Here is a 267,608-nt window from a genome sequence, read left to right as displayed (position 1 = left end):
CTAAGCCCATGCTGCATGCCTTTCTCTTCTGTTGGTTGATTGTCTAAGTACACATTTGTGGGAGGCAGTACTTCTGTGGAAGCAGCCACGGTGGGGTTTTTATCTCATGAATTTTGCAAATGCTGGCCCAGTTCCCATGTTTGCATACTTCCCTCTGTCTCTGCTAAAGTGCATATAAACCGAACATATGGAGACTAATTAAACATGGACTGCTGGCTTTTTCTTTTTCACATGGCAAAGATGTTTTTTTGAAGGAAATGTCATATGCTCATTTAAAAAGAAAAAGATGTTAGACTTCAGCTAGCTTTGTACTAGTCTACTTAATGTCTTTGGGGGCAGAATAATTAAAAAGCATTCGTCTCCTTTGGCAGACACTGGCTCAGAAAGCAACATGTTTGAATGAGAGAGTAATTCTGCAGGCATTTTTGCCTCTTCTGAGGTCACTGACTTTCTGCACTCCAATTTTAGTCTTTCAGTACACACAACTCATGACAAAACTGTTTTGGATAGCAACTGTTCCTATGGTTTTCACTAGGAGAAGCTGAACTCAAAAACATCCTATTTTTAAATAGGATTTAGAAATGTGGGGGCAAGGGGGCAGGCAGTGACACAAGGTTTGATTCCCTATATGGAAGATGGTGAAGTTCTGGCTCCAGCGCAGGTCTATCAGATGACTGATGGCAAGGTTTTCATATGTAGAATTCTCCCTGACAGGGTTTAAAGTCTGGTAGTCATCACCAAAATGTCCACCGTGGTCTTTCTCTCTTGTGAATGCCTGTGCTTTACAGCATTCCTCTGTGGTCGTGCTCATGTCCATTGGTGTGGACTGAGAGCCTGTCACACAACTCTTGATGCAAGAGCAAACCCAGCGAAGCAAAGCAGGGCCTCAGAGCTTTGCAGGACTGCTCTTTCCTGGTTACACTGCTCCTCAGTAGGCAGATATCCAGGCTTCCTCTTCTCTGTCTCCTGTTTGACCTTCATTCTGTCTGCCCTCAGCTATTTATGCAAAAAATTGCCCAGAGCTGCAGTGGTGCTTTCTGCCTGACCCCTTGATCTGCCTAGTACCTCTTTCATCCTGAAATACTTTGAGATTCTCCAGGCTGACTCAAAGGGCAGCTGGTTGGACACCACTTTTCATGGGGTTTTTGCCATCTGTAGGAGCACTGGCCCCTCTACACAAGGTCCAGTGCTGCATATCTTTTCACATCTTCACAGGCTTTTGTCTCAGCCTCACAAACTCATAGAAGAGATAGGCTGTTTCTTTCTCACCTCTTGGGAAATCCCTTCTCCCCTGCCTTCCAGGCTTCTCCCCTCTCCAGGTTTCAGCATTGATCAATGTCTGACTTGTTTTGGTCAGTCCTCTCTCTAGAGTGTCTGTGAATTGCTGTGGGCTACTTCCATGCACAATAGTGGTTTTGGTGCTTTAACAGCATTGCTGATCTGACATTGCTGGAGGCAGGAAAAAGGTGGGATGGTTGCTGCATGCATCCCATGTCTGCAATGGACTCTGTTTGTGTTGTCTCAGAGGAAGGAATAGCTGGCAGGTGTTCTTGTGAGCCTGTGACATGGAGGCAGTAAGGAGGACTGTCTTCACTCCATTTACTTCTGGGAAAAAAAGCCAAAGAAATCTGGGATTTACACCAAGGGGGAAGACAGGTATTCTGTGAGTTCATAGCTGTCTCTGGTCAGAGGATTAACAGCAGAGGAACAGAAAATTGCAGCAGCTGGAGAAGACGCCACTGCCATACCAGAAGAAAGGGCTGGAGACAACAAGCAGCAATGACCTTGCCCTGGGTGAGGAGGAGCAGACTCAGAGCCCAGCAGAGAGCCTTCCAGACAGCAAGGCCTGAGTTCCACTGGGTTTTTAAGGTCTGCAAGGCCTGGGTCCAGCTTTGAAGTTCAGCTTGGGATACCCACACTATGAGTCAAAGACCCAGACTCCAAAACAATACCCAGAGTCACTTTTTCCATGCTAATCTTTCTTTTGGGTTAAAAGCCTCCCTGAAGAGCAAATGTGAGGCTTAAGCTGAGTGCTTGGGTTTTAGTGGGGAGAAGACCATAGCTGTGCCATATGCAAGCCCTCAGGCCACTCTCACAGCAAATTTCAACACCTCGGTAGGGGGGGATTTGCCTGTACCAGGAGAACGACAGAGTTTTCACTCTTTCCTCACTCTAAACCACCATGGAGGGTCAAAGTGAACGTGAGTCAAGGCTCAGAGGATATTTCATTTCATGTTTCTCCAAATGTTTCCTCATACAGTTCTAAAGGAGGCCTTCTTAACCCTACCCTACGAGCAGCTTTGAGGAAACTTTGTGTCCCTTTTAGAGCGTTTCCCATGGGCCCTCTGACTGGATATTGCATATGTTTTACTAGATTAATTTCAGAGCAATGGGGTTTGGCTTGGCTAAGCCATACGATTATTTTGCAGTTTTATGACAGTTGATGTGACTGTGAGCTGCTGGCTGGCTTCTGGTCAGGGTGTGACACATTTTTCTTCTCTTTTCCTCAGGGGAATCTGTTAGGCAGAGCTGATTGCTGGGTGGATGAGAAATTTGCATCTTACCTCACCTTGAGGCACCCTCATCTGTGGTTGTTGCTGTGTCTCAGGCAGAGGAGTGACCTTTCATTAGTTTCTCACTCTTCCCTACTGTGCAGTGCTGTGGTGGAGTAGGACGGTCATGGTCAGTCTGCTGTCCTTCCTCAGACCTGTGAGGGCACAAAATGCAAATTTAAAGGCCTCCCACTGTAATTTCCTTCAATCTTAGTCTCCAATCCTTCCCATTCAATGGTGCAAGAACATCTCCACCTTCCTTTCTGGCCTTGAACTCCTTCTCCAGTCCCTTTCCTTCTTCTCCAGCCAAATGGCACACCCTCTCACCGACCAAGAGCTGCTTTCCCGGTGGCTCTGTATTGGATGTGGCAGGAGGGGAGAACAAAGCCCCTGAGTAGGAACATAGTGGGGTTTCTCCATCAGATTTCTCTGTCTTCCCCCAGGCTGTCTTTCCTCTCTCTTTGCACAGCTTGCACAGCTGTCAGTGCCTCCCAGAACATTTGCCTCTTTTCACCTCCTCTCCTTAAAGGGAAGGTATTTGGCTGTGCCCTGAGGCATGTGCCTTGTGCAGAGCACCTCATCTCAGTGGGGTGGACAAGGATGGAGTCACTCCTAAGGCTGTCCCTACTCTTGCTCCAACACCAGGGCTTGGTTCACATGTGGCTGGGGTGCTTACTGGCCTCTGCCTCTTTGCAGGAAGCAAGTAGTTCTGGAAGATGGTTCCCAGGTTGGCAGTGGGCTTTCCCTGGGGGCTGCCCTATGAAAAGTAAAAGACTAGCCTCAAGAACCATTTGCTGGGACAGAAGTCTCCAGGAGGCCCTGCAGGCTCTCTGGGCAGATGTCTTTTTTCTTGAAGGCAGTCTGGCCACTGGCAGATATGGCTCATTCTTGTTTAACTGTACCATGCTCTACTCGTTAGCTTCATGCTAAAAACTTCTTCAAGCAGATGAAACTGGAGCAGCATCTTCCTCCTGTTCCTGATCATACTGAAACCATGGAGGAAGGATATTTTGGCAAATACTGTGAAATAACTTCGCTTCTTGGTAACAGAGTGAAAGAGATCTGCTTTCAGTGCTGTAAAACAGGAGCCAGCTGAGGTCTGCAGAAGAGAAAATACTTCTGGGAAGCAGCGGGCCATTGTCTCTGCATGGTGCTGGCAGGAAAGGGAGACACTTGGGCTTCACAGAGGAGTGGTTTGTGCTGGATATGTTTCCAGAGGTCCACAAGGTGTTGGACAGCAGACTGGAGCCCACAGAAGGAGGTCTGTGGTCTGTGCAAAAGTGAGGGTTGGGTTAAGGGGACTGTGGGACTGCGCATCCAAATAGCAAGTGAGAGCAAAGTGCTTGCAAGAACTTCCCAGGATTTTGAGCATGACTTGAAATAGCCACTCAAGTTGCCCTGAAACAAGGTAAGGAACATTCTTGAGGTGCTACAAATAAATGCAATAAAGTCTGGAGAAAAAGCATCTGGATCTGCAGTCCTGAGGATAAAGGTCTTCCATGACAGTGAGAAGCTATCTACAGGGGACAGGCAGGCAGGTTGTGAGCCTAAGGCGTTGTGTCCTTCAGGGCCAAGACCCACATGTAGCAGAGGGAAACCCAACTTGCTCTCTGGTGGATTTGCTGCCCACTTTGACTGGCCGTGCAGCTTCCTGCAGCACCTAGACAAAGTCAAAGGCTCTTTTAGTCTTGTATCTAGGTATGGCAGCTGAGCAAAGTAAGGATGATGTCTCTCTGTTTTGGTGTCCTTTGCAGTGGTAAGCAATGGGCACAGGACTGAGCAAAGGTCATTCACAGAAGGGAGAAACACTCCCAGAGGTCCTGAGGTGTTTCCCAAGAACATTACAAAGCATCATGATATTCGGTGTAAAGGCTGAATAGCGGCAGCTCCACAGGAGTGAGGGTTACATTTGCCTCCCCATGAAGGTACAGTAAGCTGCACATACCACGTGATGGCCTCACTGTAAGGCCTCATGACATGTGGCTTGCAAGTTATGTCTCACCTGCTATTAATAGCTCTGTCTTGATGTCTTTCCATGATACTCTTGCAAAGAATTTTTTTTCCTCCTCCTTCTTCAAGCCAATTATCAGGTGAGAAGCCAGGCCCTTGAGCAGCATGGCTGTCACGTTTCTCACGTTACAGCAGGGCTTGCTGCTCAGCCTGCACGGGCAACAGGAGCATCCAGGTGCTTGGGTACCACTTAGCTGTGAACATCTCAGGAGAAACCTGGGGCATGGCTTGACCCCCTGATAGAAGTGAGGATGATATGACAGTCTCCTCTATCAGTGGTGGGTTTACAGAGGGAAATTGAGGTGGGGAGAGGAGACCAGAGGGGAAATGGGAGTTTCTGTAAGGAGAATGCAGGGCAAGGGGAAGATAGAAGCCTGGGAGAAGAAGTGATGACCTGAGTTTCTGTCTGGCCAGGACAGGATTTGTCATTGTTGCTGTCATTGTGTTCTTTAAACACTCAATTTCTTTTTAGGCATGTGTGCTTTCAGTGCCAAACTACATCAGAAGAGAACAGAACCACCCTCTCTCTCTCTCTTTGCCTCCCCTTCAGCTTGTTCCCCTTCCAATAGACAGGTAGTAGTGACCTTCACCTCCTTGTTGTTTTTTTTTTTTCATGGAAGGGGCAGTAAGCCACCCATCATGCAAGTCACTTTAAAACTGTAAATAAGGCCAAGATGTAGGAGAATGGTATAGTCTAGCCTAGATGAAGGAAATTGAACCTGCCCTTGAAAGTAGGTGATTTTTTTCCCAGCCTTACAGTGATAAGCTGTTGGGTGGAACTCGGTTAATAATTCACACTGCAGACATTACATAGTGGTATCAGGTTACACTAGAAAATCAGCTGCTGTTGGCTTTTTGTTGCTAAACTAATGGACTTTGGCTCCAGTGCAAACTCTGCATTGCCTTGTCAAAAGCCTTGGGACAGAAATGGTTGTGGCTGTCTTTTCTTCCTGCCAGACCAATTTGCTGAAAACTTGTGGTCACCCTGGGAGAGAAAGCCTCTGTCCTTAGCTCCTGCTGGTTCGTAAATGTTCTTGTTCTACAGCTTGGGCACTTCTGTGCTAGAAATTATTTGACAGTGTTGCTGGGCATAAAATAAAGTCAAGAAGGAGACTCAATTCATGCTACTTGGTTTAGAGAACTTCTTCCTGCCCCACCTGCAGATGGAGACCTTGATCTCAAATATTTGGCTTGTAATCAGCACAACCTGGGTAAGAACCTGTGCTGGACTCTGAAAGTCAAGCCTGCAGGGGTTTTTTTTTTCTCCCCTTGCTTATAATCAAGTTTCTCAGCTCCAGCCAGGCCATGTTCCAACAATGATGACCTTTTGGCTAGACACTGTGGTTTGCACGTGCAGAGCTGAGACAGGTAATTAGAAAAACACCCAGAATAAAACACCTGCTCCCTTTGCTGGACTGGTTCTTCCTGGGTTCAGAGGAGTTACAAGCAATAAACCCATATGAAAGCCACTAACCTCAGCATATCTGGCTTAGATCTCACACAGGGAACAAATGTAATACATAAGCAAATACAGTTTCACTATGTAATTTCTCAGGGCAGAGCTTCAAGTTTAAACTGCTTTAACTCTAAACCAGCAGAAAAACAATTTAGGATTAGGGAAGGGGAGGCTGTGGAATAAAAAGAAAATTGCTTCCAACAATTCACATAGCTTTGAAGTAAATTCATGCTGATACTGCAGAAAATAGCTCATTTAACTTGCATCAGGTGGGTCAGGGTTTGTATTGCTGCCTGAAGGTATAGAGGTGGGTGCTGAGACTGTTTTCCAGTACTCCAGAGAGGAGTGATAATTTCCATGCAGGCCATTGTGCTGGGAGTGCTTGTTTAGCCCTGGCTTACTGCATCCATCTCTTCTGGGACTGGTCTAGGCTGGCTGTGCAGAACATGCTAAAGAAAGTGATTCCAGGAAAGTCAGAGTCATCATTAAGGGAAGATGCCCAAAAGACTACACCTTGGCAAGCTAACTGAAGCAGGAAGGGCAGCTTGGCAGGTTCAGCATGCAGTGCTAAGAAGAGAGTCAGCCTGGCCAACTCTACAGCCCAAGGGACCAGAAGCAGTCAAACAATGGAGCTTTTGCTAACTCTGTGGTGTGGGCCATGTGGCACCAAGTTAGGAACTGCTCTGTGAGCCACAATGGAGAAAACAGAAACCATCCAAAATTGCTGAATAGCGAAATGCCATCCTGACCATTAAGAAAAGAAATTGGAAGTGCTTTTCAAAGTAGCACAATGCCAGAGAAAGCCAGTCCAGAAAGGTCTCAGAGGTCTAATTATAGTCTGCAATCAATGTTGCTCTTATCCATGCTGCTAATGAATATACACAGGGCAAGCAAGCAGTTTTGCTGCTCCAGGGCTTCTTGCAATAGAAATGGCAGCTTGGTAATAACTAGCTGCCTTGCTTGATTAGGCCTCACTTTGCCTTCTCTCAGTTTCCCAGCCTTTGGTGCATGCCCTCCAGAGATGTGGGAGCTGCAGCCAAGGCTGTTCAGGATGGGGTAACCAGGCCAAAGCATCGGGGAGGCTCCAACACATGTACTTGTGGTTCCATTACTGGCACACAGAGAGCTGGATGATGAGGGACTGGCTTCCCAGGAGGTGAAAAATGCCTTCTTTCAGGATGGGAAAGAATCCCAAAATCTCAGAAACTAATTGCACAGTGGAAGAACTCTTTTAGGTGCCAAGTTATGTTTGACAGCTTCCTTATGGAAAACAAGAGCAATGATTGCTCTGCTTCTTCAGGGAATGAAGCACAGAGAATAGGAGCCAGCACCTCTGTGTTAGAAAATCATCTGTTAAAATGATAGCACTGTGCTGTTAAAAGTGTTTCCTGGCATGGGCTATGCTTTTCCTTTGCATCCTCAATATAAAATAGGACTTGCATCTATGGCTCCAGTCCAGACAACACCTGCCAAGTGGGAGGAGAGGCTGCTGACGCCGTGGAGGAGTCACCTTCCTGCACAGACGGGGAAGGCCAGAGGCAGCTCTCTGGCATTTAAATTTTATTTTCTAGATTAATTTTTTTCCAAACAAACAAGTTCTCTGTTGGCCTTGAAAGAATCACAGCCTTTCAGAAGAGTAGGCACTGGCTGCTGTGTATAAATAACAACCAGACCTGGGAGAGACCCTGGGACCAGGAGGGATTGCTGTGCCAAAGTCTGACCTGGGAACCAGCCTTGAGCTCACTCCAGCCTTGTCAAGAACTCTCCTCTCAGAAAGCATCTTAGAAGCATATCACAGACTCACAGAATACATCTGGTTCGAAGAGACTTCAAAGATCATCCAGTCCAACCCTCAATCCAGCACTAAAGGGTCAACACTAAAACATATCCCTAAGCACCAGGTCCACAAAGTGTTTGAACACCTCCAGGGACAGTGACTCCACCACTGCCCTGAGCAGCCCATTCCAATGTTTGATAACCCTTTCTGTGAAGCCTGAACCTCCCCTGGCACAGCTTGTAACCATTTCCTCTAGTCCTGTCACTTGCCACTAAGAAGAGGATGTCACCCTCCTCACTCATCTTAATTTTCACATGATTTGTGACATTTCTTCACTGCATCACCTGAAGGAAGCTATTTGAATGATTATTTATCTCCACATTTCAGTAACTGCACCATTTTGGAGTGGTCTAATTGCCTGGGGCCATGTTTACTGGGCCATGGAGATGTTCTGTACCAAGCTGTCAGTCCTCTGAGAATAGAATCACTCTCTCTGATCAGTTGGAAAGTTTGAGCTCTGGAGATCTTCCCAGGATTCAGATTTGCCAGTCTTTTCTTAGGGTCTATACTGCAGCTGGGAACTCCCTTGTTCACTCACCCCTTCCTCTTGCTGGGTAATCTGCACCTTCAAAAAAACCTACTGATTCATGTTTATATGGGTTTGAGGCTTCTGGTTGTTCTCAGTGCCTCCTTGGTGCAAGGTGCTGTAAACTGCATCCTGCAACTCTTTTCCTGCAAGACCATATCTAAACTTCTTCCTTCTTCACACCATTAAGGAAACTAATGCAATCCATCACTGGAACTTGGAAAGGGAGATGTAGCCAAGCACAAACACAAGCAGCTGAGCTGAAAATACAGCTCCAAGCTAGCCTATGACCTCCTGGTGTGTGTCAGAACAAAAGAGCCTTTGCTTCTGTTTGGCTGCAGCTAGAGCTGGGTGGAGCCTTATTTAGAGCAAGTAGCACAGAACGGGCTCACAAGGTTCTCTGCTCATAGCTGATGCTGAAAATGTATTCTCTGCAGTAGGCAGACTGAGTGTCAGAAATGCAAATTCCCTGAAGGTGGAGCTGCAGGGTTCTCCCAGGTGGGTGCTTTTTCCAGACTCTGGCAGATCTCTCATTTCATTAATTAAAGAGCTGAGCTGAGGGCTTCTTTCTCCCTTGCTCTTCCTACCTGTGATGGGGAAGATGCTTGTCATCACTGTGGGGCTTTGCTATAAGGGGCTGGCTGATGGCAGGAAAAGATGAATAACTGCATGTGGTGTGCTAGAATGGTGACCAGTCTTCACGCAGCAAAGGGACCACTGAAACTGAGAGGCCCAAGAAGATTAGTCAGGATTAACTTGATGCCCATGCCCAGCACCATGAAAAGCATGGTTCAAGCTGACAGGTAGCTTAGGGGCGTTCAGAGCAGGCACTCCTCTGCAGTGTGGCTGTGCACCTGCAGTGTCGGGATCTTAGCAGTGCTTTAATGCTGAGCATGAGCTTAGCTGTATTAAGACAGAGGGAACCTGAGAGCCTGTGCTGACTCAGCTTGGCATCGTCATTGATATGAATTTCTGTGCCTTCCCTGAGTGAATTATGCATGCATAAGCATGGGCTCTGGTATCCTCAGCAAGGGAGCTGAGGGCAAGTGGTGAGGAACTGGGTATGGGCTGCTGCCTTAAAGGCCACTTCTATGCCCCATGGCCATATGGGCCAACAGGTGCCAAAATAACCAGGATCCTGTCCCCCATCCTGAGAAATCACTTCAGGAAGAGGAGAGGCAAGGGGCAGAGATGGCTGGAGCGGCCAGTGTCCTGCTTCTCCATTTAGTCACCTTAGGGCCAGAGGTGGACTTTACTCAGCACAGCTGAGTTGCTCCATGTTGCCAGTGTGCCAGAGAAAGGTGGTCAATGTAAGCTTCTGGTCCCCTCATTCAGGGAACAAGTGCATCCTACAGGCACTACTGTGGCCAAAACAAGGCCTTCAGAGACCTGCTTTCCTTGTTAGCATGCATTGCTCTGATTTTAGAGGGAGATTACTGTTTTCCTTCCCAGCTTCTCCAAAGTGATCCTACATTGCCAGCTGCAGCCCTCTCACGTGGTGCTCAGCCCCAAAGACAGCCTTGGCTTTTGAGGGTCCTAAGCAGCCTGAGACTTCCACGGGTTTCGCAGGTCTCAGAATGGGCCACGAAGTCATGTGGGCAGCACCTGTATTTGTTGAGATAAGTGGTTAAACACTAAATCCAGTTTGATGCAGATAAGTAATAAGATCTTTCTGTACTGAGCTGTTAACAGATACTCAGGTTTAGACTAAAACACCTATTAGCAGAAGTAACACTCACAAGACAGCTTGCCTGAACAAAAGCCATGTTTTCTTGCAGTAACACCAAGACTAAAAAAGGAAAAATTACTAAAGTAGTCACCCTGCTATTAACCCCCAGTGAATGCATCCCTGCTGGCTTTACGGCTCAGTGTTTACCAGCACTGGGCTGTTATTGCAGGGCATTTAGAAACATAGAGAGATTTATGTGTGGATTCATTCGTTGTCTAAGAAATCTTGTTGACTACCAACTTAAAAGTTAGTGTGTGTCTGCTATAATTGTTTGCATGGCTATAAAGCACTCAAGTGATAATTGTTCTGGTCTCTGAGGTGAAGTTCTTCTACAGAAGCTACTTCAGAGTTGTGGAGGGTTCAACGGATATATTTATTTTCCATTTGCCTCTTATTGCGAGCCAACCTGCTTGCAGACAGCTTCTTGAAGAAAGTAAAGCTGGCTGTGGCAGTCCTCGGCCCCAAAGGAAGACCTGTTCCAGTATCTCCTACTCCAGTGACCAAGTGTACTGTTGAGTGAGGAGTGGCTGGTACCAATCATGGTCTTTGTCATCACGTCACCTGAACTCCAGCTTGCAACACCATGAAGGACACAATCAGCTGAGCTCACAGATAAAGCAATACTCTGCATTTCTGATGGCCACCGAGATGCCAATAAATCACAGCAAGTAGGGAAATACAGGAGACACACCTGCCAGGTGTCCAGAGGAACACTGAATGGTTGTAAAACCCTGAGTGGGGCTGGAGGGGGCTATTATATTTCTTTGTATAAAAGTGCCTGTCTCCATAGTGCTACAGTGTCACCACACAAACACTGAGGAATTACAGTCCTGCTGAAAATGCTCCAGTTTCGTTCTGGCAGGGACCATAAAGATGCAGAGCAGGCACAGGAAAACATGAGTTCGCTATTGCTGAATATTGTGTGCTGGGAAGGGGTCTGGTTTGCTTAGACTGACCTTGAGGAGTATTGTTGGAAGATGCATTGTAGGTCAGTTCAGCTCTTGGAAGCAGGGTTTTCCAGAAATTGTATTGGGAATATGGCTCTACCCTTCACTGCAGGATGCATTGGTGATGGCAGGTACCTTGCTGTATACAAACAGCAGCTGCTCTCTTTCCCCAAACTACATATGGATTAGGACTTGCCAGTCTTGTGAAATATTTCTGGTTTGTGGCCACTTACCTTGTTCCCTCACCTCCATATGTCCTGAATCTGGTCAAGAGGTAAAGCAAACAGAGTGTTTTGGCAAGACTACAACATTGGCCAGAGCTACTTTGATTTCTGAGAACTGTGCCACTTCCCCAAGAGAGCAGTGTAACTCTGGGACAGGGTGTAGAGATGTGGTGGCATCTCCATCATCATGGTCATGAGCATCCACATAACAGAGGCCTCAAATAATGTCAGCTAGCTGTGAGAGTGGTCCTGCTTGGAACAGACATCTAGAGATCCCTAGAGATCTCTTTCCACTTGAACTCAGTCAGGAATCATTACATATAAAGATGTCACCATGGTCTCAAGAAGACTTCCACACTAGAAACAGCTGGAAGCTATAAAAGCATTTATGGAGCTCTCCTGAACATTTCACACTCTTCTTATGCTCTTTTGAGCATACACCTCTCAGTTTATGAAGTTTAAGCATTCCCTACCCCAAGACTAGCAGTACCAGAGCAGAGAGGAGATCTGTGACTAATGTACTGTCTGGAACGGCTTGCCTGTATCCGTGTTCCAAGAGCCAAAGTACTTCATTTGGTGACTGCTCTGACTTATCTGTACCAAAGAAACATGCCAGCTGCAATTATTTTTTCAGCAAAGACACCCTTTTTTAAGCCTTGTGTAAATAATAACAAGTTGTTAAAGACAGCTAACTGCCTGGCACAGTACCCCTCCAAGGGGGAGGGTGAAAGACAGGCTGGGCAGCTTCTCTGGCTACAGCACAGCATAATCTTGCTGTTTTGAATCTTAACTCCACCAGAACGACACAGGGATTATAAATATGTTTTATTGCAACAGTTTAGAGCCAGCTGAACTGCCCAGCAGGAGCAAGCCTGTGGAAATATTGGGGGCGTTTGGGAACATTGTAACCCAGCCCCATGCTGCTGGCTTTATGGCAAAGCTCTGTGCTATCCCGGGAGTGCAGGGTGCTCTTGGTGCTGCCGAGAGCTGTGTCCTTAGCACAGCCTCCTCCCGCAGCACACAAGTGCCCTTCCTGACCCCAGACCACACACAAACTTGCAGAAGACATTGTGAAACCAAGCTGACCCTTGAGTTTGGTGATGATTACACTGGCAGTGGTGGAAATAGCATCATGGTGCATAAGAGAGAAGAGAATAGGGCAATGCCCTACTGCAGAGCACAAAGGAGACACTACAGAGCAACAGGAAGCCCCATGGCATGTGTCAAAAAGGAAGCACCATTTATACCTCACCTTGTGGACAAGAGATATCCCCAAACATCCAGTCTCTTAGTGAAACTCATTTGCTGATGGTTTGTGGAAGGGAAATCAAAGAAGAAATGCTGGCTGCTTGGGGAAATTATACACTCTGTTTTAGGCCTCCCTTACGCCCCTGCTCCAGCATGCTCTAGAGGGAGTTGCTACACTGACAGTGGCCCAGTAGAGCTGCTAACCTGTAGGACAGCATCCATGGACCAGCAGGAGATTGCACTTGGCAAAGGAAATTAGACACAGATGAGGGGAACGCCTGCTCCCCTCCCCTATGGAGAACTGTCCAAGAGCACAGACTTAGGAAATGGGAACCTCCAAATCCCTCATCTGAGATCAACATGACCTCCCAGCTTAATTATCTCTGCCAACATATGGCACCAGAAGTCATCAGGATACAGAGGTTTGGGAACATCAGAGCAAAGCCTGGGAGACGGGAAGGGAATGATGCACTCAGTGAAATCTGTGTTTATTAAACAGGAACTACATAATCACACCTGCTACTGAGGGTTTTATAGATAAAGTATCCTTTAGCAAGTAACACCTAGGCATTAGGAGAGAGACCCAAGAGCTCTCTTGGTCCTTCTAATTCTTACACATTTCCTGGGCTGCCCCAGATGTCACCATTCCTAGCTTGAACTTCCTTATCTCTTACACAGAAACCATCATCATACAGGGTTTCTGGCCACAAAACTGTAACAGGAAACTGCTGATTGCAGTTCTCTTGCTCATGAGCTTAGGTCAGTGTTCAGATGTAAAGGCAGCCCTGGCCAGGCCTCCTAAGTTACCTGAGGATGTGCTGGAACAGCAAACTGGCACAAATAGCTTCTAAGCTTTCTTTTTTTTCCTCGGTTCATTCCCCCTTGCAACCAGAAAAACAATCAGGTGGCTTTTTAAAAAGATCTGTTGTGTGTCTGATTAAAATAACAGTAGTAATATATAAAGCATTTTTAATAGTTCTTAGCAGCCATTGGTTAGATGTGGGGGTGACAAAGAATTTGGGGAGAAAAGGCAGTGGCAAGTAGTTGACAAGAAAGTGAAGCCCTTTGCCTTATGTGACTTCTCATGGCATAACTGCTGTCACCCAGGGCATTACACAGGATTTATTTTTTACCCACCTGCATGTGAAAAATGACATATTTCTCCTTTCCTCAACACACCTCTCAGCCTGTTCCCAGAGTCCTGCTGCAGAGCAGCTCTCAGCTGCCTTTAGGCACATATGCCACTCCCTGGAAGAAACCCGCCATAAAGACAATTCCAGAAGAGCCTCTGGTGACAGCCAGCACAGGCTTCCCTGAGCCACAGGGGAAGCAAACATCATAAACCAGCAAAAGACACCATATGATACCCTTTTCCTAGGTGCATGCAGATCCCAGATTACTGTCAGGGGCAGCTTCATGACTTGGAAGAGCTTGCAACCCACTGTTTCAGTATGCTTGGTTTTGTGATGCAAAGACTGTACAAAGAAACCTGAGAAACCACTTTACCTAGCTGCTGCTGAAGGAAGCAAATCTGCAAAAACAATTCATCTTATGAAAGACTCAGAAATAATCAAGTCAGAAGGTGCTCGATTCTAGTTCTGTACAGAACAAAAAACTCACTCTGCAAGACTCTGTAGTGAAGTGGGAAGTACTGCTTGCATAGCCTCTCCAGCCAGCCCATACCATGACTTTCTGCTTTTTTTCTCCCACCTTCCCACAGCTTTCCTTCTTAACTTCTAAGCAGCAAAAGCCACTCAACTCAGTAGCTGGTTGCTTGAAGTACAACACCAAGAGCCCATCTCTGTGGTCAAAGCCATGTCAAACCCCAAAACTAGCCCTGGCTTTTTCAGAGCTGTTATCTTTCTGCAAAGGGAAACCTTCCCTGCCAGTGCTTTGTATGAGTGACAGCAGGAACTAGTTTGAGGTGAGGAGTCCTTGTCTTGACCTTGGTATTAGAAGAGTGCCTGACCCTCCTACTGTAACACCTGTCCCAATACCCGCCACATCCCAGTACCCACACAGAATGCACTGATCCCAGATCAAGCCATATCTGGAGAAGGACTGAGACTCATCTGGAATAAATGCAGAAAAAAGAGGCTATTCCTGACACTGCAAGCAGGGAAAGAGTGAAGAGTAGCTCAGGAACACAGTGGTTAGCAGTGAAACAGCATGGAGACAAGGGTCTGGCTCCTCTTCTCCTTCCAGTGGATGTAGAGGCTCTGTAAGCACTTGTATTGGCAGGAAGGCAGCAGGAGTAGGCAACTCCTTCCTGCTTCAAGCAGGAGTTCATTGTGGACATGCTCCTCCCTGCTAATGGCTTCTTGCAGGAAACTAGGACCATGTCCAAAATGCTTCTCCAGCCCTATGGGTGTTTAAATAAGAAGCAGGCAAGATACACAGCCAACATTGTTCCACCTTTATTTTCACAATCAGATAAAAACAGAACCATAAAAGAGTCATTACATGGCAATTATAAAGTGCATTTTCCACTTCAATGTTGTGTACAAAAATATCTTTTAAAAACAAACATGCAAAACAACTCACAAGGCACTTCCAGGCACAGAGCGAGGAGAGCAACCCCTCGCTACTATGTTCACATTGGCAATGGAAAAGAAAGGGGGAAGGGGAAAGGCCACAAGTATTTTTAAATCACTATTGGTCAGTCAGTTCCCAGCCTAGCTTTTACTTACGGCATTGCTCTTCTTGCTCATCTTCTGTATTCCTACCTAAGCATACCCAATCCACAGCCTGAAAACAAACAGGTCCATAAGGAGATACCACAATCCACAGCACCTCAGACATACATGCCTTGTTTCAGCCCACAAACAGTTCTCCATGGGCATCACAGCATGTCAGGAGAACATGACTTTTATACAGTCAGTGTCTTCACATCATTAACACCATACACTTAAAAGAGTGTAACTCAGACTTGCTTTAAGTTTAAAACCCAGTTCAAGCCACACTAGGCAACAGTCCCGTCAAAAGAGACCAGATACAGACTTAAAGGGCTGACTTGAGAAGCTACTTCAACAGAGAAACCAAGCCAAATGAGCTCTGGACTAGCAAGCAGCTTTACCACCTGGTCTAAGTGATCAAACAGTGATGACAAACATTGGTGTTGGGTTTTGAAAAAGCAACAGTTGAAGGCTCTCTTTTCTTTCTGCAAGCTCCTCTTGTCCCTTTTTGCATCCAACAGTGATCATAATATCCCTTCTATGTTAGGGTTAAATAGCTTGTAAGTACTTTATACAGTAGCCTCCAGAATTAAAAGCTAGATTTAAAAAGTTTAGTCTAGCTCATTGCTTCTCTCCAGCCAAACCTCAGGCTATTATAGGCACCCAAAAATGATATAAAGCTTATGCACTAGAAAAAATAAAGCTTCCCATGACCTCTATTTCTACAAACTATTCAGTACTCTTTAAGATGAAGGATTAAGTTATTCTGCTCAACCAGCATGCAAGAAGCTTTGTGAGGCTGTTGGGCACTGCACAAGCTGGCCATCTCAACGCACACTTAAAAGACAAGCCATCACTGAAGACAGGGATGGCTCACATCAGTAATTGGTCCCACATTCAGGGGTGATGTTAGGAAAATCCCACACCTTACACTCCTCACAGCTAGTTCTTTGCACAGGTGGGACAAGCCACCTTTCATGAACACAGATGTGAAGTTCAGGCGTTTACAAACTGAAATGGCAGCTACTACTACAACAGCAAGAGAAGCTCAGTGTGTTGATGTTCATCCAACATAACTACAGCATTCTCACATGTAATCAATGACATGCCATTAGCTGCCAAGCAGTCCATGGCACAGAGTAACAAACCATTAGATCTTTCTAAAAGAAACACCATTTCCAAAGTCTGCTTATCCCAAAGCATTGCTGGGATTGCACATACTACCCCTTCAAGGCACTTCTACCACAGCAGATACAGAACAGTCACCTTCTTATAACGTGACACAACATAAAGGAGCCATGTGGCACATTTGCATTTAGCTCCTGTAACACTTAAGCACAACCCCCTAAGACAGGACTTGGGGCCTCAGCTGGACAAAAACTTGTGTTACAGTCCACAAGAGGAAGAGTTGCATTTTCAGGGCCCAGCATGGCCAACACTAGATTTCAAATATTCATCATCAATCATTGGTAGTTAAAGAAAGGTTTTGAAGGCAGCAGTGAAAGCTGTTGACCCACAGCTGTTACAAGCACCTCACAGCTACATCTATCTCTATTTTTGGTAACACCAAGGGTATAGTGAGTTTTTCAAGATCAGCTGATAAAACAACTGGTGACTAAGCGTATCAGATCCTCTCCTACAGACACATACGTCTCCTAATATGGAAGGCTGTAGGGCCACATCTCCTGCCATCACAGTTGCATTTTCATTTACAAAACACTCTTTCAGCTTCCAGTAGGAAGGACCTCACACTACAAGGACACATGCTAGCAGAAGACTCCATTCCCCACAAGCCACCCACTCTATTTTGCAACAAGGCATGGGCCAGCTTTGCAAGGAGAATCCTGCAGCTGAAGTATAGCCCAGTAAAAACCTAATGATAGAACATATTTTGAAAAAACTCTAGGCAAACAATACAAAGCAGTCACCACTGCGTAGTTTGGACAGACTATATAAACACTGCAGTGTTTGCCTGGAGACTAGCAGCTATATAGAACAGGAAGGAGTAGCAGCACTGAGACATGAGCTCCCGGTCCTTTCAGCATGTAGAAAGCCAGTTATCTGAATTGGGCTAGACCCTTTATGCCAGAGATGCTTCTCTCACTATAAACCCACTGCCAGCAGATGGCTGCACATCTGGTTTTGTTGGGAGGCTTATGCAGAGCTACACAGAGCCATACTTCTTCCACCATTCTGTACATCTCACATTCAGACCCGCTCCCAGGCCTGTAGACACGCCAACAACAGTTTGTCAGTCAGGACTGTGTCCTTGGGTCAGTAGTAAGGCCCTAGCTTCTCATAGCCTGAATAGCTGGGCCACTCAGGAAAGAGGCCATAGGAGCACCGAGGACTCCCAAACTGGTCAAAGGCACTGCCAAAGTCAGGGCCCTGAAGTGGACGGAGAGCTTCCTGGGCAGACTTCAGTTCTGATCGTATGATCCTGTAATTTGTGCCCCTGTTGCTGTCCCAGTACACCTTCCCACTGCACTCAAATGAGATGGCAAACTCAACTTTTTCATGGGATTGAATCCCCTCAGGCAAGCTGATGTCAAAGGAAAACGTGTCCCGATCTGACCCCCCATACGTATCCTTGACATACTGGCACGGGTAGTCTATAAAGCTTTTCCAGGTGTCAAATGTCATCCTGATCTTCACTGTCTTTTCAAAAGCAAGGTTCTTCACCTTCACTGTTCCCACAATGGATCGATCTTTTAGCATGCAGTTTTCAAGACAGACACAGTCTGCCTGGAGACGGTTTCTGAAGTCCAGATAGTCCGCAGAGGGCTGAGCAAAATCCAGGACAAAGCTGTCCTTGTCCACTGTTGTCAGGCCCACGATGTTGTCTATCAGCTCAGTAATGTTGAATGGAATATCTAGCGGATCGTCAAACTCTGAGAACACCTTCACCATCGTCAGAGCAAAGCCTCTGCTGTCTGCAAACGACACTCTCTTCTTCACTTTGCTGTGTGTGAAGGAGTTTGCTGCCTCTTCTGGTCCGCTCACCGCAGCCTTGCTACTTAGCTGGATGCAGGGTCGCAATGGCTTGCTTGGCTTTGGAGCAATTTTGCAGGCACACTTCTCTCTCCGCAAGGGTGAGGAGCATAGGTACAGCTGCATCGCCACATCCACAGCCATTGCTTGTTTGTGAGGAAAGTAGTCTAATACTCTGGAAGATAAGAAGGATCAGTTGACGTTAGAAAAGCATTTTAATGACTTTCTCAGACAATTGCCATCCCAAAGAAACCTGCTCTACCACTTACTCCCAACTATCCCAAAGAAACCCGCTTCCATCAACCCCACAAGTCCTGCAGCCTTAAAGGCAGGTACATGCATCGTGTGATCTACAGACACAGTAAGAAACATGCTACAGCAGAAGTGGCAGGACCAAAGCCCCTTGTGCCCTTCAAAACCTCTTCCAATTGCTACAGGGACCATTTGAAGACATATGCAGGCACTGGCCTAATAGGCTAGCAATCACAGGATCCAGAGTGTTCTTGACCCAAAACAAAGCCCATGGCTCAGTCCTTTTAATGTCCACAAAACCAAGATTATCAGATTCCAGTGCTGCATAAAGGCATATTCTTGCTGTGCTCTCCTCTTTCCAGGAGATACTCTAAGGCATCAGTTGTTTTTCTAGGAACAGATAGGACAAGTTTTTCAAAAGCTCCTGTATAAAACTGACCTCACCTTTCAAACCCCCAAATGTCTGGTATTTTCAGAGGCTAAAAAAGCACTCATTTGCATACACACTTTCCTCATCACTGCCTCTAAGAACTGCTCCATCTAAAATGGTTGTAAGACATATTGTAAAGATGGCAACAGCCTGAGAGAGCAGCAGGGTAGAGACTTCACTGACATTACTCCACACCTACAGAGAAGCCTCCTTCTTCCCTTTAGTGCACTTTAAAACAGATACCAGCCCAGATGACCCAGCAGGCTTTCTCTCTTTGAGTTTGCACCTCATGTATTCACAGGCCTTGTGCTCCTGCACCACAGCCTCTCCTCCTCCACTACCCAGTCCATTCTTCCAAGGATGCAGCAATGTCCTGCTCTGTGCACCTAAAATGTGGGAGCTCCTACTTTGGCACCTTCCCAGATGCAGCCCTGGAGTTGCCTCAAAAGCCAGAGACCTCCCAGAACATTGTACCACTCCTGATGTTAAACTGAGGTTAGGCTTAGGTGCTTTTGGCAAAATCCCTCTGGCCTGGCTTTGGATAAACTGCTGGACAGATTTATTGCACACATCCCCCTTAAGTCAACTATCTTGCAGCTGACCTTAAACACAGGTTAACAAAAATCCCCTGTCTGGCTGCAGTCTAGGCTCCAAAGCCGCTCCCACCATGCAGAGCAGGGTAAGACAGTAGTGGTAGAAGGGCAGCTAGCCATGTGACATGGCAGAGCTCCAGCTGACAGAGCCACACACAGCCAGGTCCAGTACTTGGTTCTGCCCCTGTGCCAAGGAAAAGTGAGAGCTACGCTCTCCAATTCAGTGCTTTAACTCCCCACCCTGAAACACCAACAGAACAGCTCTGAGCAGCATCCATTCAGCAAAAGCATCTGTTTACACACATGTGCCCAGGCTGGCTTCCCAACACACCCACCAGATAACTCCTGCGCTGCTGCCTTCAACCTTCCAGCTCAAGGGCAGCAGTACAAGACAGACAGCAGATCCACCTGTCTGCTAACGCTGTTCTGCTTTTCTATACCTGGTTTTGCCAAGTATTCACACACTTCATATAGGTCATTTCCTTCTCTAAATTAATGCAGCATCCACTGCTTCTCTTACTTGGGCCACTTTCATCTGCATTGCATCTTTTCCCAAGGAAATTTATTCAGCTGAATTCCCATAACTGCTGAGAACTCAGGTTTCATAGTAAGCCTTGATTATTCATCTTTTTTTTAGATTAAAGCAATGTGAAATACCCAGCCTGATCTGCATTACTTGGAGATTTTCTCTAAGTTAAGAGCTACAGTAAGAGCTTTTCATACCTTTTATTAGGCTGAACTATGTCCTTTTACAAATTTCTTCAGCTCATCTGATACCTCCAACATCTCTTCACTCAAGAGCCTGCTACTAGCCACAGAGGAAGGGCTTCTGGGTTTGTGCTGGCTGTTTTGAACTTCAGATGCTTTGAGGGTGGGAGCAGGGAAATAGTTTTGAAAGCTCAGAATACAAAGGGAGCTGCAGGAAGCAAGTGGTGCAAGGCTGGCAGCCCCACGAAGGTACAGGGGCATTTTCCCACAGCTTTACCCTCTCCAGTCACTGCTCACTCTTCCCTCCTTCACTTCTAGGAAGGAGAAGCAGGTCAGAGGAAAAGAGTTTATTCACACCTATATTCATAAAACCCCTTAAACTGCATTCCATTCTGCTTCCAGCCCTGCTTTTAAACAGGTAACCTTCTTGCAGAGGGCTCCATGCGCACTAGCAGAGAAGCCAGCGGTTTTCAGACATGACACGTTGCTGGGTGAAGCAGCGCTCGGCCTTTCTGCCCTCTCCTCGTGTCCGGTTCGGGACAGCCGGGACGTTCCGCGGGCACAGCTCAGCCCGCACAGGTATCTCCCCGAGCTTTGGGTCACGCATTAACCCCGCGGCAGCCCGGCCCTTCTGCAAGTGAAAGCAGCGCTGCAAACCTAGCCCTACCGGGGCTCCAGAGCACCCTCGGCGAGCCCGGCAGCGGGATGTCCCGCCGCTCCGGGGCTACGGCTCCCGGATGACCCGAAGGAGCCCAGCATAGCGGGTTCCGCCTCCCAACTCACTAGCAGAACCGCAGCGAGAAGCGCACCCGAGGGGGACTGCGGGCCCACGCCGAAGGGCACGGTGGGCACTCGGAAAGACAAAAGGCAGCACAAGCAGCGGAGAGGGGGACGCGAGCGCCACAGGGCCATACCTGCTGCAGTGCATGAGGCCGGTCCCAGCACCACCAGCACTCCGCAGCCACCGGCGCAGTGTTGGACCCGACGCCTTAAGGCCGCCCGCCCGCACCGCCCGGCCCACGCTGCAGCCAATGAGCGCGCTCCCGGCGCGGCGGGAGACCAATAGGCAACCGGGCGGCCGGCACGCGACGGGTAGGGGGCTGTGGCGGGAGGAGTCGCGGGCCGGGGTGGATGGCCCGTGGGCTCCCGAGGGGCCGGCGCCTCGGGTCAGCGCGGTAGCGCTAGCCGGCGTCCGAGGAATTCTGCTAAAGCAGCCCCCACTGCCTTTCCCCGAGCAGCGCTAGCTTGTTTTGGTTCCGTGTCAGGCCTGGGATGCTCTCAGTCCCTCTCTGTCCTGCTGACAGCACCGTGCCGGCCCTGCCTGTCTATAGAAGGGCAGAGTGGGGCTTTGTGAACTTCGCAGTGCCGGGTTAACAGTTGGACTCGATGATCTTAATTTTTACGATCCATTCTGTGAATCGGTGAACATCCACAAAGCAGCAGATAAGGGCTAAAAGTACAGGAGTCACAAACCCCTTTCTGGGGCACTGGTTTCTTGGCTGAAATGGCCCAGGGTGTTTGGGTGCCCAGGGGCAGGTCGGGAGCAGGGTTACTCACACATCCACGTCTTTTGAGCACAGCTCCAGGCTGTGGGTCTGTGCTGGCACTGGGTAGAAATCTCCAGAGGATATTCCAGCGTCCTCTTTCCACACAATATTTATGGTGTGAAGTGGAAAAAAAGCCAACTTTCTCGTGGAGGTGACTCACGAGAGGAAAAAACACCTGTGGGGTCCAGCTGGCACACAGACCCACCCCACAGGAACCCCTGACTGGGCATATGTGCAAAACTGCAAGGGTGTTTCTGGAACTCTGGAAACATCTGCCAGGTGAGCTGATGCTCTGGCACAGACCCCTACTGCTTTGTGAGGCCACCTGAGCCAAGGGGTCTTCTCAGCTGCCCTACTGCCACCAATTCCTGTCTCTGCTCCCCAGGGCTGCTCCCAAGTCTGCTCCAGTGCAATGCCCGGTTTCCTCAATACTGTGAAAAGTGTTCAGGGGGCTGGCTGCACTGGCAGGGAAGCAGCTTTGGAGACAAATGCAACCTCTGTGGGCAAGCAGTGGAGGCTGTAAAGCCTACTGCAAGGTGGGAATGTTGCATCTACCTTCTCCCTTTGCTAACAGTGGGGTTAATGGCATTTGCCTTTTTGTGCCACATCTGGCCTCTAACTGCTGCGAGTATTGCTGCTTTCTCATCTTTTCCTTTACAGAGCATAAAAGCAGGATTGAAGTGACAACATTTGTTTTCAATTACTTTGTGGAAACACACACAGCTATTGTTAAAGCCAGAGACTTCCTGCTGGAAGTTGCCATTTCATAAACTTGCTACTCTGCAAGCCAAAATGGTTTTGTTGAGGGGAAAAAAAAATCACTTTTTTTTTTGTTTGTTTGTTTGATAAACCTTTTTTAGATAAAGGTAATGACAGGATTTGAGGTTAGGAAGGGAGAACTGAAAGATGTACCTGCTGCAGGAGTCTTGCAGACTTACAGCAGTATTTCATGTGCTGAGGGTATGGTGGGATTTCAGCATATGCTACTTGGTGACAGGGTTTGCAGAGAGAATGAGGGGAGCCATTGCCACAGAGCAATAGACAGAGACCTGATGAGGTGGTCATGGCTCACTGGCTTTCTCCACTGCTGCCTCCTCCATGCAGTGCCACTGCAGCAGTCTGGATCGACATCACTGAGCTTGGAACACCAGACTGGAAGTGGTGAATTTAATGGGATGAGTGTAAAACCCAAGAAGCCCCAGTATGACTTATGCTTGTCTGTTCACTCTGGTGCAGGTTTCTCCTGCACATTGCTGGCTGTTCAACATCACAGTGGTGCCAAGATGTTGGTTAGCCTCCGAGCTGTGTGGGTTTTGGCCAGCCATCCTCCAGTGCCAGGGAGGAAATGCATGTGAGGTGGCTTAGGGTGCATTTCTGCCCTGCAACCCAAGTCCTGTTTGCCATGAGTGGGGCAGGGTGTTTCACAACTGCTGCCTGGTGTTTGCTTGCAAAGCAAAGGCAGGTAGGAATTGGAGCAGGGCATTGTGGCAGGCTGTGGACATAAGCTGTTATCTACGAGGACCTAAGATAGTGGCTATATTTAGTTATGTGCTAGGCCCTTGCACAGTGGTCTTTGTGATTTCCTCACAGCTTTCCACCCCTCCTACCTTGCTGAGCAACGAGGAAGAGCTTGCTCCCTGGCAAAGCAAAGAAGATCTGAGAGTGTTTGTTCCTGGGATAATAATGCAGAACCAGTCCCATCTATGACAGATGGCTCTGGAAGGAGAGTCCCACTTTCCCATCAGGACTCACCTGGGGTTCTTTCTTGCTCTGGATAGGGGTTTTACTCTAGGACTTCTGGGGTGCAGCCCCACTGGCTTGATGAGGGAGAGGAGTCAGAGCTTTTCTGTCCCTCCTGTGTGACATCTCTTCTTCCCCTGCTGCAGTCCTTCAAGTGTCACCTCTACCACCAGACTTGAGTAGGTCTTTGGGGAACCTTCCTTGTCTTACCATCTTCTCTGGTGCCTTGTTAGAGGCAAGGATGGATGGAACATCTTCTCCTCCCTGTTGGGGAACCAGCAGGATACTGCGACATCTTGGGCTCCCAGCAGCCAGCTGCTGGGCAGCCCCAGCTGGGCCAGAGGTGTTGTGCAACATGTCCACACTGCAGCAGGCTGTGTGGCCAAGGCTCAAGGGTGAGTGTTGTAAACCAGTGAAGGAGCTGATCTAACAGCCCTGCTCAGGGAGCCATGCTAAGGCTGCTGCTATGGAGTAGCCCATCCCACACCTTATGACCCACCCCAAATCAGCAGCCCCCTCCTGCTACATTCTTCTTCCTACCACTCCAGCTGCCATCCCCCATCACTGCCAATGTGCATGTGAACTCCAGTCTCCTATACCTCCACACCTGACTGCAGCCCCAGCCAGTCCAGGTACTCCCAAAACCATGGTTGTGGGGAGGTCTCCACCTCTGGCTTCTGAAAGTCCTCATGGTAGCAGGGAAGGTGCCACATGCCCTTGGCTTGTTGCAGCAGCCCACAGAGGCAGATGGTACCTGCCATGGTGATGCACCTGATGCTGTTGCAAAATTGGTGTTTTCCAGCAGTTTTGAAATTGTCAGTACTGAGAAAACGCTGATGACTTTATTCCAGGCCACAATGTTTGCACCAAGCAGAGGGTTTTTTTTAAGCCTGCCTGCCTGCAACAAGGCTGTGAGGGTAACTGTGATGTAATTTTAATCAGATGTTGCTTCATATCAAAATGCAAAGGGAGAAACTAATTTTGGAGTCGTATTTGTCATAGAGGGCATGTGGTTAAGGAGGAAAGCCTGACTGAAACAGAAGATGCTATTTTGGCAGCACTGAGGCATGATGGGAGAGGCAGCCAGGCCAGTGTAGTACCCCAAAAGTGGTGGCAGTTGGCAGCACGAGATGCCATCCTCCAGAAAGGAGGCTGAGCTGGGTTTCTGTCTAGCTGTCAGTCCTCCTTTATCCCTTCTAGACATACTGGTGGTTTCAGTCACACTTGACAAGGGGGTGGGAAGCTCATAGACCTCATTTTAAGTTTTGTGAGAATGACCAGGTCATGGGGAGAGACCCGGTGAGCATCCTCACGCAGCAAAAGCAGAGTGGGGCTTGGCTGGGGTGCTCTTCTGGCCAGTGCAGTGTCTGCTCCAGCTGTCCAGCCAGCACTGACAACCCCTTGGCCAGCTATATAGCACATGTCATGGGGCTGTTCTTGGAGTGGTGGAAAAAGCAGTGATCATTAAAGCGAGAAGGATAACATGACAGAAATCTATATGAAATATGGCTTCTCTCTAGTTCGCTATGAACTTGGTCTTAGATGTAGCTGAGCTCTGATGTGTGTTGCTTGGGACTTTCTCCTGGTCACAGGCCTCTTCAGCTCCTGTAGGGTCACAGCAAACACAGCTCCATCAAAGGAAAGACTTGAGTAGTCCTGTTGGACTTGGTTTTTTTTCCATAGGTCTCAAACTCCTGTGGCCATCTTAGGAAATTAAGCAAAGAGCATTCAATGTGCCCCAGTACCAAAGGAAATCCTGCTTTCAGTTAAGGCTCTTGTGCTTTGGGGAGCTGGGATCCAAGGCAGGGGCCACATTGCTTCTCTTGGCTCTCTTCATAAATGAGGAGTAACTTCAACACGCTGGCTGCAGGCCTGAGGCGGGATATTTACCTTGGCGTGGCTCCCTTTGGATCTCATATGCACTCATGGTCAAGCACCCCGAGAAATGTGTACTCTGCCCTGCCGAAGACCAGGGCAGCTTCCCTTCCAGCCCAACATGCACAGAGAAGGGAGTGTGGGGCCAGGCGCAAAGCCTGTCGTGGTGCTGAGTGTTGTGGAAAAAGACCAGGTCATATAAAACTTTTGGTTCTTAATAACAAAAATGCCCAGCAAGACAGACCATGAAAATCCTTGCCAAAAAATGGAGGTTATAGGGGAGAGAATGGATGCAAATAAACTACTACAAAAGCCTTAAGGAAAGCTCCTACCCACAGCTTCTAGTGAAGGAAGAACCTAAAGGGCAGTTCAGGGAGACGAAACAACAGCAGAGCAACCAAATTTCAGGCAGAAACAACAAAGAGGTAAGTCTTGGGCCGGGCATACAACATCCTTCTCAAAAATGTTATAGCAGTGCTAGAGTTGAGACACTATATGCAATGTACTAAGTTAAGGCAACCTCTTCCCCAGAGACTGAGACCCAGCAGTGGACAAGCCCCTCCAAGAAGAGAAGGGTTCCCCCTCCTTTCTCAACATCTATGATCTCTTCAGAGAACTACTCTAAGACTTTGCTTCATGCAAGATTTCATTCCCATCAATGAAGTCTTGGAAAAATTATAGCAAAAGAAGGAGGTTGATTGTCTGCCCCAAGACCAAACATTGTGTTTTCTGAAGCTGGTTGCTGTAACCCTATCATCTAAGACTCAAAGAGTGCTTTGGATGACATCAGCAGCATGGCTCACAGACAGGAACATGCTATCACGTTTCAGAGGATGGCTGTCGCTCTAGGCTGGCTGCCCCACAGAGGGTTGACCCACCTCAAATGTTGCCAATTGTCTCAGCTGTCTTTGATTGCATGATGTGGAAATGACTTTGAGTTTAGTCTTTCAAATTCCCTTTCTTCAAGGTCATTGCTGATTAAATCCTCCCTGGGTATCCTTACAAGGCCTAATGCTGGTCTGGTCATTGCTGCTGTGAGCTGGGTTTGAGCTGTTTGACAGCTTTGGGACAACCTTTGTAGCCCTCAGTCCCACAGTCACTAGAGTTGTGTTTGTGATGGCATTTGCTCAGGTAAGAGATTTGCAAAAGGTAGGTAGAGTTAGCTCAATCAAATCAACTAAACAGGTACTATGTGATTAATAGATTAACCCAAACTGTTTGTGGCCTCCCTGACAGCCAGGGCTGGATCCAGTCTATGCAGTGGCACACCTGAGACTTTCCACCATTCTTGTACAAGGAGCCATGTGCCGCACGTGCAGGACAGAGCTACCCTGGCACACAAACTGCCTCTGAGCTTTTTTAAGCCTCCACTTAAATGTGAGCTAAGGCAGCTATAAACAGCAATCAGTGGCCCCTGGTTAACCCAGAGGCTTTGATCATGGAGCTGGCTCCCTCTGTCAGTGCTTGACTGCTCTTGGCCTCAGCTCTCTGTCAGCTGGAGGCCAAGTTCGTTAGTGCTCCTGGCTCATTGCTGCCCTGTATTCTGGGTAATGGGAGCAGGGCATATGTTTCATTAGACACCTGTAAATATGAAAATACATATTTATCTATTATATGGCAATAAATATGCTTGCACATAACTACAGTGTACCATTTGTAATAGAAAATATAAAGCATAAATTGAAAATTGTGACTTACGTGCAGACTAGACTGTAGAGATTTCTAAAGTTAAATAATATGTTTGAAATAAATCTCTAAATAAAGGACTGGAGGCAGCTGCTCGAGGAAGGGAAGATGCTTGACACCAACACTGCAAAGCAGGCAATGACCCCATCTGGTATGGATGCTGGCGGTGGACAGTCTGTCACAGCTGTGACCACTGCCTATCATAGCGCTGCTGGCCCCAGCATTTCTTATCTGTGCAAGAAGGCATCCTGTGCACTGAGTGGACTTCCTCTATTTTGCAGTCCACTCATTGGTGTGCTATCACCTCGTGATTGGATGGTGTGGTTGTGATATGTCAAAGGAATTTTGCTGCACTCCAACTCTGACTGCCCTTTCTGTGTCATTCTGAAGTCTGAGGCTGTTAAATCTTCATCAAGGCTGTGTTCCTCACCACCAGGCACTGTTAAGGCTGTACTCAGAACACTGTCAATAGTCTGGTCTCTGGTGTGAGAAAAATGGTGACAGGCCATAGCCCAGTGGCAGCCACAGAGCTAGTGAGCTGTCCAGCTCTTCTCTTCCTCAGGCATCTGTCATAGCTCCCTACTAGACAGGGTAAGGGGGGGATGGACCACACTGGACTTTAAGGAATCAGAAAAACACTTGCTCAGTGTCATAGATACATTGGAATTTCTCCCTATAAATCTTCACAGAAGGCAAAATCCTATGGGCAGAGGGGCAGTTGCAAAGCAAAGAGCAAGGCTGCCAACTCCTCTTCCCTACCCAAGGGATCCCATGTAGAAATGCTTCTAGGATTTGCAAATATCTTGAAATCACCTGTGGGGACAGGTAGTGGTGGGCTATCCTGAGCTGACACTTCCTTAGCCATATGCTTCAGCTAGAGAACCCAGGCAGCATTGGCTGTACAGGGAGAGTTGGGACCTGCAGCAAGGACACTGGTGAGCATCACTGGTATAAAACTCAAAATTCCCTGCCCTGTGGCAAGTGAAATGAATCTCTGCTTGACAATAATCAGGGCGATGAGAAGTAGCAACCTGAGAGTGTGTGATTTCTGTGATCCTCTGAGCCAAATACCAGTTTATCATTGATGTGTCTTCCACATCAAAGCTGGCACCCCAGTGTCTGTGCATCTGGCTCAGCCCATGGGCCGGGAAGGGCCCAGATGTGGCCTAGTGGCATTTGAGCTCAAGGGCTCACAAGACTAGAAAAAGCCTGACAAGAGTTAGGAATTCAAGTGGTCCTGAAATAGTGATAAGGGCAGCTGGGGAATGCCTCATATGGACACATGGGCTGGGGCAGTGGGGCTTGGTATGCAAGGAGGTGACACCTGCCCCACACACTCAGTGTCACATTTCACTCATTAGGAGACTCGCATGGGGTGAGTGACACCAAAGGCACTGTGGAAACCATGCTTTGCCTGCCCTACATAGAGCTGCAAGAGGAGAGGAGTTATTCTCCTGGGTAGTCACCAGAGCTTGAGCTGGCCTTCATGGAACCCCTAGGTGATAAGGAATGGCCCTGCCTGCCAAGCCACACATGCTTTGCTCAGTCCAGCTGCTTGCCAGCTGTGTCTGTTATTGCTTCCTTGAGTGACAGTCAGCCCTTTGAATTGTGCAGCATATGCTCTGTGCTACAAATGAAAAAGCATAGCTGTCAGAATGTCATCCAAGAGGTCATCAAACTTGGCTACCAGGGCAGGACCCAAGGAACTGCACAGCTTTGTGTGGCCTCCCTCCAGGATGTCCCAGACCCTGTAGTGGGGCACAGCTCTCCCTCCTATGCTTTCAAGTTCCCCAGGCTCAGCCTTTTCTTCCGTGGTTGAGGTTTTGGAGTCATAACTAGCCATAGCATTCTCATCATGGTTTACTACTGTGCTGGCCTGGTTTAGGGAACATCCATAGGAGAGATGCTCAAGCCTCTCCTTGTGGATCATCCTCATGGCCAGACTGATATGCTGGAAAGCAGCTCAGCAGAGGATCACCTGGGAGTGCTGGTGAAGAGCAAGCTCACCATGAGGCAGGCATGTGCCTGCCTAGCCAAGAAGGTCAGTGGTATTCTGGTGTGTATTAAGAAGAGTGTGTCCAGCAGGCTGAGGGAGGTTCTCCTGCCCCTCTGCTCTTCCTTGTTGAGGACACACCTGGAGTGTTGTGCCCAGTTCTGGGCTCCCCAGCTCAAGAGGGACAGGGGACTACTGGAGAAAGTCCAACAGAGGGACATGAAGATGACTAGGGGAGAGACGCATCTCTCTTCTGAGGAGAAGCTGAGAGATCTAGGGCTTTTTTGCCTGGAAAGGAGAAGACTGAGAAAGGATCTTATAAATACACAGAAGTATATAAAGCGTAGATATCATGAGGATGGGTCTGGGCTCTTCTCAGTGGCAGCCAATGACAGGACAAGGGGCAATGGGTACAAACTAGAACACAGGAGGTTCCACTTAAACTTAAGGACAAACTTCTTTATTTTGAGGGTGACAGAGCACTGGACCAGGCTGCCCAGAGAGGCTGGAGTTACCCTCTCTGGAGACTTTCAAAACCCGCTTAGATATGTTCCTGTGCAAGCTGATCTAGGTGAACCTGTGTTAGCAAGGGGGTTGAACTAGATAATCTCCAGACGTCCTTTCCAACCCCTACCATTCTGTGATTCTGTGATCTGAGCCAAAGCCAGTGTAGATGCTAAGTCAGGTTTCAGCTCCAAAAACTGGAGCAGTGACTGGAAGGCTGCTTCATGGTTTGCCTTTCCTATAACAGATGAGTTTTGCTCTTACTGGATTGTGACCCAGTTTCTGTTTCAGCGACCAGGTCCAGCAATCCAAAGGTCACCCAAAAGAAGCCCCTAAGCTTTCCTGAGCTCTTTTACTGCATTATCTGAGATATCTTGATCTATGGGACCCAGCATGAGGTAAAGCATACTCCTTTCTGGCTTAAGCTAGACACTGCAAGAGACATGCCTGTCTGGATGCGGGCTGGCATCCAGGAAGCGCATGCTAGATAAGCCCAGTGCCAAAGTGGTAGCCAGATACTGTGTGACTATTGGAGAGTGGATTACATGTGGACTACATGTGGAGTACATGTGACTATTGGAGACTATTTTTTAACCTGTAAGTAAACTGTGTCCTGACCTTGCTCTCCATTTCATCTTGTGAAAAAGGATATTCAAACCCTCTCCATAGTTTTTAACTGTTTAATGCCTTTCAGTATCAGTCTGAACTCAGTTCAGAGGAAAAAAAATGAGCCTGTGTTCACACAAAGATGTGTTCTCCATGGATACTGTTATAAACTCCCCTATGTGAATGTCAGCTGCTCTTTGGGATGCACAGAGTTAATGTCTGATTAGTTCAATTTTAACTCCAGGCTTTAAACAAACACGGAGAGCAAATGCCTTCTGGAAGATGCCTGCAGTAAGCAGCACTGTGGGCTCCCTGTCATCCCTCTGGGGACTTCGAGGTTTCCCTTTCCCCAGCTGTCTGGGCTCCCTGGGAGGTCGTTGCTGCTCTGCCTCAGGTGCAGTAGCTGCATCTTAAGCAAGTGTCTCTGTGCAGCCTTTTCTTCAGGGTCTCTGCCAGCACAGAGTTTAGTCTAACCCAGACTTCTCCTCTGGGCAGGCCTGCAGGATGGCAGCTGAAACCCTATTTCCCTTCTTGCAAATTCAAGAGGAACATGGGAATCCAAGCTCTGCAGAGGTGGTTGAAAGGCTGGCAAAGAGTCCATTGTTTCATATTCAGTGGAGATGCAATATAAACATGCCAAAAATCCTCTGGCAGTCATCCTCTCTCCAAAGTAAGGCAGAGTTATTGGGAAACCAGCTGCAGACAATTGCCCGGCCTCCTCCTTTCTGCTCCTGGCCTGATGTGTTTCTAGTTTATCTTACCCTGTCCTGTAAAGGAGGTCAAATGCAAAGTGAAATAGGGACTGCATGAAGCACTAGAAAGCTTTGCTATCTCCACAGAAGTGCAGGAGACTGCGTGTGGCCAGGGAGTAGGTGCCAAAAGCCAGAAATGGAGCATCAAGGAATTTCAGACTCAGCACCTTAACTCTGCCCAGTGCTGAGCTGATGGGAATAGTCCCTCTTCTTCACCTGATGGCAGGACTGTGCTGGTGAAAGAGGGGTTCTGAGGAAAGGTCTTGAAACTCCCTTGTGGTGGAACCACATATTACAGGACCCAGTAGGGCCATTCTCTGCCTGGCTTGGAGCATCCCCTGCCCTCATTATACATATAGGGAGCAGGAGGGCAGCTGTGGGGTCTACACTGGCTGCCAGTCATGTGGAGGTGTTTTGATGTGACTGCTGCCATCTTCAAGGCTGAAGACCTGGATTTATTCTGAGAAGAGCTGCTGCTCAGGGTGGTGAGCTGTGTTCATGTGCTCATGCCAGAGAACAAAGTCAACACAGCCCACTGCCAGGCCTTGAGCTACAGAGGGTCAGAGGAGCCACTAGGCTCCTGTGCCCTCTCAGGTGGCTAGGGGGAGTCAGACTGCTCTCTGTGCAAAAGTCTTCCCTCAGCATCCTGCTGGGATGCAGCCAAGCCTTTGCAGGTGCTCAAACACCTCTTAGGTAGCTTTGTGACAAATTGCTTGTTCCCTGACAGGCTGGCATGGCTCAGCAGTGGCTTTAGAACACCAGCCACCCCCAGAGGGGCTAAACCCAGTTGCATTGCAACTGAACATCTTACTTTGCCCCTTCCTCTGGGGGTAGGCAAAGCACTTGAGGAAACATCTGGTGGCTAATTTCATTGGTAGCTCCACAAGGCTGAAAGCTGCCAAAGTCTCACTCCTGCTTTTTTACCTTTCACTGCCAGGCTGGGGTTGTTTAAATAAACCACAGTTAGCTACCATGCCCACATAATGTGCTGTGCTCTGCCCTGGAGGCTGCCTGGGCTTGGGTCTCACTAAGGCTGAGAGGCACTGGCAGGCTCAGACAGACTGTGCTCCTGAGCATGTAACCCCAGGGTTATCTCTGTGAAAAACAAACAGCCTGGCTGGTTATATGCATGTGTAGCTAATGGGGGAGGAAGTTTCACAGCCCTTCAGCTTGTCCCAGTTGCATTTTATCTCCTGTAGTCTTTATCATCTCCCCAAAGGTCGTGGGACAGCCTTAATTGGACATGGGGGCTGTGATGGTGGATGGTAGGTTAAATATGTGTGTCATCTTCATAGATACAGCAATCTGCATCCTGGCATACATCAGATGTGTGGATGGCTCACACATGGTGAAGATTTTGGGCTGCTCTGTGCTTATGCTCTACATCACACAGGCTGCTCAGGACAGCGTCTCCTGGCAACAATCTGTGATTCAATGCAAGTCACACTCAGCATCTCCTGCATGACAGTATCCCATGCACTCTCTTCATCTCCTTCTCAGCCAGGTTAGGCAATGCTATGTGTTCATGTCAGTTTCATCTGCCCCTTGATACTTCCCAAAAAGCCACAAGGCCATGATGAACAAGTTTGGATGCATCAATGCAGCTCCACTCCTAGGAAGCCAGAGCCAAATAGTCATGGTCCAAAGGCTCATCCCAAGGCTCACACACCAGAAAAAACGTAGCTGAGTCATGCATTTGGGCTAGTGGCTGCCCAGAGCTCTAGTTTGCAGTAGGCATGATGCTACAGCCAGCCCCAGAGTTTTTCAAAGGGATTTTCAGCATCCACTCACTGCAGAAAAGAGGTGCACTGAAGGTCACAAGCCTACTGGGCTCTGTGAAGCCTTTCCTTCATGGTGGCAAGAGCATATCCTGAGGATATATCTGCTCAAGGCAGAAGAAAAGCAAGTGGTCTCATGGAGAGTAGAACCAGCAGTCCACTTTGCCTTGTAGTTTCTTTGTGTCTTTGGCTAATGGCTCAGCAGGGATGAAGGAAGATCCTGCCAGGAGGCCTCTCCCCTCTACTGGGCTTGATTTTCCTGGAAATCAGGATGTATTTCAGACTTTTATGCTTTGGTCAAATGTTGACTTGTGGCTTGCTGTAGACCTGTGGATTTAAAAGATTTTCAGAACAGGACCCATATACTGACTGGCCAGTATCAAACAACTCCTGCTTGTAGCAAATAATGTTAAACCAGAGCGAGCTGGGAGGAATGAAAAAGGGTGCCAGCCTAAAAGAAGAAAACCAGTACAGAAACCACCTGCTTCCCAAGAGGTGGCTGTGCTCCACAGGGTGGAAGTCAGCACTTCCCTGTGCATTTGGGCATCCTGGGAGACTGCCAGTCTTTGAGAAAGACCCTGCATATCTTAAAAACCAGGACCGTGGTAGCTTCTGGGCATCCCATTTGAACAGACAGGCCAAATTAGAGACTTAAAAATCTTCCCTTGGGTTTTCCAGGGAGAGCTGGTGGGGTGTCTCACCAAAAGCCGCCTGAGACAAGTGAAATTATAGTGAGCAGTAGTGAGCCTGTAGGCAAATCTTTTCCATTTATTCATTTAAGTTGATTAAAATTCTGGCAGTAAAATGAAAGAAAGACTACATCTTGGAAATGAAAACCCTTCCCTGAGATGGGAGACTAGCCTCCAAAGCAATCTTGGCAATCCCATTTGAATACTTCTTATATGAAAATTGGGACAGTGTCAGAGCCATGGCTACAGGACTCTCTTCTCTGCTTCTTTCCCAGTGAGTTTTCCACAGCAGCACAGTCCCAGATGCTGAATTCTGGAGATGATGTGCTAACTGCAGGGCCTGCTGGAGGTTTAGGATTGTTTTAAATAATGCAGGCTACTTGGTTAGCTGAACCAACCTCTCTCTGCTAACACACTTGCTACATACAGCAAACGTGCTCCATTTTTGGCTTCAAGCACATTTTCCATGTCATCAATACAAAAAACCAAAGTGGGCACGATATGTCATAAAGGCAAGAACACACTCCAAACCCCTCTACCTCCACAAGACACAGAAAAGGATCCCTCGTTTATGTCACATTACAGGAAATAAACCACTTAATCTACCAGCAACAAAGACAATACTACCTTAACATGGTTGCTGGGAGCACTAGAAACTTGATACAGCAAGCTCTGCTGTGTGAAGGCGATTGTTTCTATTTTAGTGGGGACTGGTATTCCTGGGATTAAGCAAGATGCTCTAGACACAGCCACAGCTCCTTGGGTGTCTGCTTTTGGGCAGGATGGCAACAGCACTGTTTTGCATGGGGCTAAAAGCCCAGCCAGTGTAAAGCAGTGTGTGGTGTAGTTTGATCTGGTAGAGAGCTAAGCTGCCATGAGTCATGAAATAAAGCCAAAATGCTCATCCTGCATAAGACTTTTGCAGTTGATAGGATTTAAACAGTGTTGCTCCAGGGAGGGACACCAAACATGCCTATGTCTCTTGCTCTCGTTGAATCTTCCCAGAGTGCTCCTTCCCTTTGGTTGAGCACTGGGATTTCTCTGCTTGTTCCAGATTCCAGGCAAGCAGATACTCCACAGGAAAGACTAAATACAGCACATACCAACACCCATTACAAAGGCCCATACCAAAGCACATCCAGCAGACAGCCATAGTTGCCTGGGCTGATGCCCATCTTGCTCTAGCTGCCCACCTCCCTGGTATCTGGTAGGTAAGAGAAACAGGTGCTGGTGATAGACTTTGGCAGCAGAGGCTGCAGGGTGATGCACAGCTGCGAGAGTCTGACCCCATCCTACTACTTCTCATCTCTTATTCTTATGGTCCAGAGACCTAGCAGGAGAGGGGAAGGTGACAAAAGTCCCCAAGCAAACCTTGTGCTGGGGAAGTGACCAGACTTGCACTGAGTCCAGTCAGCATGATCACAACTGTTGAATCTCCTTGGCTAATATCCCTAAGGTTATCTCCAGACAGCCTGATGTTAGAGCATGCCACTCCTGGAACCCCAAACCAAAAGGCGTCATCTGTACTCTTGCAGTAAGAGCAGATAGTAAGGCACATTTCCCATGCAGCTAATATTGTTTCCAGCACTGCCATTCAAGAAGACATGGATGGGCTCCATGTATGAATGTATTCTAAAGCAGTCTGGGTCTCCAGTGCTTGTCATCCTCTCCCCTGGAGTGCACTGTGCCATCTGCTCCAGTCGCTGAACAGCAACATCCCACAAGGCAACAGGTCATGGGCTAACCTGATCTTGTAATCTCTCTGTCTGCTGTGTATACCCCAAACAAGACTGAGGTAACTTCATTGTTCAGCACAATGTACTCTTGGCTACCAATGAAGAACTTTTGGAGGAGCAGAATTAGCCTGGGAACATGTGGCAACTTGCTGCATAGTAGAGGCAGAGATGCAGTCAATACTCTTGTACATGAAATCCTACATCTGAGGTCTGCACTACGTTTGTGCTCAAACCCAAGACAACGGTGCCAGGAGAGACGCCACTCTTCTGGACGAAGAATGAGGACTGACCACATGGCATCCCAGCAGAGTTCATCATCAGTAGGAAGCTGTGCATGTAGGTCCCAAGACTGGGGATGCCCTGTTTCACAGGCACCTGGTGGCTTACTGCAGCTCTCAGTATACCAAGGAATGGAGGATCACCCCCCTAGCATGTCTGAGACAGACCTTAGGAATGGCTGGGAATGGCTAAGAAAGGGACAAAATGGACATGCCGATTGTAGCAGCATATCTGCACCCAGGGTGTGCTCATGTCTCAGATGCTCTGTACAACTATGGTCTCACAAGTGACTCAGGAGAACACCGAAGATTTTTAAAGGTCTGGGATAGTTTCTACATCAGGAGCAGGGCAGGGTTATTCAGCCTCGAGACGACAGAGGAGATACAGCTGTGAGTGGGCAAGGAGGAACTGTCTTTCACCAGGTGAAGCTCTCAGATGTCCTGTTACAAGAAAGGTTTCTTCCCACAGTGTGGAGTTGAGAGAAGGAAGTTCCCTCCTGTGGGATAGTGAGGTTTGCAAGAGTTCAAAAAGGGATACCTTGAAATAAAAACCATCAAGGGCTATTAGATGGAGACACCTTGTCTGGCTCAAGAAATGCTGATCACTGGAACCTGGGTGAGCATTTCTTTTTCTTTGTGGCTTTTTCCCCCCTTAATTTTGTTGAAAGCTGTTTGGAGAACAAGAAAGGGAAGTGATTTGTGGAGCACAGGCTGTACCAGGGTTATAATGCTTTATTGCTTACTGGCAGTAAGATCTCCTATGATAGCCTTAGAGGAGGGCAGATTGGCTTGTTTTATACCCTCCTTTGTATCCCTGCACCTCTGAGTTCTGCCTGGAATCGTTAAAGAAGTGACCCTAGAAGTGCTGGCAGAGGATGAGGTTTGCTGTTATTTCCTGAATGAGTGCTTTCACTGTATGCTTCATGTTGCAGTGGGCTACACTGTCACGCCAGGTCTGGAGCAATCAGAGTAGGTGAGGTTTATTAAAACTGCATTGTGGGACACAGAGGAAATGGTGAAAAGTCAGAACCTGCCCATGAAAGGCTTACAAGAAATCCATAATGACAAATTTAATCTGCAGTCATTATAAGCACCAATGAGTGCTCCTCCTTATCTACCCACAGCATTGCTTAATCTTTGCAGGAATCTCACCTACCCATTCAAGGCACACTCAATTGTGCATGGGTGGGTTGCCCATGTTTCCACACTCTTGGTTATAACCTGCAGCAAGGTGGGGACAGCAGCACTTCATATTGCTTTAAACATTGTGTCCTGGATAAAATGACCTCATGGACCTGCCTGGCAGGAGATACCTCAGTGAAGCATGATATCAAAGGACTGGAAATAATTATTTGACATCCATATTGGTGTGTGTGTGAATCTGTATATATGTCAGTCTCTATATGTGTATGTGTGACTGCAGCTGCTGTGAAGAGTGTGTGTCAACAAGCAGGAGGCATTTAATGTCCTGCTAGTACAGCTATCCCCCAGAGAAATCTGAATGCCTGCAACCTTGAGGAAATGTTTCTGCCCTGTTAGTCTGGGCTGATGGTGCTTTTCCTTCCTGCACCGAAGGTGGAAAGATCGGAGCCCCAGGGCCAAGTCAGAGATACCAGGGCTAAGAGACTTCCCTGCCATCATCCTGTCCTAGGCTGAATCTGGGCTTAGCCTCCTAGCAGAGTCTGTATCACCTTGTCCCACCTCCTCAGCAACGGTGCAGGGAAGCTTTAAGCAGGGTTTGGGGGCAGCCTATGAGGCTGGATGGCTGGGCGTGACTTCTGGCATCTGCAAATGAAGGTCCCCATTTCTTTCTCACTTCTCTCCAGTTCTCAGATAATTTGCAAGGCCTTCCTGCAGCCTTCTGCTGCTCCCCAGTGGCAGCGTGCAGAGGCATCACAGGCAGACCCTGACGGATGAAACCCTGGCGTGAGAAGCTGCGGGGGCTGTGGCATCTGTAAATGGAAGTCCTGATTTCCTTCTCCGTCTTTCCCAGGCCTCGCAGATAACTCTTATCGGGCTGAGAAAGAGCAGGATGACAAGGATGTGGGGGAGAAGCCTAGAGTTTTTTTTTCAGAAGAAGTGAACTTTTTCAGACACTTTTGGGCACTCTGGTTTTATTTTCCAGAATCAGTGAAAGAGGTCTAAACAGTCTCAGGTTTTGTAACATGGCTATTTGCTCGCTTCTTAAAAAGATTGTCCTCTCCTGTGCTGAAACAAACAGTATGAGGTTTCCAACCACTTCTGAAAAACTAGTCCTCCTGATGGCTGTAATGGCATTCCTTTTAAAATTAACACTTTTAATTCATAGGAAAAACAAACAAACAAACAAACCCCCAAACCTGTGGTAGAGGATGCTGTTACTTTCCGTTTCTTGACAGGCCGCATCACAGCAGGTACTAATACTTCCTAGTTCTCCCCTGCAATGCCTTAGGTTTGTAAACATTTTTTTTCCAAGGCTATTTGGAACATGGGAAGATTTGCCTACAGTATGGGAGGTTGGAGGTACCACTTGTAAGATCACTTCGTTGGTGATTAAAATAGCCCCCAAGGCAGGTACTGCTGCTGCTGCTGTCACAGCTCATTCTGAGGCTGGTGCTGGGTGTGTGTGCTGGCCACAAGGATATAGATTGGAGGGACATGTAAGCAAAAGAAAGGCAATGCCACTAAGACACCAAGGCAGAAAAAAGGACTGATGAAGGACAGTGTCTTCAGTCATTTCTTATCCCTTTGGCAGAGCATCTGCCACCCATTTTGCAAGAATGGATTGCATGGTATGCCAGGGAATCTTCCAGCACTGGAACGCCACTCTGCAATTCTCAGAGGAGCATTGCAGTCATTGTGGCTGAAGCTTTGGGTTGCTATGGGCCAGACCCTGAAGTTTTAATTCTTGGGCACAAAGTATTCAGACTGTTTGTTCAGGATTGAAAATCGGATTTTTGTTATCTGGAAAAAGCTTCAGGTTTTGAAACAAATAAAAATACCTTTATTAAAATAGTATGCAGTGCTCTAAAATTTTATTTTTAGTAACTTAAGCATTGAATAAGATGTTCTCCTTGGAAGAAATTGTTGTTTCATGAAATCCAGTGTTTCTGGTGGAATAAATTGTAGACAACAGATTGCAGGCAGTTTAATTTTGAGCACAGACAGAGAGCCAAGTAGAACTGTACTTTGTTTTTGGGAACAAGGTTTCAGTAGCTTAACTGATGTGACACAGGGTGTCCCACTGAATTGTGATTTGTTTTTTGTGTGGTTTGGGGTTTGGTTGTTGGTTTTGGGGGTTTTGGTGTGTTTGTTGTTGTTGGGTTGTTTGGGGTTTTTTTTTTGATGTTTTTGTTGTCTGGTTGGGGGGTTTTGGTTTGGGTTTTTTTGTGTTGCCTTTTTCATAAGCATGGCACCCCTCAACATCTCAACTTTAGGAAAAGAGTGCTTAAAAGTTACTGAAAAGGAATAGGAACAGTTTAAAACTTTTTACACTAATAATGAGAAGTTCTGACCAATCACATAGCAGAAAGGATACATGTAATTCTATGTGAACAATGCAAAATTGACTAACGTGCAACTGAATATTTGGGGGAAAATATTATTTGCTGTACTAGGAATAGTTAAGTGCAAAGTAATATTGTCACCTTTATTGGGACATGGTGTTGGACTGTTTTCAAAGCCTCTTAGCTTTTGGAGGCAGAGGAGGGAGAATCTAAATGTCAGTGAGAAAAAGAGACTTCCTGACTGATGGAATTATAGAGAAAAACCTGAAAATATTTAACAAATCTCTCCATAAGTTGGGCAAAACACCCCAGTACCTTGTGGAGCTAAAGCCATTGTGTACGTGTGTATGAATACAATTGGGCACAGTGGGCCACTGTGTATACATACACCTGTATGTTCTTATGTATATACACATATATTTAAAATACTTTGACTTCAGAGGACACAGTCTCAAGCTGCGCCAGGGCAAGTTTAGGCTCGAGGTGAGGAGAAAGTTCTTCACAGAAAGAGTAATTGGCCAGTGGAATGGGCTTCCCAGGGAGGTGGTGGAGTCACTGTCCCTGGATGTGTCTAAAAAAAAAAAAAAAAAAAAAAAGATTGGATGTGGCACTTGAAGCCATGGTTTTGTTGTCATGAGATATTAGGTAATAGGTTGGACTTGATCTCTGAGGTCTTTCCCAACCTGGTTGATTCTGTGACTTAAAATTATTAAAAAAAACCCAAACAAACAAACAAAAAAAAATCCCTGCATTTTAAGAGACTGGTAACATCAGGTGTCCTCTCCATCACTGTTGCCCCAGTTCCCCAAGCTAATGCTTTAAGGCCCTGGAGACTTCTGCACCCACTGACTTCTGGACCCTTTTCCGCAGTCTCTCTGCTGCCACCCTCCCTTCCCGGCCAGCTGCTGCAAGGAGTTACTGTTTTGGTCGTGTGTTTACAACCTGGGGGGAGCCTGGTATCAGAAGATCGGCAAAGGTTATGCTGGAATTAAATTGAACACAAGGAGAACCCACTAGTCACCCAGAAACGATGCACACAATCCCCAGCCCAGAGAATATTTAGGGGCTTGTACATCCATCTGGCAAGTTTGCTGTGTGGTCCCTTTCCAGCCTGAGGAAAGGAAATAGAAAGCAGGAAAAAAGACCATACGTGCTGGGCACCCTGGGAAGGCAGGAGGTCCCCGCTGGGTCCTGCCGAAGTGCTGTCTTCCTTCCCAACACAGAGGTACTGGTCTTGGCAGAAGTTTCTGTCCACTCACAGTGGTAGAGGACCTGCATGGTGATGACAGGAGGACTTTCTGCATGGCTTGGGGGTGCCTGGGTACTGCTCCATTGTGTCTGTACTTTCCAGTCCCCTGACCACCAGGATTCCTTTGCTTGGTCTCCCTGTCGCAGGGATTATCCTTGGGACCTGCACACTCCTGTTCCTGGGAGAGTGGCCTGGGAAACAAATTGTCCAGAGCCTTTGTAACGCTACCCCAGAGAGAGAGGACAGCTGGATGAATCTGTCCCTACAGCACTGCTAGGGGTGTGTATTAGGTGTGCTGTAATGCTGTTGGCCCAGGGGGGTACCTAGCACTCTTGGGGCAACACATCCTGAGGCAAATGGTCTTTCTGGCCATGTCATGGGACTAGGGCATCTCCCTTGTGCCAGTGTTCTGGCCACCTGACATCTCATGGAAAGCCGGTGGTGTCAGTGAGTATTTACCCACAGCAGTAACTGCTCAGATTCAGCATGGTTGGTGTGGGGAGTTTTCATGGGGAGGTTAGAGGGGATGAATGCATAGCATCCAGAGGCAAGGAACACACTTGAAGCACAGACTGGTTTTGGGGATGGACAAGACACCCATGCCCACATGCAGCTGCGCAGCATGCCAGAAGCTGTGGAGGTGTAGAGCGCCAGCAGCTTCCCCAGGTGTGCAGTGAAGGGACCTAGCAGCCTCGCGGGGCCATGTCCTTGGCTTGACTCCGCTTTGCCTGAGGCAGGGAGCGCCGTTCGCAGGCGGCGGCAGGTGCCTTATCTTCTTGCTGGGCTGTTTCCCTCCCCCAGCAGCCGCTTTTGCGCTCCTTGCCGTGCTCCAGCGGCTTCTTCACAACCCTCAAGGTCGCGGACCGCCGGCGCCGGGCCCCGGGCTCGTGTTTTCGGAGGGTGGCCTCTAGTTCAAGGCTGCCGCCGTCTTCCCATGCCCAGCGCAGGTGCTGCGGCCCCGGTTCACACGGCCAGCTCTCACAACAACTCTCGGCCGATAAGGGCAGCCCGGCACGCGGCAGCCAACGGGCGTGGGGTTCCTTCCGCGCCCCCCGGATCTTGCGGAGGCAGCGGGTCCGAGTGCGCCCAACCAGGGACCGCAGCCACCCGCCCGAGGCCGGCTTCCCCAGGGGCCCTGGCCGGAGGCTGCCCGGCGCAGCCCACGAGTGGGGTGGGGGGGCCGGGGTCTCCAGTGGCTGCGGGCGGTGCTCACGGTGCCCAATAGCTGCCCGAGCCCGGACATAAAGGCGGTGGCGGCGGTGTCGCGCTCCCCTCCGCCGGCCGGGCCCCCCGGAGCCGCCGCCATGGGCCGCCCCTCCCCGCCGCCGCTCCGCCTGCTCCTTGTCCTCCTCAGCATCCTCTCGCCGCTACTGCTATCGCTGTCGCTGCTGGCCGGGATCGCCGCCGTCGCCGGGACCCGCCGCGCCCGTGAGCTGGGGCCGAGGGGAGGGAGGTGCCTGCCCCATCTCGAGGGGCTGCGGTGGGCGCCCGCACTCAGGGCAACGTGCTACCTCCCGCGATGAACTGGGGTGGGATCGCTGCACCTAAGATGTCCTTGTTCTTCCCACCCCCGGTGTTGTGGAGGTCCCTGCTTCCTGTGGCATGCTTCCCATCTTGACAGCATGGGTGTTCTCTGAGCCCTGAAGAGCTGCCTAAGCGGCTTGGAGGGCCCTGCCCTTCCCTTGTTGGAGGGTGGGCAATGAGAGGCTGGAGTTCTCCCTCCAGCCCCGCAGAAGGTCCTGGGGTGCACCTGGCTGGGGTCGGTCTGTCCTGCTAGGGGCTGTGCTGAGGCCCCCAGGCAGGGAGCTCTGTGGAGGTGTGCGGTGAGTACTTGGCACCCCGTCTGACCGGGCTCGGGTCATTCTCTCCTGCAGCACTTACCGGCTACACCTGCGCAGCCTCCCGCCAGGCCACCTGTGGTACCGGATGCATCCCCGTTCCCTGGCTCTGCGATGGCGAGCAGCAATGTCCTGATGGGAGTGATGAGCAGTGTGGTAAGCAAGGGGAAGCTGGCACCCATCCTCTGTCATAAGGTGGGGTTACCCTGCATGGGCTTCAGGGTATCCTGGTGCCCTGGAAGGGGGTGAAGCAGAACAGACCAAAGGCACCTCACTCCTTGCTGGCTCTGCCAGTGTCTTTTGTGTGGCACCCTGCAGGGACTTGTGCCCCAGAGCTCCTGGGGGATGTCTGTGGCATGGGCACACATCATGGATCCCATGCTGAATGAGGCAGGCCCCCACCTGTCAGAGAGGTCTGTTGGAGGCTGCTGTAGTCCAGCCCCTTGGCAAAGCCCTTTGGACATTGCCAGCACCTGCCCCGTGCCAGACCAGAAGTGACCTTTGTGGTTGTGCTGTAGTGGTAGGTCACAGTGACTATATGCTGTCCCTGCAGATGTTGCCTGTGGCGGGGACCCCCATGTTTGGCAGTGTGACGATGGTCAGTGTATTTCTAGCAGCTGGCGTTGCGACGGTGCCTCTGACTGCCTGGATGGCTCTGATGAGCAGGACTGTGGTATGTAGTCTCTGCCAGGGGGGACCGCTTGGGGGGAGCTGGGAGCACAGAGTAGAATGCCAGTGCTGCTCTGTTCCCTCAGTGTGTGGGGCAAAGAAGGTGCAGTGTCCCGGCACCCACCACTGCATCCCGCACTGGGAGCTCTGTGATCGGCACCAGGACTGTGAAGATGGCTGGGACGAGGAGGGGTGTCCACAGCAGCCCTGTCTGCCTGGGCAGTGGCAGTGCAGGAACAGGGTGTGCATCATGGCCGAGTGGAAGTGCAACGGGATTGATGACTGTGGTGATTCCTCAGATGAAGATGTCTGTGGTAAGTGAGCACGCTGGATACTCCTCAGTCCAGGCCGTGTGTGAAGTAGCAAGTATTTTCCCTTCCAGGGCCCCAGAGCCCCTTGGGATGGTGTCCAAAATCCCAGGAACCTGCTGATATTTTGTGGGGCTATTCCATGAGTCTAGGACCTATGACTTACCCTGTGCCCACCTGGCATTGTCCTGCCCTTCTGATATGAGCTCTGTGTGTCATAGCCCCCTGCCCACCTGGCATGGTGCGGTGTGATGAGGGAAAGTGTATCCTGGAATCCCTGATGTGCAATGATGAGGATGACTGCCTGGACGGCACTGATGAGCCCAGCACATGTGGTGAGTTGTATGTGGCTGCTGGCCACTGCCTGTGTGCTGGAGCTGGGAGGAGCTGCAGAGTTGTCCTACATCATGTCATCCCTCTGCTGTGTCACCACAGGTCGGAGCTGCTTTGTTCGCAATGGGGGCTGTGCAGAGAGGTGCACTGACACACACTGGGGAGTGCAGTGCTCTTGCGAGGCTGGCTGGGTGCTGCAGGCAGATGGGCAGAGCTGTGCTGGTAAGGAGAGGTCAGGATGTGTGCATTCTGGGCACTTGTGGCCTCAGCTGTTGAGAGCCAAGTCTCCTTGGAGGCAGCACTTGTGCAGAAATGCCTGTCTCAGCCCAAATCCTGCCTGCCTATGCTATGCCTGGCCCTGCAAAGGCTGTGTCCGTGTCATGTTCCAGCAGCGGCTGGTGCATTGTGGGCTGGGGACCTGTCCAGATACCAGGTCCCCAGTATCTAAGGAGCTGTCAGTGAGGAGCTGTGGTCAGTGAGGAGCTGTGGCAGTGCTGTCTGGAGGAAGCTAGCCGGTCATGCAATGGGCTCCCGAGTGCTTCTGTCCCCACAGATGTGGACGAATGCTCCCTGGAGTATAGCCCCTGCAGCCAGCTGTGCAGCAACACCCCGGGTGCTTTTAGCTGCTCCTGCCTTCAGGGTTACACTCTGTGGCATGGCACCACCTGTGAAGTGGCAGGTAGGCTGAGCTGAGGAGCCTGGGCCAGCTGAGGGGCTGAGCAGTGCTTCCATCCCCACTGACCTGGTGGCATCCCCCTCATCCTGGCAGACAACGCAACACAGATCCTGGTGGCCGTGGGGCAGGATCTGGCCCTTCTGGATGTACGGACTCAAGCCTACCGGCCGCTGCTCTCCACCAAGACTGAACTCCGTGCCTTGGTGTATGACCTGCTCCGAGAAACTTACTATTGGCTGACAGAGGACGGCGAGCTCCGCACTCACCTCCCAGGAAAGGGCACGCAGCCCCTCTATGCAGGTGGGGAGGAGTGAGAGTGCAGAATGCTGTAGTGGGGCTAAGATGGGTACTGACAGTTGGTCTGCCACCACAGCCTGCCCTTTTCTGTAGAGGAATGGGCAGCCTGGGTGTTGCCTTCTGGCCGGGAACAGGGGTGGTGTGCCTTAAATTGCTGTGTTTCTGCAGATGCTGGGGAGGTGAACAGCATCTCCATGGACTGGTTCACAGGACAGCTGTACTGGGCCAGCAGCCATCCTGCAGCCATCTGCACAGGGCTGGGCGATGGCCGGGGCTACGTGACAGTGCTGGGGAAGGACATAGCACCAGAGCAGCTGGCAGTACATCCATCTGCAAGGTGAGGAGCAAGTGAACCAGGGTTGGCACTGAGCTCCTGGGTGAGTGATGCTGGTGCTGACTGTGTCATGCCTGCTGTGGTGCTGTGTCACCACTGGTGTTATGCCATGAAGTGAGTGCTTAGTGCCTGCCCCCAGGTCCCTGTACTGGGTCAATCGTGGGCAGAGGGGCAGAACAGTCATTGCTGCAGCTGGCATGGATGGCTCAAACCGGCGGGAGCTCACAGTGGTGTCCATGGAAGAGCCTGTGGGGCTGACCCTGGACCATGTGGCTGGCAGGCTGTACTGGATTAGCGAGTACAAGGAGGTAGGGATGTGGAGCAGCAGGGCTCTGCCCCCACCAGGTGCTGGGAGGCAATGAGGTGGGAGTGGGGAGGGTGGCCCTGGTTCTTCTGTGGCTATGACATGGAAGGTAGCAGGGAGTGGTGCCCAGGTTTGGCACATATCCCTGGGCTGGGAGGGGTGAAGGGGCCACTATGAGTCCCATGGTGGTAGGACAGTGCTAGGGTGTGGGGATGCCACATATTCACTGTGCCTTGCCTTGTCCCTAGTCCATTGAGACACTGCGGGTGGATGGCAGTGGACGCCACTCCTTTCCTTCTGTCCTGGGGAGCAACACGGAGCCACTGGGCCTGGCTGTGTTTGAGAGCCGATTCTTCTGGACTGATGGCACAGAGCTGGTGTCAGCCACCCATGCCTCTCCTCAGGAGCACGCAATTTTGCTCCATGCTCCTGTCTCGGCTTTCACTGTCCTGCATGCGCTGCGACAACCTCCCCGTGAGTACCCTGCCAGTTACCCCCACTGGTGTGGGGCTGGCAGCACCCTCACCACTTCCCTGGGTGCTAAGGGAGGATGTGGTGGTTCCTGAAGCTCACTGGGTCCTGCCCAATGGCTCTTATGGTCCTGTGGCAAGAGTTTGTGGCATTGTGACAGAGGGGATGTATGAACCTGTAGGAAAGCTGCCGAGCCCTATGGGTTTGAGTGAAGATGAGCCCTCCTACCTTATGTGACACTGCTACTCTGCCTGGGATAGCCAACCCACACCTAGCCCCAGGACAGCTGGTGGTTTGGGGAGATTGGGAGATGCGTGGGGGTCATGGCTGCCTGTGCTCTTAATATCCGCTTGCTCCCAGGGGACACTGCTGCGTGTGCTCCAGGCTTGTGCAGTCACCTTTGCCTCCTGTCCCCTGTACACCCTCGGGGATACAAGTGTGCGTGTCCAGAGGGCCTCTTTCTCCTGCCCTCGGGGAAGTGCTCAGGTGAGCAGGGTTTGCAAGGTGGGCTTGGCTGCCTGAGGTGGGATGCGTCTCTGTGGGAGCTGGAGGCGGGCTGTAGGGGGCTGTGGCTTTGGTGGGATAAGGTTCCCAGCACACATGAGTGATGTTCTATTTCTAGCTTGGACCCTGTCCAGTGCCCCTGGGGCCATGCTCATGCACTGCCCTTGTACCCCGCAGAGCTGTCCATCATGTATGCATCGGGGAAGGCCATCTCCCTGGTGCAGGTAGGTCCTGGAGCACGCAGCAAACAGGTGCAGGAATGGCAGGAGTCCCTCCACCTGCAAGATGTAGATTGGCAGAGGTCGGTGCTATATGGGACGGATGATCGTGGGACACTGCTGCGTGTTATGGGACACCCTGGCAGGAGAGAGGCCATTGTGACTGTGCTACCAGGTGAGAGTCTATGGGGTGATGGAGGGTGTGCTCCATGAGTCCTGAGGATCTCCTGGGTGAAGAACACAATAGTATCGTGTTGCCCACACTGGGGCTGTGCCAAGGCACTGGGCAGCTGTGCCCTGGGTTTAGGGGCAGAGGGGACCCAGGTGGAGGAGCAGGGTCATGGAACAGCCCTGTAACTGCTTGCCTGCTTACCCTTGCCAAGTCTGCTCTGCCCGTGTGGACATCCAGTCGGGGAACCTGTACTGGCTCGCATGTAACCGGAGGGACATCGGGGTGATACAGGCATCTGACCTGTCCTCACGCATCCTGCACCATGCTCACAGCAGCATCCAGCACCTCTTCTTGGACTGGCAGCGGGGTTCTCTCTACTGGTTAGCCCGCGGGCAGCCCCTGCAGCAGCTAAGCCTGGCTGGGGGTGCTCCGTGGGATGCCTGGAATGAAACGTGGCCTGGAGACCTCCCTGCAGCCATGGATAGCAGAGCCTTCAGCCTGCTCTGGAGCTCGGCCCTGGGTGAGCCTTGGTGATCTCTGGAGCAGTGAACAGGTTGCTATAGGCAGAAGTGACTAGCCATGCCCTGCATGCAGTAGGTCCCTGCCTGGGCAGTGGGATGTTCATGGGGCAGACTCTGTCCCATGACTGAGGTCCCTGCCGTAGCTGTGGGTTGTGGGGCACAGGATGGGCCATGAGGGGTGCCTGTGGGCCTCAGGGATCTACCACTCCACTGTCTTGCAGGCCTGCGGGCACTGAGTCTGACCAAGCGGCAAGCAGTCACCCTGACACCTAGCTGGTCCCATGGGCTTGTAGCTGCCTTCGAGCCATATGTGGTGTCAGCAAATGGGACAGCTCTGCTGCTGTGGGACCGAAGAACACTGACCCTTGTGCTGTCTGTGTCAGCAGCAGATGTGCAGGGAGTGGTGGCCTTTGTGGGCTCAGAGCTACAGGCTGGTAAGAGTGGCCATGGTTCCATGCCTGGTACTGGTACCTGATGGGGCTGGGTGGTGGCCTGTGCTGCTCTGATCTGGGGCAGGATGCCTAGCTGCTGTTGTCCATATGGGGTGCTCTTAGAGGTACCCAGATTGTGGGGAGGGCACTGTCCCAAATCAAGGTTTATGTTCCTATGCCTATTCCTCTGCCAGTCTCACCAAGCAAGGGGTCTGCCTGGCCACTCTCTCCACCTGTGGCTACCACTATGAGAACAACCACAAGCACCACTGCCATTGGGCCCACCACGTCTCTCACCTCCACTACAAGACCTAAGCCAAGCAAGACCACCACTGCGCTCACCACTACTGCACCAACCAGCAAGGCTACCACACCAACCACCAGCCAGTCCACATCAACCAAAACCACCACTATGCCAACCACTGCACAGACCACACCAACCAAAACAACCACTGTGTGGCCAGCTACTACCAGCACCATCAGCACTACCACTCAGTCCTTGTCTAAGACCACTGCCCCACAGCCAGCTACTACCACCCAGCACCTAACCAGCCCTGCATGGGTAGTGCCACCTACTCCACCCCTCTCATCCAGTCCTGCACACCATTTGACCCCAATCCCCAGCCTGTCGTGCCCTCGAACGCATGTGCCCTGCCATGATGGTACTGAGTGTGTGGCCCAGGAATACATATGTGATGGGGAGAAGGACTGTGCAGATGGCTCTGATGAGGATGGGTGTGCCCAGCTCTGCAGCATCCAAGGTAGGAGCTGTTCTTTCATCTCCTGTGCAGCTGGGTCACCTTGTGCCAGGGTTGATGGCTGATTCCTGGTGGGGTTGGTGGGATGAGGCCCTGGGAAGGTCTGATCTGATCTGGGCTTTCATGCTTGTGATGTGGCATACTGGTTTCTTGGCACTGGGTTGGAGGTGCTGTCAGAAAGGGACAGGGCTGGCCTCATGGTGACCTAGATGTGGCTGAGCTGAAATTGCCTCATTTGCCTTGCTTGGGACCTGGGCTGCTGGAGATGCACTGAGTAGAAGGGACCAAGACCTGTCACTGTAGTGTGGTGCCATTCTAGGTCACTGTGGAGCTAGCAGAAGGTCTGGTCACCCTAGCTGCCTACTGCAGGCTTAGCAAAGCCCCTTGTCTCCCCAGGGGCCTTCCGCTGTGCAAGTGGGGCCATGTGTGTCAGGGCTGAGGAGCACTGTGATGGGGTGCCACAGTGCCCCGATGCCTCGGATGAGAAAGGATGCTGGAACCCCACGCAGGAGTGTGCCCTGCGCTGTGATGCTGCCACCCACTGCATCCCTGAAAGCTGGCTCTGTGATGGCCATGCCGACTGCCTGGACCAAGCTGATGAGCAGGACTGTGGTAAGACCCTTGGGCTTGGTGGGACAGGGGCTTCTAGGGGTTGCCTGCCCCACAAGTTTCCTGTGTGTCCTGGAGGAGGCCATTGCGCAGGGCAACTTGCTGAGCCGCTGGAGGGGCTGGACCCTGCTCAGTGCCATGATTGTGCTGGTGGGATGGGTAGTGAGGGTAGTGCCCCTGCTCAGCCCTGGCCCTGCCTGCAGCACCAAGGGAGTGCAGCCCAGCCGAGTTCTCCTGCCAGAGCGGGCAGTGCGTGGCCCTAGCCCTGCGCTGTGACGGTGACCGTGACTGCCGGGACGGCTCAGATGAGGAGGGCTGTGCGGTGCCCCGGCCGCTGCTCTGTCGCGCGGGGGAGGTGGCCTGTGCTCACAGCGGGCAGTGTGTGCCGGAAGCCTGGCGCTGCGATGGGGCCACTGACTGCATGGACGGCACAGACGAGCAGGTGGGTAGGGTGGTGGGGACGCAGCCTTGTCCCTGCTTGCTCTTGAGAGGGCTGGTGCCCCTATTCACCCTCTGCTCTTGCAGGGCTGTCCCCAGGAGAAAGATCTTTGTGGGGACCAGCAGTGGAGCTGCTCCCGTGTCCACGAATGCATCCCTGATGTCTGGCGCTGTGATGGAGAGAGTGACTGCAAGGATGGCAGCGACGAGGCTGGCTGTGAGCAACACCTGCTTTTATGCCCTCTCTGTCTTGCCCAGGCATGATTGGTGGGTGGCCGCCACAGTGAGAGGTGGGGATGTGTCTGTGCCATGGGGAATGGCCCTTTGTGCAACACGTTTGCCTATTCCCAGCATCTGTAGTGGCTAAAGGCCCCAGATCACTGTTGCCCCTGTAGGGGTGGTGGCCTTAGGATTAGGGTGGCCTGAAGCCAGGCTACAGGCACAGCCCTGGATGTGGCTGCAGCGAGCCCTGGGCACCCTGTGGGAGCACTAAATCTGCCACAGCTGAGCAATAGGAAGTGGCAGACGAGGCTGAGGGCAGCCTTTCCTATATTCCTGTAGGCCAGCCTGCTCCCTGCCAGAGTCACGAGTACCCGTGCGAGCTGGGGGCCTGTCTGAATGTATCCCTGGTGTGTGATGGCCAGCGGAACTGCGTAAATGGCTCGGATGAGGGGGGCAACTGCTCTGTGCCCTGCCAGCGGTCCTGCGCTCATCTCTGCTACCCTTCACCTCAAGGCCCTGTGAGTGCTAGCAGCCCTGGTCCAGGGGTTTACCCTGCCTTGCTGCCCTCATCCAGCTGCAGGAGAGAAGATCCTGTGTCCCCAGAGGGGAAGCCTGATGGCCCCTTTCCCCATAGCGGTGCTGGTGTAACCGAGGCTATCAGCTGGCCGAGGACGGTCTGTCCTGCATAGACATAGATGAGTGCATAGAATGGGGTGAGGGACCCTGCAGCCAGACATGCTTCAACGCCCCAGGGTCCTACAGCTGTGGCTGCCTTCCTGGCTACCTGCTGGAGCCTGACAACCAAGTCTGCAAACTCACTGGTAAGCCCTTGGGATGCTCAAGCAGCACTGAGGTCCCTGGCACTCTAGGGTACACCAGGAGCCAGTGGGTACCTATCCCTCTGTGCCTGCTCCCCGTGGGAAACCTTGTAGTCCTGTGAATTATCTGTCCCCACTGCCTCATAGCCTCCCAGACCCTGCTCAGCTACAAGGTGCTGCTTGTCAGTCTGTTGCCAGTCAGAAAATCCATCTGCACTAGCTGGGGAATGTGCTGTGTGGTAGGGCTGAGTCTGAGCAAGCTCCAGTGTCTCTGAGTGCTGGGGTCATGGGGCCACCAGTGCTGAGCAAGGTCTGAGTGGTTCTGTGTTGCTCCAGGACCAGAGCCCATGTTGCTGGTGGCTGTGCAGTCAGAGGTGCTGTCCTATGGCTTGCGGAGTGGGCGAGAGGAGGTGCTGCTGGCCACTGACAAGGATCGCGTTGTCTTCTCACTTGACTATGACCTGGTGGAGAGGAAGGTATTGTGGATGGACCTAGCCACAGAGAGCATCCGCTGGCAGGACCTTGACTCGGGCAAGAAAGGCACACTGGTAAAAGGTAGGCAGTGACACTGTGGGTTTAGCAGAGGTGGCCTCTCCGTGGCTGTGCAGTCTCCAGATTGCAGCGGGGTGCCGCCCTGTGTCCCTTTGTGTGGAAAGGCACTGGCAAGAGTAGGGTTGGGAGGAGCTGGAGCTCCTGGAATGGAGGTGACCTGAGCTGAGAGCACTGTGCCAGAGGACAATGCAACTGTCGCCCCACGGGTGCTGACTCGGGTATGTTGCAGGTGTGAGATCAGACTGTATAGCAGTGGACTGGCTTGGGAGGAACCTGTACTGGACAGACGGGGCAGCAGGGCAGGTGTTGGCCACTCACCTTGGGGCTGCCTGGCGAGGGATACCAGAGTACACTGTGGTGATGGATGGAAACCTGGACCAGCCCCACTCCCTGGTGCTCCAGCCTCTGGCAGGGTAAGACTAGGATGGGGAGAACATGGGGATCTCTTTTTTTCCATCCCTGCCCTCTCCTGCCCTATTTTCCTACATGGAAGCAAGTAACAGAGTGGGAAGAGTTGGAATGGTCTCATCCAGGTGCTGTTAGGGCTGTGTGACTGGAGAAGAAGGAGCCCAGGCACTTGCCTCTGCCTTGAGTGGATCTCTTATTATGGGATGGGAAGCTGTGCTCCTTTTGTCTGCCCTGGAATGGGGATAATGCTGTAGCAGGTCTGTGGGTCAGCACCTTTCTTCTCACCAGGCTGCTCTACTGGTCGGAGGTAGGGAGCCACCCACGGCTGATGCAGGCCACCATGGATGGAAGTCGACAGCATGTGCTACTGGCACAGGGTCTGGGCTGGCCCACAGCGCTGGCCCTTGACCTCACCACCTCAAGGATCTTCTGGCTGGATGAGAAGCTGGGCAGCATTGGTTCTGCACGTCTGGATGGCACCAGTGTGAAGGTATGTTGTGGGACTCGGGTAATGGGGCCCTGATGAGGGCCAGGGTGGGTGCTCACAGCCTCTCTGCCAGGTTCTGCAACTGGGCTGGGTCCAGAGCCCCTTCGCGGCAGCTGTATGTGAGGGGCATCTCTACTGGTCGGACAGGAAGACATGGTCTGTGCAGCAAGTGGACAAGGCCAGTGGCAAAAACAGGACCGTGCTGCTTAAGCGACATGGGCAGCCCCATGGTCTCCAGGTATGTGTCTGGGGGAGCCCTGAACCCTCCTGTTCCAGCTCTGCTGGGGTTCCCGCCCTGCATGGCCCTGCTGGCTTCTGAGTGCAGAGACACTGGGAGCTACCTCACCATCCTGCCCCCAGCTGGGCCATACTCAGGCCTCAGGAGCATGGCAGGGTGTCAGCTGCGCTCAGCTGGGTGCTGGGGAGGTGTGTGGGGTGGGGGTGAGGCTAAGCCTGACCTTCCCACAGGTGATGCACCCAGCCCTGCGCCCTGTAGTTCCTAACCCTTGTGCTGCACGTGGCTGCTCCCACCTGTGTCTGCTGAGTGCCAGACACTCTGGGCAGTGCCGGTGTCCTGCCGGACTAACGCTGGCCGACGATGAGACCACCTGCCTGCCCCTCCGCGATTCAGCCTTTGCCCTTCTGGTGTCCCCAGCAGCTGTGGCGCAGGTACTGTCCTCCACAGCTGGCCCTGGGTTCTGCTGTCCTCACTGCTGTCAGGGGAGCGGGTTTCCCATCCTGCTGCTGCCTTCTTCCTTCAGGTCTACCTGAAGGACTTGCCCACAACATCTGTATCTCAAGGCCTTCCTCCACACCGAGCCTTGCCCTTGGCCAAGGTGGGCCACTTGACAGCCATTGACTATGCAGTGAAAGACAAGAGCCTGTACTTTGCAGAGCTGGGGAATGACTCCATCAGGCTGCTGCGCCTGAAGGACTGGGGCCGGCTGTCCTGGAAAAAGCTGGTGGCTGTGGAGGGTGCGGTGACGTCCCTGGCCCTGGACTGGCTGAGTGGGAACCTGTACTGGATTGGGGGGCAGCCACCAAGCATCCATGTGGCAGCTCCTGGGGGGCGGTGGACCCTGGAGCTGCTCAACAAGGGGCTGAAGGGTGCTGCCTGGCTGGCACTGTGCCCTCGTGCCTCCACTATGTGCTTTGTCACAGCGTCCAGCAGCCATGGGCCTGGTACCACAGTGGAGTGCGCAGCCATGGATGGCACTGGCCGCAGAGCAGTCTGGAAGAGAGCCCGGGCTCCTGTTGGCCTTGCCTTCGGGTCTGCTGGCACCCGGCTCTACTGGGCAGACCGGGGTGAGTGTGAGATGAGGCACTGTTGGGGAGCAGCAGTGGTGCAGGCACTTGGTCCACAGCCTGGCATGGTCTCGAGGGATAGTGCAGAGCCCTCTGTGCCCCTACATCTGAAGTCCCTGCATCTGTGCCCTGCAGGGAAAGGCACCATCAGCAGCATTGAACTGGATGGATCCCACTTCAGGGTGGTGCGGGAAGGGCTGCATGGACTCTTGCTCTTTGCCATTGGTGAAGGCTTTCTGCTCTGGAGTACAGCCTCAACCAACGGTGAGCCTGTTTGTAGCCTGTTTGTGGTGCTCTGTCCAGCATCTCCTACTGTACTAGGCCACTGGGGTCTCTTCTAGTCCCTATGGGGTATGAGCTCCCCTTTCCCGGGCTGAAGCACCCGCTGGGGGAGTCCACCTCCTGTCCCAGGCACCCTTGCAGAAGGAGGTGGAGCAATGCTGACCCCATGTGCTTCCAGGCTCCAGCAAGGTCTGGTACAGCCGGCTGGAGCGAGGTGAGAGCTGGTGGTTCCCTGTGGAGGAGGACTTAGTAGCCATGAGAATTTACAGCCAGTTCTCACAGGAAGGTGGGTCTGAGGCTGTCCCAGCCCAGGGCATCTAGAGGGTGCAGCTGTGCCCTGGGGTGGCCATACTAACCTGTGTTCTTTTGGCAGGCACCAACAGCTGTGCAAAGAGCAATGGGGGCTGTGCTCAACTCTGTCTGCCCAACCCTGCAGGGCGACTGTGCCGCTGCTCCCCTGGCTACCACCTCGTGCGTGGGGTGGCATGTACACTGGCAGTGCCCTGCCCAGCCCCCCTGCAAGCCTGTCCTGACCTCCAGAGCTGCATTTCTGGAGAGCAGGTCTGCGATGGGCACCCTGACTGCACTGATGGCTCTGATGAGTCTGAGTGTGAGTGCTTGTGCACAGCTGGGTGTGCAGAGGCCCTGGCTGGGCACTGGGGCAGGGAGGAGACTGGGGGCTCTGGCCCAGTCTCCTCCAGTTTGGGATGGGGGATTTCACTTGAGTCTCTACTTACCTACACCCATCTCTCCAGGCTCCTCTGTGGAGGTGGGAACACAGCTCCCCACGGTGGCACCATCAGGAATGTCTCATGTGGAGGAACAGAAACCAGGCTCACCCACAGCTGCATCCAAGCCTTGGCAGCCCATCCCCAGCCTATCTGCAGCCCCTGGCTCCCAGGAGCACCGAGAGCCCTTCCTGGTAACTCCCAGCACCGAGGAGGTGCTGGGAGCCGTGCCGTGCAGCAGTGAGACGTGTAACCTGCGTGGGGACTGCGCCATCGAGGCTGGGCGAGTGACATGCCACTGCGCCCTGGGCTATCGTGGTGACTACTGCGAGGAGGCAGAGGTGCAGCCGGTTGCAGGACCGATCGCCCTGGGGGCGGTTGTGCTCCTGCTGCTCGCTGCTGCTGCTGTGGGGGCCCTGGCCTACATGCGGAAGCGAGACAAGCGAAAAAGGTGACTTACGGGGCTGGGCCACATACAGCTGGAGAGGGAGAGGGTCTCCTGAGCTGTGTGCAAACTCTGATCACCCTCACAGGCTGTTGACCAGGGGTTGTCGCAGGACCTTAGGATCTGCCCCATCTCTAGGAGATGGCCATGTCATCCCTGGTGTACCTTTTTTCTTCCCAGGACTTCAAGCACTGCTTCCACCCGGGTGCTGACGTTGTACCACCGTGAAAGTGACCCCGAAGAAGAAGATGAAGATGATGAAGAGCTTCCCCCCAAGAGTGATACGTTTGTGAATGAAGCTTACGATGGGAAAGAGGTGAGCAGCATTTGGAGTGGGCCCTGGAATGGGACCCCTCTGCCATCCTGGGGTGCCTTAAGGCCCTTCCCATATGCAAATTCCTCCCCAGGCTCAGTACTGGTATGGTGTCCACTCCTGGGCAAGCTTTGCCCTCCTCTTGGGGGAAAGGGGCAAGACCTGGGGATGGCTGGAGTCTGGCTAGCACAGGGTCTGTCCTGCTCAACCTGTGGCTGAAACCCCTGTGCCAAGGTGTGGGATTGACCCATGGAGGCTGGCTCAGACTCATCCCTGATGCAGCTGTTTGTGATCTCTGCAGGAGCTGCCAGCCCCACTGAGGAAAGGACCATCTCACCCCAACACTGTAGTTTCATAAAAGAATGTTGTGCGGCATCCTTGGTACTGTTGTGGTCTGTGTGTGAGCCGGGAGTGGAGGCTCTTCCTAGATCTTGAAGCTCTAGGGAACTTGGAGTCCAGAGCAAAATGCTTTGGAAGATGTTTCAGGAAGTCTCTAGCTCCAACACTATTGGAGTCTCTGCAATAGCTGCAGAGTGCATCCTGTACCACCCCTTAACCACATTTAGGGCATCTCCATCCACTGTTCCTCTACAGCGAGGTGTAGCTTGCTGACCAGGGTGCTTTGGACTCACCTGCAGTAGGAGTCTGGCTCAACAGCTCTACAAGGAAGCTGCCTCAGCTCTTGCCCTGTTATGCAAGGTGCTGAGCAGGGTTTTATAGTGCAGTTTTGACCTCCTGTGTGTCCCTTACAAACCAGCAAGACCAGTTTTACTGCCTCGCACCAATTTAATGAGGAAAAGGCAAATGTATGCTATTTTTCCTTCAATGATCTCTGTTTTGTTTTTTAATCCCCTGAAATTGCTGTGCTCAAGGAAGGAGAAACCTCTTTCAGAGCTGATTTTGACCACAGGGGGAAAGTCCATGAGGAAGGTGCTACAAAAGCTACCTCTCCGCTTTCACAGACCTTTCCTGTCTGCTTCAGGCAAAGTACAGGAGAGCTGGCCACTGGCTCTCAGCCCAGCCTGCCTGGCCTGAAGCCCATAACCGTTCCACAGCATAGACCTGTTCCTCTTCTTTTGCTATTTGTATAGCCCTGAGTGGAGCAGAGGTGTGGAAGGTGTACCCCTCCCCTATTCTGAGTCCTGAAGGCTACATGGGACTGACCTGTACTTTCCTCATGCGGGACCATTGGAGCTGCTGTTGCCCAAAGCTGATGCTTGGTGCAGGAGGATAAGCTAAAGCTGCATTGGAGAGACCGGTGCTAGGGCTGGTCCCCAACCCAGCAGCTTTGGCACAGTTTTGGAACCTGGAGTGCGTCAGGCTTTTGAGGAGGTTGCAGGGATTCAAGCCAGATCCTCAATCTTGTTTACAATCTGCTTTGAGGTACCCCAAGCATGGGCAGGAGCCAGTGCTGCTCTTACCGCCAGGCTGGCAGGCTCACCAGTGCCCACTGCAGTCTCTGTGCTGGGGCTACAAGTCAGAGTCACAAGGTAGGGTGCTCTTCCAGTGCCGTTCGTATCGCTCATCCTCCAGCACATCCCAGGGATTGTGGTAAGCCCCAATGGTGGAGGATGGCCCAGCCTCTGGCACAGGCGTGGGGGGCAGTTTAGGGGTCCTGTGCTCCTTGCAGCAGTGATGGAAGCTGAAGGCGAGTGCCAGCCCCCCTAGGATCTCCAGGCAGCTTCCCAAGTAGCTCAGCACCACGCTGTAGCCTACAACCAGCGTGCTATCCGCTGGTGCAGGCAGTGCCCACAGCTCATGGGTGTACCAGGAGGGAGGTATGAGGCTCAGCAGCCCTGAGAGGAGCAGCACAAGACCTGCCACACCAGCCAGTACATGCCGTGGCTCCTTTTGCCAGCATCGAACCCCCAGGGCAGCCACCACCAAGCCTAAGAGAGTGAGCACCAGCGAGGTGGGCATCAGCCCTTGGGCTGCCCGCACGGGCACCTTTTCAAAGTAGCCCAGCTCATCAGCCTGCCCGCAGAGGCGGTCATGGCTGCTCTGCCGCTCACTGCACATGTCCCAGATGCCCTGTTCCCAGACGAGGTCAATAGGCTGGTTAGGTATGAGGCTCACCTGCCTCCAGTTGGGTGCCAGTGTGCCTGTGAGTGTCAGCAGGAGCCCGCAGGGGCAGAGCACCAGCCCCACGATCATCGCTGTTGGCGTCCGCATGCCAAGGACGTGAGTGAAGCAGCCTTCCGTGTGCTCCTGGTCGCCAGAGGCAGAGGTCCGGGGGAAATCTGGGAGACCTGGGGCTCACTGTTGCTGCCCGTCACCCGGGCAGAAGAGGTGGCACCAGTGCGCCAGGGCTGCTCGGTGCCGGCAGGGGTATCCCCTGGTAGGGCAGCAGTCCCGGAGCCTCTCGCACGATGGGCAGCCCACGGAGCTATGTCCAGCACTGCGGGGAGGTGCCAGAGGCAGGAGGAAGTGCAGGCAGGGAGGAGCTCGGCGCAGGCTGGAGCCCGGCACCCTGGTAGAGCAGGCAGCGGGCTGGGTGCTGAGACAGGCAGCCCTTCCCTGGGCTTGGTGCGGGGGAGGCAGGAAGCCCTCCCCAGCCTGCTGGCTGGGTGCCGGGGCAGGCAGCCCTCCCCGGGCTGCAAACGGTGCTGGGATGTGGCAGCGTCACCCTGGGCCTTGGCAGCGCCCAGTCCCGACTACTCTCTGCTGAAGAAGCACAGGACCCTGCTGCGGCTCGCTTAATTAGACCGACTGCTAGCTTAATTTACTACGAAAAGAATTAATTTATGAAAATCATTAACTAAGATGAAATGGTAGCAGGTGGTACGGACCCTGTGGTCCTCTCCAGGCACAAGAGACTTTCCCAGACCCTAGACTTCAACTTCTGGCACTTGATCCCAGCAAGCATCTCCGTGTCCTTCAGGGAACACTCCTGAGCTTGGCCCTGCTCTTTCCTTCCCAGGTTGTGCTCAGAGGCCACCTCCAGGCGCAGCAGCCTGGCTCTCAACGCAAAAAGTTTCTGGAATGTCCGATGAGACAGGTATGGGAAGTCACCACATCTAAGAACCCCTATGGGGGGTTTCGAGCCCCCGAAAGTGCTGGTTTGGGTCCTCTGCAAATTTCCCTGAATCTCTGCCAGTCACGCTGAGCCCAAAAGAGGGCAGCACCCTCTGGCTTAATTTTTGGACGAACAACCCCAGCTGACTCAGAGGGCTGGCTGCAAGTGTGCCCCGCAGCATCTCTGCATTGCTGGTTTCGTGGCCACCTGGAGGCCTGGCTGGGTCTGCGCTGGCCCAGCTGCTCCCCGGCTCCCTTCCCCACTTCTCCATCCTTACAGCCATTCCGCGAGTGCCCCAAAGCTCTTCTCTGGGGATACGGGATCGTTTCAGGGATAGATTGCAGAGCTGTTGCTCACTGAATCTCAGCCTAGCTGGAAAGGCAGGGGTGGGTTGTACTCGGGCAGGAGCTCATGTGCCCAGCTGCATCTGCAGGGCAGCAATGCTGACAACCAGCAGTGGGTAGCTCCAGACCAGGACACTTAGCTTTGTCCTATGCAGCAATTAGTTTGCACTCCTCATCCAAGAAACTAAGCTCAGGATTGATGGTTCTTTTTCTGTCTCTTTAACTTTTTAAACCTTTACCCTGCTCCAGGCATTGACTCCATGCCGAGCCACCCACTACTGCCCTACTACCCACTACTGCACTACTGTGCATCCAACTGACACACCAAAAGATGTGTTGCCCAAGGCTGCCTTCTGCCGTGGTGCCTCCTCCACTGATGGGAGCAGGTGCTTAAGGAACCTGAAGTCCTGGCTTTTGCAGGAGGCTGTGTTTTCTTTTCCGTTTGGATGCAAGGTGGAGGTTGGCTGTGAAAAGGCATAGTCAAAGAAGGGAGGCAGAGGGACAGGACAAGCTGGGTGGCATGGTGAGCCTGGGTGCCATGGGTGAGAGCCTGTCAGTGCCATTTGGCTCCTTCTGAGCTCAAGAGGCTTTCATTAAGGTGACAAAACACAGCTCGATAGTAATGCTGGCAGGTAAAGCAGCGATTGCCTGCAGACAAGCTCTGCATGGCTGCCAAGGGCTTTGCTCCCCATCCCAGATGTGTGGATAAGGTCTGTGCCAGCCCTGCTGGAAAAGGAAAAATTCTGCTTGTTGTCAGATTTGCCTATGTTTTTCTTAGGCTAAGAAACCTAGAGGCCTTCTGCTCACAATGCAAAAGGTGCTATGGCTATTTCTCCCTGGGCTTTGTAGTGTCTGCTCTAGGGTACCTCTCCTTGAAGCACATTCCTTCTCCTCTCATCTACACCCTCAGTGATGCTCTCTGTCCCTCTTGGCCTCAGTCCCCACAGACTTGGGTTTGGGAGATGTCTATTGCTTGAATCTGTAGAACCAAGTAGAAGTTGGGTGCTGGAAGCATCACAGTTAAGGTCAGGTTTAACAACCTGGGGCTTTGCAGTTCATTAATAATGCCCAGGAGGATGCATCTTCCCTTTGGGCTGGTGCCCAGGCTCCTGATTGTGGGACAACAATAAGCAAATTAGGCGATGTGGCACTGATGCTGGCTGACCTGCCCTGAGTAAGCTGGGGGAGGAAACAGGATTAACCAAACTGTTAGAAATTGTTCATTCCTTCCTTTTTGCTTTCTAATGAGGAGATATGAAAAGCCATTCAAAGCACAGCCTGGCCCTTTCCAAGCTCTAGGGAAGCATTTAAAGCCATATGGTCCAAGAGATAAAATAGTCTGGCTGAAACTGCCTTCCTTCCCATATTTCCCTAGCTGCTGGGTGGGGAGAGCCATCTTACTTGGTGTTTCCTACTTCTCTGAGGTTGTGACTTAGTTTTTCCTACCTTGGCAAAGTGATCTGTATAAGAACATGATGAAAACTTTATCCAAGCCTGGTTCAGTTGGCTTGCACTTTTTTTTTTTTTTAAACAACCCCTTTCCCACTTTGTGATTTGGAGGAGCAGCAGAGGGCCTTGAGCTAATTGGAACTGGAAGAGATCCAGGGCAGGATGGTCAGAGCTTGAGATGGATTCCTAGGAAAAAAAAAAAAACAAAACAATAAATCCATGATGGACTATTGAATTGGGTTGCTGCTTCCAGCCTCAGGTACCCTGCATTACTAAAGACTAGGTATGCATTCAGGGCGTTCAGCCTGTTCTGTGGCTCCTTAGGTGCCTGCTTCCAGCCAGTGGTGCTGACAGGACCCCAGACTGAACAAGTACTAGTGTCTCTTAGATGACAATGGCTCAAAGTATCGTCAGTGTGGATAGGACTAGTGACATTTGGGTTACACCGTTATCACACCAACAGAGCACAGAGAGCTAAGCCTTGTTTGATGCCAGAAAACACATATACACCCCAGTCTCCAAAGCTTCTCCTGTAATCCCTAGTCTGATTCAGATTCCCAAGCCCAGATGAGCCTCTGAAGGGGAGATGAGCTTCCCTGTAAGAAGGCAGCTCTGTCCCTACTCTGTCTGCTGAGATCATGACACAGACCAGAGGAGGGGGCACATATTTGCAAGAAGTTTACTCTGACCCTGTTCCCTTCACCACTGTGTGTCCACTGCAGCAGCAGCATCTCTAGCATCCTGTTTGCCATGCAAGGGAGAAGCCAGGGCCAGGGCTGTTTAGCAGGACCCTGCAGCTGGTAATTCCTGTTTACATCCCGCTGACTCTGAGGCTTTGCCGGTGTCACACACAGCAAGATCCCACCCATACCACCCCAGTGGCCACATGTCACGTAAGTTATACTGTACCTGACCACTTCTTGGGTTCAAAATGGCCTCAGCCCATGCTGGACACCATGTGGCAGTCCAGTCTGTGGACATGGCAAATGGCAGCAGGTGTGCTGTGCCTCTCTGGGCTGCCCTATGTCTGGCAGGTGCCCAGCAGACATGATGCTTGACCCTGGCTCTGTATCCTTTGCCTTCTCTCTCACTTCAGAAGAATTGAGAAGCCTGGCAGACCCCTGAGTCCTGCCTGTTGTAGGAGATGTAGACTAGCTGGGAATGGCACCTGGAGACACTTGGGGGTTGCAGTTTCCTCTTGTCTAACTGCTTGGACAGATCCACTAGCCACACGTAGTTGTTTCCCAGTTGAAACACTGAATCCCTGCAGACTGGGAGCAAAGCAAGATGGCTCAGACAGCCTATGCTGATTTTTTTTTTTTTAGTATTAGACCTCATTGTCGAAGCCTCTTCTTGGTCTCCATCCACAGGGAAGCCTCATTTGGCAGGTGTCCAGGTTAAAGGACTTGGTTCTGACCATTCCATTTTGCTACTTTCTCTTCTAGACATTGTAGTGGGGGAGCTTCAAAGAGTGTTAAATGAGGGTTCCCCATCGGCAACTCCTCTCTTAAAAGCCACGGTCTAGGCAATGTGAGTACAACCAGGACATGCTCTGCATTGTTCAAACAGCTGCGGCTGCAATGGACATCTCTCACACCAGTTCCCAGCTTCCTCCCTGGACACACACACTGCTGTCTTTGTGACTGACAGGATGCCATGGACAAGCCTCCAGGCAATACAGGGTCTGTGGTCCTCCTTGCTAGATGAATGTGGCACAGACAATTGTATCCTACTCAGAGCATAGGCAGTGGTGGTTGACACCTAGCACGCAGCTCCATGCCCCAGCTCAACAGCATTCAGGACATGACTTCTGCAAGCAGATTTATTAACCTTTGACTTGGCACTTTCCAAACTGGTCATGGTGGTGAAAGCAACCCTGAGGATACCCTTCAGAGGGTTACTGGAAAGCAGGGAATGTGTTAGGTGTGTTAAGACTTCTAAGACCCATGCTGATGGGCCCCACTCAGAGGCTGGTACCCAACAGTGGCTTGTCATACACCAGCCTGTAGTCCATAGGAGTCTTGGCTGTTTCCCCTGCTTAAAACTCGGTGCAAGGGAGCTGCACAGACCTGTGCAATTTGGGGACAGCATCCTGGAATGCCTGTAGGGAGCAGTAAACCCATCAGTGAGTGCTGAGGTTGTTCCCACTGTTTCTGCAGCCCAGCTGTGACTCTGAACACTATTCAGACTAGATCCTGGGAATGAATTGCTGAAAGCCTTATCTGATGTCCGCAAGGTATTCACTCACCCATTAAACTTCCTCATTTCCAAACTGCTGCACTTGGACTTGCCATATTGCCCAATGCAGCTTTTGAGTCTTTGCTTTCAGTTCAGAGAATTATTTACAAAGCATTTTTTCGCAACTATAGCTATTTTTGTCTGACTCTGTCCTGAAATGGTTGAGAGTGGTTTGGAGGTTTTGGAGGTGCAGACAGGCAGAAGAGAGCAGTTAAAGCTGTGTCTGGCTACAGAAACTGCACGGTTGTCCAGTTCCTGGGCCACAAAGCTTGGGGATCTAAAGGGCAATGCGAATGCCTGTGGGTGCAGAGCATGTTGCAACTGGCAAGGCAAAGCAGTGCTTCATGATGGGGTTCATCTGGTAACTGTAAACGTGACTCATCTGCTTGTACTTTGATCTCTAGTTGGGCTGAGAGGCCTGAAACCAAAGCACAGATGGTTTATAACAGCCTTTGTGTATTTTCTAGCAGTCCTATCAACTCTGTGGGTGAAACCACTAGATGTATGGCCAAGACCATAGGAGAACAGACCTGCTTAAATCTTTCCTCTTGAGAAAGCCCTAGGCAGGAGACAGCTGTGTCCTATGCCTGATCTGGGGACTGAGAAACAGTAGGGCTGCTAGTCTATGGGTATTTTATTCTGATAGTGGACAGGTTGAGATGAGACCTTTGTCTTGGTGAGAGGAAATTCCTCTCCACTGTATTTGTGAACTACATGGACATTTTGGATGGAAGAATAGTCATGTCTTGCTTCCATGTTACTTGCTGATGAACACTGCCCAGTTTTGCTCTACAGGAAAATTATGCTCTTTTGGAGGAAAGCACAGGATCCTTCCAGGTTAGTCAGAGAAATCTTGCAAATTAAAGGAAAATATTTTTCTTCTCGGCAAGGCATCAGATCCATGCAGTACACTCTGCCTTCAATGTGCCTGATACCATCAACACATAGTGTTGAGTCAGTTAGTACATCAGCAGAGACAAAACTAATTGATTTTGGCATGGAAAGGCCAGTGGAATCACCAGCCACAGGGAATGAAGGATTTGTCTTGGGTACCTTGTGCCTTCCCTTTTACTCCAAGGTAAAAACCTCACCTCTCTAGACCTGTGCCCTGTAATTCTACCACCATCTGCTTTTTTTCTAGCCTTGTGTCCCCTTGGGGAGGACAACAGGCAACCCCTGCAATTCCAAAGTGGTGTGTGCTGCCTGGACCTGTAATTTGTTCAAGCACACATGGTTGGCCAAAAAGACACCAACCTATGGGCTAGGGCAGGGGCAGAGTGTGTGAGATCACAGTTCCTCCTGTCCTTTCGTAATAAAAAGTCACTGGATAAGCAGCATCACTGGTAGCTGTATTTGGAGGACTTTTTGCTGCTGAATTTCAAAGGCTGATACTAAATCATTAGTGTGAGAAAGTTCTTTCTGAAATGTTACAGAAGTCCTCTCTTTTCCTAAAATGCCAGACTGCTTCAAAGCTCTGAGGGACTGTTGGACTCCCAGTGTGTGTCCTGTGTGAAGTGCTTGGCAGGGTTTGCTACTCACGTGAGGTACAGGACTGCTGATTGGCCTTGCAATGTACTGGTTAACCTCACTCAGAGACTGGAGGGCTTAATACTGGTGACAGTGAGAAGCTGTCATATAGGTGGATGGGATTTTAGGCACCAGAAAAGTATGGAGGGCTGTAAGGTGGTGGTCTTGCCTGAGAGATAGGGTGGGCTGATCATTCTTGCTCTGAGAGATTGGAAAGGTTTCTGCTGGTGATATTTACCTGTGCCCCATTCAGGTAGGACTTTCTCACAGATTTGGCTGTGGTGGATTGGAGTTTGTGGCTGGCTGCAGGACTACTCTTCTCAGAGGCTGCCCAAGGCAGGCTGTCACTCACTGGCCACAGCATCCTTCAGGAATCATCATCCTCTCAAAGGAAGCCTAAGCTACAGGCCATATGGAAACTTGGTACCCAACACTATTCCCAGCCTGGTAGAGTTTTGTTAAGGCTAAGGTGTAATGAGAGCAGCAGGGGCATGGCTAGCTTCCTGTCTCCATTACCCTTGCCTCTGCCAGTCACTTGGGCAGGAAGGAGAGGGCAGGTAGACAGCAGTTGTGGGCACAGTAAAACTAGGGTGAACTGTCTCCATCCCTCTGTAGCACTGATTTGGTCCTTGGCACTTATTCAGTGCTAGGAATACAGTTGCAGACATCCTTAAAGTGTGTGATGTGTCCTCCTCTCCACCACTGGAGGAGGAAGGCTTGCTTTCAGCATGCTCCTGGTTTGTAGCCTGTGCCATCATTCCTTCCTTGAGTTGGATTGACCTGATTTCAAAGCATTTCACACCTGGCTTGATTGAATTTCATCTGAGTGATGTCAAATCCTGCTTTCACCAGCTCTTTAAGGTCCTCTAATGAATCTACTTTCTGGCATCCTCTTGTCTAATTTTCTTTAGCATTATCCACAATACTTCTACGACAGTGTAGTGAGGCTTCTAGCCCACAGTTTGGAAGAAATGAATAATACCAAGGACAGGACGATTTTCAAGTTGTCCCTTTTAGTCTGATTGTAAGCTTTGGATAGCTTTGGTCACTACATCAAGGTGCTATTTTTGTACCAATTTGACATCCATTTTTGTCCAGATGGTATTTCTCTTTCTGAAAAGAAAGAGAATGAGATAGCACAAAGGCTTCTGTGGAGGTCAAAATTATCACATCTGCTGCTTTCCCTTGATCTGCTGGATCTCTGAGAGAGGAAATTTAAATGGTTTGGTATAAAACAGTTCTTAAGAAATCAGAGTTATCCACTTCTCAGCCCTTGTATTAGCTCCTTGGTACCTCTGAAGTAATCCTTTGTGCAGGTCAATTTTCCAAGCACTGAATTATGGATCTATAACTTGGCTTTAAGCCTTTTAAACAGGTTGCTATGCTCATTCTGTGCCATTTCCTTGGTACTGCTCCAGCCCTCCAGCACTTCTTGGAGACCATGGCTTGGGAACTGGATATGGCTCCTTCTCTGATAGTGAGTGTTGATGTAGCTGATGTACATTTCACCTAGGTGAAAGTTCATGAACCCCTTCTTTCACAATTCTGGCCCACTTCCTCACCCCTTTTCTGTTCATCATCATGGCTAAATGCCAGGGCAAGAGTTTGGCTGTAGGTGCCTAAAAGAGAGACTGCAAAGTCTCAGCTAGTTATCTTTTTATCTTGGTGGTGTATGGAGTTATTCACCTCTTGATTCAACTTTTATGTGAAAGCAAAATGGAAGAAAGGCAGTAAAGTCATGAGTTTCTTCCATTTAAACTCAAATGAAAAATAGTGAAGGTCTCACCTGACTCTTAGTTCTTCTTCTTCACCCTCCTACAGATGCTCCATCATCAGCTTTTCAGCACATAAGTTATATTCTACTGGTAAGAAATTGTTGGAAGGCAAATACCTGGCACAAAGCTAGCCAAACCAGTCTAAGGCCACTTGCAAACATTTGAGCTTTGCTAATTCTCAGATCTTTCCTCTGCTCTTTGCTTTTCCTCTCTCCTCCATTTTATAAAAAATGCTTACAAGCAATTTCTCCTGCATCACTGGGATTTCAGTTTGGACATCAGGAAAAACATCTTCTTGAAGAGGAGAGCTAGCCCCAGGGCAGGTCATCAGAATGGTGGTGGCTTGCCACCCGTGGGAGTTTCTGAGTGTTGGTTGGACAGGCTTGTTTGGCCTGCATCAGTGTTGGCAATAGTCTTGCTCCAAGGAGGAGGCTGAACCAGAGAATGTGGAGGGTTTTTCCAGACAATGCTGCCATGGGTCTGCAAAAGAAAATATTCAATACATACTAAAGCTGGGTTATTCTCCTGCATCAGGGGAACATCTCCATTGCACTTGGACACAGCAGTCCTTTGTTTTTCTTTGGCTAAGCGTTAGTGCCCTGTGAAGTGGACCCATGCTACTCACACGTACAATGGTAACACAGCACATGCTGAAGAGCTGACCTTACATTCCTCCCTCAGGCCTGCCACTGCATTTGAAATGCCCTTACTGAAATGTCTGAACTTGCAGGTTTGCTGCTGAGCTTCCTGAGCATCAGACTTTGAGATTTAACAGCTAGGGTTGGGAATGCTTTCATCCTTTACCATGCCCAGGACTGCTCTGGGTGCCCTGGGTGCTGGTGCCTGTTTTGTTGTCTTTGCTGCTACAATAGTAATTAGGATAAGGTATAATTAAAAAGTTTGCCCTGGGACATATATAAGGCCATTGAGCTGCACTGAATTGCTTTTTCTGCGTTTTCTGCTCCTTTTTGTTCTCTGACAAATGACCTCTCTTTTTAAAGTGAAAAGTTAGAGGTGATGTGGCTATGAGCTGGCACTGAGTTTTTTGTTCCTTTTTTCATCTTCAAGACCTTGCCATTCATCTGGCCTCTCCAAAGCAACCTTTGGGTACTCAAGATGTCAAATACTCTTGGCAAAGAATTTTGTTGTAGCTTAGGTGACTGACAGAGAATCTGAGGCCAAATAATCTTGATATGTGTCCTGGAGGCCAGCAGGAGATGGAAGAAAATCTTTTGGAGACACTCAGGATCATCCAAGCAGCAACAGTGAGAACTTATATCTTGATGGCTGACACAGAGGACTTAGTGGACATCTTTTTTGGAGAGTGGGCAGATGGCTTGGTCTGACTCTTCCAGCCTTTCACACCAGCACCTGCCTTTGGAGGGTGGAACAAGGGGCTTGCTCCCAAGGCACTCCCCAAATCTGGCAACAAAGGAGACCCAGTGTTTTCAGGAAGTCCAATGCAGACCTTGGAAAAGAGTGTCAGTTTACAGCTTGGTCTCTCAATAAACTTGTGCATGTCTTTGCTAACTGCCCTCAGTCCTCTGATTCGCCCAGACCTACCTTGGTTTTGCATACCAGAAATGCCTCAGGACCTGGGCAGTTATCAGAAGGCAATGAATCACCTAAACCAGCTGCTAGCTCGTACTCACAGCACAAATTCCAGTTCTCAGCTGCTCTGAAAATTTTCTACCCACAATATATGCAGCCACACCCAGTCTCATTTCGGCCCAATGAGGGACTCAGATCCACCTGGCTAGAAGACAAGGTCAGCAGCTGTCAACTTCACACAGGGACCCAGGTTTTCTCTTCTATTCAGGAACTGACCAGTACCCATCCCTGATGCTTGTTTTAAGGGAAGGTGGAGTTTTTGTGGCAGAGATTGCCTTTCAGTTCTGAGTTTGTCTACAAACTCCAGACAGAGAATTTCGGTTGTTGACTGGTGCCTCTAGCCCAACAATGTGCCAGCAGGCTTGTCTTTGCAGGGCTGACCTGTCAGGAGGATGTTCAACCAGATGTCAGCTACAGCCAAGCAGGATCCAGTTCTGATCTTGCTCTTTTTTTTTTTTTTTCCCCTACTTTGGCTGGAGTTGCTCCTAGATTGCTCCATAAATCATTGTCCAGTGAAAAAATACCAAGGGGGCCTGGGTTTGTCTGATGTTGCTCTTGAAAGGTAAAAACAATGCCTGGGAAGTATGGTAGCACAGAAACATAGTATGTATCTTCCCATCCCTCCGTGGGTTTTTTCTGCAGTGCTCCAAGAGACAGTTCCTACCAACACCAAGGCACTGTGCCTGTTGCACATCACAGCCTGACACAGCACCATGTCAGGCATTTCAGCATTCCTGACAGTTCAGACTGGTGTCTCCTGTACCTGCCCTGTTTTGGTGATGGTGGGACTCTCACCACACTCTGCATGAGCCTTTCCCATAGATGATAACCACCTTGGGATGAAAGGTATTGCACTCTGCTGGTAAACAAGTCTTCTCATCAGCTTTACTCTGACATGCAGCGCCTTGTCTCATTCCTCCACACTGTTTGTCTTCAGCTGCTACTTTGTTTGTGTTGAGAATATGCGGTGCCTAGGAGTAAGAATGAGGAGATGACTGAGGGATGGTACAAGAAACCCATGTATGCTGAAGAGGGCATGACTAAGCCCTCCCTTTCCAACACAAGAACCAGGATCTGGAAAGTGTGACCTAAAGTGATCTACAGCTAGCAAGTGTTGGGAGACAATTCTTACTACCTGCCCTCTTCACCCATTTCCTTCCAGGGTCTTATTCCATTGGACTCTTGCAGGCAGATCTTGGAAGCACCAAAGTCTGCTGTCCTGAAGACCAGAGTTCTCAGCTTGCTTCTCACCTTGGGATCCTGAACACCACTATATCTTGGTCACTAAAGAAAGGATGCTTTTGATCTTCACATTGATCTTCAATGAACCCCTCCTTATGCAAATATGAGGTCCAGCAGAGTACTTCTTGTTGGCTCCTGTCATTTGGAAGAGGAATTTATGATCAATGCACTCCAGGAACCTCCTGGATTGCTTATGTCCTGCTTTCTTGTCCCTCCAGCATAAATCAAGGTGATTGAAGACCCAGTGAAGACATGAGGGCCTGTGAACTTGAGCCTGCTGTTCTGCAGAAGTCAGCATGCACTTGTTCTTTCTGGACAGATGGCATATAATGGACACCCATTATAATAACACCACCTTTACCTGTTCTCCATTTAGTCCTAGTCCATAAGATATCCACTAGTTCCTTATCTGGATCCTTATCCATCCCCAGGAAGAGCCCCACATGCTCCAGTTGCTCACTCACATGAAGGGCAATTCCCACTCCTCACCTTTCCATCTTGTCCTTCCTAAAGAACCTGTATCCCTCCACTGCAACACTCCAGTCATGTCAGCCTTTCCACCATGAGATCACAGCCCTGCAACTGCACACAGATCTCTAGTTCCTTGTGTTTATTCCATGCACTGCCTGCATTAGCGTATGGATGTATCAGAGAGACTCCCTGACATCTTAAGTTCCACAAGATAATTTGGGAGATTTCTCCACAACGATGTCTTGTAGGAAGTTCCTTCCTTACTTACAGATGTAAGTGGTGGTGGTGTCCCTGATTAAGCCCCGTTTTGTTGATTTTGTGCTTCCTTCCTGTCACATCACCTGTCTGTCACTCCCTCAGAGGACTGTTGGCTACTTTCTCGCCTGTCACTCCTTTCAGCAGGTGGATTCAAAATACAAGGGCTGTGGGCACACAGAAACTCTGGCATTTCCTCGCAGTCATGCCTGTGTTCATGGGTGTGTCAGACAACAATAAGTGTCCCATTGGCTAACTGAGTTTTGCCGTTTGTTTTTTTTTTTAATTGCATAGACATAACTTGCATTCAGTTGTCTCCATTCTCCTGTGAAGTGCTGCTGGCTGCGATCTTTTGGGAGCAACAGACCTCCATCAAGCAGATAGGACACTGTCTTGCATCTTCCTGCAATGGAGAAAATAAACTGGGCCTAAGAAGCTTCATTCTCAGCCTGTGCACCTTGCTGATATGTTTCTAGGGGTGGCATGGTCCTGCTGGAGGCTGAGTGGCTGATGAGTGCATTTAAGCAGCCCTGCTGCAGGTGAGGTGGTACTTCTGCTTGCTCTTGAGGCTAACTCTAGTAAAAGGTTAACACATGTGCCTCTTTCACTTCCCAGCTGATTTAAAAAATGTCCTGAGAGGCATGTCTACTGAATCTCTTGCAAATACAGCTCAGCTCTGAAATCCATCAATTTTACTCACACTGGGATTTCCTGTCTGTGCTGTTTCCTCCTGTTCACTCATCTCCTAGCCCCACTTTCTGGGGCAATGGTTTTGTTTCCATTTTTTTTTTGCCTGGCTGTAGAGGAGTCCTTGGCTGCTATCAGTGTGTTTTTCTTTTTGGGCTAACCCAAGTGGTTTTGCCTTATTTTCATACTTTTCCTATCAACGTGTGTACCCTGGGGCTTGGAGAGCTCTCACCTGCTTTAAACAACACCTTGGGGCAGATCATTAGTCCCAAGGCTATTAGCATGCAGTGCAACCAATGGTCAGGGAAATCTCTTCCCACAGTAGTTTGTGAAGATGGGCACCAGGTCACAGCACTCAGTAGGTAACCTATAGGTTACCTATTCACAGCTCTGATCCTCCCAGGCTCTCGCAGCTGGACCAGCCCCCAGCAGGGAGTCACGGCAAGAGCCGGCAGGTTCCTCTGCTGGCACTCATGCTTTGAGGGAATTGTATTATGTGGCTTCCTGCCTTCTCTGAGTCACGTCAAAATCAGTCCCAAATATTCTCTTTGAAGCTCTTCAAACAGCATTGAACCGCTCTTGCCTTCAAAGCAGTTGCTGGAGACAGGCAGGCTGTTTAAAAGGCACTTGAATGCTCTCACATCATGTTCAGGCTGTATTAAAATTTTACCGTGCTGTTTTGCACCTCAGATGAATCACAGCAGCTCTTGAAAAGCATCGGGGTCGGGGGGGAAGGGAGGAGGCGGTGCAAGGAAGGGGCTTTTGAAAGGGATTATTAATGCATAGAGATGTTTTGGTGTCTGAGGGAGCCCTGAATGGCAGCTCTGTGCTTTTTTCCTCCGCGCTCATTAAAAGTGAACTGTGTAGCTGCTGAAGAGCTGATCAGAGTGAGGGGAGGACGGTGATTGCTGCTCAGGCAGGAATGAGGTAGGGAGGGGCCCTGGGAAGAGAGGGAGGTGGATACTGGCTGTCTCCCTGGGGAGAAGACATGGGAGCAGAGGGAGGTGGGTGCTGGCTGTCTCCCTGAGAGGCAGTTTCAGGTTACTAGTTCAATGCCCGACTCCCTTTGGGAGGCTGCAATACAGCAAGTCGTTTCTTGATGTGCAAACAATTAAAAAAAGGGTGTGGAGCAGGGGGGGGAAGGTGGAGAAAGCAAACACCTCCTCTGGGATCTGGCTGCCTCTGCAGCTGCTCACCTAAGGCACCTCTTGTGGAGGGAGTTTCACACAGGAAAAATTGTACTAGGGGCGTCAGGTTACTTGCAGGATGGGGTTTGGAAGCATGAGATCTGCCTTTGGCTTCTGTGGATAAAGGGTATTCCCCTCTCTTTTTTCTGGGTATAGAGTGAGTTTCTTGGGTCACATCAAGGGTTACAGCTGTCATTTTGCTGGTCCCCAGGGTTGCCCTGTAATACTGGAGAGATAGCTATGGAAAGCAGCAAGGGGACAGGATTGCCTTTTTTTGCCTCCTAGCAGCATCCTTGGACATGGGGAGCATCTTTCTAGTGGTGTACACCTGCTCTGGAGAAGAGGGCAGTTTCCTGAGGTCTCCATTTTCTCCAGGTTTGTCATTGTCCTGTGAATTTTGAAGACTCCTTTCGGATCTCTCAGCTTTGTTTTCTGTAGAAGGAGTGATTTCTGGTCCACCAGGCAAGGAAGTGCATGACTTTGCCTCTTTCTTTTGCTTGAAAGTTCCCTGCCTTCTGCATCACCCTAGTCTTGTTGCAGATAGGCCACCAAAAGCTATTGACTCTCCTTGCAGGCTTGCCTAGTGAGGCCTGCTGGATCAGGTGGAGAGGCCAGCAGAAGAGGCAGACATTGGCTGGTGAGGTGGGAAGCCTCCTTCTGCCAGATCTCTTGAGGCTGGGGTACAAGTAAGGACTGAGCAGCTGGGCTGGTGCATGATCTTGTTTCAGCCCCAGGAACTTTGGGCACATAGGGTTGACAGCTCTGAATGCCTGTGTGTGCCAGGTGCCAGTGCAGAGGCTGCCTTCACCAGACAGGTTCAGCACATAGCAGCCAAATGAGAGATGAGAGAAACCCTGGTGCTGCTCCTGACAGGGGAGGCTGCTTTTGTATTTCTGCTTGCTGCCTATTTGCTCCAGAGCCAGTTAGCAAGAGGGTAACCTTCATACTTTTTTTTTTTCATGCTAATTTTCCTTTCTTTGCCTGCCCCAGTGAGCCAGGTACCAAGCCAAGGGTTCTATATATCCTCTGGGAGTAAAATGCCCTTCAAACATTTATTTCTTTCTACTGAAGCTGAAATGTGTCACTTCCCTTATCTGAAAGGGGTGGAAGGTGCACACAGGCACCATCTGCCCTGCTACCACTCCCTCTTCTGTCCTGGTTGATTTGCAACTGCCATCGCCCTCAGCTTGTATTGATGCCTGTCATTCTGCTGAGAGACAAACACCAGTTTTCCTTGGCCAGAAAACTTGCCTTGCAAAGAAAAAAAAAAAAAAAAGACAGCTCAGGGCTTTTCACTTGGAGAGAAAGAGAGTGAGAAGAATAGACTTGAAAGCAAATTCCCGTGTTTTTTTGCTTCGGGTGAGAGCTTTTCCCACGCTCCATTGGAAGGAGTGCAAGGAGCAAATGTTTCCCAGCGCCCGTAAACACCAAACACCAGTGAGGAACAAGGAAAGAAGCCAGGCTTATTGCAGAGAGGCAGAAGTCATCAACATGTTCTCCCATGGTGCCTCGTGTCCATGTCTGCTCCTTCAGTGGCAATGGCTTTTCTAGACCTCGCTGTCTTCTGGGTGCAGCAACAATGTCAGACCTTGGGGTACTCTGCCATGAGGCCAGGTGGTGTTTGCTGCCTCCTGTAAAGTTGCTTCACAGTGCTGGAGGCTACTGGTTCTTCTGTAAGACTCACAGTAACTGGACTGGGAAGAAGCTTGGGGCTTTATTTCCCAAGCCAGCACCTTGGAAGGTGCTTGGCATTTACTTCCATTACCCGCCCCTGGTCAAGGACCATTAGCTTGCTCTGCAAGACTTTTCATTCCCCATCCAAGGAAGGCTGGGAAGGCAAGTCTGGTTCACTGCATCTCCCATGTCAGTCACTTTAACTGGCCCAAGCCCCTCCCCCCATTATCCTTCCCTGGTCTGATTCCTGATTTCTGTCTTCAAAGAACTAAAAAATGAATGAACATCTTGCCTTTTGCCAGTCCTCAGCCCTGGCTTCAGGACCAACCTTTTCCAAAACACTGAGTGCCTTGGGCTCCCCCCAACTTTTCCATATCCACCTGTTTTCCACAAAGAGCTGGCATTTAGCAGCCAGGCTCCAAGAGGGCTATGCGAAACCCATTGGAGCATGGGAGAGCTTGCCCATGCAACTCACACCCTGGGAACCGGTTCACCAGCTCTGCAAGTGGAGGCCTGTCTCTGGCAACGGAGCCTCTGTGTCTCAGCATGAGGGGCTATGTGTCTTTTAAAAATGCCTTGAAAAGGCAGAGGGAAGATTTGAGGGCATGTTTTGGAAATAAGGAACCAACTGTGCCTGAGGATGCTCATCAGGCATCCATGTGGGTTGGGTTCAGCTTTTCAAGCAGACTGATGTATGAGAAATTTTAGAAGCTGCTACCTACTGAGCTGTTCAGAGAGATGGGCTCTGCTCCTTTCCAAGGTGGCTAGGAGTGCTTGGAAATCTGCCCTGAAGGATGGAACAACAGTCCAGTGAGCCTGATGTCAAGCAAAGAGTATTATGACAACAAAAACCCTGCCCAGGGGTCCTAATTTTAACAAAGCACTGGTGTTCCATTGCTGATGCATCATAGCATCTTCTCATCAGTGAGAAACCATCTCCTTCATCCCTCCTTCCCTTGCCTTTGGTCTAGCTTATAAAAAGCCATGCTGACAAGCACTGTAGCCTGCCTGCGCCCCTATCTGCTCCTGCGATCTGCCTTTGTTTGGCTGCCAGCTTTCTGCACCTGCGTGCATGCCTGCTCTCCCTGCCTACCGCGGTTAGTCCTTCCCTCTCCCTGCCCATGGGCAGGAAAGTGGGTTTCAGCCAGAGCCAGGGGGTAAGGCAGCGTTTGGCAATGGCCACCTCTCCCACTCTGATGGCAGGCGTGGCTGGGAGGGGGGACACAGGCAGCTGGGTTATTTGTGAATGAAGCACAAGTTGCCTTGGATTAATGCTACAGAGGGGTCCTGTCCACATCTGCCCCGATGTGAGCAGGAATATCCATGCCTCCTGGACTGTATTAGCTAATCCCATCTCCAAACCCCTCAGCTGTTCCAAGTTTAATTAGAGCAAGCACACATACTGGCTGGGAGGTTGTGATCATGCCCTGTTGGGACAGGGATTACAGAAACAAAATGTATGTGGATTTGGGGTGGGGGTTTGCCGTGTGGGGTTTTTGGGGGGGGAGGTGGTGGTACGTTTCTTTTGGCAATCTGTAGCCAGCTGCTATCATCACTATCTCCCTATCCACAGAGAATAAGTGTCATAAGAGAAAAACACTGTCATCATATGATGACAGGTGAAATAAAGCCAGAGATGGATGGAGTTAGTATCAGTCAGATACTGTGTGCTACAATGCTCCTCCTTCCGCCACAGTGCCCACTCCTGGGCTTGTTCTTTTTCTTGTACTGATCACTGGGACAGGCTGGTTCTGAGCTGATGGCCTGCCCTGCCCTCTCCCAGGGAGATGCTCCAGGTTACCACCAGGCTTCACATCAGCACCACTAAGGCTATTGGGACGATGGCAAGAAGCAGGTGAGGGCTTTGGCCAGCACGGGCTGCAAATATTTACCAGCTACATGGGAAAAGGAAACAAACAGGATGGACACACTTGAGGGCATTCCCAGCCAAAGCAGCAGCCCAGAGCAGCCTCTTGTCTCCAGAGCCCCTGCCTGAACGGTAGAAGGAGGTGCTCTGCTGCAGCTTTGCTTTTAAAGAGAGGCACAGACTGGATTGTTAAAATCTTATCTGTCATGTTCGTTTGCCTGAGCGTTTGTACTCTCTTCTCCCACCCAAACTACCTCAAGCAGGAGAGGGGGCTGGAGCAGCTGTGGGAGCCCCTGGGTCGCTGTGTACAAAGCCCTCTTGTTATCAGCACCGTCATATGCCTCCCTGCCCCCTCCCCCTTCCAGCCCCACCACAACCACTACATCCCAAAAGCACAAGCTGAGCATCCATCAAAAGGGCTATTATCCCACATTTTCTTAACGGCCACTGTTGCTCTTGGGTACAGAGGGCTGAGCTCCCCCTTTGACACATTCCCTCGAGCAAAAGAACAGCGCTGCCTGTCACTGGATGGCATACTGATTTGCAGCACATTGCGGTGGCCAGGATAGGATGGGAGACTACTGCCTGCACATGCGGTTGTGCTAGTGATTTAGGACTTCATTCCAGTCCTAGAAGGTAGGTGGGTCCTACAGAGATCATGCTTTGGGTTTCCAGATGTTAGCAGTGGGGGTAATTCCCATGGAAAATGGTTAAGAGACCAGTTTAGGGTTTCATTCTTTATGGCTGATGGATTTAGTCTTTAATTGGCTCTTCCCAGGAAAGAGGGGTTGGGTTTTGAGGGGGGTTTTGGAGTTAGTTTTCATGGTGTTGTTTCGAACAAAGGGGGCACCTGTGGCCCCAGGTATGTTCTCTTCCTGCAGCAAGATGGGGTGTCAAGATGATGGAAGTCTCACGAAGAGCAAGGAGAAGTCCCAGGAGTGGGAGGCAAAGGGTGTGCTGTGGGGGCAGCCAGCACAGCTGCTCTGTTAGGAAAGGAGGACTGGAGGAGAAAAGGGGCATGGCAAATAAAGCTACAAACCTCTGGAGTGGGAAAGGGGTCTGCAGTGCATGGAGAGGCAGTTTTCAGGGATGTGCACATTGACCAATGCAGCAAGCTGAGTGGCAGCAGGTATTAACATCCTGAGAGCCTGCTGGAGGATGGCCTGCTGCTCTTCTGCCTGGCTGGTGGCAGGTGCTGGCACTGGCTGTCCCTGGCTCCATCACAGGCAAAACGGTCGTAGCACAGATGATGCCACCCTACTTACATCCAAAAGATCTACTAGTTGTGGTGCCATGGGTGAAGCTGGAGTCCTGGCTGCTCTGGTCTCTGGTAGCTTTGCTGTTCATGAATGATGCTGAACCCATCTCCAGAGAGCGTTCCTTTTTTTCTTTTTTTTTCTTTTTTCTCTTTTTTTTCTTTTTTCTTTTCTTTTCTTTTTTTCTTTCCCAAAGTTCCAGTCAACCTGAAGTTTCCCTTCGTGCTATCAGGGTTATTCTGAGCCATGTGCCTTGTTCCCGAGTCAGCATTCTGGAAAACAATACATTGGAAGATATAATGGCTGGCTGGCACATGTGGTCGCGTCTTAGAGGGCTTTGTGCACTGCTCTCCGCTTGAGAGGACTCCTTTAGTGCATATTTTTGTGGACATGGGAAAATACCTAAAATGAATAAAGATGAATACTGTACAGGAGGAACCATGGGGGGGTTACGGCCACACAAAAAGCCATCATTCTTGGTGTTAGACTTTACAGAACAATTGGTTTACAAAAAATCTGAGGTTGTTCAATTTTCCACTGAAATCTTTGGACATAAAGAAGATGACTTTACAAGAAAAAATAAATTTTCATTGTCCCATACCCCCAAGTGCTCTGGTATGGGAAAGGTCTTTCTACCTGCGGTGAACATCTCAGGACAGTTTGCTCAGTATGGCCTACTGTTCCAGTGTGAATCTGGGACAAATTTTAAATCTGTTTTTCCTTCCCTAAGGTCTTCCCAGTGAAGGTCCTTCCCTTTCCAGTGAAGGTCCCTGACTCTTCATTAAGAAGTCATGCTGAGAAAAATCATAGCACTTCAGCAATTAGAAAATTACAGTGCTCTTAGTGAAAATGGCAGGGCTTCTTTCTACACTTCCAGGTATGAAATTTGGATCCTTGCATTTGGGGAAGTACCCCATCCTCCAAAATTAGCCAGCCATACACACCCCAGCTACAGACACTGCTGGTCTGGTGTGAGCTGGGTTCTTTCATCCAAACCTTTTAAAATAGGCAAATTGTTGGAAATTTGGGCCATTCGTTTTCCCAGTTCATTTTTTCCCCTCTCACAGATGAGCTTTGGCTCTGTGCTACAAGAGTTTTCTGTCATGATTTTGGCATTTCTGAGAGCTAATTGACTCATTCATCGGGGCATGTGGGCACTGGGATGCTGCATGCAAAAAGGGGCAGCACATTGATTGTGAGTGGTTTGCTTGAAAGAAGAAGCTGGAGGTGTGTTCAGCAGATGTCTTCATGGCAATATGGCAAATTAAGTGGAGGAGTTCCTATATTTTCCTGTGTTTATGCTTAGTGTGGGGTCTCTGGACTGTTTTAATAACTGATTGAAAAGGAAGAGCACGCGTAGACAGCAAGCAGAAAGGTTTGCAAACTGTGGCACTGCCAAAATTCCCTAAAGGAGAAAATTTTACTGGGATGATTTGTTCCCAAGAGGGACATTTTTTTCTGTAACTGCTGTTCATATCTTCAGCTTCTGTTTCCCTGTTTGAGGCTTGGATTCCCTGTTAGGCAAATCTATCTGCCTTTTTAATCCACTATTTTGTCCTGAAACAGATGAGACTAGGAATGCTTTGTTCCACTAAAGGATAGGTGGCTCAAGGGAGCTGAGCTAAGGCCCTGACCAGGGCAGGGGGAGAACTGGAGTCTTTTATCCTAATTTTGGAGAATTTAGATGCTTAAGATTAGACACCACAGAGCAAACGCTGGGGTGAGAAAACATCAGTCCTTTCCCAGTCTGCCCAAAAGCGCAGCTCAGACACTACAGGGAGCCACCCAGGCCAGCACAAGTTTTCTACATTTTTTTGCACAGTGGGGTCAAGCCCGGCTTTCAGTCGCTGCGAACTTTTCTCCTGCCACAGCATTCCCTCGGGCTGCACTTCACCATGTCCTTGTCTGGCAGTCTCGGTGAGGATGAGCGAACTCTCTGTCTCACAGTGTCTTCCAGTTGAGTCCTCAAGCCTGCCTTCGGGGTGTGTCCCTGCAAGGCGTGCGTGTAGGACCCCACGGGGTCCGTGAGGGGCTGCCGGGGTGTGTGGGTGCCTGCGGTCGCTACCACGGGGAAGGTGTCCCTGAGACGCTGCCTGCCAGCGTGAGCGCTGCAGGTGTCGCTGCGGGGTGTCGCCGCGGGGAGCTATGCACTGGCAGCGGGGGACTGTGCTTTGTGCGAGGCAGAGGCGACTGGGGGAAGGAGGTGCGGCCCTGGCTGCTGCCCACGCCGTGCCCGAGGGGGCGGGCCGGGGGGCGGGCCGGGGCGGAGCGGCCGCTGCCCCCAGCCCACGCGGGGCCCCGTTTGCCACTCGCCCGGTGGCGGCGGCGGCCGTGGCCGGGCGGAGAGGAGCTCTGCTGTCGAGGGAGGCTGGTGAGTGGGGGAGAGTGGCCGGCAGCGGGCACCGGGCCGCCGTCTCCCGGGAAAAGGGCGGGCTAGGAGGCACTCCGCCGCCGCTCGGGGCCGGGGCGGGGCCGCTGGATGTCCCAGGGTGGTGGGGCCGTGTCGGTGCCCGCCGAGCATGCGGGCGGAGGGCGAGTGAGAACGGTCCGGGGCGCGCACTGGTCTCGACCGGCACTGCCGCCTGCCCCGGTAACCCCGGCGGGCCCTGGCCGGTAAACTTTTATGAGTCCCCGTGGACGCCGGGCTCTCCGGAGGGTCCGTCCGGCAGAGCTGCTTTGGGTTGAGGCTTTGGGGTTTTTTGCGTCGAAGCATCCTTGTGTTGCATCCTCGCATCTCTATCATAGATAGCAGGTAGCCTTTATAGCAAGTCCTTGCCGGTGCCCCGGAAGGCGCGGGGGCTCTGGGGCTGCCTCTCAAGCAGCTCCTGGCTTTCGGCTTGCTCGGAGGGCCGAGCCCGGCCGGTTTCCCGGGCGGCGCAGGACTGGGTGCCGGCTGCCCGCTGGCGTGCGGACGCGGGGCCGCCTGCCCCGTGGTCTGGGCAGCGAGAAACAAGGGCTGCGTTCGTGGCAGGCAGGGAAATCTCGAACTTTAAAAGGCCGTTGGCAGCGTCGGTTATGAAATCAGAACTGCAGAATTTTTTTCTGCCTCTGGTCCCCACTTTCATCCCTTCGTCTTTTTTTTTTTTTTTCTGGCTCTCATCAGGACACTTGTTCAATTTTGGGTGATGTCGGGCACGGCTTGCTAGGTCTGAAAGCAAACAAAGAATAGAATATTTTAAAAGGATGCTGTCCCTGAAAATAATATTAATCCCTTTGAAGGTGTTCAGGTATTTCAAAGAGTGATTTGCTTTCCTTTGGTTAAGCTGGTCTCTCTGAGGTCCATGGAAAAACCTAAAACAGCCTCTAGCCTAAAAAGATAGAGACATGGATCAGTCTGATTTGTTAATCCCATTGATATTCCTTTTTCCCTGCTCTTTCATGAAACATCCTAATTTATCAGCCTGCTAGACAGAAGGAGTCTGCAGATCTTTAGCCAGTCAAAGTCTCCCTTTCTAAAGGTGTCATCTGAATTCAGATGACACTTGTGGGTCACTGGCTCTCCCTTTCCTTCACTTTGTCCCACCCAGGGTCTTATTAGTAATTTTTCTTTTTGCCATGCAATAGGGTGACTGTGGGTGAGGTTGGCCAGGGTATTTCTGAGCCCAGAAGCAAGAAGTTTTACTGAAGTGCACGCTGGTTTAGAGCCATGTCCCTAGCCATGGTGACGTTGCAATATGCCTGTGTGGAGGCAGTGCTGAAAGCATCAGGCTGGTAAATTTCGCTCTTGTGCCATCGAGGTGTAAAGGTGCCTGTTCTCTCAGAGACCCTCAGGGAAGGAGCCTCAGTTTGCAGTATAGTCAGCTGGGTGGGAGATGATGACCTAAACTTGTTTAGGTGGGAAAGGACTCTGTGGAGCCATGGGGAGGAATTGTGTGCTCTGACACCCATAGCAGCTAGCTGCAGTTTTCCTCATCTAGTTGCGTTTTCTGATCTCCTCTTCCTCAATCCATTGAGCTTTGTGGGAGTCCTTGTCTGAAGTGTTTCCAAAGTTGTTAGCTGCAGGTAGCTACTGGCAAAGTGCAGTCAGACCTGGCTGTGCATGGAGGAGGGCACAGGAATGCAGGAATGTCTTGTTCCTGGGGCATTTCCTCTTGGGGAAGGAAGATGGGAAAGGATCCTTGTCTGTAAGCAATCCAAGAGCAAAATGTTTCTCCCCTTGCAGACAATGAATCATTTCAGCGAGCTGACACTGTTATTTGTGGCTCCTGGCAAACCAGATAAGAGCTTTCTGCCAGGCACTTGCTCAAATCAGTGCCAGCCCCAGCCTTGCTGATTGCCTTTCTCCATTGCACTGGGTGGGAGAGAAGCCTTTGTGTACCGTGGCAGGAATCACAGTGGTGCCTCTGGGTGAAGGAAGGTTGTTGCTGGTCCCCTTGGTTACACAGTTGCTGATTCTGGTCCTTATATCTCCAGGCGTTTTTATTTTCCAGAGAGAGGATGCCACTTTGGAGAAAGAATTTTTCCTGTCTGGCTCTGCATGTGGGGCTGTGAATAGCTATTTCCAAGACCTCTCTCCTTTACTATTGATCTAAACCTCACACGAGGCTGGTTATACATCCTTATTAAACAGGGAATTAAATCACGTAGGAATGCTGTTTGCTTGATGTCTTGTGTGTTACAGAGCTCTGCTTAGAAGTTGAGGTGTTTAAAGTGATTGTGTGCGCTTTAGCAGAGCTGTGGGAAAAAAAAGAAGCCTTATAAACAAAAAGCCTTTGTGATGGAGGCAGAGTAAGGGTAATTATCACCTGTCTTATTAAAAATCTTCCTGTTTGGGGGTAAAACCAACTAATCAGACAGTGTTGTGCTTTTCCAGATAACTAGATGATTGATCTTTAAGAGTGGCTCTGGAGATCAAATGCAAAATGAGCAGCAGAAGACAGTGCAGAAGACACAGAGGGCTCTTGGCCTGAGCCACGAGGATTTGAAGATGTCTGCGTGCAGTGACTTTGTGGAACACGTTTGGAAGCCTGGCTCCTGCAAAAACTGCTTCAACTCAAAGAGTTCCCATCGACTGCAAATAGCCCTAGACGTGGGAGCTTGCGGTGTGCTCCCGAATGGAGTTAGGACTAAGGCTGAGAACCCTTCACTGGAAGACGAAGGTGTAAATACTTCCCCTTTCTCAAAGCCAACAATCGCTGTGAAGCCAACTATGATAAATTCAGATGTTTCTGACACGTGGGCGGATGTGAATATGAATGCAGATCTGTCACAGGTAATGATTAATCCAGTCAAAGCATGACTTCCTGTTACTTACCTGAGTGATAGGAATATCTGTTAAAATGGTTTCCTTCCCTTTGTTTTTTCTTCTGGTCTTGACTCAGGTTTTTAAGCCATTTATTGTCTTCTCAAAGTATCCCTGTCTGAAGCTGTGAGCTGTTGCTCACAAGGCATGTGTGCAAAGTTGCTTAAAAATACACTGTTCAGGAATTTCTGGATTTTCAATGAGGATCATAGTATCACAGTATATCAGAGTTTGGAAGGGACCTCAATAGATCATCAAGTCCAACCCCCCCTGCTAGAGCAGCATCACTTAGGGTAGTCTGCACAGGAACGCATCCAGATGGGTTTTGAAAGCCTCCAGAGAAGGAGACTCCACAACCCCCCTGGGGAGCCTGTTCCAGTGCTCCATCACCCTCACTGTAAAGAAGTTTCTCCTCATGTTGAGGTGGAATCTTCTATGTTCTAGTTTGAACCCGTTGTTCCTTGTCTTATCACTGTGAACCACCAAAAAGAGCCTGGCCCCCTCCACTTGACACCCACCCCTCATATATTTATACATATTTATGAGGTCCCCTCTCAGTCTTCTCTTCTCCAGACTAAAGAACCCCAGGGATCTCAGTCTCTCTTCATAGGGGAGATGCTCAAGTCCCCTAATCATCCTTGTGTCTCTCTGTTGGATTCTCTCCAGGATGTGGGATAAAGCTATTTTTTGGGAGGATATACTGAAGAGAAGGTCTGTCTGGTTGTAGTCAGTGCTAACTGATCCATGCTCTTCATTGGTGAGGAAAAAAGTGTCCTGCCTTCCTAGCTCAGCTCCTTGAGCTTCCAGCCTTTGCCAGAGCAGTAATGCCCTCTGGGTCTAACACTGCTGCCTGCCTGCAAGCTGGCAAGGCCCACTGGTTTGCATTGAGATGGATGATTCACTTCTTTCTCTGACCAGTTGATACCAGGACTGCCCCAGCCATTCAGAGTGAATCATGAGCTGCTGTCACTTTGCAGGTGGCACAGGTGTGCTCCTATCTCCCTCCTTGCCCCAGTGGAGAGTCAGGGCTTGCCAGCTCTCTTTTAGCTTCCTGTTGTTCTTCCTTGTTTGTCTTCTAGGGGTAAAGGGCACGTGAGTGCAGCCTGCCGTTGTTGGTGGGGTTTGATCTGTACAAGCAGGTTTGGCCCCAGGCTGAGTTTTGCACTATGGGAGTGGATTCTGCCACTCTGGGATGGCAGGAGGTGCTTTGCATACACGTGTTACCCTCTGCCTCTCTTGCAAGCTGGATAGATATCCCTCAGATGAAGAGATTTCAGACACGTTTCTCTGCCTGCTCCCCATGCTGAGCATGGCCAAGCTGCTGTCCCAGGATAACCTGTAACATCCTGTGTCTATGTGAAATGAAACAAAAATAAGCAGAGAGAGGTGCAATATTCTTTACCTCTCTGAAACTTTAATTGTACAGTGATTTGCATACAGGATGACAGGTTGGACGTGTTTCTGGCAGCAAACCCATAGAAAGAGAAAGGAGAATGAATTACTTTGCATTGCCATTGTTGGTAATGCAAGGAGTGCAAATAGTCCAGGCAATAGGACAAGTGTAGTTTAAGTGAGGTGAGGTGAGCACAGAGCAAAACAGACGGTGAATGCCAGAGGACTGTTCTGCAGGTCTGAGCTTTTTCCCTGTTCCTTTTAAAATTTAATTTTGTGTATGCACATCCTGACAGTGTACTTGTCTCTTTGGCCCGTGCAGGTCAGCTGGGGCATGGTTTCTGGCAAGCAGCGCCTTCTGAAATCGGGGGATGCGCAGCGGATCTGCCTTGACAATTTTGGCAATGGTGGTGTGAGAAAGCCCTTCCTTCACAACCCATCCAGTGACTGCTTGGCTTGCTGCCCTCCTAGCTACTCCATGGTGGGTCTGCGTAGCCTAGAGAGTCGAGTGGAGAGAAATGTCTCCATCCACAGCCTTGTGCTTGTGGGTGAGGTGGGCAAGCAGGAGGACAGAGCCAAAGACAAGTTTGCCCTGCCGCATTGGGCTCCCTCCCCTAATCCATCTTCCTTGGGGGACAGAAACACTGTGAACTCCAGCAGAAACCCTTCTTCCCAAGCCAGAGAAGGAGTAGTGCTCCCCTTGGAGGGTGACTGCAATCGCCTCTGCTCTGATTTTGAAAGTGAAGGGGGTGAGTACTGTTCAATCACGGACTGCCACAGCCAGTGCCCTGTCTCATGGGAGCCGCACCACGCGGAGGGGAAGCGTGCCTGGTGCGAGAAGGAGAGCTCGGCTCCCTGTGGACAGAGGCAGCAAGATGCTCCTGAGATTGCCAGGCCAAGTGGCAGGGCAGTCAAGTTTGGTGAAGAGGAAGGTAGAACTGTGAATGTGGCCTTCTGCATCACAAAAGACCAGGGTGATCCTCTCTCCTATGCTTTGTGTTCAGAGAGGAAAAAGCTGGCTCTCCCCAGTAAGACTCCTGCCCTTCTTGAAAGCATGGGGAGCAGCAAGGTCTCTGCCTTTGCTTCATCCTGGCATGATGAGGACTTGCCTCTCTCTGGAGAGCCCTCTGTCACCAGAGACTCCCAGCCTGAGGCTTTGAGCACCAGTCAGCAGGCTCTAGGGGAGCCGCAGCATCCTCACCTTGCTGATCCAGCCTATGGTGATCCCATCTATGCCGAGAGCACCAAGAGGAAGAAGGTGCAGCTGAAGGCTGTCAGTGGACAGGCAAAAGTGGAGAAACTGGCCCGTGGCACTGGCAAGGAGCAAGCTGATGGGATAAGGACAGATGGCAGCTGGGCTTTGGGAGAGAAGGAATACCAGGACTCCACTGGCCAGGTGGCGGCAAAGATCACTGTAATGACAGCACACACCGAGGATGATCACAAGACGATATTCCTCAGCAGCCCTGACTCAGCTGTAGGAGTTCAGTGGCCATGTATCAGCCCTACTTCCCACCCCGATTTTGGGACTTCAGCACCTAGCATTGAGCCTGGAGAGATTTTTCAAGCACCTGGAAGTGAAAGCAGCCCAAGATTTCCTCTGGCAGCTCCCACTAAGACCTCAGTTACTGAGAGTCCTGCCATTCCTCCAAAGATGTCAAAAAACAGCCAACCAGGCAGTGAGGGGAACCATGTCCCCTCAGTAAGCTCCCAGGCAAGGTTTGGTGATGACAACAGCCATGACAGAGCTGGCATTCAGCTGCCAAGGAGCTATACTGATACAGGAACCTTTGGGGCGTCTCCTTCTCCATGCACTCATATCAATGGGGTCTCTGTGGATGAGATCAACAGGGGCCTGGCAAGTACATCCTATGACAGAAGGCAGAAATACTACACCCCAACATGGACTAAGCAGTGCCGGATAGAGGAGGAGGAGGAGGAACAGGAGGAAGAGCAGGAGCTCTTAACCCACACATGGGCAATGGGAGCTGAGAATGGAAGAGCTAGTGTTGACCTTGTGGATGGTGGCCCGACGGTGGAGAGCCAAACTGGGATCAGCAAATCATCATCTTTCTCCTTTGATTACCCTAAAGATAAGAGTAATGGTGTGGAGTTTGCACCACCACCACCACCACCAAAGAAGCAGTCCAGGTACAGCTTTGTGAGTCTGTGTGTGGTCATCTATTAATGGCCCTATTAACCATTTGCAATTGGGACATTTGCTGATGGGATTTATTGACTAGAAGGTGCTTCCCATTCTTTTTTTCTTTCTTTTCTGTTCCAAGGTGGGGTTTCAGGGAGGTGACTGCACAGCTGAAAAACTACTAACCTTTTCACTCTGAAAAGCTGTCGCTTCTTTGCAAGTGCTGGTTCAAATGCCATGGATACTTGCAAAAGCCCTTCAATATGGCCTTGGGTCCCAATATTAAGTGAGAGCAAGGTCCATGCCCAGCATGGCTGGTGTTTCCCAGGCCAGCTTCATTCAGTCTTGGCACAGTTTTTTGCTGCTGAATAGGATAGAAAAAAATGAGTTTGCAAGCTCCTCTTGTAGGTGGAACTGGGCAACTTCTCTTGGTGCTAATAGCAAGGGCCTCTGAAATCCTCATTTTCAGTTTGGCACTAGTGTCTTTTTGCTGACAAGACACTCTTGAAGGTGTGATTTCCCAGGGAGGACTTCTTGCCTGCAAGCAGGTAATTGAAATTTGCCTAACATGCACTCATGATATGTGGGAACAGCCTGACTTCAGGCAGCCTTCCCCTCGCCTGTCTTCTGGAAGTCAGGTTTGCAGTAAGGGCAACATAAGGCCTTAGAAGACAAATGTGAATGAGGGAGAGCTGTCCATCTGGGAAGGAAGTAGCTCTACTAAGCAACTAAAAAAGCAGGCTTCCAATAATTTGTGTCCATTCAGTATCTGCAGCTGTGTGTATTGCAAAAAAAAAAAAAAAAAAAGGAGAGAAAATGGAGGAAGAAAAATTTATTTCCTTTCCTTGCAACTAATAGATTAGGTTGTCTAAGTGTACTGGGGAGGGAGACTTTTGCATTCTGTGAGTGTCCAGCATTTGCTTTATTGTTTGTCAGTTTTGTTTCCTAGAACTGTGCATTGCACAACAGATTTTACTCCAAATCCTTGATTTAAAAGTTGAGAGAAGAAGGGATGGATATTCAGAGAATATTTTGCCCTTGGGGTCCATGGTGAAGCTTAGTGACCTCCAGGTTGAGACCATGGTTGAGTTGGCCCATCCTCTGTTTTGTTCTTACATTGAACTTTCAATGGTTTTAGGGTTGGCCAGCCCAGAGAACAAGTACTTTAAATTGACCAAGTTGTGAACAAATTAGGTTTCTCAAGGAAAGGGAGAAGATGAACAAAAGGCTTTAGTTCTCCTTGGTAGTGGGCTTCCTGCTGTGATGCTGCATGTCTGGTGGAATCATAGGAAGGTAAAGGATGAGCTTTATTGCCTTAAAAATAAAATACACTGCAATGTGCTTTAGCTATGACTCTGAACTTTCATGGCTGTTGTCATCTGGTTTCTCCTATCAGCCCCTGGCTTGGGGTTGTATTTGCCACAAGAGATGCTGTCTAGGCTCAGAAGAGGTGGTATGATTCTGTGATAATGTAGGAAATACCAAATTGCCTGTTCAACTTCTAGAACCTAGTTCCTTCTTCCGTGGACCAGAGTTTACAGGGCAGGCCAAGAATGGTGGAGGCACTCAAACTCAGTAATATATATCCCAGCAGCACCTTCCACTTTCAAGTGCTAGGACCTCCTTCCTCTCATGGAGGAGCAGCTGTGCAGAGCCCTCTGTCTGTACTGGAGGTAAGGATGCTTTCCTGGCAGTGCTTTGGACTCTCCTTGCTGCTTTCATGAGAGATGGGAGTGGAACAGGAGACTTCTTGATGTGTCAAGTTGTCTCCTTGGCTGGGTAACTTGGACCAGCTGTGCTCCAAGCAGGAAGCATGCCCTGCTGTTGCCCTCCACATGGAGTTATGACAACCTCACCTTAGAGGTGTGGAAAATTTTCTGCTCCTTGGAGGGGCTGTTTCATTCTCCTGGTGCGATTGGCTATGCCAACTATAACAGTTACTTCTGAGTCATCCTGAAAGTATCTGTAGTAGAAAGTCTGTGCAAAAGAGATCAGGGAAACAGAGGTCAGAGAACACGTGGCATCGGTGACCAGGATCTCTGGCAGAGCCATAAATCCTGCCAGGTGGTTGAGATAGATCTTGTCATTGCTTTTACCTCCTATAGCTGTAGGCCATGTGTTGCATTACATGTATTTGTCTCCTAAATGCCTTGATGCCTGCAGCTGAGCCCTGGGGGCCTTACTGAAAGAGCATAGCCCTCCCTCCAGCTACCAAACTTCTGCACAGCTGGCCTGAAGAGGGGTTTGATCAGATGGCGGATTTCTCAAGCCATGCAAACCCAGCTGGTTGCTTTGTTTCTTTGCACTTGTTTTCATCTCAAGTGTGGCTTCTCTGAGTGTGTCAGTGCAGGAAGCAGGGTGTTGTTGCCTGTGCCCAGTGGTGGGAGGAATGGCTACATGCACAACTGTTTAACATCACCATGGCAAGACTCTGTTACCCTGGGCACTCATTGCTTGCAGATTCAGGCCATACCATGACTGACCATGCTAAAGCAACATATCCTCTGGTCCTCCTGGGCTGCAGCCAAATGCCTGAAGCAGGGAGGAGGTCTTGCACACAAAAGTGACTCTGAGACACATACACACTCTCCTAGGCTTGGGCAGTGTGTGGGCAAGTGCTTACCTGTAATGGAAGAACCACCAATACTTCTGTTATGTTTCTGTAGTCCCTTGCAGAGACAGAGCACCTCAGCCCAAGACACTCTCTGGTGGCACAGCTGCAAAGGCTCCTTTGATCAGTGGACAGAGATGAAAACAGTGTAGATGTGGCTATGGCACTTAACAAAGCAGGGTTCGTTTCAGCTACAAAAAAGGCACGTAACCACCTTTTTCCCTTCTGGATCCTAGGCTGCAGCTAGGTATTTGATTTTATGCTGGAAAATGAAGCCTGGCTGTTTGACTTCCCTCACTAAACTGAACTGCTTATGTTAAAGAAAACTTGTTTGAAAGATTATAGATATTTAAGGTTTTATTGGTCTGAAATGGAATGGAAAATTACTTTTTAATTACAAGAGGAAATATATTGGAAAGGGAAGATGGTGGCTGGTCTTATTCCAAAGGCTGGGAAGGCAGTTGGCTAAGGAAGGACTCACCAGAGGATCTAGGATCCCCAGTACTTGGTATGCGCAATGACGATTTAGAGAGTTTTTGGTATGAAATGCTCTAGCATGGCCTTCAGTTTCTTGGCACAAGGAATGAATCTTTGTTGAAATTTATGTCTCTGATGCAGAAAGTCGGGCTGAATGATCCTCATGGTTCCTTCTAGCCTGCAAAACCTTGCCAGTGAATTTGTTTCACGTGCCTCTTAAAGACAGGAAACAGTGATGCTGTTTTGCATCTTGAGCTGTTGGCTCTTGAGCTGTTTTCATCATAATTAATGCTGCCTTCCAAAGGTAGTGCTGTAGATAGCTTTTGAAATGAGCTGAAGAGGCTTGCTTCGGGTAACAAAGGTGTGTGGCATGGCACACCTTGCATCCTGCCACTGCTGAAAACAGCCAGGACAAATGAAACAAGGTTACCAGGATTGCACGCTACTGCACTGCTGCCACCGCTTGTTGCTAAAGGGAACACAAAACAAGAGCATTACAAAGTAAGACAATGTTGGGCACTGGATCTGCAGGAAAAGAGACAGGTTTGCTCCAGACTGGGGAGGTGATGCTTGCTAGTGGGACTGTGCTGTGTGTTTCTTGCCAGGATTCAGCCTGTGACAGAGGAGTGTTGCACCTGAGGCAGAACATTCCGTGTTTCTTACCATTCCCAAGACACCTGGTTCCCTTTACAGCTGAGTGTCAGGGTGTACCGTGGTGACAAAAGCAGCCTGACTGCATGGAGCTGCTCTGGCTATGACAAATGCAATCGGAAATCACAAGGGTCACACATTTTGACCCTCTTCTCTGTGACTACGGATAACAGAAGGGACTTGATGCTTGGTCTAGGACAAACCAGGCTATTATTATTAAAATAATATTAATTAATTAATAAGAATCCCTGGAATGGAGTCTATTTAAATATGAAATGAATGATTACATGAATAAGTAAAGCAAGGAAGGAAAGATATGGTTCAAGCAGGAGAGAGAATCATGCCCCAGGACAGGGAGGGAATACACCTTTTGGATTTCCCCTGCGTTCTTTTGTCTGAATCTAATCAGGAAGTTCTCATGCTGCTTCTGCCAGTGAATAATTTTTAAAAGATTGTGATTTATCAGCCAATCTTTTTAGAGAGCTTGTTTCTCTTAAAATGAGAGTAATTTGCTTTTCTGTGTTACGTGTTGGGTTGTTTTTTTTTTTTTCGGTTCTCCTTACCATATTGGAGCATACACGAATTTCTTTTTTAACCCATTTACCACCTTACTTCTGTATCCCATCCAAATTTCCACTTGCATCCCTAGAATCCAAACCTTTGTTTCAACTTAACTTGCACTGTACCAAAAAGCCTTTTGGTACAGGGAAGAGCAGTGTAGACCTCTGGACAAAGCTAGGACTGTTTCAAAATCCTCTCTTTCCTTCACCTTGATTTTGATATCTTCACTATTGCCAGCTGGTAGCAGAAGTACAAATCCAAGCCTCAAATGTTGTAAGCTCCTGTAAACTGATTTTTAACTGCCCTGTGCATCCAGGGAAAGATGATGGAAGAAACAGTAGTGGAGAAAGGAGGAAGATACAATTATTCACGTTTCATGATGGACAAGCATATGGTACAACAGTACTTCCTCTTGTGTAACAATTATACCTAGCCATGTGTTGTGTTTGATACCACAATGCAACCTGGCTTCTGTGCATTAGTTCCAGTATTTTATTTTGGGAGAGGGTTGACAATATCACCAGACTTCTGCTGAAGTGCAGTGTGGTTTGTGTGTATTTTCTGCTCTCCTCTGCTTCATTCCCCTCTTGCATGATTTGTAAAGCTCAGCATCTGTGTTATCTGTTCAAGTCCTGTCATCTGTGCTGAGAAGTGGCAACCCCTTCTGCTGGCACAGCAAGGCTAGGAAACCCCCATGCCAGGCCTGCAGAGTGGGTGTTCCTTGCGATCAGGTCTCTGCACAGGGCAGAGATGTCTTCCAGCATCTTCCGCTGCTGCCATCAGGCTGTGTGTGTGATTACTGCTGGAAAGGAGCAAGCAGGAGGCTTGCAGCTCTTGTGTCTGAGTGGCCTTTTACCCCCTCTCAAAACTTCCCTGCCCCTTGCACTTTTGAAAGGTAACCAGATCTGCATGTCAAATCTCAGTCGGGAAAGCCAAGCCAAAGGCATGCCTGGAACTGGAGGGATCCCTGAGGTGATGTCCCAAGGCGCACGTGTCTGCTGTGGTGCAGTGTTACGCTTTGCTGCCTGCTTCCATTCTTTGAGAAGTACAAAGCACACAGTCAGTGATGCTGGGGTCCTGCAGCAGCACCAGCTGGGACCCCAATCTGTTAAGAAATGGGAAATTAAACGCGTGGCTACTGCTCAAATAGGAAACACGGGGAAGATGAAACATGCCCTGGCTGGAGATGCAACATAGGGCATGGGAAATGATCCATGTCTCTTTGCAGTGTTCTAGAACTCCAGACTGTTGTTTCTGGTTTTTTTTTTTTGTTTGTTTGTTTGTTTTTGTTTGTTTGTTTGCTTGCTTTTTTAACACCACCACTGTTATCAACCTAGACTTGTTTTAGGCAGGACTGTGGGAATCATGTGGAAAGCCAGATGGATAAAATTGTTTAGGATGGGAAAACTGGGACACAGGGAACAGGAAGGGTTGCTTGAGTATACCAGCATGTTGCAAGGAGGATGTTGAGTAATTGGAGTGTATTTAGAGCTACCAGAAAAATTTAGAGACCTGGAAATCCTGTCTTTTTAGGTTATTAGATTGAGAGAGCTGAATCTTGCGACCTGTTCTTTAGGCACAGGCACATGAAGGAGGGTCTCGTACTTCTCTTGCAGTTGTCAGTTACATTTAAGGTGCAAAGCACTGATTTTTGAAATGGTGGTAAATTAACCACTACTACATCTCCTTGAAGGGGAGTGGAGCTCACAGATGTTAGCAAGCTGGTGGGGGTGTGGAAGAGCAATCCCAGTGATATCTTCAGGTTTAAGATGGGTTGATGCTTTTTGTTTCTAATGTCCTTTGGTGAAAAGGGCAAGACAGAGAAGAGCCACCTGTGCCCCTGCAGTCACACGTGGTGGAAGGAACCCTAGCAAAGCAGGGGAAGCTCAGGTTAGCTATAAATCAGGATCACAGCCTGTCGCAGCCACAAGCTGTTCAGCTCTTGGGGTGGAATTTTACTGAAATGGGAGAGTTTGACCCTAGCAAGTGTTTTCAGTATTTCTTTGGTAGAGTGGGTGGTATTTTAATCTGTACAGGTTGCAGCCAGAGCTTCAATCAGTTCATAGGAAGAGAGGGCAATGTAAAGCAGAGATCTTTCCAGGCAATATTAGCTGGCCCGATTGTAGCATCTGAAACAAGGGCAGGATGTCGCTTAAGCAGCAAACAATTCCTATTTCAGTGTGCCTGTTCAGGAACTGCATTTTACATAAGTCACAGTGGTGCAGAGAGGAAACGGGGCTCTCTCTGCATCTGACTTCACCGCCACGCTCAGCTCGGCAAAGGCAGCAGCCAGCGCTGTTGCTTGGAGGAATAGGTGTGGCTGTGTGTGGTGGACCTTGGACCTCACCGAGCAAAGTCCCATCTCTCTCTGAGTGCGGGAATGGTAAGGCAGCTCTGCAGATTTGTGTTTAAGTGATGGGAAGCAGACAGAAATGCAGCAGCATTTCTTGGGGGGGTTGGGAGGTGGAATGTATTAGGGAACCTCTCGGCCTTGCGGATCGAGACTGGCTCTCTTGCAAAATCTTCTTCTTTTCTTATGGATTCAAATGCTTCCTTGATTCTCGACAGGTTAGGTCACCACATCGGTGTGCACCATGTGGATTTCCCCCCCCCCCCGCCAAGCTGCTAAAATTTTAATGTCTGAGAAAGTTATAGGATGAAGATATATCTTTATAATAATTTTTAAAGGATTTAAGTCCAGTTGGTTGCTTTCAACAGCATTAATTGTAACAGAGCTAAAAACCTCTACGTGTCTCTCACTCTTTATTTCTTAACTGTGACCTGTGTGGTGTATTGTGAAGTTTTTTAAATCGTCTCCAAGAGGCTTGCTGTGGTAAATTCATCACTGGTACAAGACCAATGATTCTAATGAGTTATATGTGAGGTGGTTTTTAGAGCCTTATTTTCAACTGCCCCTGAGTATTTTTAGACCGAGGCTGCTCAGGCAAATGAGGAAGTCTGGCAGAAGTTTCTTCCGGGCTTCTCATACACTCTGATCTCCATGTGGTGGTGTGGACATGAGAGTAAGTGCTTTGTCAGGATGGGGAACAAAACATTTCTTAATCTTCCAAAAAAAATTGCTCATAGCATCTGCTGTGCTTTGGAGTTTTGGAAGAGAAGGGATCCTCTGTGTGTGACCAGGGTGCCACAAGAAAACGGTTGTGCATGTCTTTTGTTTGTCTTTCTCAGCAGCCATTCAGCCGTCTGATTAGGAAATGATGAATACCTTCCAGCAAGATAGCTGGTGGAAGTCCTTTTTTCTTTTTTTTACAAGTTTGCAACTAGTCTTTTTACATTCTTAATCAACATGTTGAATTTTATCAGCAGATTGGCAGTTTGACTTAAAAAATGTAGACCGATAACCTACATTTGATGGCTGATAGTGAGTCTGAACTGTAGCAAAGCTAGCAGTGTTTGTGCCCTGGTGTGCTGCCTGATTTCAACAGTTTCTCTTGTTTTCAGGGGAGGGAAAAATGAAGAAAATGCAGGGGAAATTCTTTGTCTTAGCAAAAAGTCCTGCTTGCCTAAAACTGATCACTTAAACTGTGATTTGGCAGGTTTTAAGCCTGGTTTATGGTATATTTATTTATATTTTTAGATGGAAGCTGTAAGGAAAATTGTAAGATTACATTAGAAGCTGCAGGGTTAGGTCCTGAGTTTGGCAGATGCTTCTTTTCTGCAGAAGTGCTGCTTCTTTTGGAAAGCATCAATGGTTACTGTGATGCCCTGGGGAGACAACAGCGACTATGGATTGACTGTTCTTTTGCCTCTTCTGTGACGGAATTGGGTTCTGACACCCAGCCTCACCCTGTCTTTCTGTAAAATGGGAAGGGTGATGCCACTCCCTTCCCTTGAGAAAATTACTGAAGGCAAACACTGATGGGTCCCCATTTCCCAGTGATGATGGCCAAGATGGGATGTGTTCCAGGACCCAACATGTGCTAAGCAAAGGAGGCATATGCTGCTGGCTCAGTGGTTCTCTCTGCACAAGCTCAGTTAGTTTGTCATGAGGGGATGGCATGGGGGCTGCAGGCCTATAACCTTCTCAGTGTCAGTGAGACACAATCCCCATGTGCCACATAAAGAAGAAAAGTGCACGGGAATGAGGTGCTATGGTGTGGTAGAAGGGTGCGCAGTGTCTCTGTGGATGGGCAGGGATCAAGCTAAGGCTGCTCTTGGCTTGAGTTCCCATGGACAAGTGCATGCAACGTATCCTTTGCTATCTGTGTCCTGACTCTTCTTTTTCATTCTCTTTAGGGGCGCTCTGAAAATGAACCCAAATAACACTGAGTTGGAGAGGGTCAGCAACAGCTCTGCTGAGAGCCTCAGCCCACCTTTCAGGAGCGTCCATGTCAGCTTCATAGCTGGCTCCAGTGACAGCCTTGACTCAGACACACAGACCGGCAGTGATGGCAGTAAGTGACCACTGGATGTGGGAGAGGTAGTGCTGCCCTTTCTGCTGGGGCAGCATTTTCAGAGCAGGGATCATGAGGGCCCAATCACCTAGCTCCCCCAGCAACCCTTCATCTTTATTCTGCCTCTTGATGCACGCAAGATGAGCGTGGCAGAGTCAAGCCAACATTATGGGCTTTTTTCTATTCCATTTGGCAAGTGCCAAAATCATTCATCCTTCTTTCTTTCTCATTGTGTTCCCAGTTAATTCTTGAAGGGGGAAAAAAAAAATCTGCCTGCACTCGTTTAACTGAGATTAAAAAATACTTACTATGAAGTCACTACTTTTCACCAGTGCGTAACTTAGACATGCACTAACATGTTCAGCAGCTCAGAAAGTGTTTCTTTTGCAAAAGCAACTTTTGTGTAGTGGAAGTTCTGTCTTTCCAAGAGCAATGTGCAGCAATAAAATTAAGAGCCAGAGCTCTGGAAACTCCTTTTTCCATGTCTACCTTGCAGTCTGAGAGTGACACTATGCCAGGAAATTGTAGAGAGGGAAGAAAAACTTGCATAAGTTGGATCTTTACGTGCTGGGCACAGGAGCAATTTGCTGTCAAAAATCATATGGGACAAGAGGATTTCTCTGCCTCCACTAACAGAAGCAATTGTTTCAACTCATCTAAGGAATGATGAGTTTTTAAATGAATAACATGAATGTATTTCTTCTTGCTGATGCAAGCAAGAAGCTATGCAGTCAAGTCACTGAGTGAGGTGAGCTCAATTAGTTGGCTATGCTGTCAGATGTTAAAATATGAAGTGAGGGGAAGCTTTTAATTCCCTGACATCCAGAAGGACTCTGAGCTGAAGGTGCAGGGCACTGTTAGGAAAGTTGTAAAGGGTTTAATTCATTACCTTGTGCTTGGGGCAGAACTCAGGAGCACATTTAAAAATGCTAAGAGCAGTTTGGCATTAGTGGAATAGGTGTGTGGACTGGTTGCCAAAACTTCCAGCGCTGATGTTTGTTCTGCCAAGTAAATCTTGTCTAAGAACAGGGGTTCAGCTGCATGTTCTGGCAGAGATGACTCTGCTGCATTGCTTTTGGGCTGCATGATGAGGAATTTCTCTTGGCTGTGTCCTCTGTTAAAGCACCTTGGACTGGAAGTGGCAGGCAATGCCATGCTGAATGATCCCTGCCTGTTGATTTTGACAGGGTTTTAACAGAAGGAATCTTTCCTGTGGACCTGGCAGGGTGTGTCACAGATGTCTGGGTTTTAATTAAACCTTTGGGGCATGCATCTCTGTTGAGCCATTGGCTCCAGAGCTAACTGCACAGATGCAGAACAGCTGAAACCAGAGAGCAGCCAATCACTCAGTGACTGGGTATACAATGCAGGGAGACACCTGGGGCAAGGACCCAATAGGAGGGTATGGGGCACAAGAACTGGGGCAAAAAAGGTGCATGCTGCTTCACAACATTTCCTACAGAGCAGATTCTGAGCATGTGGTCAGCAGTAGGGTGCTGAAACCATCTTGCATGGGAGGTTCAGCTTCTACAGAAGCTGAAGTTGGTGCTGCTCATTCCTGGGGTGTCTCTCAATGCTGTGGTTTGGGATGGGGTATATTGCAGTAGGGGCATACAGGCAGCCTTGGCACTGAAGGGGAGGACAAATGAAAACTGATGTCATGGTACCAAATTCTGGTAGGGAGGGACAGGGACAGATCATATCAGCATCCACTGTGGTAGCTGACAACTAGGGGACCTGCCTTCACCTTGTTCAGTCTCAGGTGGTGAGCAGCTAACAGTTATGCTGTTCTAGCCCAACTGGTATGTCTTTGAGGCTGCAGGTGACATGCCACAACAGGCTGGGAGCTCAAGCCCCTGCCCTTGGAAGTTTTGCGTCAGAGCAGGTGAGTCACTAGGGCTAGGGCTGTGACAGAGACAAGTGCCTGCTGCAGGCTGACATGAAACTGCCCCAGGGTGTTCCTGTGGAACAAGCAGAAAGTCATTGTGAGGAAGTGCCTGCTGGCCACTGAACCCTCACCAGCAGCCTTGCAAGAAGGATGGATGGCAGCTTTGGAAGCTGGGTTCAAAGAAAGAAGTAGATCCCAGTACCTGTTGAGCTTGCTTCGAGTAAAACCCCACCATGCACCTTTCAAGGTTTACACTTGTATGCAAGGTGTTAGCAAAGGTCAAGTTTATCAAGGGTCCTGCCTGTCATTCAAGTGGTGTGGAAAATTCTTTGAAATATTTGTTGCTGCTTTTACTTTTCCCTGCAGACCCCTTCACTCCTCATTCATTATGTCTCCATGACCTGAAATTACTGCTCTTTATTTCGATCTCAACTTATCTTTTTTTTTTGTTTTTTTTTTTCCCTTCCCCCTCCTCCATGGCATGCACCTGTGTTACCTGTCTCCAGTCTGGCTAGAGTAGGAGAACAGCTGCTACAGCTGCCTGAAATGAGCCAGCCATTCCAACCCAATCTATGTGTTGCTTTCATGTGGAGCTGCTTGAGGTTTAGGGTTTGTAGTGGGGACAGGCAGTGGTGGGGAGGCCAGATTTTTTCAGAAGGATGGAAATTGCCAAAATTTGAGGCCTGGCCCAGTAATCCTTACCCAGAGTGAGACAAAGCAAGAGGTTCAATACACTTCTTGGGCTGCTCTGGTAGTCGGAGGGCTGGAGCTCTGTAGTGTGAGTCACTCCTTATCACGCTGTGCTGCTGAAGCACTGGATGGCAGCTCCCAGGTGAAACAGGCTGTGTTTGAGTTGTCCTGTCCCTAGTGCTTCATTCTCACCTCCCCATGGATGACATCACCATTTAAATATTTACCCTCTACTAGCCTTTTACTCTGTGTATGTAGTTCATAGGTTTTGGGGGGTGGGAGGCATTTCTCTAGAAGGCTGGTTGCAGCCTGCTTTGCAGGCCTGCTGTATTAGATGGTATGAAATCCCTAACCCCTTCAGTTATGAATAGATGTGTACCATGCGGAGGGTTCTGATGTAGCTGTACGCCTGAGGGGGTGGCAGGGACATGGAGAGGGACCTGCGCTCGCAGCCTGCCAGGGCCACTCATGGCATCTTCTTGTGTGTCGTTGTCTCCTAGGGCATTCATCTGAGCTGAACCACTCATCCCCTCCAGCTGAGAGCCAAGTGTTTCCCTCTGTCCCTTTCCTTCCCGACTCTGGTGATGACAATCCCTCCTCTGCTCCCAGCTGCCCTCCCCCTCTGCCCCAGAAGAAGACAGTGAGCAGAACTGTGTCCTCCCCAGATGGCTTTTTTGGGGGACAGGTGTCTTCAGGTAGAGCAGCCGATGCTGCCAGCCCCAGGCTGAATGTCAGCCACTCTGAGAGCAATGTCTGCTTCCGAGAGGAGCCTCCCTTCATCCACCCAACCAGCCTGGGGGGACGCCCCAGCGCCTTTTCTTCTTCTGAGTCCCTGGAGAAAGGCTCCAAAGGAAATGGCTACTGGGGTTCAGCCACTGGTAAGAGCACAGGGGCTTGCACCCCCAGCAGAAACCTCCAGAACCTTTCCTCCTCACAGCTCAGTGTGTCCAGCCAGGTGTCATCAGGCTCTAGCCTCCAACTCCACAACCTCCTGAGCAACATGGACAGCAAGGAGGGGGTGTATGCCAAGCTGGGGGCCCTCTACGCCGAGTCCCTGCGCCGCCTGGTTGCCAAATGTGAGGACTGCTTCATGAGGGAGCAGAAGAACGAGCTGCGCTTCAGTGAGAACAACTGGTCACTGTTCAAGCTGGCATGTAACAAACCCTGCTGTGATTCAGGAGATGCAATATATTACTGTGCCACCTGCTCCAAGGACCCTTCTACCACCTATGCTGTAAAGGTAAGCCCAGTATCCAGGCTTATCTTCAAGTCGGGAGGATGAGGCAGAGTTGCAGGGTCCAAGGCTGCATGGGGGTCTGTGGTTGAGCTGGGACTGAAAGTACACCATTTCTGGTGTACAGATTTGAATGAAAGTGTGGAAAGCAGACTTAGTGGTATACCTCTGAAAAGCACTGTCAGCACAGGCTGTTTTCTCAGCTTGTCTTTCTCACAGGTGAAGTTTGGCCAGATTTGCCACTTTTCCTCTACCACTTGAAAAGGTTAATTTAAAGAAGCAGTTTTTGTTGTAACAAATGTCAGTCAGATGCTTATTGCTACAGACTAGTAGGGTTTGAAACTCAACGAGTTTCTCTCTAAAAAGTCTTTGTGCAAATACTGTGTTGTAAACTCAAAGGCATTTGCCCCTGGTGGCACAAGCTGATAAAAGTCTGTTCAAAAGACAGCATTTTTGCTTCTGCCTGCCTTTTAAATGGAAGGCCTGACCCAGAAACTATGTGAATGCTTATATGATCTTGAAGCTACAGGCATTAAGATATTGCAGATCTCAGTTAAACAATGTGAGGCTGACCCAGACATGCTGTGTAAGGTCAGGTCTGACATGTTTTCTGATAACTCTATGGAATCCATGTTTGAAATGGAAACTTGGGGAGCAATAGTTCAGCTCTTTGAAACCTGGATAAGTGAGCTTATCCAACCTGTTTTGTGGACATCCCATGGATTTTGTGTTGAATAGAGAGCCTTTCTATTCTGACTTAACCCTAGGGGCATCTCATTGCTGCTTACTTTTCAGGTTGTTTTCAAAACCTAAAGTGATTCCCAAAAAAGCACTGTCAGAGAGGCATTAAGCAAGAAAAAAAACAACCCCCAAAAAACCTCTGCTGAATCGTTTCCACATTATGAACTCCGAGGGGATATTTTAGTGAAGTGATAGCTTTAAAGCCAGCTCATATTCTAAAGGAGGTACAGTCTACTCAACAGGGGGGCTGTAAATAACCAGAATGGAGCTGGATGACATCTTGTACCAATACCCCTAGTCACTCAGAGCTGCAGCTTTGTGTGTTATATCCAAATCCACTGCAACTTTACTCCTGAAATCTGAGAGCTGCATGGTGAACTGGTATGCTCATGTTCAATCTGCAGTTCCCTGTGGCATGCACACATCTTTGCTCTTGCCTGCCATGTTAGGTGGGGTTCAGAGGCTTAGTTCTATGGCTGTAGTGCATGATTTCTTGCCAAGGCAGAAACAGGATGTTTCAAACTCTTAACGGGACTGCACTTGTGTCCATGTGTGTGATGTGGGCTTACTCTGTGCCCTTGGTATGCTGCAGAGTGCCTTAACAAAGCCAAACCCACTCCACTAGGGCTGTGCTCTGTGCCAGTGTGAAGTGAAGTTGTGTATCTGTTTACACACGTGCATGCTCACACCTCCTGCAGCATTCCTGTGTGCCACCTTCCTTTTGGCAGCTGCTGTGGAGAATCATTGTGAAACTTCACAACTGGCTGATTCCTAGCTGCCACCTCTGGTACAGATTTTCTGACATGAAAGAGATCGCAGAGCTGTAGTTAAAATTAGACTTGAAGAGCTCAAAATGGGCAGAGGATCTGACTTGAGTCAAGGAGCCTGCTAACGAGTAGGAGCCAGAGTTTGGGCTGTGGACAGGCAGACTTCCCTGAAACAGTTAGAAGGAGCCAGGGTTACATGAAATGGCTTTAGAGGAATTCAGCCAAGATATGGTCCATGCCTTGGCTTCTTTCTTCACTTAAAGATGCATAATTAAGCCACGCCCAGGCTCTTACTTGGAGCTTGCTGTGTGGAGGATATCTCTGGTGCAGCCAAAGTCACTAAGGCCAGGAAAGTTGCAGTTATTCTTGCTGTGACTTCTCTCTCACAGGAGTTCCTCAACTTTTCCTAAGTGTTGCACATCTTCTCTATGGTGCTTGTTCAGCACAAGGCTGGAAGGCCTCCTCTGCCTTTGGGGACTTTCTGTGTCTTTCTGCAACCCGCTGTGTTAATCTGCAGTCTGCCTAGCCCTCCGAAGCTTGCCTTCCCACAAAATAAGCATGCAGCCACAGCAGGGTATTTTTGTTTAGAAAAGAAAGGACAATAGGGATTTGAAATGCCCCATCTCCACAGTATGGTCTCATCTGAGTGGATTACCTGCAAATGCCTAGATTCAGACCTTTGCTAGAGGAATACAAAAGCAGCCCACTTCTCCAGTTCCTCTCTATTCTTGCATTTATTTTGACTCGGAGGCAAAATTGATTTCTTGTCCGATTTTGCACGCATGCTGTGGCTGGCAGTGGCATGCTCCAGGGTTTGAAACCTTTTATGCTGAGTTTCAGCCTGTTGCTGATTCCTGTGGGTGAGATCTAAATACATTGCTAGATAAAAGGAAAAAAAAAAAAAAAAAAGGAAAAAAAAGTGTATAATAGGAATGCCAGAAGGCCCTATAGCTAATGGATACTCCTATAATAAACCTGGGTTTGAGTTTATTTAGTCTTTAATGCAGTCATAAAGCTAAAATCCAGAACAAAATGAAGATGAAAGTCATGTGGGTTTAAGAGAATCCAGATCATAAAATGCTTTTGTCCCTTGAGTTTGCTGCACTCTCATTTATTTCTAAGCCTGTTGTTAGCTTCTGCTTTGTCCTTGATGTTTATTCCCTATGCTGATGTGTACAGCTTATTGCTGGTTTCCTACTTCTTCTAATCTTGTTGGTTAGCCATTGATTAGGGGGTTAAGAGTAGCTGCTGACACTAGGAAGTGGGTGGTTGAGGAGGATATGAAAGTGACTCCAGGACTTAGGACCAGGAAAGGATTGGGTGGGAAGGAAGTGCTGGAGGTCCACTCCTCACTCCAAACATGGCTATGTTTGCAACCATGTCATGTCACGTGAAGCTTCATCTAGGTAAGGGTAAACCATCTTCAGTGATGGAGGCAGCATGTCTTTCTGCCACAGGCTTTGTTTTTCCCTCTGCAGAATGTCTCCTGGGTTACAAGGGAGTCATCAATTACATCTGTAATCTAAAAACTAGGCCCTTCTTGTAGGAATGAAATACAATCTGCAGAAGTTACTAGTGGGAGGACTACCCTCCTCCTTTTCTGTAAACGCTGGGCATTGCCTGGCACAGGATGTGTGCCCAGAAATGTGACCTAGATATATGGCTGATCAGGATGAGGTGCTGATGAGGATCAGATCCTCAGGCCAGGAAACAGAGTACTAAAGGGACCAATGCGCACTCTGCTTCTACTGATTTCTTCCTTAGCATCTGCAAATCTCAACTTAGGAACTTGCTTCTGAAATTCTGGCCTCTGCCCTGTCTCTGCCACTAACTGATGAGACTTTTCCTTTGGTCTCTCCTCACAGATTTGTAAAACCCAAGAGTCCAAGGTGGCTGCTTCGTATAGCAGCCCTGCAGTGCCAGTCCACTTCAACATCCAGCAAGACTGTGGCCATTTTGTGGCCTCTGTCCCCTCCAGCATGCTGCTGGCCTCAAATGTGGGGAAAAGCATGCCTGGGGATGGCCTTCATCCCACCCGCACTGCCAGTGAGCATGACTGTGTGGTGGTCATTACCCGGGAGGTGCCGAGCCAGACCACTGCTGATTTTGTGAGGGACTCGGTGACGCTGCACCAAGCCAAGCCCGAGCTGTATGAACGTCGTGTTTGCTTCTTGCTCCTGCAACTCTGCAATGGCCTGGAGCATCTCAAAGAGCATGGCATTATCCATCGTGACCTGTGCCTGGAGAACCTCCTGCTTGTTCCTTGCAAGCCCCCCATGATCTGTGTGAAAGCCAAAGATGACAAACACTTACCCCGCCTCATCATCAGCAATTTTTTGAAAGCCAAACAGAAGCCAGGAACTGGAGACTCCAAACTGAAGAAGAGTCAGGCCCGGCTGGCTCCAGAGATTGTATCGGCTTCTCAGTACAAGAAGTTTGATGAGTTTCAGACTGGTATTCTCATCTATGAGCTGCTGCACCAGCCCAACCCATTTGAGGAGAAGGTTCACCTCAAGGAGCAGGAGTACAGCCCTGAGGATCTCCCTGCTCTGCCCAGCCTGTCCATCTACTCCCGGGGGCTCCAGCAGCTGGCCCACCTGCTACTAGAAGCAGATCCCATCAAACGTGTGCGGATCACTGAGGCCAAGCGGATGCTGCAGTGTCTCCTTTGGGGCCCCCGGAAAGACCTCACTGAGCAGCCCTTCAGCCATGAGGAAGCCCTCTGCCGGGTGCTTCAGAACTGGGTGGACATGAAGCGTGCCCTCCTCATGATGAAGTTTGCAGAGAGGGCTGTGGACACAGAGCGGAGCATTGAACTGGAGGACTGGCTGTGCTGCCAGTACCTAGCGTCTGCTGAGCCAGCCTCCCTCTCGCACACACTAAAACTGCTGCAGCTGCTCTGATCTTGGCTGTGTCTTGGAGGCAGCTGAGGGCTCCCGGTTCCTGCAGCAAAAGGTGCACAGCCCCTTTATACACAAGAGGCTTGAACCTCAGCTGCAAAGGCATATTCAGCTCCTGCTCCACACTACCATTCAAGGGCATCACATGTTTAATACCCTCAGCACTGCTGATTTGTGAGCAGGCAAAACTGGGAACCTCCTCCTTGTTTGGGGGATTTTTTTTTTTTTTTTGGTATGGTAAGTCAGTGGACTAATAAACTGTGTGTGTGCATGTTTCTAATGAACTCAGTGTACTTCAGTTGATTCCTGCTCCTGTGGGACTATCCTCTGATCCCCACTCACTTCAAGCATCAGAGTTTTTGTGCCTGGGAGCACCACTGCTCTCCAGAGTGGGCAGCAGGGATGAACAATTGGTTGCATCTCCTGGGGAGCAATTCATGCAATGCTCCTTTGCAAAGAAGAAGCAGGAGAAGCTTTCAAATTCACGTATTTTGTGACTTTTTTTTTTTTGGCATCCATTTTGCTTTTCACTTTACAAACAAAAATTACTGCCTGTTTCTGTGTTTCAGCTGTATTTTCCACTGTGGGCAATTCAGTATTAGCTGCCTCTTACCTTCGTTAGATGCTAATACAGCATGGCTTTCCTGTCCAGTGGTACAGCCCCACGGGCTGTTGATTGTGAAAGGGAAAGGGCGAGAGAGCCCAGGATTGGTCTGTTCATGAGGATGATGCTGCATGCTGGGAATTACCCCTTGTAAAGTTAATGAAATGGAAAATCCCCAATTCACATCCAAGGCCTTGGGGGAGGTGAGGGCTAGGTCTGGGAGGGTCTTGTTGCCGATGGTGCTTGAATTAGAAACACATAGGGCTGGGTGCGGTGTGAACATGCTCCTCTAATGGATGTGATGCAGAGGAAGAAGCTGGCCTGACTCCCTCCAGCCACTTTCCCTCCATCCAGACATATAGCAGCCACTCAGCTTGGCAGAGAGGCCATGCTGCTACTCAGAAAAACTTGATTTTCCATAAGGTTGTGTGCTGCTTTTACATTTCCACCCCAGTGTGAAGCAGAGATGAACATCCTTGTTCCTGGCACCAGTTCTGCCATCCTTGGAGAAGGGGTAAATCTGGGACATATGGAGAGAGCCCAGTGTCAGCTGAGCCGAGACATGATGTCATTAGCTGAGCTACCCCTCTCCACGTTCAAAATGGGGAGAAATTAATGAGTGCTTTCCTTCAGCCTTGATTCACCTCCAGATCCAACCTGCTCTCTCAGTATTTTAATTCCCCAGGTTTTTTTGACACTTCATACACTTTCTGTGAATCTTTTCCAGGCTTCTCACCTGGATTTTTTTTTTTTTTTTAATCTGGCCATGCTTACTGCTGATGGGAGAGGATAGTTCCTTGGCTGGGCACCCATTTGCAATGGCAAATTTCCCCTGATCCCCTCAGGGAGGAGTCCATGCACGTCTCTGCCTGCTGAAAGAATGTGGGATGGCTCCAATTCCATCTGTCAGGGATTTTTTTTTTTTTGTACACTGACTTTCTTATGTCTGACTCTTGGCTCCACTTCTATGAACCATCCTGAACACATTGCCCTGGAAAGTCTGGCCCTGGCCTGCCCCATGTGGTCTCACATGGGCCAGCGGAGTGATGAAACAGATGGAGAACCTGCCTGAAGGAGCCTGGCATGTTTTTCAGAGATAAGATGAAGAGATGACTCAGTTTCCAAGCATGGACATAGAGAATAATTTGGAGGTAGTTCTGCAGGACAGCACTGAAGAAAACAGGGCCTGCCCATGATAAATCCAAGCTGTGCTAGCAATGGGAAGATTATATGTGGAGTAAGTGACCTACAATGCCTAGGCTGGGTACTCAGTGGGACTCAAGAAGTAGCCAAAAATCCAACTAACCCACATAAAACAAGGTAAGATCCATTTTGCATGTTTACAGAATCAGTCACAGAATCACAGAATCAATAAGGTTGGAAAAGACCTCAAGGATCATCAGAGTCCAACCTGTCACCCAAGAATTCATTACTACTAAACCATGTCACCAAGTGCCACGTCCAATCCCCTCTTGAACACCTCCAGGGATGGTGACTCCACCACCTCCCTGGGCAGCACATTCCAACATCTAACAACTCTCTCCATGAAGAACTTTCTCCTCACCTCCAGCCTAAACCTCCCCTGGTGCAGCTTGAGACTGTGTCCTCTTGTTCTGGTGCTGGCTGCCTGGGAGAAGAGACCAACCCCCTCCTGGCTACAACCTCCCTTCAGGTAGTTGTAGACAGCAATGAGGTCTCCCCTGAGCCTTCTCTTCTCCAGGCTAAACAGTCCCAGCTCCCTCAGCCTCTCCTCATAGGGCTTGTGCTCAAGGCCTCTCACCAGCCTCGTTGCCCTTCTCTGGACACGTTCAAGTATCTCAATGTCCTTCTGAAATTGAGGTGCCCAGAACTGGACACAGTACTCAAGGTGTGGCCTAACCAGTGCTGTGTACAGGGGCACAATCACTTCCCTGCTCCTGCTGGTCACACTATGCCTGATGCAGGCCAGGATGCCATTGGCTCTCTTGGCCACCTGGGCACACTGCTGGCTCATGTTCAGCTGCTGTCAATCAGTACCCCCAGGTCCCTTTCTGCCTGGCTGCTCTCCAGCCACTCTGACCCCAGCCTGTAGCTCTGCATGGGGTTGTTGTGGCCAAAGTGCAGCACCCGGCACTTGGACTTGTTGAATGCCATCCTGCTGGACTCTGCCCATCTGTCCAGCCTGTCAAGGTCCCTCTGCAGAGCCCTTCTACCCTCTAACTGATCAACACCTGATCGATTTAGTGACAAACACTGGTACAGATATTGGAACAAGACCTGCACAGTTTGGGATGTTAACCTAATCAAAACATTGTCCCTTAAGTTGGAGCACTTGAGACCGATATTGGTCCTGGTGCCCTGCCACCCAGAAATCAGATGCCAATGGTAGTTTTGTAGCATTTTCAGCTACCTTGAGATTGTGTGGGTGGCTTCTTGCTCTCATATGAACAGAAACTATGCTTTCCTGATACCTTCCCCTGTGGTAGCTTGTGCTGCTTCTCCAGTCTAAATTTTAGTCCTAGGTTTTTGGGTCCTTGGCCAGTGCGTGAACTGGAGAAGAGCTGTGTATCTGTAGGGAAAGTGACACCTTAGCCTGGTTTGAATGCCATGGCCAAGTCTGAGGACTTTGTTGACTTACCCCCCCTTGCCCGTGCTGTCCTCTGCATACCATGTGCAGTAACCCCCTTCCCTTGTCCTAGCAGGCACCCTTGCCCCAGGGTCCTCTGGTGGAGGGAGTGGATCATCCCTGTGTGGCAGGGAACACAACTGACCCTGTGCCCTGAGATTAAAGCTTGTCATCCATTTGGTAGGGTATGATGCTGCAAAAGACATCTAATTGGGAACAAAGTTGGGGATCTACATGCCATAGGGACAGTGCTGAGGAGCAATTGTTGGGATAGAATCACAGACCCATGCATCTTGGTAGTACTGCTGGGTGGGGAATGGGGTGTTTCTTGACTGCCCCCAGACAGACTGCCAGCCCCTTTCCCTGTACCCAGGCTCCCAGTGGTCCATGCACACACAAAAGGTGGCAGGGCAGTTATCTGCCAGCACCTGCTATTGCCATGGAGGATAGATTCCCACAAGCTGGCCACAGTTGCTGACTGCAGCACAGATGAGTTTGGTGAGGAGGTTGTGTGCTTCCTATGTGAGATGAGGCTGAGACCCAAAGCCCCAAGACAAAACACTTGGCAGGCAGTGCTGCTAGAAGCCCTCATGCTTTGTGACCTTGCGTACTTGCTTCAGAGCGTTCCTCATAGTTGGGGGATATTCCAGGAGAAAATCAAATCTGGTTCTTGGAGGCACTTTTATGTGAGATTGCTTGGCCAATAGCAGTTCTCAGCTTGCATGCTCATGTGTGCAAAGGATGTGCACCACCAGCCACGCAAGTTAATCCACGACCAGCTCAGTTCTACTTTGGCTTCTTGGCAAGCAGCAGCAGCACAAGGCCATAGGATATGGAAAGATGCTGCTGCAGTAAGTCCAGAGCAGGCAGAGTACAGAGAAGCTCTTGGTCTCTACAGCCACCAGGATGCAGGCAATGATGAGCTGTGTGATGACCCAGTTTGCACCATGGTGGAAGAGCTTCACAGCCTGTGAGGTGGCCTGGGTGCTGAGGAAGGGATGGATGCAGTAGTCATCTTCTACCATGAGAGCCCAGCACAGGAAACCAAAGACCTGCCTGAGTCAGAGACCATGCCAGCAGGTGGAGAACACGAAGGTGGCAGGGAGTGGCTGGGCCAGGCAGCACTGGAAAGAAGTCTACTCAACTAGTGGGACGTCTCTTGTTCCAGGTTCTAGTGAAGATGGCCAGGCAAAGGCTGGCCTCCGATATCCACAGCTGTATTTTGCTGTATTTGTGTGGGGTGTATTTTCAGACTGAGTGATAGCACTGAGGAGAAGCTTTTTCCATGTCAATTTTGACATGCATGGCATGCAGCAACAGCCTGATTTCACAGGACCCCGTCTGCCAAATCCATGGAGTCCAGTATCAACTCTGCTGAGTAAATATTTTTGAATGCTCTTTGCAGTGCCTGCTCAAGATATTCCCTGCTATGGTTCTGCAAAAATGCCATTGCTTTTCAAGAAGCAGAAATTAATTTCCATAGCAGTTAACACACTGCTCATACCTCTCATTTTATACTGTTTGGGCAGTGAAGTGTGATCTTAGCCTGTGAGCTGTAGTGAAGAATGTGAGAGAGCATTATTTGCTACATTTGCATCTACTAAACAAGTAAGAACCTGGCTTCTGGTGAAGGAATGAATTGTTTGGTCATGCAGCAGGTGAGAAGAGGAGGCTGAGACAAGAAGTATGCAGATCCAAGGACCATGCACAATAGACAGTAAGAGGGGAAAAAAGGTCTTGGGATGCATGCTGCTCCCCTTCCATTCCCTTTCTCATGATATGCAATCCCCATGGAGAGGCAGTTCTTTCAGAGATAGCAGGAGCAGCTACAGCTTTTCTGATCCTTCCTATGAAGTCAAGCAAAGCTTTGCCTCATATACAAAGTACCTGGCCACCACTGGCAGCCAGAAAGAGTGGATGTCCTAATACCATTGGTACAAAGCTTGTAGGGTAAATCACAGTGGTGATGTTCTCTCTCAGTGTCAGGATGAGCTGAACTGCCAGAGGGAACTTGCTTTTTTTGCAGGAGCACAGCATCTGCATGTCAACACTTCCATTGGAGCTGGCAATAGAACCAGAGCAAAGAGCACTGCCAGTCTGTTGGGCTGCATTCAGCAGAGCACTGCCAGCAGGTGGAAGGAGGTGATTCTGCTCCTCTGCTCAGCAATACTGAGACACACCTGGAAATGCAGGATTCAGTGATAGACTTCCCAGTACAAGAGAGACATGGATACATACTGGAGAGAGTCCAGCAAAGGAGTGATGATGATGAAGGGACTGAAGCACCTCTGAGGAGGAAAGGCTGAGACAGATGTGTCTGTTCAGCCTGGACAAAAGCAGGCTTAGGCAGGGGGAACTTATCAGTGTACTGATGAGGAATGAAGACAAAGGAGCCGTGTTCTTCCTAGCAGTACTCAGTAACAGGACAAGAGGTAAAGAAACATTCCAGAAGACAGGAAATCCCACCCAAACCCAAGAAAAGACTTGTGTGTGCCTGTGCACACGCTGTGGGTGGTGTGTATGTGTGCTTGTGTGTTGTGTCTATGCTGCATGCGTTCATGCTGTGAGCAGGGTGTGTGGTTCTGTGCTGGTCTGGTGGGCCTTGTCTGTCCGTGTGTGCACGTGTTGTGTTCTCTCACATGTGCTCAGTGTATGCGGGGTGGTGCTTCAGGGCCCTGTGTGGCCCCAGCCAGTGCTTTGCTCCATGGGGATGCCAAGGGGTCTCAAGAGCAGCCTCAGCCCCAGAGAAGTGTTAAATGGGGTCAAAGGCATCTTGGACTGGTGAATGTGGGGCATATGAGGGTTTATGGGGCAGGAATGGGGGAAGGTGGAGGTACCCACAGGGTTATAAGGCACATGGAAGGTTGGGAGATGCTGTGGGAGCTATGGGGCATCCAGAAAAGCAATGTGATACTCAGAGGGTCACAATACGGGGAGAGAGAGTTGAGTGTGCATCCAGGGCATCAGGGGAACCCTGGTGGGGGTTATGGGGCATAGGAGTGGTCATTGGTCTGTGGAACGCCCAGGAGGCTGGAAAAATCCAGAGGTTTCTTAGGCACATGGGGGGCCAGTTCCACTTTGGACAGGGTTGGGATCATCCAAGGGGGCTCACAGGCACACAGAGAGGGGTAGGATCACAGAGTTCCATGAGAAGCTGATACCAGAGGCCAGGCCTCTGGCATCTCCTTTATTGCAGGTCCTAATGGGGGCCCCAGGGGGAGGGAGAATCCACATCCCCATCTGCAGCTCCACCACACTGAGCCTCACTAAGCTGCCGGTGCATGGGTGCCAGCAAGGTGCACAGGCAGCCCGTTAAGGCAGGCGACACGCACGTGGTGCTGGACCTGCCGGGCCCGGTAGGCGCAAGGGGGTCGGGTGTCACCCCCACGCAGGCGGCAGGCTGTGAGGTCCATGGGTACCGAGGTGCTGTGGAACCCTGTTGCGTCAGGCGTCTGAGTACAGGCAGCCACCAGGTCCTCTGCTGGAGCGTGCACAAAGGTGTTGGAGGGCTTGCAGGGCCGGCCTGGGGCTGTCACTCGCCTGCGGGCCAGCATGGTCTCGCAATAGCGGTGTGCTGCAAGCGAGGGTGTCCGGGGGTAGTCCACATGCTGCCGCAGGAACTTCTCATAGCGGCTCTCCCCCTCTGCCCCTGCTAGTGCTGCCAGCAGCAGGGCCATACATAGGGCCCAGCCCGCCATGGGCACCTGTAAAAAGAGGGTTCAAGGCCATCTAGACTATTGGGCCCACAATTGGAAATCCCACCCTAGATGCTTGATTCTTCTATTAATTTCCAGCCTGGGCACACGGGGCACTGGCAAATCCTCTCAAAATGCATGGTGGACCCACCCCCCAGACAGTTGGGCCATCTCTGGATCCCACCTGGATGCCTGGGTTCCCTACAAAGCACCCACGAACACCTGGATCCCCTACAGTTCTGCACTCCCTAAAAGCCTGGGTCCCCTGTGGAACACATTTCCCTGGACCCCCAGGTCCCCTATAGATTCACCCTCTGCCCCAACACCTGGATTCCCTACACATTCTCCCTGGATACCTGGGTTCCTCACAGTCCCCTCCTTTGGTCCCCATCCCTCACCTGTGTGTATGCTTCAGTTTTCCTTATGGCCTCGGGGTCTCCAGGGATCCCTCCCACTTCTCCTTGCTTCTTTTATAGTGGCCCCAGCTGGGCCAAATGGGCAAGGATCCAGGAGGAGGAGCAGAGCAATGAGCAAAGTCCAGCAGATTTGTGTGGGGGAGACAGGTGTCCAGGAGGCCCCACTCCCCCTCGTGGTCCCCTCAAGGTCATTAGGTAGTCATTAACGAACCACATGACTGTCGCTCCATGTCCTCTCAGGTGCCTCCTGCCCATGTTGTCTTGGATCATACATTTTGGCCTTGGCCATGTATCCTGTGGTAGGAAGAACACCTAGGACCCCTTGGGTGGCAGGGCAAGACTCCTAGTTCCCTGGTGAGAGCATCACCTCTGGGGCAGCTAACAGACACTTCTGTCTATATTGGACAATGTGGTGTGTCCATGGCTGCATCGCATTGCTTCAGGAGCTATGTGTCCCTTCCCTCATCACAAACTCAACCCTCTCCCTCAACCATCAAGGAGAACCTGATGAAGTCTCAAGGAGCGTGTGTCCCATCCAGAGGGAAGGACATGCAGCACACAGGAGAGGTTGTCACAAACAGGTGTAAATGATCTCCACCCTCTGCTTCAAAGACATGATAGAGACTATGATGAAAAGCAGCAAATCAAGGATAAGGAAGAAAGTGGACAGGAATCCTCACCTGCCCTTCTGCATAAGCAAACAAGTTTGGCTCCACCATTGATTGAAGGAGGACAATGATACCAGATGTGGACATTCCATAAGTGGGCCTCAGCACTTGGGTCATGGGCTGCTGGAGAGATGCACCCTTTGTGTGTGTGTCACCATCAAACCTGATGTACTTGTCCTCAAGGACAGCACAGAGCTGTCTGTTCCAGGCCCACCATGTTTTTCAGCTGGAGGCAGGCTCGTTCTCGGGCACCACCTTCCCCAAGAGAAGGTCTGGCCACAATAAAAGTGCAGAGTGCCCTGCCCTGGGCTGTGGTGCCATCTCTACAGCTCTACAGGCCTCTCAAGAGATCCTCCTTAAAGTCATACAGTGGTAACAGCTCAGGCACCTAGCCAAAATCTTGCAGACATGTCTAGATTTAACGTGAGCTGTGGCCTATTGGCTGCTCAGAATCTGCAGGAGATGGCACCTGCCTTTTGTGCTGTTGCTCCGTTTGAGCAGAGCAGCAAACCCCATCTCAGGGTGCTCTGCCCACTGGGGACCCACATCTGCACAAGCTTGACAGCCAGTGTCATCCCTGGCTGCCTGCACGACAGCTGCCCTGCCCAGGCGTCTCACATCCCCAGCACTATGCTCTCACTGAGTACCTATGAGTTCAACCACGAGACTTGCAGAGCAGCAACCTGTGTGCTCTGAACACCATGCACCTTGCTGGCTCCCTGGGGACCCAGGGATGCACTGGAAGGCTCAAGCAGGAGGTTGGGGTGTCCCAGAAAGGAGCTTTGAGGGACATGGGGGGTGTGTGGTGGGGTAAGGCAGAGAGAGAGAAGCAGTGCAGGGCTCTTTCCAGATCTCACCAAGAAAGGCCTGACAACCAAGAAATGCCTGACAAACAAACAGCTTAAGAAGAGAAAAAAAATAACAACAACAATAATAATAATACAGGTAGTGAGCAAGCTTTAATGTCTCATGGAAATCATAGATGTAGCAAGAAAAGGTGAAGGAGCTAGAGAGTGGTGAAAAGCACTTTGGGAAGAATGATGGGCAAGGAGAAATACTGATTACACCAAGGTAGAGTGTTTCCAGAGAAGGAAAGCTGTATGGTGGCTGCTATGAACAAACCACCAAGTTTGTTTCATTCATCTTGCCAAAGAAACAAGAAAGTGTACGCACAGGCCCAAAATGGGTGAAAATAGCTCTTTCTTTTGAGATATTCAATTAATAATATTTTACAACTGCCTTTTGTTCTAAAGTTTATTGCCTTACCATATTGCCTCGGGCAACTGAGAGGATTACCTGTTACTTGACCCTCTTCCAACCACTGGTTAAAGTAGTTTTAAACAATCATACCGAAATCTGATCAGAGCAGGGGACAGTTAATCTTATCTGGTAACATTGTATACCACATGTCCCTGGATGCAGAATGTGGCCTCTGCATGGCCTTTCTCTTCCCATTCACCCGGCATCTTTCCAGCCATCCCGCCACAACACGTGAGGAAGGACACTGACCTTTGTCCCAGCTGGGCTGTGTCATGCTGTACTGGGACCAGTGCTGTTTTATGCCTTCATCAATGACACAGACAGTGGGACGGAGTACACCCTCAGCAAGTTTTCAGATGACAACAAGTTGAGTGGTGCAACTGATGTGCCAGAGGGACAGGATGCTGTCCACAGGGAGCTGGACAAACATGGGAAGTGGGTCTGTGTGAACCTCAGGAGGTTGAACAACGCCAAGTGGAAGGTCATGCACCTGGGTTGGGGATATTCTTAGTATCAATATAGGATGGAAGATGAAGGGATTGAGAGCAGCCCTGTGGTGAAGGACCTGGGAGTACTAGGCTGAAAAGCTGGACGTGAGTTGGCAATGTGCACTCGCAGCCCATAAAGCCAACCAAATCTGCTGGTGGAGGGAGGTGATTCTGCCCCTCCGATCTGATGAGACCCCACTCAGAGAACTGTGTCCAGCTCTGGTGCATTCAGCACGAGAACCTGTTGGTGTGGGTCTAGAGGAGGCCACAAAACTGATCAGAGGGCTGAAACTCCTCTCCCGTGGGGACAGGCTGAGAGAGTTGGGGTTGTCCAGCCTGGAGAAGCCTCCAGGGAGACCTTATTGTGACCTTTCAGCACTTAAAGGAGGTTTGCAATATGGGGACAGACATTTTAGCAGGGCATGTGATAGGGCAAGGCATAATAGTTGCAAACTAAGAGGGCAGATTCAGACTAGATGTAAGTAAGAATTTTTTTATGATGAGGTTGATGAAACACTGGAATATGTTTGCCCAGAGATGGTAGAAGCTCCGTATGTGGAAACATTCAAAGTCAGGCTGGACGGGGCTCTGAGTGACTTGATCTAGTTGAAGATGTCCCTGCTTGCTTCAGGGAAGGTGCATTAGATGAACTTTAAAGGTTCTTTCAGCCCAACTAATTCTATGATTCGATGACGATTTTATGTTTTTTACTGCCATTCTCCCCACAGAGCGCTTCGTCCGTCCTCTGCTGCTTGTTCACCGCAGGCCTTTCCCGCACTATACGAGGGAGGGGGGGCCGGCCTCGACAGGGTGGCTGGTGCCGTGGGTGGGCTGCGTACTGGAAACATTTGACCATGATTTTGGGGGCTTTAATTTTTTAAAGGTTCGCATTTCTTTCTTTCCTCCTTATACCCTGCCTCTGACTCAGCCGGTACCCGCTTGAACCGGCAGCTTCCCCGCACGCCCGACGTTGGTTCCGACCCGGTGTGGTACGCCCCAAGGGGGCACCCGCCCGCTCAGAGCCCCGGCGTCGCTCTCGCGGGACGTCTGTAGCCTCTCGCAGATCTCGCCCGAGCCTCACTTTCGTATAATATCGCGCGAGTAGTGCTTCCGGTCTTTTCGTCGGTGGGGCGGGACCATGGCGGTCGGCAAGAACAAGCGTCTCACCAAGGGAGGCAAGAAAGGCGCCAAGAAGAAAGTGTAAGGGCGGCCGGCAGAGGAGGGCAGCGGGCCCGGGGATGCCGGGCGGGGCGTCGCGGTGGCAGGATGCCGTGGATGTGGGGCGGATGGCGGCTGCAGGGAGCGGGCCGCTGCTGTCATGGCGCTGGCAGGACGCGGGCCTCGCTGCGTGGCGGCGGGAGAGGGTGCCGCGGCAGGATCTCAGGGCAAGCGAAGGGGAGACGCTGGCAGAGCCTGGGTGCCTCCCCAGTTGGGCTTCTTGCAGCCCAGCCATGTGGCCTGCTTTAGGGAGCACTCCGCGGTCTGCGGTGGGGCGGGCCCGTGCTCCGGCAGCGGGAGTGTTCAGTGCGGTGGAGGCCCGGGCCTAGCGCAGTTTGCTCGGTGTGGAATCCGAGGTTCTCGGGTGGTGGTAAAAGCGCACCGCTTGTATCGCTCCTGAGTGATAACCGAAACCATAACGTAGTGTGGGGTTTTGTCATCTGAGTTTTATGGTGTCTTTGCCGTTGATTTGTGCCTCTCTAAAGTAAACTGCAATAGATGTCTGCCTCGCTGCAGTGGGTAATGGTCACCGTCTGCGTTCACACACTTAGCAAAGCCTGTCCACGTTAAACTTGAAAGCACAGTATGTTAACGTTTGCATTTCCATTTTGCGGAGCATATGGGGAGGTTCAGTCTGAGAAAATCATTAAAAATCTTTTCTGCTTTATTTAAGGGTTGATCCTTTCTCCAAAAAGGACTGGTACGATGTCAAAGCACCAGCAATGTTTAATATCCGAAACATTGGGAAGACACTTGTCACCAGGACTCAAGGAACTAGTGAGTAGTGGGGTTTTGTGCAGTAAAGGGAGATGTATTTGTTCCATGTGCTAGCTCCAAATGAGGCTTGATCAAAGAACTGCTAACAGGTACTTCTTGCTCATTGTGAACAAAACGCCTCTAGAGTTAATTATTTTATTTGAGTAACTTATAAAGTTGGCTGAATTGTTTAAATGAAGGTGCTTATAATCATAGAATTGTTTAGGCTGGAAAAGACTTTAAGATTGAGTCCAATTGGCAAGCCAAAACCACCATGCCCACTAAACCGTGTCCCAGAGTGCCATGTCTACACATTTTTTTGAACACCTCCAGGGATAGTCATTCCCACAGCCTCTCTGAGCAGCTTGTTCTAATGCTTGACGACTTCCAGTAAAGACATTTTTCCTAATACCAAACCTGGAGTCCTCTGATGCAACTTGAGGCCATTTGCTTTTGTCTGATCATTAGCTGGTTGGGACAAAAGATATGATACCTACCTCACTACAGCCTCCTTTCAGGTAATTGATAATTCAGTGATAATGTCTGCTCTCAGCCTCCTCTTCAGACTAAACAATCCCAGTTCCCACAGCTGCTCCTTGTAAGACTTAAATGCCCTTCACCACCTTCAGTGCCCTTTTTGGGCACGCTCCAGCAACTCACTATCTTTCTTATGATGAGGGCCCCAACACTGAATGCAGCACTCAAGGAGCAGCCACAGAGGTGCCCAGTACAGGGGCACAGTTGCTTTACTGCTTCTGCTGGCTACACTTCTTGATTCAGGCCAGGATGCTGTTGACCTTCGTGGCCACCTGAGCATGCTGCTGGTTCATGTTCAGACAGCTGTCAACCGGCATCCCCAGGTCCTTTTCTGCTGGCCTGCTTTCCAGCCAGTCCTCACCAAGCCTTTAATGTTGCATGCAGTTGTTGTGACCCACGTGTAGGATCTGAAACCTGGCTTTGTAGTACAAAGGACCTTGGCCTGTTGATCCAGTCTGCCCAGGTCCTTCTGTAGAGGCTTCCTACCCTCAAGGAGATCAGTTGTCCTACGCAATTTATTGTCATTGGCAACTGTCTGAGGGTGCACTCAATCTCCTCCTGTACATAACATAAAGAGTGGCCCTAGTACTGAGCCCCTGGGGAGGACCACTTGTGATTGGCTGCCAACTGGATTTGACTCCACCACAACTCTTGGCTCAGCTGTCCAGATGTTTTTTACCCAGCAAAGAGTACACCTGTCTAAGCCATGAGCTGACAGTTTCTTCGGGAGGAGTCTGTGGGAGATGGTGTCAAAGGCTTCACTGAAGTAAAACATCCACAGCCTTTCCCTCATTCAGTAGGTGGATCATCTGGTCATAGAAGGAGATCAGGTTGGTCAAGCAGGACCTGCCTTCCCTGAACCCACGCTTACTTGCAGGGGAGTTAATATAGTGTGGCCTTTCTTTGTGCAAGGTTACCAAGTCAAGGGTATGATGTGGAAGGACATGCTTGAAGCTTCCAATGAGCTGCTGTGGTAACTGATGAGTGTGAGGAAAGGAAAGAATTAAGGAGTTAATCTGATGTTCAGTGGGAGACTGCTACAGGAGATTTTGGTTAAAATGGGATCTTAACAGACCATTGTGTTAGACTGAAGTTTGAGGCTTTCAGGTAAAGAGACCTCTCTGTTGAGAGAGAGAATTGCCAACGTAATGGGCACAAATGTAGGTGTATTACTGAAGGGTAAAGGTTTCTTACATAATCTGGTGCCTTACTACAAGGAAGCCTCTTAGGGATGCAGGCTGATCTGGAGAGAGGTAAGAGTATTTTTGGAAAGTTGGCTACATAGAGTGTCTCAATAGTTGCATTATGTTTTTGGGCTTGCACTTAAGTTAGGAAGATGGGCAGTATTGTGAATGTATACATACAAAAGAAGTAAAATAATGGTCACTGTAAATGAAGGATGAGACAGCCAACATTAAAACAGGGAGAGTTTCTGTGAATTGACTGTGCTTGGGTGTTCCTTGGTGCTTTTTTATCACTGATGGTGTGGCTTTTTATTTGTTTTCATTATTGTTCATGATTTCCAAATACCTCATAACCTTTTCCACTTCCAAACCCAGTTCTTACGCTGCTGGAGTCTGCGGTGTACTGGTATTTGTGTTAAGATTTAGCCAAATACGATACTTGGTTCTGAGTCAGTTTGGTTGTGTTGAAGACAGGCATAAAATTCAGCCAGTGGCACCACCGTCTATTGGAAAACAGCAAATGGAAATCCAGTGTCTGACTTGAACAATACTTTTCTAATGTTAATAAAAGGTGTTTTGTTTTGTTTCGTAATACAGAAATTGCCTCTGATGGATTGAAGGGCCGTGTATTTGAAGTGAGTCTGGCTGACCTGCAGAACGATGAGGTTGCATTCCGTAAATTTAAACTGATAACTGAGGACGTTCAGGGCAAAAATTGTCTGACGAACTTCCATGGAATGGACCTCACCCGGGATAAAATGTGCTCCATGGTCAAAAAATGGCAGGTGTGTAAAGAACAAGGTCTGCTTTGCTGCTGGTGCATTTAGGAAAGGAGGCGGCCACTGATGCATTGTGAAACTGTGTTTGAAGTGGCATCAGCAGGTATTCATGACTGTCAGGTGCATGGTTTGAGGAAGCCATCTGTTGCATTGATAAATAACTTTTTTTCAGACAATGATTGAGGCCCATGTAGATGTCAAAACTACCGATGGTTACCTACTGCGCCTCTTCTGCGTGGGTTTTACCAAGAAGCGTAACAACCAAATCCGCAAGACCTCCTATGCCCAGCATCAGCAGGTGCGACAGATTCGCAGGAAGATGATGGAGATCATGACCCGTGAGGTCCAAACCAATGACCTGAAAGAAGTTGTCAATAAGCTGTAAGCTTTGGCTGTGGGTTTTTTTTTTTTCCTTCTGCAGTTCAAATAGTTTTGTTGTTCAGTTGTTGCCAAGTACTTCGGGAACACTGGTGCCTCATATCATGTTCAGCAGAGACCAGGCAAGGTGCCTGTCATGTGGAAAAGCTAATATGCCATTTTCTTAGAATGTTCTCTTAATCTGTGACATGCTTTACTACTATTAACCATCATGTTCACATAGATGTAAAGTCAGGCTCTCCAGAGGGTTTTGATTCATGTTTCTACATGAATCTGTTGGGGTCACAAATGTTCTGTCTTTTGCTGATAGAAGAAAGTATTGTGTGTTTGCTTCTGAAAGTTTGATTGCAGATCTGCTTTCAAAATGGGCACACTTGCACCAAACCTTACAGCATTGCAAGGAAAATGCCCTTGAATCTAAACGTACTTGAAGAAAATTGTCAGAGTGAAGGTAGTACTGATGCAGATTTCTGTGGAATGTTACCATTCCTAAGAGTTCTTTTAAGTCTGTGTTCTTGAAGAAGCAGCAGGCAGAGTGTTCAGCATTCTGGTACTGATGTGTTCTCTGATATTTCAGGATCCCAGACAGCATTGGCAAAGACATAGAGAAGGCATGTCAGTCCATTTACCCTCTTCATGATGTCTATGTCCGCAAGGTTAAGATGCTGAAGAAGCCCAAGTTTGAATGTAAGTCAGTTACTGCAGTCATGCTGTTCTTAGGGGGGCAGGGTGTGGGAAGTTGTTAGCAGCGTGTTTGCTTTCAGCTAAGAAAGTATCAAAGCAGCATCATAAGCTTGTAGCTGTGGTAGTGAAAGGGCTTGTCCTCTTAGTCCTGTGTTTGGCTTTCAGCCTCAAAAGCTGAGCAGTGATTTTTCAGGTCAGGGCTGCTTTGAATTCTTGCCTGACCCTGCGTCTGAACGTTCAAAACCTTTGCCTTGGGAATGAATGATGACAAAATGTTTCGGTCCCAGATGACATGGAGTGATTCCACTTTGCCCATTTTCTGACATTCCCATGCAATGCAGTAGCAGGGTTTTAGCTTCTTTTTCCAAACAAAGCTTTAATTTGCAGTTTCGTTACATAGCAGTTTCACTGCTTGTTGCTTTCTGACTGGCAGTCAGCATCTCCTTGCACGAGCTTTCGGGAATGGCCTTGATCATGTCCACATTACGTGTACTGGTGGTTTAATTTGTATGTGATGAGCAATTCAGTAATTAAAAACTGTTGCAAGTGGGTGCATCTCTCACTATGTATAATACTTCTTCTTTTTAGTGGGCAAGCTGATGGAACTGCATGGTGAAGGTGGTGGTGCTGGAAAGCCTTCTGGGGATGAGGCAGGCACAAAAGTAGAGCGAGCTGATGGATATGAGCCTCCTGTGCAAGAATCTGTTTGAAACTAAAAATCAATGGAAAATAAAAGTTTTAATATACCGAATTAATGTTTGGTTGCCTGTTGCTGCTAGACAATATCGGTGCCACATATGTGAATGGGTTACTGCTGTGGCTTAAAAAAAAATAAGGGCACAAGTATTTGATTTGGAGATGGGATTTTTGTGATTGGTGTTGTGAGATAGGCAGAAGAAAATGGTGTGTCCTTTTTGAAAGGTGGAAAGTACACCACCATGGATTTTGTATATTTTCCTTTCCTGGTAACTTTCATCCTCACAAACGAAATATTTTGGCTGCCTGCAGAGGTTGTCTTGGTGAAAGGTGTTTCAAAGAGGAACATCGTACAGGACAACTGGGGCCGTGCTGTGAGACTCCCTGTTTCAGAGTTGTTTATTATAGGGAAGACTTGGGCATTTATCCAGGCTATATAGATCAGAATTGCATGTGTGTGGGTTTAAGCTTCTCGGTGGCAATTTGATAGGACTTCTTATGGGATAGATCTGGTCTCTCATAGTCAAAAAGTGTTAAAAGCTCTTTGAAGTGTAATTTTAATTCTGTAAGCAGTGTTTTGAGCAGTGTAGAAATGCAGAATATGCTCAAGTGTGGGGTTCCATGTAGTTATTCAACCTCTATCAGAACTGAGGGCAGAACTAATCACAGTGGAAAAACCTGTGGAGCTTCAGGAGGAAAAGAATGCTGTGAAGAGGCAGTGGTCTGTGTTCTGAAGAGATCTGCTGACTTTGTTTTTTCCATTATCTGATAGCATTTTTGCCAATTCTTTAGCTTACACAAGCTTAAAAATTGAAGAGTGTGTTTTTCTGGCTGAGACATGGAATATTTTTCACTATCAGCACGTTTTGTAAAAGCTTAGTACCTGCCTACACCGTTACTAATTTGTTGGTAAGTTTGTGATTAAAGCTTGAGAACAAAATGGTACAGACCCATTTATTGAGGTTGCTCAGGTAGTGGTGACTTGCAGTCAGCTGTGAAGTGCCTTAGAATGAGAAGTGGAGGAAAGTAACAAAATGTTCCTGCTGCAACAGAGATACCTGGGGAAAGTAAGGGAGGCTTCCTGTGGGGGTCAGGGATTTTTATCTTTTCCTAGTTGGTAACTCTGATTTGGAGAAATGATGATGCAAAATGAATGTGTTCTAATTTATTAAGACTGCAGGTGATGTGATTTCATGGTGTTTCCAAGTCACTGTTTTAGTAGGTGGGATGATACTGTGTAGTACATGACTTAATGTTCAAGTAGCCATCTGCACTGGGTTGTAAATACAGGCCTGCTTGTTCTGCCTTTTCTGGCCTTCAGTGGAAGGGTAGCAAGTGTCTAAAACTGCCACCATGCTGGAACAGGAAAAAAGGAATGGTGCTGCTTTTAATCTTCTCTGCTCATCTGTATTGTTGAGGCAGGTGTCATTGTCCTCTGAGTCCCAGACAGTCATATTTTTGAGGTTATAAATTGCAACAAATGCCTCCTCACTTTTGTAAGAAAACTGAGAATTTTTCACTGGAATTGGAAAAACAAAGTATGATTTATATAGTGTTAAGTATGGTGAGGCTGAAAGTCCTTGAACCTACTACAGTAAGGCAGGCACATGTGTACATATATGTGCATACATTGAAGCTCTGCATTAGAATGGTGGAGGTTCAAAGTCACCTCTGAAGATCATCTAATCTCAGTTAGCATTAGAGTAAGATCTGTCAGCTTTCTAGTAATGGATGTGTGCTGGCTGTATTTGCTGTGATTAGCAGCAGTTCCCTCAAACCACAGGGGGATGCAACTGACCTGCCTGTACTCTGTAGAGTAGGAGAGGGAAACCCTAAAGTGTTTCTGAGCTTGCTGCTGAAAACTCCTCATTCATCCTTTTACTTTTGCCTTCAGCTGTACATCTGAGGAATGTATGTTGCAAAAAAGGTGGCTGGTCCAATAGGGTTTGGGCAAAGAATAAGAACTTGCTTTTTTCCAGTTTGTTCATTTTTTTTTTTCAGCAGTAGAGGGTTGGCGTTCTCACACAGGGGCTCTAGGTAGATGTATGCTTTATAAAACTACTTCAGATGGAGGGAAGACTAAGCAGGAGGGCAAACCTTGAGCATCCTCTCTGTTCTCTGTAGAGATCTCGGCTGAAAAGCCATGGTGTATGGATAGCAGCAGACAGCTGAGCACACAAGAGTAGGTTCAGAATTGCTGATCAGCTCAGGGTCAGACCAAGTCTTCATCACGAGTAATCTTGCCACAGCCAGAGCAGTCAGGACCTTGTGTGATTGCCTGCAATGGGTGTGGTTGCTGCTGGTAGCACATGTCAAATTCTGCACGTGTCAAGTGTGACATGTACCTGAGTTTGGAGACTTGACTCCCAACTGCTTAGAGCTGTCAGGATTCTGGGCAGGGGCTGGACTGCTTGCTCAGGGATGCCACACTGCTGCATTTGCCTGCAGGTGGGTGGAGGTTTGTTGCTGTTGGGTTGTACACATAAGCAGAATGAAACTGTAAAATTGTTACGTCAAGTGGAAAGCTTAAGCCATCATGACTTAATTATAAAAAAAGTTTATTGGTTAAATACATTCGTAATTTACAGAAGTACCATAACAAACTTACTGGACTTAACAAAGGTTTTATTTAGGACACCATTAATTGTACACCAGGACCAAGATGCCTTTCTGAAGGTATTTCCAGAGGATGGGTAGAACAGATAATGTTTTCTTAAGTGAGGCTTTCATTTCATATGAATGTATGGGGGGGTCTAGCTGAATTTCAAATTACAGCTGAAATTTGCAACTATATTGTAGTTAGCATTTGCACTCCACCTCCTTCTCAGTTTGCTTGTTGGTTTTTTTTTTTTTTAAATTGTATACACCTTAGGAATCTCACATTCTGATCTGTATGAAGTTTCATGGTGGTATTAGGCATATCAATCATTAAGAAAATCCCTTCCTGTAAAAGCCAAGTCTCTTAACTTTTTCCAGTTGTAGTAAGTACACTGCTTTGGCTGCTTGTAGTAATGCAAGCAGCCTTCAGATGGCACTCCTTGCTCTGAATGTAAGGCTTTGCTACTCTTCCTGCCCTGCTTAACAGGGCAGAGATGATCAAGAGTGGTCTTAGCTACTGACAGGCACTGACTTTAAACATTCAGTGGAGGTTACAAAAACAACTGCTCAATACACGTTTATAAAAATGAGAAAGAGGAAGTTGGAAAAAAAAAATAAAAACTCGGTTCTACTTTTGAGACTTGTATCAAAATCTTAGAAAACTGCCAGACAAACAGTAAGTAAACATACACTGAAGCCTCACCTGCTACCACAGCAATGTGGTATGTGGGTATTCTGTTGGTGTGGGCTCTGCTTGGTTTTGCTGTTCCCCCCTGCTGTGCCTGCTGGAGGTTCAGGAGTTGTTGGCACAGGTCATGGGGGAAGAAGCCTGGTTTAAAAGGCTGATCCACTGAAAGTTCATAGTTGAAAGTCTTGGCGTGGGCTTGCAGAGGTCAGGAAAGCTAGCTAGCTGTGTATTTGTGTTGTCAGATTTCTCCAGAAGGAGCTATCTGCGTTACTGGAATAAAAACTGAGCCATTGGAATCTCCTGGCAGGAGAGCTTGGAGAGTGGGAAGGGTTGTCCTCTGAGGTGGACTTGCAATAACATTTAATTCCACAGGAGTTCTGGATGTTTGGGATGGTAAAACTGAAAAAAAGCTGTGTAGATTGTCATGTTTCCATCTCTCTAGAATGGCATGTAACTTCTAATTGTTTTTATAATGTTAATTGCTGTAACGAAAGCAGAAATCCAGTTCATTAAACCTGTGTGATCTTCATCCCCTGGTGATGTGCTGGCACAGTTTAAATACACACTGCTTCTTGAGAAAAAAGTAACAGAGGGGTAAGGCTTGTGTCTGTATTTGCAAGTACTGTGGTGTAAGTGATTGTGGAGTGAAACAATGCTGCAGGTTCTTCAGGCTTGTTTTGTGTGAGGTCAAGTCTGCTACCAAGACTGGATTCTTGTTTCCTGCTGAGGGGGAGTCCTTCAGTTCAGTTTTGCCTGACCCACAGTGTAGTGCATGGGGAGGGGAAGGCTACCCTTACCAATTTGGGAACACCTTTTGTTGCAGTAGGTATTTGGTGCTGTAGCACTTAGGACTTCCTACTGGTAAAGCTGTAGGCAGGCACTTGACTAAATCAAAACTCACTATGTCAGTCATGATTCTAGTTTCTAGTCTCCAGCTGCCACTCAGCTGTTGGCCTTTTCACAACCTAAACTTACAGACCCACGAAGCAAAAATCTTGGAAAATCAAGGGTATCGTGGTGCCTGATGACCTGCATCTTTCTGAAGTAGTGACTCATCCTAACAGTGTAATACTTGCTTTTGCTAAATAGTACAACTGGTGGAATACTGTTAAGAGTGAAAGAGCCAGCTGAAGCCTAATTTTTCTTCTATTCCAGTCAGATGAAGTTAGCAGTTAATCAAGACGCATTTAACTATTTTATCAGAAGTTGTGTTGCAATTTACTACCAGGAGTTCCTATAATGTGGAGCTACCTCAGTCATGTCTGTCTTAGTTTGTTGTTCAAGTCACGCTGATGCTTTTGACTAAATGTCTTTGTTGGAACTTCTTGAAGTAACCTCTTACCAGGCATCTTTTCCTTAAGGCCTTGACAGACCTCTTACAATGCTGCTCAGTATAGTTGGTGTGTGGGTAACAAACTGTAAACTAATCTCATGTTTGCTGAAAGCTAAACCCAGGGCTGTATAATCATTCATGTTAAGGACAGGAATAGTGTGACTGAAGTATGTTCCAGTGCTTGAGGGATAAATGACACGCAGGCTGAGGGAAGACTGGCTTTCCACTTACATGAAGGGGATGGAGGGGAAAATAGTTGGAATAATGCAGATACTACAGGGAGGGGAGTCTAAGAAGGCTCAGTAAATGCTGTCTGTTACAACTATCTTCAGCTGGGAAAGAAGGGTGTGACTGATGATGCTCAAAGGACAGTGGGCAGAAGAAAAATCTAAACCTCTGTCTGGAAAGGGTTTGGGGGAGGAAGGTCTAAGGTGATTCATACCAATTTGGACATTAAGTATTTTGCCTCTTCATGAATAAAGTTTTTTACTTGTGTGATCTTCCTGTATCAGCAGCTTGGGCTAAGAGAAGAATGCCACACCAGGATTTTCCCTCTTACCAGTATTAGGTTTGATATTTTTCTACTATGAAATAGCAGTTATCTTCCTTATCTTCTAAATCATAAACCAGGTGGGTTCTACTGCTAATGTGGAAGTCAAGCAGTAATGAAACCTGAATATCAAACTTGATCTACATACTGAATACTGTATTTATATCTTTGAAACAATTTTTAAAATTTTAAAGTTTTTAAAGACCAAAGAACCTTACTTTCTGTGGCTTTGTGCATGATAAATCTAACACCAGATAGTAAACATACTAGAATGCTATTTAAGTTAAAATGGTGTTGCACCACAGTATTTCCGTAGCTGGGAAACCACTGAGAATCCTGTTTGTATTTGCTCTTGGGGCGTTCATGAAACATGACTACATACACTGTCATGGAAGGCTAACATGTTCTTCTTTGACTTCAAGATAATAGCATGACTCTCTAGAAAAAGTAGTGCAAAACATAGTCAAAACAGGTTGATGTTTTTGCTGTGCCTTTAGGGTAGGAAACATTCTCTCCCATGTGCAGGGAGTACAAAGAGAAGCAACACTTCATGGTGTTTTTAAAATGTGAACAAAGTTCTTGGGAAATATCCCAGACTTTCCTTGTATCTCTCCACTCATCCAGTCCTCGTCTACAGATTCCAGCTCTGTTATTGTATCACCAGCCTGTAAGAGAAGGAGTAAAGTCAGTCACTACAGCTTAGCCTGCAATGTTAATGCATACATAGGTGGTTTTATTCAGAAGCAATTAACATCAATCAAATGGAAGTAGGATGTGGCCAGTCTCTTCTGTTGCTTACATCTCTTTGAGATTGTTTGCCAAAAGCAGCTGAAGCTTCTCTTAGGGTTAATACTTGCTGAAAAATCGCCACCTTTGGGAAGGAAAAACTAGCAGTGCTGTGTAACTTCCTGCATTGCCTAAGCTGTCCAGGGTGGTGGGTAAGTGAGAAAGCTGGCCTACAGTCTCCCTGCCTTACCTGTGATTTGTGTGTTTTGCTGTGTTATAAGGGTTTCTTAAAAAGCACTTCTGTTTGGCTTTTTTTTTTTTTCAGTTTAATCCAAATATTTTCTAGCACTTAGAAACTTTCCTCTTTCCTTTGGAAAATTTAATTTCCCAAAAAGGAGAAGAATTGTCTAAGTAGCTCAGTGTGCCTGTTTCAAATAAAGTGCAGGCTCCTACATTTGATCCTTGTTCCTTTTTCTGTTCCATGTCCTTCCTTCATCTGATGTACTATCTTGGCTCTGACCATTCTTCTAGTACCTATGTTCTTCTGTTCTGCTTTCAAGAGGTATCTATCCTTTCAGCATTGCAAGCTGCTAATGCTAAAACTAATTATGTGGCTGGTTTTAGAAGAGGACATAGTGTATTCCAGCTGTTAAATGCTATTTTTGGCCTGCTGTGAAAGTCTGCTGTGTCTCACAAACTTGGTTTTGAGGACAGTTACCTAAGTCATGACTTTGAATCTACAAGGGCATGCTGCTGCTTGTTCATGCTTCTTAATATTACCTGGACATCCAGTAAGTATTTAATTCCTCTTCTTGCTCCCATGGCAATTACGTATTGTGCTGCCAGACATGGTAGATTTTGCTGTGATAGGTGTCCCTTAGAGGCACTGCTGCTGTAGCACTGCCAGTCTTTACTATTATCCTCCTTGTTAGTGTTTTTCTACTTAAAAAAAGAGGCTCCCTTGACTGTATCAACTGATCAAGAACTGAACATCCTCCAAATTGAGGTAGGTTTGTCTTGTGTTTACTGGATCAGAGAAGCTGAAGTAACTCTGCAGGTCCTGACCTCTTTTTCAGTGTCTTCAGTGAAGATTTTGGCAATATGAAACACAAGTGCTAAGGGCAAAAATGTTGTTTTTAGAGACCATTTATTGAAAATGTTACTATCTATGCCTGTTCTGTGATTCATTCCTTCTGGTTCCAAGCTGACTTTCACAGCTGAAAATAGGCTTGGAACAATTTTTTTAGCAATCTTTAGAAGTGTAAGAGCTTTTGTAAAAGGAGGCCAAGAGAAGTACTTACTTTGAAGGAAAGCTCATCTTCATTTTCTCCATGAAAATCATAAAGAGCTTTGGCTTTTCCTTTCTTCCCTCCTATGGATTGTGACAGCTCTGCCCTGGCTGCAGAACAGACAAGGTAAGTTATATGGATTGGAGTGACACAAATCTCTTTCCGGAGAAGCTTCCTGACATTCTTGTATTTTTTCCCCACTAGTGTTCAGATGTTATTGCTACTGCTGCTTAGCAAATTCACTGTCGTAGTAGAATAAAAATTTACTGACACTAGTTCATTTTACAGTATTAACACGTTTTCATGGTTCCACTTCGAAGAGGGCTAAATTTAAAGTTCACTTACTTGAACTTTGCAATGATGACATCTAATAAAAGCCATCTTTTCCTCTCTGGACTTGGAGATGAGGTGACACTTGCTGTGTGCTATTTGCCAGTTGGGTGGAATTTGTTTCCTGTCAACTTTCACTGATTGCTTTACTTGCAAAAATTATGTGAAATTAAATTTTTTTTTTCCCTTCTCCTGGGTCTTCTGTAAAGGTTTTGACTGCATTGATTGGGGGACCAAAAAGAAGCTTGAGGAGAGGTAAGTGTTCATTCTTTACTTCACCAGGGGGATTAAAATAGTGCTGTGCCAAGAGGCAGCAGTTGTAGTTATTCACAGCTCTACCATCTCTTTGCCTGCACTGCAGTGTTTGTCTTCAGCTGAAGGAGAACCTGGCTCCTCAGCATTTGCTAACCCTGAATTCCTACACTATAGGGGGTGCAGTAGTCCTGTTTTGTCTCTGCCCAAACCACACTTCAAACCATCCCAGAATCTATCACCTCCCACATTGTCTACTGTTTATTGCCGTTATTAGAGAGGGTGGTTCAACACTGAGCTTAACTTTAGGATGTTAAGGACTGTCATGGTGTGTGTCTTGTTAATGCAATGGAATAGTTAGGTTCTCCCAGAACTTGTCACAGCTGTCACAACCCAAGGAGTAATGAGTTGCCATCCAGTTGGGGCAAGATACCTGAGCAGGTCTGAACAAAAACTGCTGGGAAAATCCCTTCCTTTTCATTCAGTCTTCCTCTATACCACTGCAAATCTACTTGTTCCAGTATTTGGATGTAGTCTCCCTTTTTAAAGGATAAATCGTCTTTGGTTTCTGCTGTAAAATCATGAAGTGCTTCACACCACTCTGCAGAGCATCTGTTGTTCTATTAAAGTGAGCAGAAGAAATGCATTAATTTTAGAAGCATTAATGGAGCCCATAAGCTGATGGATACTAGTGAAAGCAGCTGTAGGGCACACAGGTGTCCTGACTGTCTCTCATACAGTAGTTTCACTGCAGATGTAGACTAGAATGGCATTTCAGCAATTACCCCAGAATTTTGTCAAGGCTCAGACACAATCCTTTTTATCACTGCTGGCAGGGGGACAGGATTAATAAATTCAAAATTAGACCACTGCAGCAATACTTAAAATAGAGATAAGAATTTGCTTAAGCACAAAGGATGAAAATTTACTGATGTTAATTTACCAGAAGCTATGAATTCAATCAGTGTAGGCCAGCTGTAAGAATTCAAGATGTGAGGGTGCAGCACTGTGTGCTCCATTCAGCTTTAAAGCTGTGCAGCTGACGTGGTGCTGCCATAGAAAGCCTGCACCATGCAAATTCTTTGCTCAGCTGTAACATTTTATTACCTGAGGAAGGGAAGAAGCAGCCTCCACCTTGTTCTTCAGTGCTGCTCCTGTACCTACATAAGTAAAGCACAACTTAGAATAGCAGCAATAACTATTCAAAACCTTAACTAATGATGGAGATTGTAGATATTCAAAGTGAATATTAAGAATAGCTTCTAATGAAGTCCTACTTATTTCTTTTGCTTTTGTAAAAATCTCTCTTTTCTCCCTTTCTATCTTCTTCCCCTATTCATTGTCCCTTTGGACTTTTTTTTTTTTTTCTCCTGCATGCTAACAACGATCTTTGCAAACATATTCATACCTGTTCCAGGCAGATCTTCAATTACTTCCACAAAGTTCAAGGGGAAAATTCCAGATGTGCCTCTGAGCTCTCCTTTGGCCCACTCTTCATTGACATATTCTTTAAGGATAATAGTTTCACCTTCTGAAAAACTGAGCTCATCTTTCTGATCTCCAATATACTCAAATCGTGCTATGCATCTTGGGCCTCTACACAAACGAAAGAGAAGCTTACTTTGCTTGTTATTATTGTCCACTTAATATAACAAGGCAGCTTTGTGCAAAATACGGATTGATATCTTTAAAATTATGAAGGACTGCGCTGAAGATAAAACAAGCAGGAGACTCTGATGCTGCTGAGGTTAATCAGATTGGCTCACAGTTTCTGTAACCAATTTTTGTGAAAAGTGATGGGAAATGCTGTTCTAATACAGCTCGTAAGAGGAAGTGAATGGAATTATATCTGCAGAAACATTTATTACAAAGATAAAAGGTATCTACGAATTTTTTTGAAGGCATGAAGTGAGTTTTTAGGCTTTTTTTCCCCCCTCAATGAGAGTCTTAATAAAACATCAAACTTTCAGTTTTGAAAGCTTAATTAAAAAATATATTTCAGGGGAGAAACTGTCAACCATGTTAACCTCAGCACCTCTGACATGCTTCAAAGTGATCTTTTTTTACTTCCTAGATGAGAAAGAAAATAAGACTTAATCTGACTTACTTAACATAGTGTGGTGAACAGGGTATTTTCTTCTTTCTGCCTTCTTCTGGAACATCGGTCTAGTAAGGAAAAAAAAAATTGGTCTTCAGTGTCAGAATTAGGCTTGCTATAAATTTGATCTGTTTTTTGATGCAGTGAACCATTTTGTATCTTTTTTAGATAAGGCCTTTAGATAAGGCACTGAACTAATAGTTGCTGGGCTCCAAAACAGCACCTGTCTTGCCTTCTGTTTATTGTCAAGTGTCACATTCAGTAATGGGATTGCTTTAAGATGCTCATTTGCAACAACATAATCTCCCTGTACCATGCCAGTACAACCATTTGTGCAGCCACTTAGTAAGCCACTTAGGTGAACTGATCCAGCTGGAAAAAAATATTTGAGGAAGAAAAATCCTCCTGTTTTGTTGGGCCAAAGTGCTATCCTGACCCAGTCTGCTGTATGGCATAGTCCAAGGGTCAAGAAAATTAGAGAAGCTGGAGGATTGGAGGAGGTGCAAATAGCAACCATCTTACTCAGTGTTCGTTCTTACAAGCGGCTGTGAAAAATAATCTCCTCTCTATACCCTGAGAAACTACTCAGGTTAACAAAGAGAATCTGGCAAGGGCTGTGATTTTCTCACTTGGCTCCAAATTAACAGCAAAGTAATCCCCATAGAACAAGTTGGTCGTGCCAAATCAAGCATCGTTCTAATACCATACAAACAAGTCAGTCTGTCTTTGCTGCCAGAGGGAAAAGAGATTATCTAAATACAGAATGGAGTTAAATGTACAGGAGCTGTAGTAAATAGAATCAGAAAATAACTGCAGTAGGACCCTATGCAGCAACATAATCAAAGCCCACATACAACTACTTTAACGAAGCTGGCAGGAAATATCCCTGTGCGATTCCCACATCTTCCTCTGTACCACTCGCTGTCGATTTTTTCCAAAAGACAAACAGTGTCTCCAGAATGAAGGTCCAAGTCATCAACATGCTCTGTAAGACAGCATCATTTCAGTTATTTCACTCACACTTGCTGATTTTCTCTAAGTAAAAAAAAAAAAAAAAAAATCTTAATTACAGCCAGAATGTGTTTTAAAAAAAAAAAAATTCTTAATTACACTTGATCAGCCACTTTGCTTGAACCAAAAGACTGGCCCAACTATAACTAACCCCACAGATCTGAGCAACAACACATGCAGACCTTACAGGCTGAGCTTCCTCAGCTTTTAAGTTCTAATTCCCCATTTGAAAATCTTGGAGTAAGGCAATCTTACAGAATATTCACATTTACTTACCCGCAGGAAAATCATGCAGGACTACAGCGTGAGGTGCACTTGTGTCAGAAACCTTTGGAGGGTAGTTTGAATCCTGACAACAAACCAAGTAGTTTATAAATCATCAAAGATACTAACAGATACTCTCTGATGGGTACTGTGAAAGAATTTTCTGGCTTTGAAAACAGTGTTGTTCTGGTATCAGAGAATCACCTCTGGAGGTAACGGTTAGTACCGGTCACATAGCTAAGGATCTGATTTCCTTTGTCTTTTGCCACTGTAGACCAGAATGCATTTCACTAAAATCTGCTTTGAGGTCGTAAAAGAAAGGGTAGACATGAAACTTTTCCTGGTTTAGGTAAAGCTTCAGCTACCTGTGTGGATCAGATTTCTGGAGCATTGATAGCAATTCTCATTGCAAGGGTTGTGGCCAAATTTTGCACTGCTGCTCTGTAGTGCATGCCACCACTTCCTCCTCCTTGCTGAGGAAGAACAACCCAACCCAACTCTCCCCAGCACATTCAGCAGCAGCACATCTGACTGCCAAGCACTTCAGAGGGGTGAGCAAACCACTAGGGCTTTGCTTACAGGAAGATAATGCTGAGGAGAAATGACAATTTTATGAGATCTTTGTATATTCAAAATGCTGAGCCTTTTTCTATATCCCACCCACTAGGAATTTTTTGACTGTTTTCATGACAATCACTGTGCATGAATTACATTCAAAGTATTTAATTGCTACAAAAAGCCCAACCAAAAAAAGTCCAACGTGAACAAAGATAAGGCCAGAATAATATGAATTACAACAGCAACAGATTGCATAGAAATTTATTTCAGCTGTGTAGGTTTCTGATAATGAGCAACAAGGCCACTGATGGCTATAACTGATAGTAGCTGTTTCATATGCATGCAATCATGGCATAGAACCTGATTAGGCTCTGCAGAAGCAAAGAGGTAAACACTTTGAAGTCTGTATGTCAAAGCCAGTTCACAGATACATTATATGCAGCACTTCCTACAACTGCTTGTTTATCTTTTGCCCACTTTTCAGATACTCAGCCAAGGGAGTGATTATTTTCTTACGAGACAGAGGAACTTTACCAGTTTCCTCTCTCTTCTGGCACTCCAAGTAATTACAGTTGCTCTACCTCATAAGCAGAACGTCCCTGTGCTACAAGGCTTTTTTACTGGGTTTTGTTTTGGTGGTGGTTGTTTTGTTTATATTAAAGAAACTCTAGGATTTAATAAACCACTATTACATTTGTCAGTGCAACCTTTAAAAGCCTAAAGCTTTTGATAATTTAATGTAACAGGAGTCTTGCTCATTGAATATTTATCAAAAGGAAAAAATGTCTTACCTTACAGGACAGTTCTCCAGTATTCCTGGGAAGACAATCTTCCTTGGCAGCTCCATGAGGCACAGGTAGCTTGAATAAAAACAGAGGCAAATAGAAAAGCTTGCTTCACTTCTAAGCACCTGAAATTCCTATTGCAAGTGAAACTGGTCAGATGATGGAACTATTAAAACCACCTACTACAGGTAACTAATTTAGGAGTCAAGTGAAAAGGACAAGCTCCTTGGCATTCTGAATGGACTGCTGGTGATAGGAATTGCCACTTAGAGAAACCCAGGTGTTATCATCTGCTTTAAAAGTGTCTTAGCCATCTAATCGGTATCATACTGTACAGTACGTGAAATTTAGAAGCACACTGACACAGAAATGTACTCATTTGTCATGAAGGGCACTTGAAGAAGCCTGGGAGGAAAATGTCACTGACAGTAACACTTGAGGGCAGGGAATTACTAGTGTTCTGCTCCTGAAAAAAAAATGTTACCTACAAAAATATGTCAACACTTTCCTTATGAAAACAAGTGTGTCTACACCAGAGAGGAGGCAACATGCTTTCCTTTATCTCAAAGCTGTTCCTATTTTCAGCTTGGGTACATCTTTCTCTCTCTTGCTCTTCTGCTCCATCAAGGATCTAAATACAAGAGTGAAGATCAAAACGAAGGCAAGAGAAACCCCCTACTTCATGCTGCATGCCGACGTTGTTCATGCTATGGTTGTGTAGGTGCCTTTGTTGACAACAGTACTGGTTCAAGCAGTCATTAGCTCTGATCACTGACCAGTTTCAAGTATCTGGGGAAACACCCTCTGCTTTTTATTATTTAGTGTTCCCTAACAACATGCAATGCCAAAATAAAACACATTTATAATGAAAAACGATAGCATCAATAGGATGAAAACATAAGACAAGTGATGTTACATTCATCACTCCTTGCAGACTTGAGGAGCAAAGTAAACTACTTTTTAAGTTCTAATGCTTCCCCAATTTTCTTTAGCATTTTGACATACATAGCAAAAAGCAATATACAAACACAATTATTTAACATAAATTTACATGATGTAATAGAATTCAGAACGGGTGACTGTAAAAAGAACCTCCCCACCCCCAAAGCTATCCATAAATTTTTATATATATATATTTATATATATATATATTTATTTACAAGCCCACATGTGTATCTATAGTTTGTGTATTGCTTTCTCCAGTATTACCTTACAGTACTTATTACTATTTCTCTATTCATATTTTCTAGGGAAGATTATGATGATAGATGCCCTTTGAAAGCCACATCACAGTAACCCACATAACTACCTTTTCACTACTATTTTAACCAACACTGTTCTGTAAACAACAGTCTCAGACAGAATATCTCATCTCTCACCATGTATTTACTGTAGAGAGGATGACCTGGTTTAGGTCTAGGAGGTAATGCTGGATCTGGATTTTTAAAGACTTGGCTTTTTGCTCTCTTGGGTCCCAGTTTGAACTTGCTGGGTTTTTTATCAGAAGCTATGTCAGAAATAGAACGTGATAGAGCATCCTTCTTGGAGGAGGTCTTGGCTGCAGAGACTTTTGGGGGAGGTGGCCTTCCAGGAACACCTTTAGGTGGGGGAGGTCGAGCAGGTATAATTTTTCCATTCACAGGCCTAAAAATTGAGCAAACCATCAGAGAAATGCACACATTAGAAAGCTTCTGCCACAGCTCTAGTTAGAGAGTATGGAATAAAGAAATGTGACTCATGTTGTAGAGTGTGCAGTATCTGAAGCTCTCCAGGAATACATGAACTCTTCAGATAACTGGGACTGGATGATAAAGTCCCTATACCATTTGAATACACAGTTTCAAGTCTGCTCACCACTTTTGCTTATCAATACCATGCCAGTTTCCTTGGGAGCCCACTACATAAGCAAGATTTCTTTCAGCAATCTACCTTTAGAAAGAGCTTTGTCTGAAGCTGCTTCAGGATGGAGTTCTAGTGGAAGGCTTCTAGTGGAAGGCTTCAGTGAAAGACCTGACAAGCTCTGCTGATCTAGCTGGTATTCAGGAATCAGCCTAGCTCATTCCCTGGGCTGTCACTTAACATAAAGTGACTTTTGGGCCTCTGCTGAAACTCACGACCTTATGACACCATTTTGCACAATGGCATTAATAGCAGAATTTACCATTTTTGTGGCACAGACGTCTACTGCAGAAATAAAATACCACTGAAAATACTAGAGTTTTCCAGCAGTACAGAAGATGCCACACTCTCATTAGTGTACCAGTACTTTAGAAACCAAAATCAGAATAGTGAAAGAGTTAATTAAAAAAAAAAAAACCCTCCACACCTGCTTATACATCTAATTAAAAAAAAAACCCACCACCTTTTTAAACATTGGTAGTTTATAACAAACCAAACCAAACAAACAATATTGTTTGATTGCTATTGGGAAATCTTCAGCCAGTTACTACAAGTTTCTGCTACAATTGTCTCTCTATTTTCAAGTGTTGTAATTCAGCATAATTAGTCTCTTGAACTCCTTAAGGATCTGTAAAAATTATCAACCACAACAAATGAGCATTAGTGGTTCTTTGGAGTATCCTTCTGATGTATTTTTTGAGTGTGATCACCACTTGAGAAGGTAACAGTGCTTTACTAATGCTCCTGATAAGAGTTCTCTATTACTATTTGAGTATGAATTATTTTTTAAATTGAAAAAATTATTTCAAATTCCATCGTTCCCATGTCTTGGCCTCATCCTAAACTAATCATTTTAGTAGTAACAAAAGGGGAAATTCCAAGTTAGTGTGCATTAAATCTGTAAACAAACCAATCCACGTTTTTGTAAGGAAACTCAAGTAAACAAGAAAAACCTACAAAGTAACTAAGAGAATTATTACTGCTTACTTACAAAAAAAATAATCCATTTGAGCAGAAGAATGAAAGGACAAAATGTTTACTGCCCTTCCAGAGATCCAGGTATGCTGTTCTGCTAAAGAGGATGGGGAAAAGTAACAAGCCCATACAGGGCAATAATGAGACCTTTTTTGTGACTGCACCCACATCCTTTACTATTAATGAATGTTGCTTATTGTTGGTCGATTAAGTTTAATAACAGAAACATTCTCTTGTCCTGACACAAGACCAAACTTTTGTGTTTGAACCCACAGATTCAGAGTGCAGATGCTGAGACAGCCACACTGGGCTAGCTAACTCGTGCTTTTATCTTTCTCCAGCTTGTCAACAGCCTGTCTACTCAAGGCTGGTCCAGTTACTTCTGTCTCTACAGACCTCCTTTCTTGTCAGTTAAAAAAAAAAAAAAAAAAAAAAAAAGGTTGTGGTTGTAATTGATTCTTCAGTTCCACAGGTATTTCAGGTCTGAAGTTAGTGGCATAAACTAGCCAGAAAAGTGCTAGACCACTGTTTGCCTTTTCAGGGCAGCAGCATCTGCTGCTTCTATTCCTTCAACACTTCAAACCCAGCCACAAGTGCAAGTGCTGTTGAACAAAAGGTCACCAACATGCAGAAGGGGATGTTCTGCGTTCAGCTGTGGGTGAAGAGGTTAAAGATGCAGAAAGGAATGACTGTCAACACTGTATGTTATCTGAAGAGCCAAACAGCTGTCCTCCTATAATACTCCTGTTCATACTGGTAATGTACAAACTAGTCCCAATCAGCTGGAAACTTGCTCCTGGCTATTTTATTAGTGAATATACTGTTGCATTAAGGCTGTCTACACTGAGACTAACTAGGCAAACTAACTCAGAAACACCACTTTTAAGTGAGTCACTGCAGAATTACACTTACCTTGGGAGCAGTACAGGTTCTGACTGAGGCACTCCACCCTGTTCTGAATGATCCAACTCCTACAAAGATTCAAAAGAAAAAAGCCTTTTCTTTAAGAAACAAAAATTGTCTTATTTAAATGATGTATTTCTTATATTAGTTATATCCTACAGACAAAAAACACAAGAGTTTCTGGAGGCCTGGGAATAATGTAATATTTATTTTATGTTCTAGCATTTTAGAGGGAGACAAATCATCTGGCTGACTGCCTGAATCCCAGACTAAATTGTGCATTAGGTATGATCCAGCCCTCTTTTCCTTCTACAAGATAGTCAGTACTTAAGAAACAAATTTAAGAGATTCACAGAAATGTACAATTTCACTCCCCACAGGATTCCAACTGCTCCAGTTACATCATCAATTTTTATGTAAATTTGACAGATAGAAGACTTTGAACAGGCTTAAAGCAGAAAATGTGATGTTGATGTGAGTTGATGCAACTCACAGAGGACAGTGTCCCTTGCAAGTAACATTATCCCTCATTAAAGGAGGGATGCAAGTATGTTTCCTAGAGACCTAACAGAAAAACCCTGATGAAACTTGTTTTCGCAGATTAAGGAATCACTCCTCCCAGCTGCCCATCCTGGCCCTGCCAGATATGAATACCCTTTAGCAGAGTCTGCATAGGGAAACATGGGCCATGTCTGAAGGGCTTGGACCACAATAATGAAGTAACAAGTGACCATCCTTTCTGCCTCCTGCTGTTCATTTTTCTGCCAGTGCCGGAAGGTCCTGCCAGCACAGCTGCTTGTGTGGTAAATCAGAGTGCTGAATCTGGGTTTTTAAACCAGTAATTTTAAATAGGTCTGAACAGACTGGTTTACTTAATTAGGGATATATGTACTTGAAACAGGTAAGCAATTTCTGTGTTTATTTTTTTCCATCTAGAAAATACCTAAATGTATTTTGTGTCAAAATTTTGACCCTTGATTAAGTCCCCAAATGAATATTCCTGATTAAAAAGAATTTCTTTCTGATTAGAAAGAAAACAACCTGCCACTTTTAGGTGGGAATGTTATCCTCATACAAAAAGTTTCATTTTCCATGTGAAAGAGAAGTGCCAACTGCTGCTTACAGTCAAGGACTTTTACGGTTGGTGGTTAGCCACTTCCACTGACAAACAATGCCAGTTTTAAAAGCACAGGAGTTCTTATCTTTCCAAAAACAGGATTTAAATATTTCTCTGGGTCTGATGCAATCTTTTCTTAGGGGAAAAAAAAAAAAAAAAGAAAAAGAATCCTCTGAAGCTTACACATGCCTGTCAAAATAACTTGGATGACACTGTAAAGGTTTTGGGGTTGCACAATTTAAAATGTTGTTTAACATCTTGTATTCGAAATAATTTTTTCAACATTATCCAGAAAAGATGGAACCTCTATGAATATTCTCTTTAGTCATGACATTTAAAAAACCCTTTATCTTATTAGCAGAGGTAGCCAAAAAGACATTTGTTGGCAGCTTGATTTTGATTTTATTTCATCTGATCTTTTTACTGCCTGTGGTTTCCGCAAGTTGCTCTGCCATTTGTGCCATCATAGCACTCAATATTTGGAATTCTGCTGTCATTTTCTAGTTTAGATTATTTCTCTTTTGTAAATCTGTGTCAAAAGGCATACAGAATATTACAGCTACAATATCTACCATTATTATGTGCTTAGGAGTGAGGAGCAGAGCCTCACTTTACAAAATAAATGGTTCTACTCAGGCCCTGACAGAGCCAGCAGAAAACAACTAGAAGGAAAGAGCTGAAGAAAGCAAGCTTCATTCGTCTCCAGAAAAGTTTTCCCTGCCTGAAAATTTGCAGAGACACCAAGAGGTGCTGTGTGTCTGAAAACAACCTCTCACATTTCTGAAGAACTTTGACAATATTTCACTATGTACATTCATTATACTTTGAACCACTTTGCAGTGTTTTTGAAACTAAATTGTAGAATATCCTCATTCCAGCTGCTAAACACAGAAAATTGAAGACAGATGTGGTCAAAGTTTAGTAAAACCAACAAGGTGCTTTTCAGAACAGGCAGCAGTAAAAATTGCCTAATTAGAGAACACAATTAAAAGAAAAAAGCCTTATATTTTTGAGTAGTCCTTTTAATCCTTTAGTCCTTCAGACAGTTTAGAAAAGCTTGAGAGTTAAAACAGGTCTGTTAACCAAAGCAGAAAAAGGAACATGGGAAAACAGTTCTAACTTACCGCTTTTTTTACTAGGTCACCACTGCTGGGTTTTCCCACTGTGATATCAAAGGTGTTCCCAATGGGCTTTTCAGCAGGAAGTGGTGGAGGACTATGCATGACTTCATTTAAAGCTGTAAAAAACCCACAAGTTCCCAAATGAAAGTCTAATTAAGAGCTTCTTTACACGAACCAATGATACGTAAGGGAATCCACCTTGATTTGGGGCATTTTTGTGTGAATGCAAATTCCCTCCTCAAAGTCAAAGCAGCCAGTTGGCAGGACCACTTAAGGATTAGTGAAAAGAAAAGGGACATGAAGTGAACATTGCAACTCTGAAGTTGACTTCAGGAGTACTTCCGGTGCTGCGTAACAGATCTTCACTTTACTCTCAGGACACCAGCAAGTTATTCTAGGGTTTCAGCTGCAGTACTTGGTGATACAATATTAGATAAGTAGAAGAGTTTCTTATCCTTGGGAATGTCAGAGACATTACTGGATACCCTGAAACACCATCACCATCTCAGCCACATTTCTAAACTGACTCACTTTTTTCAGCTGTCAGCTGCTGGAATATCCTTCAGGCTGGAAAACAGCTGAAGGTTATTTCAAGTAACCCTGAAAGATCAGGAGGCTTGGATGGAAGAATCTCTAGAAAGGTAAAGGCAAGAAAAGAAACCATTGCCTGATACAAAGTTCAGGGTAAGAGAAAGAAGACAGAGATGGAAGTTCCCTGGTAGTCTTTAAGGAGCTAAGCAAATGTAGGCCATGGAAAATAAAACAGCACAGCTCTTACTAGGGAAGAGTGATGATGTCCTCAGTCTCAATAAAGAATGTGAAACCCTGCTAATTATATGAGATTTGCTTTAAATGTCTCTGCCCTTGAAACCTGGGAAGCACTTGGACAGGTTTTGCCAGTATATTTACCAATCATTTTGTCTTTATATATTGGAACTTTGCCATGTATTTTATAACATACTTTTATACCAAGCAAATTCATATTCATAGAAAGAACGTTAGACACTTAAGCTTTCAGACTTCCAGCAAGTCTTAGAATTATGTAAACATTTGTGTAGACAGCCTGGACATTTATAGGCTCATGACAAAAAAAAGACAAGTGATCCTATCCAAATGAAAAATTGCAGTTGCTCATTTAATGAAAAATATGCTCAACAAAGAAGCAACACATAGGTTGGAGAAGTCTTTGGTGTTAACACCTCAGCTGCATTACTATGACCTAAAACAGTAGTGTGATGTTTAAAAATGGATCAGTTCAAGGATAAATCCCTTATTCTTAGGAGCAGGTCACAGTTACCATACTGGCAGTGACCAAGCACTGGATAGTTCTTCATTCCTCTAAGCTTTTATGATGGATGAAAAGTAAAGACAATACCTGCCAGTAATTGTAAAAGAAATCCTCTCTTATCATACCTTACTGATGTATAAACAGCAAGAGGGATTTATTTATTCACACCACTTCGAATCTTAATAAATACACAGATGGCCTAATTTCCTCACCTTTAAAACCTTTAAAACCAAAGTTAAAGGAAATTAAAGGAAGAAACCATCCTCCTCCTAGAACTAGAAGACAGGTGTTACCATCAATGATTTTCAGTAATAACTGAAGTGGAAATTTAATGCTTCCTTTCTAATCACATCTCAACAAAAATGCTAATATTCAATGAGTACTTTACTACAGTTCAAATTCTTGAGAATTTGAGTGGTTTGGTTTATTTTGTTTATTGGGATTTTTGGTTTGTGCTGATTCCTGACAGAATTAATCTCTCTCCATAGCAACAATTGTGAAAGACCCCTTGTACCGAGAATACGTGACCCTCTTACAAGATAAATCCTGCTATATCCATATATCTTGGGCCAGTTGTATTTTTCTCAACTTTCAACAGCTCACATTTCTGCAGCAGCTCCTATCTGACAAAAGACTACTTTGCTTTTTAGAACTTAATTCTGCTTTTCTACATTCCATGAATCTTCCAGCCAGAGCCTTCCATCAAGCAGTCATTCACACCACCCTGACAATTGTAGCCAAGTACTGTATGACCAGCAGTCTCCAGTGGAAAGTACAATTACCACTAGAGAGCAGCAAGGGACCAGTTATCTACAAGTTCACAGTAGAATCCAGCTCAGTTCTATTTTTTCTTTTTTTTTATTTTTTTTGCGTTGGTTGGGACTTGGTTTTTTTGGGGTTTTGTTTGTTTGTTTGGAGGGAATTTACAATTTCCTTTGTGGAGTAGAATTACATCTTTGGTTCTTTACACTAGTGCATACCTATATTATTCCAACTGAAAAAAAACAACAAAACCCTTATATTTGTGACCAGGTATTAACAGAAAGACTTCCCGTCATAGCTGTATCTTCAGTCTTCTCTCCATTTTTAATAATTTCCAGTGCATTTCTCATATATGGCAGAGGAAAAGAAAATCTGGTATTTTAGTACTGGGGTAGTGGTGGTGAGGGGAAAGGAACTTAGGAAATGAGAGAAAATCTTAGAATAAAAGTCACCTGGATGTTTAGTTGCTACAAGCTGGTTCGGCTCTATGCTCACTCAATGCAGTAAAACGAGATTTTGAAATACGAGTTTTAAAGGCCATCTTGTAACATTTCTCCCTAAACTTTGAGAACAAATATGACACTAAACAGAAACCAGTGCACACTCTAGCATACAAGATCAACAGAGCCTTGTGGCTCCGATAAATTTCCACTCTTGGATACTGTCAGTGTCATTTGTAAAGCTGTAAAGGATTAGAGATGGAAGGTCCTAAGGATACGGTAATTGTCAGAAAACTATTGTCAAGACCTTGACATAAAATTGAACACATCAGGTTTTTGAATACAAGTTTTAATTCCTTCAACTGCTAGGAAAACGCTGCTGCTGAAATGGCCACAGATATAAAACCTAGCAAGGACCAAGGGAACTTTTTGATGTAAGCTGTAAAAGTAGGCTTGCACCCCAGCTAAGCTGTGTTTGAAGCAATGTTTAATACATTAATGTTGGTCCTTTGACAATGTGGGCCCTCTTCCCAGAAAGCTCAGGAGCAGCATTAAAATATCCTCAGCTGATGTCCGAACAGAAGTCAATCTGACCAGAGGTACAAGTCAGTGATATGGTTTAGCTGATGAAACAAGCTTGCTTCTCCTGAAAGGGTCTCCCCTAGCTCATTCCTGACAGCCTTTAGATCCTCTTTAGATCCTTCTTAGTGAAAGGGAAGGAGCCAGATGAGGTAGCTGGGAGGCAAGGAGGAGAAAGGAACATCACTACAAGCTATTTCTCCATCCCACCATAGCCCTTAAGTTGGCTCCTCTGTCTTGTCAGACTGTACCATGAGATTCCTTTGGCAGCTAATATAGTGAGTAAACAGCAACTATATTAGTCAATAGCAAGTCCCAGTGAAAATTATTTTCTGACAAAGATTTCTCAGACATTTTGGGAGACGAACTTACATTTCCCAGGTTTGGCTGGGATTCGGATTACGGTGGGTTTCCGGGCTAAAGCTGGTTGAGCTGTCTGTTCCTTTGCAGGTTCACTTTTGGTGAGGAATTGAAATGGATCTAAAGGAAAACAAAACAAAAGAAAAACAAACAACAAAAACATCTCACTGGGTATTACTTTCATTATTAAGGACATTCATATTTCATACCCAAGAAAATCATTACAAAATAGCTAAATTAAAGCTGATACAAGCTAAATAAGGCTGATACTCATCTCTTTGTAAATAATGTCTTTTCTGTACATCTGCATTCATAGCTGACTTAACATAAACATGCTCCAGATGCCTTCTAGGATTATATAAGCCATGAACAAGAGGAACTGCATTGCTTGGTAATAGAGACCTAAACTCAGATGGCTTTAGGGAAACACTTTCAAAGCTGTTGCTCTGGTATGCAGACATATCTGTGAACACATTCGCTTAAAAGTCATAATCAGTAAAATCTTTTCAAAGCCAAACAACCAGCACTGCAGCAGATAAAATGCCTACAGAAACAAAACAAAACAAAGCAAAGCATTTAAATAATAATCATTACAAAATGCATTTTCTGTAGAACTGATTCCCTGGAAGACTATGCATCATCTTGTTGAGTATAGATGTGTCATGGGCAAGACTGGCTCAGACCAAGGGCTGGGAGTCATGCCTGAGCTCTGCCCCTGCCTGTACCACTCATTGCTCCTGTCTTTCCAATGGAATGACTGGACAGGGTGGTAGAGGAATGTTTTCTGTGCTTAATAAACATAAGCACTGGCCTCTTATAAATAGGCATGGGAACACGCATGCAGAAAGCAGTTGTAAAAATACTTGTACAGAAATAAAATCCAAATCCACAGGGTTCTTTCTCAAGTACACCTGCATGTCAGAGAGCACTAACTGGTATCTTTTTCTCTGACATTACCAAAACGTGCAGTAAAATGGCAATACTTAATGATATAGTAAATGTGTAAAGTAGAAATGACAGAAGCACTCCAGACAATAAATTCTCCATGACATATTCATAATCCCAACGACCAAGTGTGATCTCCTGTGGTAGGCTTTATATGTATGTACAACTCAATGAGATGTTATTTATGGAGTGTCAGAGTCTCAGAGAGGAATTATGCTGGGTGTATCTTTAAATTCCTCGGGACTTTTTATTAAAAAATACCCTTTCCCGAAACTACCACCACATGGACCTTCTAACAAAGTTTTATCTTTAACACTTACAAGAAACCAATTTAAAATTATGTGTTATTAAGTCATGCTTTCTTACAGATAATTTTGGACAGTGTAACACAATGCAGTTAACCAGGACACTAGAAATCTGTGTCTGGGAATACACATAAGAAAATCCAGAAATACACTATTTATTTATGGAGAACTTAATTAAAATCTTTTCCACATTTTAATTAAAAAAGCTTTGGCGTTTTTAGAGAGAGGGGAAGAAGACCAAGTACATCAAGCTCTGTTTGTTGGGGTGTTTTTAATGAAAAATAGGCCCAAAGTAATTTCAGAGAGAGAAAACCCTGGATAATAACAAGCTGCTGAATTAGTTAATGAACTGCCCTCCCACAGGCACACAACTTGTTTGCCGCAGTTCCCCCAGCCTCTGCTGCTGCTCCTCCTTGCTGGGTGCTTCTGCCTGCAGCCAGCCCCCTCTGCCAGTGTCCCCAGTTCTCCTCTGCTCCTGCTGCCAGTGTACAGCTGTAGCAGCAGCAGAGGCAACGTGCTGCAGGGCCTGCACACACTCGTCCTTGCTGAGATATCCATCTCCTGCTATCCTCTTGCTTAAGACTGTTCATCACTTCAGGTGGAAGGAATCATGATAGGTCAATGATATGTCTACAGCTAAAGATAGAAGCATTTGGACAGTACAGTCATTATAAGAAACAAAAATCCCACTCTTAGGTCAAGCCTGCAGTCACTTTTTTTTCATTCATTCCTTTATACCTACGTCTGTTAGCTATAATGCTAGCACTTGAACTGCATTTAAAAAGGATTTATCTAGTCTTATATTCTGAACATCAGCATAAGAGTTCATTAGTGCAGCTGAAAAAAATCAAAACTGAAAGTGGGCCTTATTTTTCAGTAATCTGGCAACTCTACAACAGATTTGAGGAATGACCCTGGCACGGCAGGAGGACCTCAAAGCTGCACTGGCCCATTGGGAAGCTGCAGATACAGGGTTAGCAGAGGAAAGGTGAGCAGGCCTAAGTCATGGGCTCTTGACACACCAGGACCGTAGGGAACAGAGTGGCATGCAGAGCACCTGTCTAGGTAAGTTTCTGCAGAGGTGAAGGAAGATTCTGCATTAACAATGAGGAAACAATTTTCCAAAGTCTCCATCTTAAAAAACATAGATAACATGAGAACAAGTGGAAATGCTCTGAACACCCAAAATAATCACCGATCTGTATTCTTGTGAATCTGCAGGAGATTTAAAATTGTGCAAAATTATTGCTTGTCAATTGTTAATCATTGCTATGCAATGTTTTTCTTGACCATTCAACAGTCAGCAGAGGTCTCTGAATCAATAAATTTGAGAAGTAGTAATGAAGTCCAAGAAACAATTTCTAGGGCTGACAAAAACCACTCGATGATCCTTAGTTTTCCACTCATCTAATGTTCAATTATATTGTTGTCACCTCATTATTAGTTTAAAACTCATTACCTTGCTTGTTACTTTATTCCCCCATGTTGAGTTTGCAGCAGAAATTGGCTGTGTTGCTTTGTGCAATGGGACTGACAACGTATCAAATTTTTATGTTGTTTGACAACAATTTGGTATCATCTGAGCATATTTCAACAGAGGTGTGAAAACAGAATTGCTAATATACTCATTTAAAGCTTCTCAGCTCAAGGAAATTAATCTGCAAGGCATTTTCCACAACATATCAACAGACTTAGGTTGATTTTTTTTTTTGTATCAAACTTTACAGTGATGCTTGAAGCCTGTGTCTTCCATAATCTCACTCCCTACAGTTTTTGTTTCAAAGGCTTATGGGATTTGTTTTATTACTGTGTTTGTTTGCAGGGAAGATAAATGAAAGCTGTGTATTCAAATATACCACATACCATCTATTTCTTGTATTAGTTTAGGAGAAACAGTTTTTTTCCCCTACTCTAATTTATCATCCTTGTGTAAAACAAAATTTAGGAGCAGGGCAGATGGCTATCTTCCTGAAATATTTAATGTGACTCTTTAAGAAAGTGGTAATAAGATGCCTTAGCAGCACTAAGGGGAATCTCCAAACAGATATCATTGGGAGGGCTAAAAACACACAACAGTAATATCTGCTGTGAAGACACTCAGTCCAGCAAAAAGTACTCTCAGTGTAAAAGTAGTACAAAAGCTGCTGATGCCGACATTACAACACTTGCCATTACAGAAGTATACAACTGTGTGTACTTTCAATACTTAATTAAAAAACTTCTGTGTCATCTGTTAGAGGCAAGGCCTTCTCATTCTCTTCACACAGAACAGTACTCTTATTGGGGTCTTCCAGGAACAGAGAATAGAGCAAAATCTCATTGACAAATGGTTTTATTGAAACCCAGCCCCATATAAAACCACTCTGGTGTTTGTGGAAGCATACTTAACCCATACTTGAAGAAAGATTTTCAGCAACAAGCCCCCCTAGTAATACAGCTGGAAATTCAATGGAAACCTGACAGATAACATCCCAAAGAGGAACGGGGTTCATACTCAAGAAACATTGTGAAATATTACATCCAAAAGTGTGATATTCCCTCAGACATTCTAAATCTCAACCTATTTACAACTCTAAATAGACACTTTAGACAGATATCCTACCTACATTTCAGCATCAGTGGTTTTCCTAATCTCAGTTTCCCCCAGTATTCTTATTCACGTTTCTTGCAAATGGTATTTCCGACTGAGACAGTACAATGTGGACTACACCACCTTTCTCAAAATACACAATTTGCAGCTCTCTCAGTATGGAAAACTGGCATGATGTGGTCAAGATTGTATCTCTTAGTAGACTGGGAAATTGAACGAAACAAATAAATTAGAGAGAATGGGGTTCAGACTGTTTCAGGATGTAACCTGTGCATAACCTGAAAATAAGCTCAGGTGAAACTCAAGCTTCTCTGCATTCCCCTAACACAAGGAGAGTAGACTACCAGGTCACTCAAATACAAGGAATAAACTATTCAGGTTAAACTTAGTATGGCTTCATACTTCAAAATGGAGCAGAGACAAGCAAATTTGCTATCATAATATTCTAGGATTTCTTTGTCCCCAGTCAACAGACAGGTTTTTCATGACTAGCCCAGTTATTTTGGTAGAGCCTATAAACGGACTGTGTCATCCTGCTTCATTCAAAGATAAGGCCAAGGAGCACTGCTTTAACTGATATGGCACACTCAGCCAAAGAGGTACTTGAGTGGGCTCATTAAAGTTTCTTATATGTAATAACCTTTACCTATCTGTAGCTTTTCCAATGTGGTTGCCAAAGCATTAATTTTTTTTCTGCGCCTGCTTGTGCTGTGGTATCCAAAGCACACAACACTGAGCAAGCACACAGTAATTTCAGAAAGTTTTATCTTGAGGATTATTTTTCCTCCCAGAAACATTATGTCCAGGTCCTAAACCAGAAATCTTAAGCTTCTCACACATTAACAATTTTTTTTTTTTTTAAGTCTGTGCAGAGACTTTAGGACAGGGAAAAAAAATTATCCAGCAACATTTATTGCTACTCTGAGAAGTGAACCACTTGCATAGTTGTTAGGTATGCTCCCTGTTCACTGCTGACATTTGATAGATTACCATGAAAAGCAAGATAACTCATGGCCAATGATCACTGTTTTTGAGGAATGAGTCCAATCTAAAGAAGAAATGATTCTTACAGGATACAGTAGAGTTTGCAGAAAGACGCTGGCCATCAACATGACAAAAGTGCACAAAGAACTATGTAGAGTTTGATATTCTCTGGAATGCATAGAAAAACAAATTGCTGAGATCCAACCAAAATGTTCTTGTTGCAAATGCAAGATGTCCTCAACTGAGCAATGAAATATCTCTTCCAGAGCATTAGAAAGCTGGAGAGGAGGTAAAATCTACCACTAGAATAACACAATTTCTTGGGCTACTGTAACACTTAATGGCATACGAGTATTTAGGGGATAGAAAACTATAGTGTTTCATCACACACTGAGATAGATATAAACGGGCCCTTTCCAAGATTTCAGCACTTCTCTCTCAAGCTGCAGAAACACCCACACTTCCTGTCTGTGTATGTCTAAAACCACAACTGCTACATTCGTTGCTAGCCTGTCCATACTAGTAAGGTGATAGCAATTACAGAGCCTTTGGCTCAAATGACTGCTTACACCAGCATGAGTTTTTACGTGAGAGTTTGGAGGGTATTCCTACATCATTAATCTATTTTGCTAGTTGAAGAAAGACTAGGATAGTTGAGATTGTGAGAGCCTCCAGGAGGTCTGCAATTCAGCCTTCTTCCAGAACAGGTCATCATGTTCATAGAAGTTAGCTGCATAGCCCGGTTTAACTTCAAAAATTGGATGCTGAAAGTATTTGGATATACAGTGGGTGAAAAAAAACCACCAAACCTCTGGAGCAAGAAACACATCCGTGTCCATTCTTCTCTGGAGAATGAATGCTCATTCATTGGCAAGAGATTCAGGACAGAGCACAGACACATACCTCCACTACTCTACCCAAAAGTAGCAAGTAAATATGTTCAGGTAAATATGGCTTTGTCAGGAGCTTAAGACAAACAGCAGGTTCAAATGGAGAAGTTTTCTCACTCTTTTCTGGGGTTGGTCCTTTTGACAGAATGTAAAAAAAAAAAAAAAAAAGAGACAGGTAACTAAAATGACCACAACAAGAGCCATCAGAAGTAACATAGAACCCTGAAAAAAAGCTGCATTATTTTGAACATATGTCTTGGACTAATCTATCAGTTAGAAATATTTCAGTTCCTTTTTTCTTTTCCTTCCTGAGGAAGCAATTAAAACCAAGCAGCTGGGCAATATCCCCACAGCAGACATATTTGGAGTTACTCAAGAAGCAGTTTTTCTGAAATGACAACAATATCACACAAATTCTGCCATCAATGCCACAAGAATGAATAATGCATATAAACAAATAGCAGCACTGGTTTTGTTGGTTTGTTTTTGTTTTGTTTTGAATAATGTGATGGGAGTAGGTAGGTAGGCAGGCAGATAGACTGACAGACGGGTGGACAGACAGCTAAAATAATTAAGAAATGCAGTAGTCATATTACTGTTAGAATGTAAATACACTAATATGATGAAGATATCAAGAGAGAAAGGTGTCTCCAGTTGGTAAAGTAAGGCTCTCTCTGAATTACTTTTCAAAGCATTTGGTTTAAATCAAGATCTGCTGTATCCGGCAGAGAGCAATCAGTGTAGAGAGTGTAGAGTGCAGAATCGGTGTAGACTGCAGAGAGCAATCAGAAATAGACTGTTTTAGAGAGGGAAAATGAGAGAGGGTAATAACTCTCTACCAGAGAAAAGGAATTAAAACATTCTAGCCAGAATCTAATTTAAGTGTGTTCTTTAAATGCACTATAACCTTATTTTCTTTGTCCAAAATATACACTCTCAGAACATGTAGCAAGCAGGCTCACTGCATGCTTTAACATAGAAACTAAATACCAACTCTGATGGATCTTCTGAATCCATGGAATTTACACTCTGTTCAACCTGCACTAGAATTCATTTCCAAGCCTTTGTAAAAATGGGTTAGTGAGAAGAGTCCAACTGACAGATGATCAAAACTTTTAACCTTTTAGAACCACACAAATCCCTGACAGCAGCTGTAAGAGAAATGGAAAAAATATCCCAGGTGAGCCAAAATATCACAACTGTCATCAAGCATCAACACCTCAAGATTTAGAGTCCCAAAGAGATGCCTTTGCATTCTAAACGACTGACTTGAACAGAAGTAATTTCATTATGATACAAATGACTCTTAACATTATCTCTAGCCTTTGAGTCCAAAATTATGGCACTTAAAACTGGCATCAGCGTTGGCTGCTCATGAAAGGTGCAGTTCTACAGATTTGTCATTCCTGACTTCTTCCTGGCACTTCTCTTGGGCTAGCATCAGACATGGGTTGGATGCAAGGTTCTGCCACAGTTTTCCTCCAAATCTCAGAGCTGTTGAACTTCCAAAGCTCCTGCAGACTTCAACTGGCCAACTGGATCATTAATGTTTGGATAAGGCCAAGTTCACTCTACTAACAGCTGTGCTGTCGGAGATGCTGTCAAACACTGATGAAACCTATGGGATTGCCTGAGGTAGACTTGAAAGAATATCATCCAGACACCTTTGGTAGTTAAATTATCAGTTAAACACTGACAGTCAAACTGATGGAACTATAAACTGGTTTGTTGCCAACACTGTTGATCTTAGCACACAAATAACATGCAGATATCTTTTCCTGCTCTGGAGATGGCAGACTTCTGTTACAGAATCACAGAACTGTCAGGATTGGAAGGGACCTCAAGGATCATCAAGTTCCAACTACCCTGCCATGGCCAGGGACACTTTCCACTAGATCAGGTTGCCTAGAGCCACATCCAGCCTGGTCTTAAAAACAGTTAGAGGAAGCTGATGTCTTGTATCAGTCAAAAAAAATTGCTGTGAAAACTCTGTATTTGTTTTGCCTGTTTCACCTTTTCATTCATATGCTCGCCTCAAACTCTGTGTCCTCCCCATCATCAGCTGGATGCTTCACCTTCTTACTTTTGCCTCAAGTGTAAGCAGCCATTGATCGCTCCATCTCTATTTACATTTGTCTGAGTACCATATGTGTTTGTGCTGTGTCCCCAAAAATTTAAGTGTTGCAAATGGTGTTACACTGCTCTTTGACAATCAAGCTAGTGGTGCTAAGTTCAAACACCACTGAATAAAAGCCTCCTTCCTTTCCTAGGGTTGCCATAACAACAAGCAGTGTGCTGTCATTTTGCTAAGTAACAACAATGACAAATAGGTAAGAAATTCAAAGGTCTGGGGAACCGGAAACAAGGGCTTCTCTTCCTGATTTTACAAAACATTTTCCTGTGGATTGATCTTGTAAATCCTAAGATGCTCCTATGGGAACATGAGAAATAGCTAGAGTTAGTGCTCCATGTTGTCTCATTTTTCAGAAAGGCAGTGCTCTTCTTGTGGATGCTTTCTCAGGACATAGAACAGCATTAATAATCACGAGTACAGGTTATGATCTTGAGCCTACAAATGTCTTTAGAACACTGGCATGAATACTAATTTTACAATGTAATGAAGTGATAATGCTGTCAGGGGTTTTCCTCTTTAGCATGAAAGGAATTGCATCAAAGATGCCCTTTTATTGAATCAACAAAATCACAGGTAGCTTAATAAGTCAGGAAACTATTATCTGAACAATTTATCTGTTAGCCATGAGAATGGAAAGTATTTTCTTCTTAATTAAATCCAGAATAAAACCTAGGACAACAACCAGAAAGATGAAGACTGACATTCTTACCATGTCATGATGAAAGCTGTATGTTTTTTTTTCAGGTGACTTTTGTTTGAGATCACTCAGCCTCTGACTTAAGAGTAGAATTAATTTTATTTATTTTCTCCAAGGTGGGAGAAATGCTTTTTTTAAAGTATACATAGCAAAACTTTACTCTGCTCTTGCGAGACCCAACCTGGAGTAGTGTGTCCAGTTCTGGTGCCCCCAGTGTAAGACGGGCAATACCTGCTGGAGAGGGTCAAGAGAGAGGCCACAAAGATGATCAGAGGGCTGGAGCACCTCCCCTGTGAGGACAGGGTGAGAGAGTTGGGGCTTTTCAGCCTGGAGAAAAGAGGGCTCCAGGGAGACCTTATATTGGCCTTCCAGTACATGAAGGGGGCCTACAAGAAAGCAGGGAAGAGGGTTTTCACAGATGCTTGTAATGATAAGATGAGGGAACAGCTTTAAACTTGAGGAGGGCATATTTAGACTGGGTATCAGAAAGAAATTCTTCACAGTGAGGGTGGAACAGGTTGCCCAGGAAGGTTGTGAATGCCCCCTCCCTGGAGGTGTTCAATGCCAGGTTGGATGAGGCCTTGAGCAACCTGGTCTAGTGGAAGGTGTCCCTGTCCCTTGCAGGGTGGTTGGAACCACCAAACAAAATGCCTCTCCAGTCACCCCATACACCTGCCTCCTTCCAGTCTTGGTACAGCTTCTGCAGTGTTCCTGAAATCTGCCAGTCGAAGAGAAAACGGACTTCTATCCGTGCTGAGCTAATCACCTCTCCTGCAGCATCTGCTGTTGCTGTATTTCACTGCTTTCATAAGCCCCCCCCTGAGATCTGTAGGTTCATGCACACCAGTCTTACAGTTTATGGCTTTAAGGGAATTTCTGCATCTGCCTTGAGTTTTTATTTAAGTACAGAAGAGACACAACAACAAATCACAACTTCATCTAATGATGTGAAGGAAGGGTGAAGAAATCACATTTGTTAACAATCATTACTAGGGATTTACTGTGACAACTACATGGTATCTATGCTTCTCGTTTCAGAAAGATGGGATGCTTAATGATAAATGAGGTTAAAAAAAAGATTACAAATCATAGTGCTTTAAACAAGTATTTTGTATGACACAACATCTGTTTTAAAGCAGGACTCTTCCTAGACTGTAATGCAGCTGGTAAGTTAAATCAGGACATACTTGAATTCCAAGAGGGAAAAACCTATTGCTATAAAATTTAGTGATAGCTCAACATTCACCCGTGTCTTTAAAGAAAACAGCATTAAAAAAGACAACCACAAGTGCTTAATGGAATCAAACAAGGTTTATGAAAGGAGTGTAGGATAGTTGTAGTAATTTGTCCATATGAAATAATTATATTATTAGAATAAAAATTGATGATGTATAACAAGCACATTGTATCTGGTCTTGTCATGCAACTAAGATAAGAAAGATAAAGTAAGTAGGCACTGGTGAGATGGCCAGAGTATCCCAGAATGTCTGGTCACAAGTTTCCCTAAATGCAGCAAACATTGCTGCTTATCTAGATGACAGAATCACAGAATAGTTAAGGTTGGAAAAGACCTTTGAGATCAAGCCCAGCTGTTAACTGAACATTGCCAAATCTACCACTAAACTGTTTTTAAGCACGACATCCCCATGGGTTTTTCTGGACACTTCCAGGCACGATGATTCCACCACTTCTCTGGGTAACCTGTTCCAATGTTTAACCACTCTTTCAGTTAAGAAATTTCTCCTAATATCCACTCTAAAGCTTCCCTGTCACAGTATGAGGCCATTTCCTCTCATCATTTGTTACCTAGGAGAAGAGACTGATCTCCACCTTGACTCCCACCTCTCTACAACCTCCTTTCAGGTAGTCATAGAGAGAGAGGTAACGTCTCTTCCCCTGACTAGGTCTCCACTATAGAAATTCAGGTTCTCAAATAAATTAGTCAGACAGGATGGCAAGAGATAAGATGCCCCAGGTTCCCCAGGGAGAACTGCAATACACACTGCAGGTGACGTCTAGCACATAACATCATCTTTTATCATTATTTTAGTACACAATACATCCATCAGACAAGTTCTGAGATTTATATAGCACTGAAACCTCCTGAGTCTCAAAATCCAAGTACTTTCATAGTGAACTTGACACAATAGAAACCCAAGAACATAATATGCACACATAAAGCCCCTCAAGACAGGCAGACATAACTCACACAGGATCACACAACTGCAAAGAGTAACCACAGCAACAGTTTAAAAGAGTTTTTTCTTACCTGCTGCTGCTTCAGAACTGATCCTATCTTCAACTGCACAAGCTGGACTTAGAGGCAAAACATCATCATCGAAACTGATTAGATCTCCCTCCACATTGAGTTTATTTTGCGAAGCAGGTGCCAAAGATGATGAGGATGATGATTCCCCAAGAGACTTGAAACCCTTTTCCTGGGCAGATATAGAAGCACGTGGGGGAGCAGCAACTGGTTTTAGCAAGGCCAAAGAAAGGGCAGGATTTTCTGTGCAACGTGACTTTTTGGGAACAAGAGGCCTTGGAGTGGGAACAGGAAATTTCTTTTGTCCATCACTGTGTTCTGCAACTGATCCACTCCTTGCATCGAGAAAATCACTGCTATTACTTTCAACAAGGCCAGGTTTTGGCTTCTTTGGCAGTTCAGGTTTGGTTACAACACTGCTCCCAGCTACTTCAGGTTGAGGCTGCAATTCCTTGGAAGGCGATGATTTGTTTTCTGTCCATGCATCCCGGTCTCCTGAAATTCTGCTTACACCTGGCTTTGGAGCAACCTCTGGTTTCTTTGCAGTAACAGGTCTTGGAGGAAATGAACGAGGGGCAATTTCTGGCTTTTTTGATAGCCCTGAGGTATCATTAGTTCCTTGGGATTCAAAAACTTTGATCCTTGAAACAACACTATTTTGGCTCTTTTCTGCGCTCATGCTGTCCATTGCCAACTGATTGTCTAGTAAGCTGTCATCTAAGAGAGGTGACTGCTGAATTGAAGGTTGCTGTCTTTTTGTGGTAGACACTTCTTCTACATTGTCTGTCTTACTTTCAATATTTTTGACCACAGGTCTGAGATTGCTTCTTGATCTTGGCTTTGGCACAGGACGTATCACAGCATTGGGATTTTCTTGGTACCTCTGACCTTCAGAAATTTCAAAGACTACTAAGGGATTCTCATTTTCTGAAGGAGACCTATTCAAGAGAGATGCAGCAGGCCTAGGAGGTTTAAGAGGACTTCGCCCTGTTAACAAAAAAGAAAAAGTCTTGGTTATCTATTCCAGAACAATTTATTTATGTTATTTGTTTTCATCCATCAGGATGGCAAACATGACAGTTTTCATTCAGAACTTACTGCTGCTTATGAAACTGCAGTTAGGTTTTTAAAAGATTAATGAAAAAATATATGAACTCTAGGAGGAAGCTGAAGATTGCTGAAATGAATGGTATCTACACATTTTGGGTTCAAAACTCCTTGTTAGCTTGCAGCATGAGGGGCAAGCAAGTAACATCTAGACCAAAGAATAATACAGTAACTTCCCTAAGTGTGCTTGCTTTGCATGCTTTTCAGCCTGAACATGTAGCACTGCTGCTGTTCTGATTGGACACCTGAGCTACTCTGACCTCAAAGCAATGGCCATTATGGCTGAATTGAGCAGAACTTTCAAGATTTAATTACAATCTGATCATGAATGCAATGGCAATGATTCAGAACAGAGGACTGCTACAGAAATTTACAGCCCTAATCACTCACAGATATTTAACTGTTATTCATATTAAATGCTCCACAGACCATCCTCAGGAGTCAGAGTAAGGTTTCCATTAATGAGAAATACAAAACAACCTCACCTGGATAGCCTACAGGTTCCCAGTGTGTAGACACACTAGTTTCTACATTACTTCCTGGCAAATGGCTGATGAGTTCCTCTGGAAAGTCAGTTTGTGTTGCAGAAGTAGTGGTATGTCTAGGAGCAGCAGCATTATTGTTATTTGTTGTATTGACTTGCACTTGGTTGATTTCTTTTATCACCTGCTCGTATGATGGTGGAAGCTACAAAACAGAGATATAAATATTAATGTACCTCCATATGTGAACCTTTAAGTAAAAGGACAGAAAAAACCCCACCCATTAAAAAACACTAAAGTAACTTATGCAGAGGAAAAGAACACTGTCATAGACCTTTATTTAGTGTGTGAAAGTCCAAGCAAACAAAAAATCTGTTTCTCTTTAACTTAATGTGCTTTTTACCTTTGCAAATCAAACACATCTCACGTAAATTCATGCTCACCTCAGCTGGAATATGCTCATTTCTCCTCCACTGAGCATGAGATGAAGCAGAAGGGAATCCTAATCCATGAGGAGTGACAGGGCTTGCACCTGGAAACCAGGAGGACGGCCGGAGGGGTTCAGCAGCAACGATTGTAATTTCAGGACGCCTGGAAATGAAGGCAAAGGGCAATTATTACCTAAAACCGATACATAAAAGACCAAGATTTCCACAGCATGGGAGATGAAAACAGCTTGAGTCTTTTTGATTTTACTAAAGATGTTTTTCCATGATTTCAGAGTAACTTACCTGACCTTTCTAACAAGCACTGAGGCTTCCATTCAAAGCACCTAATTAAATGCCTAACCCAAAAAGTAGGTTTATTGGCTTCAGTGAAATAATTTACATGCTTAAAGTACTTAACCACAAGTGTAACTCAATTAGATGGAAGAAGTTTTAAACCTTATGGGATAATGAGAACTATTCATGTGTTTGCCCTTAGCCCGATACAATGTGAAAACAGTAGGATAATTAAAACTGCTTTTGGCTGGCTACCTAAAAGGTTGTTTATCCTCAGACCTCTAGGGAAAACTCCCACTGTGCTAAAAGCAGGGCAGAATGAGCCTCACGAGGCCTTTGGGACAGGGTCTGCTTGCTTACAGCATCTAGTACAACAGGGATTTTGGTGCCAGTCAAGGACCCATAGGTACTACCGGTTTCATCACTGTAACAACTGCTTTAGAGCATGTGTGCTGCAGTGATGGCCCACAGTCCCAGATCATGGCCCCCAGAGTACCACTGTTCAGTTCAGAGCTGTCACAAGATACAGTTTGAGAAGTGAGGTTTCTGAGCAGATGAAGCATCTGCTACAGAAGCCTCTGCCTGCCGAAAGAAAAAAAGAGGCAGAAGCATAACTTCTACAACTAAACTATTGAAAAAAGAATTTTTAAAAGAGGGCTACAGTCCCCTCACACCTGAAATAATGTCAGACTCAGTTCACCAGCTATCCAGGTTGGTGACCTCTTTTCTCAACATCCTTTGAAAACTGGAAAGAAGCCTGAAGTGTGTTTATTTTCATTATGAAGTGATCCTGTAAATAGATGTCAGAAAAATAAAACAGTTCTGCAGAGGCTTGATGGTTGGTTGCATTCTCTCTTTTTTTGAGGACACAAACAAAAAAATACTCAAATTCATAACTTACCCTGTGCTTAAGAGTCAAATTATTTTTAGTTTATTTCAAGTCTAATTTATTCTTAAACAAACTAAGGACAGAGAGAAGAGGAAAAAAAATAAACTAGAGAAAGCCCCAAGAAGTAATATTGTGACAATCCAAGAAGTTTTACAGTAACACCCAATTGTAATATAAAAAAGAACAGCATACCTTCTATCTCTTTGCTGTTCACTATGGCTAGAGGTCCGAGAAGCTATTTAAAGAAAAGAAACAAAATTTTGAAGAGGTTAAAATATCTGTCACAGCAGTAATATGAGGATAAGAGCAGAGCCCTTACTGATCTGCTATCAATGAAATGGAGAACATAGAGCACATGATTATAAATTCCAGATTTTAAGGGTGGCCAAGTTACTTAAAAAATTACTTGTATTAGATAGGAGAAGTTTTAAAAGGTGCAGTTTCATAATCAGTTTAAGTCACTTTATGCCCAAGTTACCACCAACAGAGATGGTCCTCTCTCCTTTTTCCTCACCGTATGTTCCTGCGTTCTGTGCTGATGCTACAGTTGAAACTTCTTTTTGTTTTTCTTTAGTTAAAACAATGCATTAATAAAACAAAAAGACATGTTAAACATGTCTGGCTTTGCTTTCTATGGCTGATTTCTGAGATGCATTATTTAATCTTTTTTTAGTCTCTCAGTTTGTTTTAGAGAAGTGAAAGGCACAAATTCTAAGGAGCTTTTTCACTCTCTTTATGTAAAATTTAAAAAATTAAATATTCCAAGCTAGAAATCACTTAAAATTTAATCACTTAAAATTTAATCACTTGTGGATTAAAAGTCAGCAATATTTTTTTTCCAAACCATGTATTTTAAAGTTACTTAAAATAAGTTAATTCTGACCTCTTAATTTCTCTATTTGTGCCATATTTACATTCAAATAACTTTTTTCAATGGCCACGTTATATACTCATTTTGATTTCTTTAAAGAGAAAAGGAAATTAACCAAGGGACAAATTTTTGCATAACAAGCACAATTTAGGATCTAGTAGAGTCTTATTGTGCCAAAGGTGACAATCAAGCTGTTCCTCTGCCATCACAGAATCATTAGCTGAAATCAGCAAGGCATACTTGATTCCAGAGTCACACACGAGCTGTGTCAGACATACCTCTTCGACACGGCATTTTTGATGTGCACTATTCATGAGTGCTAGAGGGAAAAAAGAGGGGGTTACAGAAGAGGAAGAGGAGGTGAAGGAGAACAAACCAAGTCTTCAGAGTGCCAGAAATCATGATCAAACAGGTTAGTCATGCATAATAGCACATTTGCCAGTACTGTAAGACTACAACTGTAATGTCTATTCATAATATAATGTCTATTCACAATATAATGTCTTAAAAACCTAAAATAAAAGCAAATTTTACTTTCTAGTCTCATGGTGACTTTAACAATGGCTATTTGGAAGTTTCTTTTTCAGTAAATGAGCCAAGAAGATTATAACTGAATACAGAAATGTCCAATGCGTGGCTCAACAAAGAGCTGCTGTAGGAACAAGGAGAGTGAAGTTAACCTCTTTGAATGTTTTCTTCAGGTTAAAATCATGGTTTATCTGGGTCTGTGCTTTTCCCTTTCTAAAACTAATTGGTTATAAATATCTTGTTCGCCATCCTTCCACAAAATAATGAGGTGGTCAACAGAATATGTAGCTAGTCCTAGCTCACCAAAGTACAGGAACATCTGCACACCTGATGAATGACCAATTAAATCACTCAAAGAAATATGCAGGTGTGTTCTCTTGCACCTTCCTAGCAGCTTGGTTTGGCTGACAGTTTGCTCTTCCAAATCCCCACATGTTGGAACTGGTACAGCTGGTAGCTGCTGCCTTTCTCGGAGCTCCTAGATATATGCACACTGACATCTTCCGAACAGGAGATCAGCTGCCTGTTTGGAACATTCTCAGTGCGCATTACAGAGGAGCTGCAGAGCTGATACAGGTGCAAAGAAGCTGGGATCCTTTAATATATACTGTCCTCTATCAGAGAGGTATGGGCAGGCAGGTTGATCCTAATAAGAGGTGCACCTCAGTTTTAGGCATGATTCTGCATCTCCTAAAGTAGTTCTGTAAAAATTGTTTTGCTAAAATAAGTAAATAAAAATCTACACCTCATCTTCACTTTCTTCTTCAGAAATCTTAACACAGCATTGATCTAATACACACATTGGATTAAAAAACAAAACAAACAACAACAACCAAAACCACAAAACCCAAGAAACAACAAACACACTCCTACCTACCAATTCCAAGATTACTTTTGCAAAGAGGTTGGAAGGAAGCATTCATTTGATAAATGTGTTCAGCATGACTGTTTGTGATATAGCTGAAATACAATCATAAGAGCTTTTATTTCTAATGCTAAATAATGAGGGATGTCAAACTGAATTGATAAACCTGTCAAATTATTTCAATCTTTCTTCATTTCTAGACAAATTCTACATGCTGTTTTCTCCTGTGAGATTTAAATGTACTTCCATTTATTAACATTATAAACACAAAAAAGAAAAACCTAAAAGAAGTCTAAAAAAAAATCTTTTTCCTTTCTTGACATAAGCCAAAAAACCTCTAGTGAGCCATCTGTATAATCCTTGAAACTCTGAATTTCAAGTAAACTCACCTGAAAACAATGCATTTAAATTATTTGTATAAAAATAACTTTACTAGTGGATAGATGTCTCTTCAAAAGAGCTAGTATCTAAGCCATCATATACACATTTTCATAATGTGCTTATTCTGTTTGGAAAAAAATAAAAAAAATAATTTTCCAGGCATTTATGGAACCAAGCTACTTCCATGTACATAAAGATTCAGTATAAACATTTTTATTGTTTAAGGACCTTGATAAAGTTCTCTCCTTACATCAGTCACTCCTTTTGTTGTCATGGTTTTGCTACAACCACACTTTTAGAACACTTTTGTTTTGGAAGCTCTTAAATGCACTGTAAGAGCAGAGATGAAAACTACTGCATCTTTTGCTCTCATATGTTCCTTGGAGTTTCACAAATGTTAGAGAAAAGAAAATATAAATAAATTTCCTAAATAATCCTGGCCTCAAGACTTGCAGAGCTTGTATTCCTTTACCATTTCAAACAAAATTTAAACTAATAAGTGTATGACAGAAGAGATAAATTGCTAAAATATAATGCACACCTGATTTAAAAACAAGAAAAAACCCTATAGCTGATTTTCTGTCCTTGTCGCCTTTTGATCCTGTAGGTGCATTCTTTGCTCTCTTTGTGGGCTTCCTTGAAAAGCATATTATTAATTTTCCCTCTACATTTCAGATTATGACAGTTTTAAGAGTCAAAAAACCTTTCTCCAAGGTTTACATATTGACAACCAAAGACAGTTGGCTCCTCAGCCGCAGTAAGAAATGCTCAGGGTGAGAATTGCTCACATTTTCAGAAACATATGCTTAGTGCTATGTATGTAAGAGGTAAGCACAGCAGTTAAAGGAGGAGTGGAAGAGAAAAAACTCAGCATATAAACCCTCCATCCTATTAAGTCAAACTATTACTACATGCCTTTGTAAATAGTCCCTCCCCAGCTTTCAGGTACCTCCCCCCATTACTCTTCAGATACTGGAAGGCTGCTATAAGCCACAGCCTTCTCTTCTCCAGACTGAACAATCCCAGCTCTCTCAGCCTGTCTTCATAGGAGAGGCCTTAGCCCTCTGATTATTTTTGTGGCCCTACTCTGGACCTGCTCCATCAGGTCCATGTCCCTGTGCTGAGGGCCACAGAGCAGATCAATGACTTATAGATTCACTTTTTGCATGCACTATTCAGTGAGCTTTATACAACTGTTTTTGAATGGGCAATGGTAAAGGGTAGCCAGTTTGTGCTGCATACTTCTGTATGGAATGTTTTTCCTCTGTTGTTTCTTCTCTGTATCTACTTTTCCAGTGCACTGAAGAAGTCATTCATACTTGAAACACATACAAGGGGCATTTTAAACTATGAGATCAAGATGCCTGTATAAGTACGATCACCATACCAAGAACTCAAACTGCAATGCTACAGACAAGCTGGTAGCAACGTAAGTCTGACATGCACTTTTTGAGTCTTTGGAAGAGAGCTGGGCTAGAATTAACAGACTTTCAGGCAATCTTTTAAGGCAATAGAGAAGCAGTTATGAAGTTCATTCAAGGACCTGCTCAGAGATACTATCCCAGAGATACCATCCTGCTGTGAGCATCGAGCACTATCACAATACAGACACTGTATAAAAATATTCACATATTCACATTCAAATCTGTATGAAATACTGAACAGTTTTGTCTTTATGGTGTTTTAAAAACAAGTTTCATTTTTTCTGTTAAAGATTGGAACCATAGCCTCAAATAGTCCAAGCAGTGTCAGAAATCAAGATCCAAATTCTTCTGAGGATTTTTATGTATTGTCCCCCCCCAGAAGCTGTAAGTAAACACTGCCAATTAACTAGCTGAGTTAATTCATATTAACCATTATGAATAGGTTTTAAAGTGATAATATTACTGTCTACGACAGGGACCTGTGCCAATATTTAAAGACACAGCTTCTTTCAATGCTTTTCTAACACTGAGGTAGACATTTATGCCAACAATCCTATGAAATATGTAGACTATTAGGTGGAAAAGTTATTCTTTTCACTATACAGCTGCCTAGGAAGAAAGGTTACCAGGATAGCATCTCAAGATTGAGAGTACACTCCCTTAGCTACAGTGCAGTACAGCAGATGAGCTGACAGAATGGTACCATGCAAGAGGCCACACCTGAGGTCTTTGCAATGCCACAAGCATTACATGGCTGCAGAGATCCTTCTTCAGGGAACACTAAGAGGAATAGGTAATCCTCAAGTCAAAACCAGACAAAAACCTCTGTTTTCACCCAAGATCTGGTTAGACTATTTCTGGTAGAAATTCAGGTTCAAACTAGTTGGACATTTTCATGTATCTCTGAAGTAAGAGTTGAAGCTTTTCTCCTGAACCGTTTCTTAGCACAAGGGGGAGGTCTTGCTCTTTTTCTTCTAGCTCTGTTTCCAAGTGCCTCAGGGAAGTTTTAGGCTGTTTGACATCAGAGCAGGGCAGACTTAATGCTTGAATGTGGTTAGATGGTAGTAACTAATTCCCCTGCCAAACATGGACTTCTGTCCCCTCTTGAATGAACATTAGCACTGATATCACCCCACAGTTTTCTGTGCAGTTTTTGTCCATATTATCTTTCTAAATCTGCTCATCTTGGACTTAGACCACTGGCAGCACAGGGGAAGGCATGTGCCATCCCTAACAGCAGTCTCTGTTTCCTGCCTCTGCTTCCTTGGCTCTCGTTCTTCCATGTGCAACTTCAGGGAGGGAAGTGATCAAAAATAATGTAGAGGAGTAACAGGGGTTCCTCTTCCCACCTCCAGTGAGGTCAAATACCCTTTTCACAGCTCAACAAGCTGCAGGGCACCTTAGAGGCTGGCATTGCTGCCAAAAAAACCCTGCATAACTACACCCTTAAATTAAGCCTCTAGTTTCACTCATATTTGACAATAATGATTTATGAAGGCACTTCAGCCCTTCCTATACCTTTCTTTGGGCTGCCTCTGCACCATTCCCTGTACTGTGCCAGCCCAAATGTTTGTGCAGATGGGGAGAGAATGAGGTCACGGAATTGATCTGGTTGGGGGAAAAAGTTGGAGCCAAAAGATCATAGGAAGCCCTCAAGCAAAACAAAACACAAAATGAAAACCAAACAGAAATGACAGCCAAAAATGGCTTCAAAACTGCCAAATGGGAAGACTCTGGTTCAGCATACAAGCTGTTACATCCTTCATTCAGCTACATATTTGCTTAGGACAGAATGAGAATGGAACAAGCTTGCAGGATCTTCCAGCATTTTAGGGCAACAGACTTGCCTCTCTCGGCCTGCTTCTTAATGCTATCCTGTTCTGAAAGAGTGGAAGAGCGAGTGAAAACATCATTCCCCTGCAGCACTTGGCTTGCCTCTGTCTTTGGAATGTTGCTGCACTGGTGTCAACAGAAATAGTTTCACTGATTTCAGTGGGCACTAGATTTAGTCATGTGTCCTGGCTTGAGACCATCATTAAAAACCCAGTGTAACTTTTGAAAAGTTGAGATTTAACAGTTACTCCTAAGCATCTCTCATGTTCACATGCTTGCTTTCTTCAGGCATGCTGGGCTCCCTTTTCTGTGTTCTGCTGAGCTGTCAAAAAAGTGAAGCAAAATGACACTTTCTACTCAGAGGTATAGTAAAGGTATCTGAAAGGAAAATAACCCCTCTTTGGCCACAAGAAAGAGACTTACCAGCACAAAGTCACATAAAGTGTTGTCCACAAGCTGGGAAGTTGAAATTTTGCACATACCTACCAAGTTTCTTGAATATTAGAGATACATAACCCACAGAAGCTGTGATGAATAAAGATATTTCTAATTGTGTTTTGGAAATACACTTTTCCAGAGAGTATCATATATTTTCCAGATTAATGGTGAGGGGAGTTAGGGATTATTCAAGGTCTACTTTTAATTTAGGTCCATCCACAGGTATGGTTACTTACATACAAACAACAATGGGTTCATATACAATGTCTTAATTTTTGCATGAAGATACACTTATCGTCTGAATAATTCACATGGTATTTCATCATAACTGTTCACATATTAATATTACTAAGTACTATAACATATGAAACAGGGCTTCTTGACTTTACTTTCTTACTTCATTGTGCCTTAAAGTATCACTTGCTACTATATTTTATCAAGGCTTAATATTTTTTAGATAGTTTCTCATTTAGAGGAGGTACTGAGGCTTAGGCAGTCTGAATCAATTTCTGACTCCATCACAAAGGCACACTGTGATTTACTGCTCCCTCTTTTCCAGCTTCCTATCTATTGCAGCAACACCACAAATAAAGTGCTGCATTTTAACTACAGCATCATGCAGACTTTCTCTGAATAAAGCTTTCATGATCCCCTTTGACTACCTCCAGCCTAATCCATACTAATGAGCCCCTGACTAATAGGACCATGAGAAACAAATCAGTAGTACATGCACTAATTTATTTTTCCCCATAACAGAATCCTGAGGGTTGCTTCATTAATGTGAAATTGAAATGGACAGAAAGGAAATAAAAAATGAAAAGTGGGAGAAAGAAAAATGTGCTTTGGAAGATGCAGCTAAAGAAATCATCTGCCTGGAAACAACATGAGCAGAGAAAGGCAAAAGAGGAGTTAAATGATGAAATCTGGGAAGACGAGTATGGACTTTCATTTAAATTTTATAAATGATTTTTGTTTTCCAAAAATGAGCCTGGTACATGAGTCTAATCCTGTCCCCAGTATAGTCAATAAGCAGTTGCTGCAGATTTCTATTAAAATAGAAAATCTTCTGTTTTGTCAAGCAAATGAAAAATTGGGCATGTGTAACTCAAGTTTTTCAGAGATGGATCACATCTGTGCACAAATGCATTAGTGCATAAATAAGAAAAAGTTAGTAACTGGCAAGAAGGAACAGCTCATCAGCAAAGCAAAAAGATGGTCTAACGTGAAATAAAAAAGACAAAGAAAATACAGCCTAACGAAAGCCTGCTAGCTACTTTGTTTTCAATTATAAAGTTAACCAATTAGTGAAGGAAAAGATTCTGCAATCTTACAGTATTATGGTTCTCAAAAAGTAAGAAAAGTAGACTTACATCTCTTGATCGCTGCTCTTATGGATGACAAGGGTCCTTGGCTTAATGAAAAAAAAAATTACAATGTAGTTAATGTCTCAAAGAGAAAAAAAAGTAACATCATGCAAAAATTCCCCATATATTGTAACGGTTTGCCAAGAGCATTTTTCCCTAGGCTATTCTACAGAAATTTGACCAAAGCTCCTTCAGTATACAACCATACCCAGCCCCTTCTAATGAAAATCAGGTTACAGCTTAGCTACAAGACTCTGCAAAGACAGAAAGCCAATTATTAAAAGTATTTTTCCTCTTGATTCCTTGTGGAAGTTCTGAGACATTCTGCCTCATTTGAAGAGAAAACTTGGAGAAAAGTCCCTGTGGGTGTGTATATTCTCAGATTATAAGCATTTAATGACTTCACATTTTTGTAAATAAATAGACAGCCAAGTAAAAATCTACAACCCCTTTGCTAAATATTTTAAACAATTACTTAAATTCTCTTGTCTTTCAGATGAGATTACATTTCTCAGTTATAACTTGATGGGTGGGATTAGACAGGAAGACATGACGAAAAATCTTGTTGATAAACAAGGACAGAAAAATGTTTTCTTTTTTCAACTCATCTGCCTTCTTGGAAAGACTGAGGTTTCTGATGTCTCTTGTCTGAATGTGTTATTAAAAGATATAGCAGTCCTGGGTAAAAATCAAAACTATCTTGGGATTATAATTTTCAGAAACTGTTCCTAACTTGGAGAACATCATATTAATAACCTGTACAAAGCTGTAGAAGAGATTTAAAAAACCCAACACCAACTATTTCTGAAAAGGACTTTTTGTAGTTGTTGTTTTTTTTCTTCAAAACAAAATAAAACCCACAAAAAAACACCCCACAAAACCAACCAACCAAACAAGTGAAACTGAAAAAACCCCAAACAAACCATGTAACAGACAAAGAATACTTGTAGGTGAGAAGCCTCTGAAAGTGCTGAACAGTCTTTCTAGGGGGTGAAAATAAGCAGACTTTCTCTGGCTGAAATTAAAACAATGTCTTAATTACAACAGAAAGCTATACTAATCAAGTCTTTCAGAAACCTTCCAGGACAGCATTGGTGTAACAGCAGGAATATTAGTACAAGGAGGGCACTAGCCCTGTAACACTGTTCTTACTCTGACTGCAGCAGGCATACAGCAGAGCAACTCTCTTAGGGCTCAGCTGAGCACCACATGCACTTCTATGGCAATTGCTGATGGCTGCAATTACTTCAGTGGGATGAAGAATAGGGGGGATTTGGAGGAGAGAAGAAAAAGACAGTCAAAAAGGATGTGGATGAAAAATGTCCTCCCTTTCCCATCATTCTTGGAAACGAATTAAAACTAAAAATGAACGTTGCTCTGACCAAACTGTTTCTGAAATAGTTTGGCTAGTCTAGGATAAACAATGCCTATTTGTCTGGTTTCAGAAAGAGTTCAAGTGTGGCTTGGCCTGTATCCATACATCTAGGAAAGCTGCATTAGAAAAACATTTCTATCAGTTATATTTTACTGTGCATTCTCAGCAGAAAAGGATTCTAATTTGCCTTCAAAACGTTCCATCATAATACAACCTTATCTTTAAGAAACACTTTCAGCTTTATGTTCCTCCCACATGTACCTCACACTCATTTTTTAATTCCTTGTAAATCAAGTATCTTTCCTTTGGATGTTCATTTTTGAAGCTTTATTATTCTGCTCTCATTGCTGTTAATATACTACAAACTTTAGGGCCTTATTTTAATCTTATTTAGTATCAGATATGAAGGAGACTAAAATCTAGCAACAGAAACCTGAAATCTTCTAGAGTAGCAAAAACTTTCCATCTTAGAACTCAAGATTTACTTAGGGTTTACAGCAGGAAATTAGGAAATCTATAAAGAATACATATTCAAGTGTCTGTAAGAATTAAAAAGAGTAAGTTACGTTCTTTCTTCTGCTGGCAAAAGCCCATTGCAATTTGCTTCAGAATCTGATAGGCACTTTCAGAAACAAGCAGGTGTTTTTAGCTAGAAATCATAGGAGTCATTATGTTGGCAAAAGTTCAGGTTTTCAGTGCAACATGACAATCAAAAGGGTATAGACAAATATTTAAAAATCAAAGCATAAAAAGCGAAGAAGCAAAATGTTTCACTAAACCAACCTAGTCCAGTTGAAGTGTGGATTTATCAAGAGCAAGGCAGTTCAAAGCATGCAACTATCCAAGTAATTTAGAACCCAGGATAATATGGTTCTGTTAGAAAATGTATGAGCTCACAGGCAAAACAAACTGCTAGCACATAGTTTTTCTTTTCAACTTTCCATTAACAGGTCACCCACCAACAACCCTTTGGCAAAGAAGGACATTTCCTCCCCCAGCAAAGTTTGGTTCACTTTTAGCTCACAATTATCCAAGCCCTTTAAAAACATGGAAATGGGAGTGGATATAGAAATTATCATTTTTTTCCCCATGAAGCCATGTAAAGAACTGCTAATCACATAACTTTGTTATACACTAAACCCCAGTAATTTAAATAAGATGCTGTTCTTGGGGCATTCTGCCCATACCTTATGCTGAGCTAACCCCTCCCTATTCTGCAGGGAATTATTTGTGGTCTGTCATACTGTCATCCAAAGAGAGAAGTGATGAGTTATCAATATCCTCCTCTGCCCCACAGTTAATGACACATTTTTTTTCCTCAAGCTATCCAAATAATTAATATAACCAAATAGAATTTAATTCTCCTATTTGGTGAGCAGCAATTTCTCTACTGTATGGAGTCCCTGCCTATTTCCCACCCCCTTTCTCCTCCTGTCCACGAGGCACAACAATGAACCAGAGCACACATAAACTCCCACAAACACACATGCCGAGGAACAACAAAGGGACAAGGCATAACCCATGTGGGACCTCTGATCCTGGTCCCAGTGTGATTCCCCCAGCAGTTACAACAGAACACTTGAAGGGACAAAGAGCTATCCGAGAGTAACTAGCCCCTGGCGGATGGGGGACAGCAGTTCCTGTGTGCCCTGCTGGAAGAAGGCAGTGCGGATAGGAGGAAATCTCAGAGCATTAAAGACTCTATGGCATAAACATTAGCTCCAACATGACTCCTGTTTCCATACCTAATATGGAATAAGTAAAGAAGCAAACTGTTTCCCTGCCTCCCACAATTTAGCAGGCAGGAATGGACAACCAGAGCAACTTCTCTGACATCTGCACATTTATCCTAGACCTTGCTCATTGTTAAAGCACAAATTTTGTTTCTATGGTTTCCAGCTAAGGCAGCAGCTTTGCTGAGCTTTGCCTCCCAGTCCCTTAAAAGGGGGAACCAATGCATCTCTGTTGGGCCCTCTGAGCATCCAAGCAAACCCACTCAATAGGTTCACAGGGGATCTGTCTGCTGCTGCACCTCCTTATGCTGAAAACAGTTGGATACTTCAAGTTGGCAGTATGATGAAAAGGGTCCCACAGGTCACTATTTCTGAAAGATAAAGAACCTAGAGTGGTGTATTTGAAGTTGTCAAATACCTACTCAGTTTTTCTGTCAGGCTTTATTCTGGGTTTCAAGGACAGGTTTCCTAAACACAAACACTCAAGGAAAATGCTTTGAAAGCATATTTTAGGTCTGTGGTTTGGGGAAATCAAACCGTCACAAACTAGACCAGGCAGAGAGCTGCAAACGGTGTGGCAGAGTGAGTGCACTGGCTGTGTATAAACCATGGCCTCTTCCTCGTTAGGGGCTCTGCTCCAACAATTCTACTTGTGCTGAGCAGTGTCTGTCTTCAAACACAGCTTTGGTGTAACTACAGGGCTTTCTCAAAGGCTTTCTGCTGCGGGGTGACTCCTGACTCAACACAGCAACTGTGCAAGTATCAATCATCTGAGCAGTACCCACACTGCAGAGAAGGGGAGGTGCTATTCAAGTGGAATGAAGCTCCAATCACACAGCAGCTCTGAGTGAGCAGGCAGGAGTTTGTGTGTGTCTGGAGGAGGACAGCATTCAAGTCACAAGTTACATGAGCAAAGAGGCCGCAATATTCTGGGCTACGTTTTCACCCATATGTCTTTTAGCTCTTTCAGGAGCAGCAGTGGCTCCAGCCAAGCTAAAGGCACCTCGTGGACATGTTCCCACTAGCCAGCTGATGGCGAGCCAGCTCTGCTGTAGAGTGCAAACAGGTAGAGGAGTGTTTGGGATGCATAAGACATACAATGCTATGGTCCCTGTCTCAGCAACTCTCCTTCATCCACTTCACCAGTCTTCTCTTGGCTTGGATGGTATTCTCAGCAGGAATTAAGCAAGCTTGCACAAATTCCTGCTCCCTTTATCAGAACCAGGACCTCTGGTTTCTTTATCTGAACTGATATAACAATGAACACTCTAAAGGAAAACTGATTGTACTTCTTTCATACATCACTTTAGACATACACAAAAAGCCTAGTGGGGGAACAAAAGAGAATGATCAGTTGTTCTAAAAAAAAAAAATATATACCAAAGCATCTGCTGCAAAATCTCAAAATTTATCCTTCATGTCATATTATATGAAGCTTTTTTTGAAGTATCAGTCCTCAGGTTCACACACCTCTGTAGAAGCTTTTAAGCATATTTTTAATTGTGATGGTTATTGACCCTGTCTTACACTCACAAGCAGAGTAAGAAAAGTAAAAATGTTGCTATTTTTGATGTCATGTGACTTCTTGGAATGTAAGCCAAGAATTTTTAAATAGCTGATATTGAAATTACTGTGAGGCAAAAGATCAGTTTAATAAAAGGCATCATATATTTCTCTCAATAACTTTAGAAACCATGCCATGTTTCTATAGCAAGTGTACTACAATGTAACATTTAAAAAAATATTAAAACACATTATTCTAAACACAAAATGTTAAAAATATCACCTAAATGATGCCACTACAGGCTAAGTCACAGAAAGATGTCAGCCTCTTCGATGCCTCTACTGCAGGGGACTCCCAATCCTCCATCTGATGTGTATAAATTAGATCACAAGGCACACAGGCTCCAAGTGCAATTGGTCTGTTAGTGTAAGAGAAGGCGAGACTTGTGCAGCTAGTAGTCCCACTTTCCCCTCATGGTCACCATGACCACAAGGATCATCTAGTTCCAGTTCTAGATACTGGACATTTCCACCAGGTGTCTTGTGACTTGGTCTGCTAGATCAGCCACATTCTTTTGCTAATAACAAACAATCCCATCCCAAGCATCCTGATTAGTTTTCAGCCAGACAAGCTGGCTGCTCCAACTGGCTGCAGAGCTGCAATGGCACCAAGGTGACACTGGAAAAGCAGTGGGATCAGACAGGCAGGGAAGCCAGCAGCAGTCCTTGGGATAAGCAGCTCAGCCTCTGCTCAAAAAAACAAACCTTAAGTCCGTGACTCTGCAGCTAATCTGACAGCAAATTACCAAATGCTGGCTATATCTTGGATCAGCTGTTCTTCTCACCCTTTACCATCAGTAAATCCACTCTTTCCCACCCCCACCCCTGCTCTCCTGCTGGTCATCCAGACTGGCTCACTGGGAGATCAGACAAGAGCCAGAAAATAGCAGCAGGCTGCTACCGCAGTGGCTTCTCTGTAAAATGAAGACATTCTCTCTGCTTAACCATGTTCTCTGCTTAACCATGGGGTATTGTCTGGCCCTGAAGGTGCAAGAGGCAAGTAAAGATGCAGCCACCTAAAAAAAAAAATCACAAGTTCAGTAGTACAGATCTGGTCATCTAACCTCATCCTGTGTGATGGTTTAAAACTGTCTTTTTTAATTTTCCTTCTCAAAGTTCAAGCAGAGAAAGCAAAATAAAAATAGAACAATCATTATTTTGCTTTCTTACACCCAATAGTAACTTATTTACGTTCTTTCACTTTCTCTGCTTGAACTTTTAGAAGGAAAATCAAAAAGACAGTTTTAAACCATTACATCCTGGTACAACTTTACTTCCTTCTCAGGTCCAGCCCCAAAAGCAAGTAATCCTGAACAAATAATTAAGTCCAGTGACAATTCAATCCTCATCATTATGCTGAGGATGTTTACATCTGCATCACTTAATGAATGCCACAACTGTGACTTCCCACTGGCTGGACAAACAAGGATGTAGTTAAGAAGCAGCTAGAATCCAGCTGCTCAGCTAATTAAAACAGCTCACATTGATCAGTATAGGGAAATCCTTTCAGGAATTGCTCTCCAGCTGTTTCAACTGCTTATTACATATTCATGCACTAGTCACTGTCATTCTTAGGGAATCATATTTTAGCAACCAAACCTTCAATTTTAAGGCAGAACACAGGCAGGAAGTCAAAGCAGATAATGGCAGCAGATTATAACATTTCACATTCCAATTCCCACAGCAAACTAGAAGTCATGAAGTTGCAACATCTTCCATACTTAATAGCGTCCACTTAAAAGCTGAAACACTCCCCAATTTTTTTGTGAATCTGAGTCAGTCAGCTCATGTGCACCCCAAATTAACCCTTTCCTGATCCAGAGCTACAGAAACACTAGCTAGATTTCCTCTAGCATTTTCTTTCAGACAACAGAGCTGAACTGCACCTTGCCCCCGATGATGCCTGTATGAGCACACCCAGTCCAGAAAGGCAAAAATCTTCGGAGCATGATTCAAGTTATTCTCAGTCTTCATTGCATATTGACTGATTTCACCTTCCAGTTAAGTGTACATTACAAGAATGGAGGGCTCTGCTTATTGAAGGGTTTGTCCCTCCTGTAATAACTTCTCATCTATGCTGTGTATAAACGTAATTTTATTCATTCTTGTCATAAGACTGATAGTATGTTTTAATTTAAATTAATGCACAGTATTTATATTTTAATGACAATTTAACATTTGTAGCAAATACTTCTAGCAGTAGAAAGCACCTATAATTTTAATAATAGCAATGTAGCACTGTAAGTGTCGCTGAATTGTCACGGATTCAGGATATCTGGGCTTGTTGCATGTAAACAAACCACATTATTCATGCACCCCTTGCATTCTAGCTGGTTCTCAGGATTCATCTCTTAAATTGATCCTTCAACTAAATGCATCAGGGCCCAGACAGCAATATATTCAGACACAAAACTGAAGGAAAGCATCAGTTCTTTCAGGAAAAACAACTCTGTTGTAAACTGAAGCTTCTTCTAATGGAAGTTCTGTGCCACTAAAGTCTACATAGTTTCTCCATGATGGGGAAAGATGAAATTGTCCTGCTTCTACAGCTAAACACTACGAAACAAAGCTTTTTTCTGAGGAATGGCTCTTTGTTTCAGTTATTTGCAGTAGCATTTCAGTCAGTAAATCAAAGCCCTCTCTAGCCACTGACAGGACATTCTGCTTGCTTTGTACATCTCTGTACATCAGATGCAATCTGCTGGCTGAATGAGCTCCAGAATCTTTGTGATTGGCATTGCAGATTAATAAAACCTGGTTTATTCATGAAGGATGAGCAGGACAAAGGCATAAATAAAACCGATAGATCTGTATCCACAGGACTCAAGATACCATTACAGGGCTTTAAAGTAAAGTAAACTATGTATATTCAGTCTGTGCACTTCATAGACCAGTATAGTGCTAAGGTTATCTTTAAAGTTTTGTAAAGGGGGAAAGGGGTGTGTGAATGTCTTCATATGACTAGAAACATTAATAAGGATTACAAACAGAGATAACACTTTGCTTAAAGCAGCAAGTATCTTAAATCCTTACTAAGCCAGTTACCTGCAGATGAGCAAAGGGAAAAAAACAGGGGCTGGGGGTGGAAATAATTCAATGCAATGAAAAGACAAGCATATTGCAGATAGCCTTTTGAAAACATAGGGCCTGAGAAGCTTAGGAATAGAAACACGACAGAGCATGGCTCCAGAGAGGAAGCAACAAGCAAGAAGTAAAAGGTGTTCAGCAAGGGAAAGGACGCAGCAGGACCCAGAGGATGCATGAACTGGAGATGAGGAATCCGAAAGGAGAATGCTCAGGTGCTTGCAAGCACACAGACTTCAAAGACTTCAGAGCAGTAATCAAATTAAGGGAACAAGACATAGGTGTTTCTTATGTTTTGTAGATGTTTGTTGCCTGTGTAAAAATAATCTGTAAAATATAGGCCCATTTGCTTCAACTATTGTGCATTCTCTGAGAAGAAAATCAGTTTAATGTGTGCGGAAGGAGTTCCTGAGGAATCCTGAGACGTCTTCAGGCCTCCAGCAGATGAATAATTGAGTGTCACCTCCAAGGGACAGCACCGAAGAGCTTCTACACTTGAGAGAGTATCTGGATCCTGCTTAGTCAGAGATTAACAGCACACAGTTCCAGCTCTGCAATATAAAAGACAACCATTTGGGAAGCATCCAAAATGTAAAGTTCAACCTAAGCCACAGAAGTGGGATTATGAGAAGTGTTTGATGCTGGTGTGACCTCAGTGCCAAAAAAAAAAAAAAAAAAAAAAAAAAAATTCATCTGAGTGTCTTTGAGAATTTTAGAGCAGAATAACAGCCAGTGCTGAGCTCTTCAAAATTATTTGCATGCTCCTTTAGCTTAAATTCAACTTCTTCATATGCCATCCAAGTCAAACAAGCAGCATGACATGTGGTAGAGTTTAAGCTTTAGCTGAGTGAGGAAACAACAGGAATTTCCTCATTCTTTTAATTATAGATGTACATTGAGAGCAAAGACGTTTCTTGTGAAAGGACAGCCTGTAAAATGGATGTACTAATACCAATGCACAAATACAGAGAAGTCTTAACTCAGCACTTAAGAACAAAAGTCAAAAATCCTTCTAGACCGTAAACGTGAACCAACAGCCAAAAACGTGTGTAAAAATATTACAAAGTCATTTGCATAAAGAGACATGTTGTCTTCAAAATAGCAACTTATATTTATAAATAAAATAAATCATTTAGCAAGCAACAGAAATACTCATTTTCAATCCTCCTATGTTAAAGCCTTACAAAAGTAAAATTGTCTTCATATATGCTCACATCTCGTTCTGACTGACTCATCCAGTTACACCCTACAGTACACGAGGGCCATGAACTTTTAACACTGGCCCTTACAGAATACACAGTGCACAGAAACCATAAAATAAAAATCTCATAACCACACCCTTCACCAGACTAGTCTTTCCAGAAAGTGCATGCAGCTCAGTCAGAGAAGTGGCATGTTTGCCTACACGCTCTTCCCTTGCCCTTCCTCCAAAAGCACTGAAACATTGCCCTCTCTTTTGTACTACAGATACTGACAGTGCTTTTGGTTACAAAATACAGACAAAGTCTTCAGAAATTTGCATGACATAACGACAGACCATACACTCACACATCTGTAGGTCTACAGCATTTTATTCCAAGTTTAAATATGACATTAAACTGCAGTCCTTTTTAAGCAGTCATGATGGTCCAGCAACTCTGAGATTAAGGTCAAACATTCCCAAAAGATATGCATCAAAGATTATTTTTCAGGACTTGGAATTACGATTCTACACCTATATAGGTAAGGTGTACCTATAGCACATAGGTAAAGTTAATGTCTTCATTAGTCCACGTTGGGGAAAAACAGCCAGGATTTTAGATACTAAAATTCTTTTCCAAAGGTGAAACAGAACCAAACAGATTTTTAAAATCATACTTCCACCTACAAACCCTGCATCTATCTATCCCAAACAAACTACAAAACCCTGGCAGGAGGGCATGGCACTGGAACTGCTGTAAGAGCACTCAAAATATCTACCTCAAATACTGAAAGAAGGACTTTAACTGTTAGAGACACTTCTCCAGCGAAACAGGTCTCATCTTTGAGCAAGTCACCAGGCAAACAGACTACAAGGCAAGAAAAGTTTCCTCCACCCTAAATCATATACCCTGACTGTCTTACAACATCATGAACCTCAAATTACATGGCACACCGATAAATACTGTAGCCTCTAATGGATGGCTATAGCTTGGAAGAAATAATCACTATCATCACCTTTCCCCACTCAACTAAATCTAGCTTCAACAACAAACATCTTATAGAACAGATTGATCCAGACCTTTCTGGAGCAACACTCATAAGAAATACCTCACCAAAATATTTCACAGCCACAGAAATCAATGCTCCTCCCCAGACTGACTGTAAGAATCCCCAAAACACTCAAGTCTTTCAAATGCTCCTCTGTGCACCTGAATCACCGCACCACATGCCATTAGGTAAATTAGGCAGAAGAAATGAAGAACCACAAAGCGTCAGGTTCAGCTTACTCAGATCACTAGAACAGAAAACCCACCGATCAGTAGAGTTACCTTTCTCTCGTAACAACCACTTCATCTCTCACTTCTGGTCTTTGATCCCAAATATTTATAAAGACAGGTTTAGAAAATACTTTTTGTTTTGGTTTGGGTTTTAGTTGTTTTGGTTTGGTTGTTTGTTGTTGTTGTTGTTGTTGTTTTTTTTTTTAAACCTCCAGTGCAAATTAAAGGCTCTGGATTCAGGTAACATCACAGGTAATTTCTCTAATTTCCAGTCTCAACAATGCCCTTAACTCTAAACACAGTAAATTGTTCTTGTCCTCCTCCTCAGTTTAGCCAACAACCTTATTGTCCTTTCCCCTTGCTAATGTGCCCTCTGGGTCTCCAGAAGTAATAGTGGCCTTTTCCTTGAGACTCCATAATTGATTAACACAACCTATTTAAACCCAGAAAAATGGCATTTCAAGTTTCTCAAGAAGCAGCAGATCCATAGGGAATGACAGCTCAGTCTACAGGATGTAGAAACAAGAAGACAGTTCTAAAGAATCAAAGAGATGTTTCAGCAAGCAACATGAGGTCAAGCTGTGGCACTGATTGCCACAAAGCACCATGGGTGTTAAAAGTCTATGTGAATTAAAAAAAAAAAAAAGAAAAAAGAAAAAAAGAAAGTCCATTGAAGGCTATTAAATACTGAGCATCACCTCCCTCTGAGGCTATGAGCCAAGCAGCTGAATGCTGACAGAACACATGGATACTTTCCAGTGCATGTTGCTTTTTGTTCTCCTTGCTGTCTTCTTTAGGCTTCTGCTGCCCATGTAAGCAAAGACAGAATGAGAATACTGGAATAGGTGGACTTTTGCTCTGCTCCACAAAGATTTGCTCTGTTCCAAATTTTACACCCTTAGCTGTCTTTCATGATGGAAGGACTTCACCTATTTGAAAGCTTTGTCATTCTTTCCAGTTACTTCAGTTATTCTAATAAGATAAATGTTAAGATAAAAGGACAAATCTTACTTTTTAAAGATATTTTAAAATCCTAATTTTTTTAATGTGAAGACAATCCTGGCAATTCCTATTTTATGCCATCCAAGAACGTTAATGATTTGGTTTTATACTGCTGTTCAAGTATATGTGTATTACACCAAGCAAAATATCCACTTAGCACCTGCAGCAAGGCAGTTACCACACTAAGAAGTGCATTTTGTCAGTTCAAATACTAACAGACGCTTTTTAAATGTACAAAAGTCAGTATAAAACAGTAGTTAAAAGGAAACACATACAACTGTGTCATCGTTTCAGATCTGTCTTAGATGGGAAAAAAAAAATAAACGTCATTAACAGAGCACATTGGTAGTCTGTTCACACTGCAAAATGGTCATTTAACAGAACACATTTCCTTGTTAACAGCCTCAGAAGGAAGATGATAGATTGGGCTGTAATGCAAATAATCTCTGTAATATAGAGTAGGAAGGTGTGGTGAGAAAGCCTCTCCCACAGCTTGTGCCATTGTACTGTCCTTTTTCTTTCAACTGTCAAGATGCTACGTGCTTTTAGCTATTCACGGACCTAGTACTTTAGAAGCAGCAGAGTAAACAACATAATAAACAACACAAAGGTCTTAAAAGCAGTTGCCAAAAAGAAACTGTGAACTTGAGAGAGAAGGGAAACTTCCTGAAGCAATCCAATTACAAAATTATTTCAGGATTGTTTGAACTAACACTGTATTGATACTAAATGCTGGTGTGTGAAGAGATGGGGAAGCAGAAATTTGAGCAGTGAAATCAAAGCTATTTCTTTCCATTAAGCATTTATTCCTAACAAAAATATTGCTTAATATAGCATGAGATCAGTGATGTACTTATTTTGCTTGAACTAGTTATTAGGTGTAGATCAAAAGAGATATTTAACAAAGTACTCATTGTGGTTGGAACACCATAGTTATACTTACACCTTCTCTTTAATTAGAAGCAAACCTTTGCCTCAAGCCTCAGGAGATGCCAATGTCCACTATACCCAAAACAGATGACAATCCGATTGTAACAACTCTCCCAAGATTAAAACGTGGCTATGCGTGGTTATAATGACTACACTTACCTGAATAGTTTTGATGTTTAGGGTTGTGTGATCTAATTTCTCTGTAGCAAGGGACCTGCCTGTGACCTGCCTTGGTTGCAGCTTTCAAAGGAAGAGGCTCCATGACTTTTTGTACTACTGAATCTTAGTTCTCTTCCTAACTTGAAACAGTTGGAAACACCATGCAAAAGCAGCTCATCCTTGTTTACACTAAGGGCAAGTACTAACTCAGCTGAGACTGCTTTGTCACAGGGAGCCAAAACTAGAACAAATCCTGTACATAAACCTGGCCTCAATTCAAACGGTGAAACCTACACTGAGCAAAATGCTGCTTTTGAAAAGAGAAATTTTGTAGCAAAATCAGAAATGCAATGCCTCACAAATGGCAGGATCAGAGCCTAAAGTACAGATGTGCAAACTGCACAGCAAGCATTAGACAGAAATTAGACAGTAAGAAGGAAGAAACTATCAAAATGACAGCCCTTACTAGGGATGTTTTTCCTCCATGCTCTAGTGAGAATGCAACTGTAACATGCTTTGAAAGACTACTTCAATCATTTCAGTGTTCAACCTGCCAAATCAGATGCTATTTGCTAGAATGATCATACTAGAATGGTCTGCAGGCACCAAAGAATAACTTACAGTGAAATGACAAAGTAAGGGAGCAGTACAGAAAAAGAGAAGGGAAAAATGGACAAAGTAACATTCTCTTCTCTCTTGTGCACATCAGAGTAAGAGGCCATGGAAACCAATAAAATACAACTGCAAACTGAGCTCTCCCACTCAAATTCCAGAGGTGAAGGAAAACGTAGATACAGACCTGAGCCTTAACAGAAATCTGTGCAAATCCTAAGGGAAATAAACCAGAGCTCAAGTAACAGCTCCAGCTCTCTTTTAATATCAATATGGAATTCAGAGAGAGCTGAGCTGCCACTACTACTTCCAAGCTGGGTGTTTACAACCTTCTGACTCTGCCTCCTCAGCCCTGGCACATATCCGATCAGCTTTCCTTAGCAGCTCATCCTTTGTCTCTTTTGTCTTGAAGACTGTTACAATTACCTTTGGAAAGAATTCTCTTCCAGCCATCCTTCCCATCCACCAGATTGATTTCATGTGCTATTTGTCATCGAAATGCTTTGGCAAGAAAATAAAGCAGAATTATATGCATGACTGATTAGTTTGGCCCATCCTGTGTTACTTATAAACAGATAATTCCAGTTCTCATCACATCTTCCATAAAACCTCAGAGCAGAGTTAAACACCAAAGCCATATGGTTGTTTTAAAGAGTGTTACCATTTTATAGGGGAAAAAATGAAATCTCAAAATGACCTCTACAAGGAAATCTCCATGACTAAATAAACCTGTGATGTGTAATTGTTTGCTTCCTGAAACTATCTTTTCTAGTCTATTATGGCAATTTGTGGCACAGACAGTTCTCCTAATGCACAAGAGAGTGGCCTTGTGTCTGGATGGTCCTCAGTACCTTCTGCAGGAGTGTCCTCTAAGAGATGATGAGACATTGAATCTTGTATATACACAAGATGCCCAAAAAAGCAGTGAAATTCTTTCAGTGAAGAAGGAGAGTGAATGTGTTCTTTCCATTCTTTCAGTACAGAAGGAGGGTGAACGCTTTTTTCCTTTATTCCCTCAACAACCATCTCATTCTCAGCATTATTTTCCATTATGAATTAGCATAAGCACTGCAGAGTAGCCCAGATCACAGAAGAGGTTGTTCAGGACACCAAAGCAAACAGTCCTTCAAAATTCTCTTTGCAGAAACCAGAAACAGAGCACTCTTTTATTAAAACAAAACCTTCTTCTCTGTTTAGGGATAAGGAATCCAGAAGGCTGTCTAAGATGTGCACTTCACAATAACTCTTTACCACTATGTGAGATGCATAGCCAAAAATTCCCAACATAACAGTGATGAATTGACAGCAGTAAAACAAACACCCACAGCAACAGGCTCTAGATACCCATACAATCCCTAACTGCCAACAAGTAAGCTGAATCCATCTGCCATTTATTTCTCTAATCTACCTGTATTTTTTTACTCTCATTTACAGGTAGAAAGTATAGATTTATAAAGTATAAATTAAGCAGGCAAAACTAACATTGTAAAGAATAAATTAAACTTAATGATTTATTGTGGCAAAGAAGCTGTCAAAGAAATATGCTGCACAAAATTGCTCCAGCTTGTTCTTCTCCCAGGAGGAACATCTCTGATGTGCAAAGTACACACTGCTGACCAGAAACACATGATAAACAAAAGAAAGACACATAAGCAGATTCCAATCTCAAATTTCACCAGTTGGAATCCAGGCAGTGGGATTGTTCCATGCTTTGAGCCCAAAATTTCTCTTTCAGAACAACAACAACAAAAAACCCCAACCCATAGTCACATGATCCTACCAAAACTCAGAACACCAAGCCTCTGCTTCCAGTTCTGCTGTTGATTTATTGTACAACTTGCAACAAATCACTCTGCCCCTTTCTGCTGACCTTGCTTCATCTATAAAGTGGAAACATAGCTATTTCACCCTCAAGATCAGACTTCTGATCCAACTAACCACATGAGCCCTGATAACAACCCAAAGGAGGGAATGAGATTTTTTTCTTTCTGGAGTGGCACAGGCTTAGCTCAGCACTTGGCAACTGTGAAACTACACCCCAAGGGTTTGGGAAGGAGACTAGATACTTCTTATGACATCAACTTCTGGCATAATGCAAGTGTACAAAAGCAGGACATTCTTCTTTTCACAGCCCTAAAGTATGCTTAGACTAAGAGTAACCTGCTACTGTCTAGCCCTAAAAATGTTAAAAGATCAATATAATGAATAAGAATGTAACACTAAACCAAGTGTCATCTCCCAACATTCATTCCTTCTACAAGCAACAGTTCCCTTTCAGATAGGCTATCAAAGAAGTTCAGATTTCCCATCTGTATTACAGCCTGTAACACAGGCTGGATGGGCAAAGGCCTGAAATGTTCCTGCATGGAACAATTGCATTGACAACATAATGCAGGTATCGCCAAGGGACTATATTTCAAGATATTTGCAGGCACAAATCTGGTCCTTCCAGATACTAAGCAGTCCAGTATTCTAACTAGATTTAGACTGGTTTATTCGACACTGTTTCCCACAGCATTATAATTTGCAAATTGAGTTAGTATGAGACGGGGAAGCAGCTTATAAACGGGCTGGAAATAACTGGGGTAAATCTCTCTCTCCTGGGAGGTTTTCAAGATTTGGCTAGAAAAAGACATCACTGGCCTGATCTAGTATTAGCACCTTCCCACTATGAGCAAGTTGTTCGACTTCATGACATACAAAGGTCTCTTCCTACCAACATTTTCACTATTCTGTGATTTCTCACTACAGAAGCCGCAGTAGCACCGTAAGTCTCTCCAAACTGCCCTTTTGACTCAGGCACAACACAGAAATAGAGGTCTTCAGCAGGGTTACAAGACCACCACTCTTTTCAATGCTCAATTCCAATACAGTACCCTGGATTTTAAACTTACTTAAAATACATTAAAAAAATCTGTTAAGTGCCCTACATAATCCAGAGAAGAAAATGACTCACAAATGTTAGCAGCAGTTTGTGAGGGGCTTCAAGCTCCTTCCCAACTCTAGGCGTTGGGGGTTAGGAACTAGCAAGATTTCTGCAACACAAGGAAGGACTCTCAGATGCTCTTTCAGGTATACAAAGCTGGAATTGTTAACTGACCAACCACAGATGAATTGTAACAGTTACAACATAGAAAATTCTGTTACTGTCTGTTTTTTTCCAGACCTCAAAAGAACACTGATTTGTAAAAGTACATCAGTTTCACTATAAAGTGAGGACAGTTCCACTACATTCTTGGGGCTGTGTTTTATGAATCCATGCTCTGTTAAAACTTAAGATATTAAAAAAGAGACGTCTTTCAGGCTTCACAGATAACTGAGGAAAACAGATTCTTTAGACATAGTCAGACCATTACTGTAATATTTATTAAACACAATTTCACAAGATCAACATCATATATCAGAGGAAATAGAAATGCAGAGTGTTCAGTAGTGGAATTCTGCCACACAAGAAACCCCAAACTAAACCCAAAGCAAGATACAAAATACCATTCATAAAAACGATAGCTTCATTTACCAGATCCTCACTAAAGGGATCTGTAGCCCCTTTGATCAGTCACTTCAAGTGCTCCTTTATGAGGGAACAAAGGAAGGGTTGTGCCTATTTGTATTGTTGACTTGCTGTGTTTTAAATAAAAAACCCCAGTTTAGTTCAAGCAGATGAAGGGAACCAGATGTAAAAGAACTTTCACACATTACAATCAGCAGGCAATTATATGTCAGTAAAACCTATAAAATATTTCTAGAAATGAACTCATTATTTTCTTCCCCTTCTCCATTTTGAGGACAAGCTTTCACAGTAGGCTTCTAGATTTTAAAAATCAAAACCTTTTACTTCAAGTGATCGATACACTACTAAATCTCTCAATGAAACGTTGCAGTGTTTAGCTACCTTCGTCTTCTGACCCCCAAGCTTAAAGCAACTACAATGAATTATAGTATAAGACTATGTTTCAAGATTTTTCGATCCGTAATACTTACCCCAAAGAAAGGGGGAAACAAACAAACAGGCTCCCCAAAATCCCACAAACATAATGAAATCAATCCAGTTCCTTTTACGAGCTTTACTCATGTTCAGGGATTAACTGCAAAAACGTGAAAGCCTGAAATCTTCTATTCTGTTACTATCATTTCCAGATTGAAAATATTTAATGACCTAAGACTAAAGGGTCTGCTTCTTTTTTGACCTAATTGATCCATGTTACAGCAGTGCATGACCTGAGACTACCAAAATCAGCAGTGCATGACCTGACAGCAAAATCAAGAAATAATGATAATTACAGATCACTGTTGTCAGCACAGAGATATTTTTAATATTGTCTGAAATCCAGAAACTGAGGAAGGATGGCTAATAGTAGGTCATGAAATTAAATGTCTCTTGATAAAAACGTAACATAGCAGTAGGTATTATTAGGTTTCAAGGAACAGCTGTTCTGGTCTTACTAATGTGCTAATACTTAACAAAAGTATCAGTACAGAGCAGTACATAAAAGAGAGGCCCTGTTCTGCTACTCCTCTCTTTATCTAAACTTGCCTGCATGGTAGATGGAGGTAAAAGATAGTTACAAAAATGTGCATTAATACTCTATTATTTAGTATCTGTTTCCCTCCTTTTAAATCATTACCCATTGTCTTTGGATCTTCCACTCCCTGAACTACTTCTCAATATCATGCTAGATCCCGGTACCAGCACTCAGAATACTCCACCTTCCTATAGCCTCTCTCACATACTAAACATTTGATAGGCTAGTAACAAAGCCAGAATATTTGTCAGAGTTCCTGACACTGTTACAAATATGTTTCACCCTGCATTATCTAAATGGCATCATCCTATAATAAAAGGAACTATATTAAAGATCATTTATGTACTGTTCTGTCTAGAATAGTTTTTTGCATGTTCTTGTTGCAAACGAATTATGTCCAAGCTGTATTTTAAACTGTTCCTGTTTCACTGTAGATGAGCTCTTTATCCCTAGCACTGTGAAGGCTCAATCACAAGCTGATTTAGGAGCACAGAGAGACAGAAACAGTCAGAAAAAACAAACTTGAGACCCCTGCAATCAGAAGAAATATTGTCGTGTTATATTTCTATTAAGCTGATCATGTTCCAGACCAAAACTTAATCTTAGGAGCCTGAGGAGGAGTTGGTGATAGTGGTGTTTGGGCTTCGGGGTGTTTTCGTCTCTCTTTATCCCAGTGTTCCACATTTATAATTAGAATGGACAGACTTCTGAGCAAGATCGAACTACAGATTTGTAGGAAAGAAACTTCTACTTCCCTGGTTCTCTCTTGCAAACATCTATATCCACTATTTCATCTCAGGATATTACAGTTCATCGCATGTGTCTTCATCTGGTTTGCTAATATCCCCATGTCCACCACCGTTATTTTATAGTAATTGCGGTGCAGAAATTCTTGTTACTGGACCTTGAGTCCAAGTACAAATTCGTGCAAGGTCATTTTTGTTTCACTTCAGATTGTGAGAGGAATGGTATGTTGTGTTTTTTTGAGATGCATCCCACAACATGCAGCTTAAGCAAAAAGCAGACAAGATGCCTTTGAGTCATTGTATTTTCTCTTTCCTTGTCATAAGCTGTCCCCAGAGGGAAAAGTGTCCATGCGTATAGTAGTCCACCATAAAATGTCATAAGCCATGAAACTATTCCAGTGGAACTTGAACACGTCTGAGATGCTGCCCGTGTTACAAAAGAAGTGTGCTTTGTACTTTTATTAAGTTTTGCATACTTTGCTATTTAGTTTCCCTCCACTTCTTACAACAGATGTGACATTTCCAGACTGGGGATAAGAATCTAACCCAGCAATTTATCATGACAGGATGATGCTTCCAACTATATTGACAGATGAACTACAGAGTGTAGCAGTATCAACTAACCAGAGTATGTCACCTAAGCAAGGCAGGCTGCACCTGCTCCAGCCTGGAAGCTGTAGCAAGTCATGCACAAACCCACACTACTCTCTAAACAATGACTTTTTTCATCATAGCTCATCCTGGAAAGCAGAACTATCATGACATGATGGCCAGTGAGATCGAGAAGGGGGCAAAAGACGCATGGGTATGGTTAGAAAGCACAGGCACTACTGACAGGAATGAAAGACTATTGAAAGCTGCATTGTTCTTAACACTATGAGCAACCTACATTATACTGTTAATTTCTCCATGCTTTCCACATGAAAATTGGTAAGCCAGTGTTATTACCAGTTCTGCTCCACATGTGAAATTCCAATTCCATGGAAAAAAAAAATCTTAAATTTAACTTCACTTTTGGTTCCAAATTAGAACTTCTAAAATACACTTTGGAGCAAAAAGGTATTGATGGGAAGGGCCAGCCAGAAAAAAACAGAAACAGATTGAAACTGTTTCACCCTTAAACATTTTGATAAAATTAGATTTTCTGTTGATAGTGATTTGGATTTATTTGATATTATTGTAATATGACATGATCTAATACATGTTCAAACAAGTTGACTTTAACTGCCCCATTTTAAGAAAAAAGTTAAGTAATTTTACTTATAAAACATAAATCACTATTTCCTTTTAAGTAGATGTAAGTATTTAAAGACAAAGGCAATACTCCCCTGCAACTTAAACACACTGCTGGAAACAGTTACAGTGCTGCTGCAGGCAGGTGAGAGAAAGAAAAAGCATCCTCCCTTTTAGCACATCACATCGTAGATACACCACATCGGTTGTGCTATAAGAAGAGGCTACGTTTCTCTCTATTCTTCTAGTTATAAAAGCTACCCCATTGCACTGTAAAAATGTTAACAACAACAACAAAAAAATCAGACTGGAAGAAATAAAATTAAAAGGTCATGTCATGTCAGAAAGTTGGACACGAGAGGCAACCCTTGGAAAGGCTTTTCACAAAGGAGTGGGAAAGCCAGTGGTAGCTGGTCTGCTCTATCAATTTACTTCATTAAAATCCTATTATCCACCACAGAATAAGGATGAGATTGCCTGGCGGAGAACTGAGGGGGGAAGTTTGGAAATAAGGCAAAAGATTAGATTTTTTTAAGGAGAGTTACAGAATATTCAGAAGCTTATGGGAAAACGTGGCCTTTCATATCAATAGCTTAGAAGCTCACAGCAATCACTAATGGAAATTCTAAATAAACACATAATGTTTGTCTGTGTATTTTGATTAATTTGCTTCTGCCATTTCTGTTCATTTGCTTCTCTCATTTTTGAAACCTTAGGTATGAGATCAAAGTTAATGGTATAAATAATAGAGCGTTGCTATTCTTGACTGAACCAAGAATTATATTTTCCTTGCAGCAGAAGCAAACAGTGCAAAGAAAGAAAAGTCACGAGGGCTTGCCTTAAACCACACTTTTACCAAACCACCCTGTTTGTGATACATAAGCAAGCCTTTGGATTTTAGGACTATAAAACAATTACCTTTAACAGAAAGCTATTTTGGTATTTCATTACTGTTACCAAAACAGAGAAGGAGTAGAATGGTAATTTGCTGATTAATTTCCTACTTCATCCCATAAAAAGAAAAAAAACGTAAAAAAGGAAAAGAAGGCAATAATAAATACAGAAAAATGGTTCTTACCCTGAAGAGCGGCAGTCTGGTTTATTTCTTTCAGAGCGATCTGTGAAAAAGGAGGCAGAGTATCAACACAAAAGTTGTTCTTTAGCAATACTAGTACAGAAGTCTTAAAGGAACTGTGACACTGTATGACCAGCAAAAGCAAGAGCTGATTCTGTTTTAAAACAGTTTTCCTGCACTGAACTACTCTGCCTGAGACCAAGTAATATTACTGCAGGTTTAATGTTTGTTACTAGTCCTCTACTCAAAACACAGTGTGTTTATGTTTCGTATTAAAGTTTAGGAAGCTTCCCCTTTCTTTAGCTGAAATGAATAGGACTTTAGTGCAGGGTAAAAATAAGGGAGAAGGAAGAGGAAAAAAGTAAAACCACAGATTACTAAGCGCAAAAAAATCATTCCATGAATCACGGCTGGCAGAGTTCCCTGACAGGATGGGAGAAAACATCAGCAGTTGGTTGCAGCAACATCTGCAAATATACTGAACCCAGTGCAGCCCCATCATTAACTCTTTGACTTCTGAATGTTCTAGACACTGAACCTTTCTGTGGTTTTAGAAAGGGGTTTTGTTTATCCTGTGAATATTTCAAGTAGCTTATTTGCACTAATGAGATTTACCTGCAAATAACAATCTGCACAGTACAATCGTATCAACTCGGGTAAACTTCTTTTCCTGAACAACTTTTCAGACACTAATGCCATCTCTACATACTTTCGATGCTTTTCTATTTTGGGTTTTGGTTTGAGTTTTTTGTTTTGGTTTTTGTTTTTTTGTTTGTTTTTAAGAAAGTATAAAATACCCTAGGAGTTAACACTATCATATAAGCATTACAACATAACCACTCTGCTGTGTTGTTAGAATTCACATATTACTTATTAGTTATTGTAAGTCCCTGAATCTCTCACCACATGACTTGAACTATCCAAAAGAAGCAATTGAGATGTGTGTGTGTATATATATTCTAGAGGAGGGTCTAATAATTTACTAGAGAAAGATTCACTAAGCAATTAGAAGGATATTCTTACAGCTATAAATAATCTCCACTGGCCATGGCAATTTTGCTTTTGATTCCAGTTGTGTGTAATTTAAACAGAAAAATATTTTTCCTGTTAACAAACACATTAGTGAAAAGCTTATCTATGCAGATGAGTAAGAGCTAGCCTAAAAAAAGAAATATTCATGGACTATGTTTTTAACCTTAAAGCTCTGCATCTAAAATAAAATTTATTCTCTTAATACTGCACATTTATTTGTGCAATTTTATCTCATTTACAGAAGATATATATTCCTCATATGTATGTGCACATTTGATTATGTTTTCTTTGAAGTGATAAAAAATGATTGCATTTAAACAGTCCTCAAAGTATCTAATGCTTTTCCCATCCATAGGTGCTCATACTGAGCTGTCATAGCCACACTGTGCATAATTTATTGTGTTTCTGACTCTCAGAGATCTTGATTTCACCATGCTATGTGCTACTCTGTTAGCTAGAAACAGCACGGTATAGCTCCAAGCAGAGCTGCAGCAACAGTTGTTCAAACAGAGAAAGGCTCTTTCCATAGAGTTTGTTCAAGTAACCTCCCTACCTGTGAGCACTGAAAAAAAATAAGGCAGGACTTCCTACTCCTGCCAATCTCCCATCCATCAGCGTTACTTGTTACGTACACAGCCACAATCTAACAGCATTCAGAAAAAACCTTCCTACTTCTAAGAGATCTTGTGAATAAAGTAGTGAAAAGGAGTCAGAGCAGATGTAAACAGTGTCTGGCAGCTCTCCCCCGCAGCCCATGTCTAGTCGGCAGATCCACCACAGCCTGGCCACACCACCACAACCAGCTTATTCAGGAAACCAATGCAACTCCCCTTTCTCTTTTGTTTTAGTGAAATGTTGATACAGAAAATATCCTTGCTTTTCTACATTTTAATTACTGCTAAACTCAGTGAAAGCACACTCTCCATGTGTACACTGGTCTTACTAAAAGGAACAAAGTGAAATGGAATCCTGCAAGCATGCACTTAGCATTTTAAAGAAAAAACAAAACCTGCACCTGTTTAACGTTATTGTGAACTTAATGTTTTAAAACTTATTTAGTATCTGATATAATGAGAGAATCAAAGTGCTGAATTAGTGCTTAAATTTTGAATTCTAAATGCTGTTTTGGCATTATGCATAAGCACCAGTTCACTATGTCATACACCTCTAAAATGTGAAAACCCAGAAGAAATAGGCAATTTTTAATTATTATCAATGCACACACATATATATGTGCATGTGTTACACTTAAACACATATATGCAGATCCTATTCCTGCATTTTGCAGACAAAGTCTTGGCTTGAAATAGTTGGGTCACAAAAGCACACACCCAGAGATGATTCTCTTCTACTTTGTACATGACCTCAACAACTGACAGATCTCTTTGCAATCTCTTCTAATAGAGACAAGCAAGAAGACCATATAGATGCAAAAATCTGGAAAACCAACCCTCTACAACAGATTTTCCTCTTTATGGAAGACATGGATTGCTGTAAAACACTGCAGGACTTGATGTCTTTCTAGCACAATACTGTATATCCTTTGATTCTAAACTCTGGAAGCCAATACTTCCCATCAGATTCAAATGCTTTATGGACCAGCATGCACTATGAACAGAGAACAGCCTGCACATCGGCACGTGAAATTTCCAAGGAAAAAAAAAATCTGCTTCCAGTTACAGATACTACCTTCCAAACATAAGCTTCCATAGATGAGACGCCAGCACTGCTGGCCCTGTCCTTGCATTGCTAAGGTAGTACAATTCCTTACTGTTCATCTAGCTGCAGTCAAATAGGCTAGGGATTACTAACCAGCTAGTATGCACAAGCTAGAAAACTGGATTGTTTGACTCGTAAGTGTATTTTGGTTAATGAACTATTCTTGAAAATCATCTCCCTAACATGATAGTCAAAGGAGGACAGCATGTAGCATAGCAGATGTGTTACCAACTTACTGACAACTCCCCTAGAGGTGGTGCAGTACTATCACCTCTTTAATGTTACTATTGCAGATTTTCCCAGCAGAGACATACATCAGAGTGGCTCTTCTGCAGACAGAAAAAACATCTTTCTTCCTGTCCTTCAATACACAATTGGCATAGACAGAGACTTGCAGTGTCACAATCCATAAATAGTGTCCACGCTCCAACCTCCCACAGTCTAGACTTAAAGAGATTTTCCTTGTTTCATACCATACAACCTTTGGGGCCCTTAAACAAATACAGCAAGTGTGGGAGAAATACACTATTCTTCCTCAGTAGTAGGATACAGTATGAGAAGTCAAAGAGATAGCAGGTGGAACAAGTCAGACTCCTGGCTGACATTGGGAAGATTGGCTCCAAGTTTTAAGCACTGTAGAGGAATCAAGGAAAACATCAGGACATAAAGACATGGCATTCATACCGCAACTGTTTGGCATGTCTAGTGTTTATTTACAAAATCATGCTGTGCATATTTCATTAACACCATGGACACATTATGCCTCTTTTCATCATTCAGATACTGAGTGGCAAACAGAAATACCACCTTTCAGTTGCTTTTAGAAAGCTTTCTTTAACTGGTGATTCTCTTACTCTTCAAGTATGGGAAAATCATCTTCTTTGTTTGCCTTTAATGTGATAGAATAGGTTTTCTTCTAAAGGAAAATACAAACAACTATTAGAAGAAAAATGACTTACTCAACATTATTTCAGTTGCTCCACAGATTCTAAATAGCTTAATTTTTTGCATAAAGACCACTAAAGCAGAAAACAACAGCTTTTAAGGCATTCACTCTCTCTGAGAGACAAGCAAAGAAAAGGAAAAAGGCAAGTCACACCAAACTGAGACATTGTTTTTTCTCTGTTTATTTTGCAAGCTTCTTTGAAGTGTCTTGTTGCTATGAGTGAGTTCATTGAAAAGTGTGCTCTCACTAGAAAAAAATGTAAGTATAAACATGAAATGCCACAGAAAAGCAAGTTGAAAATTAATGCACATTCTGCTGCTTTGCAACTGGAAAGCTACTAGGAAGCTTACAATGCAACTACCTCCTGAGGTAGGTAACTTCCTACTCTTAATCCCACCCCACAGCGTAAACTCTTAAAAAAGCTGAATTGGCTGAAGAGAGAAAAGTGGGGCAAACACCAGGGATGAGAACTCCACTACTTCCCTAGGCAGCCTGTTCCAGTGCTTTACAACACTTTCAGTGTTATGGTCCAGTCAAAACCTCCCCCGGCATAACTTGAGGCTATTTACTCATCCTGTCACTTGTTAACATGGGAGAAGCCTTCATGACATTCTTCAGGAAAGTGTAGTTAGAGAAATCAGCTGTCTCCACCTCTGTTGTTTTTAGCTCCTGATGGCGCAGCAGTGGTTTCAGACTGAAAAGTAGCATGAGATGCTTTTAACAATAATTCTGTAACAATGGCAAACCTCTAAATAAATCAAGCGACAGGAAGAGTAGCCTCTTAAGCAATGCTGGAAACCCCAAAATACAAAATACACAGAGAAGTCACATTCTTGGAATAGGCAGTTGTTGAAAGAGGCTATAGAGCTTTCCCTAATCTGAATGTGTGAATCCCCAATGAGCACACTTGACAAATCTAGATGCTAAGATCAATACAGCAACTTTACAAGGCACCATTTAGAACTGCTATGGCTCCCACCCTTATTTTAGTAACATCTTGACTGTTACCCAGCTGACCATAGCTAAATGATCCAACAATCCCCATCAGCCAGACACAGCCAGTGTCTCAAATTTCCATTTTGAATTGCCAGTGTTGATGGGGCCCTTGTTCAAATTAAATTGCAGTTTTTCTGGGAAAAATTGATTTGCATTTGTGCAGGATTTTCAATGGAAGTTCCTTTATCCACACTGAGATAAACACTAACTGCCACGTTTTTGTCTTCCATTGTTAAGGCACACCAGCTCACAGTGACTCTTTCTTCTTTTTAGCACTTCCCTCAGGTAACGTTCAGAACAATGCAAACTAATCCCACTGTACAGAATCTACTAGAAATCTCAATTTTATCAGAAATTGCTACACAACAAAATTCAGAAAACTGAACATTTATTTACATGTTTTAGCACTGTAACAGCTGGTCCTTAGCAGTTGTTTAAAAGGCAGAAGGAGAGATTCAGGAGATACTTGGAAAAAACTTTTTTCATTTAGTTTATGTAGTTTTCCCTTTATTTTAAGAAGCCACAAAAACAGGATACACTTCAAGTTTATACTTGTAAAGGCAGACAGTTTTTACATTGGCTAAAATTCTACAGTATGCTGCTGAATTTCTGAACAGTACATTGCAAAACAAAACAAAACAAAATCCCAGCATTATACCCTGCCAAAATGAAATGACAGTTTTAATACCAAACAGTAATGGAGTCTTGCAAGCACAAATCATTCCTGCAGGTTTTTTATACTTGGACTAATGCTTTTTACCCCCACTCTTAAGTATGATTGATGTATGGCTAGGGAAGACACCCCAACATATAGCTAAGAACCTCTCTGAATATTAACCTTGAAACCTACTGATGACCATGAAGCTTCTACTTAACCAAAGAACATATTCCTTCAACTTGCCAAAGAAAAAACAATAAACTGAAGTCACCTCTAAAGCCTTTTTTGTATTTTTACGATACATAAGTGAAAAATAATTTACTGGACAACAGAAGACACATTCGCCAGCAGTACATTTGCTGCTGATATGTTTTTATGATTCTGAATTTCCACCTCCTCATTCTTGTGTTACTCCTGCACTGCAACTGCCAAAGTGTGCATACATCAGTGTGAATATATGTGCCAGCATAAGAGTGGGGCTGACACAGAAACCTGAGAAAGGAAACACTGTAAGCTCTGACTGCTTCTCAAAAGGTCCAGGTTATAGGAATCTAGACCACTGAGCAACTAAAAGTTTTCTGAATTTGCTTACCCAAAACAATATGTTTTGATTGTTGGGACAGCAAGACTCAACAACAAATACCTCCAGTGCAATCTTATGCATTATGCACTTGGAAGTGTTATTTAATGGTGTGAAATATGGATTCACAACACAGTGCTGAATAGCAGTATCAGCAGAAGATATTCACACTTCTGTCTTACAAGAAACTGATTCAGGATTTTTCTTGGGTTTTTGTTTTAAAGCTTTCTTGATGATTTCATTCTGTGAAGCCACTGACAGCAACAGAGATGACACTGCTCCCAGTATAAGAATTGGACATTATGGTGAGTTCAAGAACACAGGTCTGCATTTTGGGAGGAATTTGGAATGAAATGACACAGAGACAAAGAAAATTACTTATTTTTCAAAAAGAGATTGTCAACACATAAGAACCATATAAAAACCAACCTCTATAAAAACAGAAGAAATGTACCAGGAAAATAACAATATTTATTTCTCTTAAGATACCACTGAAATACTCAAGAGTGTGTTCTTGGAATACTTTGTGGTCTCTTGTCACTATTTATGATAAAACAATCCCAAAATTGTTTACCCAGTCCACATAAAGACATCTAACAAGAACATTCTTAAACCTCAATGGTTTTGATGCAAGTGCTGATTTTCTACAGAAGTGCTATTAACAAAATATTTTCCTCCAGTGACATTAGTAATTCTTCCCAACAGCCACACCAAACCAGAAAACTTTGGGAAAGTGAAAATAACATCTTCTTGCATGCTTTGGATTTTTCTTAAGTACCACAGAATGGATTATTCCCCAAAAGGTTGCTTCCACTTAATTGTAAAACAAATATTACAAGATCTACAAACACCATAAAAGGGATTAATTCCATGGTGTAAAAATTGACTTGTAGAATAATGTTGGTGCATGCCAATAAACTGTTGCAACCTGAGATAACCCTCATCCATTAGCACAGTACATGCTGAAAACTTGTGCAACTCTAAGCTAGTATCCCACAGAACAGGAAGTCCAGCACTTGTCTGTTCTTGAAATATGTCATATTTTTAATGCGTATTATTTGATAAAAAGACATCAGCACCCAAAATTCATTTTTTAAGATGTGAATCACCTAACGTTCTGAAGACATTTTATTGAAGTTTGAGATCATTTATTCATATTTACTCCAGGATTAAGTGTTAAACATATACTAAATTCCCTTTAAGGTACCTTAGACTCCTTCATTACCGGTGTAAAATGTGTGTGTGTAAATCTGCACATGTCCATTGGTTCTTGAGGACCATCCTGCCCAGAAGTCACTGTGTGCAGCTGAATTCCTTGCACTGTGATCTCACCTTGGGCAGAAGGCATGTTTGTGTAGTAGCTTGGATCACTCTGTAGCTATGTCTTTTGCATCAGCCCAGTCCATGGGAAAAATGAAGGTGTGCAGACTCATCTGGCCAACACTAAATTAGGGTCTTGCTTGGACTTGAGATAGGAAGTTGAAAAGGAAGTGCAGTCCGTTGGGAGCACATCAGAAGTCCTCCTAATCAGCAAGAGTGCCAAAGATCAGATGATTACTTTTACCTGTGGCTTCCGTACTTTAGGCAAGAGCTGACTGCACCTGTCTCCAGGGTCCTCAGGAATTAGAATATTTTACAGTATTCTCATCTGATTCTCCATATTGTTAGCAATTGTAGTTCCTCCTCCTTAAGTCTCACAGAAAATACACAACAAAAAAGCAGCTATTATTGATTTTTTTTAGCTGCTCCCAGCCTTGACATCAGGTTAGCACCTCTTCTCATCAGTCTAAGTGCAAATTCCACCCATTCTGTTGCTACTCACTGTAACAGGGAGCAGTTTCCTTACTGCCCAAAGAGATGCTTCAAAAACCCTAGGGAAGATTTAAATGAGCAAGCGAAAGGATAGCAAAGCCATAAGCATCTGAAAATCCTCAAAACGAAGGACCCTGTGTCTATTGCAGATAAACCCATGGTTCCTGGGTGCTCTGGTAATGCTGCCAGAGACTGTTCCAGTTCTTTGCTACCTTGGAGAAATAGCAGCTCTCCCACCTGCTCCTAGACCTCTCCTCTTCCCACTCCTGTGCACACCTGAAAAAGACCTACAGATTCTGTTAGAGGCATCCAACCTCTGTAAATACACTAATAAGTACTTCTATGTTGCTACAATGCCAAGAGTAAAACACTGTAATGATGCATGCCAATTAAATAGTTCTTGATAATGGGTTCACCAACATCAAGCTAGTGGACAGCACACAGAGAAATGAAGCATGTCTAAACATCATGTGTCACAGCAGCAGCTACTATACATTTCCCAGAGATGATATTGGTGATCTCCACCAAGATTTACACACCAGAATGAAAAGTAGATTTTGTCATGATGAAGTTATGGCCATGACTGCTGGATACATGAGGTCTGCAAAATTATCCCATATTATTAGTGATATCTGCCCCATACTGGTAGTGACAACCCTTCCAAGAACCATCTTACCATGCTTAACCAAAGGGTGTCGTAGATTACAGCAAGCATCCCATTCTCAGGAACTACATTCTCAGATGACCTTCACCATTCCAATGTGGAGATCACTAAGTGTTTTGTCAGACATACTATACTTGCAAAGGTCAAGGAGCTTATGACAAATGACAAAGGTCAGAGAGTTTGCCATCAGATAAACTGTCACCTGACAATGTTTTTTCAAAGCGGTAAGCAGAAGGAAAGATATTTTCCAAAAATTTTGCTTTGATCCGAAGTCCTACATATCTGTTAGTTTCTGCACCCTAGATTTATAATGCAGCTACGAAAGTTGCACTGATGGAGGAAATTATTATGAAAAAGTCATCAAAATGCTGACCTTGTTTCCAGGTGTTTAATGTCCCATTGCTCCAACAGGATGAGCCAACAGCATTTTAATAATGAATAACATCACACCACACTGTACACTCAAAAACTCTTGTAAATGATTTAGCACAGACTTGCACAACTTGAATTAATTTTCATGTGCCGATCTGTGATATTGAGTGCTCAGTTTTTAATGCCAGTGTGCATGAGGAATACAAATTTATCACCTTCAGAAAATAATTTTAGCTTATCTCTTATAGAGGCAAAATATTATAGCAAAAAAAAAAAAATCAAAGGGTTTATTTTATACATACAATATTCTGTCTAGAAAAATGGATTAGAAACCTCTTTGGAGGAAATATAGTGCTGGAAAATTTACCTAAGTTTTTAAGAGTATGCACAAAGCCATATTGAAGGAAGCAAAACACAGATAAGAAATTTATCATCACAATTCAAGAACTAGTGAGTACCCAGTATGCAAAAGGTAGCAACTATTTTTTTTAATAGTGAATAATTATGTTCCTTACTACCATGTCAGATTTGAAGATCAAAAGTGTATGTGGATTCAAAAAGGAATTGAATTAATGAAAGATAAGTCCAGTGATTTAGCAGGGCCTTTCATATACAGCCTCTGAGAAATTGCTAAGACACTGACTGAAGAGGGGAAGGAATCTCTCTTTGAAGAATTGAATCCTAGGAGATATTTCTTGCATACTTTCCTGAAGCCATTTGTAGGCAATTTTAAGAAACAGGTTACTTGAGAAGACTAAGCTTTTGGCTGATCCTGCCTGATGTTCCTAAGAATGTGAAAACTATAGAAGTCTTGTTCCATGGTTTGTTTTTTTTTTTAGTTTACACACTGGGATATACATGACCTACTATCATGGCTCTAAAAGGCTGAGGCCGTACACCCTATTAGTTATAAGGGTGATAAATGTCAATCATTTGATATCTTCTGCATATTTTGATCCAATTACATTTTGTCTAAAAGCCTGAACAAACTGACTGAAATGGTAACTCACAAAATAAATGCAACCCCTTAAAAAGCTTAGGGGGGAAAAAAAAGCAGTGGAAAAGAAAATCTACCACAATATCTGTTGCATTCAGCTTTTACTACAGTGTGAACACTTTCAGCCTTGCTTTCATCCAGCCCTTAAGGCTGAACTCAAATACAGCTACACACAGCCACAGAAAGCAAGTATAGATTTGTTTAGTAACATATGCAAGACTTCATAAACCAATTCAGTTGAAATATCTTATCTAGAATTCCATTAAATCTTCTAAGATCCTCAGCTCTCAGAAAGAATGTCAAGTTGATGTTTCTAGAATAACACATGCAATCCATACAAATCTCTGCTGACTTACACCATCTGAAAGTGTAACAGCACTACATCAGATGTTCAATTTTAAAATATCAATAACCGTAAAATCTTTCCAAAATAGTACAATGTTGAAGGAAAAAAAGGAAGCTTTCCTGCTGTGTGCCATCAACCACTAAACCTCTTCTTTCCTGCAAAACTTATTTTTGTCCTTCACTTAAGGGAAGGATGCTTGCCAAGCATAAACCACAGATCAACAAACAATGCATTGTCTGTCTACTCAAGTCCACTGTTGGAATTCTTGGGTAACTTTGGTGCAAGCTGATTTTCATGCAAAGAGTGAAAATGTTAACCAGCAACAAGGTCAGTGCTGCTTCCACTCCATTTTTATATGGTTTGGGAACCTGACTACACAAGGCAGGACTACACAGAGAGAAGGTTGAAGGGGCTGCACTTTTTTAGTCTGGCAAATATGAGGCAAAGGAGCTGTGTAACATCATTACACAGCTACCTGAAGGGCAGCAACAGAGATCCCAAACACAAACTCTTCCTGGTTTTAATGGACAATACTACAAGGGACAACAGTCACAACTGTGGCTTGGGAGGTTCAGGTTGAACATGAGGAAAAATTCTTTCAGTGGTAGGTAATGCGGTAGTAGAGCAGGTTGCACACAGAGGCAGTACATCTCTCTGTTTGGGAGACTTTTCAAGACACAGCTAACAAGTCTTTGGCTGAAAGACTGTTGCTTTGCCTTAGCAACAGTCCTTCTTTAAGCAGGAGGCTGGACTAGGTGATTCCAGAGCTCCCTTCCAGTCAACACTTCCATGGCAAAACTTACAAAATCATCAAAGCAAAGAAAGTAAACTATACTAAAGGTAAAGCACTGTATTTCTCTATAGATAATAAGCATTGACAGATGAAAAATGCCTTTAAGTGCTATCAAAGGAAGTTTTTGTACTGCACATATTGTATGAGATACTTAGTCAAACAACGCACACAGAACTACATCAACTTTTAATGCAAAGAGTGTCAACACCACTCCTCTGTTGTTTCCAGATTTTAAATTAAGGCTATGCCCGGCAGAAGTAAATATTGACAAACTTATTTACAAATATTACAGGTTTTTTGCATTTGTAAACAGCAATCACTGTGGCAAAAGCTTCTTGCAATGAGGTTATGACTAATTCTGCCCTTTGCCATCTATCCCTAGTCTTTATGCAACAACCTTGATTTATCATGTTACCTTGACAGGAAATGATTGCTTGCAACACAGTTACAGCATGGTCTTTGGGCAATCCCAGCTCAATGAGTTGTTCTCTTTGGCTACAATCTTGCCACTCCTTATGCAATGACATTTTTGTGACTTGCTTTGCCTATAACCTAAATAAAGAACGTTCATTTTATCACTTAATAATAACAATACTTATTTGTCCTCCTACAATTTCCTTGTCTGGGGAATCATCATGTGGATTATCAGAAGTTATTCAGTTATTTTCCTTACAGCAGCCTTCATTTTTAGAAGGGTTGTTTCTTCAGAAGACACAACATTCTCTGTGGCTCAGTCTACATTCTCAGGCAAGTAATTGCAAGCAGGTTTTTTTTCTTGTCACTGACAGTACACTCGAATTTTAAGATATGTTGGTGAATTTCCAAGTATAGGCTACATTTTTCAACTTCTACAAAAGCTTTAGTTAGTACCTTATATTTATCTGAAGCATGTAAATTCAAGGGTTATGACATTTAGAGGAAATGTGTATAGTAAATTCAACCAGCTATGGAAAAGTTCTAACCAAGTAATCTTTTTCATAATTATACAATACATCATATTAGCACTAGTTTGAGATTATTACAGAAGAATTGTAGCATTTGTGCTTTTTAAAAAGTCTTTTATTGTGGTGTTGCCTCAAGCAATTCTTAAAACTGAAGCCCTGAACCCTGCATTGGGACTACAAAACAAAACCAGACTGAATCCCAGGAGAAAGAGGGAAGAGATGTCCATCTGGCAATCAATCTTACTGCTTCCTGAACTTGTGAACCAGATGATTAAATAAATAAATAAATGCATAAATAAACAAACACTCCCTCCCACCTCCCTTCTCAGACTGCTTTTTAAGAGCTTCTTGTGTACATGTGGACAGACTAGCAGATCATAGGTAGAACTTATGCATTTATTCAAGATCTGCTCTGTCAAGACTTGTTTCTTCTCTGAATAAGAGATGGTAGATGGTTATTCTAACAATTTCCAGATAGCACTGAAGGACACAGGCATGCAGACAAGTCTCTAGCTGAACAATGCAGACTTCTGTTCTACAAGAGGCAGATCTTTTAGCTTCTTAGTTAAGCTTTTAAGGAAATAGCAACTAAGTCTTAGAACCACCTTTTTCCTAATCATGCTTTCTCTCTGCTCCAGGGTCACTGCCATCCCCTTGGGAAGTAGTAAGGTAAAGCTGTTAATGTTATCATTGGTGAACCCAAAAGGCCATCTTCACTTCATCAGCCTCATACTTAAGAACTCCAAGAAGAATTTCACACCATCTTTACCTCTTAATACTAAACACTAAAATATTTTGCATTAACATGGGAACAATTGCTAAGCATTCTTGTATCAAACTCTTCATTTAACAGTAAAAAGTCCATGATTCCATCAAATTAATGTTCACTGAATTTCATCAGACATACTGCGTAAATGTACCCACATAATCTCTCAGCATGTTGAGCAGTAAAATAGTCAACCCTAATTTGTTACATAGGGTACAGCTTACTGTTCTCAGCTTCCAAAACAAGTCAGCACCAGTCTGATGTGGGAGTTGTGGGAGCGTAAAGAATTGACCCAATTCTCAACTGGATCTTGTTTTAGCAAAACAAACCAACCAACCAAAATAACACCCCAAAGTGCTCAGTCAATTGACCAACCAAAAACATATTATTTTGCACATAATCAAAAATGGGCCATGAGAGTTGAAAAAGATCCAGAACACATCTGAAATGCTATGGAGAAACAGAAATTGGGGGTGAACTAAAAATCCAGAAATGTTTTAGCCAGCCTGGCAAATCTCCTGTGCAAAATTTGCAGTATCTGTGTCGAAACTAACCACAGAGAAGCATTTGTTATAAGTTAAACAGAGCAATATTAAATTTAGTCAAGGCCTTGCCTTGTATTATTGACCATCTGTATTTTTAACCACAGAATTAAAAACTTGTACAAAGTACAAATCACAACAGCTCTTCATTATGAATTCAAATAGATTTCATAACTGGCTTCTATATTTGGCTATTTAATTATAATTTTAAGTAGAGAAACTTCTCCCATATCCACGATTGGCTGTTGTTTTTTTTTCCTCAAGGAACACTGACCAGCATTCAGAGTGAAATAATACAAATCAAAATAAATTTTAAAATGTCTTTTGCTCTTTGGATAACATCAGAATACTGATGCAGTATACAATGCAGTTCATAACTAAGAGTTATTATATTCACTATAAACTTTCCTGCAGGTCCACTTATTTTAAGTCAGTAGTCACAGAATAAAAAGTTAGTCAAACTAAGAAAGCATGCAAGATTAAGACCTAAAGTTAGACTGAATAGTGTCTGTAAGTATACAGAGAAACAGGATTTTAGTTTGTTTTTTTTCCATTGTTGCTGTTGAGTTGGTGTTTCCACTTTGTTTAAAACTAAATAAAAATACTAATCTTCTGAACAAAGAAATCCAGTAAAAATCCAGTGTTCTCTATCACTTCCTAGAGAAGTGATACAACAGAAATATGCAACAAGGAAGGTAGACATTGATAGTGCCATTCTACTTATTTATAGTGCAGTAAAAACCCTTAAAGGTTTCCAGAAAGACTGGCTTCCTTTTCCACAGCAGGTGTCTAAATGATTCAGCTTAATGTACCTATGCAGCTACTTTTACTTTTATCAGTTTTAATATATCCTTGTTCTCCTCCCAATTACTTTAAAAGCCTCCATATATAAAAATAAATAGAATAACAAAATAAATCAATCAGCATTTTCCCATTGGAAAATAAATTTCACCAGAGGAGTCTTAAATTGTTCTACTTAATATCTTCTCATAGGTTTTCCATAACATGTTATTTAAAAACCTTTCTTGAGTTCAGGGAGAACAATTTCATCTTCATGACATACAGTGGGGTAAAAACAGCCAGTTAGACAAGTTAGGTAAGCTATCTATGCCTACTCCATGGACAAGGATAGTTCTGCCTATCTCATCTGCTCATGTCTTCAAGTTTTTATTCCCTGCTTTAACATTAGCTCTGGCACTTGCCTAGAGCTTAAGCAAATATCTTCAGATCATTCAACAAGCAAAACAGCCCCCAATGCAATCCATTAAAAAACACCAATCAACCAAACCCCCAGCCAAATTTAAAAAACACACATCAGTAGATCTCTAGCAGCTTTCAGGCTACAGTTTTGCAGCAACCCAAGCCAAACTAACTCCTGGCTGGTGTAGTCTCTCACCTTCTGGCTGCATGTTTCTACTCTTTGGCTTGTGCCAGCTTCAACATTCACCAGAACCTGTACAAAACCATTCCAGTGAGCTGAATCAGCACGCTCCCATCCACTGAAGAGAACAAGAAAAATAGCTCTCTGCTTAGCCAATGCACTAGAACAGGTTGGTGCAAGTTCTAGCACGCTAGGGCTCCAAGAGAGGCCTCTGCAGCCACCAGATAGATCAGCCCAGGTTGCCACCAAACCACAACTTTGGTGACTTCACTCACCAACAGGTCAGACAAGTAGCAGAGTTGACACAAAAGAGAGCAGAAGTGCACGTCTAAGAAAGAGATCATACCTCTACCAGCAACAAGCTTCTAGATTAGCTTGTCTGGCTTCACAGTATCTGGCATAGCACAACTGTGACAGGTTCAAGGGAAAATATTGTTTCTTCAGTCCAGATTCTTATGTTCTGGCCCTCCAATAAAGCAGTGCTAATTACATGTTTGAGTGTTTAGTAAGTCATAAGCATTTGTGAACTTTCCCCTTTCAGCTACCATTTTGCATACATGCCTTCCTTGTATGCACAGGACAAAGGTGGGCAACTGCCCTTACGCATTTTCATTCATAAACTGAACCTATCACAGATACGTTCACATTCACATTTAGTGAATGCTCACATTCACAATTAGTTTAACAGACTGAACTGCTTAAACCAACTCTTCTAAGATGCAACTAAAACATTTTTTAAACCCTGCACAAGTATCCAACAGACTTATTTAATACCTATTTACATTTGGCATTGTAACTGCATATTAGATGCAAAAAAATTCTACTTATTTTCCAGAGGTTTGTCAATAAAGATATAAAAGAATTATTAAGTAAGGGAAGAACAGCAAACTCATCCATCTTGGGTGATATTCAGATGCCTTAAGAATGCTCTGCTGGGAATCTTTGTTCTGTTTTCACTGTATAGTCATGCAAACAGATGGAAAGAAGGTGAGACGGCTAAAGCAGAATGCTTTACACTAGTAGGGTAAACAGTGCTGGGCCCATTTCAAAGGGCAGTTGTCTGGAAAAAATAAAGAAAAAATTGAAAATGGACACAGCCCCTTTATTATAGAGTAGTAGCACTGTGCTAAAGAGAAACCCTAGGGTCAAGCTTTGTTCCACAAGAAGGAGAGAAAGATTATATATGCATAAAAACTGTAGAACAATCACGTTTTCCACAATAAAAAATTCCAGAATTAATATATTTTTTAAAAACAGGCACTATAACTGGCAGCATAACACTTAGCTATTGAGGAAATCATACAGGAATCAACATTTTCTGTTGGGGGTTTTTTTTGGTGTTTTGTTTGGGTTTTTTTTATTTTAACCCTACCCTAACAAGGCTAAACCCTGGACACATGCCAAGCCACAATGGTTTCAATAGGATCTTGTTAATCCTGCACCTGCCCAGAAATGCAGTGACATTAACTAGGGTTACTGCAAGCCACAGGGCCTGCCTGCTGCAAGTCTTCTCTGCAATCCCTCAAATTCCCATGTTTTAGTCTTTTAAGAGGGGACACCAAATTTCTTGTTGCTCAAATGGATATAAATGCACAGGAACTATTGAAGTTACTATATCATCAAGGTTGTGACATAATTATTAAAAATCAGTACCTGGAATTCAACTTTAAATACACACTGTGGCTGAGATCCTCCCTAGAAACAGACCTTAGGAAAACGATTCATTCTGGAGGGGATTTTACACTGTCAAAGAAATACCACATTCCCACCTCAGTGACTACGCATTACTCCTCAATTAACAACGATGTCTGAATCTGCTACTTTCAATTGCTGCCAGGGTCCACTGGATTCCACCACCTCAGAGACAAGCTTGGTTGAGGCCTCACATCTCCTTGTAAGGATGTATCAATCTGCTTGCTCCCAGGCCTCCACGCCTTCTTGAATACACCAGTTCATGCCTTCTGCTTGCTGAGGCCTACTGTCCATGGCTACACGGAAATGGTTACTAGTGGACGACTTTGACATCTAGGTGTTCGTACACACGAGTGTTTTCATGAAAAAATGGGTATTTTATTTCCCAATACGGTGCCTTAAACACCTGAACGTGTCACTGGTGGACAACGTGTTCCCCTGTTAGCATCAGCTCGGAGAAGACGCAGGCTCTGGGGCTGAGCCTCGGGGCACAGCGCCTACGGCTCAGGCCGGTCCGTGGCCAGGTGCACCTGAGCTGAGTTGGGCCAGAGCACGGTGAGGAGGCACCAACCAATGCTGCCCTGTCCCTGACGGGAATTCAGACCCAGGGACCGGGACCACGGCGACACCAAACAAGCGACACCACGGCCCGCCGCGCCCCCGCCCCTCACCTGCCGCCGAGCTCAGGGCGACCCTCCGGTGCCTCCTGCCCAGCTCCCGCAGCTCCTCTTCGTCCTCCTCCAGCCTCCAGGCTTCGGCCATCGGCGGCGGGGGAGCGGCTAACTGCATTCACGAAGCGGGGGCTGCCATGTCCGCCCGCAGTCAGCGCCCTCCCCTCAGCACAGCCCTTGTGATCCCTGGGCCTGCCCCGCACCTGCGCCCTCTCCACCCCGCTTTTCTCGGTGAGCGTTCAGCCGGGGCAGCGCCGCGCTCCCTCCAGCGGGGCGAGCAAGGGCGAGGCGGGAGGAGAGGCGGCGACGGCCTTTTCTGCCCATCCGCGGCTCTCCGGCGTCAGCAGGAAACCCGGCAGCTGCCTGGCACCTCCACAAAAGGGGGCGGAGGAGGCGGCGGCGAGGGGAGGTACCTGGCGACCGCGGCCGGGCAGCGCTCTGCCGCGATGGGCACCCCGCGGCGATGGGCCGGGCCGGACCAGGCTGGGCCTTGGCTGGGCTCCGCATTGCGTGAGACGGTCACTGTCGAGGTCTTCGTCCCGTCACCATGAAGGCGCTAAATGAAAAGAGCAGTTGCTGTGGGTGGGCTGGAAAGCCGGCAGTACGAGGGGTTGCTGGCTGGATAGGGGCAGCAGCACGACCCTGCCGAGCTGGGTCCCACGGATGGCCCAGATTAGGGGTGAGGGAACGGAGCGTTCAAAAGGCGGCCGGCGCTAATTCGCGGCCTGGAGGATGTATTTCTTGGCATGAGGTTCGCTAGAGTGGCTTAAACTACTTAAGGAAAAGTAATCTTACGGATGCACTTGAAGCCGATGAGGTACATGCTTCCAGTGCAGAAGCGATATGAAAAATATAGCCACGCTTCAAGTTGGACACTTAGGTATAGTTTTACCTTGGTTTTGTTTTGTTTTGTTTTCCCTGGGCCTCAGTTGCACATATCTAAAATTGAAATTATATTGCTTCCTCATCTCACATGGTAACTGTAAAACCAAGCCATACATGCTTTTACAGATAACTCCATATTAGGTCCCACCAAAAAAACAAACCAAAACAAAAACACACCAAAACAACCCAAGGCATATTAGGAAGTTAAATTCAGCTTCAGAACAGGTGAATAAGGCACAGTAAATAAATACAGTACAAGATCACAAAATAGGCCAGGAAAATACAACAATCCTAACACTGAGTACTATCTGTGCAGACTCATTATCACCACCTATGCTGTACACTGAATAAAGCAGACTTAAAATTGAAAACAATGTATGTGATCACAAAACTGAGAAATATATCACAACTGCAGGTATACAAATGATTCTCTATGCATTTCCTAGTGTTTTGGTGCTTGAGTTTACAATGATTGATCCATAACAGAAGCTTTTTTCACTGGAATGTTTAGTGTTCAAGTAGTATAATAACTACACCTTCAAAGGACAGAAGGCCAGGCGCAAGACTGGATGCTCATCAGGACTACATAAGTTCTAAATCAAACATCCCATTACAGGGACGCGTTCTCAAAAGCCTTATGCTTTGGATGTCTTCTGCATGGGTGGATTGCACGGTAGTCAAAGCATCTTGCCTTGCAAATTTCAGTGAAGACCAGTGTGCCTTGTACAGGATGACCATCTGGTTAATGAGTTTCTCAGTGGTGTGCTGCGGCCACAGGTATGCTATAGGGTTGTGCCACAAAGTCTCACCTGTAAGGAAAAACATGGTAAGTTCCAGTGTGGAAGGTATGAGGAAGAATAGCAAAAGACAGGGAAGTTGCTCGTATGTGTATGTGAAGAGACAGAAAAAAATCTCCTATGTAAAGCAAACAGTACACATTGTTTGTATTCTGATTCTTCACTGTGGAGTCAAATTGCAACACCTGTATTTATCACCTAAACTCCACTAACCACAAAGAGTGCCAACAACCATCTATTTTCCAAGTCCTGAATGTCTCCTTTTTATATTATGTGTTTCACTACTGCTGAGGGGTGAAGGAAAGGAAGGTTACTATTATGTAAATTTACCAAAGAAGCAAAACCCCAGAAATAGACCATAGAACATAACACAGATTCAAAGAGCCTGTAGTATTGAATTAAACCCCCCTTTGTTGTTGTTGGTAAAGTTAACATAGAAGCTTCCAAGCATATAAAAATGAAAAATACCTTTGGAGAGATCTTGGGCCTAAGAAACACATGCTGATCAGAGTAGTGTCAGCTATGACTAAGAGAACATTCCCAAAGCTCTCAAATAAAACAGTATGGAAGGATCATTAAATATTTAATGCTGACAATCATTCCTTAGCATTCACAGGGGAAGTCCTACTTAAAAATGAAAGTGCAATACCTAAATTGTATAAAGTGATGAAGCTCCTGAAGCAATCGCTTGGCTGTATACCAAGCTCTGAAAGCAGGAAAGACGTTTGGGACAGGGATTGAGCCTTTGCTCCTCTACTGGAAACTGTTTCCAGGAGTATGTTAGTTGTTGCTGTCTTTCTTGAAGAAATACCTGGAACTGATAGAGGGCAAAATTCACCAGAAAGAAAGAGATCAAACAATAACACAATTCATATGGGGATAAAAGATTCAGGTTCTAATAACAAACATACTACTGAAAACAGTTTCTAATCAGTACTACTGGAAACAAGTAAAAATTCCCAACATTTAAAATTAAAATGCAAGGCAGCATTGCATGAAATACTTGAATCATATTTCTGAAACATTTATTGCAAAAAAACCATGCATGATGCCTCCAAAAGGTTACTTACCAGTAGCCAGAGGTGTCTAAAATATGTTGTCTGTATGTACACTCGTGCTGCCAGTGTAAAATGCAACAAAACACTCAAGCTTTAAGATGTTCTCTAGAATAAGTGTATGGAGGGTAACACACAGGAATAACGAAGGCATAATACTCACATAGTCTTCTTTCAGCTGCAAATTCTAATATGCAGGGATTCTAAGGGAGTAGAGATGGAGGCCAGAGGTAGAGAGCTCCATTTCTCATGAGTAATTCTTTTCTAGTGAGCACTTGCCAGATGCACTCATCCATACTCTGACTGTGAACTGTGCCTCACTTCTAGTTTATTTTGGTATTTTCAAGCAATCAACAGCTTTAGGGTTGCTCTGTCAAATGCAGTATCACACCACTGGCTTGATACCTGCTAAAGCTGTGTAAACAATGGAGGTACATAGGAAGGAGGTAGGCTTTAACACATCTGCCTGGAATAGATGGGGCTCTGACAGAGTGCTCCTGAGCAGCAATGGCAGATTCACCTCAGTCTTGGAACAGACCCTGACACAATCATTTATCTGGGTAAGCAGTTCCTGGGGGGAGGAGAGAGCTGTGTTTTTGGATCTTTAGACAAGCAACAAAACCAGATGTTGAAATAATAAAAAAAGCCAGTTTCTGGCTGGTCTAATAATAGTCTAGGCCAGACAGACTAATTTGTGATAATTTGGCTTAGATTGAAACACACACAAAGAAGATTTTTGCTGGGTTGCTGGGCTCAGGGGAAGAAGGAAGCAAAAGGGGGAGGGGATGAGTTGGACTCAACAACTTGAAGTGCAGCAGGAATTAAAGCATGGTGGGAAATTCTCTCCAGAAAGGCAGGGAATAAAGCTCCTATTTCACTTTTCAGCATCTAAACTGATTAAAATTATGAAAAAGAAATAAAAAGGGAAGAAACATTACATGTAGAAGCAAGTTTCAAAAATGTTATATAAACTGAACAAAAAAGCAGAGTACTTGCTGTAGTCTCAGGTAGTTGAAAGGAACACATCAGCAGGTGGCATATGCTGCTCTAAAGCCCTTCACGAAGTACAATGTATGTGTGTCTTACAAGCAGGGTGAAGAAAAAATAATTGCATTCTTGTAATTCTCACTGGGAATCTCTGCTGTGTACACGTGCATAGGAATACAAAGACTTGTATACTTTCATAGCTATGTTTCTCCAAGAAAAAAAAACCTGTCTCAGAAAATCTATAATGTTAAGATCTGAAAGTTTCTCACTGAAATTTTATTTTATCATATGCACCTTTGCTATAAAGTGTACACTTAAAATTTCACAATGGTAAAAGTAAAAGAAGGAAACAACTCAGTAAATGGGTCTTTGTACTCTCAGCTGAATGCTTACACTTGTTTGCCTTGGCAGTTATTATTTTTTAAGTATTTTATTCTGATTTGCATTCCTGGAATTGCCACTTTGTTTAGCCCTGCAAAAAGACACTGTTTTTCGACAAAAAATACCAGTCCTGTAGAACTGTTTAATTGAAGTCGCCCGTGTAGCCTCAATGTCTATTCAGGTTCTGCTAAGCAGCTGATGCCTGCAATGAATGTATCAATGTTTGGCTGAGATACAGAAGCCTCAGACCACAAAAGAATGCAGACAAAGGATTTTTAAAAAATGCAAAGGATGAAAAACAGTGTTTTCAAAAGGGGAAATGTAGCCTTTGGACATGACAACATTATTTTTGTTCTGAGTAAAAATAACAAGGGTCTCGTTCAATAGATGAATGACGTTGGCAGTAGAGCCAGCATAGGAAGCTGACATTGCTGAGGGCCAAGATCTGATAATTTGATCTCCATTTGTGTTCAGCTGGTCCAATGGGTTTTAGTGTAGTTGGAGAATGACATATCAGGAGCTTGCAGGCTTCCTGAAATGTCTCCAGCTAAGTGTGGCTTCTCCTTACATTGTTACAACTGCTTGTGGCTCACAGCATATCAGCATTATGATCATCTAAAGGTAGATGGGTTTATGATGAGTGAAGATGACTAAAACAGAAGAGTATTGATTTACTTGAATAAGGACCTTTCTCACTGAAACACTAAGAAATTACCTTTATGCAAAACAAGGGATTTTGAGACTGCTCTCAAAAATTAGAAAGATCTCTGCATGAAAGCAGCAAATCCAATAATTTTAAAATATCAGAAATTGTCTGCCAAGTGGGGGAAACAAATAACTTCGGTTACTTTTGCTGGTTTTCAACTTTTTTTTTTGACTAAAAGTACACTTCCCCCCCCCCCCCCCCGATTCTCTTAACAAACATCTCGTATCACAGTATTTTTCTTCTTTATAAGTATTCTCACTTACAGGGTAATAAATATATGTTTCTACTGCCCTTCATGATTAAAGAGAATAAGGAAAATAAGTAGAAAAAATGTGAGGAAATATGTAAGGGAAAACAGTTGGTTCAGAGGTAAATGCTTCTTGGAATGCGATTGTCAAGGCCAAATTGATTTATGGTCCTTAAGTATTCATGTTTACTCTATAACCACAGAGTTGTCAGTGGACAGTATTGATATTGTGCTAACTAAGCTAGCAACACTGGACACATGTGAGCCTAACACTTAAGAATATACAACAATGTCCCCAGGATGAGGGTCCAGCTTTTCAGCGGCAGCTTGCACTTCAGTGCAAAGAGCCAACAAGGAACAAACTTATGGAAGACAGCAAACAGAGTCCTGGAAATATACATGGCATACGGGTAGATAATCTTCACAGTTCAATACAGAAATTTGAAGTCTCCTAGGGTCTGGGGTTTTTTTTTTTGTTTTTTTTGGAAGTAATTTGTTGTTTGCTTCCTTTCATGGTCCTACCTGTGAGCAGTCAGGTATTCTGTCACATTTTTCCTGTGCTGAACACTGACACAGTTCACACTTACCAGAAATGTTCACAGAAGTATGTTAATATTCAGCAACAGGATAAGTATTTTTATGGTAATTATTGATTCATTAGCTCAGTGGAGAAAACTTTAATGTTAATGAGGTTATAACAGACTAGTTACATTAATGTGTGTTTGCTAATAAAATCCACTTTTCTAATGTGGAAGTTTTTTACCTAGTCAGAGTATAGCATTACAAATAAAATGAGTTTTCAACCTGAAATTTTTATCTGTTACAAACATCTTTCAGTTTTACAATCCACAACACTCAGCTTCTTAGAAGATTTTTTTTTTAAAAAGCTAAAGAATAGAAAAATAATTTGATAGCTTTTCTTGAGTGCTTGGCTAGGACCCTTGACAAATTTTGGATGACACCTGGTTACTTTAAGCCAGCCAGACAAACACAATGCAAGATATAGCAGTGTTTCACAAACATTTATTTTCCAATTTATCTGATAAGAAGTAAGGACCTGCATACCTCAGCAGCAGTTAAGGGAAACATTTTTTTAAATCCTTCATGAGAGTATCAGTCCTGTCTTTTTCAATTTTATACCACAACCCTCACTCAAATCACCAAATGCCAATAGTGGAATAGATGATGACAAGCATCTTCATCATCTGGGCCTCCATACTGGTGTTAAAGGGCTTAAGGCTTGACACCAACTACAAGCTTTATGTATTTCATGCTCATGATTGCAAGAATCTATTTTGCTAAGCTTTTAGGGGCCCTGCACCCCCGTTATAGATACTTATTTAAATAGCTGTAGTTTTTGAGTTGACAACTCAGTAATCAAGGAGACACCTATACTATTTAGATTGATGAAAAACTGAGCTACAGAACTATTCTTTTTCTTAAATCCCAGAAACAGTTTCATATTATTCATACACTGCTTCTACAAAGCAATTTGGTGTCAATGATCCCTTGCTAAACTCTTTGATGTCAGCACTGTAGACCAACAACAGGGGCCTTACCCTATTTGCTTGCCTCCTTATTACTTGCATATTCATACTCACACTCACTGTTTGGGATTTTTTTCCACATTTACCAAATATAACCATAGGATTGTGTTGTTCTAAAGAAGAAGATTCACGTGATTAAATAATCACAAAGTTAAAGTTTATAATGTGATGGTACAACAGTAACTAAATTTCCTCTGGTTTAGTTACATAAGTGAAAACCAAATGTCTGGAGCTCCCAATGAGGTGTGAACCAAGGAAAGTTAGCAGTGCTTTTGCCACATAGCGTTGACAAAGTCCTGAATGTGATGGATAGCTTCTCACAGAAAACTCACACCTTGCCTCGGTGCTTTGCACTAGCCAGTTTCTGAGAGAGATCTGTACACGACAGGCCTCAGCTGAAAACTGAAGCAACTTTGGATTTTCCCTAAGGTACATTTTTCAAACTTTTCTTAGACTTCCTTCTCCTCTTCTGTAACTTTGTCACCATAATCTCTCCTACTCTTCCTCAATGCATACATATTGTAACTCCTCTAGCCTTCCCCAAACCCCAGCCTTTCCCAGACTTCAGCTACTGATACTGTTTATTCTTCACAATGTTCATTCCTTTAGCCAGAAAGAATTTGCACTCCCTCATCTCAGAGAAACAGCCCACTCAGTCCAAATCTTACAGCTGCTTTCACATTTTCATTAGCTCAAAGAAAATGCCACATGCTTCAAGGGGCTGCTGAGCAGAAAGTCTTAATAGTGTGGAAAGCATGAGAGGCAAAGAAGATCCTGGGAAGAATTTCCTGGTGTTTCACACCACAAGAGGAGGTACAGGCTATTCCTCCTCTCTCTGCGAAGGTCTTGTACCAATTTATGTGGGCATTTGTTGTTTCCAATGACAGGAAGGAACACCCAAGAATTAGTAGGCAAAAAGGATTTCAGACACACTCACCTGTGCTTTCTGCATTCTTTCTGGTTGTTCCCATCGACTAACTAAATTGTCTTTATGTATAAAATCTCCTAAATGCTTATCTGAGGTTAAATTTATCAGTTCAGAAACTGCTTCAGAGAAAGAAATCTTTTGTGTCTACTGTGAACTCCCCTGCTCCTGGTGCTGTCTAAATGCCAGAAGTTGTTTAAAGATCTCTACAGTGTTCAATCCCCCATCAGTAAGAGTTCAATGGTCTGGAAAATAAGGAAGACAGTGTCAGAATGAGTTTCTGGGATGCTTTCACAAAAGCTGTGCGTTCAGCACTGTGCTTGAGCCAGGAACAACCTATCAGTCCTGAAACAGCTCTCTCAGAGACAACTTTATTCCAAAAACCTTTGGGGTTGTAACACAGCTTTTACATTCTGAAAATCTATGGATGTGCTCATGCATTTGTATCTGGGCAAGAGTTTCAGACTTCCTTTGACTTGAGAGAAAACAAGTGAGATGTTCTGATTTAATTGGAAATATAATTAACATATAATTAAAACATGGGTTTTGATCTAGAATTCATGTATGAAATCTACAGCACACTGCCCCTTTTGCCCAGATCGGAAGCATGCATATAAAGAAGTTAGGTTTGAGTTACTCTTTTCTCTGTTTCATCTGTGCACCAACATATGGAATTTTCTACTGTTGATAGCTCTGGCCTAGATTATTGTTACTGGCAAAGCAATGATTTAAGACTGAGAAAGGAATGCAAAAATTTGCAAAAGGAGAGTGTAGAATATACAGATAAAACTTCAGTCCTGTCTCACAGAATTACAGGAGATACAGCCTTCCAAGGGACTTAGTATGGATTTATCATCCAGAACCAGGGCAAGACATTAGAAACATTTATAGCAAAAGGAAAATGTATATTGAGAATTTCTGAGGTAAATTGTCTCTTGTTTTACTCTTGTGCTTACTCTGGCTGAATGTTGATATACTGCTGCAGCACTAGGGCTCATCTTTCGTTGGATTAGCACTAAAGAAAATGCATTAGTTTGACAGTTGCAGTAAATGAGCCTAAAGCTTTTTCTTTTTTCATTCATGGCTGGGTAGGTGTGCAGGTCACGTTCCAGCCTCATTAGTGAATGGTAGCAACTTAAGTCTGGTTATTAATTCTCTAGCTTGCAAGTTGTTAGCAACTGAAGCCAAATAATATTGACATAGTGTTGGCTGAACCAGAGATTTCTGAGTCTAGCACCACTTCTATTTTTGTTTCCTGATGAAAAATGTCTTGTTGGGAAAAAAAAAAGCAACTGACTAATGCTAGACAGGTTCACATGTGCTAATGTTACAGCTGGTGTGTTAATGACTGGAAAAGTTACATGATTGAATGTCTCCCTTCTTTTTCAGGTATTTTTTCGTGATTTCTCTGGAGAGTTTAAAAGCAGATTTAGCGAATGAAAAGACTTCAATTGCACTTCCTGTTCTCCCCAGAAAGTCAATTTTTGCCTAAGTGCAGTGGTTCTTGCTAAATTAAAATACCAAAATATCTTGTATTTGAAAGATGTAATCTCCATCTTAACTAATCTGAAATACTTTGACACTCTTAGTCTTCTACTAGTAGAAGTATACTTTTCATTCTGCAACATTACCAGGTCAAAACTTTCAGGGATAACTAATAAATTTTCATGATATCTTAATCATGTGACAGGAATTACATTCAAAGTGGTCATGAGAGATGAAGTTTCATCATTGTCAAAAACTTTCTAACGTGCTCATGATCACAGGATCATAGCATGGTAATGAAATTAACTGAAGACTAATTCAATTCATACATTTCTTTCATCCTTCTGATTACAATAGTGCAACTCGTATTTGTGTCACACATTTGCATGTGTTTGTGCATACATGATCATTCCTGTTTCTGTCAGTAACAAAGTTATAGAAAAAAGCTGGGTTTTTTGACCTAATAATACAATTGAAGCCCAGAACTAGATAAAGTAAAACATCATGTTGCATGATAGGATGGCATTTGTTTCCTGTAATTACTACTAAAATGTAAAGGGAATTTTGTATGCCATTTTCCAGTCTCTTCATTGCCATCTGAATGCTATTCATATATGTGGTTTTTTTAATCCTAAAATTTGACCTCCTCTTTTCAAAACTCCCATAAAATTAGCACTGTATCTTACCTTTAAATTTAAACTAAATTATTGGAAATCAGGCTATTCATGGTTACACGTTGCTTTTCTTGCTGTGACTGTACTCTGAACTGTTGAGCTGAAGGAGTCTTGAAATGTCAGTGTGCTTTTTGCCTATAAATAAAGAATGGGCATGTAGAATGAGTGGTGTGAAGAGAATGACAAATCATGTCCACACATAACTCTATATTTCTTGTGCATATTCTGCATACAATTCCACCCAATATTGACACATAATTTCTGCAGTGCGGTCTAAATCATGTCCACACATAACCCTATCTTTCTTGTGCATATTCTGCATACTATTCCACCCAATATTGACACATAATTTCTGCAGTGCAGTCTAAATTATGCTCAGAGGATGAACAGGTTTTATTGCCATTCATCCTTGTCAGGATCACTTGAACAGCATGTGTAACTGAACGCTCCAAGAGGCAATCTTTTTCTGTACAAAGTCATATCAGAATACAAACAGTGGACCAAGAAGAAAAGCAGAAGTTCATGGCCCTCCTGAGAAAGAAAACTGAACAGGTTCTACTGAACCAAGTAAGGATTTTTTAAAATTATGCCCATTGGACCTGATCCTTGATTTGTCTAATGTCTTGTTTCCAGACCCTTGTCACATGAATCTTTTTATGTTAAAGATATCAAAAGCCTTCCAGTTCTCATACTAACTCTGTCTTCAGTTACCCTGCTACTTGAAATCTTACTTTTAGCAGGAAATTCTGAGGCTACCAGAAGTATCTCTTTTGTTAAAGGCTAGTGAGGAATCACAAGAAATGGTAGGATCAAAAATCTGGAATCAGGAGAAAAGGTGGAATCAAGAGAAAAGGTAGAATCAGAAACCATCTAAAAGAACTATCTTGTAAGATATTTATTTGCTGAAGGACTGTGACATGATCACTAATTGGGACAAGCAGTTTTAAGGACCAGGGAGGTGAAAGCAAGAAAGCCAGGAAGCAAGGGGTAGCAGTAGAAAAGGGAGAGTTGGGACCAACTTACAATATATGTTCTGTTTAGTTCTGGCTTCTAAATGCTCCATATACCTCACAGTCATTAATACCTTCATCCAGAAAATAAAAAGAATGAAAAGATACACTGAGATGTTTGTTATTTTACAAAAATCCTGGCCTTATATTTCATATCACAGTTCTTACACTTGTACCATCAAACGCACAGTTGATAATTCCTCACTTTTCTGCTAGTCACATTACTGTTTTGTTGGCTGCAATAAAAAGTTGTGTATATATTTATTCTTTGTATAGGAAATATCCTAGCACATTTATTATAAACTTATATTGTTCACACTGATCTAGACTCTGCTAGCAAGGAAGTTTTGCGTAGATTTCACCACAAACTCTGGTGTTGTGCATTCTGTATTTTTTCTGTCATTTTGGGGATCAAGGTCAGTGATGAACTGGAACAGTGATGATAGAGCTGTACCAGAGCAGCACTTCCTGGCAAGTAAGCTTCAAAAAATTATTTAGAACATCTCAATAAAAGTGAGGTAGATCTTGTGCATTTTACATGTCTGCATATCTACTTTACACTTGCTAACAGAGTTGGAGTGTTCTGCAATTGGTAGACTCCTTGTTGGTGGTAGTATAAAGGTATAGAGACCATAAATGCTGTTTATTCAAAAGTCCCTTGCAAAATATGGCAAATGGAAGTTACCAGAGCCAGAGCTTCAGCACCAGTCAGTTGCCAGTTCAGACTGCCAAGCAGCCCAGAATCAAAGGAGTACGAAGACAGTTTAAAGCTTCTTGCTTATCAGCCCCTAAGGCTGTGAATCCAGTCCTGCTTCTAGACATGCAGTGTAAAAACTCTCCTGTAGTCTTGCTGTATTTTTTATTTAACTTGGCAGGTTGCTTCTACATCAGCATTGGGCTTCCTCATCTGAAAATGCAGCAGAAATATGAGTGCTTTCCCCATGTGGTGAAGTAGACACAGGAGCTTGGCAATTATTTCTATATACCTATTTTAATCTGTGCCAGTAGATGAGGATACATACTCCACAGAGTTACAAGCAGAACAATGGAGTCTTTCTGCCAACTTCATCTAGTTTTGGACCGGGCACATAAATCCTCACATTACCCACAAAACACATAGTGTTGAAGCAATCCAGTGGAAGAACGATGAATTTTCCAGACTTGCAGATTGATTTGATGAGATCATATTTGGGAGCAATAATGCCATTCTGTTTCAGTGCTTTGCCTCTCTCATAACAAACAACAGTGCTACCAACTTCTGCCAGCTGTGGGAAGTTCTGAGATGTGCATATTTACCCACTAGGATATGAACAGAAAATATTAAATAGTGAAGTTTCAAAAAGCTGTATTTTGAAGGAAAATAAAAGAACATGCACAAAATTTCACAGCAATTTGTTAAATTTAAGACCAAAAAGAAATCAAGCCAGCTTCCTGGAGCTGGCACATTGAAAGTGGCTAGCTTTCTGAGCCTTAGATTTAATATACTGCTCACAGAATCTATCACATTCAATTCTTTTATGACAGACAGTATAACTTCACGTTTGTGTATGATTGAGAGCTACACCAAAATGCGTTCCTCAAGTGCTGCTTTGTACTGAGCGATTTTTCTCTTTACACTGCAATAAATTTAGTACTGTGTGTATAGTGTCCACAAAATATCATTTATAAATAACAGTATTAGAGATTCACCACTACTTGAAGGTTGTATTAGATTCCATGCATATTCAGGATAAAACTTTTTTAGTCACTCCAACAGCAAAAGAAATGGTAGATTAAGAGATACAACATGAAAAGAAATAGTACAGAGTACAGATAATTAAAAAAACCCAGGAAAATCAAGACAGGAGGTTATTTCAACACAAAACTTGATCTGGGGTGAGAGAGGTCAGAGAACCAGGCAGCTGAAGGGGATACTACAGTATCTCTCAAGTTCTTATTCTTAACCAGATCTGACCATAACCTCCACTGTTTTGCAAGGGTGGTAGTGGGTGTCCTGCTCCTCCTAATCTGCTTCTCCCTACTAAAACAGAATATTAGTAATTAAGAAGTGCTGTGAGGAACTATGTCTAGTGAAATAAAGTGATGAACAAGCTAAAGTACCTAGGCTAAGGTATTTATTTATTAGTGCAATTATACTGACACAAAGACCTTCCAACTCAGAAAGGGTTGATGCATCATTCCTACAGTTAAGAGTTTACTGTCAAAGCAAATATGGAAAAAACAACACACAACAAAGCAACACCACAAAAAAAAAAAAAAAGAGAGAGAGAATAGAAAGGAAATCCAATGCATGTAGAAAGAAAATAAAGGAAAGTGAAATGGCATTTCACAAGGGATGGCAGAACCAGGTAATTAACTCTATCTATAGGGCTCTATCCTCGATAGTTCAATGATGCTACCCAAGGTCTTTAGTGGCAAGGAACAGGAAAACAGGGAAAACTACATCTGAATTCTCTAGGCACTTTTTGGTTTGGCATAGCAGGATTCTGGATATAACTAAATCACTTGTACACTATGATAAAATAAATACACAGAATCCAACTAATTCCTAGTAAACAGAGAAATAGGAAAGGAAGATAAGTAAAAGCAGTTATTTATATTCCCACATCTTGATATTGAGGTTGATTTAGTTTTCTAGGCCTTTTCCTCTTATGATTAATTTAGATGGACAAGGAAGAAAAGTTCCTTTCTTGGGATTAGGAGCACTCCATAGTTAAGACATTTTTACATTTCTAAAACATCGAGGGCATCTTATTTTGTTCTAAAAAAACTTATCAGTTTTGAACACCTACTGTCTCAAAAGCAGAGCCAGACCAGACAGGTGGAAAGTATGCAAATAAATACAGACCTGTTGCATGATGCAATGGTATAAGCACATAAACAGTGGCATTTGAGAACAGACATGGATCATATTTGAAATTCAGCAACATTAGTAGCCACTCATACAGCCCTGCTGCAGCCATATCTGGAATACAGTGTACTGGCATGTCCAACCATTTAGGAAGAATGTAGGAGAAATGTAATTGTGGATGGTATTATGTAAATGAAGCTGTGTAAAAATTCCTGGGGGGAAAAAATACACCACTTTTTACAAGATGGACATTTTTAGCATCTCCATGTGAAGGAATCTTTCCATATATTGCCGCAGCTCAAAAACTGTGTTGACTGCTACATGATCTGGTTTGGCTTAAAGTTCAGTTCACCATCTTAAATCAACAATTAAATTAATTTTTGAAAACTACAGCTAACCTAGCTTTTGCTAGCTGTATGTCTCTGCATACATAGACTACCTCTGCGTATTCCTCACATAGTGCCACCCAACAGAAAATTAGTTGATGTTTTTTGTCTACTACTCTAGATTTCACTCTTTAGCCTTGTTGATAAATCTGGGTATTTCAGCTGCATGTGTTAGGTGTCAAAGACTGCTGCACTGCAGCATTTGCTAGGTTTGCACACAGCACTGATCGGTACTCCAGGGACCTTGGTGTTTCTGCGACAATAAATAAGCTACAGAGGAAGACCTTGTGCTGCTTATATCATGTGTCAGGCAGGCTTGCTTTCTTTTGCATTCCAACTTAAAGATATTTCATCAGCATCACTGTTCTTTAAAAATACTTTTATTATCATAGAATCCTAGAACGGTTGGTCTGGAAGGGGCCTTAAAGATGTAGTTCCAACCCCTCTGCCATGGGCAGGGACACTTCCCTCTAGACCAGGTTGCTCAAGGCCCCATCCAATCTGGCCTTGAACACCTCCAGGGATCAGGCATCCACAACCTCCCTGGGCAACCTGTTCTAGTGTCTCACAACCCTCACTGTAAAGACTCTTTTCCTAACGTCCAGTCTAAATCTAGCCTCTTCCAGCTCAAATCCTTTCCTTCTCATCGTATTGTATTTCCATATTGTCATTTGCAAGTTCAGGCTATGGTTTTAAGCCACACCTCTCATGTTACTCTTGCTTGCACTGACTGCTGTAGAAATTCCCCAGAAAAGGAGGTAATTTTCTGTATCCTCTTAATCAGTGTTTAGTTCACATACCCAAGCTATTTCTCATCCAATGTCTTTCTGAGCTCCTGCTTTATACTGTTTTATGATTTCCCATTCTTTCTCAACCTCCTACACACAGTAAATTTTACTTGTAATATTCCTAAATGGGATATAACTACATTTAGAGTCTCCTAATACATATGACACTTTGGTTTATTAGAGCATAGGCACTGTTGCAATCTTGGCAGAACTAATTTACACTTCTAACTGCAGATTCTGTTTAGAAGACAAAGACACCTTATGGCTGAACATCCCAGAAAATGCTACTGCAAGAAGTTTTGTCCCTTGTTATAATATTAATCTACATTAACAAAAAAATATTAAAATGTTATAGAGATTCTCTGGAACAATATTGCTAACATGATCAGAAGTCAGCACCTCATTTAGTTTAAATCAGTGATGACTGTATGATAGATTTTTAATTTAGTAAGAGCAAGCTGTATAATTTTTAACAATCCTCCTTCCTCTCCATCTTCCAGCAAACCCAGGAGTGCATGCAGGAAAATATTCAAAGGAAGCCACGTAGTAAAAAAAACATACTTCTTTTCAAGCTATTGAGCTTCTCTGGCCAATCAGACCTCTTCTATTCACCTGAATTAATTAATTTTCTTTGTTTTGGAGTTTAGTTTTTCATGTTGTGTTCAAATAGTAGATATTGTTTATACAGAAAACAGTATCATTCTGAAGCCCTTACAATATTTTATCTAGTAATTGATGACCACTGACAGGACATCACCTAGGTGTTAGAAGTTAATACCTACAAGAAATTAAATCTCCATTAACCCTGTTTTCCTCTTAGCTTGTGTGTACTAAAAGTGAAGGCAGAAATGCATCTCAAGTTTGCTCTTATTTCATTTTCTGAATGCAAGCATGAGAAATTACCCAAGGATGAGGAATAATGCTATACACATATACAGTGCCATTCCCATCCTCTTCAATGTCAGCTTTGGCTGTGAAAAGTGTTGATGCTGTAGAACTTCAGCAGAAGTGCTTACAGGCAGACAAATTTTGTTCATAGCACTCCAGGAGGCACATCTGCTAAATTTCAATTGTCTCCATATTCAGAAGTAGATGTTAAAATAGTGATTTATATAATAACTTAATATGCAGCATATTCCAACCTTGCAAAAGCAAAAAAAATTATTAATAAAAATTTAACCCATTTGTAAACCATGTGTATGGCTACATACAAGGCTCTACTTTTACAACAGAGTTTGATTCTATTCCATGACTTAACCATTTACTTGATTTCCTAGCCAGCATATTTTGAAAGCATATCCTTTTGCTCTCTGGCATAGAAGACTCAATATCCTCCCATCTGAAAATCCAATTCAAAATAATGTTATTATAGACAGTCAGAGCAGGCTGCATAGTGGTAAATTACATCTTAGGGTACTACACTATGCACAATATTAATAATCAGAATGTCTGTGATGTATTTAAGATACCAGGCTGGTAGGGGCCTACAAGTCAAATAGTAGCTTTTTCCTTTGTCCTTTTCAAGGTAGTCATACCCTCCTGGTTGAGCACGATGCTCATAAGGTTCTGTCACACATTCCCAGGAACTCCTCCAACACTGTTTACTTCAGTGAAAGTAATTCAGAAAGCTAGTTCTGCAAACTGTAGTTTATACATATGGCCATTAAGCGGCAGCCTAGTAACAAACTAAAAATCTTAAAATAAAAAAAAAAACAACCTTGATGCTCCACGAAATAGGTATTCCTAATGATTTAACATTGCAACAGGGTTTCTAAACACTAGAGAGAAAAATGAATGAGGCATGACTAGTCCCGAGAGGGGGGAAAAAAAAATCTAGCCTTAATAAAAGCTCAATACTAAGGGGAGGGAGACGAAAGAGGTTGAAAATTAGATGGCAAAGGAGGTCAGAGTACATGCCCGCATAAGCAAAGCTGATCAAAGAATAATAAACGAAGGACTTTATTTATGTCTTAAAAATCATTACTTTTTCTTCCCTTTGATACAGGCAGTTAGTACTTCCATCACCTATGGAAGCTACTGGGCAGGATTACATCAATGAAAGCTAATTTTTAGTTAAATGCTTTCACAGACATTGAATTGATAAAAATACAGCTCAGAAAGCTTCTGAATGTTCAACCACTATTGCAAACCTAAAATGTCAAAGAACAATGTATCATCGTTCTGTTATTTGTCATAAAGGGTTACATGTGAAACAAGAACAGTTAGATCTCTCTGCATTAAGCTTTATTTTTATGTGGAACTAACTGGGTTTAGCAGTTTCAAGCACACTTGAAACAGTATGTAAAAAAAAAAACAAACACCGAAAATGAGCTTTCTTTGCATTTATGTAAACAAAAATCAGGATTAACTCCACTAATGCTGGTGTAGTTTTAACAGCATGAAATTAGTATGAAAATAAAACATTAGCCACAGTAAAATTTAAGTCAGTCTCCAGTGCTACTAAATTACACAGCTCATCCTTAAACACAGCATTATGAACATATGGAGGCCATATGCACCATTTATAGTTTTACTTCAAATAGCTGCAATTATCAAATATTATTACTACACAATAAATATCTTCATCTGACAATTCCTGGTTTTTATATCTGTGATGTCCACATATTACTGAGGTTCTTCACAGGCCAGAAGTGAGGAAAGTGTAGAGATAAATGCCAACTAATTAGTAATCAAATCTAGGCTGCACTGTATTTCATGTGAATAACTTTTACTGCAGCAAGCCTAAAAATTACCTATCAGACTGAGGTATAATTTCAAAAATTAAAAACACCCTCATACAAAGCTGAAGAAGTCTTTCCTGTATACTCACGTTCCTTCAAATTACCACAAATTGGTTTTGCCCACACATATCTATCTGAATTACTTCGCTGACATTCAGTGCTTAAAGTAGAGAGAACTGGTTCCCAAAGGTGTAACAATTACTCGAAATAGTCCATATTCTGCTTCTTCTGCACCTGCTGCTTGCAATAAATTGATGTTTCTCAAGATGAAAGAGAAAGTGGGAACCTCCAACCTTCTCAGCTTCCTCCTGTGTATCAAATTAAATCCACCATCTTCTTTCTTTCAACTTCTACCTCACTACCACTTAGCCTGTTGATACTTTCCTGGTTTTGATGTGAAAAGAGGTGGAAGTGAAGTGCTCTAAAATGGCTTATACAGATGGGTCTCTCCAGCCTAACACTGCATCTTCTGCAATAGCTAATAGCAAATACTTATACAACCAGGATGAAAATAGCTTAATTAACTTCTCCCTTCAGTAGTAAGCAGTTCAGAAACTTTCTGAGCCAAACAAAGTGCTAGCAGGGTTTTTTTTCAGCATCAGTTACACTCAGTGGGAGTTGTCCTCCATTTTATTTACTCCCTCTTAAACCTATTTTAACTCTTGCCTTACAACAACTGTGTGGCAATGATCAGTGATCTCACAAGGCATTCTGGCACCTCTTCCTAGGTTTCAGCTGCAATCTCTCACACTACCTCTTGCTTACTCACAGCTTTAGACCTGCAACCACATCATTTCATTGACAGCCCTCTAGTGCTTATGTTAAGGGAATAACGATAACATAGACTCTACTGACTAGAATTAAGGGAATAAGCATTAAAAGGCCCTGACAGCTACTGATAGAACACAGCTCTCTGTCCTGGAGGACAACAGTTGAATGTCAGCAGCCTGTCCTTGTCTTCTATTGAAGGTGCAGAGTGGTAGGGGAAAAGGCAATGGATCCAAGTCAGAAGACAGAAAATTTCAATGAGGTATCAGGAACAATTTTGTTAAAATGAAGGCAGTCCAATACGGGAACAAGGGCCCAGAGAAGTTGAAGGTGTACTGCAAAAAGCCCTGAGCAACCTGATTAATTTTTGGTCCTGTTCTGTTCAGGGGCTTGACCTACATGGCCTCTGGAGACCTCTTTCAACCTGAAGGATTTTGTTTCCGAGCCTCTGATTGCTACGATTAGACCCAAAGGCGTGTCTTCACAAGAACCAGAAGAAGACAGGGAACTAGGGACCTGCCCAGAAGAGTGCAATTTCTGTCAGAAAGTTTTCTTTGGAAGAGATTAACTACCTTAAATTCTTTTTTTCTGAAGGACTCAATACAGAATAGTTTCACAGAATCTGATCTTGTCAGTTGAGACAACCATGTACTATACAACTATAGCACTTCAGCAGTAAGTCATCTTCAGAAGAAGTCTATCAACTTCAACTTTGTTGTCCTTCCAATTTTAATATTTATTTATTAGCATGTATTTCTGGCTATGGTTGCAACCCTGATAAGCAACTTCCATTTGAGTTTTTGGATTCCAAAAAAGGAAGTGAAACATTCTGGTTCATTCTGCCACTTTTTTTCTACAGTTGCATACTACTTTCCCAGATTATTTTCATGGAATTGGCAAGTTACATGTGTATGGCTGATTAAGTATTTTTCGTATTTTTTTAAATTGTAAGAGAGCATTCATTAACTCATCAGACAAGAATACCAACTTTGGAATACCTGTATAAGAATATCTAATTTATGACTGTTCTCCCACGCTTATGGAGACATTCATGGAGTTTGAATCCCAATACATTATTAGACCACTTTGTCTTACTTTCTGTGCATCACAGTTATCCAATATGTTTATTGCTTAGCTTATCAAAACAAGACAGAGAAGTGCCTTGCACACAGCCTGTATGGTGGTATGCGTTATCCAGTCCCATTCACACATACATGCACACAAAGAATTATGTGCATGTCCATAAATATCTATACGCATGTATGCTATTCGTATACATATGAGAACAACATATCCTGGAGCCAAGAATAATGAACGAAAAGAAAAAAAACTACAGGCTTAGGTTCTCAACTACACTGCAGATTTTCTTTTTAATAAGATACAAACTGATACTGTATTAACTTTTTTAATATGATGGGATTCCTACTTATATGAATAATGCAGAATAGATACCAGAGGACTTTAGGCTTTAATACCAGTTAGCCTCATCATTTGGCAGGTGAGATATTTCCCACAGGTCACACAATTCTACATATTTATTCCTAGTGATTCCACTAATCTCTGCTCTGGAAAGCTGAGGTCCTTTACCAGAGCTTCTCCTCCCATCTGATGCAGATAACTCCAGCAATAAGCCTCTAGTGACTGGAACAGATGTTGCTGTTTATTTAATTTATTTATTTTACTAATGCTCAGCTGCCAGGGCCAAAAATGAAAGAGTGAATTTGATCAGGATTGCAATTTCCAGTGACTACATGTTAAAGGAGAGAGTCCCTAGAAATTATTTTTTTTCTAAAACAAGGGTGTCAAGCTTGAACTTGAACAAATAATGTCTTACAATATAGAATCTGAAGACACTAGTAACTAGCAGCTTACGTTCTGTAAATAAAGTTCTTGGATGTGCAAACTGAGACTGATTTCTGAGACACAAGAGTGTATAACTCATGCTGTACAATCAGGTCATATTTCTTGAACTGTAACAGTCTATGATTCAATTAGTAAAATTTCATTATATTATACAGTCTATGTAGGACACTAACTATGTTGTTTTATTTTCCTTTGCATAGATTGACAGCAATCCCTATGCCAATGCCAATGCCCTTTGGTCCTTTGGCAATGCCATTGTCCCTTAATGCAAGTAAAATACTATGGAATCTCATTCTGGGGACAGAAATATAAAGAAGAATAGGAGAAGTAAACAGAAATACCCTTTAAAAGGCAGCTGAAAGACAAATTCCCTTAAATGATGACTATTTCTTGTTCTCTATTCTGCCTTCAGCAAGACAGTTAATGACCAGATAGTTAACAGTGGTGGCACTGCCTAACTTTCAGCTTTTAAAATGAAATTCAAACCTGCTTTACAGGTCTTTCAGAGTGCAAGAGGAAAAATCAGCCCCTTACCAAGGCCACCCAAGAAGTGTCTATTGATCAGGAAGCTGCCTAGTTCTAGCTAAAAGCACTATGCAATACAGAAGAATAACTGCAATCCTGACTTCTCTGGAAATTCAGTGTATGAAATAGGGCTACAAAATTTTTAATCTAGTTAGCATCCAGAATCTAGAGACAGAAAGAATTGCAGGAAGTTTTCTTCAGAACACATCTGCTAAGCACCTGCTGTTGGTTGTAGAAATGGTTTATTAATAGATCATTTGCTTGCAAAATAAAAGCAGGGTTTAATTTTAACTCAGCCACAGAAATTCAAACTCACCTTTCCTTCCTTGCATCAATGCTTCTTACCCATCAGTTTATACAAAATGGGAAACTAGGGAGTCATTCGGAGCTGGAGTACTGAGCTGCAAGGAGCAGAAGCCTGGGAAGAGCAAGCAAGAGGAGCGTGAGTTTATCAGCTGGCAGCTAGGAACAAGCTCTCAAAGGGAGGGAAAGAGACTTGGAGCCTGGTCTTTGATCCTAATGCTGTCTATGCAGTTCATCCAATATTTTTTAAATGTAAAGGGTTATGAAAACTTCACACCTGTCAGACACTTGAATACATTCCAATAGGATATTTTTAAAAAGAACGTAGACACTTATTAGTGCTGCTATTTAACCCCAAATCTTCAATGGCCATTGACCTCTGATTCAACAAATTGCTGAACATTGCAGTAAAACTTCCCATCAAATACCTTGCAGAATGAGGAGGGATTTTAAAATATGGTGCTTTATGTCTGTGATTTTGCTGGAAGTCATACTGGAGGTTTTGCCTTGACTGTTCTCTCTCACTGTGTTGAGAGTCTCTCTGCAACTGCCCACTCTGAGAGTTTGAGGTAATTAATCTCATACAAAGATAAGTGCCCAGCTTTTCTCTTGCACTGATTATTTATCTGGCATAAATAAATCATTGACAAAAAAATGAAAAACAAAATTTCAAAATATTTAAGTAAAAATTTCTCTCAATTAAAATTTTTATACTTACAACTCTTAACTTGAGAACTTTGAGATGTTAAGCTATGAAGTTAACCATTGAAAACAACTGAGTTTCCAGGAAATAATACTTTCTATACATTGTGTGCAAGAAATGCAATGCAAAGAGTTGCTCCTTTGCAACTCTTATTTCTGTCATTTACTTTTTCTGTAGAAAGTAACACCTACTCATCACAAAGTATCTGACAATGGCTAAGAATCACTTTATTCTAGACTTAAGCAAGAAACAAAAATGCACATGCAGAGGAACAAAACATTTGAGAATTACTCTCTGTTTCTGTATAGGTTTTTTGCCTACCAGCTGAATGGTTCATCTCCTGTCTAGTACTGGCACATTCATAGAGGAAATCAGTATTCATATACTTACACATGACTGATACTTAGAATTTCCTTGTATTTAAGTAGTGTAAGAGAGACATGTAGATTTATACGTTCTTTTGTTGCCTGTTTTGTCTTGCATGCTGGGCAGAAGTACTATTCAGAGACCAGTGGTCAGGTATAGTATGACATTTTCTTTATTCCTCTCTCAGAAACAACTGCCAGCAGGTGAAAATTCATAGTAGTTCGGGGGGGGGGGGGGGGGAGGGTGTGGAAAAAAAGGCTGATTTCACATCTGGCAGTTACGCTTCACAAAACACAGACTGCAGGATTTTCCTGTATTGTGGGTAACCTACTTCCCGTTGCCAGTAGCTTGGGGATTAGAGAGTCTACCAAAAGAGGTGGTCTGTCAGGAGCACAAAGCAGAAGATTTTATGAAAGCAGACTGAAGTGTAACTCTGAAAGGGCAACATAGTGTCAAAAACTAAGTGAGATGTTTTGAAAACAGTGAGACTACTGTATAGGTATTAATAAGCAAGTACTTCTCTGAGGAATTTACATAGATTCCATTGCAATTAGCGGGGAGGAGGCTTTGCATCTGAGCCAGTGCTCAATACTGCTATTGCAGTCTACCAGAGTTTTCCTTACTGATGAATTGTAAATATTCTCGGTTTTGTTTTTTGTTTAAATCTGACATAATTACATGTTTAAATCCAGAGGTGGCTTTTGAGGGGGTAGGGATAGAAAACATGGATGTTTTTCCACTATTGACTATCATGTGACAGGTATGCAGTTTATAGAAGAGTAACTCTGGCTGTTTGCTTGAATCCCTTGTTTGCTGTAATCACAGTTTGTATACCCAGAAAAACAGAATAAGCTAATTTTCATTAAAAAGTGTGTTACTAAGTTGCTGGCCAAAGCTCCCACTAGATCTTGGAGTGTAACTCATAACTAGAAAAAGAGGACAGAGCCTTTAAAGAATCTACTGCTACTCATCCTCTAGGGATGTATTTTCTAAAATATCCTTCAGCTGTATGCTTAATGTAAGTGATTCGCCAGGGTCCAGACATAAATCTGGTACAGCAAATCCAAAAGAAACCTGAGAGACTTAAAATTTTTCTAGCTTGCAACAGCACCAGCGTACAAAGAAGGAAGTACATTGACTTGTTTCTGTGAGAAGGGAGGCTTTTTTCTTTTTCTTTCTTTTCTAAAACTTATCAGTAGCCCTCCTTACACAGCTTGAAGGATTTACAGCACAAATCCATGGTTCAGCTTTGTGTTTTCAAACCATAAAGAGAAAAAAAGAGAGTATCTGAAGAAGACAATGGTAGGTTCTTAGATAATGCAGAGGATTTACTATTGCATGTGCTTTAGACACATACCGTCAAGAAAAAAGTACTCACAGACAATAGAATAGAGCATAATTATTTCTAGATGCTTATCTATTAAAAGACATCTTTGGAATCATACTTTCAGCTTCATATATTCTTTATGCTAATTTATGGTGGCCCAGATCATTCCTGCCCTCATGCTGCTCCCTCTGTTGTGCCAGGGTATGATTTATGTGGCAGCAGGTGAACCAGATCAAAGAACTGATTAGTTAACCATAAAAGAGGGGAACCATTATAATCTGGATCAGGTAACTGATCTCATTTATTAAACAGCTGCATAGATTTTCTTTGACTGCAACAGGAATGCTGAAATTTTAAGGAAGGTTAGAATGGGTGGAAGAAGATAGTAGTGCTGACCTGTGCCTTTTTACAGCATATGAGAAATTACAGACTATAAGTAGACTGACTTTTGGAGCCGAGTGAATGAACTTATTCTCAAAATTAGTGTCAGGCCCTTGTGATGTATCATAGATAACCAAAACTTGTTTTAAAGAGGAAAAGTACTTTTGTTAAAAGCGCACTGAACTTATTTTGGTTTGTTCCATAAATCACTGATTTATAATGGTCCAAGGTGAGTCTTTTTAACTAAATCCATGTATAGAGAAAAGCAGACTTTCTTTTTTTTCCTCTCTCTCACAGCAGGTATGAAATCAAGGCTGTGACACAGCATATTGAAAAATTTTGGTATTCCTTTGCATTGTTACACAGGACATGCTTATCTTCTAACACCTTTCCTGGAAATCATATTTCTTGACAAGGAGCAGGTGTGGTATAGGTTTGTTTTACTGAGATGATATCTGGATGATATCTTAGAAAAAGCTGTCTTAAATGGAGTAGCTCAGAGGTCACTTAATTTATAGTGAGCTTTGTGGTTTGTTGATTTTTTTTGTTTGTTTTTTTTTTTTTTAATTAAGCTATTTCTACCTTCTGGATTTTCTATTTGTAGTACATCTGAACTTGTAATTAGAGAGTGTAGTTAAATCCTTTGCATAAAGCACACTAAATGCACAAATCCTCATACACTTTCACAATATGTAACATGAGAAAAATGGTAAGAGAGCTCTTCTAAAAGCTGTCTGGTTTACATATGTAGGTACACTTGGTCGTTTTTATCTGCAAGAATAATTTTTTTTTTCCTGACACAGCAGGTATGCCCCTGAGTCACAGAAAGCAGACTTCACTAGAGGCACTGCACAATTACAGTGAGGACACAATATTCAAGACTGGCAAATGCTGTTAAATCTCAAAGTTACCTTCTTGCAACTATCCTGACAGTTAATTGTTTGGGATAAGCATTACATCTCTTACTCTTACACCTGGGTGAAGTATTTCTTAGTAGCTAAGAATACCTTCAGGGCAAAGACAGCGAGTAGATGAGGATTAGTGGAAACTTCTGACAAGTCATCCTCACAATTTCATCTCTTCTAAGTTTGATAGAACAGCTTATCTAACGATTAAGAGATAGGGATGTAAAAGGACAGGTATCTTACATTCATCCTAATTATCACAGTAAAAAAAAATATGGAGTGTTTTTCAAATGGTTAAAGCAGCATAGAAAGAAGTGAAATAGATCATATCTGCATCTCTAACAGCCACTGTTTCAGAGGCTTACTCCTTAATGATCTGCTTACAATGAGATGTTTCACACAAAGGGCATCTTTCATCTGTGCTGGATGTCAGTCCACACACTTCTGAGACCAAACAATTTACACAGAAGTATCCTCCCAGTTTCTGCTAAAATCCTCTAGAAAATTTTACTATGTTCCCAAGCTGGCTTCTGCTCTACCATCCTTAGGCAGCCAGTGAATGCCACCCAGCTGTGTACGAAGTCTCCATAAGCAGCACATGGAAGCTGCCTCCTGAACATACCATATACAGTGTAGGAATTCACCTCTCTAATAAAAGAGAGGCACACGCATCCAAATTCAGATTATGAGGGGACTGTCATTAGTAGCTCTGCTGAGCATTGAAACCATAATATTTGCAATAAAGAACTATGTTTACCTAATATTTCATCTTGAATAACAACAGCGTAAGAGGGAGGAATTACAGTCTCTGGAAATAGTAGCTGTGCCTCCTTAAAGCTTAGATTTAGGTTCAACAATATTTTACAAGAACTAGTGATTCTTCCAGTCTAGAAAGAAAAAGCGGAGGAACTTGACTCAAGTTAGATTAGTTTTTGGATGATAGTATTGTCCTGTGTTGGGAAAATTTTGGCATATCAAGGCATGACTTCATTTATGTAGATCTAGTTAGTAATCGTAGTAAATGATTATTTAATTACACATTCCAATTATTTGGAAATAATAATTCAGAACTCAGAGAATACCATTACATTTGGTAAATTAGATGATACATTTATTTAAATGAGCTATTACCCTAATAGGTCAGCATATTTTCTTGAGTCATTAGCAAAATAACAATCAGTACTCTGTACAGTCTAATCAATTTATCTGAAGCCACAAAAAAAAAGGAAAAAAAGAAAAAAAAAAGAGGCATGATAGTGTAGAGAACTATGCTTATCTATTCACCACAGGACTCTATCACAGTTCTAGCAGTGTATTTTAAAATAAGACCTACATAGCTTGTAGCACTATGGAATTATCTCTAATTCTAATTTGCAAGTAGTATGGGCTAGATTTAAAATGGTACTTCTGATTTGCAAGTTTCCCATGTAGAAAAACTCAGTGGCGGGAAGTTTTCTTGGTTATGCGCAAGGGCTATGTAAGCAACCCTCCAAGAGGGCCCAGGCAAAAGGCAAACAGTTGATTTCCTACACTTGTACTACTTAAAGCAAACAGGCCCCAAAGCCCTGCGTGTGGCTCACTGAGGCAAGAGGCCTGGAAACGCTCCCGCATGCAGAGAAAGGCGCCCCAAGGAGCGCCAGCTGTTTGTGCCGAGAGGGCACAGCACCCGTAAGCAGCGGTATCATCTACAGGGAAAAAAAATCAATGAGTAATAACAACAATAAAAAATGTTAAAAGTGGATGTGTTGTCCAGTGCCACCTAGTGACTCGCATAACTGGGGCCACCTTCTATCCAACGGCATTTTGCTTCTAAAATACAGGGCCTGATTTAAAAAAAAAAAACAACAAAACAAACTTATTTATTAATTTAAATTATTATTTGCTCCAGAAGCGTGTTTCTTTCCGGGCCCAGACCTCTTCACCCGATAACTACAGCTATTACTTCAAAAGGCGTCATCGACCGCCATCGTCTTCCGCGACCGATCCCCGCCTCGGCAGGCTGCGGACGAGTGCAGTCCGAGCCGCGAGCGGCCGGCCACCCGCCAGAGGCCGCCGCGGGCCGGGCCTCGCCTCGCCCCGTCAGGTCGCGGCTCCTCCCCGCCTCTGACTCAGCGACCCGGCCCCCGTCTTACACAAACTCCGCGGCCGGTGTCGAGTTGGGGCCGCCTGCCGTGAGGGTGAAGGAGAGAAATGCCTGCTCTAAAAAGACGACGTCTCTGAGGTGTTCAGTGAAGGCGTGCTTGAGGGGATTCCTTTCTCCTGAGGGATCGGGGCCGGCCTCCGCTATCGCGTCGCTGACGGCGACTTACCTGGGCATCCGCCTCACTCCCCTCCCTCCCGGAGCCAGTCGTCTCGACAGAGAGAGAGCGAAGACCGCCTCGCCTCGCCCCGCCTCACCCCGCCCCGTCGAAACTTTCCGCCACCGCCCGCGCCAGGTAGGGGCTGGGCAGCCCGGGTTTGGAGTCGTGAGGGGGTGGTGGCGGGCGCCTCCGTGCCGGGCGCAGTCGCCTCCCGCCCGTGGTTGGGCAGTGCCCAGACGCAGAGTTTAGGATGCGTCTTGCTGCTGCCTCGGCTCGTCGGTGGTGCGGGGCGGCGGGCCGGTGTCCCCAGAAGCTGAGCAGCTGCTGTCTGCCTCAGGGCTGCTGAGGGCCGAGGGGAGTATGTAGGTCACTGGAAGTAATGCCTGCCTAATCCCCTTTATCTTTTTGGCTTGGCTTTTCCGCTGCTGGTTTGTAGGGCGACCTGGACAGCATTGATCACGAACTTCTGGGAGAGGGCTCATGCTTCCCGCAAGGCTGTGAGTTGGGGAACAGGTGAGTGCCAAGGTGAGGGCGTGGGATGTAAGCTTTTATTTCAGAGAAGGCTTTTTTTTCTCACAAGTGTGACGCTCTACGTAGTGCCGGGTATTTCTACCTGCGGCTGTTAGTTGTGTGACCCTGTGCCTGGGTTGTCGGTGTAAGTTAGGTCTGTTGTTTTAAAAGGCTAGTAACATTGATTTTTTTTTTTTAAATTATTTATTTTCTTTGGGACACTCGTTGTGTCACCAAATCACCGAAAGCTATTTTGGTAATTTTTAGGGATGCCGAAGGAAAGTAGAGGTCTCTGCAACTTCAGGGCCCTGCTAACTGGAGAAAGCTGTGTCCTCATAAAGTGATTGTTGTGCTGCTTTTTCGAGGAGCTGTTAGCAAGGTCATATGAACATGTTCTGTCGCCCAGGGTTGTTGTTAGTGACTCAACATGATTTTGAGTTATTTTCCATGGACAAATCTGGGATTCTAGGTGCAGGCAGATAAACTCTACCTGTTAGAAAGTTGTGTGCAGGGCCAGCCTGCCTGTATAGGACAGTTTTCCAGGTTGGGGCATATTGTTTCTTATAAATTAGAAATGTCAAGGCATGCTTGGTAGTATTTGGAGATTATTTCAATCAGATTTCTGCCTCTTCCCTGGGGTGTGATTGGTTTTCTGATTAGCATTAACACATGTCATATAACAATAACAAGAAAAATGCCTATTGTGTTATTTATGTGCTGCTGTACTACCTCTGGTTGAACTGGAAAAGACTTCAGTATCTGCTAGTGCTGTCTCTGCCTAGATGTTTTTTGTTAATCAATGTGAAACTTTGATGCTGTGCAAGGGTTTATAGTTGCATTTTTCATTTGTGCAACAATAGTTTTATTCCTCCTTGTAGCTGTAAGAAGGATTCATAGCCTTGTCTCATTAGTAGTGAAGTGTGATGCTGTTATCTTATTTTCATTTTCAGAGGGAGGTGCTAATAAACTGCCATTCAAAGAGATCTCTCACACCAATATCATGATTAATAATGTTAGGTCATTCAGTACAGGCCTATGTTTCTGAGTTAAGTCAGATTAGTGTTTTCACATTTTTCATGTTTTCGTACTTCTGCTGGGCTGTGTATAAAGAGTCCACCTGATCTGAAACTAATCTAAGAATTAGGACCTAATGCTGTAATTAGTTTCTTCCTCTCTGCTGTACTTTAATCAACATGGAAGGTCAAAGGGAGAAGGAAAAGACAGAAGAACTTGCAATCTACTTTGTAAAGTATAAATAATTGCAAAGGGCAAGATTCTACCAGTGAGATAGTGGTGTGAGGATGGCAGTTGTGAAACTGATAGAACATCCAGATGCCTTTTACTGTTATCCATCTCAATCAAGACAAATGTTTTCAACAGGCTTCTGCTAACAGCTGTTTTAATGTACTTATTGAGCCATGATGATTGATGATATATGCTTCAAAATGTGAATTCTATTAAAATGATAAAAAACATGTTGCAAAAGCCCACAGAGGAAACATAACTTCATTTACATATTTTTCTTTGTTTTTAAACTTTACTGTATCCTTGTGATGTCTAAACTCTGTGGTGGTGATGGTAAAAATTTGATTATCTTCTGTGAGGTTTGTTTTTTTCAGTTGTTTTTTCTCCCCTGAATGGTATACGGAACTTCATGGGATCCAAAACTAAGAGAACCAAAACTGGAGAAACTGCTGCTGACTTGGTTTTATTTGATTTTGGCATGAAACTGAAGCTTAGAAATCTATAAATGTATTTTCTTTACAGAAGATTATACTAATGCATTGGTGCCTGTTAAGCTTAAATCTTCAGGTTTACAGACTCACAGTACCATCTGAAGCATCAATTTCAGTGTTAAAATGTTCATTGAAGGGTTATCAAGAGTACTTTGATCTGCATCAAGTTTTAAGGCTTTTTAAAAAAGAGAACTTATTCACAAATGCTGCTTGCCACCCTTGCATGTCTTTATTAGTATACACATGCTGCTTTTTGACACTTGCAGAAGGTTTCACTGCAAGGGCTTTTCAAATTTTAATTAGGCTTATGGAAATCTTGTTTAGTTCTTTAATGTTTGAGTTGCATACTTGAGTTTTTAAAAAAATGCACGTCTTCACATCCTGATATAATGTTATTATGATTAGTAGTTTCTCAAACATCTGAGAGAGATGTTCTCTTTCTTTGTACTTTGTGACATGTCTAGGGTAGTTGGTGTGTGGTGTTTTTGTGCTGCTGAGAACAATGCTTTTGTTTTAAAACTAAATTATGGGTTACAGACACTTAAACTCTAAGATTCTTCTACTCAAACATGCTGACTTAGCATTGTTAGCTTATTGTGGCCTCTTCTCAGTCTGATCATATAGTTATTTAGTGTAAGACTGACTATAACCCAGGAAAACAATCTCACACCATATCCCCATTGGAAAAAGCCCCCAGGAAAGAAATCAAGCAAAAGGAGACAGAAGACTTGTACTGGATGAGCAAAGAGCTTCTGGAAAAACTCAAATGGAGGAAGGACGTTTACAGTATGTGGAAAAAGGGACTGACCCCATGGGGAGCAATACAGGAACATTGCCAGAGTATGTAGTGATGCAAGAAGGAATGGGGACAGATTCTTTCCAGTGGTGCCCAGTAATAGGACAAAGGGCAACACGAACAAACTAGAATGAAGGAAGTTCCACTTAAACAGAAGGAAAAGCTTCTTTACTTTGAGGGTGACAGGGCACTGGATCAGGCTGCCTGATAAGTTGTGGAGTCTCCTTCTCTGGAGACTCTCAAAATCCATCTGGATGCACTCCTATGCAATCTGACCTAGGTAAACCTGCTTTAGCCAGGAGGGTTGGACTAGTTGATCTCCAGAGGTCCCTTCTGACTTCTGTGCTGTTACTTGAAACACCCCCAAAAGCAGGACACTAAAAGCAACAGTATTCCTAAGGTACATTTGGGGAAAAAAACCCAAACCAAGTCTTTAAGCTATTGACAGGACCTGTAGGCCACTTAACATTTGAATTTTAATTTAAATGTAACTGTTAGCTCTTTCTCTTGCACTGTGCTGAAGCCTGAAAGTTTGAACTGCTGAAGAATCAGTCCCACATGTATTCATAAAATCTTTTGTAAAGCCTCAGCTACCCCTGAGCAGGAGGGAAGAGAATTTTGTATTTTGGAGTTAGTTCTATTAATATTTACCTGTTCATATATTTGTAATATACATCTTTCTGATTCTTGGGTTTTTGATCTACAAGTCAAAAATCAACAAACAAAAAATTGCTGTTGTGTAGCCAGGTCTAAAAAGTAGCGTAGATTTTTACTAAATTGTGTTAACTCATTTTGATATGGCAGGCTCCTTCCCAAATGCAACAGCTCTTGAGAGGGAGAAGTAATTTGGCTTGCTGTTTCACTACTCTACTGTCATTACAGTAAGAGTAGTGTTTCTGTAAGCAAATATCTTGAATACTGAAGAGAAGAAGGGAGCCTAAGTAAAAAGGTGCTCCTTTTATAATTATAAGTTGTTGTGGCTGTTATCTTCTTATAGTGTTACCTTGTTATGTGTGCTTTATTAAACATAACTGTATTGTTTTCTCCTTGTACATTTGTGACACTTTTATACTTTGGTGCCATAAATGTTGTAGTACAGTGTCATAAGTTCGTTATTCCTGTAAGAAGTCCTATGGAGGACAAAATCTCACCTTTCCTTTTGAGGAACTGTTTTGAATTTTGGTGTTGGACTCTGCAGGAAGTGCATCCTCCCAGCCACAGTGAGATGAGAATTTGGTTTTGAGGCAAGGGCTCTGTTCCTTTCTGCATGTGCCTTAGAATTATGCCGGGTACTCTCTTTTGTGAGCCTGACCAATGAACAGCAAAGACACATGCTAAGCAGCTAAAGATTTTCCTGCAAATTCTTACTGCCTTCAAGAAATGGTATATTGTTCCTTGTTTTGCTCTGATGCTATTGAATCACCCCAATGTCCTTGGAAAGCCCATGGTGAGGACTGGGACTGTGGGTCATATTGTGATTCTGAGTTTCAAAATAGTAGCAGATTCAACACGTCTGTTACTTTTTTTTTTAAACTGGCCATTTGCCATTCAGTACAGGGAAGTATAGAACACATAGTCAGCAAGAGGTGTAGCAGGGTAATTTCCTTTCTGAATTGCTGAGTTGCATGAAAATTAATTATGCTTGCCTGCTTGGAATGGTTTCAGGTAAACAATTAAAAAGTTCTTTATCAGAATCTTGAAACATTTTTGTAGGATGAGGAGCATATGAAGTAGAAATGCTTCAGTTTTTTATTTTTTCCCCTCCACTTTTAAGAAATTAGTAATGGTGAAAAATAAACATTGAGAGAAGAAAATGCTTTGCCCTCATAATGATTTCTGTTCTTAATGTTTTGATCCCAACAATGTTAACAACACAGGGAAACATTAACATGAACTGTGTGCCACATAACACAGAGGATTTTTGGATGTCAGTCGTTAAGTGTGCCTTCAGTGCTGTTTCACTGGCATGATTTTTACAGTGGTAACGTCTGCCAGCAACATCATAGTGGTTAGGGTTCCTGACTTGCTAATGTTGATATAGCAGAACACATAGTAGTATTGAGGTAGTTTTGCAGAATTTTCTGAGGCTAGATAGAGCTAGGTTTGTTTTGCTTGGATGCTAGTAAAGTTTTTGGACTGGGAAAAGCTTTTTCATGAGAGTCTTTACTGGTCTAAAAAGAAATATTATTTAGAGAGAAACAAGTAAGGCAGTTCAGTGAACACTGCATTTATGATGCATGCTATTTGCAAGTTATATCTTGTTAGTAATGTTGTTTTTAGCAACTTACTTGTAGTGGAATGGGTAAATCAGAAATGGTAAATTGCATCCACCACCCAACATTAAAGATGTAGGGACAAAGGTCAAAGCAACTGGTAATGCTCTTTGCTAGATCAACTTCTGTAGCTGAGGGAATAGACCAAGTTCTGGTTCTGCTGACATTCAAGTCAGCTCAGTTAAAATGGCTGAATTATTTGACATTTAGTGTATATAGAAGCTATCTGAACACTTTTCCAGGTATGACTGTTTCTTTTATTCTCTGCCTATAAGAGAAAAAAATTGTTAGTGGAATTTGCGGCTTGTATTTGCATTAAATTTTCCCATTAGCCTTCAGTGAAATTCAACAGCATTTGAATTACTTTGTGTGCAGATACATTTAAAAAAAAGTTAGGTGAATTAAAGATGGATGAAATGTTATCTAACTTCCTCTTGACAATTTAAAATGACAAAGTGATAGTAATTATTTCCACTCCATGGATGTTCTGCTATCTTGGTAAGTAGTAAACTCTCCATACCTTAAATTCAGTTCTTGCTGTGTGTAACATCATTGCCATAGTAAGTACATGTGCAGTAGGTGGAAAGTTGCTGTTTGATTTTAAAGTAGCAGCAAGTGTGGGTGATAAAATTATTGTTGTATTGATAGCAAGGCATAGTCCATTACTAGTTGTAACATTCTAACCGATTTTTGATGAACATTTAGTTTAAGTTTAAAAGAGTCATTAACTCACCAGCAGCATTTCAGGAGCACTCAGGATTGGGCTCAGTGACTGGAGATAATGCAATTTAAACAGTTATGTTCAAATAGCCTGACATAAAAATACTATTTATTTAAGTACAGGAATAGCAGTGGCTGTGGCATAAGGGAATTGAAAAAGCAACTGTTGGCAGAATAATCAAATTTTTCTATTCTGAGCAATTCTACCAAAACTCTGTGTGAATAAAAGGAGAAGCATATTGGTACTGTCTTGGCAGAGATGACTGAAGGCTGGCAAATAGGGGAGATTTTCTGGGTAATGGTGTTTGTGGACATCCAGACCACAGGTTTTTAATTACCTATGAGTGCTGATTAGAGAGTACAGTGGGATGCAAGTTCCTAGTTAGGTCTTGGAGGACCTTGGCAAAGCTTTCCTGGTGCTAAATATGACAAAAGCAACCAGAAGATAGAATCTTCCAAGCTTTGTTAAAACCAGAAGAAAAGTTAGCTTATGTGAGAGTGAGCAAGTGAGAGTCTGAAGAAGGACTTGTGCTAGCATAAAGCCATGGATTTTTAGAAAAGCAGCTTTCAGGTCATGAATTTTATTCACTAGCTCTGTATTTTAAGAGGAGAAAACAAAAGTTTTAGGAGCAATATTCTGCTACTGACAGTTTCCTGAAGGCATAAATCAAAACCACTCTTCTACGGAGGAAAATAGGAAAAGTAGTGAGAGGCTGGTTTGGCTACTAGTGAGCTCTGTGACATCAAACGCAACAAGGAGGGAAAGGGAATCCAGGCTGGATTGTCAAGAATAAGTACAAAAGTAAAGCATGAGCACATATAATTAAAATACAACAGAGACTAACAAGAAGTCGTTATAGAAATGTTAGTCGAAAGAAAGGGAAGGTTTGCTGCTGTTGAAATACTGGAGTTGTGGACAGATAATGCAAAGCAGACTGAGGTATTTATTTTTTTTTCTCACCTCATCTTTAATAAGAGACTGGAACTTGAAAGTGAACATAATATTCAAGGCAAATGCTAAAACTCTAAGCTGGTCTGAGGAAGGTATGAGTTACAGAGCATTTAGGTAAGTTTGAAGTTTTTAAAACACACTGTTGAAAGGGTGAGAGCTGGCTGATGTAATCCCTGAGCTGCTGCAGTTACTTAACTCATGAAAGGTGTGTAATACTGTGACACTGAGAAGAGTGATTATAGTTTCTGTCTTTACAGGTACTGGGAGGTGGGGAAGTGGAAAGGAGAAGTTGAAGACCCATTTGTTTAACTTAGATTATTTGCTCCAATATTTTTTCCTGGGAACTAAACCCTCCTAAAGCAGTAGAAGATGACAAAGAAAGGAGCAGTAGCCCATGATTTTATTTTTAAGGTTTAACCATGTTAGACTAATGCAATTTGTTTCTCCAGAATGCTAACAGGAGAGGAGCAGCTATCTCTGATAGCTTGAATCTTTGTGATAGAAAATATCCAAAATTTGCTTTTGTTAAAGAAAATCTGGAGGAAGTGTGGATAAGTGCTGAACTGCTTGAAAAACATTATTTTCTCTAGAAGTTGACTCATTGCATTGTTTTGGGTGGAGGTTTTTTGTTTTTCCTTACATATATGGAGAATTTAGGTATTACAGATGACAAGAACAGTAAGAGCCCACACTGTTACATAATTAAGAGACTATCATACCCAAATACTGTCATAAAATGATTGAATTTTGCCTTTAGAAAAGTGTTCACTTGTTCTCATCTGTTTGTTGGGTTTTTTTAATAGGGATGGATCTCAGGTTGGGGCTGAGGTTTGCATAGCAAAAGCATGAGCCTTACAAGCCCAGTTCCTTCAAACACAGAGAGGATGCTTAAAAGTAATTATTGCCCCCTGCTGCTGGGAGCAATTAGCAAAGGCTGGAAGGACCAAATGCTTCTCCTTAAAGCTTGCCTCGATAAACCTTTAAGACCTTGCTAATTCTTATGGTAGGGACCTGTATCAGGTATGTGAGAGTAGAAGTACTCTTTAAGTAAGTTAAAAGAAATCAGTTATAGTCAGTGTTGAAGTACTGTCCAGTTTTGGAGATGGAATTAATTTTTTAAAAAGTAATAGAGACAGTCTAGAGATCAGTAATAAGAATATCTCGGTATCTGAAGGAAAGACTGAACGAACCACAAGCTGTTATTGTAGCTTCAAAGAGAAAGGTAGTAGAGAAATGAGAGTGTGAGGATTAGTCTGAAATTGTGAAATGCACGTTGGTCACAGGGATGTTTACTTTCCATGGTTGGTAAGATACCGTTGCATTGGAATATCTTATCAAGGAAAGTTGTGAATAATTTTAAAAATGTGAGCTTTGGTGAGTTGTGACAGAAATATAAATGTGTCTTCCCCTGGCACAGGGGAAATGGCTAGGTTACTTTCAGGTGGTATTTTCTGGTACTTTAACTTGTAAATAAGAGGTGGTTATTGTAGTGCAGCACGATCTATCAAAATCCAGGGGCAATGAAGTACCAAGAATTCCTTTTCTCCCTACCTCTACCATTATGTCTCATCTGACAGGGAGGATCCTCTCTCCCCCTCACACCCCTTTTCTATTGCATGGAATGGATGAGTGACACATAGAACTTCATATCACTGTGGCTGAGGAGAAGTAGCTAGAACTCCCTGCTATTAGAAAAAAAAACAAAGGAAGTACTGCAGGCATGCCTATACCCACACTGGCTGTGCAGGAGCAGATCCTAGAAGAGGGAGTGCTGGGAAATGTGATGTGAAGATTCCTAGATTAGCTTCAAAAGCAGTTTTGTCATATTTGTGTGGCATTATAACCAGGATACTGTGGTTTTACTGCTTCCAGATGTTTGCTAATGTCTACCCTCTGCCATGCAGACTTAATCAGCTTGTGTTAGTGATAATTTGGCAAACTCTTTCGTGTAATCCACTGTATGTTGTAAACAGCCCTCTTTGTGCTGCCCTTGTAGTCTGTTTATTTGTGTACGCTCTTGTCCTTTAATTGTTGTAACAGCACAGAAAAAGAGATGGCTCTTCTTTGTGTGAGTTGTCTCCCTTGTCTGACTGCTAGGGATAGCAACAGGGACATTAAATGAAGGTTTTAATTTCAGTTGAATGCTGTTGGGCAAAGCTGTGAATAGTAGAAGAAAAACAAAGATTTGAGGATGTCCTGCAGTGTCAACTGATCTTCAAATCAAAAGCAAATAGGCACCATTTTATGTACAATTAACAGTTTAGGAGAGGTTTTTTAACTCGCAGAGTGAGGTTGCCCAGGATGTATCGCTTTTGTGGTGTATTCCTTCTCTTAATTAGTATCATGAATGTATGAAACAGAGCTCGTTTTTAACATACTTCCCTTTTAATATTTTAAAATCCGTTTGCTGCTTTTGTGAGATTTTTGAACGGCATACTGGGAGTGTTTGTATCGATTCATAAATCTGTTAACTGTGGTTTCTGGGGTTATTTTATTGGACTTTAACATGAAGGGGAAAGATAAGGAAAGAAATTTAAATTTCCCAAACCACAGGGCTATTGCATATTTCATAACACCTGGCCTGGGTAGTGGTGTAGGTTGTGATACATGGGGTGCAGTAGTCTTTAAGGACAGTTTTCATCTCAAAGTGCAGTATAATCCTCAGCTCATAATTAATTGTGTAAAAGAGGATGGCTAGTTTGTGGCTACTCACAAGTCCTTGAAAAGGTTTTTGCTGTTCTAAGGCTGTGCTGTAACCTTCCCGTTAAAAGAAGGTTTGACAGACTGTTCTGCTGTAGGTTGAAGAAGCACTGAAAGCTGCTTTCTCTTACGATGTTGATGATATCAAGGTAGAATACAGACTATCTTAATTCATGTAGGTTAATGCTATGGGCTGCCTATGTTCTAAAACTTACTTATCACACCCATGATAGGACAGCATTTCAGGCTATCCAAGCAATATGAGCCTAGATAGATAGATGTGTATACACACACTCACACTTTGATATTCATATGATTTTAAATTATTATTTTTTTAGATCAGTTTAATTTTTCTGTGTGTGCAATTCCTCCACCATTTTCTATTTTCTTCATTTGAATCAGTTTTCGGAAATGAGAAGGTAAAAACTTCTCTCCTTCTGCCCTTCCACCCCATAGGAGACAGAATACAGATGTGTATGGGTTTTTATGTGTTTGCTTTTACAAAGCTGTGTTTGATGCAAAAGCAAAATGCTTACTCTTCCAAAATGTGTTCATAAGGCAAGACTGTGCTTGGCAGTAATGGTTTATCAGTGCCTAGAAAAAAATCCAGGTGTCACTGCTCTCTGGAGATAAGGATGTAGTATTTTCTACCTGGCAGTACTGAATTTTATCTGGGGGTGAATGACAGCTGGTAGCAAGTGCACACTGGCAATATTGTGGAATTAATATGAGTCTCCTGGGCACTAGTACAGGAAGCTCTCTGTTTAATTATAACTCTGCTGCTTTAATTACAGCTTTTTAAATGAAGAATGAAAACACAACCAAACAAACAAACCCCCCAAAACCTCTGTCTGGAAATTGGAATTTCTTTAAATTATTCAAATTCTCATGCTTTTGTATACTAGAATGCATCTTCTTTTGCCCTCTCTGTGTGTGGTTTTTTTTTGGTTTTGTTTGTTTTTAAACAAGTTCTGAAGCTAAAGGCATTTTGGTTCTGGAAGCTTACCACAGCTTAATGTTGAGGTTTCAGATCCAGACTTTTTTTACGTATGTGTGATCAGAACCTTTTTGTGTTCTGAGTGCCTTCTCCTTAAAACCTGCACATTAATTGCCTATCACAGAGAAATCATGCTCTTGTAGGCTACAAAAGAACAGACCTTTGTATTTTTCTTGATTGCCTCTGTAGTAATAACAGATATTGATTCAGTCTTGCAATATTTTGAAGCTGAAACACTGATTATGTTAGGACAATTCAGTACCACTCTTGAATATATGTGATACTTTCTTAAACGTGAAGTGGAAAACACGCATTAGCCAGATGAGAAGCAGGATTGTTCCTTCTATGACTGTTCAATGGTTTCAGTCTCCTGTACCAATTAAGAATCAGGCTTGTGATTCTGATTAAGAAATGTTCTTCAGATTGAAGCATGCTGGAATCTTTAAAACAAATGTGCAAAATGTCTTATACAAAACGAAACAAAAAATTCTCCCCCACCCCTTAATTCTGATCATTTGAGGCCCCTCCATGGCTATCTCTTGCGTACTCCTTTCTGACATCTGTTAGAAACAATTATTTCTAAAGAGGCTTGGGATTATGTTCTGTGCTAGACTTCAGTTTTATCTGTGGGAAAGGGCTACTTTTAATCTCTCTCCCTCTTTTTTTTTAATGTTTATCTTCCTGTTTTCTATTCCCTATGATGGTCTATGTCATACGTAGTTTAAAGGACACAAAAATGCCAAGCTGATTAACTTGTAAATCTCAGTCATAAGGATTTGTATGCCTGACAGTAGATTTTTAGCTATGCTGCAAATTAAGGAATCTAAATCCAAGGGAGAAAATAATTTTTTGAGCTAAAGGACAGTTTGGTCAAGAACACAACTGCAGGAGTTCCACTTGCAAATTTGCACAGATACGTGATAGACTGAAACAAAAGTAGGAAAACTGTATTTAACAAATCAGAATTATAATCATATTTTTATAACCAGACATAATGAATGTATGAAGCAGACAGGAGAGGTGTGAGATTTAATTACAAATTTTGGAGAAATCTCCTTCTTTTAGAGCCCCCACTCAGAATTATTTTGAGTATTAAGAGAATGCATTAAAAATATCACGGTTTAGTGAGCTGGCCTTTTTTGAATAATATTTTACTATTTCAGTGATGCCACACATCCTCAGGTTGTGGAAGCCAGCTAGGAGTAGCATAGGCCATATGGAGTGTTGGCAGAAAAAATCATGAGGACTTGTCATTGGTCTCTTAGGAATTTTTATCCCTGGTGAGTTATGCAAAGTTATACCTTTCTGAACCAGAGATAAAGTAAAAACAAACAAACAAAAAACCCCAAAACACCCAACAAGCAACAACAACAAAACAGCCAAAAAGCACCCCAAAAAATTGAAACATTTTTTCCTCATGTAGAATTTTTAGTTAGAGGTTTACACTTTAACAAAAAATCCCCAAACCTTAGTTCATAACATTGTCTGGATTAATTTGTTTTCATGATGATGTTAGGTAGATATTATCTGTTATTTAGAGGCAAAAAGTAGAACTGTATTAAAGGCAGTGGCAGGGAATGTTGTAGAGATTATCTTGGGAATGGAGAGATTCACCCTAGTATCAAGTCACTTTAGGAAATCGGGTAGTTTTAGGACTACCTCTATGTTTTAATATTATGATGCTAAAAGACTGTTATGAGACTTCTGGTTACTTCTGGTCTGTGGAGGAACCTGGTGTAATCATCCCTAAAATTCAGGAGCATAAAATGGCAAGGGATCTCTTGGATCATGTAGTCTAGCCTGTACTGAAACCATGTTGTATTTGTGATCTATAGATTACAGCTGATAGTGTTTTCCCATAGGCTTTTAATTTTGGGCTAATTTTTGTTAATTCTACTTTGATGGGAGAGTTGTTTAAGAACCTGGTTTAAAGTATGAGTTCTTGGTCAAAATTTATGTTTATGCAAAACAATTATTTCCTACCTTGATGTATATACTTACAACCTTTTCATTATTTCCTTCTGCATGCTGAAGACTTCAGAATTTTACCTGCTTGCTTATAAGACAGAAAAATCTGACAGCATCTTTATTGTGAATTAATATGTATAATCTGGAGGAGTTTCTGCTAGACAGGTTAGCAGGATGTCTGCAAAATCAATTTTGAATGCTAAGAACTGTGTAAATGAATAGACACCCTTTTTATACTCGCATTTTTTTGTATGTATGCAGCCTTTTTCCATGTCAAATAGAAATTTAATATAAATTACTTCATCGTTGACAGGTGTGGATTTCTCCTTTGCATTAGTTTAGCTTGTTTAACAAGATGTTATGTTGTGTTTCCTATCTGAAAATTGAGTTTTGTAACCAGCTTTTTGGCAGCATAGCCAGCTTTAGCATTCAGTGTCACACCAATTTTTTTCTGCTTTTGCATTATTTTCTACCCCCTCCCCCCATCCTGTTTTTTCCCCTAGTGGTTACATTTTAGCCAGAACGTTTTTTATAATTGATTCAAACATTCTCAACGTGTGATGAACAAGTTTTTCTGAACTGCAGGGTGGCTGCGAGTGTTTTTGGGTCAGAGCAGTGAACAAAAGGCAGCAAGGAAACGAAACGTGGACTGCTTTGCAGGGATGTGTGCTCATAGCTGATGATGGCCTTGGTGTTTTCAAGGGCTTCTCACCAAGGTAAAGGTCTTGTTTAAAATGTCAAATAGAGGCTTCAGTAGTGCTGAGCTGCATTTAGGTAATGTGGGTCTAAAGTATCCTGTCAGTGTTTGGTGTTTCAGTTCTCTTCTTCACATGTCTGCAGTGTACTCCACAGAGGATGGCAGTTGCATAACGTTCCTGTGGCAACCACAGTAATTGCTCACATATGAAATGAGTATATAGCAATTATCAAATGCACTTTAGCTGTCTCTTCATGCCCTGTAACTTCTGGAGAACAATTGTATGTGACCTGCATACCCTGTAAGTAAGTGATAGATAACTGGTGGTGCACTGATGAGAACCCAGTAGACTATACACCAGGATTTTCTTGATTTGGCAAGAATCTTTTTTTTTGTTAGTTTCAGAATATGTCCCTGTCATTTGGACTTTGGGGTATGAAGTAGTAGAAAAGCCTGTCATGTGAAGAGTGTATGTTTTCTGTTTTCCTCTGATTCTAATAGGTACACTGTAAGATGCACAAAGGTTTAAAGGAGGAAAAACTCATCTTCTCTATCTATGCTTAGAAAGGGAGCACAGAAACCTTAGAAATCCTTTTACAACAAAAAATAAGTAAGGAGTAGAGGCTCCTAAACTTTCGTTTGTCATTGGATCATTTTACTTCATCTTCCTCTGGTGAAATTGGTAGGCTGACAGATGAAGTTCAGATAAATCTCTGATGAGTATCATTTGGTTCTTAAAGCAACATTGTACATGTACCTTTTTTATTAGGTAAGCTGCTTTACAAGGTGAAAAGGGATGAACATTTATGAGTTGCCTTCCCAAGAGAAGCTTATTATCAGGTGGCAAAAAGCACTGATGAAAGAGCATGGAGGGGGGTGTGGTCTTAATAGCTTGAATGCTTCATAGAAGAGTTGACATCATTTGGGTGGGAGATGTGGATGCTAACTGCAAGATTGACATAAGGAAGTTGTGTGCATAAGAGAAGCCCAAGCTAGCTAGTAGGAGGGAGCCTGATGTATGGGTGTGAAATAAAACTGGGATATAGTACAGACAAGCTTGAAATCTGATAGTATGTTTGGTTTCCAGACCGTTCACACCAGTCAGATAACCTTAGAAAGGGGAATATATATGTAATGATACTTCACATTAATCACTAGTTCCTGGTTTTTTTTATATACCCAGGTTTTCTTTGAAACTAATTATAAAAATACAAAGAGCTGGTAGATAATAACTAAATAGTAACTATATGATAAGCTCTTGTGCATTGTCTGTTATTTTTAAAACTTGAACACTTGCTTTATGAGAATGAACACCATCTTTCAGCAGCCTTTCGTGTAGAATGTGTCTGGTCTTACCCTCCCTTCTAATGCTACATATTTATTCTTACACATCTTTTTGATGCAGTTTGCAGTTCTTGATACTGAGCTGTGAATGGGAGTCTTCTGTTTTCTCAAGTTGGAAGTGAGAATATTCTTCTTGTACTAGCCTGTGCTGCTCTGTAATGGTCAGGGAGGCATCCGTTTCCATCTCTTATATTGTACAGGATCCCAAAGTGTCATATCAAATTATCTCTAGGAAACTGAGAGGCTGTAGATATTCTGGTCCTTGGTAAGTTAAGTATTTAATATCTTACTGTTTTCCTTGTCTGAAGCAGTTAATTGGTAGCTCAGGGTTGTAAACCTGTTTTATTAAATGTAAATCGTTAATGTTCTTCAATGTCAATCCTTGTCTAGAGGCTCAGCTGGCAGTGTTTGTCCAGAACAACTGTATGTTCCCAAGGCAAATGCCACTACATCGAAAACTGAATGAGTATCAACTTTTATGTGTACTGAACTACAGCAAATTTGTGGTTCTGTGGCTGTATGACAGCAGCTTTGATTGCCAAAGTGACTATTTCTCAATCAGTTGCTGTAGGTAAGAGTTGTTCTTCAGATGTTTGTAGTGTTAGAATTTAATATCTTGTGCAGTAAAGGCAAGTCTGTTTTTTCTCTCCTGATACAAACAAAAGAACAACTGTTATTTTAAACTATAGTCCAGGCTCATTCTCTAATTTTTATAGCAGTGTACAGCTTTCAGTTATTTATTTCTTCCATCCCTGCCTTAAAATCTAGTTATGCTAATGGACAGGCAATATCAGTCACTGAGGGTGGGAAGTCACATGAACTAACAGTGACGTGAATTCTTTCTCTGGTTCCCACCAGTTCCTATTCCATGTAGAAGTATGTTTGACTTCCCCTTGATTTAGCTAACAATAGTAATAAAAAAAATCTAATTTCTTAATGTAAGAGCTTGAGTATCTAAGTGTATCTATGATTAAGGCTTTAATACCAGTTGGAACTCAAGTTGATAATGTTTTTTTAATCAGAAAACGGTAATGCATGGGATTATGTTCCCATGTATTTAATTTTTTTTTCAATTAAACTTTCCTAAGGAAAGCTTTCCTAGATTCATGTTGGAATTTCATAATGAAAAAAGATATTTTGTTAAGCTATTTAGTTTGTATGCAGGATTTTATGTTCATGCCTCCTTTCAACTGCATTTTTTCCAGTGTGTGGTTTTTTTGAGGTGTGTTTTTTGAGTGTTGGATTATGTTTGAGTTTTTGGGTGGTTTTTTTTTTTTTCTTTTTCCTGGTGAAAGGTTTGTAAGGTTTTTAGTGTGGTGTTTGGTTGTTTGTTTTTTTTTAGCTTAGAAAAACTGGGAAGACTCAGGCTTGTGGAGAGGGAATTGTCTTTTTCATTCAGTTTCATTTCAGAGTTTGATTTTAGAAGCAATCCAGTAAAAATTTGGTTACTGTTATCTGAAATGAGTATCATAGAGGAAGATGCTCTTCTACTGGTGTAGATAATTTTTAAACTGCCTTGAGCTTCACAAAATGTTAATAGAAAAGAGATATTACATGACTTAAATTTTACTGTTTTGTAGGATTCCTTAGGCGAGTTGCAGGCCATTTGACATGGCCTTCTTTAGGATCCAATGATATGCTGTAAATAATTTAAATAGTTCTTATTTCTAATCTTTCATCACTTTATACAAGCATATGAATTTGCTCTTGCTGTGATGCCGAGGAAGAGGTCTATAAAGGGTGCATCTGCCTGGCAGTTTAGAGAAGTATAAAGATGTATACATTGCTTTAGTAATGCATAAGACCCTTGTTCTTTCTTAGCTCAAGACAAACAAGGAAAAGACCTGTGTATGTATCACATAATGTGGGCTAGTCATTGCAAGGTTTCAGGATATGTCATAAAGAAGTTTGGTTTGTTTTTTTTTTTTTTTTTTTTTCCAAAACCACCCTGACTCATTTGACACTGCTTGTGTCTTCAGTCTAGTTAGGTAAGTGCATATTTTGCTCTGAAAATTTAAGCACGATACAGGGAAGTCATCAGCATGCAATGGTAGATAGGAGAGGCCACTGGCATGATGAAATAGAAAAATAAGACTAGCTTTCTGATAAGTGACAACTGTTTTTCTCAACTTTGGTCCCATTAAAACAAAAATAGTAAGTAGGAACCTTTCCAGAATTGTCTTCACCTTGGTATTAGAGTAAATTATGCTTGGTAGCAGCCTTATGAAACCTAAGAGAAATTGTGACTGTTATGAATAAAGGAGATTTAGTAAGCTTGGTGTGAGAACGGGAAAGATTTTATTATAGTCTTAAAAAACTATGAACCAACCAAACATTCCTTCCCTTTCTCCTTCCCACCCTGCCAAAACGCCACCAAACTCCAAAGGCAAACCAGGGAAAAAAAAGTGATTGTTTTTCATAATAAAAGTGAGCATTATCAACATAGTGGTTTTAATTTTATTTTTGGGGTAAAAGGAAAAATCATGCTAATATATATTAAATTAAAAAAAAAGGCAAACCAAACTGCATAACCAAATCTCAAGGGATCAAATTCAAAGTGTGCATAGTTCAAGTTTTTGGCATTTTCTGGCAATGTGCAGTCCATGGGCTTATTTAATAGTCTTTCTGTTCTGTACATAGGAATTGCTTTTAAAAGACATGTATACTTTTGGTATCTGCTGTGGCCTGTAGCAACGAGTGCCAGGATTTGTCACAAATTAACACTTGTGCAGGAACAGAGATGGGAAAAGGAGATATCCAGAGGGAGGAGAATGCAGGATAAAAGTTGTAGATGTTTGAATCATGTATCATATACTCCTTTTAATTTTTTTAAAAGGAATTTGTCTCTGTAGTGTATGTTTCAAAGCATTGTACATTGTCATTAATCTCCCTGGAATCTGGAGAAGTTTTTTAAGCCCTAGTTTTCTAGAAATAGAATTGGATTATTGAAAAAGGAATCTGTCTCCTACTTCAGGTGTACTCTTGGGCTTTTTAAAGTACTGGGTTTTGCCATAGTTTCATATTAGGTTGACTGTTGTAAAATTTACATTGATTTTTTTGTTTGTTTGGGTTTTTTGTTTGTTTTTTTGTTCTAAGTCTTCTAGAATGAAGATTTGGATGTTTTAAGTATAACATTACTGAGAAGGACGTTTTGAGAAACTTTTTTACTACTTGGATTAGATTAATGAGATTTGCTGGCAGTGCTTGAGGTTTGCCATGAAGAGATTGGATAGTAAATTAATTTATTCCATTGCCACGCGTGTGTTCAAGTTAACAAAATGCAAGCTAAGCAGAATACTTTTTTCATCCTAGTTTTGTGGCTCTATTAAATAAAATGAACTGTGGCTTGTGTGGTTAGGCAAATGTGATAGATTCCTGAAGGGTACTGGTTGCTGAAACTAGCTTGTAGCTTGCAAATGATTTATTGTAATATTCTTTTTATGTCCATTCAATTTGAAAGCTTCCTCTTCCTACCAGTAAAGTGCAACAGTATATCTCCCTCAGAGGCTGTTTTATTGTAGGCCATTTCCATGCATTACCAAGGTGTGCAGCTGACTACTTCAATCCCAGGATTTGAAGCTGTTTTTTGAAGCTTGCACAGAAACTTTTTGAGACACATGAGTTTTTTGCTCCTCAATAGGAGGAATAGTATGTTCAAGAGTAAGGGAAAGTCTCTTCCTGTGTTCTGTGTAACAGGCAGTGTGCAACAATATGGCGATAATCTTTTTTGTGTCTGTGAATCTTTTGCTAATGGAAAAATCTTTGATGATAGCCCTACCACAGATATTTGCAGAAGGGTTGATATTTGTCAGTTTAATCACTGTACGATTAGAACCTGATTGCTTTCAGAAGTTGTTTGGCATCCTTAAGATCTAAAAAGGAATACTAGAAAATAACTTGGTAAGTACTGCTTAATATTGATTTTTTTTTTTTAATTTCTTTTTTTTCCTGATGGAATTTCTCTCACTTCATAGCTGTTCTTCACACTTAGTGGCTACCCAGTTATATTGGAAAGACTTATAACGTCATTATTTAAAAACAACCCCACAACTCTATCTCAGAATGTTGATATTTAGTCATTCCCAGTTTCGTTGGTGATTTTAAGTCCTGATGAGCTTTTCTTGAGTTGAGAGTTTGTTCTCTCTCTGCACTGAAATTTTTTATTGCTGATCTGTAAAGTGTTGTAGATTCTCAAGTGGCATACGCAAAATAACACTTTTTACACACCAGCAGCAGAGTGTTACTGTTGTAGGATGTGCTGGAGACAAGCCTTTGTTTTAGTCTCCTGAAATAATTGTTTGGTATACCCTTGAGCAACCAGCTACAACTGGAAAAATGAATCTTTTGAAGACTCTGTGGTAATGAAGCTTTTACATGTGAATTCAGTAACTTGAAAATCTATGTCACAGTACAGTCTTTAAAGATCTAATTACTTCTCATTTAAAAAGCCAGACTCATAAAATACTCTTGACAGTTATCTGCTTCTGTGGGTGATTCTGGAGAGTAAGTAGGCTACAATATAATACTGGGAAAAATGTGTGGACTGATATTTCACTGCTTCAGAAATGTCACAGTGTCTTTGGTGAATGCAAGAGAGCATTAGAAGGCTGGAGCTTGATCAATTTGTTAAGGATTACAAATTATGATAGGTGATGAGGGGGATTCAATAACCAAAGAAATGTTTCAGTTCTAAGTCCCACAAAGGTCATGCCATAGGGAAAAAACTTCCAAAAATCAAAGCAGCTGAAACTTCTCTTCTGAAAACAATTTAGACACTTCAACATACTTTTTTCTTTTTTTTGTTTTGCTAGACAGAAACTTAATTTTGCTGTGATTAAGAAAGTAATGGTCATTGTCATTGCAGGAGCAGTTCAAAAAAGTATTATGCCTGTGTCTCCTTATTTTGAGGTTGTAACATTATCAACCTGTTACACCTTTCAAAACTCCTGTCAGCTGCACAGCAAAGTGCAATTAAAGTCACTTCATTGGAATCCTGTTCCTGGAGTCTGTTACTTTTATGGCCAGGTAGGGAGACTCATAGTTGCTACGGTGGGTGAGATGGTAGAGAATCTGCTGGCCTCCGGGGGCTGTTGTCAGCTTGGAATGGCTGTTTGACAGATGCAGAGTTGGAAATTTAATCTTGGAGAAATAAAATAAGAAAGCCATCTTTGACAAACCAGAATTCCTCCAGTTCCATGGAGGAAAGGATAAGAAAGATTCCCCCCCCCCCCCCCCCCTGAAAATTAGGAATTTTTCTTAATTTATTTGTAAAAGAGGTTCAATCCTGGCAATATTTTTACAATTGATCATGTTCAGTACATCTAATGATTTTTTTTTTTGTCCACCTTAGCTAGAGTTTTATGTTATGTTTCTGTACATCTATTTATCAGTTTGTGTCCCCTTCCAGAGCCGCAGAGGTGGCCAGGCCAGGCATTTCATCAGTTTGGAATAAGGTGAAGGGATCCAGTGTCCCCTGATATTTTGAACATTTCAAAATGTTTACTGCTATTGAGTTTGAATTATTGTAACCTTTTTTTGGAACTAACATACCATTAATTACTGGCTCAGTACAAGGGATTGACTGTAAATCTTCACTTGCTGGTTCTAAATATCCAGCTATGGTAATAAAACCTGGGGTCACAAAGCTGACACAGTCTCCGTCAAAGGTGGAAGCTGCACAGCCCCCCAGCCCCTCTTGGTTTCTCCTGTTCACAGTTTGCAATGATATGGGCTGACTCCCTTCTATTTTGACTACTTGTTAGAGCTGTTGTTAAAGTGATTTCCTTTGTGAACTCAACGGGAAAGAAAATAAATGTGCTAGGGTTGTGGGGATGGGATAGGATCTTGTTCTTGAGTGCAAAGAACTGTTCTGCTGGCTCACCCCATGTTTTGGAGCTACGCTTCTAGTGAAAACCCTCTCAGGAACTCTCTAAATAAGAATTGTCCTAGAAGGACAGATCATAAAGTCTTTGAGTATTAAAACTCATAGCCTACAGAGCTTTGTTGTGTTTTAAATCATAAGATTCCACATCTGAGTCTATTTTCCTTTCACTGGTACAAATCTACCTTAATTTCACTGAAAGTCAACCTAGCATGCAGCTGGAAAGAAAAATTCAGGCTGTTCAATGAGACAAGCTAAGGTGAATGAACATGTTGGAAGCACCTGCAGTTGAAGAGAAAGGCATGCTGCATTTTGAGAAATATAAACAAGTAGAAGGGTAGCAATAAAGTACTTGCACAGAGTAAGCCAATTGCCCAGAGCTGGACACCTAGCAATAGTTAATTCAGGAGGTGAAGCTATTGTCCCATTGCATTGCTTTCTTAAAATAAACTAGAAAAACTGGTCTGGCACTTTCGAAACGCAAAGCAGCAGCTGAATCAGTATCACAAATGACCCCTTTCAGAACTTAAAAAAAACCTAAACAAACAAAACAAAAAGCAAGCCAAAAATACCAAACAGAAAAGAACCCAACAAACCTTGAGTAGAGTTACTGCTGCTCTTTTATGAATGCTTTGTTTTTTCTTTTATAATGGAAATTTTGTGATTGTTTGTGTGATTATCTTAGAAACATATACTCCAGAAAATCACCTGAACTAGCATAGGTCACTGAATCTTTGTCTGTGTTTTGTAGAATGCAAACTGGGGAGGTCATGTAAGTACATCTGTTCTACGTTTTTAAAAGTATGTTTTTTTTCTTTTTTTTCAGAGCATGTTTGCAAGCATGTTACCACTATTAAGACAACTGAGCTTGTACGTACTCTGCCACCACTTCCTTTACCATGTCACCATTATCTTCCAAAAAAGATCTTAAATGTTCTGAAACGATTTGGGCTTTGAGCTTAATTGAGACCTGCCCAGTGCTAGATAATTCTGGAGCAGGATGTAGGACGCCCCAAGCCCTTTCTCCTATCAAACTACAGAATTTATGCATTGTGTTATTTCAATTACATCTCTTTCTCAAACCTGTATGGGATACCCTTTTTCCTGCACCTCTTTATTAGGAGTGCTGCAATAACATACAAAAGCAGTAAGCATCTCATGTAGAATAATTGTCTTTAAAATTATCTGTGGGGGAGAAATGGGTGTAACTGATCTCTATGAGTGGAATTCCCACTTACCTGTCAGGAGTGAGATGGTGCCACAATCTTCCCTCTCCTCAATATGCTCATGGCTGGAGCAGAGAGTGCACTCGTTTGTGCAAGTGACTAGGTGACAACTTCTGTGCCTCCGAATTGCAACCCAGGTGGATGCTTAGCATTTTATACAAAGAGTATCCCAATCTGTGATCTTCCAAATACCTTCTCTTTAAATGAGATCAGTATGCACATTTTCAGTCTCAGGCCTGTTTGTTAAGAATTTTCAGAAGACCTCTTCTGTGCAAGTCAGAAGTCCATAGGTAAATGCACATCTGTTGTGATTAAATTGTTTTTATTCACCACAAGTTTGACTCAGCATCCTTCCTGGTTCTGACTCCTGTGTGGGTAATAGCAGTAGGGTGTTCACAGTAAGAGAGTCTTTCTTTGGTGATGTGCTGTCTCTGTTTGTTGGCATATTGTGATGGTTTTAAGACTATCTTTTTAATTTTTCTTCACATATATATACTATATATAGATAATTCTTCACGCATATATACAATTATTTTCTTGCTTGTACACTTATGTTTGTACACAATAAAGATTCTTGTACTCCTAGGTGTCACTATATTTAATCTATCACTATCTTTTTGCTATTCATCTACCACCATCTATCTTCCATGATGAAGACATAATAAAAAAAAAATTATATCTTGGACTTACTCAAAGGAGTAATTTTGTTTCCAATATGAACAAAATAACTTCTAACTTATACCAACGTTTTTGTACATTTCAATTTTTTTTTTTTTTTTTTTTTTTTTTTTTTTTTTTTTTTTTTTTGCTTATTAGTTATAAGAAAAGTTACTCAGCACATTTCTTGTAGTGGGCTTTCAAGAACCTATGCACTTTACTTTTCATTGAACTCCATATATGATTCTGACTAGGTGCACAGTTAATTCCAGTGAAAAATTAACAGCCTACTGTGGTTGGCATTTTAATGATACATAGTAAGGTGGGCCCATGCCTGGGTTTTGTTGTTGTTTTTTATTCTGATTTGGTTTGTAGTTTTGTTTATTTGGGGTTTTTTGTTCCTGTTTTATTGTTTGTTGGGATGTTTGTTTGTTTTTCATCTTTTGGCATGTAAAGAATCAAGGAAATAAATGGCATCAGGTTTGTTTAATGCATATGTAATTGTTCCTGTTTTTTTTTTTTTTTCCCCTGTAATAGCAAGTTATCTGCACTTGAAACTGTCATATGTATTGAGGGCTTCATATGCTTTAGCTGTAGCACTTGTGGGCCTTGAATTCAGAAATGCGTATTCAATAAACCTGCCTCTGTATTAAGTACATAGCAGCTTGGCTCTCAACAGCAACATGTATTAGCTTGTAGACTTACTGGTATTTATGTGCATGGGGGTAATGGTGGTGGTAGGGTTTTTAAACACTGCTGTGTAAGAGGATGATTAGTGTTTTAATCAGTGCAAGTAACATTAAGCTGTATTTTTATTTCCCATCTATTATTTTTCTTTACTTCATACCTGGTTTGCCTGGTTAAAGAAAAACAACAACTTGGTTTTGTTTCCTTCAGTTCTGCTATTTCCATCTCCCTCCATTTACTTTTTTCTGATAAATCAAATGCTGTTCTGCAGGAATGATTCTGGAACAGAAAGGAGGAAGGGATGACAGGCTCTAGTCAGGTGCCTTTGCTTAACTGCATCTATAATTTTTCTCTGCATTTCTCTCCAATGTTTCTTCCCTCTTGCTTTCTTGTTCCATTTATTTCTATAGCTCTTCTTCCTCTGTCAGCCATGGAAGGGTTGTGATTTATGCTTCTAATTCTTTTGAACTGGGCAGTGACAACTGAAAACAAAGGTATGGTAGCAATTGCTTCACTGTCTCGGGTCTACACTGCCTGGAGCACATGTGGGAAAAATGTTGATGAGAGCACAGAAGGCTGTTTCAAATTGACTATGTTGATAGAAAACAGTGATGATAATTTTTGCTTTTCTGATGGTGACAGGGAGAGAGAAATTGAAACTGTAAGTGTAATCAGAAAATATGAGGCTGAAAGCTTGAAACTTTTTAATTAAAAGTAGTAAAGTCAACTTTGAGATATGAAATGGCAGCAAAAAGCTAGTCCTGTTTTGGGTCCAAGCTGGATTGTGCATCTTCTCTGGATACTTTAACTCGTTAGAAAATTACATTACTGGAGCAAAAAAAAAGCTTCAAAGACTAGGATTAGCAAAAAAGAAAGCTGTTGGGAGTTTTGCACTGTATAAGTACTTACTGTGGATAATGGTGTGATAAACTTGGAAAAAATGTTTAAATAGTCTTCCTAATAATCTAATTATGGAGTGAAGAGGGGTCTTCATATGTGTCTGCCTCCCTGCTTGGAATACGTGTTCTACTCTTACCTCAGGGTAAGCAGAAAAGGTGGAAGGGAATTTGTGGTGAACAGCACAGATTGTACTTTTATTATTTTTTTAGTGAGAAGAAATAGGAGGTAGGGCCTAAGTAAAGGTTATGTCAGTTAGTCAATCTGTTCAGGTCTTTATGGATTTGTCTACCCAATTTCTGCTTGTCTTTGAATTTGAGACAGTGTGCTGGTTCTTCTGCTGGTTCACTTCAGTTGTATCATAACTTATCTGAATTCTGCATTTGCTGAATTCATATACAACATTTTCATTGATGCTGCATGGGTATCCATGGTGCAAGGGCCTCTCCTGTTCAAACTGAAAGATTTGAGATTGCTGCCTGCATATTACTTTATTGTTCTTTCTGGTATTTTCCCATCCCAGTGGCACTGGTGGCAACTGTGACTTGAATCATGGGATTTGAAATGTTTGTGAGACTTTGGGGGGATGAGGGTGGTGTTCAGAGAGAAGGAATTGAAAAAAAAATATTCTTTCTGCCTGGCCTCTTCCTTTATATATATATATATATTTTTTTTTTTTTACCCATTCTATTTTTATCACTCACACAATACTTATAGCAATATGGCAACTAGTGTGCAGGAGATCAGTTGATACCAAATGACTGAATAGTTAAAAACCTTATTCTAGATATACAGGAATTGTGTATCTAACTGTAAGAAGATTTCCCTGAACATTGTTTTGGAAGAGTGGGAGAAAAACATACATACAAGTCACTAATGATTTAAAAGAGGATCTCAGCTATGTGCAGAATATATCTGTATTTACCCTGTTTGGTCAGTCTCAGCTGGAAGTTTCTGACAGAGAATATGGCAAAGATACGTTTTTCATTGTGGAGGCAGAAGGGAAAGGGAAAAGGGGATATAGCTCATTGCACCTGGGAGCTGTTGTAGTATGAGAAGTAGGAAAATAATTTATTCCTTTTAAAGTCCTGGGCTTGAGCAGATAATGCTAAGCTTTGCTCTATCTCTTTGATCTCTCTGCTATGTATAAATAGCTGCCAACATGAGAGAGGCTACTGGCTGAGCTAACTCTGACAGAAGGCTCAGTTCCCATCCTGGCTGAGGAAGAGCAGAATGTGGGAAGAAGTTTTGGGGTTAGTAAAAAGTATGCTCCCACTCCTCAGTCACAACTACACATTCTTTGCTCTGATTGTTTCCTGTGGATTTGGGTGAGTCTTTTGAATGTTTAGGATGTTGCATTTAGCCAGGTACTGCAACATCTCAAAACCCCCCAACCAAATGAAAACATTCAAACCCCTCAACATTAGCTCCTAACTCTGTTTTGTCTGAAGTGATTTTGTTCTTTGGCAAAGTATTCTGTAGAACTAGGAGTTGAGCACTTTCATTAAAATTAAGTGTTTGGATGACTAAGATGTGGAAATAAGGATGAGAGATATTTTAATTTTGGGGTCTTTTGTGCCCTCTGTCTTTTTTTGGGTTCTGAACCACTAAAAGTCTCTGGAGCAACTCATTTTAAAAGACCTTTTTGAGCCTGCTTTGGCTCAAACAAGTTATGATTTGATCAACCATAGGCCAATCCTGTGTCAGTTAATGCTTTTAAATCATGTGGGAGGCTTGGATTTGATTCTTCTTTCCAGAGTTCTTGGTCTTTTGGGGCTTAGTCCTGCAAACCACTGAGTTGGCCTTGGTTCAGCAAGGCATTTAAATATGTTTAATTCTTCAAGCATGAAGGTTCTATGTCAGTTTGATGACAGTGTTAGGCATATGTTAAGCCTTTTCTTTGTAGGCTTGTCAGGATGCAGGGTTTTGAAGCACTAGTGTTAGTGTGTTCCCTGAAAAAATGGGTTAAAAAAGACAACCTGTGAGGAAGGTTAGTAGTGACAAATAACAATAAAAATTTAATATTTCATAGTTTTAAAAAAATTATTTATTTTGCTTTATGAAAGGGGAATCAAGTTGCCATTGAACTGAACGGGGTGTGTCACACTGGGTGAGACTATGCCTCATATCAGAATAATGCATTAGGAAGTAAGAAAATACATCACAGGATTCATGACTATGTTAAAAGTAAAAACACTGATGTAAAATAGTGACTGTAGCACTACAAATTAGATGTGTTGCTGTTACCTTTAATGCCAGTTATGTCCCTGGCAGCTAGCCTACTTGCTGTATATATCTTAATATATGAAACTGCAGTAGAGCTGCCGTTCAGTTATCCTACAACTTCTAACTTTTAACTAGGCCAGAGCAAGAGTGTACTTTGATTATTTGGTTCTTATTCTCAGGATACTTAATGAGCTGACCAAATGTGCTGCAGTTAGCACACACATGCACATGCATGTAGTAGAGGACTACCCAGTAATGCACTACAGGCTTTAATTTGGCTTGCTAGCACAAAACAGGTTTGGTCATTCAGAAATTAAAATTGAGTACATATTTGAGTTTTTAGCTATCCAGTTTAATTTACCTGTGGATGTGCATGAAAGGTCTATTTGCAATTGGATGCAAAACCCCTTAAAGTGGGTCAGATTCTGTTGTGTTTATAGAATGAAAAAATGTTATCATTTGAATAATCTTTTCCACAGTAAAAGCATTTTACTGTGAAGTGATCTTCTAAAGGTAAGCGATACTGAGATTTCATACTTATTTTTCTGAACCTGCTACTCTGTGTACTGGTTAAGTGAGTTCAAGCAGTAGTTATATCTGATCACTGGGACAGCCTGAAAGAAATCTTTCTTATTGTGCAGTGTGCTTTATGCCTATTTATACAATTTCATAATTCATAATGTGCAAAATTCTCCTAATATGTATTGATTGTACATGTTTAATGGCAGCTCACAATTATGTGTTGCCAGAGTATCTGGGCCATGGACTAGCCATATTGTAAGTGCAAAAATAGTTGAGGTGTGTTGGAGGTGGCAGAGATGGCACAACACTACGAAAATCCAGCTTTAATGTTTCAGGAGTCAGTGCATCTCTGGTAATGGTGCACCAAGTTTTGCCTGACACAGAACCAAAATTAATAAATGGTAGCTGTACAGAATCACCTTGGATGTGCATTCCTGGAACAGGAAGCACTGGGAGGGGAGGTTCAGCACAGAGACATCCGTTCTGAGCTTCATCTGCAGTCATTATAAATTCTGGTTCTGCTGTATGCAAGCTGATACCATTTAAAGTTTGCTTAATATTACATTTGGGGGGAAAATGGTTATGCATAATATAGCACTGGGCAAAACTGTGGACTTGATTTGGAAATGGTACCACAACCGATACGTAAATCGCTCCTGTTGGAGCAAAGTGTTTGGTGTTGCTGTTGCTTGAATGGTTCTGCAGGAGACAGTTTGTATCCAGTAGTAGTGGTGGTGAGCCAATCTGATAAAATTAAGCCAGTATTCCTGTGGAATGTTGTTACTTTTTGGGTTCATCCACTCCCTGTTGGCTAGAAAACAAAACACATAGGTTTTGTGTTTAGAATTAATTGTGATTTACGTAGCAGGACTGACTTTTTTGGTGGTTTCACTTAAAAGCTTGAATAATGGAAGCTGCAGGAGAAAATTTAACCTAAGTAGAATTTAAGGTAAATGTTTGGATAAGTCTCTTAATCGGCTAGCATTTCTCATGTAGAATAGTCAAAATCTTATCTTGGGCACTTTAGCTGGGTGCTCAATTGTCATAGAAACATTTCAAGTATTAGTGCACATGTTAATTTATTGCAATGTACTGAGCAGATCAGTACTGATCTTCACTAGATCTATTGAAAATGTGCTTTAATGTACTGAATACTTGAAGGTGACTTCCTATTTCCGTCTTGCAGTTTATCAGCAAGGTGATTTGTAACACGTGCATGTAATTGATACCTCTGCTTAGACTTTGGAGGCTTTGCATAATTCTATTCCTTGCTGCTAATTAGCCCACTAATAAATTGCTTCTAATCTGATCAATTTATTTTGACAGTTCTATCAGCAACATTAATCTTTCACAGGTTAAGATTTCTCTAAAACCAGCAAATGTTCTGTTAAACTCATGATCTCAAGTGACATACTGAGTGGAGACTGTATAGAAGATTTACTGCCCAAGTACTTTTGGAAGAGGAACCAAGTTCTGTAATGTCAATGTTTTAGTGTTTTTTGCCACACCTGTGCCTTCCAGCTTGCAAATTAAGCTTCTGTAATAAATCTAGTATAGGAAGAAGCTTGGCTAAAATTACTAGTAAGAGTAAGGCTGATATTCTAGATAGCATTAGAAGATGCTGTACTTAATTTGAAATGCCAACATAAGTTCTCGGCTGTAAGAATTGTCAGAATTTCAGGAAAATTGTAAGCACAGATTGGCCTAGTATGACATTCTACTAGCTATCATTCTGTCTACTTCCTGGACGTAAGATGTCACTAAATAACTGCATTAACCATTTCTTTTGTCTGATGAAAAAAAAAAGTATCTTTTTAGAACTGTTTCCTATAGCAGACTGTAGTAGGAGAGAGGATCTTTGAGATGAAAAGCAGAGGGAAGCTGATATTCAACAGCTGCATTCAAAGTAATGGTTTTGCTGATGTCATCTTCTAAAGATAATGAAATGAAAAATTTGTGATGTTTTGTTGTGGCGAGTGTTTTTAAATCCTTAATTTGGCAAAGAGGAAGAGACAATATTACTCTGGTTTGAGTATATTTTGTCTGGGAAATAAAATTCAGCTGGTGAGTGGAGGAAAAGATTGAGGCTCTACAGATGGAGCATTTAGGCAGGATTTTATTCTTGTGATAGTAAGGTATGCTATGTGACCCGTTGTTTCAGTAAGTCAAAACCAAGAGCTTGTGTGTCTCACATTGTCATACTACAAAATATAGTCGAGGATGTAAAATACTTAGCAGAAAGTGGAAAGTAATCTGGATTTTATCTGTAGGTCCCATGAGGCTACTTTCTAAAACTGCTTTCAAGATATAATGCTCTTCTCCATACTTCCCTGACGTTCTTTTGTGGTGGGTCAAGTCAGTTCTTGATTGTTAATTAAAACAACTTGTTTAAGAAAAGCAGACTCTTGTTATTTTAGCAGTATTTTCCCTAGAGAACAGCATGGCCCAAACACTTCAATATTTTGAAAAGCTTGTCTCTCAAGATCAAATTCTATGTGAGTTTATGTCATGGTAACATATTGTTTAGAGGTAGGATTTGATTACTTCTAGTACTATAGAAATGTCTTTAAGTAAAACTTTGTGGCATTTCCGTGTGATAGGAGTGAAGGCTGTGTGCCAGATTTACTTTGTGCTATGACTGTTAGGTTTCCTCTTGGTTGTTCTGAGTTCAAAGAGGGATGTGAAAAAACATGATTTGTGCCCAACCAAAGAAAGGTTACAGCTGCCAAAAATCAGGAAAAAAGTCCAGCTGGTCACAACATCTGACCTGAGATGTCCCTTCATTTTCTTGACCTGTTGTAGATTCTGCCATTGCATGTGATCAGGAGAAAATATCCACAGTGCAGGAAGTGCTTGAGATTTCAAAACTGCTTTAACTCAGGTTGAAGACAGAAACTTACATAAACCACTCAGGTCCCTATTGTTGTCTACCACCTGGGAGATGTGGCAGACTGTCACCCAGACTACTGCATAGCTCTTATAACTGTAAATGTGTTGACAGCTGAACTCAGATTTCTGAGAGTGTATTGTAGTTACTTCTGAATATTTCATGTGCACTAGCTCTTATAATCCTACAATGTAGTATACTATTTTGGGGAGTGTAAGATTCATGACTATCCCAAAAAGTAACTACTCTTTTATATCCTGTGTTATATCCTGTAAGTGAGATTGTAGTTTGTGCTGCTTTGCACAGGCATAGAAATGTGGGAACGTGTTTTAAGTGAAACTTTCCAAAGTGTGCCCTTTTCTATGCTTCTCTGATCTTGTTTTTCCTTTTTTTTTTTTTTTCTTTACTAGTGCTGTCGGCTTTTTTCATGGCAGTAAATGTAGTTGTCTAATGTTCAGTTTTTCCTCACATACTCTCCTCTTAATGAATGTGATCATTTACACACTGTCACTGTAGTATTGGCATGCTAAATAATTTAGTGAGCTGTGGCAGGTAGATAGCTCTGTGGTGTCTGTGTTTCTATGGCAATGTATTTGCTTAATGTAAATATTAGTCATTCTGACCATATGAATCTCAGGGCTTCTGACATTATTAACTGTGTTTGGGAGGTGGGAATCTGTGTATCTAAAAGAAAAGTTGTTCTGGGTATATGAATAGCTTAAAGATTACTTTTTTTTTTTTTGTAATTCCTTCTGCTTTCTGACTGAGCTACATAATTTATTGATTGTCATGAACACAGCAGAACATTTCTCCTGTTTCTTTATCATGGTTGTAATGCAACTCTGTTGTAAAGAAATATATAACTGTATTCTGATCCTTTAAAAATTCATCTGACTGAAATGAAAGGGAATAGGAGCTTGAGGTACATCAACTTTGGTCTTGGTCAGAATCTAGGCAGTTCTAGAAGTACAAGAAATAAAATCAGACCTGGAAGAAAAGTCCCTTAAGTACTTGATGTATTATTGTTTTGTGGTGTGTAAATGAGGCTAAGCATGAGAGGCTCTTCCATGTCTTTTATGGTACTGTCAGGAGTAGAATTACTTGAGAAATCCCTTGTTTGCCAGAAAATTAATGCATAAATAATGTGTTATTGAAGTTTGTTTCTTAAATGTTTATGTAGATGGTTTTCTAGTCCTTTTTTTATGGACCATTTCCAAGGAAAAGTAATTGCCTTCTGCAAAGTCTTCTCTGATCGTATGAACTATTCTTTGTTATAATCTGTCAGCACTTTTGTGGCAACAAATAGAAGTGGGAAAAGAATTAGATCACTCACTTTTTCTAATTATGATATTCAACATTCATGAAGTTTTATATAAACTTCAGTAACTTCAGACCACCAGTAATGTTTGCAGAATTTTATGGACTGTTTTGAAACTTTACTTGTTAAACTGCTAAACTTAAGAGCAGCGTTGAAAAGGTTTGGCTCCACACTGATCTGTTCGGAATTATCCCCAGCCTTCCTGCCAAACATCCATGATACAGGAGGAAAAAGTATAGGAAACAGTGAATGTAGTTCACAGAGTGTAGGGTGGATGATGCTGGAGAGTTCTGTGTGCTGCAGTCTGACATCAGTGCTCAGCAGCTGTCCATGTTTGGCCCATTAATTGTCAAAAAAACCCAGACCAGAACAAAAAAAAACCCAAAAAACCAACCAAACAAAAAAACCCCAACACCATCAAAAAAATAAACAGTAACAGCCAAGCATGGACTTCTGAGTTCTTTGTATTTCACAGAAAAGTCTGCTGGGTTTTTGTTCTCTGTTCTTCCTACCTCTGCAAAAAACTTTTGTTGTCAGTGCTTCCATGTAAAGCTCCTTACTGGACAGGAATACAAACTAGAGTTGCTGGTTGCCTTTTCACGGCCCTGTTACTCACAAATGCTAGTCTGGAATTCAAGTTCTCCTAGGAAAATTAATTATTTACTACTTATACCTTTTCCTGACAAGGCTGCCTGAGGGAATACTGTGCTCCTGGCTGTCTCTCTTTTAAAAATATAATATGCTTTAGATGCATCTGTTGTTTATAGATTCAGAGAAGTATTGAAGCATTTAGATTCAGAATACCTACCAAGTATGAGCACAGATGAAAGAGTAATAAGAGCAGCTTCTCTGATTATTCTTTTAGTAAACAAACCATACTTGTAAAATGGCTTGGGAAAAGCCGTATCTACTGCAATATATTAGAGAAAAAAGACTGCAAAGCCATTTTCTCTTCCATGGCAAGAATCTTGTGGAGAGAGGAGCTTCTTCAGGATCAGCCTAGCAGGTTTTTCCCTTGGAGAAGAGGCTTGATGGTTCTGCTTTTCCAAAGTCACAAGTAGCTGTTTTCAAGACATTGTTGGAAGAGATCCTCTGAGCTCTCAAACACTCCTGTCCAGGTTTGGCTTTAGGACCTGATGCAATGCGTAGAACCACGTGAAGAGCATGGAGGTTTCTTTTAATGTAACTCATGCTACCAGTAGCTGAAAGGGTCTGGTGGAACTCATCTGGCTTGGTGGTCTTGTGGCACTAGAACCTGCCTCTGACCTGCTCTTGTTTTCTTTTGTGCCTGGCTACAGCACAGACACTGGTGTGTATCCATGGAGTCCTACAACCAGAAATGCAGCAGAATGCTTCACACCAAGCCTTGTGTCGAATTGTCCATTCCTGAGCCCCACTGCATCTCTTTGCTTTGACTGCAGAAAGATGGCATGTCTGTGTTTTAAAGCTGGGCTGAGGGAAGTGGAATGGATTGTATTACAAGCTGAACATTTAAATTGGGTGATAAATTGAAAGGAACAAAAGCACATTCTAAAAAGCAGTTGTATTTAATGCTTCACACATGATTTGCTCAACTAATTTCTTTTATTGCCACACTGTGTCTTTTCACTTTTACCCACAGAAGAAAAAATTCTCATAGTTGTGCAGTGCCTTTTTTATATGTGTAACGAATTCTTGAATATTACTTTACAAATATGAAGTGAAGTTGTTTTATCTGCAGTGTTTTTGTACTTCTGTTGTCTTTTTTTTTTCTTTTCTATTTTACTTTGAAAAGGTAATGATGGCTGCTGTGCAGTCCTGTATCTTCTGTGGCCCTCCTCATGCAAGGAGAGCTGGTGTTTCTCTTGTGTTGGGATGGAGACCTCCCAGAGAGCTATGCATCTTAAGTTTGTACTTTACCAGAAATTCTTTTTGGGCAAGCACATGTGAATTCTACCACTGGTTTCTTTTGGTCCACGAATAGCTGGCATTTAATTATCCCTTGTCTGTCTTTCTTTCCATTGCTGTCACAGGACAGGTGCACTGGAGAGGTTAAAATGAAAAGAATGTTTATGGCCCTTGTCCTCTTATGTTATCCTCAAAAATTGTTCATTTAAGTGCTCACATTAGATAGATGTGGCATAAAAATTTATAGGATGGTGTAAGGCTTAAATTGTATTTTCATTATCCTTTTCAGTAAATGCTGTTTTATAGTAATGTGTTGTTTTGACAGAAGGTGATGAAAAAGGGGAATAAACCCAAACAAATATGATCTCTAGGCTTTTGTTGTTGATTTTTGTCAGTACCTTAGTGTTTTTTCTGTTGGGGATTAGAGGGTATATGCCAAGTGTAATGTAATACATTGTTGATACCAAAATACTTGTCACTTAATCCTTACTGTTACTGCAATAAGCCAGACACAGTTGAAATCATAGTTACAAGCAATGTTTACTTGTTTGTTGCATTGTTAGAACGTGGGTTTGGGCTTTCATAAGGGTTAGGAAAAAGGCACTGAAGGCTGCTGCTTTCTCACAGCCTGAGCTCAACAGGTGTTTATTTCCAGGTGCAGAACACTTAACTTCAGAGCTGCAGTGATACTAAAGGATGTAATTCTAACATGCTGCTTAGTTATTACTGTTTAATGCCACTCAGCATTGTAATTATCTTTACCAGGAATTAATAAGCAGGTTTAATAGTCAAACCATGGTGTTGGAATTAAGTATGCCAATGAACCTTATCAGTGGAGCAAAATGTAAATTTTAACTCATTTATTTCATTAGCCTTTAATAAGGCTGTGCTTAGCAAATCATGGCTGCATCATCTGCTGATTATATCCTCTGATCTACTAAGCAAAATAGGACTCTAATAATAGCTATACATTGCATGAAATCTTCCCACTGGTGTTCTGAAACACTGAATGTATTTTTTTCTTCATTTAAAGAGTCTTGTGTCTTCTCTTTTCTGCATGATGCCAAAACATAAAAACACAGGTAAGATGAGAATTCATTTCTTGTAGGCCCTGGGTGTAGAATTGTTTTGCCAAGTAGGAGTTTCAGATGGGTGCTGTAAGTTTAAATGTGTTATGAGTGTGGTGCATAGGGGCTCTGAGAGTTTTATAGGCAGTTAAAACTGCCAGACTATCAACTGAGTAATGATGACTTGCTGCTCCAATAATTAGAGCTCTCCAAAAGTCTGTTGCTCTCCTCTTAAGGCAAAAACTGAACTGAGGGGTTTGCCTTAGACTCAGGTAAAAAGAAAATTAATTGGAGGAGGGTGTGAAGTCTCCTGGATTGAACTCTTTCAGATAGGCAATTACCACTGTGGCTCATGATAATGGTTGTGTTTCCAACGTGCTGCTCAGAGCAAGTGAAAGGGGATTGGACAGATTTAAGATAATTCTTATGGCAAGTCCAGTTAATACTTTTCCCCAACAAATTTCTCATACAATCTTGTCCATGTCCAAATAAACTTGTTCAATCCATCTAGAAACTTTCAAGCCTTCAACATTTCCCAATAGATGTTTGTAAGGTTCAGTGATTGTGAGTGAACATGGTTGATTCTGGTGTCTCAGGCAACAAACTCTTTAAGATTATTTGGTTCAGGTTTGGTTCCATGTAGTCTTTATTTTGGAAAATTTAATCTCAAGTGGAGTCCTTTAATGATTGCACCTCTTGCTGAAGCAACATTAAAATAGTACTTCAGATGCCTCTGAAGTGGTCTGTTGTGAGAGAATCTGTTCTTTAAATGTTTGCTAGAGATGCAAGGTAGCTCTCTTTTCTTACTATCCCATATAAAAGTGATACTTAAAACCCTTTGCAGTACTCTTGAGTGTTATGAGATCAACAGATGTTGTAGTGTTATATTTGAATAACACTAGCTAGAGCTCTCATAGATTCATAGAACCCATTGACCACTTCTGGTGGTAGGTTTACTGTCCTAGTGGTCATCCATCATAGTACTAGTTTTGTTTGTTTGGTTGGTTGTTTTACATTGATCTTATTGATGGTGGGATTGGTAGATAGAGACTGTCAGTTTTCCCCTTGTCGGAGAAAATCATGGGTTTTGCCTCCCAGTCCTGCTCATCTAGAGGATAGAGGGGCATTGCCACAATCCTGTCTGTACATGTTGAATCTAGTGGGTTTAATTTTCAAGTGCTTGCAACTTTGGGGACTGGTTCTTTCCAATTTGATGGTTGTGGTGTGTGTAATTGCAGGCAGACACGCTTTTGGTACTGGCACTCCTGAAGAGAGGTTTTCTAACACCTGTCATTAATTTGTAATTGTTATATGTGTTTGCTGTAGTGCTGACTTACTAATAACACCATTTATTTTCAGTTAGTTTTTCAGTTCAGATGCTCGATTGTATGCAAATTCTCCCATAAAGTCAATGAAGTGCTTCCTCAGACATTCTGTGATTCTCAGCACTGGAGGTTAATGTCCTTCAGAGTATACAAGTATGCTTGAAGACAGCAGGGGATCTGAACATGAACTAGTGAAGAGATGGCAAATTCTGAAACAGTGGTGAAGTGCTTTATTATTGGAGTGCCCTTGGCATGAATTGTGATACAAGTAAAATGGTGTCTGTGAGGAGAGGTGGACTTGAAGATAAACAGGACAGAGATGGCAATATATGTTGGTACAGCAGAAATCCTCCAAGTTCTGTTTCAGTCTAGGGATAACTGGTAAATTATAGTTTTGTATGTACTTTCTTAACGGATATATCAAAATAAAAATAATTTGACATACGCTAGCTAATATTCATAGCCTATCGCCCCTTTTAATTGAGAGGTTGGAAAAAATTAGTAAATTTATAATTCAGTGTCAAGAACCATGTCCTCAGGAATAAAGTTGAAGGTGTAGCTTCCAAACATGCTATGGTTACAGCTGACTCATGTTCCAGACCTGTGTGTATGAAGACTTTCTCATGCTTCTTCAAACTGTTCCTGCCTTCAGTTCCCATAGAGCTCTACCAGGACTAGTATGTCGTGTATGACACTGCATAAGGCTCAGTCTGCAGTTTGGGGTAGCACATCTGTTGCCAATTTTCAAGAAGATAATAAAGATGAATGGCAAAATTTTGGATCAGGGGACATGGGAGAGGAGAGGTACCAGATTCAGGAATGGAAGATAAAAGTACAGCCCAACTACTTTAGAAAACAAGGCGTTCATTCATGGTAGCTTCTGCAGCTCGGTGATGACCTCAGACAGAGGGACAGTAAGTAGAGGAGAGAAGCAGAAGGGTTCCCATACACAGACACTCCCCACTTCTGGAGGTGTGCATGCAGGAATAAGAACAACCTGTTCATGGGTGGAACCTGTGCTTTCCCACGCCTGTAGAATCATAGAATCATCGAAGAAGATTCCTTAGGTGTTACAAAATTAGATGGGAGAGGTTGTGGTTTGACTTTTGTTTATCTGTACTGAGAAGCATTCCTGCTAGGCAAACATCCAGCTCTCATCTTTGCTAGGCTTTCAGTATTGATTATTCCAAGTGTTAAAACATTTAAATTGCAAGTAAATTCTGATATTTACCTCATCTTAAGAAGATACTGTTCTCCTGCAACATTTGTGAGATTTTGTGTTGTTGAGGACATTCTCTTTATGAGATGTATGGTCTTCATTTACAATTCAGAAAGAGCTATTATTTACCTTCTTTTAAGCTCCAGGGTGTGAAAGTTGCTAATTCATCTTCATCTCTTCCTGGACGAGAGAAACACCTGCATTTCTATTCATCTTTTCCCAAAGGTTCTAAGGTGAGACTGAAAAAAAAGATTAAAATGTACTGAATTGCTTTGAGTGTCAGATTACCTGGATTTCTTTATTATTATTTTTAAAAATTTCCTTAATTATTTTTCATACTGGCAAAATATCTGAGACAAGGTGTTCTGCACAGTAAATAATTTTCTTTTTTGCCAGTGCATTCATATATCTTACCATCCAGGCAAAAGTAGTCACAAGAATGGAAGGTGATGCAATGTCATTCGGTTTTCAGTTGCAAGAGACTGCCAGGAGTTGTAAGAGTGTAACATGCATTGATAATAGAGTATATTTGTGTTATGAGATCAGAGTTGAAGAATTAATTTCTACTCTGTATAATGGACAGCTTAACACTGCTTATGTGACACAATTTTATTCCTAGGAAAGCTGGAGAAGCTTAGCAAGAAAAACATCTACCACTTACAAAATGCAATGAGACTAAATAGAAATGGAAACATAATTAAGATGTGAATTTTTCTTTGAATTGGCTTTTTATGCACTATACATCATTAGAAATGCCTGGGTTTTGCTGTTTAGTACCATATGTATTGAAAGCAAAAAATTCAACATGAGTATAGGAAACTATATCTATAAAAGTCCACTGAACTTTCAGTTCTGTAATAATGTTTTTAAATAAGGGTGTCACTACAGGAGAAGAGGTTGGGTTTTTATGGATCTGTGCTAACAGATGGGAGAAGTGTTAGTTTATTGAGGTTCTTCAATTCTCAATAGGGATTAATATAAAGTGAATCCTTCAGCTTCTGCTTATTTTCTTTGAGTTGGAATAGAAAAGGAGGGCAGTGTTTTCTGGAAAATCTCCTGTGAAATCAAATATACCTGAAGTTTTCTATGTTATGGGAATGGGGAACTGAAGGGAGGAGTTTTTTGTTTTGTTTGGTTTGTTTTTAAGGAGTGCTTGGTTTGCCTTTTTCCTTTTCCTCCTCATCATTGTTCTTCAGGAAACAGTGTCCTACAGTGATTGATGGGTCTCAACTTAAACAGTGATTTGCCCCAAATTTGGTAATTGACAGTCATACAAAGGAAATTTAAAAGAGTTTTGCAAGTGCTTTTCTGTTTGCCAGCCCTGGAACATAATGTGGGACAAAGGGAGTTCTCAAGTTTCTGAAACTTTCTGCAAGTTAAATTGCAAATGTCTGATGCAAACAATGTTGGTTCGTGCTGTGTTCTGTTCTTTATGTTCTTCACTTTATTTTTTAGAAAAAAAATCAGAAAAGTACTTTCAGAAGTGTCAATCCATTATATACAACATTTTATTGAAAGTCCCTATCTGATATCAGACAATACATGATACATATGGTGAGATATGAACATGAACTTGAGCTACCAAAACCTAAAAGATCATTAGATTTGAGAAGTCATTTGTGATGGCCTTCTACTACCCTACAGTGCAACGAAACCATTATGTAACAATATGCTTTTTCTCATTCCATTTGTTCTTCAGTTCATCGTGTCACTAAGAGGTTATCACTTCAGAATCTAGGAAATAATGTTGACTTGGTGAATAAGTATTTTGGGGGTGGTAATCCTCTGTAAGATGAGTAGTTTCTGTTAATTGTGTGCAGAAGGATAAATGATAGATTCAAGTCATCTAGTCAGCTCCTCCTGTAGTCCTGTACTATAATGAATGTAGTTGGAAGTATGAGAGGGTTTTGTTGTGTGATAGTGGCTACATAAATTTAGATACACTTATAAAACCATTTTTTTTTCCCCCAGGGGAAAAAAAAAAGAATTTTGTATTGTGAATAAACCTCTGGTAGGATAAATAAATATGCTTCTAGAGTAAACATTATGTTAACTACTACACAATATCCATTCTATACCTAATAGTTTTGATTTTATGGCATATTCTGTCCTTTTCTGGAGCTTTTAATTTGAAAGAGACAGACAAATAGAACATGTGCATAGAACACAGAAGTTCCAGCTCAACATTGAGGGTAACAGAGCACTGGAACAGGCTACCCAGGGAGGTTGTGGAGTCTCCTTTTCTAGAGACTTTCAAGACTTGTCTGGATGCATTCCTGTGTGACCTGTCCCAGGTGATCCTGCATTGTCGGGGGGGGTGGACTTGGTGAATTTCAGAGGTCCCTTCCAACACCCAACATTCTATGATTCTGATTTTTTTTAAATTTTTTTTTTTTTTTTTTTGGTGTGGAGAAGAGTGAGGAATTCCTTCTGCGAAGTGGAAATTCTTTTCTCAGTGAAAACTTGATGACAGTCCTGTGGGGAACCTTGTTGGTTGGCTCATTGACTAAGTAATCAGCATAATCTTAATGGTGCTTTCCTGTTGATTCTTGTGCTTCAACTATATTTAGAACCTGCAGAATCGTCTGAGAGTTTGGAAATAAATTAAAAAAACAACTTTATGGCTTCTTTATAATGAAGCATGGAATGTTTAAAGTGTAAGTGTATTTGTATTTTATTGTTGATTATTGCAGAAAGCATGCATATCTTTTTTAATGTCACTTTATAGACTTGAGAACATTATTCATTGGTGTCTTATGCTTATTATAATGAGCAGTTTGATGTTATACAAATCCCTGGAAAAACTGTCTTGCATATTATCACTGTAGCCATAAAATATATAATTTAATCTTGGTTTTGGTAATCTACATATAATAATTACAGATATATTGATAACTTTTTTTTTCTAGACCACTTGTCACTTGGGAAGGTAGCATTTCTTATTTTGTACACTAGTGTTCTGAATATAGTTCTAAATCTTCAAAATACAGAATTTTCTACAGTCTTCCTTCCTGTCAAGAAAGGTTTTCTAGACAGGCAACTTAATTTCCTCTGAATTTATTATACACTTTTAGCTATAGACACTGGTTTACGTTTCTCAGAAAACCCCCAAAAAACAAAACAACGAAAAGCCCCACAAACCACCCCTACCCCCCGCAAAAAAAGTCCACAAACTTTAGAAAATATCATAGAATTGTCAGGGTTGGAAGGGACCTCAAGGATCATCTGGTTCCAACCCCCCTGCCACAGGCAGGGACACCTCACACTAGATCAGGTTGCTCAGAGTCACATCCAACCTGGCCTTAAAAACCTCCAGGGATGGGGTTTCTACCACCTCCCTGGGCAACCTGTTCCAGTGTCTCACCATCCTCACGGTGAAGAGCTTTTTTTTTAACATCCAATCTGAATCTGGACCTACCTGCTTCTAATTTTGTTCCATTCCCCTTGGTCCTATCACTACCTGACAGTTTCACAAATGCCTGTGGTTTTCCTAAATTATGATTGTATTTGTTCCAAGTTTGTACACCACACAGATGTCAGAATTATCTTGGACAGCAAAATGGGTGGTTGAAGATTGCATGGAATCATTTTGATTTCTTCCACTAGTTTAACCACAACAAAGTTGGTTTTATGTCTGCTTTCTGATGTGTTGTTCCCTCCCATTCCTGGATAGTAATGAATTTTTAAATAAACCTCTTACAGATTCTCAGTAGAGATGGGGAGGTTTGCAACAACAATTTTTTTTCTTAATAATTTACTTCAACTGACCAAACAAAATTACTAGTGTAGGCATAGCTGCTGATACCTGCATTTCACCTATAAATCATGGAACAGAAGGCAGCTTTCATTCAGTGATGTGTGCTCTGCCCTTTGGGGTTGTCCTCTTTCTCTTTGAAGCTTGGTATGAAAGTGTATCCACAGTATAAACTTTCAAACTGCATTTTGATTTGCTTGTAATGCCAACCTCATACATTGTAAGACTGAGCTCTTTGGTCTGTGGGCCTCAGACACTTGGGTTTCTATGTAAACTTGCTTTTCTTGGGTTAGCAGTTTTGGTGGTTATTTGGGAATGAACCAGCAAAGCTAAAGCCTTTGAGTTGATTTCAGTTTGCTGACATCTTGCTTCTTCCATATATAGGTAGGAATGAACTTTACTGAGCTACTATTTTTAATTATTTTGTTTGTTTGTTTGTTTGTTTGAAGGTGTTAATATTATTTTTGCAGCAGTAATCTGCTAGGAGCAGACAAGATACCTCAGTCATGCTGAGCCTGAGTGCTACTAAGAATAGATATATATATCTGCCTTGGATTTTAAGAACCCTAGCTGCTATTTTATTCATAAGTTTTTAACCAGCATAATCTGTGTTTTCAACCACTAATTGATACTGAGTTGTTGCCTGTCTTTGGTAGGCCAAATGTGAGGATAAATACAACAGAGAAACAGGTTTATTATATAGCTTATAGTTTATTATATAGCTTATCTCTCTCTGAACGGAACAAGTCCTACCACTAGATTTGCAAAGATTTATGACCTAAAAATATGAACGTGTTGTTCATTCCTTCTGAGACTCCTGCAAGAGTAACATTGGTGGTTGGATGACTTTGAGTTCCAGTGAAATTGCATATGTGCAAATGCATGTGGTAGATGAACATGCCCTGTGGTGTATCAGATAAATAGAGCCCTCCTTGAGGTGGTAAAGGTTTGTCAAGTATTCTCCTTTGTTTTCTTGAGCAGTCATTGCTGTTTTCCACCCTTGGTAATATGCCCGTTGTTGAATTGTCGTTGTGGGTTAGCTGTATACCCTCCCAGACTCACTGTGTATAATTTTAATCTACCCTATCAGTGTATTTTGGACCCTAATACATAGCTGGCTTTTCATTTTGTCTGATCCATGCAGCAAAGTCTCTGAAGGCTTGGGATTTGGCTTAGCCTGTGTTCCTGTGCATAGGCTGCCAGTGGGAGCTGATCCCATTATTTTCCTTTGCAGCATTGCTGGACTGGGGCCATCAGGTGAGCCTCTTGCTTGTCACTGTTGCTGTTCTTACTGGGTGGGGGACTCCCCCATTCCAATGTTTGGAGAACTGTGTATTTATTTAATGCCATAACCTGGATCCTCTAACATATAATACTAGGATTATGTAGGTTAGATGTACCCCAATTGGCTGTGTGAGCTAATGTGAATCTGCAGTAAACGAGTAAGGTAGCTCCTGGGAGATTTGAGAAAAGATTAATTGCAGTTTTTGACTGCAGCAGACTAACCATCAATGGGACAGTAAGATTTTTGTCTCGTTATAAAACATACTGTGTGTAGTTTCTCTCATGAGATTGATCTTGTTAGGCAGTCTCTGTGGGGGCAAGTCACAAGATGTTCTTGCTCGCATGCTAGGTTGGATTAAATTGTGCTTGATGAGAACAGATTGATACTTTGATTAACTCCATTCCTTTACAGTTTGTTAGGCTTTTATCAGATAGTTTTATCAGTGTAAAACATACCTTGTCCTACCCACACATGGAAGGCCTAGTGTCATTGCAGATACTTGGTAGGAAAAACATTGAAAAAAGCTGGCTAGATATGCAATGTTTGCTTGAGATAGACAAAGGACAGGGCAGTTGGTGGACTGCAGTGTTCAAACATGAAAGAACAAATGAGGAAGGAGATAATTGTTCATGTAGTTTGAACCATTCCTCTGGTAGTCTTCTGCAGCTTTCTTGCTATTAGAGCTTCTGAAGTGAAGTAATAGTTAACCAAAAAGATGATTCTCTGATGCAGTGGCTTTTAGTCACTGACATATTCTCTGTTCCCTACCGCAGACCTACTGTTCTCCAGTGAGAACACTGTAATCCTTCTACATTCTGATGGTGGTTTTATAGGATCATTAAGGGTGGGGATGTGTGACTATTCTTCATAGGGTTTGCTTTTGTAGCAAAATTTACTGTGAGTAGGATGAATCCTTTCCTTTGAATGGACTGATGTCTTCTTTTCAAACACTGTTAATAAAATTTAAACCCTCTCCCTGATAATAGTCCCTAAAAAAAAAAGCTAACAAATTTATGCAGAAGGCTTTCTTTTCAATAAAAATTTAACCATCCCTGAACAAGATCCCTTTTAAACTGGAACGAAGTTGAGGCATGCTAAAATTTGCTTAGTTTTCTCCTACCCTCCCTCATCCACTTATCAGAGACTGCAGAGAAGTGATTGCATAGCTGTGCATAAGACCATAGAATTTCCCTGTGCTTCTTTGAAGTTGTCTAATTTCAAGCCCCTTTATGCTACACTGGTCCATGGCAATGTTTTGATATATGCTGTTTTGTTCACTGCTGTCAAGGCTTCTTATCCATCCCTCTAT

General features: G+C 43.4%; 6 protein-coding genes and 1 non-coding gene across 7 annotated transcripts; 3 read left to right on the top strand and 4 right to left on the bottom strand.

The window, feature by feature from the left end:
• Positions 1–17,478: 17,478 nt before the first annotated feature.
• Positions 17,479–21,106, bottom strand: PPP1R3B (protein phosphatase 1 regulatory subunit 3B). Its single transcript, XM_054383194.1, has 2 exons — positions 21,093–21,106; positions 17,479–18,370 (listed from the first exon to the last, which is right to left on the bottom strand). The coding sequence occupies exons 1-2, from the start codon at positions 21,104–21,106 to the stop codon at positions 17,479–17,481; spliced, it is 906 nt and encodes a 301-aa protein (XP_054239169.1).
• A 34,901-nt stretch (positions 21,107–56,007) lies between these two features.
• Positions 56,008–56,709, bottom strand: CLDN23 (claudin 23). The gene has a single exon (XM_054383253.1). It carries the CDS (start codon positions 56,707–56,709, stop codon positions 56,008–56,010), a length of 702 nt encoding a protein of 233 aa, XP_054239228.1.
• A 23,282-nt stretch (positions 56,710–79,991) lies between these two features.
• PRAG1 (PEAK1 related, kinase-activating pseudokinase 1) lies at positions 79,992–100,851 on the top strand. Its single transcript, XM_054383190.1, has 5 exons — positions 79,992–80,348; positions 82,093–83,921; positions 92,471–92,628; positions 95,707–96,446; positions 99,814–100,851. The coding sequence occupies exons 1-5, from the start codon at positions 79,992–79,994 to the stop codon at positions 100,849–100,851; spliced, it is 4,122 nt and encodes a 1,373-aa protein (XP_054239165.1).
• Positions 100,852–107,209: 6,358 nt separating this feature from the next.
• Positions 107,210–108,181, bottom strand: LOC128968645 (ribonuclease CL2-like). Its single transcript, XM_054383206.1, has 2 exons — positions 108,151–108,181; positions 107,210–107,761 (listed from the first exon to the last, which is right to left on the bottom strand). The coding sequence occupies exon 2, from the start codon at positions 107,753–107,755 to the stop codon at positions 107,324–107,326; it is 432 nt and encodes a 143-aa protein (XP_054239181.1). The 5' UTR covers positions 107,756–107,761; positions 108,151–108,181; the 3' UTR covers positions 107,210–107,323.
• A 3,528-nt stretch (positions 108,182–111,709) lies between these two features.
• RPS3A (ribosomal protein S3A) lies at positions 111,710–116,864 on the top strand. Its single transcript, XM_054382927.1, has 6 exons — positions 111,710–111,784; positions 112,476–112,579; positions 114,877–115,064; positions 115,231–115,439; positions 116,014–116,123; positions 116,709–116,864. Exons 1-6 carry the CDS (start codon positions 111,723–111,725, stop codon positions 116,828–116,830), a joined length of 795 nt encoding a protein of 264 aa, XP_054238902.1. The 5' UTR covers positions 111,710–111,722; the 3' UTR covers positions 116,831–116,864.
• LOC128968753 (small nucleolar RNA SNORD73) lies at positions 116,377–116,447 on the top strand. The gene has a single exon (XR_008489141.1). It is a non-coding gene; the product is annotated as a small nucleolar RNA SNORD73 (small nucleolar RNA).
• Positions 116,865–122,533: 5,669 nt separating the features above from the next.
• SH3D19 (SH3 domain containing 19) lies at positions 122,534–197,980 on the bottom strand. The gene is made up of 20 exons (XM_054382952.1): positions 197,863–197,980; positions 180,955–180,994; positions 160,464–160,504; positions 152,946–152,988; positions 151,586–151,733; positions 151,146–151,347; positions 149,557–150,540; positions 138,755–138,862; positions 135,317–135,429; positions 133,085–133,143; positions 130,678–130,942; positions 129,305–129,373; positions 127,968–128,040; positions 127,535–127,665; positions 126,690–126,748; positions 125,991–126,178; positions 125,690–125,742; positions 125,016–125,202; positions 124,013–124,110; positions 122,534–122,650 (listed from the first exon to the last, which is right to left on the bottom strand). The coding sequence occupies exons 1-20, from the start codon at positions 197,978–197,980 to the stop codon at positions 122,534–122,536; spliced, it is 3,096 nt and encodes a 1,031-aa protein (XP_054238927.1).
• Positions 197,981–267,608: the final 69,628 nt, after the last annotated feature.

This window comes from Indicator indicator, chromosome 8 (assembly GCF_027791375.1).
Source record: "Indicator indicator isolate 239-I01 chromosome 8, UM_Iind_1.1, whole genome shotgun sequence".
Taxonomy (NCBI): domain Eukaryota; kingdom Metazoa; phylum Chordata; class Aves; order Piciformes; family Indicatoridae; genus Indicator; species Indicator indicator.
Note: the sequence above shows the minus strand (reverse complement) of the source record. Positions and strands in the feature narration are given on the sequence as shown.

Bases quoted from the DNA above. Each gene is read 5' to 3' on its own strand.
- SH3D19 (XM_054382952.1), bottom strand. From the start codon at position 197,980: ATGCAGTTAGCCGCTCCCCCGCCGCCGATGGCCGAAGCCTGGAGGCTG. The intron at 135,430-138,754 runs GTAAGTTCGTCT...GGTTTTTTACAG, and splicing joins CCCAGCCAAACCTGGGAAAT to CTTTAAATGAAGTCATGCAT. The intron at 130,943-133,084 runs GTAAGTGTAATT...CTCAATTTTTAG, and splicing joins GAACCTGTACTGCTCCCAAG to GCCTGTGAATGGAAAAATTA.
- PRAG1 (XM_054383190.1), top strand. From the start codon at position 79,992: ATGCAAAATGAGCAGCAGAAGACAGTGCAGAAGACACAGAGGGCTCTT. The intron at 92,629-95,706 runs GTAAGTGACCAC...GTTGTCTCCTAG, and splicing joins ACAGACCGGCAGTGATGGCA to GGCATTCATCTGAGCTGAAC. The intron at 96,447-99,813 runs GTAAGCCCAGTA...CTCTCCTCACAG, and splicing joins CTACCACCTATGCTGTAAAG to ATTTGTAAAACCCAAGAGTC.
- RPS3A (XM_054382927.1), top strand. From the start codon at position 111,723: ATGGCGGTCGGCAAGAACAAGCGTCTCACCAAGGGAGGCAAGAAAGGC. The intron at 112,580-114,876 runs GTGAGTAGTGGG...TTCGTAATACAG, and splicing joins CACCAGGACTCAAGGAACTA to AAATTGCCTCTGATGGATTG. The intron at 116,124-116,708 runs GTAAGTCAGTTA...TCTTCTTTTTAG, and splicing joins GAAGAAGCCCAAGTTTGAAT to TGGGCAAGCTGATGGAACTG.
- LOC128968645 (XM_054383206.1), bottom strand. From the start codon at position 107,755: ATGGCGGGCTGGGCCCTATGTATGGCCCTGCTGCTGGCAGCACTAGCA.
- CLDN23 (XM_054383253.1), bottom strand. From the start codon at position 56,709: ATGCGGACGCCAACAGCGATGATCGTGGGGCTGGTGCTCTGCCCCTGC.